General features: G+C 49.1%; 1 protein-coding gene and 1 long non-coding RNA gene across 7 annotated transcripts; both read left to right on the forward strand.

Annotated features, from left to right (window-relative positions):
* Positions 1 to 2,741: 2,741 nt before the first annotated feature.
* ZBTB16 (zinc finger and BTB domain containing 16) lies at positions 2,742 to 180,795 on the forward strand. Of its 3 annotated transcripts, none has more exons than XM_037505309.2 (7): positions 2,742 to 2,759; positions 6,542 to 7,899; positions 93,306 to 93,403; positions 122,158 to 122,244; positions 168,607 to 168,777; positions 173,676 to 173,843; positions 175,755 to 180,795. In XM_037505309.2, exons 2-7 carry the CDS (start codon positions 6,632 to 6,634, stop codon positions 175,982 to 175,984), a joined length of 2,022 nt encoding a protein of 673 aa, XP_037361206.2. In that variant the 5' UTR covers positions 2,742 to 2,759; positions 6,542 to 6,631; the 3' UTR covers positions 175,985 to 180,795. The 3 variants fall into 3 exon arrangements, with proteins under 3 accessions (XP_037361206.2, XP_037361204.2, XP_037361205.2); XM_037505307.2 differs by lacking the exon at positions 2,742 to 2,759 and adding an exon at positions 3,310 to 3,557; XM_037505308.2 differs by lacking the exon at positions 2,742 to 2,759 and adding an exon at positions 3,758 to 3,800.
* A 19,176-nt stretch (positions 180,796 to 199,971) lies between these two features.
* On the forward strand, positions 199,972 to 219,041 carry LOC119240378 (uncharacterized). Of its 4 annotated transcripts, XR_008551027.1 has the most exons (6): positions 199,972 to 200,389; positions 205,273 to 205,367; positions 208,274 to 208,397; positions 213,286 to 213,324; positions 217,555 to 217,821; positions 218,840 to 219,041. It is a non-coding gene; the product is annotated as an uncharacterized LOC119240378 (long non-coding RNA). The 4 variants fall into 4 exon arrangements; XR_008551028.1 differs by lacking the exon at positions 213,286 to 213,324 and having other exon boundaries at positions 205,194 to 205,367; XR_008551026.1 differs by lacking the exon at positions 213,286 to 213,324.
* The last annotated feature ends 8,630 nt before the right edge of the window (positions 219,042 to 227,671 follow it).

Genomic DNA, 227,671 nt, shown 5'->3' on the forward strand with positions numbered 1-227,671 from the left:
GGTGCTTCTACCTCCACTTGCCTCTCCTCAATTCAGAGCCCTTTGATTGACTTAACATAATAGGAAAGCTTACTTTAAAAATTTAAACTTAAGGAATTCAAACAAAATGGTTGGTGACATTTCACCAAGGATCAGAATATTACCAGTAGCATAACTGCCTTCCAGGCGAACCATTTAGATGAGTTTTATTATAATTCAAAACTCCTGCCTCAACTTCATCTGAAATTTTGAGGAAGGTGGGAAAGTGCAGAGATTCTAGGGGATCTGTTTTCCTGGGGGTCTGATTGGAGGCAGAACTTGGGGGCCTGCTGTGAGCTCTTGGCCTCTGTGCATTGGGAGAAGAAGAAAAATGAAAAGCCCTTGTTTTCCTTTTGTGTCTCACCAGAGACGGTATAATTCTAGAAGTTAAGATCATGAGTTTTGCAGTCAGAACGATCCGCTTTGGAGTCTCAGCTCTGATGTGGAATGTTCCACAGTCAAGAGGAAGGCACTTAACCTCTGAGCTCAGATTCCTCTGCAGAAGAAACTGCAGGAAATACGGATACCTCCATCCATAGAGTTGTTGTGAGGACCAGTTAAAACAATATTGGTAATGTGTTAAGATTCGTAATGCCCAGAATGAGTCTCCTTCCTGTAAGACACCTTAGAGCTGACACACCCTCCTCTTCCACAAACTGAGCTTGGAAAGGCTGCTACTGGCTGCAGGTATATGAGTAAAGAAGGAGATGAGAAAAGAAGGCGCTTGAGCAATGGCATTCCATCAAAAGGTCAACTCCTCCATGCACCTGTTTCCAGCATGACCTCCCCCCAAGAGGTCTCCCCCATTTCTGGGGCCAGTCAGAGCTGATGTCCCAGCTCTTCTTACCTCACCCTTCAATAAAAAAGGAAAAAAAAACCCACACTATAAATACATGAACATTAGAGACAGAAGGAGGGAGTTTTCTCTTGTAATTTTCCATCCTGCTTGTTTTTAGGTGCTACCATATGAAATCTCTGAAGTGGGGATTCTCATCAGCCTTCTGGGGACCCAAAGACATAGCACTGGCCATAAATGGTTCCAGTTTTGGCGAAGGAGCTGCTGCTGCTTTATCTGGACCCAATAAACCTTATCAAACTGCTGTGCAGCCAGACTTCAGCACTAAGTGGAAATGCTGGGAGCTCAACATTGGCACTCGGCCCACAGCCTCGCCTGCCTTCCTCCTTTTTGTTACCTTCTCCACCTCTTAAATCCAGGCATTAATCTCTCTTTAACACTTACTAACAAGGCCTGGGCTTTTTAATGGGCAGAGTTTATGAAGCAAAGGAGATTTTCACATAGAGTGAATATGGCGGGGAGGTGGGGGAGCCCAAGTCCATGGAGAGACTGTTCTTTCTCTCCCATTATTTCCAGAGATTCTCTCCTGTTTGGATTTGAAGGTTAACAGGAGATTGGGCTCCGGGGTTAATCGGGTGCTTCTGCTACTGCACCGAGGAGGGGGCAGCAGGTGATGTGGCCAGTGAGGACCAGGACAGCAGCCACCATCTAGGCAGAAAGAGGCTCAGCAAGTTCAATGGTGCTTCTCTCTCTCACCGTGAGGCCCTGGGGGGGCTTTTCTCCTCTTTTTACATTCCTCCCCTTTGCTCTTCTTGCAGACCAGTCTTGCAGACCAGTCTTTAACTTTCTTTCAATCTCTTTCCTCTTACAGATGACATAGACCTTAGCTGGAAAATACTCTAAATAGGGATTGCTCTTGATAGTTGATCGAAATGAATATCCAGGTGTGGTCAGATGCTGGGGTAACCTGTCAGAGCATGACTACCTGCCTTCCCCCCACCCCACCTCCCAGGACTGAGCTGGCTCCCGGAGAGCACAGCAGGTGTGAGGCATGCTGGCTGGGATGAAAGTGCTTATCCTTGGGGCTACCCCATTGGCAGCTGCTGTGAACCTGAATCAGTTGGTAAGTCAAGTCCACCCCTTGGCTGTCTTCAGGTGGAAGCAGGTTTTTTGCCTCTAGCAGCCTTTTGCCATCTATATCACCCTAACAGTTATTGGGGCCTGCCTCTGGGTCCAGGGCACACCAGGAGATGTGATTGTAAGTGTGTCCTGTGGAAACCCTTGCCCCACCCACCTGTCAGGGACAGAACCGGGAGACTCTGGACTTAGGGAGTGAATTCCTGAATTGCTGAGACTGCAAGATGGGGGAGGGCAGTATTCTGAGACTCAGAGGCGGGCCCTCACCACCTCCATCCCATGCTCTTAGGCTTCATTCTGCAGCTGACCAATGCCCAGCAGAGCAAACGCTTCCTGCCCCAACCTTCACCACTAGCCAAGGAAAAGCAGGAGGTGAGCTCAGACTCCCTCTGGAAGGGCAGGTTTCTTTTGCCTGCTCACCGGGGGTGTGGTGATCTCAACTCCCTCCTCTAATGTGAAGCAGGCAGCTGAGAGGAGTTGGCACTTTTAGGGAGCCTGGAGCGTCTTCAAGTGTTCACCAGCCCCGAAGAAGACGACTGCGCTGAGCTGGGTGTCGTACTCTGGAACTTTCCCTGCCAGGCAAAGTCCTGGGGATGCTCAGGACTGGGAGGAAGAAAACTTTCTATCAGGCCTCGCCTTGGGCCTCCAGGGATCGCCACAGCCCAAGTGGGGATCTACCCTCAAGCTTAGATCTCCACGGCCCCTCTGGTACCTCTGGTTCCTGACTCACTGGGGCCAGCTAACAGCACCTGGAGAATTCTGCGGGGCTGCACGCCCGGAGGCGCAAAGCAGCCCAGAGGCAAAGAAGGTCAGGGCCGGGCTGGAACAGTGGTCTTCTAAAACCAATCTCTGGGTACGAGTAATGCGCCCCGAGGCTGGAGAAAAAGTACAAGGCGACAGGACACTCTCTGAATCAGAGCAAACACTGGCACTGGGGATAAAACTCTGTTAACTGGGGCGCCAGGGGGAAGCAAAACCAATGTCCTGGGGAAATGAAAAAACAGCAGGGGCTTGAAGGTGGGGCCGTGCTTCGCCCCTCACCTCCACGGCCCGCACGAAGGGTCCCGAGCCCCGAGCACTCCCCTGCACGATCCCTCCTCCCGGCCGGCGGGTGAGCGGCGGCCGCTGGCGCGCGGGCAGCAGCTAGATGTCAGGCGAAGCCCGGAGCGCGGCGCGCGGGGAGGGGAGGGGCGGAGGAGCCGAGCGGGGCGGGGAGCGCGCGCGGCTCGGCCAGTGCGCAGGGGGGCGGGGTGGGCGGGCTGAGCCGGGGGACGGCGCGGGAGGGGGAGCGAAGGGGGGCAGCTGTGGGCAGGGAGCCGGGCTCGGCCGCCAGCACTAAAGATGGAGAGGCGCCGGGGCCTCGCAGGGGAGGGGGCTCGGCGTTGACGTGGACGCGTTGGAGGCGCCGCAGCCGGTGGTGATTTGCTAACCTCGCAGCAGAGAGGAGTTGAGGGCGATGAGAGCGGGTACTGCGAACTGCCGGGCGATGCCGCCGCTGCCGCCGTAATACAGAGAGCAACAGTTCCCCAGCAGCACCCCTCCCCGGCACAGGCACACACCCCCAAGAGGCGCGCACGCCCACCCCGCAGCGCTCGGCTCGGCAGCGGTGAGTGGGGCCCGGGAGGGCGCGCCGCTCAGGGCTAGCCGCTCTCCGGGGCGCCCCGCGGCTGGAAAGGTCTGGGGGGCGCGCTCGCTTTGGCCACCCGGCCGCTGGGCTTGTGCCTTATTTATCCGGCGTGTTCCCTTCCCGCTGTCGCCACCGCCGCTGGGGGGTCGGCTGGAAGGGGAGCCCGGCTGTCAGCTTGGGCGCAGCTGCCTCCCAACCCTTTCGCTTCGGGGCATGACTGGGGTGAGAGGTGGGGGGCGAGGGCGCGCGCGGAGGGTTGCGCATCGGGAGCATTGTACCGCCAGGGGCCGGCGCGGGCACCGGTGGGTGCTCATATGTATGCGGACCGGTGCGCGGGCGCGAGCTGGGGTCGTGGTTTATTTGTGTTATTCGCGGGCCGGGAGGCGCCGAGGCGAGGATCCGTGGAGTGCATCTGGGGGCGGAGGGGCGCAGGACGGGGACTCGCTAGGGTTTTATTTTTCTTTGAATTTTCAAAGAAAAATAAAACGTGGTGGGTTGTTGTTCTTGATCGGACTTGGACTCCCCTTTTCGGGGGCAGAGGGATGGTCAGGCGGACCTGCGGAGGGTGTCCAGGGCTCCGGCCGCGCGGGGCTCTTGGCGGGACGCGCTGGCGCCGGGGCCGGCCGTGCGCTCCGGGTCGCCGGCGGTGGGTGCTGCGGGCTCTGCACCTGATGCGCTGGGGACGCTGCCCACCCTGCGCGCCCGCAGCCCCTTCGCGCGGCCGCTTGAGCACTCCCCGCACGCGCTCCGAAGGCGCAGGGGCTCGCCGCCCGCGGACACCCGGGGCGCGCGGCGCACGCTGCACCGGCTCCCTTGCCCGCTCCCCGGGCGGCTCGCGACGAGCCTGGGCTGGGCACGGCTGCAGGCGCCGCCCGCGCCAGCCCCGGGCCCCTGCCAGCCCCTCCCGGGGGTCACGGCCCTGGGTCGGAGAGGGCCCGCGACCCCTTCTCGCCTTTCCTCCCACAACTCGCTGCGGGGCTTTTGTGCTTCCCTTTCGCCGCCTGGCGGGTCCGCCTCCTGCAGCCCTCGCCCGGCTCCGCGTCCAGCGCCGACTGCCCTGCCCGGCCCCTGCTCCGGCTGTCTTTCGCTTTCCATCTCTTCTAACTCGGCTCCTTTTCTTTCTGCTGCCAGACTCCCCGGGAAAAGTTGCTTCCCCAAGTTTGCTGAAGTCGGCTCCAAGTCCTCCTGGGGGGTGGCTGAGATCGGGGTGTGTGAGAGCGCGATCGAGCCCCAGAACTGGGGCGGGTGAGCGCCCGCGCGCGCCTCGGCGCCACCGGCTTTGGCGCTGCTGCCCGAGCCGGCCAGATCTCGGGTGCCCGGCAGTGGGTGGTGGGGACCACTGATCCAGGCCACCCTGATTGCTCTCAGGACCCCCGGAGCTAGATTTCGGGGAGGGATTGGGGAACCCAGCTTCTATTCTTTCGATTGCTTCCTCCTGGATCGCAGAAGCCCTGAAGTCTGTGGGGAAGCGCTTGGTGGCAAGATGTGGATGAAAGTGGATGAAAGGCTGCCCTGTCCCACCCCTAACAGCCTCAGTCCCCACCCAGGGTGGGCAGCAGAAGTGTCTTAGCCGACCTGTTAACCCTTTCTGCATGAGATTGTGACTCTGAAGCCAACAGGGCTCATTTTTGTTGTGGAGACGAACAGTCTTGGCAGAGTGGGGAGAGCCCTCCTGTGTGTTGCTCCGGGTTAAATTCCTTGCAGTATTGGCCACAGCAGAGCAAGGGCTGGGAGACACCGGGCCTCTGAGGGCTAACACTTTTAATATGGACTGCGGGGGAGGGGCATGGGGCCTTATTATGATCTGTAGCTGTGCTCTAGGAGAGGCCTTTGTTTTCCAGCCCTGTTTTCCCTTCCTCCTGGTCACAACTGGCACTATAGATGCTGGTGCCCGTCCTACTCCTAGCACCACGGAACCATGTCCAGCATCATTTGCTGCCCCAGAGCACAGGACTAACCCAGTCCTGGAGCCTGGGCAATGCACTGGAGTTAACGTACCCAGAATGCACACCCCAGGCTGTGGGGTGCTGTTTCCATATTCTGTTTCCATTGGTCCTCTAAACCTGGCTTCCTACATTGTATAGATCCCCACCGCTGGACACTGGTGGGCAGGGTGATAGTGCAGCATCTTACAGAAATGTGGCACCGGTGTTGATTCTCCCGCCCTCTCTGCTGTGTACAAACACATGCACACATGCATGCACACGGCCCAGCTTTGGGCTTATGTACACAATATCTTGGTGGTACCTGTGGGTGGAAGTGACCCTGGCTAGTGTGTGGGTTATGTGTGTGTCCTTGCGAAGCTGAAGGCGGTCGGGGCCTAGGTCTGTCAGGTCTTTGCAGCCCTGAGACTAGTAGAGGGACAGGTCCAGGAAGGCACTGGCTGATGGTCCGAGATGGGGCCTGCAGGAGGGAAGTCCAGCGCCCCAGACTTCTGTGGGCCTGAACTGCAGGCTGCTAGCCCCAGCCATGCTCGACTGTACTTCTGGGGCTACAGCCGTGAGGCAGGGTTTAATGAAAAAAAAACTTTGTTTTGAAGATGAGGTTTGCCGCATTGAGTGAAACTGAGAGTTTATGTTTACTAAAGGAAGGGATTAAATTCTTATGAAATGCAGGCCACCTTCTCATCATGAATGTTGGCTTTGCACATGGTCCCCCTCTCTGACTTAGAGACTTAAAGTCCAGGATTCACAAGACTGCACTGTAATTTTCTTTGCCCTTCATCTGACATCAGAGAGTCATATGCTGTGGCAAAATCTTGTCTTTTGCTTTCACCATTCCAAGGCTTGTAAAAGCAGACTTGGAGATTTCTGGATGCTCCTTGCTCTCCATTAAAGTCTCCAGACTTTCTCTCTGTGGGAGGGGGGGTGATGGATTCGAATTGTTTGAATTCTTTTTAGGGACATGAACTAATCTATCTTTTCTTCTCTCTTTCTTGCTTCTTTCCATCTTCTTCGCTCTAGTCCTCTCCGTTGGCCCGGGAAACGCACCTTGTCCCGCCACGCAGATCCCAGAAGGAAAGGAAGCCCCATGCCTAGGCCTCGGGGCACACCATGGATCTGACAAAGATGGGCATGATCCAGCTGCAGAACCCCAGCCACCCCACGGGGCTCTTGTGCAAGGCCAACCAGATGCGGCTGGCGGGGACTCTGTGCGACGTGGTCATCATGGTGGACAGCCAGGAGTTCCATGCCCACCGGACGGTGCTGGCCTGCACTAGCAAGATGTTTGAGATCCTCTTCCACCGCAACAGCCAGCACTATACCCTGGACTTCCTCTCGCCAAAGACCTTTCAGCAGATTTTGGAGTATGCGTACACAGCCACGCTGCAAGCCAAGGCGGAGGACCTGGATGACCTGCTGTATGCGGCTGAGATCTTGGAGATCGAGTACCTGGAGGAGCAGTGCCTGAAAATCCTGGAGACCATCCAAGCCTCAGATGACAATGACACGGAGGCCACCATGGCCGACGGTGGGGCCGAGGAGGAAGAGGACCGCAAGGCTCGGTACCTTAAGAACATCTTCATCTCGAAGCATTCCAGCGAGGAGAGTGGGTACGCCAGTGTGGCTGCCCCGAGCCTCCCCGGGCCCCTGGTGGACCAGAGCCCTTCGGTCTCCACCTCCTTTGGTCTTTCAGCCATGAGTCCCACCAAGGCCGCAGTGGACAGTTTGATGACCATAGGACAGTCTCTCTTGCAGGGGACTCTTCAGCCGCCTGCAGGGCCCGAGGAGCCCACCCTGGTAGGGGGTGGGCCGCACCCAAGTGTGGCCGAGGTGAAGACTGAGATGATGCAGGTGGATGAGGTTCCTGGCCAGGACAGCCCCGGGGCAGCCGAGTCCACCATCTCAGGTGGGTTGGGGGACAAGATTGAGGAAAGGGGAAAAGAGGGGCCTGGAACCCCAACTCGGAGCAGTGTAATCACCAGTGCTAGGGAGCTGCACTATGGGCGTGAGGAGAGCACGGAGCAGCTGCCACCCCCAGCTGAGGCGGGCCAGGGCCTCCCCAGCCGACCAGAGCATCCTGTACCCCCAGCTGAGAAACATCTGGGCATCTACTCCGTGTTGCCTAATCACAAAGCAGATGCCGTGTTGAGCATGCCGTCTTCAGTGACCTCTGGCCTCCACGTGCAGCCCACCCTGGCTGTCTCCATGGACTTCAGCACCTACGGGGGCCTGCTGCCCCAGGGCTTCATCCAGAGGGAGCTGTTCAACAAGTTGGGGGAGCTGGCGGTGGGCATGAAGTCAGAGAGCCGCACCATCGGGGAGCAGTGCAGCGTGTGCGGGGTGGAGCTTCCTGACAACGAGGCTGTGGAGCAGCACAGGTAGGCCCTTCCCTTCTCCCGCACATGACACCCCAACCCTGAACTTCTGGCCCTGACACCCCACCTTCAGGCCCTGTACTCCCAGATCCTGGAGTCTGTCTGCCCTGCCCTCCTTGTTATTTGTAAAAAAAGAAAGCCTTCTTTCCAGGTCTGGGAAGTGGAAGCACATTTTTCACAGTAGGGTGGGGGCCTGGCGTCGCTCCAGAGCATTGGGAATGAGGTGCCTTCGTCTGTTTGCCTTTGGCTTCCCCTTTGCATCTTCTGCTGGGACATCACTTCTCCTTTGCTGAAGTGACTGATAAATGGAAGGCGGAGAGGAAGTGGGATTGGAAATGAAGATCCCGCTCGGGCTGGATCTGGCCCTGTGACCAGGTTCAGGTCCCCCGGGTTCCCATGTGGTAGTTTGTGCAGCTCGGGAGGACAGGAGGGGCTGCTTCGGCCACAGAACAGCTGCGGCTTCCAAATGTCATTCCTAGTGAACATTCATCACCAGGAACATCGCTTCTTCGCCCTTCTCCTTCTCTGTCCCTACAAACACTTCCACAGTGAGTTGATTCAGTGGGGGGTGAGGGGAGGGAGGGGGGTGGGTCCCAGAGTTGTTTTTGCAGCCTGCAGAGCCTTAGTCTTGCCCCATCTCTGGAATTACATGCCACTTGTCCCTCTGGCTTCTGTTTCCTTCTCTGAGATAACCCCTCACTGGTTACTACTCGCTGGCTTCTATGCCAAGTGCTTCTCGTGGGCTCTCATTGCGCTTCCAGCAGCCCTCTGAGGCAGGCAGAGTTCTCCTTTACAGAGGAGGGTGCTCAGACCTTTCCCTGGGGTCCCATGGGTAGTGCCGGGCAGGGCTGGATTCACAGTCAGGTCTTCACCTCCTGCACTCTGCTGCCTCTCGGGGTCATTCTGTCCTGAAGCTGCTCATGTCTACACAACAGAGGGTTTTGAGAATTGCTCATCGGAGGTGAGAGAAAGCACTGGGTTTGGTTTTCCCCTTGCTCTTCTCATTACCTTATGCTCATTCATTTACTCTCCAGTTCCGGGGTCAGATGAATGGTGTCAAGAAATCCAGTTTCTGTTGTCATCCAGGAGGACGTTTCCCCGCCTACCCTCTCGCCTGGGATTTTGCTGATCTTTGGTAGATTCTCTCCTTCTGCAGCCTTCTCCCCGTACTCCATGCCTCTGTTGCTCTTTCAGGTGCAGGAGGGGGTGTCCGTGAGGGGGTGTGGGTTGAGGCATCTGGAGGCCGATCTGATTACCCCCAGCGGGCCGGAACCTGCCTCGACACTGCCTATTCCGTGGCCCCCGAGACAACTTGCGGAAAGTGCGGCTGAGCTAAATGTAGCCGAATTTTTTCCGGTGGGTGCGAAAAATAACCGCCACCAAGGTGTGTCTTCTTCATGCTTGTACCGCTCAGAAATAGAGGGTGTGTATGTTTTTTTGCTCAAACTTTCCTAAAGAGGAAACCCCCTCCCCAAACTTGACCAAGGTAGATTTAGCATCCTCTCCGGATGTGAATTATTTCAGTTATTTGCTCTGAGAAATGGGGTATGGTGGAAAGTCAGTTATTTTCTGGCTCTTGTGGGTCCTGCTGGCTTCAGTTAACTGAGAGGGTCACACAGCTCTCATCTCCTCGTCCCTGGGGTTCTGGGTCCTGTCTGTGGGACCCTTATTCCTCTGGGGAGAGTTGGGGGGCTGGTGTGTTATTCCTCAGATTACAGGGAGTGGGACTAACCCAAACTCGTGGTGAGAGCTTGGGAACATTACGTAACCTTTCTGAGCCTTTCCATTCATTTGTATTTATAAGTATTTTAAAGACATGGGCATTTTAGTAGACGCTAAATTCAATATGAGACGGTAACACGAAGGTAACCGGATCAACTGTGAGCTCAGGTCAGCCTACTTGCCAAACTCCCCAACCAGACAAGGCTCACGTTAAAATGAAAGGGGGCAGGGAAGGTTTAAACTCGCCTTTGCATTCTGTAACTTGCGATGGTGCACAAGGATCCCATAGTCAAAATTAAAGATGCCTGATATTAACAAGTGGTGTGTGCTTTTAAAGCTGCCCCCTGTGCCCCTGTGTTGTCTGTATTCTCACAAGAGGTTTGCATGGTAAAAATGGACATGGTCAACAGGGTGTGGCGCTAAATTAGCAGGGTAGCATCCAGAAATCTCTAGAGCTGTGACTGGCACGTTGTCGTGACTGCAAAGGTGAAGAACTGCCTCTGATATCTCCGGGGCTTGTCTCTGCCTTGCCCTTGAGGCTTGTGGGGACTGTGTAGAGAAGTCCCTGTCCTTGTGAGCTTGGGATGAAGCTGTGCTCCTGGAGCCCTACGCCGTGTGGGGCTGCTGACATGGAGAATGTGCTTTGGACTGAAAGTGCAAAGTAAGTGGTTGCAGCAGGAGAAACTAGAGCGCAGAGCAGGGTTTTCAGTGGAAAGCAGGGGGTAGTCTAAAGAAACCCAGGAGGGGAGAGACCATTTCAGTGCATGCTCGCCATCATATGCTCTTTGTGGGAGACTCTTTTTTAAATTTTTTTTTTAGATTTATTTATTTATTTATACAAGCAATGGGTACATCAGAAGCGCGGGAGGGTGAGAGAATTCACCAGAGCCAGAGGGGAGAGCAGAGCAGGCAGAATGATGAAGTACACTGCTGAGGGGAGCAGCGGGTGGCAAGAGAGGTCTGCGCGCCGGACCCTCATCCGGTGGCCGGGGATCAAACCAGCGCTGTAGAGGCTGCGGGCAGCTTTGCAACCCAGTGCTCAACCGCTGAGCCACCGGGGAGGCCCTCTTTTTTTAAAATTAAAAAAAAAATTATTTATACAAGCCCTGGGGTACAGGCCAGAGGTGCATGAAGGTGAGAGAATTCACCAGAGACAGATTGGGAAACAGAACAGGCAGATGGACCAAAAACACTGCTGAGGGGAGCAGCGGGCGAGACAAGAGAGGTCTGCCACACCATGTGGGTAACCCTGGCCGGCCGGGAATTGAACCCGTGCTACAGAGGCTGCAGACAGCTTCAGAGTGCTGCACTCAACCCGCTGTGCCACTGGGGAGGCCCATGTGGGTGACTGTTCATCTCTCCCTTGCCCTCGAGCCTCCAGGATTAAGATGCTACTTCCCTACTGTCTTCTGTCCCTCCCCTCTCATCACTGTTACAAGACAAACAGAAAATCAAGACCAAATAATCAGAGTGGGAGATTTTGATGTCAGGAAGCTATGGATTTGGCTGTGTAACAGCGATGAACGTGATAAAATAAGTGGCTACAGGTTCTATTTCTATTTTATTTTTAAGCCAGTGGGTTAGAGCATTGATAAATGCTCAGCAGTTGTTCTTGCATTTCTTCTTGGGGTACAGAATGGCATAGAGAGAAACAAAGGGAGAGCACTGGGGAGCTGCAAGGAGCACTGCTTATGGTGTCCAACACTAGGTTTCCTCATGAGTTGGTTCCAACCTGGTGAGAGGGGAGGCTGTTGATATCAACAACTAGAATGAAACAGAGCAAAATTGTGGACCACGTGGTCCTTGGCCAGATTTAAAATCAGTGTCAAAGGTAGTCAAGGATTGATGGAAACACCCAACAGAAATTCTACTTGGGTAAATCAAATGGGGTTACTTCCCAGAAGGATCCAGATAAAAGTCTGAACAATCTAGATTCTCCAGGCAGATGCAGGAGCAAACCTGGGACCCCAAAACCTTCCCTGGTGGACCCACCCTGCAGAGGATAATGTCTGAGGGAGAGAGGGTTTTGTCAGGCTTCTGGAAGATGGACTGTCTTTTTCTAGTTTCAATATCTCCTCCTCTCTCTGAAAGGCTGGAGTTGGTCTGCACGTAGACTTGTCTGGATCTGATCTCAGAGCCAGCTCAGCTAACCCAGGTTAGTCTCTTGGTTCTCAGAGTAATATGCATATGTGATAAGATTACAGGGAACAGTTGGTTGACCCAAGTGTGAACACAATCCTTGCTTACAGCCCTCAGTCACCCCAGCCTCATCCAGCCTGTTCTTCATATGTTTCTGAATTGAATGCTGCCCAGTTGGAGCAGGGTCTGGTTTCCCAGAAACCTCTGGGCCTCCTGCAGACAAGCCCTTGGACCAGCCACAATGTGTATCTTGAAGGGTTGCTTGGGAGCAGCTAGGAGTGGTCTCAGGTGGCTCCCTGGGCCCATGTGTGCAGCCCGGTCAGGAGGCTTCCTAGGTCAGCCCTAGGAAGCAGGAGACACATAGTTGAAATGTCAGAGTTCTGGCAGCCCTTGTCCTCGGCCTCTCTCAGGTGGCCAGATGCTCTGTTTTCAGTGGTTGACCATGTAGAGGGGTTCATGGCAGTTGACCTGGGTTCAGGCCACTTTGGGGGGGGTTTGACATCGTCCTGAATTCCCGGCCCCATTGTGTCATTGTGCCAGTTTGGGGTACCTCTGAGGTCCAAGAGTAGAGTCTGCTGTGGAATAATAAGCAGTAGAAATGCTACTAATAATGCCTTCGATCAGTTGCAGCACTTTCTCTGGTACAGAACGCCTTTAGTGACTTTCTCTCTCTGAACCTCACTGCTTCCCTGAAGGGGTGCTATATTCACTCTCTGTGATTATGAATTCCGAAAAGCTCCGAAAGGGAAAAGGTTTTGTGTAAGTTTGCAGCCAACTCATTTTGCTGATCTGAGGCTATATTTATCCCGCCTAGTTTGAATATTCATATGTTTTGCTGCAAAAATATTAATGTGTTTGATTACAGAGTACTTCCCTAGACGCTTCTTGGGCTGGCAACCACTGTAGACCCCATAATACCTTTATAAAATCTGGGCAATTTTTGAAGCACCCAAAGATTGGGTAAGGAACTGTGGCATGTTCTCTCATCTCCCCATTCACAGATGAGGAATATGATTTTGGAGCCAATAAGTGACTTGCCCAAGGTCACATATCTATAAATGGATAGAACCAGCAAACCAGCTAAGCTTCTCATTTGCAGTCCTGGGTTCTTCAGGCGAGGCCATATAAGAACATGGGCAATGCCTTTCTGGGTCAGAGCCATCTGACCTAGTCTTCGGCTGCCACCACCATCCCTACGATACCATCGTGGGATGCTATAGCTATCTTCCTTGACGTCAATCCTAAAGGTCAGGTGGAGCCCAGCTTCTATTAATAGCTATTTATGGCTTCTCTGTCATTCACAGATTTACCCAAATCCTTTCTGAATCCATTTCTATTTCCAGGAAGTATCCTTTTGGGGGTGATGAATGACTTGAGTTTATAACCTGGGCTCCTGGAAATCTAGTCTTTGGGGAGGTGGTTGGTTGGGAGGGTAGGACATGGCAGACGGCTTGGTGGTGGCGTCTGCAGCTGTTGGACTGGCTGGGTCTGCAGACAGTTCTGCACGCAGGCTCACATTCATTCATTCACATTCAGCTCTGCCGCTGTTGGTCTCCTGAAGCTCATCCCGAGCTTTAATTTCTTTCTTTATGACACCAGGCACTTGGATGAAGTGTTTCCGAATTGTTGAGACGCTTAGTCTTTTTTTACTCCTTGTACCCCCATTTTCATCGTCACGATATCCCATTGGTTAGTGGAATTTTGCTGTATTGGAATCTGAATTGTCTGTCGGCCACACTAACATAGAGGTCCATTTGATTTGATGCTGTGTGCTCTGACTTTTGGGTTTTTTGTTTTTTTTTTTTAACCTCTTTAACCTGCTTTATCTGGGCTCTGAGTCTTCTGGGCTCTAGACTGAACTCTTGGAAATTTTGAAGATGATTTTTTATTTATTTCCAATGGAAGAAAGTTGCCTGCTCTTTCATCTCAGTGAGGAGTCCCATTTTAATTTGCTGTCACTCTTGGATAGCGTTGCTAATTGCCGGAGGGAGGGAGAAGAAAGCTATAGTTCAACAACGTTCTTTCCTCCTGCTTGTTCTAGGAAAACTATTTCTGAATCTTTAAAATAGTGATTATCCTAAACTGTTAAAATTAAACTCCATCCACAACTCTGTGATTTCTTGCTAATTCAGGAGAAAAACATTTCTAATCACTTCAGTTTTTAAAAATGAAGGTCTTTAAAACAAGTTCTACTGAAAGCTGCAGTGCGAGACTCAAGAGTCTTGCTAAGTGAAGACACGTGTGCCTCAGCCTGTCCTTTGGAGGCTTCCTGAATTTTCCGTGATCACGAACAGTCCAGTTCTGTTTTGGCTATGTTAGGGGAAAGCCTTGACTCTTTGGCAGTTATTTTGGGAGAAAGAAAAATCTTCCTGGCCTCCCAACTCTTCCACCTCTGACCCCATGATTTATGCATAGTAAATGTGCATTTTGAGCAATTTAAACTACCCGGATCAGAATCTGAGCTTACCACTTACCGGCTCCGTGACTCTGGTTATGTTACTTAATCTCTCTGCCTGTTTGTCCATTTATAAAATGGGAATAATAGTCCCTGCTCAGTGGGTTGTTATAAGGATTAATCAGTAAATACTTATCAAGTGCGAGCTTGGTGGTTCAGAGTTGAGTGCTCCATATGTGTTTGCTGTTGTGCTTTTATTGCCGTTGCTGCTGTGAAATGGGTCGTGCTGGCAGGGCAGGGTGAAAAGTGTGTTTGTGTTGGTCCAGGTCCTGCTTTCCCCAGAGGTGTCGGTTTGTACGGCACTGTAAAAACTGCTGCCTCGGGCGCCTCCTATTTGGGGCCCATCCTCATTGAGCACCTGCATTTTCCTGAGAAGCTCATCTCCTGCACCTTGGTGTCCAGGGTACTCTTTGTCCCATTGACCTGAGGCCTGGTGAGTCATTCCAGTTCTCATTTAAATTTAGCTGGGCAGTGCTCCACCATCATCAACTCCAAATGCCGAGGCAGCTCATCCTTGCAGTGTCCTGTTGCCTGTGCACATGGCCAGGCAGGCCAATCCCTGTGTGCGAGGTCGACATGAGCAGCCGGGAAAGCAGCTACTGAAGGGATGCTTGTGTCCAGGGTGCTGCCCTTTCCTGCACCCCAGTGCAGCGTGCTTCTGAAAGTGGATTCAGCAAACATCATTTTGCATGCTTAAGAGATGTCTGTGCTAAGTGCATTCATACTCAGTATCTCCTTAAACCCTCTGGCAGCCTGTAAGGTGGATATTAGTTTGGATTTCCTGATAGGCAGAGGGAAATTTGACTTGTTCATGGCAAGGCAGGAAAAGGGGGCAGCAGGATTTGACTGGGTCCTCCGGCTCCCTGTTCACTTTTCTTGGACTTGGATCTTGGGTTCCTGACGCGATCAGAGGGGATGGAAGAGCACAGGAGGGAATGGCCTGCTCTATATTCCTGGCTGCCGGTGCCCTGGAGGCTCATGGGTGAGCAGACTTGCCAGCTGACTCCCGCAGTGGGCTGGCATCAGGAAAGGGTGGTGCTGCTTACTGCGAAGGGCTAAGGTCTTCGAGGGCTCGAGCCATGTGGGTCCAGGAGGATGCCATGGGACCCCATCATGTCTTACCCACACAGAGAGAGATAGCAGCTTTTAGTGATCGAGTCCTTTTCTGCTGACTGAAAAAAAGAGAGAAAAAGAAACCCATCTACAAAAATAAAAATTCCATGCTGTTAATTTTGTGCCAGCATAATCAGAAATCCCCCTTTCTACTGTTTCCCCTTAAAAGCCCCGGTGTCCTTATTATGCGGGCGCAGTCTGGAAAGACTATGGTTGGGTTTTGCCGATGTGAGGCTTATCTCTGCAGCTGCAAGGGGGAGATCCGGTACTTTATTGTCAGCATGGAAACTTGGGCCAGAAACTTGCAAAAACCTGCCTACGTCGAAACGACTCGTGAGCTTTTGTCTCTGTCTGCAAGGCCTGCTTTTCTACGACAGGAACAGATTGTGTTCCGCTTTGCAGTAGGAAGAATCCAAGTTAGATAGGAGAAAGGACTTCCTGAAATAGTGGGGCATTGCTAGCAAAGTTATTTGGAAGTCACAGGAATTTTGACGAAGTGTTGCAAGCGGTCTCTACGGCTCTCTCATCAGGCCTGTGTAGATCCCCTGGGAATGGTGAGTCAGAAGATACACACAGACTTCCATCACCAGACGTGATCGGCACAGCTGGACCCACACCAGACAGCTGCCTTCCTGGAGGCCTGGCAGGTAGCACAGGGGCCTGGAGACCCACGTTGGGTAGACTCGGTTTTGAGTGCCGCCCATGTGGTGAATTTGGGCAGATGTCTTCACTGACATCTGAACCATCGACCCTCTGTGTGAAGAAGGGTTGACCTGCACCTCTCAACGTTCACTGAAACGCCAGTGAGGTAGTGTGGGATAGATCAGGGGCTCACACGTGAGGCCCCCTCCCCCTTCTCCTGTAACCCCAGACAGACAGGGGAGCTGCTCACTCACGAACCCCCTGCCACCCTCGCCTGGTGTTGTTCTCTAAGCGGATTAGCTGAGCGTTGTGATCTTAATGCCATTAGGCCCGTTGGCACAGCCCTCCTGCCATAGTGAGAAGCAGATGTGGCCGACCCTAATGGCCCTCGGTGCTCCATCAGGCCTGGAGTGCTGGGGAAACATTATTAGTGTTAATTTGGGGGAGTCTTTTATGGTAGCTGGGGGGAAATGCAGAGGGATTGTTTGAAATGTATTTACTTAAGCCGTTTAGCAGGTTAGATGCTGCGGGGTCTACTGTGGCCCAAACCCCCCTCTCTTTCAAGCAGGCCTCTCCCCAGCCCCGAAGCCCAGGCCTGATTACTTCCAGAGTTGGAGAGACAACTTAGCAGGCTCTTGTTTCTTGCCGATGTACCTTATTAGTAGCACCTGGCATCATAACCCACTAATGGGAACCAGCGCTGTCTTCCTGCGTGGCCAGTGACAAGTAGCCCTGTCAGCCGGAGCTCGGCGTGCGAGGAAGTTCCTATTAGCTTTATGGTTAGGAGAACTTGTCCTGTTCAGGAAATGAATGTTGCTGCTAAAGGTCCGCGCCCCTGACCCTGGCGGCATAACCTGTGCGGGCCGGGGAGACCCCTCTCAGGATGCTTGGGATTTCAGCCCCTCTCTGGTTCTTGTCATATGTAAAGAGAGAATCATTGTGGTATGTTGCAGCCTTGAACTTTTGATTTATTCAGTGAGGGTGACTTAACTGTTTCCATGCCTGGGCTGCGGTGTGCTGACGGGGCTGAGCGCGTGTGCCTAGATGTGTGTGCGGAGCCTGGGGGATCTCTCGTAGCGACCCCCCCCCATGTGACTCGGGGTGCCTCTGGGAGGGGGGCTTGCTTGATTTTGCATGCCCCGGTGTCTGAATTTTCTGGACTTAACTGCTGGCAGAGGCTGGGAAGTGTGGCGTCTGCAGTTGAGCCTGGGTTTGAATGCCTCCTCTGCCTGTGGCAAGATAACTGACCAGCCGCTTCCTCCCCCTTGAGAGAGGAAGTTGGCAACGTCCGTCGCCTTCTCGGTGGCGTTGCCTCTGTGGGGATGCTGACCATGGGGTCAGGCGTGGCACATCTCAGGTTATACAAGTCTCAGGTTATCACGTTGGCAGGGACGGCATATGTCTTTTTTTCCTCATCGTAAAATTGTTTCAAAACATCAATGAGCGGCACAGCCCTTCTTTATGTTTAACACATAGAGGGCACTTTCTTCTCTTGCTCGCCTAGAATCTTTAAAGAAAGGTTCCTTAGGTGGTTGTTTTCCTCTCCTCCTCCTGCAAGGAAGGTTTCTAAATGTGATTTTTGCAGAGAATAGCTGTGTTTGACCTCATTCTGGAGGGAAACTTTTGCTTCTCTTTTGAGAAAAGACGTTTGTGAGTTTCCTGGCAGACGGACGCGTTCCTTTCGCTGCTTTGGCCGTGGCTGCCGGGGGCCAGGCCCGCGGTGACATAGGAGTGAGCTGCCCTCCGGGAGAAGTGTGGAGGCTCGCCCAGAAAGGACGGGCTGGTGGGGGGAAGGGGCTAGAGATGACACCTCCTTCAGGAACTTTAAAACAAATCTGCCCTCCTGGCTCTGGTATTTATGGCATTGTTGACAGTAGTTCAAGGAAAAATAGAAATCAGTCCTTATCTGGTTGTGGGGCTGGGTACAGCGAGAAGGGACGAGAATGGTCTTCAGGTCAAGGCAGGTCGGCCTGGAGTTTTGGAGCAGGGGGTCACGCTCTGTCTGGGGGTGCACATGCTTGGGTATGTCTTCGCCTCCCTCCGCCTTCTCTTCATCCCCTGCTTGTGCCACTCAGATAAAATGCACCCCCGTTCCTCTTCGGGCCGGTGAAAGCTGCTTCGAAGGCGTTGGGAGAAGAGGGACTGGAAATGTTCAAGGCAAAAGTGAAATCGTGACAGTTGTCCCCTGAGTGCTCTGCTAAATTCAGGATCTGCTAACATTTGTGAGTCTACCTCCCTGCACACCCCCACCCCCGTCCCCTTGGCAGAAGGGATAAAGATGGTACCTCAACACAATGTGAAGCGGCTGCTAAATCGAGTGACTCTAAAAACACTTTTCTTTCCTTGAAGTTGAGCGTGGAAAACCAGGGCTGGAGTGGCAAGCGCCGCAGACGCGCTTAGGGCCCTATGCCTGGCCCCTTGCCTCAATTTCTAGCACAATGGTTTCCATTGCCACCTCTCCCCCTCCCTCCCCCTTCATAATTATCCACTATTTTACTTTTTGTGTCCTGACAGCTACAAGAGTGGTTTTTGTTTTTTGAGCTGAGTAGCTGCTAAATATTCCCCGGCAGCCAGATTCTATAGCGGGTGGGGTGAGGGAGGGTGGGGGGCTGGGAGAGGACATGGGCCAAACCTTGGCATCCCCTGTTGCAAAAGTGAAAAATATTTCTGTTTGCAGTTAATTTTAGTGGCAAGCAGATCATGTTAACTGGATGTAATTGCTTCCAGATATGGCCAAGGGTTTTGTGTGTTGAGATGAAGGGTCTGGTAAGTGCTTACTTCCTGTGTAAATTAGCCTATTCCATTCAGTCTTTCATTCTGGCCAGCCCTGGACTCTGTCATTCTCTCATTTCCCCCTCCTCAGCCTGCAGCCTGGTGCGAGAAGAAGCAGCTTGCTCTGTCCCTCTGAGGGTAATTCTTTTGTCACTTGGAACCACTTGCCTCCCGGTTGTGTATAGGAGTTCGCCCCTACAATAACGAGGGAGGTTTGAAATAGTTGCCACCTGGACCTGCTTCTCGCTGGGCTAAGGCAGATGGGCAGAAGCCTGGGGGTGGCGGCACGTCCCCCGAGCCACGTAGTGGGGTTCAGAACTCCCGTCTCCACGGGCAGTAGGGAAAAACCGACTGCCCCCTGACCCCAGCTCCCACCTTGGAGAATACCTTTTTCTCTCTCAGCTAGCTCTGCACCTTCTCAGCCTGAGCAAAGTGCATTCCAGAGGGTCCGGGATCCTGGAAATGAAATGGCTGTTGCGGGAAGCTCCGTAGTCACAGAGAGGCGTCACCTCGTCACACATGGAGCCTCCACTGGCCTTTGCGAAGTAGATGGGACCAACCTGCACACCTGCCCCTCCCTGCACTGAAGGGAGCAGAAAGCTTGGCGGATGGTTGTCACCTTCCTGTGGGTTTCCAGGGTTGGAAACCAGGGAACGAATTCAGATTCGTGTTCTCCTAAATTCCGATTTGGTCTTGTGGCCCGTCTCACATTCTTAGCGCTATTTGTATAAGAGGTTGCTGTTTATCTTCCTGTATCAACTCCACTGATAACCCCTGTGGTCTGTTTAACAATCTATGAGGAGTAGATTACTTGATAAATGCCAGTTTTTCCAATATGCAAAGATAAACTGTCGGGGTCAGGGTGAGGGGTGGTGTGTTAGGCCGGAGGGACCAGGTGGGAGATGAGACCCTCTTTCAGATTGGGGTAGAGATGTGTGAAAACACCTGATGGAAGAAAACAGGTCTCGCGGAGCACACACCAGCTGCATTTATCACACGGTTGATCAGCTTCCTGCCCTTCTCTTCTTTTCTCTTCCTTCATGTGGACATGCAAAGTCTCTGAGAATTTTTATTGAGTGGGTTGCCTCTGCCCGCGTTAATGCAAGAGAGAGCGGGTGTAGGTAATCTTGGCCCCTGGGCTGTTGGCTGGTAGATAAGTTTTGCTTACTAAAAACATGTCAGTCTGAAATCTTAAATGGGTGCCCTGAATTGGCTCCCACCTACCCTGATTTGGCTCCTTCGAGCAGGATTCTTGGTTCTGGAAGAAGAGGCTAGGTGAAAAGAAAACTTCTGACCCCATCACCTAGTCAATAAGCTGTCTGAGAATCAAACAAAAGAGTTGGGACTGGCTGCTCGAGCTAGGAACCCAGCTGATAACTTTGTTTTGATGTCCTTGTAATGTTTGCAGATCGTGGAGGGTGCTATTTAGAGTAGGGGTGTCTGCTAGGACAGACTTATGGGAGGCTGAAACAGCTAGCACAAAGTCCATGAGATGCAGAAGGCGGGGGGGGGGGGGGGGGGGGGAAGCAGAGAGGAGGGGGTGGTGGTGTTTTCGAGGGACAGAGGGGAATATGGGAGGCATGCAGATTTCACAGTGGGGCATCTGGAGGATAACCCAGTCTCTGGAATTTACTAACCCTATGCCTTGAGCAAGTTATCTAGCCTTTCTGAACTCCTGCTTCCCTGGCCTGTGAAAAATGAGGCTAATACCTTTGGATAAAGTATGTCCAGAGTCCTAGCAGAGTTCCGGCAAGAAGGGTCTTTGTGGGTGGGCACTAAGGAGAGCCTGCTCTTTGGGCCCCAGAAAGAAATTATGAAAGGAACCAGTGAAATCTTTGGTTTTGGGCTCAGCTCACTTGATGTTTGTACTAGCCCTGTGCTAGCCACCGGCGGGTGGAATAATAGGGGAACCATGTAAATGGATAGTGAAGGTAAAGGTTTCCATCGTGAAGGGTGACTGCCCTTAAGTGGTCACTTAATCTTGCAATGTGGTCCCAGCCCCAAAGACCTTGGCAATCTATTAGATCCCTTTCCTATGTCTGTGCCACATTCTTTTTGCCTTGTCCTGTGGGAGGGTGGATTTGACTTTTGGAAATGGTGAAAATAAGTCAGTGGCAGATCTGATGAACCTTATGACGATTGGGTGACTGTGTCCTACAGTGAAGATGGATTCTGGAAAGAGTATGTGTAGAGAGGTCAGCTCAGCCTCGGGGCAGACGTTGGCCTCGATCCTTAGGTGGGAGGTGGACAAGGCTAAGGGGCCGGTGATTTCCAGCAGCAGTGGCTGGAAGGGGTAGCTGCCGCTAATGGCTGGGCCGGAGACAGGACTTCTCTCATTGCTGTAATGTTTCTGCACTTGTGGTTTGACCTGTGAATATGGGCTCCTGAAAGGTGCTTTGTTAAAAAATCTAGACCACCCCCAATAGATGTTGTTTGGGGTCAGAATGGGTTGCATTTTGACACGTAGGGTCCTGGGGGGAGGCAGAGGAGGCAGGGTGGGCTGAGTTTGAATCTGGAAGGTTAAAAGGCTCACGTGTGTTAAAATCCTGGCCTGGCACCTGGGCCACCCTCAACATGTATCAGTTCCCTTCCAGACAATGTCACTTGCCCAGAACACCTGGAGACTGCAGGGGTGGGGGGGTTGCCTTCCCTTCCCATGGGGACAGCCATCAGTCTGGCTTAGGTTTCCTTTGGGATTGGCTCTTGGACCTGGATCTTCTGTGACCTGGCTGTGCAGGGGCCTGGCACTCAGTGGCTTAGTCTCTCTCCCTCTTATTTATAGTAAACCATATTAGAACAGAGTGTTAAAGAGGAAGGATGAGTCATCTCCATTGAAACCATTGATGACATAAATAAAAGCAAAATGCTTACTATGTGTTTTGTGCAGTATTTAAGGCCAGGTTGTGCTAATTTGAACACTCCCAAACTGGATCTGTGAAAATATACCTATGTGGGAAAATATTCAGGTTTAACTAGAGAGAAGTTATTTATTGAAAATCCATTTCAGTATTAGCTTTCTCCCTTTTATTTACTTCAGATCCATATTCAAATCAGAGTTGTCATCCTTCTTAATGAGACGGCCTGGCTTGTTCCCTAGCTAAGGTTTGCTTCTTTATATTTGGAGAGTTGAGGCAGAACACAGGGAGGAATCTCAGTGTCCATCCCCACCCCTCCTCCATCCCTCCTCCATCACTTGTTGAAGGAGGCTCTTACAGCTCTCACCTGCTTTGCAGGTGTAGCTTCTCAAGGTGACCAAGAGTTACAGATTGTTAAAGCTGTACATGCCCATAAAGTTGTTGATCCCAGCATGCTCATACTGGACAGAATGAGTTGTGGAGGTCCAGAGAACCCCTGTGATTTACCCAAGGTCACGTGGCAAGCCAGTGGCAAAAACCAGGACTAGAGTTCATGTCTCTCATCTCGTGCCCGCTTTTTATTCGTCTTTCACCAACTCGCCTGTGACTGCCTAGGTCTGCTCCCCACTTCCACCAAGGAGAAGGTAAAAATAGAATTGGACTTGAGAACAGCTTCAAATATTTGGATTTGAGGGGTGCTGGGTACATTTTGCATGGTGACTTGCCTCTTGGGGACACCCACTCCCCTCTTTGCTGCTCAGTCTGGGTAGAGTAGGCACAGTGAGTCTTTCACATTTGGAGGCACTGCCCTGTGTTAGGGGGTTTGACATGCACATATGAATCAGATCTGGGACTTGCCCTTGAGCTTATCATTTGAGTAGAGCATTTAAAATACGTAAAATGTGTCTGTGTGTCAATGACTGTGATAGAAAGTAGAAGACAGATGATCATGGTCAATATACAGAAAAAGCTCAAGGAAATTCAGAGATGAAATGCCTCCCACCTGGAGGGATTAATTTTTTTTTTAAAGATTTATTTATTCATGCATACAAGAACCAGGGTGTAGGCCAGAGGTGCAGGGGGTGAGAGGATTCACCAGAGACAGAGTGAGGAGCAGAACAGACCGATTGACTGAAATGTACTGCTGAGGGGAGCAGCGTGTGAGACAGGAGAGGTCTTCTGTGCCATGTGGGCATCTCCACCGCTGGCCAGGATTGAACCTGCACAGCAGAGGCTGCGGACAGCTCCACAGCGCTGTGCTCAACCGCCTACACCACCAGGGAGGTCCTGGAGGGATTAATTTTTAGTGAAAAAATAGGTTGAGCACTTGTAGCTGTGCTGGGTACTGGGCACTGGGCATTGGGTGCTGAGCCCCAGGTGCTAGGAAAGGTCTGGGAACCCACTGATGAGCAAGCCCAGCTGAGCCTCGGCTCCTGTGGCCCTGTCCGCGTGGGAGGGAAAGATAGCGAGTTAGCAATCCTGGGAAGAGCTATGGAATAGCAACTGGGAGAAGTGCTAGGAGCCTGCATAAAGTGACTTCTGGGAATGAGGACGGTTCGTGCTGGAATGGGTCAGATGGAATGCCACTGATGCCAGGCCAGGGTGGGGACGGAACATGGGCAGGTGGACCTGAGCACTGATGTCCACGCTGCCCCCTGCAGACTCTCAGGTCTTGGCCATGTGCCAAAGCACAGCGAACGGCAGTTTCCGCATCCCTAAAGTGAGGTGATGGTGTGGGGCAGTCTGAGGATTTCAGATAATGGGTTTAATACATCCTGCGTAGGGCTGGAGCAAGGTGGTTGCACAATAAATGTGACTGTTGGGTTTTGGACTTTATTCTGGGGCAGTGGGGAGCCTTTGAAGGCGTTAGAGGGGGAGAGCAACATGGTCAGAGCTTCCCCCCACCGTTGATATTTCATCTACTAAGCCCAGATCCTGTTGCTCCTGAACATCTTCTGCCTTCAACACTCAAGTCTGAAAAGTAACTTAGAGAGTGATCAGCAGGCTTTCTTCTTGTGTCTCCTGCCAAGACTTGATGAAATGATATGAAGTGGGCCTGTGCCATCTCTTCTCAGGGCAGAGGGGCTGAGAGGGGGAGGCGGACTGGGGTGCGCGGGGCTTCAGCGGGGGTTGGGGGGGTGGTTAAAGAAAGGGCCGAGGAAGCTGGCCCGCGGGACGATCTCGGGCAGCGCGAGCGTCAGAGTGCAGGCTCACCTTCCTCTCTCGCCTCTCCTGCCTCCCTGATAGCAGCAGAGCGGGCAGCTATCTCCCGAGGGCTGGTCTGGGCTGTGGTTGTAGCGCTACGCAATGTCTGCAAACCGACAGTGGCACGGCGAGATAAGGCCGGCGTTGTGTAATGGGGGGCACGGTCTGTTTGCCCAAGTGGCTCCTGGCCCCTGGTTAACTGCTAACCTCGACAGAGGAGCGGGCCCTGACTCCGGGAGGCCGTTCCAGGGCCCCTCGCTGGCTCCTCTGATGCCTTTTTGTGGTTGGATAAAGGAAGCTCATGTAGGCCGCCCACAGCACACACATGGGCCTGGGCTCCGGGGCTTTGGTTGTTTTGTTTTTCTCTTTTCTTAAAAAAGAACCTGAAAGGGGGACAGTCTTGCTTGGCACCTACCACTGTAACCCGAAACAACACAAAACAGACAATTCCTAATCACAAGTGAAAATTCAACAGGTGGTAGAGAGATGCTCCTTTCCAGTTTGACACCTGCTGGTCCCCAGGGCCATTGGCTATGGGGGAACTGTGGTTACGGTTATCGACTCAAAGTCCTGCTCTGGAATTGCTCATCACCCCATCTTTTTTAATACCTGAGTGACTGGGTCCAGGGAGTCATGGGAGATCATGTGTGAACTTTGTTTGCCTCCTTCCGTCTGTCTTCCCGGCCACTCACTACCCTTTCAGGGTGAATAAATAGGGACTCGTAGCAATGTTTCCCCACACATTTAAGGGTGTGGGACCCAGCACCCTGGCTCTGGCGTTGCCCTGTTTTGTTGAGATGGGCTGGAAGGGACTTGGTGACCCATTACTGAGGTGCTCCTGTGCTCCGGACCACCCAGCTTCTCCATGGAAACCCCAGGTGGGGTTGTTAACTGTTCCCTGAGCAGCTCAGTGCATTTCCAGAGAGTTCCAGAGAGCCTTCCAATCATTCTACTCCATGGGATCACAGAGACTGGGCCACAAGAAAGGGAAAAGTAGCTAGGTGTCTTTCCTCGTTAGGCAGTGGTTTCCCCAAAATTTCAGTCCCCTCACCATGCACATTATCCTCTTTTAGATACTCCCAGATTTGTGAATTTTGTATCTCTGATCAGATCACATCATGGTGATCACATCTAGTGACATAGCCAACTGTGTTTGACCAATCTGGGGAAGAACCAGACCCTCACCTCCATTGTTAAAGATACTCTACTGTTATTAATATGTCTTCTAAGTACTTCCCATCTATTGTTTCCCTCGTAAGCTCTGAGGTTATTTTCCTTGTTTTTGGCTGTCTGATTGCTTCCAGACTGCAGTCATTTTGGGGGGAACTGGAAGATGACAAGAATCAGAAGTTGGACGGGAGATGATCTCTGAATATTTGCTTGAATGAATGGCATTTGCTGGCCTGGCCCTGCTTCATGGCCACTGCAGGGGTCTGGCTCAGGGATGGTCAGGGGAGGGGAGGTGGTGATTTAAAAGATTCAGAGGTGGTGGCTTATATTGATTTTAGCTTATCTGACCCTTTAGCTAGAGGCTGCTCTTCCCTCAAAGTGTCTAAGTAGATGTAACTTAAAGCAACAGAGAAATGTATATCATTCCTTCCTTTGCATTAATTAGGACTGGGAAATTCATTATTTACAGGGATAAGAGCTCCTGAGGAGGGAAGCTTTTGAACCAATTCACAAATCTCTGGGCCTACTGCATGAGTCCCAGGTAGCCAGCGGGGAGGGGTGATTAGGCTCTTGATGGAAGGTGGTGCTGGAGTCTGGAAGGTGAGACAGAGGAGCATCAACCCTGAGCCCAGGGCAGCCAAGCCCAGGTCACAGACCCTTCTCCAAGGCAGGGACCACAGGGGGCAGTTAGCAATTCTAGGGACAGGCTTCCTCACCTGAATCACTTGGGAATATTGCTTTCTGGGTTTAAGATAGGGTGTTTGGAATAATTGCTGCTCAGATTGGTGGTCTGGTTAACCAAGGGTTAAATCCTACATCCCCTTCAGTCATAATTCTGGTTATAGATCTGCCTATCTTGGAGCCCCGTGCTTTGCTGCCTTAGTAAGCAGAGTCTAGAGGATCTAAGGGATTGAGGCCTCTTCCTCTTGTCCAAATCCCCAAACGCTAGTGTGCTGCCATGATGATTCTGTTCTGATGCTCTGTGGTTGTTGCCAAGGGAACAGAATGTGTAGGAACCCTTGTCCCCCCAAAATGCTTCAGCAGTTATGTTTTTGATGAAACCTCTGGTTACTTCTACTTTTTAAATTTCTGATTCATCCTAGAATGGAGCCAACAGTACATTTTCCATCCCGGCCCAGGGTACCTGCAAATAGACCTCAAGCCAAAGGCTCAAGGAAACGTTTTCCCTCTGCTGTGACTCTGATATTGTCTCTTCTGTTCTGTCTTACTTAATTTAAAAATAAGAATTCACTAGTAGATTGTCACCATCGTTTGAAGAACACACTAGAAGTAAGGGCTTAGCCATGGATTTTAAAATTTTTAAAAAAAAAAAATTACTGAGCATCTACTGTGTGCTAGGTGTTATTAAGTGCTATGGGGATGGGACAGAAATACTAATAAATCCCCTTAAAAGCTCATAGTGAAACAGAAATGACAGCTCAGTCTTGCATGCACATTCTCTCTCTCTCTCTCTCTTCCTCTCCCTCTCTCCCTCTGCCTCTTTCTCCCTCCTCCTCTTTCTCTCTCTCTGTAGACTTTCTGTGTATGTGTGTATAGACCACAGACTCAACTGTGATATCATTGAGGTATGGAATGGGGGGCAGCGAGTAGCATGAAGATTCTGATGGAAACTTCAGGAGGGCTTCTTGGAGGAGGTGGTATTTGACCAGTTCTTAGAGATAGCTAGGGTTTGGACATGTGGAAATAGGAGCTGCCCATCTAGTTAGAGGTGAATAAGGTGTGGTAGTGAGTGGGATGTGGGGCAGGATGGGCTATTGGGCAGGAAAAGTGGATTGGGGCCAGGTCATGGGGTGCTTTGACTGCCATGCTTGCATTCTGGGCATTTGCAAGGCTTGGTTGGAGCTGGGATGAAAGCTGTGAGCAGAAGATCCACCTGGGCACAGGTGAGGCCATACAGCTGCTCAGAATGCTGAACCCACTGAGCATTTGATGGTGGAACTTGGGTGAAAATGAGCTTTGCTGGCAACCTAGGTTGGGTGCTTGCTCTTTCACTGATATTCTTTCCTGTTCTAACTCCTGCCCACGGTTTTGTGGTGAACATGCCCTTGCTTTGGGGGAGAAGATTTCACAATAGACCAGTGACCAGCAACTCTGAGTGGGCACCTTAGACTTGGTTAAGTCCTGTCCTTTTTCACATTCATGCTTTACCCTTTGCAAACATCTGCAGCCGTGCAAACTCAGCCCTGGACCTCAGAGAAGTCAGGCCACCTCCAGGAGAGCAGGATTTGGAATGAAAGTGCTTGTGTTTTGAGTGTTTACTACTGCCGCCGCCCCAGCCAGCTTGTCCTTCTCTTTCTCCTTGGGAGCCTCATCCCAGCACCTGCCAAGACCTTGTCAAGTCAGGCTGCGTGGTCCCTGCTGCATGGTCCCTGCTGCATGGTCCTTGCCTTGGTGCTTTGGACTCCCTTTTCTTCCATAGCATTTTAGTGCACCCCGTTTGATGATAAGCTCAGCTGCCTGGTTGTTAAACTGCTGGAGCTGACGTTTTGTCTCCCAGCTAAACCTCAGGTTGCGTGAGGGCGGCAGTGTGGTTCCCTCCTACATGGCCTGATGTCTTGCTGAACACACAGTAGGTGCTCTGTAAATGACAGCTAATTGGGTGCTCGTGGGGTACTAAGCTTTTCACATTTCAGCCATGCAAACACCTGTGGGGTGGGTGCTTTGGAAAGACATAGCTGCGTGCTCACAACTTTAGACTTCAGGCCCACATGCACCAAAGGGCTGTCCGTCGGAGAAGCCATGTTGGCACTGTTCTCTCAAAGGACACATGTGCCCTCTGACTTCTCGAAAGCAGTGTTCCCTTCCTGCTCTTTCTTGACCTCCCTCCTCACCCACCCCCTCCGCAGTGAGATCTGGTGCAGGGAGCACTGCACAGTCTGTGTTCGAATCCTGACAATGCCTTTTCCTGAGTGCCAGGCCTGTTGCTTCTCCTCTTTATAGGGATGGTGTCTGTGACACTGAAGATGACTCTCTTATCCCATAAACTCAGGGGTTTTCTAAGATGTCCCTTGGGTATTCCATGTTTTGTGTGGATTCCATGCATTCATGTCTGTATAACGTCTTCTTTTCTATTGTCTAATACTGTGACGACTCAATAAACAGTAGTTAGCGCTTTCTAAGAACAAACAAATATATCAAACAACCCCCCCAAAAAAAGGTAACCCCCCCTCCCACCACCACCTTCTCCCTCTCCCTCTTCATTCTTTCTTAGTGATCTTGTGGTTTCTGTGATCACCTCCCTGTGGATGACTTCCAGATCTCAAGCTCCAGGGTTTTTATTTTTTTATTTTGCTTTCTTTTTAGCCACCTGCCGGCAGGCACACCAATCCCGTCAGAAACTGGAGGTCAGTGTGCACCCAGCAGAGTTTAACACTATCCCTCTGGGGCCTTCCGTGTCCTCAAGTTCTGTTGGAAGCTCTGCCCTCTCCCAGGTGCTCAGCTCCAGACCTGGGTATCCCCTGTGGGGCCACTTTCCTCTGCCTCCCCAACCCCATCTCCTGGCTCCCACTTAACTATCCCCGCAGTCTCCTGTTCAGCCTTGCTGCCGTGCACCCTGTGGCTCATCACCGCATCCCCCTGAAGCAGCATGGATCTGTGGCCCCGCTCTGAGCCCTACAGCATCTTGTTTCCTCCTCTCAGGACTCAAGTAGAGCGCGCTGAGCTTGGCATTCAGAGCCATCCGGAGTCCCAGATTTCAGCTGGGTCTCTCCTCTTCTTTCTAGCTGAGCCTTAGAATGTCCAGACCATGCACCATCCTTCCCAGGTCAGTACTACAGCCTTTTAGCCCATGATCCAGCTGCCACGTGTTGCTGTTGAATCGAATTCCCCTCCTGTCCTTCACTTGCCATACCCTTTCCCCCTCATTGCAGTGCAGCAGGCTTTCAAGCTCAATCATAATAGGTGCTCACTCCTTCTAGAAACCTTTCTTGATGGGTGCCTCTTCTTTGCTTCCAATCAGAAGCAGTGTATCCCTGCTTTAAGCGCCCATGCCAAAAGAGGTGTGGACACAGCTTGATCTCATGTTATTATTATCAGTGCCGCTTCTCTTCATTTCTTTCCAAGAAATTCTGGGTTTTGAAGGTAGGATTTTGGACCTAGTCACTTACATCGCCACCCTCCTGCTCCCACCCTCCCCAGAGTCTAGCCATGCCTTGGACCTTGTAGATGTTCCATAAATCTTGCTGGCTTGATGAATTCGAGGTTGTCTAGTGGAGAGTGGTGTTTCCATGGAGCAGGGATGAGCTGAGCTTCCTGAGTCTCTGCAAGGTGGCACCACAGGGTTAAACCCCAGGGCAGAGCTGGCACTGAGGGGGACCCACGCAGCAGGCCCAGGCTTGGGTATTGTCTTTTCTTTCTTTTGTAATCAGTGGAAAATTTGTCCTAATTGGCATCTTTATAATGTAGAAATAGACCAGGCAGGAGTACAGGGCTGGGGGAGCATGAGTCTGTGTGAGGAGAGGGGACCTGGGGGGCTGCAGTCCTTCATGAGTGGGTGCAGGTGTTCTGCATTACACCTCTGCTCACCTGCCTGCCCACACCCAGCAGCTCCCCAGGGCTGAGGACCTGGAGCCCCAGCAAATGGATCCTGCTTCCCCTTCCCTCACCCTCCAGCCCCCCATACAGGACCCACCTCACTGGGCTGCAACCCAATGAGGAGTGGTCCTTGAGGACAGGCCTCCGGGAGAGCTTTGGAGTGGATGCAGGGCTCCAGGGGCGAGCGTCTGCTGGGCCCATGGTTGGGGTTTTCCTGAGGACGAAGGGAACTTGAGCAGGTGCTGAGCGCCAGGACTCAGCGAGGACTTTCTTCCTGGGGGTCCTATGCCCCTGTAGGCATCTCCATGCCATCCTTCCAGTCAGACCAGCGCTCTCCGAGGGTCGGGAGGATGGCTTTTCTTTCCTTTGTCCCATTTTCCAGCTGACACTGATCCGTGATATGTTGGGTGGGTTTGATGCAGTGGCCCAGTACAGCTATGCCCTGGGGCCCTCAGGGTGACCCATAGAGCCTCCGGTGTGGGTGCAGAATGAGGGGCTGATTCCCGCCTCCCAGATGTCCAGACGCTGCCTGGGCTGGAGCAGACAGTGTAGTGCAGGGCCGTGGGGCTGCTTGATTACAATAAACATGTATACACTTTTCTGCACCAAAGCCCTTTCTGTTTGCACTTGTGGCAGCAGGTGGGCGGGCCCAGAACCAGGGAGGTAGGTTCTGACCTGGTGACAGTTTTTAGATCCTTTGCCCTGGTAACAGGTTGAGGGTGCCTCTGATTCCTAAGACCCTGGGAGGAAATCCATCCTCTACGCTCTTAGAGAATCTTCTCCTCCGCTTGGGCTTGGACAGGCGGGGGGGGGATGGGGGACGTAGGGTGGGGTAACAGTGGCTACTCGTTACTGGTGGGGAGGTGGGGGGCATGATGCCCCAGCCACATCATCAAAGCACCCACTGGGGAATCACCCCTTCACATCTGTGTTAGCCTGAAGTGCTGCGTATTTTCCGTAGCGTTCATGGACCTGGCTCAGGTAGGAGCTGGGTCTGGACGTCAGAGGGGCCAAGGGTCTGGGCCTGTCCCTCTTTTCCCCTCCTTTGGACTCTTGCCAGTAAATCCCAGGGTGTTTGCAGTGTGAAGTCTAAGAGTTTTATAGGCACCCAGATGGCAGGTATGGGGTCCTAACTCAACTTGAAGCCTCTTCAAGGCAGTGAGTCAGCCCCAGGGCAGGAAGTGGCTGATTCTGGGTCACTTGGCTATTCTTGTTTGCTGCTGAGATTGTGCCTGTAATCAAGATCTTAGATCTGGAAGGGACTTTAGGAGGTCATCTCCAGTAGCTCACGGTTTCGGGCAAGATAAGGTGCACGATTTAGTCTCATGCTCATTTCGGGGCCAAGTAACTGAGGCCCAGAGGGACTGTGACTCTTCAAAGTCACCCCAGTGGCTCCCTGTGCTCCTCGCTTCCCTACCAGGATGTCCGGGGCTGGGGGCGGGGAACGGGGTATCACCTCCCTCTTGAGATGCATTTTCTCTGTGGTGAGGCTGTTCTGGTCACTTGGGTGTCTGAGGCTTAAGGGACCTGGGTGAATGTCTCTGCTTTAATCCTAGGCCTGAAGCAGGGAGGGTGGGGGAAGACAGGGTGTGCCCTCCACTTTGGGATTTCTCTGTGTTGGGGCCTTGCCTTGCTGGCCCTCGGAGACTATAGGTAAAGACTTGGGAAGCAAAGCAGGGATGCTTGGCTGAGCCTGAGGGCTTCTGAGCTCTCTGCTGCCAGCCCCACATCATGGAAATGCCTGTGGTGAGAAGATAGTTTTGACAGGCCTGTGCACCTGCAGCCTCCTGTGGGTAAGAGGTTCCCAATCCTTGTCTAATAGGTCCATCCTTTTTGTCCCTCCATCTGGGAAACTCATTTTACAGCTTCATTTTCTTGGATGATATGTGGGAAGGGCCTGGACTGTCGGAGAGAGGTATCCAAGACCAGCCCTTGCTTTCCCGGGCAGAATAAGGGGTGGGTGTCCTGCCTGTCCTCATGGTTAGGGCAGGTAGCTAATATCTCCACCCAGGGCTCTGCTTCTCGTGTTTCTTTCTGCAGCATTTTCTCTCTCTGGGAAATTTAAGAAAAATGTATATATGCTTGTTGCTTTTCCTCCTTCAAGTTGAAGATTTCCTCCCCCTTACTCCTGCACCACCCCAAGGTGGTATTGGTAGAAATCACAGTAGGTATGACGGGCTGGTTAAGAGCCATATATCCTATAGCCAATAAAAACCATGTTCTCATGTCTTTGCCTGCACCCGCTGAGCCCAGCCAGGGAGCTAACAGACATGAACCCTTAGCCTGAGCATGTGGCCTGCGAACAGCAATGCCAAATGCTTATGGTGGGGGGCTCTGCAGACCTGGGGGGAGGGGGTTGGCCTGTGTTTTCTGAACTTATATGAAGTTGATTGCTGCTTCTGACTTCTTTGTGCCTTTCTCTACCTGCCCACCCCATCATTCCTTCTGCTTTTTCATAGAGTGCGAGCTGCCCCTCGTGCGCCGTGCTTCCCATCTGCTTCCCCGGCGGGACAGTGTCCCACGCCTGAGATCAAGGGTGGACTCCATCCCTCAACCCCCTCCCCTTCTCCTTGTTTTAGTCCAGTTGGCTGGACAAAGAGAACAAAACCAAATGCCCTCCCCTCCCCCTCTCCTAAAGGAGCCCAGCAGTGGTGTTCTGGGCTCATTTTCCAGCAGCCACCTCCTGGCTCCCCCTGAATTTTCTTCTACTATAATTGTGACATATAATACGTGTGGCATTGTATTGGTTCAAAGTGTACAACATGATTTGATATATGTCTGTATTAGGAAATGATTAGGCAAGAAGGTTATTCACATCCGTCACCGCATTGGTTACAAATTGATTTCTGATGAGAATTTTAAGGTCTGCCCTCTTACCTGCAGCCATTTAAACAAGTGCTTACAAGCCACGGGACTGACCAGGCCCATCCATGCCTCCTCACTGACACCCCTGTCCTCCGCCCAGCCAGGGCCTCCTCCTTTTGTCTTCCTGCCCGTGGTGTCCAGTGAGCGCAGGCCGGTGGGCTGGGCAGAGCCTCTGAGGCCACGCTGACCAGCAGCTCTGTTCCAGAAGAGCAGAAGGAGGCCCAGGGCCGGAGGGGCAGGTCGCAGAGGCCCTCTTTTATTTACAGTACTCTCTTTCACAGCCCCAGTGAAACAGGAGCCCGCGAGGCTGCGGTGAAAGGGTACTGTGTGTGTGCATTCAGGCCTTCCAGGACTGGCTACAAAAGGTGGGGGCACCCGGAGCCCTGAAGGGGCTTTTTGTCATCGGCAGTTTGCTTGGGGTAGAAGAGAGGGCGTGAGTGCAGGCCGCAGCCAGGGTTGTGAGCGTGCGCCAGTCTGGGAGTAGCTCCTTCAAACATATTTGTGGTTTGGGGGCGGAGGGGGTGGGGGACGCTTGAGGGGCACTCGGTCTTGATTCTCTTATTTCCTTGGAGCAGGTGATTCCTTTTCCCTTCAAGGCTTGCCCGATGGTCCAGTCATTCTATATGAACTGTGGTTGGGCCAAAGAGCAGAGAGAACCCTCCCCCACTCTCTTCTCTGCAAAGAGAAGTTTCTTGGACACTTTTGTGAGTTCCACGTTCCTTGTAGCTTCCATTTCGTGATTCTTCCCCTCCCTAGACTTTGTCTTTGGGCCTCAGTTTGTGCATCTCGGCAATGGGTGGGTGTTGTCCCTGCTTGGTGTACCAGGCTCTTGTAAGGCTGGGGTCAGATGGCATGTGCATCAGCTCCCACATGCTTCTTTCTTTGCTCACTGACCTGCCTGTGGGCCTTTGCTAAGTCTGAGGAGCCTGTAGGAGGTGCCACTTTGTTCTGCCCTAGCCTTCCTCCTACCTCTTCCTCTGGGACTCCTTCACACTTGTCACCCTGTAGTCTGTAGGATGTGATAAAGAGATGTTTTCCGGAAGAATTTTCAAAGACTGAAGGTTTGGGGTTATAGACTATCTGAAACACATATACAGTACCCCCAAATGGCCCTTTCAAAGAAGATAAAAACCAGCAGAGCTTGGTCAATTGAGGTTGGTAAATTCTGACCCAGGCATTCTTCAATAGCTTGACTTAATCTAGGAGCTGAGTCCAGGTGTGGGTTGGAGCTCCAAGTATTTCTGCCTCTCCAGATATCTTGGAGATAGATCCAGAAATCGGGACCATGGATGAGCAGTGGCCCGGAATGGGTTAAACTCAGGCCTACCCCAGGGAGTTTGGACCACGTAGAAGCCCTGGGTGGTCCATGCCGCAGGACATGAAGGACTTGTGGGTGGGAGCCACTGTCCCGCAGTCACAGAAGGGTCAGCCTTCTCTCCAGCCTTTTGTTCTCCGGCTCCCCCTTGGCCTCTCCTGCACTGGCTCATCTTCCAGAGAAGGGAGTTAATAAGCAACAGGACAGGTGGAAGGAGAAGGACACCCAGGAGATGAGCGAATGGCCTGGATGTGGGGAGTGGAGCTTTGACTTGAAATGTCAAATTAGTGGGCCTCCCCTGGTGGCGCAGCAGTTGAGCGCTGGGTTATGAAGCTGTCCGCAGCCTCTGCAGCACCGGTTTGATCCTGGCTGGCCCGCGAGGGTCCCACATGGCGCACGGACCTCTCCTGCCGTGCCCGCTGCTCCCCTCAGCAGTGTATTTCATCAGTCTGCCTGTTCTGTTCCCTGCTCTGGCTCTGGTGAGTTCTCTCACCCTCCCGCGCTTCTGACTGTACCCAGTGCTTGTATAAATAAATAAATAAACAAACAAATAAATAAATAAATCTTTAAAAAAAAGAAAGAAATGTCAAATTAGAAAGAGCCCTAGAAAGTCTCTTTCTCAAGCACTTACTCTTCAGGCTCTTGTATGTCCTGTTCCAGAAGATGGAAGCAGCCAGTGTCTACAAAAAGATTGGAAAGACACAGTAAGGCAGTTTTCCCTTTTAGCCTATCTGGATTTCTCTGCTGCCTGGTTTCTCTGAGGGACTAGTTTGTAAGAAAAATGGAGCACCTGATCGCTTCCTCTTAGCCCATGTTCATTTTCTAGATGGCTCATAGAAAGAGCATCACACCAGTACTTTGGGAGTACACAGCATATGTAAGAATTGGCTCTGGCAGGTTCTGGAGTTAACGATTTACTTTTCTTTTTGCAATTTTGATGTCACTGGTTCAGGTTTTGACAGCGCTTTCATATATGCCCTTAAAAAGGTGTGGTTTTATTTGACTTTTCAGTGAAACAACCAAATGAGTCCACTCTTAGACTGAGATGGTGGCTCACCTGAGCTTTGGGGTGCTGGAATAGATCACTTGGAAAGTTTATTTCTTTCCTTGGTGAGCCTCCCTGCCCTTGTGTATTCTAGTGCTGCAGCTGTTTGGGGCACCCATCTTCTGGGGGGCAGTGGGAAACTTGGGCGTGCAGACCATGGGAAGGAGGTAGTAACTTCCAGAGAGAAGTTCCAGAAACTCTTCAGGCAGTTTCTGTGGGTGCTCAAGCCTCGCTGCCTGGCATCCCCATGGCACTTTGATTGGATTAGAAAAGATGCCCCTTCACTGTGCGAGGATATGGCTCCTATCAGGCCTGAGTGGGGCTGGGGTTCAAACTCCCTTGTCCCTCCATCAGGTACACAACCTGGCCCAAGCGGGCTGTGTGGTTGGGGTGGTTCTGAAGTGGAAGCTGGTCTCGAGAGATGTTTAGAGCCATCAGCTCATTGAGTGTCTCTGGGTGGGAGCGAGGGTTCCTGAAGGCCAAGGTCCCCAGCATCTGTTCACTGCCTCCTCACCCAGCCCATGTGCTCAGTTAGCTGGGTCTGCCTGGGCCCTGCCTCTGCACCAGGCCGCGGGCCGCTGAGCCTCAACCCCACAGAAGCCAGGGCCTTCTCTGTGTGTTCTGGCAACGTAAAGCTGCCGGAAGCGTCAGATGGGGTTTATGGCATCCTTTTAGCATGACTGTCTCTCGTGACCGAGGCCAAGAAAAACAACACGAAGTGGTGGGAGTGGTGAGGAACGACACAGATGTACACACCCCGCAGTCCCGTCCTTGAGGGCTTGAGAGTTAGCTTGGAAAAGCACAGCATCTTGCGCAACCAGCATCTTGGTGGATGTGGAGCAGAGTGAGAGAACCTTGTAAATGAGGTAGAAGTCAGTCCCCGCAAGATCTGAATCTTTCGCTGCTTTCTGGCAGTTTCGTTCACCACGGCTAGGTCTTTTTAAAGCAGCTGCTGGGCCAAGGTGGTGGGGAGGGAGTCAGCGCCAGGGCTCTTGAGCCCCAGCACTCGGGCACTGTGTTGACAAGGCTCTGAAGGGCCTGTGGTGAGCAGACCAGGCCTGAGAATAATTTCCTTTTAACTAATTATTATTCTTACTCCAATAGATTTGAAATCTATTTAACTTTTCAGGGTCCCATAGCCTTTTAAATGTTTCAAGTGTATTCTCTCTGATAGGTTACCTTTTCTCTCCCTGGAGGGTATAATTAGTGTCCTTTACACAAAATTGGCTTAGAATTGGATTTAGAGAAGATAAGAATCAAATTACCAGTATTTATCTTGTAAATTCCAAAAGATCTACTTAAGACACTGTATTAAAAAAAAAGGACTTTAAAAGAAAAGTTTATTCTATGAAAAAGTAAATCCCTCATGGCCAGAGGATCCCAGGGGCGTTGTAATATTAAAACTACACATTTCCCTTGGAGGAACCTAAAATTGCCTTTTTCCTTGTCTTAGTTTTTATCTCCAATTCAGCTTCTGAAATATGTTGCCAGGTTTTGGATGGTAGAGAGCTGATGTGGTCTTGGTTTTCATTAAAATTTGGTGGGTTTGGATTATCTCTTATTTCTGATTTGTGGTAAGACATAAACCTCTAAATATGCCTAGCACAAAGAAATGGATGTAATTTTTATCTTGGCATTTTAAGTTATTAAGCTGTTGGGAGATGGGAGAGCAGATTGCTGTGGTCTCGGCACGTTTGCGTGTCCTGAAATGTCAGCAAGCTCTGCCCGTGCTGCCTCATACAGTAAGTCTCCTGTGGGTTTAAATAAGGTTGTGTCAAGAAATATGTCAATGTTTTTAACACTTTGAGCTCATAAAGGTGCCAGGGAGTAATGGCATATTCGGATCATTATTAAGGGGTACAGTGGCATTCCCGGAAACCTACAGATCCTTCCTGTATTAAAACATGATTCTGATGTTGACCTCCAGACTCCCTTATCTGTCCAACCAGGAAGCAAGGGGCTGGGGCCGAGGCCCCCCACTACATGACAGGCCTAGCACCCCACAAGCTCAGTTGTGACCACGGAGGTATTCTCTGCATGACTTTCTATTCACAAAGTTGTGGACTTTAATTTTCCAACCTAATTCTGTCCTTTTGATTTTGATAAAGGTGTTGGATATCAAAACACAAGTGATAGATTTCCTTTTGAAGAACAAAACTGTATTTTGTGAGTAGTTCCTCTTGTGAGTAAGTACCCAAAAGAATTGAAAGCAGGGACTTAACCACATAACTTGGAAACCCACGTACATAGCAGCATTATGCATAACAACAACAATGTGAAAACAACCCAGATGAATGGATAGATAAAAATGTGGTATATACACACAATGGAATATTATTCAGCTATGAAAAGGGATACTATTCTGACACAGACATGTGCTATGATGAACTTTGAAGACATTCTGCTAAGTGAGATAAGCCAGACACAATATTATATTATATGGATATTATATGGTTCCATTTATAAGGTTCCATTATTATATGGTTCCATTTACCTATGTTTATGTGAAGCAAATTCATAGCAACAACAAATAGACTGGAGATTGCCAGGGGATCTGACCAGTTGTGGAGGGAATGGGAGTTACTGTTTAATGGGGACAGAATTTCACTTTGGAATGATAGGAAAGTTCTGTGATAGGCTGGTGGTGGTGGTTGCACAACAATGTGAATATACTTAATGGCACTGACTGCACAATGAAAAAAATAGTGAAAGTGGTACATTTTATGTTATGTTTATTTTACAATGAGTAGTATACTTTATGTTAATTGTGATACCTGGCATTTGAGACAAAATTTCTTGGAAAGTACTTAGAGCATCATGTTACATTGTTAAATTAAAAAGAAAAACAACCCTGTACAGAGTTTTTTTTTTTTCTTTTTAAGATTTATTTATTTATGCATAGAAGAATGGAATGCAGACTAGAGGTGCCAGGGGTGAGAGGATTCACCAGGGACAGAGTGGGGGGAGCAGAACAGGTGTATCTACTGAAATACACTACTGAGGGGAGCAGCGGGTGAGACAGGAGAGGTCTGCTGCACCACATGTGGGTTAACTCCCTGTCTAGGGATCAAATTCAGCCCCAGCAGTGACAGCACTGAGACTTAGGCCACCAAGGAGGCCCTGGGAGGTTTCATTGAGTAAGGAAATTTTATTCTGGATTTGTAACATTTCTGAAAGAAGAGGCTGTTTTTGCTTTTTAACTTTGTACCTAAGTGATCAGGATTTCAGAGCCTTCATCTTTCCACTGAGGGTGTGCCTTGTCCCCACGGCCAGCTGCACCTGAGTCTGAGATTTTGTGAGCTGCTGAGCAGAGACCTTTTCAGCTCTTATTCTCTTCCCCTTTGTTTGGTTCTTATTGAAATGAAAATTTAAAAACTCCAAGGAAATGCAAAGTGAAATCTACACCAAGGAAGTTCGAATCTGAAGATGAAAATACATGCTGTGGAAATGAAAGTTTCCTCTGGCCTGTGCTGCTCAGGGTTTGGTGGCCAGCAAGGGGAGGTATGGGACTCCCCACATACATCATTCCAGGCGTGTGGGCGCCCATCTGAAAAAGCTTAACTTTGGCATTTCTAGGTTTATTTTAAACCTACAACCTTTAGCGCCAGACACAGAACTTCTTTCCCACTTAATGTAACTATACGTTGATTGCTTTTAATTAGTGTTGGATCTTTTTTGGTGTTTTGCAGCTTGGAATATATAAAAAGTCTGACTTAAATTTAAAAAAAAAAAAAGCAAACTCAGTTCATTCTCACAAGTCCTGCAGAAACCAGCACAGGAGCTTTTCAAATCCTCACCTACCTCTCCTCTGTATTTTTATCTGGAGTCAGGAGGAGGGCGGAGAAGCAAATAAGAGTCCAATTGAACCCTGGTAATAAATGGAGGTAATTTCCTCGTACTGTTTTGGCAGAAATGAAGCATCCGTATTTAAATAACAGCAGTGGTGAGGCGAATTTTCATAGCGTAAACACAACTGATGAAGATCAATATTTCTGGGTTAATGGGTTCTTGGCCAGAGCGAGAGGAGTAAGATCAGGCCTTTGTGTTCAACAGTTTGCAAATGTTAATGATCATCTGGGGTTCCCAGCCCAGAATTCTTCCTGCTTTACTTGCACACACCACTCTTGGTGGGGAGCCTCCACACCACCGCTCAGTTCTACGGTAAATATTTCAGACATCCTGGGCCCTGCTTTCCTTTCCCTGCAGTAAATTACATATTAAAGTAGCCTGGTAACTGCGCACTGGTTGCTGTGAGATAAGGGCTGGGAAATCAATATGTTTGCCATGTGGCTGCTTGTTTATGACACCTGCCTCTAGAACAGTTGAGCAATGTTCTGTTTGTTAAAGCTGCATTTCAGAAGCTTGTATCCTCCTAAAACAACCACGATCTTACTGGGAGAGAGAGGTGCTGCAACAGATATTGATCGTAGTTTTTCTAAGTATGGAATCGTACTTCTAAACAGTGGCCTCACAGTCTGATTTTTTTTTTTTTTCTTCCTTAAGGAGGGGAGGTGGAGACTGTGATAGTCTGAACTTATGTATTATAACTCGATTTTATAATGTTGATGATGTGGTCAGTTAAAAGGAGCACAGCTTGGAAGGAAGAAGGGTAGGTGTTTATTTCAATGACTCCCTTCTCCGGGTACCTGGCTCGCACTAGCTCTGTTCATTTCAAACTTCCCTTGTTCTCTGATCCATGCTTTCCTGGAAAAAAAAAATAAAGGTCAAGAAGCATGGGTCTTGTTGCCAGTAAATGAACATATTCACCTGAGTCTCCTGTGGGGTTTAAGTTTAACTAATGGATGATACTATTGTCTTGTGACCCAGCCTTCTGGTGAGACATGGTTCTTACGCTACATTGTCAGCTCAGGTGAGTGAAGGAGTGTGTGCTGTGTGTGTAAGTGTGTGTTGGGGGGTGGGGAGATGTGCGCTCATCAACTTTAGAGGGATAGGGAGGCAGAAGGACCTTGCATTTTGGAAAAGCGCAACCATGATTCTTGCCTCAGGGACTGGGCATAAGATCCATTTCCAGACAGTCTAGCACACTGGCGGTCGGATGCTGTACAGGTACACTATTCGTGTACCTGAGGGTGCTGTGGCACACACCCTCCTAGTGTTCCTGCACCTTTCCAAGTTTTCATTGGTCTCCACCCAGTTTGTGTCCTGTGGCCTCAGGTGGACTTCCATATAGTCAGTTTTGCCCTGTTTTGCCAAAAAGTGAACTAGAGGTGAAAAGGAAAACGAGCTCCCTCATAGAGCAAGCACCCCGAGGCCACTGCAGCTGTGTCCTGCAGACTAGGACATGATCTCTTGATGACACTAATTTATTCTGAGACCTGATGTGTGTGTGTGTGTGTTTGTGTGTTTTAACCCATATTGTCAGCTTGTCCTTAATCAGTCGTCACACAATGTCGCTTTCCTCTGTTTTGCACGGGATGCTAAGTGGCGTATCCATTCTCTCTCTGCTTGTATTCAACCCAAGGTCACCCTTAACAGCAGGTGGAGGTAGTGTGAGTAGGAGGTTTGGGGGAGCTTAGCTGTATCGGTACAATCCAGAGACACTAAAGCTGGGTCGTTGCAGCTCATGGAAAGGCTATTGATCTAAAGATTCGTGTCAAAAAATTCTTTTACCACCATCCCAATAATAGAGTAAGTGAGAGCTGATTTATTTTGAGGGGCCTAGTACATAGTTGATACTTAGGTTTGTATCCTGGCCTGACTGGGTGATGAGTGTTTAAACCAAGACAGACTCAGGCAGGTATTTCACCCTCTTCTTGGGAGTATGGTCACAGCACAGGATGCGAATTTGTGGGTGTTAGCAATTGGGCCTCTTTTCTCTTGGGTTTACTCAGCCATAGACGGAAAAAGTGAGGACCCGTAGAGTTATTTTACTTTTCTGGGAAATTTGTAGCCATCAGATGGTGTTGAGAGCTGTAGTGACCCTGACCCATCCGAACGACTCTTTTGTGAGATGTGACCCATCCAGCTTTATAAAAGGATCAACCTTTTACAAGATGGGCATTTATAAGTTTAATTATAAACTTAGAGTGAGTCCAGTCTGTAATGGTCGAATTCTTCACTTCTAGAGATTGGGTCTTTGCCGCTCTCACAAAACTCAGTGCTGGCTTAAGAATCCAGAAAGACCCTTGGGATGGTGAGTGATTTTACACAGGTTTTAAGAAGAGGTTTGCACGTGAGCTAGCATCCTGGGGGAGCCGGTGGGACTTTTAAGGTCAGGAACATTGTAATCGGGATTTTTTTTTTTTTTCAAATGTGTATTCTGGACAGTTACCTCTTACAAAGGGGCTTAGAAAACCCACTGGGGTTATGATCCAACCCTTCTTCTATTCGCCAGCTCAGCATTGATGTTCTTTGGAAGGCTCTAGAGGCATATTTTCCTAGAACTAACTAATTTGCCAATTTAACAGGATCTGTTTGAGGGGTTTGGTTCAAACCGCAGTGACCAAATATGGTGTGGTAGAAAGAACCTGAATTTTGGGGTCAAGATCTGCCTAGATTGAGAGCTTGGTTTAGATACGTCACTTAGACAGTCTGAGATGCCTATAAAATGGGGGTGATATTCCCTAACTTGTGAATTTGTGAGGATCAAGTGAAAACCATGTAGCTCTCGTTTGCTGTTTAAGTGCCTGGCACATGTTAGTGCCTTGTCTTCCTTTCTCTTCTGGAGAAGAGAGGGCCTGCTTTGATTTCTCTCTTTTGAATACCATTGTACCCAGTGGAGATAAACTCTTATCTGTGGCTCATTTTTGGTTTTACTTTGTGTGGCTGCACAGGGGTGGGTGACACGCCAAGTGGGAGAAGGGTAGGTAAGGTTTTCCCAGGGGGATTTCATTTCTCTTCCTTATGCAACTGGGACTGCTCTAGGCAAGAGAAGCTTCTAGGCAAGAGAAGCCTCTGTAGCAGGGGACCTCTCTCCGTGATGTGGTGGTCTCCCTCCAGCTGTGCTGTGGGTCTTGCCCGGACAAGTTGGGGCTGGCACTGAACACGCCAGTGACTGTCGGGGGTGCTCATTCACAGACCTTTGGGCCTCAGCTGTTCTGCCTTGCAGACCTGTTCCTGGTTGCAGTTTCCCTTTCCAGGAAAAAAAAAAATCCTAAAAGATGCCTTGGGAAGGCTTTCTCTTGCTGTGACTCTTAGGCACTGGTGCGTCGTTGGCAGCCAAGTTTGGGTTTGAATCTCACTGGGGTTTGAGGTTACCGAACTGCTCTTGCTAACATGCTCTTGCCTTTTTTTATGCACAGACTGTCCTCGGGATCCTGGGTGGATTTTTCATGCTGGGGTTTTCAGGAGAAAGGTTTGTCATTTGTCATCACGTTCCTCATCCATCACAGCTGCAGTGAGAGTGGTTAGAAGGGAAAGGTGGTATCAGTTGTTGAAATTTTTCTTTTTTTTCAGGTAACCACTACCTCCCTCCACCCCCAATCTTTCTGGAAGGTTAACTCATTGGGAAAAGCTTGGGCTGTGTTTCCGGGGCGAGGAATGCTTTTTTTTGCCGATAGCCCTAGGGTGGTTTCTGTATCCTAAGGTGTGGCTTACTAAAGGGCAAATAATCTTAATTACTTATTGGGTGCCTGAAGAATTTTATAGGCAGGAAAACCTAGGACAGTTCCAGAAAAAAAAAAAAAAAAAAAAAGGCCAACCCTGGAGCTTTTTGTGCAGCAGTTCCCTTCTTGGGCTTGAAAGCTTTGATGCTCCCCAGCATTCATCATCACCCCTAATCCCAACTGAGCATCCTGTGGGGACAGTAGAAAAGATAAAGCTCTTTTATTGTGTGTGCCCCTGTTAATTGATCCAGTCAAATGTGGGTGCCCTTCCAAACCATTATGTCTTGCTCCTCACAGCTGCTGGCAACATTAAAAAAACCTGATTTGAAGGCAAACATTACTGTATCAATGATGCTGAAATTGGAGGTCTGTAAAATGCACTTCGTTGCATTGACAATTATTTCTGCTTTGAACCATAGCCCTGATGATTGAGGTTCACATGGAGAGATGGAGCAAGCCTGGAGGCCATGACCAGCATTCTCTTGCCCCCTGTTGTAGGGAGGAGGGAGAAAGAATAGACGGAGCAGGGTGGGAAATGAGATAATAACTGGAATTCAGAAGGTAGCTGCCCTCACCCCCCAGCCTGAGACCAAAGCACAGTTTAACTCGGAGATGGCCACAGAGAGGCAGGGGCTGGCCCCAGCCCCCCAGCCCCCCACCCGCCCTTCCCCGGCTGGCACAGCATTGTGCTTAAACACATTATTTTTTTCATTTCTGTTTTAGAATTGAAGAGGTTTTTGGTGGTTGTTTTTTTTAACTTTGGGACATAGCATTCTCTCCTTGCCTTTGTGTTTTCATAACCACATGTGACAGCTGGTGGAATCTTTCTTCTCTTTGCTTTCTCTGAACTTTCCAAAGAGTGGGCCCTCATCTCTCGGGGGATTAACTCCTCGTGGCCCCCAGGGTCGTTGGTGCCCCCCCACCCGTGTCACCATCTAAAACTTCTGTACACAGGATGTTTTCTCTAGCGCTTATCAGATGGTTGAGGAGATGCGGGGTGGAGATAGAGCTAACGTTTAACCCATCCTGAATTCCTTTTATGAGTTGGGGCCCAAGGTGAACTCAACCACAGAACAGAGGGAGGGTTTGGCTACAGCCGTGATGTTGGGCTTTCTAGCTCAAAGGGCGGTGTGGGCGCCCGTGGTGGGGTGGCACAAAGGAGTTTCATTTCAGTGGCTTATTGAACACCCCTTCCTGACGCCCAGTGTGTGGGTTTGGAGCCCAGGAATCAAAGTGAAATTGAATAAACTCTTCTTTCTTGTATGGAGACTAATTGAATTCGGGGCAGGGGGGTGGGTGGGGGGCTAGGCACACCAGCTGCTTCTCTTTTCCTCATCATCTTCCTCTTAGCCAGCATTTGGCCAGGGTACCCCATTTGAGCTCACTTGCCAAGGATGAGTCACGAAGGGGACAGACACCAAATCGGAACCACTGATGGCAGCACGAGGCCCTTTTGTACCCTGATGTAACTGAGTTATAGAGGGGTGTAGCTTTCCTGTCTTATCCCAGGCTGAATGAGCATAGAAAACCGGAAACCCTCCACCTTCTACTCTTCAGTCCCGCTGTGGTGCCCACTTGGAAGCAGGAGGGCAGGCTGCAGAATGGGGAGTGCCTGAACACAGCTCTGTAAGTAAATAGCAAACGTGTCTGAGCCTGCAGACATCGCCTCCTCGTTGGGCAAGGATGCAGCCAGCGAAAAGCATCAGCCTTCATGTCCAGCATCCAAGGTTTAAGCATTTCTCTACTCTTTCTGGGCCTGTTTCTACTTTGCCTTTTCTTTCCACTCAGCACATTTTTCATAGCAGGAAGGGAAAAGAAAGGAGACCCCAGAGACAGCCAGCTGTTCGCACTTCCCCAGAGTGGCAGGACATCCCCAGGGCAGGTGAGCGGGGACTACCTGAGGCCCAGGTGACCTGGAAACCAGGAGGTCACATCCCTGTGGGTGTCAGTCCACCCAGTCACCAAAGTAAAGCACCTCATTCTAGCTTCTGCATCTTGTTTCCACCAGAAAACCGTTCTGTTGAATGCACACTGATTCATGCTTTCCTTGCTAATAGCCGGAGGAGAGGTGCTGCATCCTGCCCTTGGGACTCCATGTCAGGAAGGCACGGTGTCCCCTCAGCCACTTGGAGAGACAGGACTTAGTCTCTGCGGGCATCCGAAGGGGACTAATCCCCTGTAGGTTGCCCCATTGGTGATCATACTTGCCTTTTCCTGGCCCATTTGCCAAGTGAGTTAGCAGTTTCACCCACAGCCACCCACCCATCCAGGGAAGACACAGTTGTCAACGATTCAGCCACTTGGCGTTTTGGCACCTGCTGGGTGGACAGAGCGGTAGGTTTAGGAAGCTCCACCTGATAATGAATCTTAGTTTCTCTTGTAACCTGAATACACTTCTCTGATGAGGTGACAAGCCTGTGAGGGGAAACTGGCCAGGCAGCCAAAATGCCAAATTAATTCTCTGGCGTGAAACCTGGGTGTGGCTGTTATTTTTGGTGGAGGTGAGAAAAAAGAGGTGGGGTATCTATTTGGGTTTCATTGGAGCCAGAGATCTGGTCTCTCTCCCTGGGTCCCTTATTTGTTTATAAACAGTGCTTAGATGAGGTTTCTCTCTCTCCCCGCGTTCTCTTCACCCTCGCTATCCTAACAGTCTCACAGGTAAACTTAGAAGGAAGACAAATACTTCTCAAACTGTCACCAAGGGGCTATTAAAGAGACATTTGGACAGTGGTGCTGGGAGATCCTGTCTTCGCTCCATGTTGATACAAACGGATCAGGATAGCCCCGATCACTAGGGGAAGATGGTTTTTCTTCATTTAGCTTTTAATTGCTTTCCTTCACTTTTATGTATAAAAGATTGTCCATTTAATTAACTCAAGAATGCAATTTCAAAAACACTAATGCTTTACACATGATGGCTTTTAAAATAAAAGTAGCATTCTAATATTGCATAATGTTTTCCTACCTCCTTCTCTACCCCTCCTTCACCCCCCACCCCTGCAGTCTGTATTAATCTCTACCAGTCAAGGGTTATTAGGGGGAAGATGCTGGTCCTGATGGTGTGTCTGCTTCCCTTTCCATGGAGGGGGCACTCAGCAGGGATATGGTGGTCACTCCTTTCTGGAATGTTCTGTCACAGGGAAAGAGAGGGCTAATTTCATGTCTCTGTATACCCTCTGTATTTTGGAGTCACGGAGCCCCTATGTTTGTCATTGCATGTTTGTCATTGCATGTAAAAACATAATGACATAGTCTATGGGAAAATATACAAGAAAATAAAACCTCCGTACTTAGCTATGGTTTCTTCCATTTCGTCAGAAGAAGCCTTCATAACTTATCCTGACAGCTAATAAATTTTATTTTCTGACAGTTAAGAAATCTAGCTCTTTCTCGTTTCTTCTTATCTCCTTCCCACTACCAAACATGTCGGGACCTCCCTGTAGCTTGGATCTTCTTTTCTGATGGAGGTTCCTCAGATCCCAGAATTTTCCCTTCATGCCAGCCCTCAGAACCCATTCTTGACTAGGTGGGTTTTTGAAAGCAGTTGTTTTGACAGGACTTGCCTTCACCAGTTGGGCTTGGGGAGGGCAGGAGGACACAGAGAGATTCATGAATATCCAAATGTCCTAGAGAAAGACAAATCTGTTACCTGGGACTGGGATCCCAATTAGCAGGCATCCTGATGGTCCACTGGATTTTGTAGATGAGGTGAGGGACTGGACCCCAGTACATTCAGTGACCTGTCAGGCCATTCTCTGCCAGTGAGGGTCACAGCCTGCATGAGAACCACTCAGCTGGCTGATGCTTGGTCTATGTGCCTAAGGCCTTCTGGAATTTTTTTTTTAGACTTATTTATTTATTTATACAAGCACTGGGTACAGTCAGAAGTGCAGGAGGGCGAGAGAATTCAGCAGAGCCAGAGTGGCAGGCAGACCAACAAAGTACACTGCTGAGGGGAGCAGCGGGCGTGGCAGGAGAGGTCTGTGCGCCATGTGGGACCCTTGCCCATGGCCGGGGATCGAGCTGGCGCTGCAGAGGCTGCGGGCAGTCTCACAGCCCAGCGCTCAACCGATGCGCCACTGGGGAGGCCCTGGAATTTTCTTTATTGGAGCAATATCCTAGGGGATATCCTAGCAATATCCCACAAGGGGCCTTGGTCACGTGACTCACCTGCCTCTGAGCTGGTGTGTCCCCCATCTTTTGATTCCGATGATGATGAGAGCTGTATAGACTTTGTAATGTGCACAGTATGTGATCACTGCATTTAGATCTGATTTAACTCTCTCGATGAACCCTGCTTTCTCATGTGCTGGCCTCCTTGATGATGAAACAGGCGTTTGTTTAGAGTAAACTTTGCCAGGGATTTCTCTTTGTGGGAGTGCAATCACTTTTCAAAGATATCCTCTTCCCCTGGTATCTCTTCTCCAAAAGACCTGAGTTTGGAGCCTACGAAAGAGATCCCAGCACAAAATTTTCCACCTTGGAAGAATAATTATATAGCTGTCGAGGACTAGAAGATTGTTTCTTTACCTACAGTTGACGGTGCAACTTTGACTTTCTCTCAGCCGCACAGTGGGGATATATTTTTGCACGTGTATCTTGGGAAAACTGTATAGGTATCCCCTCTTTTCTAAAATTTACTTCACAGCACTTCACTTTCGCAAAAGATCTGTATCAGTATCTGTTTTTGATAACTCAAAGAAATCCAAAAAGGATCTTCACTTTCATGACAAAAGGGGTAGGTGGAAACGGTGTTCAGTGTTTGCTTTTGCAGCAGCCATGCTACGTAGAGGTAGCTGCACCCCAAGCAGGAGCAGGAGCAGAAACAAGAGCTGGAGAGTGACCCCCACCAAGCTCCTTCCCCAGGAACACTTCCTGCATGTTGCGTATGTATCACAGCCTTCCTGCCTGTGCTCTATGTTAGTGTGATTTTAGGGTTGATGTGTTGCTTGTGAGGTTATTGTTTGATTCCGGGAATGCTCAATTCCCCCCCCCCCAAATAAATTAATGATAGCTGCTTCTTTAGTTCATGCCATTTGGGTTAAGAAAGGCTTCATTGGAACACATTACTTTCAAATAATGAGGGAAACAGTACTCTTGTTCTTTTAATTCATTCATTTTTAAAAATTTATGATGCATCATTACTTTACATCCTTGTTTTTTTACAATATAGGATTGCTCCCCTCAGGTGCGGTCATTGTGGTTTGCCCACCATCAGAGAATTTATAGTTCTCCTCCACGGCCCACTGTGCTCTTCTGCCTTTTCTGTTTTCTTCCCTTTCTCTCTCCTCCTCGGCTCCCCTCATGGATGCCTCCAATCTATGGTCAGCTTTCAAGGGTTGGTTTTAAAGTTTGTCTTTGTTGATCCTTTGTGTGGTATCTTTATATTTCACTTATCAGTGAAACATGCAACATTTATCTTCTCCTTCTGGCTCATTTCTTTTTTTTTTTTTAAAGATTTATTTTATTTATACAAGAACTGGGGTACAGGCCAGAGGCACAGGAGGGTGAGAGAATTCACCAGAGACAGAATGGGAAGCAGGACAGGCAGATGACCGAAATACACTGCTGAGGGGAGCAGCGGGCGAGACAGGAGAGGTCTGCTGCACCATGTGGGTATCTCCCTGGCTGGCTGGAAATTGAGCTTGTGCTGCGGAGGCTGCAGACAGCTTCACAGCGCTGTGCTCAACCCACTGCGCCACCAGAGGCCCTCCTTCTGGCTTATTTCATTTAGGATAATCCCTTTTCTTGATAGCTCCATCTATGTTGCCCCAAATGTCCTGAGTTTATCTTTTTTGATGGCTGAGTAGTATTCCATTGTGTAGATGTACCACATCTTGATCCACTCATCTGTTCTGGGGCATTTCGGTTGTTTCCATCTCTTGGCTATTGCAGGAGATCTGTACACTTGATTCTGAATTACGTTGGTAAAAATGACTTTGGAGATAAATATTTATCAAAGAGGAACAGAGAGACTGAGGATCCTGGAACAGAGGTACACTCCAGCACTTTTTGTTTTGTTTTAATTTTCTATCCTATTTAAGGAGAGAGGTTTTCATATTCGTGTGGAGTGAATACAGAGTATGGCCAGAGCTTTAGATTTTTTTTTTTTTAAGTCAGCCCTCCTTGTAAAGGGATCTTTTCCACACCTCCCACTTTTTTTTTTATATTATTACTATTATTGGTTTGTACTTAGGGAGCATTCATTGTGGGGAACGCTGGGAGGGCTTGAATGCTGCTTGTGAGCCGCGAGGCTGACGGCGACCATACGGCTTTATCATTCATTAATTCCTGGTTCATTCATTGAGCTATTTAAACTTGTGTGTGTAAGACGGCAGCCCCAGATGGTCTTTTGGTGCCAGCTTTAGCTCTGAGACCCCAGGCCCTGACAAAAGGGTACTGAGAGCAGCTGAGTGTACACAATATTTGCACCGATTAGAAAGCAGCTCCCAAATCTCGCAGCTAGGAACTAGAACACCTATCACCCCCAGCGTGTTAGGAGTCTTTTTTTTTCCCCTACAATCTTTCCCCCTTTTAAAAAAAAAGCCCAGTTAAAATCACTGAGCCAGCTTCTGCGATTGCAGAAGCAGTCTTGGTATCTGGCTTTTAGAGTGGAATTGATGTCTGTGAGCTCGTTCTCCTCATAGCTCTCTGCCGCCTTGTTCTGGAAGGGGGGTTCTCTTGACCATCAGGGTGAAATCTTGAGCTCCTATTCCCCTCCCCTACCCCACTCCACTCTCCAGAAGATATTGAGCCATCAGGATTTTGCCATTAGGGGTTGATGAGAGTAGCTAGTGGTGGTGGGGGGTGGGGGGGGCGAGAGGACATGGCTCCTGGTGCGGCAAGCTCTGAGCTCACCTTCGGCCCCCACGTAGGCCCTTGGTATGCCGGTGTTAGAGATGAGAAAACTTGTTTGCACAGATGAGAAATTCAAAGAGGCTAGATATTTAGCCTGTGCTTTCAAGTTGGGTAGCTGGAAATCAAGCCCTTTTCTGTGAAATTGCTTAGCCTGTGCGCTTCATACCTTGTTGTTTTTTCTCTGTGGATTTTGGGGTAGGCTGACGTCAGTGGCGTTGGGTCGACCACGGTACCTGGCCTGACTGGCTACACAGACTGTGTGTGTGCTGCTCCAGAGGGACGGAGGATGGGGTACATTTGTCATCCTAACCCATGACAACCTTGTTGGGCTGAGACCTGACACTGTGGGGATGCTGTTATGCGTGTGGGTGGTGGGGGGAGGCTGGGGGACGCCAGGTGGAGGAAGGGGGAGTGAGGGACATGTCTTTCATTGAGATGTCTGTCTCTTCTCCTGGGGGAGTTCACTTTAGCCTCACAGTCATTTGAATGTGGCATCTGTGTGAGGAACTGTGTCCTACTGCTGAGCCGACCTTCTGGAATGCTGCTACCCCTGGAATAAAAGCTGGTCTGTGGTGAATGAGATTGGTTCTTTGTGCCTTGGGCTATGGTATCTTGGGCTTAGCCTGGTCCTTGGCTAAACTAAAATTATGCAGCTTCCTCTGGTCTCTTAGACTCTGACCCCCAGGCCCTGGGGCCACTCACTCTTGGAGAGACCTGGAGGTTGCTGGTGTTCTTCAAGCTTGGAGTTGGGAGCACAGAGAGGCCCAGATGTTTTACATAGTTTTTTCCATTGCCCCGACCAGGAATGTGTTCCCTCAGGAGGGGTTATGGCCTGGAAGTGAGCCTAATGTAAACATCCTTGCTGTGGCCAGTCCCCTTAATCGAATAGAAACGGCTTGGGGATGTGCAGGCTTGGGGGCCCGGAGAGGGGAGAAAGGGAAGGGAGGGGAGAGATTTAGCAATTGAATTCAGACGAGGCTGTCCTGTCAGGGGCCTGTTGTCCCAGTAGGTCTCAGGCAGATGCAGGGCAAAGGCTGGTTTCTAGGACTTTCTAGGAGTGACTGGGTTCCCAGGGGACTTGTTTACTCAGTGATAGGTTGCATGAATGCACAGGAGTCCTAGAACAGGGTGGGTGGGACAGCAGCTGGGCAGAGCAGTGAGGGAAACGGAGGGGTGCTAGGAGAGCCGGGACTAGTGGGACCTTCTGGAGGGTTCCTACTCATTCAGGCACTTTCAAGGCATCCAACATCATAGTCAAAATTGTACTCCTTTGCAGTGCTACGTCTCCAGGGCTCTAGGCTTGCAGAGGGTGGGTAGGGACAATGTAGGAGAATTATGTGTGTACCTGGGTGCTGGGGGTGCTGGGGCTCTTGTTGGGACCTGCAGTGTCACAGAGAGATTGACCCTCTTTACTGTTCTCCTTCTTTCTTTTTTCCTTTTCCTTTGAGGGGCTCCTGCTTTCTTGTAGATTCTGGGTCCTTTACCCAGAACCTCAAGTGCAAGATTGGGCATACAGCAGTCTTCTGCAACAGCCTGTGCATAGACCTCTGAAGCAATAATCTGGGGTGCTCAGGGGCCATTCCTCGTTACCAAGCTGACCTGGGAAGTTTTCTCTTTTCCAGGGGAGGTGAGGTGTGCACCAGGCAAAGCCCCACAGCCGCTCTGGCCTGGCCAGTAAACATTGAGGGCTCTGTGCGAGGCTGGTTTCAATGAGCCGGTGGCAGGGCTGGCATGCAGGTTGTGTGTGGGCAGTTCTAGGAATGAGGACGAGGCTCTGTGGAGACCCCGGGACAGGGACTCTTCTATTGTGACATCTTGGAATGCCAGTGCTCGCATGTGCCAAGGAGAGGGGAGATGTAAACAATTTAGTTTGCCTTCAGGATGCAGGATCTAATCTAAACATGATTAAGCTGATTTGATTTTATAGATTGGAATTTCTAAGTGATAGAAACTGATGAGGTTAATGTGAAATATTTACTTAATAAAAAGCCTCATTACCTGATGCTGAAGGGTAGAGGGGAAAAAGAGTCTCGGTAACGCGTCTGATCTTTTGGAAATGAAGTTGGGTTAAAGTTTTCTTGGTAAAAACTGAATTCTGTGATCTTGTTTTTACACATGCTGTGCTTAAATATTAACACCAATTGAGCAAATTGCCTTTTAACTGCCTTTATTTGCTTTCATTAACAGTATAATTTAAAAGCTCAAGAATTTGCATGGAACCTGTTGTGCATGTTGGGGGGAACTATTCATAAATTAATTAATCGTGAGAACATTATCTTTAAGGAAGGTCATGAAACACGAGCCTGGTTTCTGAAAAGCAGTGACATGTTTTGCTGTTTCTTAGGGACTTGATGTACTTTTGGCTTAGAGATCTGGGTGTGTGCGTGCGTGTGTGTGTGTGTGTGTGTGTGTGTAATAACTTGGCTGGATCAAGAAAAATTTTAATGACTGGACATGTTTTAAGTTAAGTTGAGTGAACCCAATTACACTGTAGTTTCCAGAGAGCTGAAGGCAATACCATTGGTATTTAAGCGCTGGTTTCAAAATTAAAACCAACCTATATAATTGACTGTGCTCCTTAAATTGTTTATCTCCTCCCCACTCCATCTCTGGACTCTCTCTCTCTCTCTCTCTCTCTATCTCTCTCTCTCTCTTTTACTTCCCCACCAGGGAGAGAGAGAAACTGGCCAGTACTATTCACCACAGGCTCATTCTTCCACCGTCTTGTCTTGTCATGAAATGACTCTAAATTTGTGAAAAATTTCCAGAATGATTTCACTGGAATCGGTTGCTTCCTTCTGTACAGATGTTTTTGTGGTTTAAAAGCTGAGCCAAGGCAAACACTATGAATGAGATACGGAGCCCACCGTGTCCTGGGAAGGGCTGAATGCTCCTCTGGGAGCTCCTTTCCATGAGCCTCTCGACACCCCGGCTTTCATTCAGCTTTTCCTTCTCCTTCTTCAGTCTCCCTCTCCTGGTGCTTATTGGCTTGTTGTGGGTGGTTTTCCTAATTAATTTAATCTGCAGTCTAGTTTTTCTGGGCCCACAGATGCCAGAATGCTGCATTTATTTATCTTTTGTGTTTTTGTTGGCTACTGCTGAAACACATTTTCCTCTTCCATTTTCACCCTGTCAGTTCTTCTTGTGGACTTCGCCCCCATTTTAGTCAAGAAAGAACTTCTGGTGGGCCCTTGCCAGATGAATTTTCTTGGGTATGGGGGGAAATAGGTATTTTAAAATATATATATGTATATTTCAAAGGTCATATACAAAACCCAAAGGAGGAGGTTGATCTATTTGTGGAAAAGATGGAATTCCACATAGAAGAGAAGATGGATAAATTGACTCCACTAAAACTTTTAAACATTTAGCATGTTTTTCCATTGGGTCATTGTCTTTTCTTTTGTTGGTTCTCTATGTAAAGTAGAAATATTAATCTTTTATCTGTTGAAGGCATAATAAATATTGTGCCCAGTCTTTTATTTGTCCTGTACATCCAATGAGGATTCTTTTTATCACATACCAATTTTATGATTTAATTTAAAAAATGTTACAACGTTGGCTGGAGAATGCAGAGGATAAAGATTTTAAGAGTCGTGCTTTGGAATTTGAATCGGGGAAGAGTATTCAGAGGGGAGTATTCAGGAGGGGAGAATGGATGATGTTAAAAGTTTGGTTTGTTTTCCTGTCAAGAAGTCCATTGTCTTCGCTAAGGGGAGTGTCACTCTAGCACTTTCAGCCTGTATGTGCAGCACAGAGATTTCCCTATTCCAAAGAGACTCATCCTAGCGTGGTCCGCTGGATATTGCCTCCCCCTGTTCTCTCTCCTAATCCCACACAGTCTTTAAGACCTCGTTGAAATGAAAACTCCTGAAGTCGTCTCTGTTTGCTTCCACTTCATTTTATCTTTCAAGTACTGTGCTTTCTGGTTGATGGAAGAAAGACGTCTGCACAACCTTCCTTCTCGGAGTTACGTGTGACAGCAAATACACTGTCATTCTGTCTCCTCATCTTTGAATTCTGCACTGTTTTCAGCAGTCAGTGTACAACGACCTTTTATGAGTAAGTTATTTGCCACACAGATCAGCTTGCAGCCGTTCCTTTTTCCTGTACACTTTCTGAGACTGGTTCTTCCTTCAAAAGAGGTGTTTGGGGCTTTCCAGTCTGACCTGGCTGGCTGGTGTTTTGTATAAATAAGGCTGAGGTATTGACTTGGAAACTGGGTGGAGTTTTGGGAAGAAGAAAGGGAACAGAACCGGGAAGGAAGAAATTCCAGAGCTGCTCCCAGGGACCCAGGGGATCCCCAATCTCTAACCCCTCTGATCATGACCTCTGCCCAGAGCTGGGCACCTGGCGTATATTTATTGAGTAACTGATGGGCGTTTTGCTCTGAGTAAGATGATGTAGGATCAATAGAAATAAGTCACGCTCTTGTGTCCTTGCAAAGTATTTCGTATTTGTGATTTAGAAAATTTGCCCAGGTAAAGGGGTTAAAAAATACAAACATTGCATAAAGGATCCTTCTAGGCTCTTCCTTCTTCATTTTCTTTACCCATTCTTTCATTTCCTCTTCCTAAAGGAGCTGGTTGGGGCTGTCCTTTTGAAAACTAGCTCCATTGAGTACTGGGGTGGCCACGGTTAACTCCAGTCATCCAGTTAGTCTTCAACTGAAACCTGGCGTTCTTTCTTTCCTCTGGATATTCATTTATTCATTCAGTTAGTCATTCAACAAAAAGTTGTTTGATCGATGTTGGCTAGATTTGTCAAGTTTTGGGTACATGAGGTGACAAAACTCCCATTCTTTATCTATTAGAAAGCTAATTTATTACTGGAAGTAATGAATGGCGGGGATAAAATTGTTACTGAACAGCTCATCCTCTGGGCTGACCTATAACCTCTGGTGATTCAGTAGACATAGTATTATTTCAGACTATGATAGATTTTTAGGAAATGAATAGAAATAATTGTGGTTCTTTCTTAAGACTCTACAATAACTTGACTTTCTGATTGGTGCTATTTCTGGAGAACATGTGTCTGACACTTGTCTGCCACAGAGTGGAGAGCCAGTAAATGTTTGTTGAAAGACCAAATAATGAAGAGGGAAGGAGGAAATTGGTAAGTTACTTTGGCATGAGAGGGATATCTGGCTGGAAGACACACAGGGGACTTCATTGCATAGCATTCTGCAGACCTTTGGAATGTCTGAAATATTAAAAACAAGGCTTACTCTTCACCCACCTGATTGATCAGTGTCTTTGCTGCTGAGTCCAGCCTTAGTGCTGGGGAGAGTTCTACTTACTCTGCAGTGTTTGTAAAAAAAAAAAAAAAAAAAAAAAAAAACAGTTTACTTCAGTTCTTATCAGAGTTCTTTCCAGGAACAAAACATACATTACTTTCCAACTTGTGGGATGGAAGTCAGGGTGGAAGTTAATGTGTTCCCCGGAATGTTCTGGCCTGAGCCATGGGGAAGTGGAGAGCTCAGGGGCCAAGGTTCTCCTCTCCCTCCCCCACGCCCCCCCTTTTCATCTTTTGTTAAGAGGGGAGGCAGGGGAGCTTTGTCTAAGGGTGGAATGTTGGTGCCACCTTTGGTCCCTTCAGTTTCTCTGACCTCACTTGAGACTGTATTGCCATCTCTGGGGAAGACCTGGAGGAAGGAACCCCTCCCTGGTTTTCTTTTTTTTTAATTTCTTTTTTTTAATACAAGAATTGGGGTACAGGCCAGAGATGTGGGGTGGGGGGGGTGTAAGAGGATCCACCAGAGACAGAGTGGGAAACAGAACAGGCAGACTGACTGAAATACACTGTTGAGGGGAACAGCGGGCGAGTCAGGAGAGGTCTGCCACGCCATGTGGGTTGCTCCTGGCTGGCTGGGAATCAAATTTGTCCTGCAGAGGCTGCAGATTGTTTCACAGGTTGTATCTTAAGCCCTGCGCTACCAGGAAGGCCCACGGAACCCCTGCCTTGTAGTGGATGTGCCCACACAAGGGAGTGTGCAGCATCCAGCACAGTGTAGTGTTTGGGGTCTGCCAGCCTCTCCAGAGGTCAAAGGTGAGCCAGACGTTTTTGTTGCTGTTGTTTTCCTTCTCCCTCTCTTTTTTTTAAACTCCTTTTCCTTGTTATCTCAACTAGCAAACATCAGCTTTGATGTCTATTGTTGGGACTTCAAGAGGACTCTTAGCACATGGGCAGGTGTTGGTTTTAGTGAGCAGGCGAGAGTCCTGCATTCTTCTCTGGAGAGGAGTGGGTCCCCCCACATTCTTTCCCAGCCCGGTCCCCTGGGACAGCCCAGGCCGGAGGTTGGAGTGGGAGTCCCCAGGGCTGAACCTGCCTGGACCCTGTATCTCCCATGGGGTGGTGGCTCTGCACCAGGACTTTCTCCCCTTCTTTTTAAAGCCTGTCTGAAGGGATCTGTCTTCCTTCAGAGTGGCTGAAGAGAGCTTGTCTAACAACCGTGTATTAAGGTTTCATTAATCAAAGACACTTCCACTGCCCCTTTACAGAAACACAACTACTTTGGCTGTCCTTTACTGACAGGCTGCTAATTTATCTTTCCTGGAGGAAGGGAGGGGAGCAGGACGGAGAGGCAGGCCGGTGTCCGTCTGCTCTGTCCGTGGACGGCCCTCTGGCCTCCTGGCTGGCAGACGTGTGCGTACATGTTAGCTCCACATTTTTCATTCAGAGCCGTGGGCTGCAGGCCACAGCCCTTCCCCACCCTGTCCACTCAGCAGGGGACCAAGTCTACTGAAAATAGATCCTGGGGATGGGTTTCCATGGTCTTTTTTTTTATTTGCAAGAAAATGTTCATTTCCCTAGATTTGCTGAAATCGGGCAGATAGTGCTAGAAGAAAGAAGTATGAGCCTGGCTATATGTGTGTTAGTGTATCTGATGGACATTCTGGAGGCAGTGAGGGGTGATGGGGACATTAATAATTGGTACCTGAAATGGCACAGTCTTTCTTTTCAACTTTGCCAGATTTTCGTCATTCTCACAGGTTGGAATCTGAGCCTCTGTAACCCTCAGCTCAGAAGATGGATATTTGGAAACCTCTCAGAGCCTCCTGAGTAGGTGATTGAGCTGTGTGTGTGTAAAGCTAGGTCTCCACTGGGGAGTAGCTTTGAACTCACTTTATTCAGTTCATCAAATATTTACTGAATGCCTGCTAGATGTGTTTGGTTCTGTTGGAGAAGTAATGGTGGGGCAGAATCCTTTTCCCGGTTCTTAATTTGGGGTTGGAACTGGTATACAAATGGTGGTAATAAAAGGGAGAATAAAACATGTTCCTTCAGACAACTAGAAAATGCATTGAAAGCTCCAAGAGGGGACAGATCACTAATTCATTCACCAACTCTTACTGAGTCCTCCTAGACAGCGGACAGTGGGAGCACAGAAGTCCAAAGACATGGTCCCTGTCCGAAGGACTGGCATGAGCTGGTAGGGAGAGGCAAGTATATAGACACAACCATCTAATGATATAATAACAAAGTGGTAATAAAATGAAGAACAAGGTATAGAGAGAATGGAGGCAAAGAAGTGATTGTATTTGGGGAGGGCTGAGCTGGAGATATCAGTAGAGTTTTGAAAGATGAGAAGAGAGATCAAGGGCTGGACAAGAGGGAACAGCATGTGCAAAGGCCCAGGGGACAGTGGAGCAGAGACCTGTGGGCTATTTGATTTCACTGCTGCTTGAGTTGTGCGAAGAAGCAGGTGGGGTGGTGGTGGGAGGGAATGCTGGGCCTGTTCTGAAGGGTGTTCCTTGCTTAACAAAGGTACCTAACTTTATTCTGTAAGTTCAGGGCAAGGTGTTGTAAGATTTTAATCAGGAGAGTGAAATAATACTAAGTACATAGCAAGTATGGCATCAAGGATGGGTATGTAGGAGTTGCATAGAGTTGGGGTACAACTTAGGGACTGTCTAGTGGTTTGGGTGAGACAATGCAGGCTGAATTATGGCAGTTGCAAAGGAGGTGACGAGGGAAGGGCAGATGGCAAAGTTGAGGTGGGTAGGTCTTGTTGATTGGGGAGGATTATGAGGAGGGAATTGAGAGGAATTGGAGTTTTGGTGGAGGGTGGAAATGTAAAAGAAGTTTATGTGGAAAAACAGGTTTATGTTTTGACATGCTGTTTAAGGAGCTCTTGGCCAAACTGTATGGGTGTGTGGTCTGCGTATTTGCAGTAGGTGTTAAAGGGAGAGGTATTTTGACAAGCAGAAGTTGCCTGACTCAGTCGCGTTCATCTCCTATTGATGATACTTTAGAGTGTGTAAGTATCTTGATTCCATGGCAGAAAACAGTATTTTTGGAGTCTCCTAAATAATGAGAAGTGTTTTTCATCTCAGACCTTGTTTGTGTGTGCGCTGACATCTGGAGAGCAGAGATAGATATTTTCCTTAGGTCTGGATTCCCGAGCACTGAGCTCGTCCCCTGCTCCTAATTAATCCTTTGTAGTTAGGGACTGATGAAATCACGATGCTATGAAGTTTTAATCCTTGGCTGTGTAAGCACAACTGACTTTATCTCAGGACCCCAGGTGTGTGTCTGAAATTAGTATGTTGAATCTGTTGCATAGTAGATTGTTTTATAAAATCCACAGGATCTGGAGAAAACAGACTGGAGTTTTGGGGAGGATTTTTTTTGTCATCTTGACTAATTCTCAGGTGCATTGTGGAATCTTAAAACTTGGAGACCTTATCTCACCTGAGAAAACTTAGGCGCCAAGAGCGAAGTGACTGGACCTTGGCCTCCTGCTTCTTAGTCAGGTTCTTTTTTACATGTGCCTAGGAGAACAGGTAGGAGAATGCACCACCTGCTGAGAGACTAGGAAGAGAGTGTTTCTAATGGGGTGTGTGTCTGGCATGAGGCAGAGAGCTGCAGCTCTCTCGGTTTACTTATCTCAGAGTGCTTTAGATTGAAGCAGTAAAACCAGGGGAGGCACAGTGCTCAGCCAGAGACTGGACTTCAGCTGATGCTTCAGGTTGACCTTTGTGATGGAGATTCAGGGACTGTGTGTGTGTGTGTGTGTGTGTGTGGTGTATATGTCTGTGGTACAGTGTGTGTGGTATGTGTGGGGGTAGTGTGTGGTGTTTTTAGGTATATTTGGTGTGGTGTGTGTGGTTTGTGTATGTGTGTATGATCTGTGTGTGTGTGTGTGTGTGTATAGGTTTATTCTTCACCACTGCCTTAGCTCTTGGGATCCTTGGTCTTGTCTGTAGAATTTTCTAGGAAGGATTTCCTAAGAGGGGTCCTCTAACTCAGCTTATGCTGCTATTCTGATGGATCCCTTTCCTGGGACGCTATAGAGGTTCAGCTTTAATGATGCTGCGCTGTGTTTGTGTGGACCTCCGAAGTTTTGAGCAGGAAAGCAGGGTGGGACATTCTATCCAGTCTCACCTGTATGGCTAGAAGACCTCTGTTAGGGTCTCTGCAGTGATGTGAAGGGGGTTTTAAGCAGTAGCTCGCCTCTGTGAACGTCTCTGTTATTTCACTCCTGATGTTTGGTGCTTTAAAAGCTGGATTTTATCCAACCTTCACAACAATTTTGCAGTAACTGTCGTTCGATCAGAGTGCAGACAGTAAGCGGGAGCTCAGAGTGGTTAAGTGCCTGATCTGGTGTCCCACAGCTGGGAAGGGGTGGGGCTGGGATCTTGACTCTGTACTCCAGTTTTCCCCACTGAGGGGCAGCTGCTAGTGAAGAAAAACTCTTGTCACCAAGGGTTGCTTATGCTGGAGTGAGAAGCACTACTCTTTGGAGGAGGGATTTCTCGGAAGAAAGATTGCAGAATCTTCTCAGGCGGTTGATTACCAGAAGGGCAGACTCCTGTGGACACAGTTGGAGCATCCTGTCCAGAGGCAGTGGAATGAGTGGGGGTGGCCCCCATGGCCTTTCCAGCATAAAAGTCTGTAAGAAGGATGTGGTGTTCTGTACCCCATCCCTTAGGGGTGTGGGTACCTGAGGCCTGCAAAAGTCCCTCTACTTCCTCAGGGATCAAGGAAGCTGCTGGAGCCCAGGATTCTCTCAGGTCTCTTGAGGCAGAGTAGGCACTTCCTAATGAACAGGGACGAGGTGCGAACCATGGCCCCCTCTCCAGCCTTCATTCTCAAAGCTTCCTCTCTTCCTCTCCCTTCCTTTAGTCCCTACGTATCTATCTCATCCTTTAAAACCATTTTCCCTTTGTATCTGTCAGTAGCTACCCTCTGAAATGGGAGGAAGTTTCTCTTCTAATTTGTCCCATTTTCTTGGATTCCTCTTCCTTAGTATGGATTTGTTCACCCTGGAAACCATGGAGTTTGATCCCAGAGATGCGTTTTCTGCTTCTCTTGGGTTGCTTTACTTATTTGATTGTAAGCTGTAAGAGGTGGTGGTATCATGTTAGAAAATTGGAAGTTGGGCCCTTCTCTGCACCTGAGGGCCTGTGTCAGAGTTGATAATGATGACAGTGGGGGCTTGGTCTGGAGTTGGTGGTTGAACGAGAATGATGCAAAAGGGAGAAGGTCAGCATGAGCCCCAGAGCCCCTGTCCCCTCCTTAGCCTTCATCTCTAAGACTTCTCCCTGTCTTTCTGGACTCTTCTCTCCCTCTTCTGGAAACTCACGCAGACTTAGCCTCTGCAAGATGGCTCTTTGGATGACAAGATCTACTTAGGGAGCCAATCCCCATAGTTTAAAGGTTTAAATGAAAATTAGAGGGCCAATAAGGGACAAGCTGTTGCAGGTCTTGTGTCTAAGGAACCTTAGGATTGTATGGAATTTTTGGGAGCAGATGTTTTGGGAGGCCACATCCCTGGTAAGGAAGTTCTTCAACTGATATACTGGAAAATATTTAACAACTGAGTCTCCAGCATGAAAACCCCCTAGTTTGTAGTGCTTGCTGATTTCTGTGGTGAAAATACTTCCACTGTGCCTGATTTCAAGCAGCCAATGTGAATCACTGAAGACAGAGCTGGAATAAGACATCTATGGTGGCTGGAACTGGCTCTAGAACATTGCTGCTTCGGCATGCAGGTGCTGAAGTTAGCAGCTCTAGTCGGGCTCCAGAATGGAAGTCTCATCCTTGTCGGTCTTGCAGTGAGACGGGAAGGTTATTTCCTCACCAAACCAAAACACAAAATCCATGGCTCTGTTCTTTGTCATTGTGCTTCCTATGCTTGCTTCTTGAGTCTGGCTCATGCCATGGAAATCTAGTAAATATTTCACATATTGTTACCATTTGTCTAATACTTATGTGCATGATCTCACTAAATTATTGTGATAATACCATGAAAATAGGATCATTTGTTGTCTCCATTTACATATGAGGAAGCTGGGACACAGGGTGGCTAAATAATATGCTTGGGGTTACACAGCTTCTGAGTGGTAGAACCAGAATTAGCAACCAGGACTCTCTGATCCCAATTCCAAAACTTCACCCACTTTATTATGCTGCCAGTTTTCTAGCATTTCACAGATGTCTCCAAATTTTGACTGTACTCCCGGGGCAGGGCCCTTTAACACAACCTTAGCTCCCGTTGGCAGCTCTTCATCTTGGACTGTCAAAAGAGATTCTCGGAGATGTGAGGTGTCCTGACCCCATCTTCAGGCAGTTTGGTTGCAAGTTACTGGCTATCCTAAAATACTTCCTGAGCCCCAAACCCACAGATTTCACTGAGGACGGAGATGGCTGCGTTCTTCATAGACACTAGGTTTGCCTGTTCCAAAAATGGTGATTTCTATAGCAACCATTTATTCTAGCAGATGTGTGCCTGGTATGGTTGGCAGAGGGTGGGATCAGAAATGGAAATGGCCTTTTATTCTTCCCTTGCTGAATGCACACCCTGAATGCGAAGCACATAAGAGGGGAAAACATGGCATCCTTAAATCCTCGTGAGATCTATGGCCCAGCAAAGAGGCAATTGTCATTTAAAAGTGATTTTTGGGCTGCATTTGGCTGATGGTGCTTTAAGGAATGTTTTTTTTTTTTTTTGGCAGATGTACCTGTTGGTTTTATTTCAGTGGCTGTTTGTCACTTTGGGTTCTGTAGGCTGTGAGCATTCACTGTGGAGATAGGGTGGTTGAATAATCGTAGAGAAGACACAGCTGTGGCTCTTAATAATCCCAAAGTCTGTGTACTTGTACACTAAAACTCTTTGGTTGCAAGTAAAAACCACTGTGTGCCAATGGAAGTTAAATAAGAATAGTTGTAATACCGGAGTATTTCAAGGAGCCCCACCTTGTAAGCACAAGTGACTGGAGCTAAGAACTAGCTGCCAGAAAATCAGGCCATTTTCTCTGTCATCCTTGCTTCAGTCTGTGCTCTAGTATCGTTTTCATCTCTACAGACCACAGGGTCAGTTTAAAAATAGCCACTCCCAGGTTTTTGTGACACTTGTGATCTAGCTGTATTCGAAATTATAGAAGACAGGGGATCTGCTCATCCTTGGCCTGTCAGTCACTAAAGACTTGTAGTGAGGGTCCTTGTCTTCATCTCTTGGAGCTGCCATAAGAAAATACCACAGGCTGGGTGACTTAAACAATGCAGGTTATTTTCTCACGGTTGTAGAGACTAGAAAGACCAGGATATTGGTAGGACTTTCTTCCTGGCTTGCAGATGACTGCCTTCTAGCTGTGTCCTCCTCCTGTGACTGAGACTGGCAGAGAAAGAGAGCGAGAGAATGAGAGAGAAAGAGAGAGAGAGAGAGAGAAAGTTCTCTGGTATCTCTTATGAGGACACTAATCCTTTTGGATTAGGGCCCCACCATTTTGATCTCATTTAACCTTAATTATGTCCTTATGGGTTCTGTCTCTAAATAGAGTCACATTGGGGTTGGGGCTTCAACATCTAAATTTTGGGGAGGCAAATACACCTATAACAGTTGTGTGTGTAACATGACTGCTAGGATCCACCCTTAGGCCTTCTGAATTCAGGAGGGGACTTATCCGGCCCCCCTGGAAGATGAGAAGATTGAACACAATGCTCGGACAATGGCATGTGCCAGATTAGAATCTGGACCTGACCGTGATGATGGCTTTGCCGTGGATGTATATGCATGCTGGCGTTATTACGATGGATGCCTGTGTGTATGTGTCTGTGTTATATATAACCATGTCGGCTGTTAACACATTGTAATGAATTACTCTCCATATTGCTTTACACATGGAGTTAGAAATTAAGTATAAATTCCTGTTTCTCATGCTCATGGCTTCTCTGTTACTGAAGAACCTTCAAAAAAGAGCTGTATTTACAGTTTGCCAGTCACTTAGCTTTATGTTCAGAAGGAATTGAGACTCTTTTATTGACAATGGCCTTAAAATAGGATTTTAATACAATTAAGAGGAGCAATATGGGGCCAGTCCTGTCACCTATGGCTGAATGAGTAGACGGGCACCAGCCTGGTGCAGGGAACCTTCAGTGGCATGTGCTGCCGAGCCCGTGGGCTCCATGCTGCTCCAGAGACCAGATGATGAATATATTTTTAAACTTGGAACCCACGAACCACTTATTATTTCTGAATTAGGAATCAAAACATATGAATAATCTCAACAGGGTTTCAGCAGATGTATTCTGCTTTTAAGGTCACCGTGCTTTGTGTGGGGACGTTCGGGGATGACGAGGAGCAAAGTCCAGCTTGATTCTTTTTGTGACTCTTAGGGCATCCATGTCACAATGGCTCAATTTACCCATCACCGTACATGTCATGTGAGGCACTTGGCTGCAGGGTCAGGATAACTCATGGAAGCAAATAGCCTTCTCTAGAAATTTTTTAATGCATCCATGTCCCCAGTACTTATAGCAGAGGTGCTGAGAAGTGGCTCTGGGTGGCCCCCTGTTCACTGTGATCACTGAAAAGGCAGCAGCCTGTCCCGGGTTCTTAGGTTCACCCCAAATGCTTCCTCCGCCAGTGCCTGTCTCTAAGCATCTCTCCCTTTATCTCTTCCCCCAGCCTCCTACCAAACAAGGTCCGGAACTGAGGTGTTCTGGAATTCCACCCTTGCTAAGCTCTGGGATTAGGGCTGCTGTTTGGAAAGGGGACAGTAGGAAAGGAAAAAAAAAAAAAAAAACACCCCAACCATTAACCCCTTAGGCTCTAAGCACTGAGAGTCTCCCCGTTTCAGCCACTAGTAAGTCAGCAACTCTTGGCCACATCCCTGAAACTTGAGCTCCAGGCGCCAGCAGAGACAGTTAAGCCAAGCCAGGCTGATAAAAACCTCTCTGTCCTTAATGACTCTGCTCGGCACACCTGTTCCAGACACTCACGCGCCCTCATTGTGGAAGGGATGCAGGTATGGAAGGGTCACGGAGTGCAGAGTGTGGGTGCAGGAAGCAGTGGGACAAGAGGAAGAGCAGGGAGCAGAATCTCCTGGCCTGAGGGACTTGCTCTGAGACTAGGCCTCAGCACAGCAGGCAGGCCGTGGGGTGGGGACGGAGGCACTGGCCATATCCCACCATCTCCTCTGTGGCTGGCATAGATCCAAGACCCTCAGCCTCCCCCATCTACCTTTTTAAACTTTTGTTGGAGTTCTACATACAGGACAACAGTAACACTCATTTTAAGAAACAAAGCAATGCAGGGCCTCCCCAGTGACGCAGTGGTTGAGCCCTGGGTTGCGAAGCTGCCCGCAGCCTCTGTAGCACCAGTTCGATCCCCGGCCTCCGGCAAGGGTCCCACATGGCACGCAGACCTCTCCTGCCTCCCGCTGCTCCCCTCAGCAGTGTACTTCATCAGTCTGCCTGCTCTGTTCCCCACTCTGGCTCTGGTGAATTCTCTTACCCTCCCGCGCTTCTGACTGTACCCAGTGCTTATATAAATAAATAAACAAACAAACAAACAACAAATAAATAAATAAATAAATCTTTTAAAAAAGAGAAAGCAATGCAAAGATATATAGTTAGCAATATCCTTTGTCTCCCCCCACCCCCTTTCCAGCTCTCCTCTAAGGAAATTAATTTCAGACTTACAGAAATGTTTCAAGAAAAAGGGAGAGAACTCTCATATCAGCCTTTCCAACTTGGGGTGTTGAGCATTTTACCCACAGTCTCGTTCCTGTTCTGCTACAACCGTGCAGCAGCCTTTCGAGGAGGGAGGCAGGTGATGGTGCCTTTTCCACTTTAGACATGAGGCAGCCACGGGCTGGAGCTGGGAAGCATGCACTCAAGGTTGCACCGTTACCAAAGGGCTCACCAGGGTCCCCACACAACCTCCATGACGTCACTCGTGTTTTAGGTTTTGTCTTTCCTCCTAGAGCTCCTTTTTCAGTCAGGACTGTGGAAGGCACATCTACCCTCACAAGGAGGAGAAGGTCATGGGAAAGTAGAAGGTGAAAGTCCCCTTCCATGGCCTCCCCAGACCAGGGCACCTCCTTCCCCACTTTGACTTTCCAGGAGTGGGGGTGGGGCAGGAAGGCTGGTGGAAGGGAGTCTGGATACTGTTTGTTGAGGGAGGGGCACTTTGCTCCAGACCCTTTTGACTTTGAAACTGGATGAGGTCCATCAGGGTCAAAGCCAACCCATGTTGAGGAAACTAGTGAGCATATCTTCTCACCGAGATTTGTGGTCTGCTGGATCTGGGGTGCTCGTGTCTTCCTTTGTAGGAGAAGCCTGGAACCCATTGGGGTCGAGTGCTCAGATGTACCACAATCTCCTGCGCCTCTCAGTGTGCTGGGGTGGAGAGACTGGAACAAGCAGAGTCTCTGCTGGACATGAGCACGTGGCCATCGCTACGTGATGTTTATTCCCTGACTGTTCCAGGTGCCATAGCCTGGAAGGTTGTGAACATCATCCTGGAGACTGGGTGCTCTGTCCTTCCTTCTTCCAGTGGACAGAAGCAGGGAACCCCATCTCTTGGACTCTGACTCCAGCTTGGGGTCAGGACTCCCTGGCTCCTGTATCAGGGTACACTGCCTGCTCCCCTTCTAACTCAGCCCACTCCTGGGGTTACTTAGTCTGGCAACAGTACTGTCAGGGGTTGCAGGAGAGAAGGATGGGAAGGGAGATCTCAGAATGGAGTTCCTGTGGGAATGCTGGATGCACAGAAGGGCTGTGTCTGTGAGCCTGAAGCTGCCCCCCACGTGGCCAGCCCATGGCCATGCAGATCTCTGACTCTTATCAAATGTCACATGTGCTCCCTGGCATTCCTGAAGTGGGGCTTTGGGAGGGTTATGTGATTAATCTTGTGCTGGAGAATGTGGCTCAGCACGTGCCTCAGGTCAGGACAGGGCTGCAGGATCCTGGTGCTGTCTCCCTGGAGTCTGATGCCGGGGGCTTTGCAGCCCTCTCCACTCCTCTCCTCCCAGCGGTGTCACTCGTGATGTGAGGCAAGTTCATGCAGACCCAATGGGAAGGGCACGGAGCGGCAAGTCAGCCTGCCTGAATCTGCGCCTTGCTTAGATTTGATAGGACTTTAGAAAGTCTCTCCCTCTATTGGGGTTAGTCTCCTGTTCCCTTATTCCTACCCATTGAACCCCTAGTGTTAGTTTGGTGGCCATGGCTAAACAGGGAGTGAGAAGCCTCTAGAACTTTATAGCTTCCTTAGGAATGCCTGAGGATCCCTAGGTATTGGTGATTTGGAGGAGCCACATCCCTGAGTGATGCAGTGTCAGCCTGTACACGTATCTGCCCCCCCACCTGGAAGCGCCTCTTTGGGGGGATTTTTCCAGGCCCACAGGGCAGCCAGCAACTTAAACTTCCCTTATCAGTGGGCAGCCCCCCCCAGCTGCTCCTACAGAGTCCATGAGGGAAGTGGCTGGGCCACGCCTATTCTGGAGTAGGGGTGCCAGCCACGTGGCATGGTGGGCAGCCAAGCTCTCAGCTTTGGGCATCACAGTCCTGAATGCCGATGCTCACACTTCCTAACTGTCATCTTGGGCACATCACTCAAACATCTGGCCCTTCGGTTTCTTACCTGCAAAATGGGAGATTAGAAATAGCATCTACCTGCTAGGGTTGATTAGGAGGATTTGGTGAGGTGAAGCCTGAGAGACACTCCTTGGCATGTGGCCACAAGAAGCACTCACGAGTCTTAGAGACAGTTGTGGTCCCAGGTGTGATCTTGTAAAGCAAAGCCCAAGCTCTCGGTGGCAGGCGGTGTCTGGTTTGGGGTTGTGGCTGGTGAAACCCTGGGTGGGTTTAGTAGGGGGTCTGTGTTACTGCATTTGGTCTGCCTTCCCCTGAAGTGGGGGTGCACTGTCATCTGCCCCCAGAAGTGCCATTTATCCTGCCCATGAACTCTTCCTTGGGGTGCTAGAGCAGTGAAGGGTGCTAGAGCAACACTGGGCATGACTAGGGAACAGCAGACCCTCGAGTCATGGAGGGAGAAGGGACGGACATGGGGACGGGCTCCAGTGTGGGCAAAGAAGATGGCCAAGTACCAGTGTGTGTCCAGGTGCCAGGAACCTGCTCAGCAACCTCTATTTTTAGCCCTGGGTCTGGAAGGAGCGCACCACGTCCCAGGGCCCTGTTCCTACCAGGTACATACAGTTCACTCTCGAGTTCCAGGGCCTGCTTCTTTCTCCTGTTCTTCACTTTGAAAAGAGTCAGCAAAATCCTTATTTCCATAAGCATTTTTCTGGCTGTAAAAAGCTGAATCCCAAACCTGTTATTATAGCTGTTCATGCTATTTTAATCTGCTCTGTTTAGAGGTAAGAGGGTAGCAATGACTCTGCAATTACTGAGTACATTTGATCCATGGCGCAGCTACCAGAGCCGGCGGAGAGCCTCCGAGTGGGATGGTGCCGTATGTGGCAAATCACTTTCGAATTTACTAAAAATATGCCCCTTTGCAGCCATGCAGATATCATAATTTTCCTCCCTGAGGCTCGTTGAAATTCCCATCCGCTTCCTGCCTTGAGCTCGCTCGCAGCACGCTCCTTTGGCCCTGCTACCTGTTCCCTTTCGGTCTTTGTCTTGGCCCTCTGGCCAGATTCTGTCTGGTCTCTCACCCTCCACGCCACTTCACTCCTTTTTTTCCCTTCCTCCCTCTTCATTTCCTACACAAAAAGATTTTATACTCTACTGCCCGGCGCATGAGCGAAACCATTTTTCATTTGTGGTGTTGAGAAGAAAAATACTTGGAATTCTAAATCTACCAACTATTTCACATTTAAACAAGCTGGCAAGTTGGACGGGCGCTGCGCCTCCTCCATACAGTAATTGTTGCCTCCCCAGGCTCCCTTTTCTATCTCTGTTCCTATTTCATTCACTTTTCTATTTGCAGCCAGCGCCGAATCTGGGCTTCTCCCCCCTCCCTCTCCCCTGCAGCCTGCTTTCTAGCCAGTGACCTTGGCTTCCCCGAGTGCCGCACTGTAAATGAAATGTGGCATGGCCACATGTATCTTGATAAAATATATCAGTGGATGAATTGATTTTCATATTGATTTCCTCGCATGAGCGAGGTGTATGTGGAAATCAAGTGTCTGGTAATGATAGTTCGAGAGAGATGCAGGATGCTTAGGGAAGAGCAGGCTTTGTTTTCCTTCCACTTAGGAAAAGTTGCTGCTTGCTCGCTTGGGAGAGGAGCCTCTTGGCTTTGGAGGCTCCCCCATTCTGTGGAGGGGAAGAGCAAGTGTGGCCTGCCCCCAGAGAAGACTGTGTCTTCTCTGTGTGAGCCTGGGTCTCTGGGGAGACCATGCACTTGGGTGCCCCAACTTGTCTCTGGAGAGAAATAAGAAACTCTCAGGCCATATTGAAGGCTGGGATCACCCAGCAATACTGAGGCCCTGGGCTGGGGAGAAGTATTTGCACACCATCTTCATGCCTCCTCCTGGCTGCTTTCTGCTCTCGTTTGTCGGGTTAGTTGAGATGTGGCACTTAGGAATCCAGACTGATGCTGTGGCTCACGGGAGCTGGGGGTGTGCTTGACCAGGCATAATTCGTGCGTGTGTGAGTCTGTGTGCCTGCAAATACCCACATAGAAAGACATATGGGAGCCGTGGGTATGGGCCAGAGTGAACATAGGTGGACACTATCTCCAGGTTTGCTGTGGCTTTTATTAGCTTGCTGAGGACAACCGAAAGGATAGTATCCAGTGAGGTGATCAAAACTTCATTTTCTCTTCTCTGCAATTGCTTTCCCAATTCCTTCTCCCAACTGCTCCTAAATAAAATAGATGCCTTCAACCTTCTATTCGATCCAAGAAGTGAGCTGATGGTGGAATCTTTTTATGAGGTGAAATAAGCATAGCAGGTGATACTGTGTGTGCTTAGGTGTGCTCATGCAATAAAGCTCAGGTAATAGGAATATTTGGGGATGAAACTGTGGTAATTGATTATGTTTTCTGGCTAGCAGAGGCTTAACTGGAAAGGCTTTTTGGCTATAAGCTCACTGGAATCCTTTGCAAAACAGAATAGTATATTTTCCTGCTTTTATAAGTACCAGGTAGTCAAGCAATTGAATCTTTGCACATTTCATGATCCTGCAGCACACGTGGGCTGGTTTTGGTTATCACTTATGATTGTAGATGTCATATAGAAGGTGTAGAACTGCTCGAGTTATTATTTAACCTGAGAAGGTAGTTCTCAGCTGAGAACAGTTTTGTTCCCCAGGGTGTGCTGGTGTGGTCGGGAAGTATTTCTGTCGTCACAGCTGAGGAAGGCTCTTACTGGTATGCAGTAGGCAGAGAATATGGATGCCGCCAAAGTTCCTACCATGAACAGGGCAGTCTCTCTCCCCGCCACAATAGTTACTTGGTCTACTATGTCAACAATGCTGAGATTGAGAAACCCTGAGGCCCCCTGTCCTGGCACAGGTGTTGGCTGCACTGGCTGTTGTTCCTCGGGAACCTATTCCAAACATGGTGAAACCCCAGGTCTCCTATGTGTGTGGTCTCAGTGGCCTGATGACCAGTGTGCAGAGGGCCCCAGCTTGGAAGGAGAATCTGTCCTGACCTAGTACATGCTTAAAAAAATAATTGTTCAGAGTTTTAAATTCATGCATACGAAATACTGTGTTCTCACTGATCTGCTTTTCCATAAGAGTCAGGTGCTGGAAGTGTTCTGAATAATTCAAGCCTCTAATTCATTGACAGTTATTGTGCCACAGAACAAACAGGAACACCTGCCAGTTTGCAGATAGGCAGGTCTGTTCCCAGATAGCCGGCCAGTGAATGCCCAGATTCATTGAATCATTTAGGACCATGGAAAAACCACTAGGGGCCCACTAGCTTTAAATTGAACTTAGCAAAATACACTGTCCCCAGGGGGCGGGAGTGGGCAGGCAGAGTTTATCATTTTCCCTTGGTCTTTGCAACCTCAACTAGATTCTCAAAGAGAGTTCTAGAACTTTGAGAATACATGTCTTAATCTACTTGCTATAGGTCAGAGACAGTCTTGCTTTGACACACTTGAAAATGCTTCCAGTATACATAGATGTGGCCCTTGGTTTTGACTGTCCCTATGTGAGCCTTTGGTGGAATCCCTCAGGTTTTGGCCTGGTCAGGCTAAATAGGGAGCGTTCGCATCCTCTGCATCTTTTGGCTTTCTTTGAAGGTGTTGTTGAAAGTCGATGAATTCACATACCAAAAAAGTCTTTGAAGTAGGTTCTAACTGATTTGGTGGGAGTTAAGAAGATCGAAGGGCCTCCTTTAGTAAAGAAGCAGCTTTTATTGTCAACTTAATTTCAAATGAAACTTCACTGTCAAATATTCAGGAACTATTACACATGTTATGAACCTACACCCTTTCTGTCTAGAACACTGAGAATGCCTAGTGGAGTGAAGTCTTCGTATCTGTGTGTCTGTCTGGCAAATGCTTGTGAGTTGTTAGGGGTAGAATATTCACCCCTTAGTTTATTGTGCAAATTACCAAGCCATGGTAGCCTCTGGCAGGGCTTCACAATTTCATATAAACTTACAAAATTGCCCTGCAAGACTGATTTTCCAAATCAGTCACAGAGGGTGAACTAGGGCAGCAGAGCCATAGTTTATCTCTCAGGTAGTATTTAGTTTTGCCTTGTAGTATTTATCAGATGTGGGGGCGGTTACAGGGAAAGAGGACTGGTAGGAGGTAGAGTCAGATGGCCTGGGTCTGCTGCCTTCTAGCTGTGTGATGTTGGACAAGTTGCTTAACTTCCCTGATCCTCATAGGGGCAACGTGCCCTCCCTACCCTGTCTCCTCTGCAGGCTTGTTTCCAGGATCGAGGAGTGGAAAAGCACTTTGTAAATTGCAAAGAGCTAAGTAAGTATCAGTGCTCTGGACACTGTTCCACGGTGAAGCAAGAGCAATGCCATTTGCACACCAGGTTTGGGACCATGGCAAGCACTGACTATGAGAGAGTGGAGCTTCTCTGATTGCGCTTATTTAGTGTCATGTTAGCTGTGAACTGGAGTCATCGCTGTATCTGGGGTCTTACAGTACAGACTCTGAGGGGGCCTAGAGGTGTCTCCCTTCCTTTCTGTTAGATGGAAGTGTATTTATAGCCTGATATAAATACAATCAGAAGGTTCCTATAAAACTCTGTTATTACTGCAGTACAGAGTTAGAAATGCTTGAGGTTTCGCCTTCTTGGCTCTTCCATGCGGCAATGAATATTTTATGGGAAAGGAAATACTTAGTGTCTGACTCTTTTTATAGTGCAACTACTCACATGGCTGGTAACCTTCCAGATCTCTCCAAAATCAAAATCATTGTCCGTCCATTTCTCCTTTCTTCACAGAATGTCCTGGTGTCCTGCCTTGCTGCGGTGTCCATGTTCTCTTGGTGACTGGGTCCATTTACAGAATGCGTGGGGTGTTCATTTCCAATCCTAATTAAGGCTCTGAACTGGAGGAGTTGGCTGCTCTCCATGTCCACACCACCCCTTCTGGCACCTTGTGGTGTTGGTCAGCCCCGGGAGAGGCCTGCTGGCAGAGAGCCCTGTGGGTTGTCCACTTGAAGGTCTCCATCTGCATTTTCTGCCATGTCTTTCTTTGCTAAATGCCTGGTAGCCATGGAAGGATGTGGCCCAACCTTTATAAAGTCCAGTCTGAACTTGGAATTAAAATATAATGGGTGAGTTGATGGTCCAGTGGAACCAGAAGGGGCTTTTCCCTTCAAGACCTGAGCTTTGGACTGAAGGCTCTCCCCAGAGCAGCCACCAGGGTGTATGAGGTTTCCCTCTCAGGCACCCTTCCTGTGCCTGAGACTCCACATATAAGATAGGAAGGTAAGGTCTTGGTCCTGGCTTGCTGGGTCCAGAACTTCAAGTAGAGGAAACGGGTCTCCTGGGAGGTCAACATCTGTGGAAATTGCTTGGTTGGCAGCATGAGGCCACTTGTCCTGGCACAGGTGTTGGCTGCACTGGCCTTTGTTCCTCGGGAACCTGTTCCAAACATGGTGAAACACCCAGGTCTCCCATGGGTGTGGTCTCAGTGGCCTGATGACCAGTGCCCAGAGGGCCCCAGCATGGAAAGGTGTGGCTTCCCAGACGCTCGGAGCAGGTCTGGCTGTGCCCAATACTCAGGCAGTTTTCCTTCCACAAGGGTGGGGCTGTGAAAAACACCTCACGTGATTTGAATATGGTGCCACACTTCAAGGAGTGGGCTCTGGGAGCGCTCCGGCCTCGCTGATCTGCCTCCCGCTCTGCCCCGTGTTTGTCTTGGCGTCAGAGAAGGCACAGGGAAAAAGTGACTGTCAAACCTTCAGCGGCGTCAGTTTGATCTCCCAACTCTGCCTGTGTTACTGCCAGATGGAACATGTTTCTTCATTGCAGCTTTGTGTACTGGTCTTACATTGGCCTTCACCACCCCCTTCTGAACTACTTTTCAGTCTTCACATTCAAGGCAAGGTACAAGTCGAAGGCTTTGGCCTCAGAGGCTCAGTGTGTCTTCAGTGGTGAAGGTAAAGAAAGGGGTACTTATTAGTTGTCATAAATAGAATGGAGTCAGTCAGTGGCTCACATGTTTTTTTCTGTGGGATTGACTCCAAAGTTAGGGTGTGTTTGACACAGTCGAAGTGCAGTGTCCCTGGGGTCATCTAGTTGATGGATGTGATGTAAGTAAGGCTCAAGAACTGAAAATCCTCAAGTGTTCTCAAAGCTTCACAACTGATCCTTACTCGTATTTTAACCACTACTCCCCATCTGGGAAGTAAACGGTGACAGCATATTAAAGAAATGGAACCAGAGAGAGAAGAAAGGGGGAGAGTTTTTAGTAAGTGTCTTTTGTATTATAGACACTGTCACGTGCTTTTTAGTAGCTACTTTTCAGGTTAATTCCGAAACTGAAGATTGAGGAATTCCCTGGTTCTGGAACCTGGATAATCCATAGGTAGGATTTGTAGTTCAAGGGTCAGATAAGCCATCAGTGTTGAGTGTTGAGCATTGTGCCAGATCCTATGAAGACAAAGACATACCCACTGTAAGTCCTCGCTGGGGATCGAGACCACACCCTGCACATTGGCACATTCACACATGTGCACACACAGAGCAGACAGAGCTAGTGGGTCATGCCAGTGTGAGCTGCACTTCCCATTGCTCCAGAAATTCACAGGGGCCTGCAGCTGTGGGTGGCCATGATGGAAAGTGTGGGCAGCCTCTGGGCACCAGGCAGAAGATAAAGACAGAGTGGTGGTGGGGGACATGGAGTAGCCATTCGTCTTCCAAACAAAAAAGACATCCATGTCCTAATCCCTGGAATCTGTGACTATGTCAGTTTAGGTGGCAAAGGGAGTTAAGATTACTGATCAACTGGTGAAAATAGAGAAATTACCCCAGATTATCCAGGGGGTCCAGTGGGATCAGTGCAATCACACACATCTTTATTTATTTATTTATTTATTCATTAAAGATTTATTTATTTATTTATTTATTTATTTATACAAGCACTGGGTATAGTCAGAAGCGTGGGAGGGTGAGAGAATTCACCAGAGCCAGAGCAGGAAGCAGAGCAGGCAGAAGGACCGAGGTACACTGCTGAGGGGAGCAGCGGGCAGCAGGAGAGGTCTGCGCGCCATGTGGGACCCTCCTCCCGTGGCCAGGGAGCAGCTGGGAATCGAACCGGCACCGTGGAGGCTGCGGGCAGCTTCGCAACCCAGCGCTCAACCGCTGTGCCACCGGGGAGGCCCAACACACACATCTTTAAAGGTGGGAGAGGGGAGCAGAAGAGTCAGTGACAGAGAAAGAGTTATGAGGATGGGAGCAGAGAACCACAGGAAGAGCAGCAGGGAGAAACTCTGCCTGGAGTTGCAGCTTTGAGGACGGGAGAGGACCATGGGCTAAGGAATGAGAGCAACCTGTAGGAGCTGAAAAGAGTTAGGGAACAGATTCCCTCCTAGACCTTCCAGAAGGAATGCAGCTCTTGCCCTTACCTTAGCCCACCGAGGCCCATTTTGAACTTTCTGCTTATAGAAGTAGGATGTGATAATAAAGATATGTTGTTTCACGCTGCTGAATTGGTGGTAATTTGTTACAGCAGCAAAAGGAACCTCATACAGCGAGATTGAAGAAACTTAAATGGGGGGTTGCCAGGGAAAGTGGGAGCCATTGCCCTTCCTTTGCTGTTCTCAGGTGCTCCTGTGACACGCAGGCTCTGCTCTAAGGCAGGGATGACCTGCTTCCCTCTTGATTTCTTGAGTGATGGCTTCTTCTCTTCTCTGCAACACCGTGCTTCACTTTGTGGGTACAGAAGCTCACCATGGGGGCACTAGCGAAATAAGGGAGGTGGTTTGCATGGAATTCTGTTCAAATCCTCCAGCCTGGGGGAGAAACCATAGACTTGAACCCTGGTGAGAGTGACACCTGGGGTTCTGATGTCATTCCCTACTCCCTTGCTTACCTTCTCCTTTTAACTTGTCTTCCTTCCTTTTTACTTGTGTGAACAACTTGGGAAAAGTTGTAAAAATAAGTAGATTCTCCCAGGAGGTGCTAAAAATAGCACCAGTCTTCTAGTACTGCCTTAGCATTTTGTGAAGGTTATTTATCACTGTTTGGAGGGCACTGTGCTCTGCGAAGGGCTACCCCGGGGCGGGACTCCTGGGGTCAGAGATGTCAGAGTCAAAAAGCACATCCTAATTTTAAAGATGGGGATACTGAGGCCAAGAGAGCTCACATGGCCTGAAGAAGTGCTTATGGTGAGTCTGTGAGCTTTTCCTCCTTGCTCTGGAATGTTCTAAGGTCCTGGTGTTGTCATTTGGGGGCCGTGGGTGAATGATGGCAGTAGTTAAGGAGATCAGCTTTGTAACATTTTCCCCAAAAGATGAATGAAGCTAATCATCGGGCAGAATATTACCTGCCAAGGGCTCTGGTTTGGAAGCTTTTACACCACATCCTGAAACCTGAGGATATTGTCTACTGAGCATGACTTTGTCTTGGACATTCTGCTTTATTTTTAAGATTCAAGTGTAGATTTAACTGGAGGGCATCAACCCTCTTGAAGTCTCAGTGGTGCCATCTCTGTTTATTCTTTTTGTCCTAGTTTCCTTCTTCTCCCCCCACATCTCCAAAATGGCCCCATGTTCTATGTGGCATTTTTTTTTTCTGTAAATCTTTAAAAATATTCTAGCTGATCTGTCTGTTATGCCTGAGTACATTTATTCCTTGATGCATAGAAGGTCCAAGGACCTCCGAAGCTCTCCAACCCTCTGACTCTTAGAAGGTTAAGCTATTATGGAAACAGACACTGCATCTGTGTCTTCTCTTATTTCTTGCATGCAGGGTGACCTTTGGTGTACATTGTTTAGAGATCAACCATTATCCAATCATTTGAAGTCCGCTTCTCTCATCTCTCTACCAAAAGAGAAACTAAACCTCATTGTCACGATTAAGGTCACAGCCAATAGCCAGTTAAGGAAGCCTTGCTCCCTTGCTCTCACACTGCCCTGCCCGTCCTCAGCCCTTCCCAGGAGACAGGGGTCTTGGAAAAGAAAGGGACTGGAGAATAGAAAGACGAAGAGGCTACCTGTGGTACTTTCATCCCTCAGCCTCGCTAGGAAGGAAGTTGGCCACATGCTAGTTGGTTATACCAAATTGACCCATACGGATGTTCAGATGGCAGGTAAGTATTTATATGGCTAAACCTGAGGATTTTCCAAAGCCTTCCAGCTTGCTGGTAGAGAGAGGCCCTGAGGCTTCCAGCAAGGTAATTAAGCACATGAATTAGATTGTGTCTTCCGGAAGGGAGAACCAGTTCCCTGCCCTATTACAGGTTGATTTCATTTAGGGTTGACCCTGTTCTATCTCTTTGGGCAGAGAAAATAAGGGTGGATGTGATGGAGGAAAAGGGGTAGCAGTGGCAGTGGAGAACTACTCTGGCGGTACGGGGCCTCCTGAGCCCCTGAGGCAATTTCTCTTCCTCTCTGTGAATGGTACAGAGTTGGGGGAAGGTCCTGCCTGGCAGCTCTGAGCACACCACCCCATTCTGGCAACGAGTGCCAGAGGCCCGTGCTCGGCATTGGGGAGAGTTGAGAGCAGCCTGTTCACGTGGACCCTGCTTTCCTGCTGGCTCGTCAAGGCAGCACATTTCAAGGAGTGGTCTGGTGGTTCTTGGAGGGAAGCCTAGTGGACCCCATTTTGAGAGTGTGCCTGGGGGCTGTCCACAGGCCTTTTCATCAGCCTTCCATCCCCAAACTGTAAAGAAAAGCAGGTGGTGTGGAAAGGCAGGAGGCAGCTTTTAGGGCTATTATGGGGCCCAGGCTCTATAGGGGAAAACAGGGCTGTGACTGCAGAGTGGCTGGGATTAGCATTTACCTTGATGGACACAGGACTTTGCAGGGGAGCCATGAGAGGATATAAAAGCCACAGGCCACAGGAGGAATGCTTTGGGGGTTTGGGGATGGGTGTGGTGTTCCCAGCAGGTAGGTAAAGCTTACCCAGAGAAGGGGCTCTTTTCTTGCTTTCTTGTTTGGGGCGGACATTTAAAACTTTTAGTCCTCTTCACCTAGCATTTGTCCTGCATCTCCCTGCTGCTTTTCATGAGTTACTAGCTTGCCCTGGTTGCTGATCTTTTTCCTTGCGTGGGTCTCCTGCTCTACTAAGTTTTTAGCTCCTCAAGCGTACAGCCTGTGCATTGCATCTCTTTGAAGCTTTCCACAGCGGCTAACACTGTGCCTTGTGCTGAGTAGGCAGTTGACATTAGTCAATGTTGAGTGGCTGGAACTGCTGTTGCTTGTCCCCTTCCTCTTAGGGGAGCTACTTGCTTCTATCAAATTGTCTCCCTCTCAACTGCCCCTGTCTACACCGCCCCCACCCCTGCCCCAAAAGGAGGCTCACACCACCCAGTTTTCCCTCAGAGGTGATTTTATGGGAATTTATAAATGAAAATCCTGGGATCAAGTGCACATAGAGGAGCAGAGATCACTGGAACATGGAGACCAGACTTCAGCAGACTGAGGGAGAACCTCCCCAAGCCTGTCCCTTTGGCCTCGTGGATTTCCCACTGCTCTTTGGTCAAGTTGATCCTTTTTGCTGCACGAGAAAGGGCACTGCCTGGCATCTTCAAGCTTCCTATTTGCTGCCAGTTATTTTTCTTATCCGACTTCTTTCCTGCTCCTCTTCACAGCCCCTTCATCCGCCAGCTCTGCCAGTTTGCTCAATGTGATTGTTTCAGCTTTATTTGGAAACTGAAAGCCTCATTTTACTATAATAGTTCCTTAATGATTTGCTAAATGAAACTTGCATACTTCATCTGCTACCGCACTTTTCAGATATTAAACAAATATCTCTAAGAGGTTTCCTTTTTTTTTCCCTTCAGAGACCAGCAGTTTGCTCAGCCAGATGGTGATAAATGGGGTACGTGTGCACCCATCCATGTGTGCTTCATGGGGGATTCTTAAGGAGGGTATCAGTTTCTGTCCAGCGTTTTCTTGCTTTGCTGGCATCCGGTTGTGGATCAAGACACCTGGCAAGTGACCAGACACAGTGGGCGACGAGAAGGCTCGATACCCCCACACCCCTGTGAGTGAGCCACTTGTGATTGGAGGCTGTGGATGCCGTCAGAGGCAGGTGCCTGGCCAGTCTCCAGGGCCACATGTCATGACAGGAAAGGCTGGGCGTGGGGGGCTTCAAGAGCACCTCAGATAGGGGAGAGAAAGCACAAGGGACTATGGTGATGGTTCACAAGTGAATTGGTGGTGGGACTTTTACGGGGAATACACAATGATGTAAATTATATAAATAAAAAAATTATTAAAAAAATAAAATGTGAACCCTTTGAGAAACAACACAAAAAAAGAACACCTCAGACCTCTGCCCTTGCACAAGTGCCAACGCGTGTCCCCTCCCTCCTCTGACAAGGACCCAGGATGGCTCCTCTGAGCCTGCTGTTAACCCCTGTCTTCTCCCCAATCAGCGTCCTAGTCTAACTCATTCCACCCGACTCTAGTATCACCCCAGCTCCAGCTCGTCTTTCTCTGGGTTGGCCAGCTGCTGCTTGCCAAGAGCCCCTACTCTTGGCCCTGTTTGTCTTCACCTGAAATGCCCTCTCCTCTTCTCTGCTGCTGCATCCTTGGTGTCTTCTGAGCCACCTCCTCAGGGAGACCTCTGCGGTTTTCTGCGCACCCACTGTGGGGGTGGGGGTGGCTCTGCCATCTTGTCGTTCAAGACCATCAGTGAGTACTGATGATACATGTCATGCCACGCCTTATCTCTTCACTTAGCTGGTAAGCTGTGCTTTCATTGACTCACTGTGTCCAGGTAATATCTCATTGATTCTCAACCTGTCTAGGCTCATGAGAGAGAAAGGAGACCTGGATTTTCCTGCCCTGGACCATGTTGGGTTGCTCACCAGCTCAGGATGCCAAAGGGAAAGAAGGGGTGCAGTGTAGCAGCCCCTGCCTCTGCACACCCTGGTTGCCAGCTGCATTTGGAGAAGCAGGGGTGGACACTGTGCCAGGCAGCCAATGGGAGCAGCAGAGCTCTTTGCATTCCTGCCGCAGTGACTTGGGCTCCATGGTGCCAGACACCTGTGCTCGGTGATAGAGAGCTGGTTTGGGCCAACCTCCTCCTTCTCGTACCTTCTTGGGGAAACAGAAACATCTTTCAGGTGCCTGGCATGGATGGCGGGCTGGCATTGGATTCTGGAAAGCGGACCTAACTACTGTCTTTGGAATATCCCCATTCTCTGGACATGGGGCGCTTCTCTTGTCCCTCTCCTTCCAAAACCCCTGCCCACACTGAGTCCTCCACGCCCAGCCAGCTCCATTCTTCCAAGGAGGGTTTGGTGGCTGCTCAAGGACTGCGGGACTGAGGTCAAAGTCAGCCTCTGTCTTGGGACTCGGCATGATCCTGCCCACACTACGACCTTAGCCAGCTGGTCCCCACCCACCTGTCACCTGACACCCGGGATAAGCCAAGCCAGTCTGCCAAAGGCTGGTCTAGCATGACTCTTGACAAGTCTTGGTTCACATGATGACTCCATCACATGGAGTTCTTATCCTTATCTGTGACCTTTCCATTTAATATTCCCTAACATAGGCAGAGCTGGCCCTTCAGGCCCAGCATGGCCTCAACACGCCCTCCGTCTCTGGCCACAACCACTCTGTCTGTGGGGCTTCTGTATGCCCATATGTGGGTTCCTTGTGGACATTTGGGCACGAGGCCACACCCTTCTTTCAGGATCCCTTCTCTGTCTCTTTCTCACCAGCTGGGTGAGGAGCTGGCCAGGGGACAGGGTCTGTCTTTCTTCCTCTTTTTTTAAAGATTGATTTATTTATGCATGCAAGAACTGGGGTACAGGCCAAAGGTGGGGGGGAGGTGAGAGGATTCACCAGAGACAGAGTGGGGAACAGAACAGGCAGATCTACTGAAATACACTGCTGAGGGGAGCAGCGCGTGGTACGCGAGAGGTCTGCTGTGCCATGTGTGTTGCTCCCTGGCTGGGGATCGAACTTGTGCTGCAGAGGCTGCAGATAGCTTCCTAGTGTTGACTCTTAAGGGTGCGCCACTAGGGAGGCCCCTGTCTTTCTTCTTATATAACCATTTTATGCTCAGCACTATGCTGAGTCTTTTACCCTCACCGTCTTATATTTCCACCTTCACAGTAAAAGTGTTATTATTCCACTTGACAGATGAGAAAACCGAGGCTTAGACAAAGCTCAACATCTTAAAGCTCGTATGTCTTGGCCCTGGAATTTGCCATCAGGGCTGATGTGAGTCTTGAGTTCCTAAACCTTTTGCTTTACTGACTCAGTTTGTATCAGGTTCTACTGCTTACAGTCTTTATCACCTTGGGCAAGTTGCTTATTTCTTTGTCCCTCAGTTTCCTTCTCAATGCAGCAGAATTAAAAATAATACAAAGTTGTTCTGAGGCTCGTGTCAGGTATGTGCAGAAGAGTGTCAGGTATGTGCAGGTATGTGTCAAGATGTGCAGAAGAGTGCCTGGCATGGAATACGCACTCACAAGCATCTTATACATCATTTTTCATTCTTAACATCATTTTATATTGTTTGCATAACTGTTCTCACCTCTTGTGTCCCTGGTATTGGAGGCACTTGGGCTTCCTGGGATGACTCGGTGACACATGCTGGATGCGATGTGGTCTTGTGGCCAGGGCTGATGAGGAGGTGGTCTTTGCCAGTGTCAGTCTTGGCAGGATCTCTCAGTCAGTTCTGGTGTTTGGGGGAGTGAGGCGTCGTGGGGCGTGATGGGCTCTGTGCTCGAGAATCGTCCTGTTGCTTGAAAACTTTGTTCGCTTCCCACCCCCTTCCCCAGGAGCTCTGAGCCCTGCCAAGTCTGTGCACAAGCCTTGAAATGACAAAGTACCCTTTAGTTAATTGCACAACGGATTGCCTAGAGTTAAAAGTTCTGATTTATATGACTATAGCTCTAACTGCTCAATAACACAGGCCTGTAATCTACTTTCATTTCAAACAGAACGGTGATTTATAGGGCAGCATGCCGCTTTAGCTCAGAAATGAGGTGTTCAACATATGCTCTGTTGACATAAATTTGGAATTTATCGCTGTTGTCAAAACTGCCTGTTGGACAAAGGTGGGTATTAAGGCAATAAATGGCTCAGAATAGTTTTCTGTCACATTTCCTAACCATTGTATTCAGTCTATTTGAGGGAAAAATATATACTTAAAAGTAATCAAATGTCCAGAATCCATGCATCTTGTTTTGAATGGTGAGAAGGGCGGATGAAGGGATACGAGAACTTCAGGCGGGGGTGGGGTGGCGTGGCGTGGGGGGGGCTGGGGGTGTTGTCGAGGAGAAAGCTTTTCCTGAAGTTATGGCCTATTTTTAAGATTCCACTCTGCTTCCTTTCCCCCATCCCCATTAGGAGGTGGGCTTTCCTTTCTCATTTACAAAGAAAGGGAGGAAAATGAAAGCTCATTAAATAAAAATAGTAAAGGACATTTTTATGTGTGGGCTTAAAGCCAGTGGTGTCAGGGAGGAGTTAGTGAGTGGGGCCGTGAGGGAGGCAGAACGGGATTTTGTTTATAGGGAAATAAAGCCCCTGGCCAGTGTTGCTTCCTCTGCTCCCTGGAAGCATGGCTGTGCACCCACCTTCCCCGCAGGCACCGAGGCTCCTGGGGGCTGCCTGGGTCTCAGTGAGGGTGAGGAACAGGTGAGTGCCAGGCTGCCCCCAGTGAGCTACCTGTACCCCATCTGGATCCTGGCTTATTTGTCACCCACAGTGTGGCCAGCACGCACCCACCTACTCTCATCTCCCCCACGTTCTCAAGCACCCATGGGTGCTGTGCTCTTTGCTAAGCTTGAGAATAAAGAGAAAGGTGCAGCACTCTGTCTTCAGGTAGCGCTTCGTCTAATGCAGAGACAGGCAGGCAGATGCAGCCCCGGGCCCTGGTATAATAATGGACATGAGATGTGGCCAAATGGAGGGGCCAGCTTTGGGAGCAGAGGGGTGATGGGAGGGCCCCTGGGGATGCTGCCAGCTCTACTGCCTGGGGATTAGGTCCTTGCAGGCTGAACCCAGGAAAATTCAGGGGAAAAGGTACACTCTAATATTAAGTGACAGGCTCTTTTTTAAAAGGTGCAATATTGCGGTCAGCGCTTCACCGTGGTGTGCGTATGTGAGGATGGGTTTTCCGTGCTGTGTTGGAGAACTAGGCGGGGTCCCTGTGCATGCAGCTGCCACCTCTCTCCACATGCCTCAGCCGCACGCCATGGACTGGCCACTGTGTCCCTGAGCACAGGAACACCAGGCAGGGACCAGCCAATGTCGGGGCCAAGGCGAAGACTCTTCTCCAGCCTGTTATAAGATAACAGAGCTTGCGGGGTGGTGCCTGTTAGCAGGTGTCACCATGGGGTGCAGGAGGGTGCAGACCCTGCGTCTGCACTGTCATTGAGCCCAGAGACCCCCGGATTATGCATTTCCCGCACGCCCACTGGGCAGGCTTGCAAGTTAGGAGCTGGAGGAGCACGCAAGCCGCCTGCTACTTTTCCCTGTGAAAACGAGGCGCAGCAGGGGGAGAGGATGTGTATTTGTTGCTTTTATTTTATTTTTCCTTTTATCTCCAGGTCCGCACGCTTGGAGCCGCTCGGCATTGATAAATGTGCTCTCGCACACACATGCACACAGTCCCCTTTCTCTCGCCCGCGTGCGTGCCACACACACGCAACCCCGCGCACACAGGCGTGGGCACCAATTGTAAGCCTCCTCTGTGTGGCTCACCCTCCTTTTGCCACCAACCCCTGTCCTTTTCACACAAAGCTCCCCGTTGGGAAAACTCATAATTTTTACACCACACAGTCTTGACTGGCCATTGCTGGAATTACTGTCTCTTTGAAGTGCTTTCTGCTGGGGCATTTACAGGCCGTTTTAATTACCTGCAGCTTGCAAGGGGCCTTGCTCTGTCCCAGCCTTTGTTTGTTTGTTCTTTGCAAGGAGTCTGTGTAGAAAGGAATACGGCTGCCTTCTTTTATAAAGAAAGAACAGGGAGGGGGAAGAAGTTTGGGGAGCCCTCCACAGGGCTTCTCCTGGCAGCCTGCTGCAGGGCACCCCGCCCATCCTCACAAGCTCAGGAAGAGAAGCCAGCCCTTGTTCTCGACTCCCCGTTTTCAGCAAGTTTTAGGTCCCTGGGTTCCTCTCTTAGGGTTTGCTTGGGGTATTTTTGCTTGTGTGTGTGTTTTTGTTTTAAGTATTCGTGAGTGTATTTTCAAACTTCCTATCACAGGGCTATGAAATAAAGCTTCCCTCATCACTGACCAAATCAAAGTCAGCTGCAGTTGAACTGGGACCCGACTCCTATTTTTTCAACTAAATCTGTTTAAGGAGTGTGTGTTATTAAATTATTGAGTCTGGATGTGGAGTGGAGGGAGGGGTTCAAGTCACATGTGGAGTAGTATTCTCTTTGAGCTGTCTGGGGTTTTACTTTCTTGCCTTCATTTTTTATTTGATTCTCTCTCTAGAATGAACTAAATATAAATAGCCTTCTTTGGGGTTTCTGTTAAACACGAGTCTGGCATGTCATGTCTGCAGACAAGATGCTAGTTTACCAGAGGAGCCTTGGAAATTTATCCCCTTCTCTGAGGGCTTTTACAGCAGAAGGAATCTTCATTCATTTATTCATTTAGTCTGAAAATGAATTGAGAAATCTGAAACCTCATACATTGCTGATGGGAATGTATAAGGGTGCAGCTGCCTTGGAAAACAGTCTGGCAGCTCCTCCAAAGGTTAAACATCGAGGGACCAGGTGACCCAGCAATTCCTCTCCTAGGTACATACCCAGCAGAAGTGAAAGCATATGTCCACAGCTGAAACCTGGGCACAGAGCTTCATGGCCACATTTTCATAATAGCCAAAAGGTGGAAACAACCAAATGTCCGTTGACTGATGCATGCGTACTGAAATGCGGTGTATCTGTACAATGGAGTATCATTCCTCAATAAAAAGAACGAAACAGCTGATGCCTGTGACGACATGGATCAACCTTAGAAACATCATGCTAAGTGGAAGGAGCCAGCCACAAAGGCCACATACTGTTTGATTCCATGTCTGTGAAATGTGTAGAGCAGACAGATCCATACAGGAAGATGGTGGATGGCTGGAGGCTTGGGGCTGGGGAGTGACTGCTAATCAGTATAGTGTTTCTTTTTGGGGTGATGGATATGTTCTAGCATTAGATGGTGGTGTTGTGGATGTGCTTAAAAGCCCCTGAATGGTATAATTTGAAAGGGTGAATTTTATGGCATGTGGATAATATCTCAATAAAGCTGTTATTTAAAGATATATTGAATGACAGCCGTGTCCCAGGCTCTGTGCCAGACTCCGAGGGCCCAGCAGATGGTGTCTGCCTTCATGTCGCTTATGGTCTAGGAGAGGGTAAAAACCAATACTAGTAAAAACCAATATATCTGTCAATGAAGTGCTAAAAGGAAATCAATAAGGAGCAGTAATGGAAGCAGCATTGATGGAGAACCTCCTGGAAGGACCGCAGTTCCAGGGCTCTCTTACTCTCCGAGAGCCTGGCACACAGTAGCTGATTATGATACAGAATAAACAGCAGTGGGGACGAGCACCGTGGCCTCCCTGAGATGTCCCTGTAGGAGGTTAGAAAGTCCTCCCAAGACCCATCTGTCCTGGGCTCGGATGCCATCATCAGGTATACCTACTTTTTTAAAAAAAGATTTATTTATTTTTGTACAAGAGCTGGGGTACAGGCCAGAGGCATGGGAGGGTGAGAGGATTCACCAGAGACAGAGCAGGGAGCAGAACAGACAGACTGACTGAAATACACTGCTGAGGGGAGCAGTGGGTGAGACAGGAGAGGTCTGCTGCACCATGTGGGATTCTCGCTGGCTGGCCGGGATCGAACCTGCGCTGCAGAGGCTGCAGGCAGCTCCACAGTGCTGCGCTCAACCTGCTGCGCCACCGGGGAGGTCCTGTACCTATTTTCTTAGAGGCTCCTTTGTTCCTTCTTCTTTATCATTAGAGTCAAGTGAAATCCGGATGCACAAAAGTCTCTCCTTTCTTGCTGGTGAATTTCCTCTCCCTTTAGGGGAGGCTTTGGGAGGACATTATAGGCGGACAGATGGTCTTTCCTCATGTGGGTGGAAGTGACTGTGGATGCTGACTTGAGAAGTCTGGGGACTTCCACCTGTTTCCGTATATCAGCCTCGGTTTCCCCATCTACAAAATGGGGATCGCGCTTTCCCAACCACAGGGAGGTTTAGACTTTTTTCAGGAAGCCCTTTCCAAGTCAGATGTGAAGTATTAAATGCATTCGCATTATTATTATAAAACCTCAGTTGACTAGATTTTTTTTTTAGTATTGTTTCTAGAAGAAAGAAAAAAAAGACCCAGCAGAGAAGTGGCTGTCTGTTTGGTTTTTGCCCTGTCCCTTTGTTGGCATGACAATACCTTTCACAAGTGATTCGATACCCATGCGGGTTAATCTGCTTAATCTCTTATTTTGTGTTCATAACCGATGTTTAGAATGATGACTCTGAAGCTCAGAATCCTCATAGAAAAGTAATTTAATTTTCAGTGTACTAAAGCAGAAAGTATGAGGCAATATACATTAAGAAGATTTTCCAGCAGGGTTTAATTCCACAGGAACTTTCTTCTTAGGCCCTTAATCAACCTCCGTTATTTTCAGCAGTCTCTGAGGATCCATGGCTGGTCTGTGGGATTTGAAGGTAGCATTTTGGCTTCCTGGCTAAAGTGAGAATGTGTGAGAAGGAGCTTAGCTAACCAGGAGACACATTTCCTCCACACACCCAGCAAAACAGGAAGATGAAGGAGTAGCTTTTAGAAAACTGTTTTCTCAGAAATGGACTATTTGGGCTAGTTTTGAAAATCTCACGTGGGAGACAGAGGAAAAAAACAAACAAACAAAACAACCAAAGCCCGTTCATCCATAACCATGGTTCAGTTCCCTTATAGGGCCTTTTTGTATCTGCAGAGAATAGTCTGGATTTATTTTTGTTTCCGTTGGACTGACATCATCAAGCATGCATCATGGTGCCCTGCTTGGTGTTTGGAGACAACTCTGAGAAGCAATCAGTCTGAAGGCATTTTACTATTTTTCCTGGTCTTTTTTTAAAGCCCAACTTTTCTGCTTTCATTTAAAAAAAGAAAAAAAAAGGAAATAGAAAGAAAACTACAAAAGTGTGTATTGATCTCTTCCCCTCAGATCTTAACTGGCCAGTCTGTAATACCTTGCTTACATCTGCCAGGGTTTTGTGCAGTTTTGCGACATCTCCTTAATCCAGTGAGCATAAATAGAACATTTCAATCATATTTGGCTACCAGGAACTCCGCAGATAAGCACGCTAAGACCTTGTTGAAAGAGACTGTATGAGATTGTGTGCGATAAGATCATCCCATAGCCCTGCGCCCAAATGAAAAACTTTTGTTCTTGGTGAAATTTGTTGATAGAGATATTTCAAATAAATGACTTAGGAGAACTTGGTATTTTAAAACAAAGGCCTGGTTATGTAACGGCCTGAAGCCCGGGCCTCCTGGCGCTCAACAGCCCCGAAGATCCTTCTTTGAGCTGTTGCTGCAGGGAGATTAGCAAGCCCCTTTGTCATTTCTGACATCGTATTTTAACACTGGCAGGCAGCCTTATCTGAAAGCACTGTACTTGGTGTGGTGGTGGCCGTGGGGAATGCCATTGTCCTTCGTCATATTTTTAAAACTCAGGACCGCTCCTTCCATTCTTCAGTTGCTCTGGGCTGGCCTTGATCCCAGGGCAAGGCAGGATGCATGACTTTCTAAGAAGCCTGTGAAGATCTTCCCTTTTGGACTATAGAGGTTCAACTGTTCTTGTGCTGGGGTGTGTGTGTGTGTATGTGTGTGTGTGTCGGGGTGGACTTTTTCCACCTGTGCATGTTTCTCTTTGAATTCTCTTTCCTGTTGATTGGCTCATTCATTCAACAAAAATGTGCTGAGTCCCTCCTATGTTCCGGGGTCAGCGATGGAGGTGGAGGGTCTGAATCGGATGGATCTGTCATGAAGGTTATAGTCCATCTCTCCAACAGGCCCAGGTCAGCCCCACAGGTTTTCTGTGTCATACACGTGATTGGAAAGGGCCTAAGACAGCCTCTACGAAAACCTTGCCCTGTTGGGAAGGTGTTAGTAAGTGGATGGGGATAGGGTAGGTGGTCTGACCCAGACCCTTGGTAGGTTATGGGCACAGTGAGAGTGAAAACCAGGTCTCCTGTATTCAGTACATCACACTTTAAATCTAGACAGTTCTTAAAAAAAAACATGTCGTCTTTGCTGTTTTCTCCCCCTCCCATTATATAGCTTAGAAACCACCAAATGACCACCATCTTCCATGGTCCTGCTGTTCCAGGCCCCCAGCAGAGGGACCCTCACTGTGTGATCACATCACTCTCATCCTGCAGCACAGAAGGTGTTAACTGCCCTTCTCTTAGTTCTTGGTTGCTTTTTTCAATCTGTTGTTTGAAACCCTTGCCTTTTATTGGTATATTTACTTTATGGCATACATAAAGAGCTGTATTAAAAAATAAATTGTGTTGTAAAAGCATTCGGTAATGTTTATTAATATTGACTAGTCAGGGAGCAACGAACTCTATTGCTGGAAGGATAATTTGTGGTAATATCAGCTAAGCATTCTCAGCTTGTCAAATCACTGTCTAATCTCAACATTAACAAAAAATTGGGTAAAAGGATAATTTCCTTTACGCCTTGAGAAAATGAGACTGACCCATTCCCCCCAGCCTAGATTAGAACTATCCCTTCTTTTTCTTCCCAGTGGCCTGAGGCTACATTCTGTGACCAGCTATCTCTGTCTTCGGAAGGTGGGTGACCTCTACCCAGACACCAGCTTCTCCTGTCTTCTCTGGCTGCCTGCATCTGTGCTGAGGGCTGTGGAGTAGACCTAGATGCGTGCTCCTGTGCTCAAGGACTTACTGTTTTGAAGAACTCATAAGTAGCTTAGTCCTGAATTGTGGACTTGATTTTCTAAGAAAGCCCATTGGAGAATCACCTGGGTATGAATAATGACAAACCTAGACTAGAATATGTCACTAGGGGTGGCATTAACAGGCCTTCCTTGGGGAAGATAGAATGTCACCTTTAGGTAGTAAGCTGCCTTCTTTGAGTCTTCCAGATGTCCTGTCAATGACTCTTTTTGGCTTAGGGTGGAGGGCTCTACTAGAACAAGCTCTGTTCTGAATACTTCCTCCCCACATAAAGGCATGTGTAGAAATTACAGGAGATTGGACCAACTATGGAAACAACCCACAACCACCCTGGAAGTTACTTTCAAGAGTAAATCTCTCATAGTCTAATAACTTCACATTTATATCTTCCTCTTAAACTTGGAGCTCAGAATGCTATTGACTATTAGGTCTTCCCCTGGCCATTGGAATTAAAGGCAAATGGACATCAAAGGTAAATCCTTGGATGTAAGAGAGTGGGGGAGAATGGAAACCCGGTGCTGAAATACGTGACTCTTCCCATTCTCGGTTCTGTTTCTCAGTGGAGCGGTGAGCAAGACCAAGGCGGAGTCCTCTTACCAGCAGGTTTACCCATAAGCATTGGTTGCTTTGAGACAGAAAACAGTGGCAGAGTAGGATGAGGGTCCTGCCTCGTCCCGTCCACCTGGGGAGACCCAGCACAGTGGGTGCCAGTCGGCCAGGCCCTGCTCCCCGGTGAAGCTGCAGGTTTATGTGGTGACTGGGTTCCTGGGGTAAGTAGAGGAGCTTGGAAATCGGTTCCATGGAGGTGGCAGACTTTTGAGAGGAGGCTCGTTAGACCTTTCTTTGGACCTGACTCGCACGATCTCCCTCTAGTCCTTGTCTATTCTGAGTACCTTAGACACTCTGAGCAGTCAAGTTGATGGTCACGGGATGAGAAGCCATCAGTCCCACAACTCGGGGCAACTTCTGCCTGTGGAACAGCTCAGACAGGCAGAGGGGGAGTTGGAAGGCTCTCTGAGGCCACATTGGCTGAAACTGAGAGTTGGTTTGGGGATGGAGTCAGAGAAGCTGAGAACAAGGAAAACATAACCTTATAAAAGCCACTAGAGCCTGGATTCCCCTCTTTTGTCCTCATTCAAAGGTGGTGGGAGTCCAGCTTGGAGTTCCTTCCCCCTCGCTTTCCCAGTTGCAGATTCTTACTCTCTGTGCTGGCTCCCTGTCAAAGCTCACAGGACACTCAATTTCCATGCTCTCCCACTTCCCCACCTCCAGAGGAGAGAGGGAGTGGCATGCAGCCCTTGAGCTATTGGGACAGAACTCCCTGTGCAATCTTCCTGCTTGTTGGTCAGATCTGCCTCTGGGCAGAGGAACTTGCAAAGAAGTGAAACATTGGGCAGTTGGACCTTGTAGCCTTCTCTCTGGCAAGCAGCACTGCTGACCCCTCTCCTAGCTTTCTCCTCTTGGTCCTCAACCATGTGGGGTGGGGGCAGGCTGGGCTCCTGCTGCAGAGAGTAGATAGAGAGGGTACCCCTTAGGAGCTGCTGTTAGGGTCCTCTAACTAGAGACTGAGGGTTGGGAGGATAGCATTTGGCTTAACTCTGTTCATGCTTCCTCTTTTCTTGCTATTGGGTTCTGGGTAGGCAGGGGGCTAACCTGAGAGTGAGAGATGGGGGGCTGAAGTCCGGGCTTTATGTGGCTAGAACATAGCCATTGGCCTTCCTGGTGTCGACTTCAGGAGCCCACACAATAGGGCCCAGCTATAGATTTGGGGTTGCCCACAAAGCTCTTACATTTGGAATTTTATTATGATGAGAGGAAGGATGCCTAGACCCCACCTAAGATGGAGGAATTTCTTGGTAGCATTGAACATTGAACTAGACCCTGCAGAGGAAAGGGAGAAAGATGTGGCTTCTGTCATTGCACAGTTCGTAGTATAAGGCAGATAGAATTTTCATGAATGTTCAGACATAGTGGTTGCCCAGCAGTGCATGTGGCCCTCTAGCTTGGTTTTACTACTGAGAGTTTTGTGGTTAAGAATTAATTAGAAGGAATGAGTCTTTCTTTCCTAATTGTTAAAATTTTGGATTCACTTGGTTCTAATTTCTTATGATTCACTTCTCTTGAGAAAATAGCTATGACTCTATCAGGGGTTATTTTTTTGCTTTTTAGACACCAGTGAAAATCTGTTAAAATCAAGGTGAGTTTCCCCGGGAGGTCAGGTGTGGTGTGTGGTGGGGCTGCACTTGGAGTAGGGGGAACTTGAGCCTGCTCCCCAATAATAGATAGTGAGGACCTGAAACCTATGTGGGGGATGGAGTCCCCACTGGGTCTAGAATGGAGATGCTTGGGCTGTAACTGGGCTACTTTTGTTTTTTGTTTTTAAGATTGATTTATTTATGCATTCAAGAATTGGGGTATAGGCCAAAGGTACAGGGTGAGAGGATTCACCAGAGACAGAGTGGGGAGCAGAATAGGTGGGTCTACTGAGATAGACTGCTGAGAGGAACAGCGGGCAAGATAGGAGAGGTCCGCTGCACCATGTGGGTAGCTCCCTGCCTGGGGATTGAACTCAGGTCATAGTGACTGGTGATAGCTTGATAGCATTGAGATTTTAACCCCTTGTGCCACCAGGGAGGCCCCAGTAACTGGGCTGCTTTTGAAAGAGTGCTCATCAGTGTTGCTTTTTCTCAGCAAAGATGGCAGCTATGCAGAGAGGTGCACAAATGTCCTCAACTGCCCTCCTTCCCTGTGTTACAGTAGATGACCTTGGGTGCCCTTGGGCAGCTAGTGAAGAGACAGGACCAGACTGGGAAAATATGAGTGTATGTGATAAGGAGGGGTGGGCAGAATTTCCATTTTTTTAAAGATTTATTTATTTATACAAGAAATGGGGTACAGGCCAGATGCGTGGGAGGGTGAGAGGATTCACCAGAGACAGAGTGGGGAACAGAACAGGCAGACTGACGAAATGCACTGCTGAGGGGAGCAGCGGGCGCTACAGGAGAGGTCTGCCGCGCTGTCTGGGACCCTTGCCACCAGCTGGGATTGAACCGCAGCGGCAGAGGCTGCAGACAGCTTCACAGCGTGGCACTCAACTGCCTGCGCCACCAGGGGAGGTCCCAGAATTTCCATTTTTATCAAAATGCCTTGCAGTTGCATCCTGTAGTGGTGGTGGTGGGTAGTGGTCTAAAGAGTGATAAGCCATGAATTCCTAAAAATTTGTTCTTTTGCTCCAGAAAGCAGTTGGAATTCTATTTCCACATTGGCCATTCTGTAGACTGTGTCATGGAGAATCTGCTGGTAGCCAACCCCCTTCATGCACTCAAAGTCTTCACTGTCTTTTCCTTAGAATTAGAAGTGTCCCCTGTCTCATGTTCTTCCCTTGGTGTTTGGAGCATAATTAAAGATAACAGCAAACTAGTGCCAGGCACAGTTGAACTCCCAGGCTTCTAAAAGTGTTTCACTGTTGTCTTCTGAGTTTGTGTCACTGCCTGGGGCAGGACCTTTGTCCTGTAGTATGTGTGGACACCACACTCTGGTAACCTGTGTGGGCCACTGAGTCAGGGGGTCAGGTGCAGGGCAGTGCCCTTACTCTAAGAACTGGACACAAAGGACATCTGTGTTTTGGAGGACTGGAACCTGGGCGGCAGCAGAATGTTTGCCAAGGAAGACTGGCGATGAGTTTTGGAATTTTCTTTCACTGAAAGTTAGACCATCCACGAATAAAGAAGGAAACTTGGCTCAGCTGGATCAGAAGGTTTTCAGATGACTAGATTCTGGGACTAGGGGTCGGTTTCTGCATGGAATGTCCTCATCTAACTGTCAGAGTGTCTAGGGCATCACACAAGTGAAACATGACTCAGAGAGAATAATAGTGGCCCTTCGAAGGGCCCTTGGGGACGAGGTAAAAAGATATGGGTAAGTATTTGATTAATGAAATGTAGGCTTGCTAAGGGACCAAGACCTCAGATAATGACCGCACCTGACTTAGAGGTGAAACACTGGGCTGGGACAGCATTATTTCTCCAGGCCTGTCCCTGGATGAGGGTCCAGGTCGGCTGACTGCTCCCCTGGCATTCTTCTCTGTCCCCTGACCCCTCTGTTGTGAAGGGCCACCACCTTTCAAAGCGCACCAATCTAGTTGGCCAAATGAAGCCACGTCCTCCAATTTCCAGCCAAATCCGTTGACATCGACAGTAAAGGCAGCGAGGTTCTCCGGAAGGGCTCACCCAGGTGAGAGACTTGATTTGCAGGGGAGAGAGATGGGCCTCCAGGACCAGGGTTGGGGTGCTTTTCCCAAAGTCTGGTCAATCCTGAGTTCTTTGAGGACAAATTTGAGTGGCTGTTTGTCCTTCTGTTGCTCCTGACAGCCACCCCCTAAGAGATGGCCCCTCTGGAAGCTAAGAAATCAATTGTGATGGAACTAAATGAGATGACAATGCCTCTGCTGCCACCCCAGACCTAACCACGAGTGTGGCCGGGACAGGGGGTGGGGAGGCTCAGCTGTTCCCCATCCCTGAGGAAAGCAGAGCCCTGTGATGGGGATGCTCAGCTGCATGTGTGTGTCCACATGGGAGCCTGCACACACATGTGTTAGGCACCAGTTTAAGAACATGCTTTGCTCAGAATGCTATTAGGACATGGCCTGGTGGCTGGCGTTGTGAAATATATTTAGAGTGAAGAATGTTCGCTGAAAATGTTCTGTACTGTTACTATTTCTCAATTGGGATGGAGCAGCTGTGGCCAGGGACAAGATAACATTGGGGTGAGGCACACTACAGTGTCACTGGTGAGAGTGTATGTGTGTGTGTGAGGGTGTATGTGTGTGATATTGAGAAATCACTTGTTGCCTTTGGCAAGAGGCTAAAGGGAAAGCAAGCAAACAAAACTGTGATTGAGAAAGTGTTCTGCGGAGGGACTGGGTGCCCAGCTCTCGAGGCTGTACACTGACCCGGATGTCTCCAGACCACAGAACCGGTTGGCCTATGCACTGACGAGGCTTCCTGTGGGCCCGCGTGGTTTGACCCACTGCTGGGTTTCTATCGTGGGTTTTGGAAGGTGGTGGTGGGTGGCTTTGTGTAGTTGTTGTGATCTGGGTGCTGCCCATTTGCGGGTATAAGATACCCCCTCCCCTACCTGTTGTTTCGTCAGATTCAGCACCAGCAGCTCACAACCCTCTGTTACGGTCTCAACACATCAACATTCTGATGGTAACAGTCTGTTGGCTCTAAGGGAGCCTTGTGCGTGCTTCTGTCTATCCCCACTCCCCCTGCCTCTCAGCTCCTACCTCGGGCTACCGTTCGCCACCCCACCCTGTTCCTCAAGGCCCAGACCCTGGGCAGGTGGCAGGGCAGGTGGCAATACAAGGTGGGGGTGGATTCTGGACTCCACAGTGGCACGTAAGGGCCTGAGAAGCAGAGTGTGTGGGGGAGGAAAGTCAGTGTTCGGGCAGATGGCCCACCCCACACAGCAGCCAGCAGCTCGTGCTTCCATCCTGGTCCTGCCGTGCGCAGACCCTCTTGAGTGCCCAGCTCCCCACTCACCCACCCCCTGCATTAACTAGATGTAGACTGAGCAGTGGGGTCTGGTGGGGAAAGGCTCCAGTGGGGTGTCAGTGGGAGCATGTCACAGGCTGCACCTCTGACCAGCCTCTGTCCTCCTGGGGTGGACATACCTACCAAGCCACCTCACTGAACTGACCTGATGGTAAAGCTGAAATGATTACTGCCCCCTTCAAGCTCTTCTTTCTGCTGGACTCAATCCCCAGCACGAAATAAAGGGACGATGCTTCCAGAGCGGGGCCTTCGGGGGAGGGCAGGCGTGTTGGGGAGTCCCTGCAGCCTGGATGCCCTGTGAGGAGCATCTTGCATCCAAAAAGACTCAATAAGACGTCAGCTCATTCAGAGCCCCACACACACCAGCCCCTGCAGTGGGAGCGGGAGAGGGTTTGGGGTCAGCTCTCCTGAGGATGAAGGCCTTGGGCAGTGAGCCGCATGGTTGAGACCCAAATGAGGGCCACGCTGTGGCTGAGGCAGTGGCCCCACAGAGGGCCTGTGCTGGCATGGCCATAAGCTTCGTGTCTGTCTGGTGGATTTGGGTTCTCTGTCCTTCCTCTGAAATTGGATGTGACTTTAGTCTTGGTCTCTGTGGGTGAAGCAGTAGCACGTGGCCTGCTCTTCCAGGCCTCAGGCGGAGTACGTGCATCCTTGGCAGCCTCCATGGAAGAAGGGGCCATTGAGGCTGTCTGAAGATCCAGGGAGTCATGTCCCTTAGCACCCACCTCTGGCTTCCATGCCCTCCGTCTCCCTTCCTCCCATCCACCTGCTGGTGAGCCCCAGGTAGGGGTGGGAGGCCTTCTGTGGAGCCAGTGCAGCGGCAACCTGTCTTTTCCTTTCCCTACAGGAAGCTGCACAGTGGGATGAAGACGTACGGGTGTGAGCTCTGCGGAAAGCGGTTCCTGGATAGTTTGCGACTGAGAATGCACTTACTGGCTCATTCAGGTAGGCGAGGACACCCCGACCGGCCCCTTGGAGCTGAGGCAGCCCCCTCTGGCCCCCACCCAGAACTCAGATGTCCCCACTGCCGGTCAGGGCCTCAGTCCCCCTTGTTGCACGATGACCCTTGAGTTCATGGACCGGGGGGGTCATCCCGTTGGCTGGACCATCTGGATGAGCCCACCCTTCCGCTCTGCGGGGTCTCCCAGGGCAGGGTAGCCCCCGGTGCCCTGTGTGATCTACCTTCCGAAGTAGTCTGCAGTTTCATTAGCAAAACAGTTGTGGAATTAGGTTCTCGCTGTCTAATGAATCTGACTATTGGGTTCACATTATACAGGAGCCTTTAATTAAATAGATATAGAAAGGTTGGAACACAAAGCTAGTTACAACGTGCTGTCTTTTGCAAGTTAATTTTATCCAATTCTAGTGGGGTTGGCTGTGCGGCTGCCGGTATTTTTGCTCGTGTTTGGGCAAAGCTGTTCTGCTCTGTGAGGCGTGGAAAGGCGAGACACACCTAATGTCCAGGGTGCCCGGGTGAGGTTGGTGTGGCGGGGGAGGGGCAGAGAGGAGTCACCTGGCCTCAGTGGCTGAGGCCTCCACCCTTGCCAGCCAGGCTGGGGCTTTTCAACCCTGGGGTCACGTCTTGCGGCCAAGGAGAGTTGTCTTCTCTGGTCTGGCTTTCCTCTTTTGCCAACTCTCAGTGTTTCTGCCCATATTGCCTCCAACATCTGGCCCTCTGGGCGGGTGAGCATTTGTGAAATGGGCACAGGCTTTGGAGATGGGCAGAGAAAGATTCAAATCATGCCTGTACCACTGTGTGACCTTGACCAGTTTGTCTTCTGAAGCCCACAACGCTGCTTTTGAGGATCAGGTGACAGAACATGTGAAAGCCACCCATTGTACACTCCTCGCACACAGCTGGTGCTTAATAAATGTCAGTTGCATCTGCCTCTACTTCCTTTTCCTCAGCTCAGAAGCTGTTGTCCTGGGGCGGGGGCGTGTCCCCATCCCCTTATTCCAGAAGCTCCTGGCTTGATTGACAGTTTGCCATCTGTCCTCGCTCCGTCCACGCCTGCATTGTCATGTCTGTGGGTTTGGAAGGTTCTTAGGCTCCTGTTTGCCTCTGCCTTGCAGGGTGACTCTGCCCTGCATCGGATGCTCTCTCTTTCCTGGCCTTCACTCCCCTGAAATGCCCCAGCTCCTCCTTTTCCTTTCTTCCCTCTTCCACATGCAGGGATTGGGCCACAGTAGACGCTGTCTGTCCTGGTGTGTCCACTCTGACCCCAGGTCTTTGTGTGTCCCCTGCTTCCTTCCCCCAGGATGCCCCACCCCTACCCTTTGCTCCACTGAACCAACTCTGCCTGCCCACCTGTCCCACCTTGACCTGGAGTCCCAAGTCCAGGCTTTCCTGTGTTTGGCACCTGCTTGCCACTTGTGTTCCTTCTTGTTCTATTTTTAGAACTTGCACCTTGTATCTTCTTGCTTCCCTTCAACTCTGCATGGTGTTCAGGGTTTCATGAGCTATCCGCCAACCAGGTTGGCCGCCTGCCCCCGCCTGCGGGGTGTGGGTTTTCTGTTTCTTCCGCTCCCGATCCAGACCCCTGTGTGGTCTCTAAGGGGCATGGGACACTGGGGTGCAGGGTGCACCCTTTCATCCTGTGGTTAAAGCTCCCTTGCCCCTCCAAACTCAGCCTGTGAGCATCCTTTCTGTGTATAGAGCTGGAAAGAGAGGTCATCTCGGTGGTTAGACCCTCTGGACTAGGGGCCAATGCTCTGCCAGACACATCGGCTGCTTGCTTTGCTGGATGCAGACCACACACCTTGCTTCCCAGACCCTGTGGCTTTCTCACCCCATTCCCTCTGCTTGAAATACCATTTCTCAGTCTTCCAGTCCTGCCACGGGCCTTCCACAGTGCCATCCGCGACTGCTCCCACCTCCAGCTGGAAGCCATCGTGCTGCCTTCTGCGTGTGCACGGTTTCTTATCCGGAGCTGTGGCCTGGCACCTTCTTTCTTCCTTGTGGTGTGGTTATTTGGGGACTTGCCTTAGCTCCTCTACTTGGGAGTCAGGGCTCTGTATTAGGCACCTACCTCCTGACCATGTGACCCTGGGCAAGAAATGTGGGCTTCCTGAGCCTCGACTCCTCGGCGGTAAGCTGAGAGTACTTACCCCTGCCTCAGAGAAGTTGGGAGGCTGGGTCTGGGTAACTTCCCTCTCCCTCTGTCCCTCCAGTAGACTAGAAGCTGCCTGCACACAGGGTCAGTCCCATTATGTGCAGCCATTGCACAGCACATTCTTGGAGCCCATGGGTGCTGAGCAGCCTGGGAGGCTTAGGAGCACCCGGGGCAACCACAGTCTCCTACTGGGTGTCTCCTGCAAAATAAACTATTAGGACTGCGTCCCAGGGTTTGGCTGGGGGCTGCCAGGGGCCCGCTGGTCTGTACTGGCTAAGCATGGTAGCCGCTGTACCCACCACGGAGCATACTCAACGGTGTTGGTGGGGCCGGTGAGGGAGCAGCGGTGACGTGCCTCCATGGGGGGCGTCTGAGCCAGAGCAGGTCGAGGGCTGCTCCGCTGCCCGGCTGATGTCCTGCAGGGACTGGGGTCTCCTCCAGATGCCCCAGCAGCTTTGGGAATTGGCTTCTATACCTGTAGTCTGGTGGGCAAAGGGTCAGTTTCTCTGCGTTTCACTTGGAGTGCCCTTGTGAAGGAGGATTTGGTGATGGGGGAGGAAGATGGGCCAACCGTGCTTTCATTTACTCTTGCCCAGAGCCTGAAGCCTGCATAGATTCCGCCATTTCTGTTCCCTGCTTTTTCTTTCTATTGTTCTGTATACCTTTCACCCCGTGCCAGGATTTCTGGGAAATAAAATATATATTTTTTTAATATTCCTTTTTTTTTTTTAATTTATACAAGCACTGGGTACAGTCAGAAGCGCGGGAGGGTGAGAGAATTCACCAGAGCCAGAGTGGGGAACAGAACAGGCAGACCGACGAAATACACTGCTGAGGGGAGCAGCGGGCAGCAGGAGAGGTCTGCATGCCATGTGGGGCCCTCGCCGGGGGCCGGGGATCGAACCGGTGCTGCAGAGGCTGCGGACAGCTTCACAGCCCAGCGCTCAACCGTTGCGCCACCCGGGGAGGCCCTGGGAAATAAAATATTAGCAGGGTCTTTGTATGACTAGCCCACCTGCCGAATTGTGTGCCCCAGCTAAACAGTGAGAGCCCAGGGTCTGGTCAGGGGGTTGGAATTGGGGGTGACAGTTCTTCACTCACCTTCAGGGGGCAGACGTCTAGTTTTACACATTTTGACCCCCACTCCTGCATGATAACAGAACTATGATGTGTTTGAGAAGCCGGGGACCCTAGATGCCACCAGACTTTCTTCCTGTTCTGTTCTGAAGCCTCCTTGCCGGGACCCGACAGCAGGAATGGCCCCTGGAAGGCCAAGGTCTGGGGAGCAGATCCACTTTACAGATCACCGAGGAATGGAGCAGCTGTACAGAGCCTAAATCAACAATAGGGGGTCCAGAATCCAGGGGACCAGTGTCTGAAAGGAGGCTGGTGGAGGAGAAAGAGTCTGGGCCTGGGCCTGGGCCGGGTTGCCCGTCCCTTAGCCTCCTGCTGGCCTTGCACCGGCACCTTCCTGCTGTTTTCTTGTGCTGGTGGAGTTGAAGGACCCGTGCTCACTTCCTCGCTGGCTGAGGGGGCTGCCCCACCCCCCTTGGCGAGCATGGCCTGTGTTTGTTATTGTAGTTCTGGCTTGGGGCCAGGCCTGGCTGGGCGCCAGCCTTGTGGGTACAGTGTGTACAGTGAGTGCTGAGCCAAGTTTGTCATCATACACGATTAATTTTTTTTTTCTAATCTGGTAGGGGTGGGGTGAAGGAGGAGGCAAGGAGACTTTCTCCAGTGCTCGAGAACAGGCCACGTTGAATTCTGCGGAGATGTTATTTGTGATAGGATAAAGCACGCTGGCTTGTTTGCCTCTGCCTCTTCCCTACCCCCCCCCCCCCCACATACTCACACACACTCACTTCTCTCCTGGTCTTCCCCTTCTCTGTGCATTTCCCTATCCAAGGAAATCAGCCTGTATGGGATCGACAATGTGAGGTCTTATTTCCAGTGACTAGCATACTAAATTTATACTCCTAAATCAGTTTTCATTGTGTTGAAATTGACAATTTGTTTAATTAGAAGTTTGCCCTGTAGGAGGCCCTTCTTCGAGACAGTTCTTCCTTTTTCTCTTTCTTTTTTAAGACCCTAAATAGTAGTAGTGAATGTTCCATTTAATTCAAGTTTTTATTTCCATTCGAATGTGTTAACTAATCAAGTGTTTATGAGATATACCTGATGATAACAATAAGTTTAAATTAACAAACAATAACCCAATTCATGAACTAATGAGGCTGATTCCCCTGGCCCTGGCTTCTCAGGGGTGGCTTTGGGATCGGGAGGGTGTGAGGCCCAGCACAGAGGCTGGGATGGAAGGAGAGATGTTCCTGCTGGAGGGGGAGCCTGGGGTGGGTGCAGGATTGTGTGAGGAACCCAGCCCCTCTGTGTCCCTGGGTCAGTCTGAAGTCTCCCTGCCCCCCACTTTGCTGCCCCCTCCCTTGTGGGACTGGGGTCCTGGAGCATGTACAGGCCACTGCTGTCTCTCCTGCCACTCCTCATTCTCCCTCAAAAAGTGACTGTAGCTCTGGAATGTTTTTGCAGAGACCACAGACATGGGCAGTGACTCAAGGAGGGTTGCACTTGCCTGTGTGAGGTGCCCGATAGGTAGCACTTCCCACAGCCTGGTGCTTAGAAGGGAACACACCCAGAACTCCTTGCCTTTAGTGTTCACTGGGCCGCATCCTGTTCAGGAGTTTGCCTGCTTCTCCGGTCTGCTCCTTTTACCGGAGTGCCATTCATTTCTGGAGCCAGAGGACGTTGAATAAGCACTAGCTGTAGGCTGGGCTCTGTGCACTTGACAGTGGAGCCAGCACCGCAGCCCTACCCTCAGGAGCTGGAGTCTAGTAGAGGGTCCGGTGGGCCGTGAGGTAGTGATAAAAGAAGGTAATGTATTCAAAGTGCCAAGAGAGAGATCTGGAAGAGATTCCAAGGAGGAGGGTGTCCCCCACCTGAGCCAGCCCCAGCTGCCTATTGATGTGCAGTGCAGCCGGCATGGGGGTGGGGGGTTTGGGGGCAAGATTCTAGAGGGCCTGGAGTAGCAGCATAATTTGATTTTTTTCTGTGGCACTAAAAAGTCATTGAAAGGTCGAGAATGGCAGAGGCACATTCCCCCCTCTGGAAGGGAAAGGACTGTAGGACTTTCTGATGTGAACTTGATGGGATATAGAATTTATTATACCCTGGGGGTCAGTGGCATGACTGACAGTCCATCTTGGGATGTGGCTGGCGTGTGGAGCAGCTCGTATCTCTGGCACTGTTTGGGGGCACACAACAGTGTGCCAGAGGGTCAGCTCCCTGGACTCGGCCCTCTGCCCCCTTCTCCGTGGCTGTGCAGAAACCAGCCCTGAGGCCGGCCTCTTCCCCATAGTCAGAGCCAGCAGGAAAGAAGACGGTATTTGGCGGATAGATTTTCTGATTCCAGCGGCAGCCTGGGGTAGCCGGGGCCTATCACTGGGGGCCTGGCCCCATCTGGCAGGAAAAGGGCTCCACAGGTTAGGGTCACAAACCAGCTTGGTTCCCTCCCCGAATGGAAAACAAAGTTGCATTGTGTCACAGATCTGTGGATTGCATTTGTTTTATATTTCCTTTTGGATCACTGAGCATTGGGTTTTGGGGTTCTTCTTCCCAAAGATAGAGAAAGTGGGGCGGTAGCGAGGTAGCTGGAAAATTCCCCAAAGTGGGAAGTGAGCCCACAGACCTGTGGTTGGAGGGGCATCTTCAGATTCAAAGATGGCTTCTTAGCACCTGCAGCAACCCTGACCTCACAGCTCCTGTCTCCAGGGCCTCTCCCTTCCCAGATTAGGTGTCTGCTAAGAGCAAGAGACCGGGGCTGATCCAGGCAGCTCCGTGCCCGCTGCTAGGCCACCCCTCTCTGCCTGTTCTCTGACGATTGCCAGGCTGCCTGGCTCGGGCTAACCTGCCATCGGGATAAAAGTAGTGGGAAACCCGCAAGAAACTTCCCCAGGTCCTGTGATGCCCTCCATGTACCTCCAGAGGGCACGGGGTGGGATGTTGAGTGCCTCCGAGAGACCCCCTGCCTTCCTTTCGGGGTCTGAGGTTATGGGGTGCGGAGAGAGGAAAGAGCGGAGAGCAGCGCCTGCTTTCCTGGCTCTCTCTGGAACACGCTGCGCCCTCCCTCCTCTGGACTTGGCCTGCTTCCCGAACTTTTTCCCAGAGTGGTGTCGTCACTGGCCTGCCGGCAGGTCTGGATGTTCTGCCAGCATTCCAGAGAGTTTATGATCGCTTGCAGATGTGCCTCCAAGAACACACTGTACCCAAAGCAGAAATTAATGCAGGCTTGACTGCTGTCCAAGCCCATACACGGGAGAGAGGAAAAAGAAAACAAAAACTGTTTAATGCTGTTTATAAATTATACACTGGCTGATGAAAAATACATTTCTGCCCCCCCTTTCCTCACTGCCCCCCATCCCCACCCCTTCTCCCTTTCTGCCTCAAGAGCCTTAGACTGAGACCAGAAGAATATGGTTTTGCTTTTTAGCTCCTGTTTTGGCTGGGATCCGAAACCCTGCTGCTGATTCACAGCCAGAGTATTTTTCCCCTTTACCTGATGAAATATACTGAGTTTTCTAACCCAGATGGGGTGTTTTTGGTTTTGTTGTCTGCTCTTTTTTTTGGCTAGAGATTTTGTTTACAGCAAGTGACGGGACCTGGGATGGTGCTGGGTGTGATGCTGGTCCCGGGGCTGATAAGCCCCCGTGTCTGCCCGCCAGGGTGTCGATGGGTGTGTCTGGGCCTGCCCCCCACCCCCAGGGCCAGCAGAACGGAGAAAGTTGGGAAAGTTCACGGCAGGCCATTGTATTAAACAGTGTTTTCACCACTTCCCTCCCGCCCCTTCACCTCCAGCCCCTGTGTGAAGAGGGGGTTCGCATAGCCCTCCCCCCAAATCCACATGTCTCTACCTCCATATGGTGCCTTAGCAGGGGTTGGGGAAGCTGGTGGCGTCTGCCCCTCTGGATCCCAGCCTCTCCCCCTGCACGCAAGTCCCCCATCCCAATGTATTCTATAAATTCGTTTCCACATGATGTCTATCCATTTATATGGCTTTTGTGTTTTTTAATACTGCTAATGTTTATCATTTGCCCAACAGGCTCGACAGATTTTGCTTCCTGTAGAGCATCGAGGCTTTAGAGCCCCCTCGTTGCTAAGTAGCAGTCTCCCTGTACTGTAATGGGCTGATTTTGTATTCCGTTCAGCGCTGTGTCTTATTTTTGTATGCAAGACAAAGTGTTTTGATGGAGGACGATTGCTGCAGTGTCTGGAGGCTGTTTGGAGTTTTATGGGCTGTACAGTACACTGTGTGCTCTCCGAACAGAACACAGGCTGTTGAATTTTGGATTGGATTTGTCATTTTTTTCCCCCCTCAGAGAGGAGCCTGTCAGTTAGAACATGATTCTAAGGGTGGAGGAGCGAAGTGGAAATTATGTAATAACCTCTTCTCTCTGTCTCCCTCTTCTGTGTGTCTCTGTCCCTTTCCGTGTCTCTTGTTCGCCTTCCCTGTCTCGCTCTGATTTTTCTCTCCTGAAATAGGGAGGCTGCTTCCCTCCACCCTTGTTCGTGCCACTATGAGATTTTTGTCAACCTCGAGGATGACGTTCCTGTTAGGGTTTGAGTGGCCCTGGAGGGGTGGCTGCCCGGACACCCTCTTGGCTGCTGTGTGACTGGATATCCTCTTCTTGGCTCCGTCCATCCTTCCTAAGTCCTGGGCTGCAGGACTGGACCTTGTTTCAGTCTGAGGATGAGTGGATAGAGGGGCTGTAGGGTAGGGGCTGCTTGCTTGTGTGGGATTTACCAAGGGCCGTTTTCATAGTCCCAAGGCCTCTTCCTGTAGCGGTCTCCCCAGCATGCCACCTGCCAGGGTTCTTGGTGGGCCTGCATCCACTCTCCTCTCAGCTTTCATGCCCTGGCCCGCTAGCCAGGCTGGTGTAGACCCCAGAGTCCAGGACCGTGCCTGGGAGACGGGCTGCCTCTGCACGTGGTCAGTCTCTCTGCCGGGTCCTCCTCTGGGCCCTGTGGGGGCAGGTGTTCATTTTCCAGCTCTGCTCTCCCACTCACCTTCCATTTCCCCCAGCCTGCTTGCCTCTCTTTCCACCTATTTGTCCCTCATCTTGTTCTGCGTCGACCTTTTCTTGAGTTTCTTTTGCGTTGTCTGTCTTCTGTCTTCCTCTATCTCTGGTTGGGGTGGGGGACGCAGTGCTGCCCGGAGGCCTGGGGAGGCCTGCTGAAGAGTGCCCAGTGAGTGCTCCCAGCCCCTGCCACCTTGGCTGCCCCTGCCCCGTGTCTGTCAGGAGTCAGGGGCTTCTCTGACTTGGCTCCTGTTTCTCTTGGGTCCCCCAGATGCTTTCTCAGGTTTCAGAGAGCATGGGCCCGCAGATGAGCAGGATTAGAATTTGCAAAGTCCTTACTGGACTTTACTATAAAAAGTGTGCCTTGCTGCACTGCCCACAGAGCTCTGTGCCGTGCCCTGGAGCACGGGGCACACTGGGCTCTGGGCTGTCCCCCTCGCGTCCCATGGCCTGGCACAGTGTCTGGCATGCAGAAGGCTTCGGGTAAGTGTTGAATAAGTGAATGTCCTGTTACGAGAGTGTTTGCACCATTAGTGCAGATCTGGGCTTGGTGGGGTCTATGGCAACCCCAATTCGGGGTACCTCTCTCAAAAGAGGTTTATGCCCATCAAGAGCCCCTCCCAGGGGATAGCCAGTGAAGGGAGAGGTCTGAAGCTTCAGTTCCTTCGGTTTTGGGCAAAACAGGCCTCTGTGCACCACTCTGAGGAGTGGCTGGTTAAGGATCCCACTGTGTGGGGACACTGGAGGTTGAGGACAGAATGGTGATATCTCTCCTTTCTGGGGATCCTCAGAGCATGGGGGGCCATGTTTGGGGGGTGTCAGGTTGGCCTTCTACAAAAGTCAGGGAAAATTCTTCCTCCTTTGGCAAACTGCCGCTAGTCACAGGCACCTGGTTGTTAAGGACTGACCCTGTGTCCTCTGTCGCCCAGAGCCACCAGGTAGATCAGTACACTTGGAGGCATCCTGACCTCCACGCCGCCTCCGGGACTGTCAGAGGAATGCCAGGACATCACCCCTTTGCTCAGTGTTCCTTGGCCTGTGTCTTTGGTCCTCTAGCTTCCTTTCATGGGTGTGTGTGTGTGTGTGTGTGCGTGTGTGTGTCTTGGGGAGACACCATGAGAGCAAGGGGACCTGGAGGTGGTGGGAAGTGTGCACAGAGACTTAGGCATTTGTTCTGGGAGCTTCTCCACTTGTCATTACTTAGGGTCGGTGGAGGAAGTAGGGTTGGATGTGTCTCTGTGAAAGACCCACCCAGAAGGGGTGAAATAGCTGTAGCTGTGCCCCCAGAAACCAGGGGCAGCTGTGTGCATGCGTGCTGGTGAGTTTGTGTGTGTTCGTGCATGAGAAGAAACGAGAGAAAAGCAGCGTTTACAGGAAATACTCAAAATTCTTCCTCGGCTGTGATAGCCCCGCACAGACCATTACCTTGCAGATTTAAAGACTAAATGAGCTCATCATATCTAGCGACTTCGCCGACTTTCATGCTTGGTTGCAAAGTCTAAGTTACCTTTGCATTTCAACTTCATTGTTTGCTACCAGTTTCCTAGATGCTGGTGGTGTGCGTCCCGGTCTTGGGTTCCACCACTAACGTGTAGATTTGGTCTGCTGGAGGGGGCTGTCTCTCAACAGGACCCCACTGAAGAATCTTTTCATTTCCAAAACGTCCCGTGACTTCCCGGGCCTGAGCTGGAGTTTCTGAGGAATTCCGTGGGCTGAGACGGAACAGGGGCTGACTTTGGGGGAGGGGGCTAAGTTTTTTCACTTTTTAATTTCATAATTTGAGTTTTATATGAATGATTCTGCGTTCCGTGCAAGACTCTGCATTTTCATAACTGTCTCTTCCACTTTGGGTAAAGGAAGGAGGGAGAAATAACAGCAGCAGCATTCTGTGGGCAAAGGAAGAAAACAAGAGAATGGGGCAGAGAACAGGCTAAATTTAAAATTGTAATTGGCTGACTTCCACTGGCTTGCGGGTGTTTTAATGACTCATAATAACTTCATTTAAAACCAGCTGAGCAGAAAATAGATTGGAGAGGAGCCTCGGGCCATTATGGATTTGTTTTTTTTGACAAGCTCGGTTTTCAGCAGCCAGGAAGGCTCTCAGAGAGGGCTTGGCTGTGTTTCTCTCTCTCTCTTTCTCTTTCTCCCTCCCTCTCTCTCTCTCTCTCTCTCTTTCTCTCTCTCTCTCTCTCTCTCTCTGTGTCTCTCAGGGTTGGTGGTCTGCCCAGGAGAGATTGTAGAGAAACCAGGGCTGCTTTGCTTTTTTTTTTTATGCCCCCCCTCCTTTTTTTAACTGATTAAAAATAGATGCCTTGAGGTATTATTTTAGCATCAGTAGGAATTTTTTTTTACTTTTGATGTGGTAAATGGAACATAAATAAAATTGTTTTTGAAATTACTGAATTAATTAGGTAGTAAAGCCACTACAACACATAAATCTCCTTTGCTGGTCACCCTGATCCATATTTCGGGGGTGTTCCTCTTTCTCCCCAGGGCCCTCTCTCCCCACCCACTCTGCCTTCCCCCCAGTGGAGACCCTCCCTTTGAATGACAAGGATCTTTTATCATCCCACCAACAGCAAAATATTTTTTTTTTTTTAAATCCGTAGGATTTTCACAGAATTGGTTCTGTCCAGTCAGTCAGCTGGAGGAAGCACGAGTTTTGGGAATTGCCAGGGAAGGCTCTAACCTGCGTCTAGTCGTTTTAAATAGATGCTGTCTGTTTCCCGAGCCAGGCGCAGTGCCAGGCCAGCGAGCGCTCCTTTCTCTCTTCTCTTTTGAAAGTCAGCCGGCTCAGCCACAGGAGACGTCTGTCTGGGCAGGACCAAGGGCCACCCCCATCTGATGGCTGGTAGCCCCTTATCTACCCCCTCACGGCACCTGTCACCCTCTCTGCTCGTAGTTGTTTACTAGCTTGTCCTTTGCTCCTGTTGGACTGTGAGCTGCTGCAGAACACGTGACTGATCTCCATGTCACCCTCGCAGAGGACCTGCCGGGTGCTTAGAGCTCAGTCATTTCTTGAATGAATTTATGGGTATGGGTGGGCTCCAGATCAGAATAGGTTCCAGGTGCTCCCCTGCTTCCTTCCAGCCCCGGGAGGCAGCAGTCTGGACGAAGTGGAGGCGGAACCTTGTGGGTAGTGTGCTCCATTGCATCCTCATAGCCTACATAGAGCAGGCTCATAGTAAGTAGCTGTTGAATAAATGGAGAACAAAGGATGTATCTAGGGACAAGGAAAAGAGAGACAGGCACTTGTGTGTACTGGGTGCCTCCTGAGTTCCAGGCACTGTGCTTGGTGCTCTACATGCTTGTCCTCACTTAATCTAACATTGACCTTGGAAGGTCAGTGCTGCTCTCGTTTTGCAGGTGAGGACTCAGGTTTAAAGAACTGAACTTACTTGCCTAAGGTCAGGCAGTCAGAAAGTGGCCAAGCTGGATTCACATCTGGGGCTCTCTGCCGCACACATCTTGCTGTTCTAGAGTAGCATGGTGTTCTTCCTGGACTTGATCCCTGGTTTTTCTGTATGTGGCTGTAATAAGAGAGACGGGGGGCGGCTGGGACAGGAAAAGCAGGGGAGCCTGTCTCCACAGGTCCAGGGGCAGGTGTGTGGCTTCCTAGCCATCTCCTGTCTGCCGAGTCACGTGTGTGCAGTTGTAGCTGCCATTATGGCTGTTGTTTCTTCCCATCACCTTGTAGGGCTGGGGTAGAGTGGTTGGGAGCTTCCAGGTGGCCCTCCCACCCAGGAGAGAGTTTGGTGGTGTCATTTCCTCACTCCTCCCACCACCATCCCACGCAAGGACAGCACCCGAGAGCTGCAGTCCCTCTTTTGGTGGCCCAGCTGGGCGCAATGCTCCTGTAGAGCCCTCTGGGAGGCTGAGTCAGGGCGGTGGCTAATGCTGTGTCCCAGGATGTGGGTGCTGTGACGACTGGGGCTGTCACTAGGCCTTGGACACCACTGTCCTGGAGTGTGACACATCAGGGACACCGTGGCCTCTGTGACCTTTGGATCCCATTCGGGGAAGCTGGACCACTTGGCATGAGGCTCGTCATGTCCATTCCCCAACAACCTCGTCTTTCCCAGACACGCGCTGGAGGGGCTGGAGCCTTCTCTGGGGAATGAAACATCAACCCAGATGGGAACCAGATGGGGAATGTTAGGAACCCTCGGTGGCTATTCTGGGTCACTACATGTGGCTCTTTTTCAGGGGCAACTTATTCATGAGTGAAAGTCAGCAGTTATCGACCGAGGTCCAGTGGCATGCAAAGCCTTGCAGGATAGACAGAGGCTCTGCTGCCAGGCTCCTTAACTGCAAGGGGCTGTTGGCCTGGCTGAGAGGGAGATGTGAGCCCCCCAGGGAAGGTGGCGTGCAAGGCCAGGTATGCCCACCGTCCCACAGGCACTGCAGGCTTATAGGAGGGAGAGCTCCCAAAGCCCAGGGTCATGAGGAGGGGCTCCAGGAAAGAGGGCCATGGGATGGCAAAGAAGAGTTTTTTATAGAATACCCAGATGGAACTTCGTGTTGGGCAATGGACCTTTTTTCTGGACACGAGAATGCAGGACCTTGTATGCATTAGAGCCAGCTCTTCCCTCTTCCTCCTCCCTCTCTGCAGCCCAGGCTGGAAGAGGCCTAGAGCTCAGGTTCTCATATTTGAGTCTCCTCAAAGGGGTTCTGTGACCTTCCTTGCCCTGCAGGTTGAGGAACCCAGCGTTAAAATGAAAAGTTGGCACTTGCGGTGGGCCCTGTGTTTTGAGGCCTCCACAAAATAAACACACACATGAAAACGAGGCTTAAGATTGCACATAGACTTGCAGCCTTGAGTATTTCTCATCCAAGACTTGCTGAACCCCCCTCACATGCCTGAAGTACCCAGGACTCCACGAAGCCCAGGAGGAGAAAGCACAGCAGAGGGGGCTGGGCCTTGTTGAAGTGGAACAGGGACCAGTGGGTAAACTGATGTTCCAGGCCCAGTTGCCTCCTCGAACCACATGGCGAAGCCTTTCAGAAGGTGGAAGTGGTCCTCCCATAGGAGGGAGCCAGGGAGAGGGTAGCTGCCTCCGTGGTTAGGGTTCCCTTTCTTAGTTGTACTCTCCCCGGGTTTCAGCCTGACAAAGACATCTCTTTTAGACTTTACTCCATTAGTTAACATGCTCCCTCTTCTCCCTGCCCCCCACCCCATCCCATTTTGATTGGAATTCTTTCACTTGCCAGGAAAAGAAAAAAAAAAGTAAGTCCTCAAGTTTTCATTAGGTCGTTGGGATAAGACGTCTTCTGGGGTAGTTGGATTAAACCTCCACAGCTCTCTCCCCGACTATTACAAGCTAATTGAGCATCAGGAGCTCATTGGCAGCTGCAATGAACATTTTGTTGGAGTAATTATGCAAGGCCACAGTCATTTTCAGTAACAAGGTAACTCCAGGTAAGGAGAGAACTCCCTGAAACATTTGCTTTGCTGGAGTCTTCCTCATTTGCCTTCATTAAGAGGAGTCCAAACCAGACAAAGACCCAGAACTCTCAGAACTCTCAGGCATTTCTGCCGAACAATCCAGATCTCCTGATGCCTTTGTTAGGGGCTGGTGGGGACAGCTGACACATCTGGGAGAGCCAGGCTAGGTCGATTTTGCATGGATTGTGATGTGGAGTAAAGAGTTAGATGCTGTGGAATAGAGGGAGAAGAGGAGCAGGTGCAGACTTTGGAAGCCTGGGGACAGCTGACCAGGGAACAAGGAGACTCCCGGGTCAGCATCTTCACCCCTGACTGGTGTGCTGAGAGCAGTGCCTGAGCATAGGCAGGCAGGTCCGCTCAAACCCTCTGTCTCTGCAGGGGCCTGTCTGTCCTGGGTGGGTGAGGTGTAGGCCTACAATAATATGAGTGATAGGATCACCCCTGAGAGTCTTCTCTGTTCCAGAGGATTCTTTATGGTGAGCCTATCTTGGACATGCTGCCCTCCCACCACACCCTACTCCCAGCAGGAATTTTTATCAGGAGGTAGAGGCCTGAACCTGCCATCCACTGAGCTGACCAAGAACCTTCCTATGCCCTTTGGCAGGAGCCCCAAGACCTTGCCAACCTGAACATGTCCTCTGGGTGGCCCTGCTTGGCCTCTGGCGTGCCGCCTATCAGCATTGAATCATGTGCCTCTGAGGTCGGTGTGTCACTGTGCTTCCACTTATAGCCCTTGGCCCCTGGGGACAGGAAGAGTCACTGTCACAGAGCTCGCCATCCTTCTGACACACACTGCACAGCTTTCCCCCTCACTCCCAGCTCTGCACAGCCTGAGATAAGACTCTGGGACCTAGGGAGCTGTTGGACAATAAGGTGTGCCCCTTTTTTGCTTTGTCCTCTCTTTCACCTACTTTGGTTTTCAGGGTTCTGCCTCCTGTCCCTGGTCTCCTTCCTCCATCGCACAATTATAAAAGTTTGTCACCGTCAGAGGCTGGCTGCATCCAGGCAGCAATGTGCTGTTTGGTTAATTGTAAAATTAGCTGGAACGTTAATGAGGCATCCCGCTTCTGTCTTCCGAAGAGCAGGGAGTTTTAGAACGAGCTTCAGGCACCTTGCCCAAGAAGGAAGGAAAAGGAGGAGGTTGGAAGCTGGCCAGGAGTGTGCAGGCACCTCTTGCAGGTGAGTTTGCAGGCCTAGGACCCAGTGGTAGCCTTCTGACCTGGAAGGGACCAGAAAACTCATTCCTCCCCAAACTTCTGCCTTAGGACAGGTTCCATTCAGCAGTTGGAGTCCGTAGGAGCTCCCTGCTCCACGTCCAGAGACATCCTGGGACTGCACACAATAAGCCATTCTAGCACCAGATTCTTTTCTGGTCTTTGGTGAGGCTGAAGAGACAAGGTCTAAACACTCTTACACGGTACCCACTGGAGAAAGACCAGAGGCAGCAGTGACACTGGCGGCAGCTAACATTTACTGAGCTGACAAGTGCCAGGCACCATGCTTATGCTTTACCCCATTATCTCTTTGGCTCCCCACCAGACCCTTATGGGGTTTCTGTGAGGCTGCTGTTACTATGTCCATTTTAGAGATGAGGAAACTGAGTCTATTTGCCCCAGATCACCCAGTGAGTAATGAGCAGGGTTGGGCTGTGAACTCAGGCCCCTCCTAGCTCTGAAACCCCTTTTCTTAACCTCTGAGCAGAGGTGATTCTATTCCTTCTCCCGGCTGTTCTCTCCAAGCCCAGAGTTCATGCAGCACAGATTGCACATTTGCTGGTGTTCACTCCAAGGCTCTGCAAGTCACTGCCACAAAGGTGTGTACAGCCGAGCTGCCAGCAGTCTGTTTCCTGCACACACTGAATTCTCATGTCCTCTAATTACACCAAACAAACCCGCTGTCTTGAAGCAGCCATTCGATGTCATTTTAGTTGTCAGATGCACTTCAATAATGCCGCAGGCTTCACTGGGAAATAGCCACCCTACCTGGAAGTTTTGCGTGAGGTCAGCCAGAAAAGACTAGTGGTTTTTGGCTTTTTTTGTGTAGGATGGGGTGGGCAGGAGGGTGGCTGGCTTATCGTAAGAATGGGCATTAAGTGTGGCAGGCAGTCTTTCTGTTTTGAAAAGTGTGGAGTCGTAAGGCTTCTGAATTTTGAGCCTGAAAATGTCAGTGCTGGAGTTGTAATGTAACACCTCAATTATGGTGCAGGGGGTAAGAAGGAAAGACTCTGAAACCTGCAAGGTTCTTTAGATCCACAGCCTGAGCCACAATTAAGGTTTCAGAAACACCAAAGGCAAGCCAATGAGTGTCATTTTTAACCAGTTTGAACATTTTACTACTTCCTAACATCAGAAGCACCCGGGCTAGAGCGCCTGCTTCTTGTCCTCAATAAAGTGATTAAGCTGAATGGGTGTTGGGGAGTATTATTAGGCTGAGAAGGGCTAAAAATAGAAATGCTCTGTTTTCTGAAAGACACAGCAGGCCTGGGGAGACTGGCAGCCTGGAGGTGCTACTGAGGGACCTGACGAGGCAGGGGGAGAGGCCGGCAGTTCTCTGGGCCCTGGTCTGAGAGGAGGTGGTGTCTGCTGTGATGGTGAGTCAGGTGATGGCCGTGTCCCAGCTGTCCTCAGTAACAAGCTGCTCATGGAAGCCATGGGTTAGTTGCTTCTGCCTTGGTGTGAAGAAATCATGTGTGTGCACCTGTGCATGTGCGCACACATGCGCCTATGAATGAATTTCAAGTAACTGACCATACTGGAGTCCAGAATGGACCTTTGGTCTAAAATTTATGTATTTAGGGCCTCCCTGGTGGCGCAGTGATTGAGTGTTGGGTTGCGAAGCTGCCCGCAGCCTCTGCAGTGCCGGTTCGATCCCCGGCCGCTGGGTGAGGGTCCCACATGGCGCGCAGACCTCTCCTGCCGCCCGCTGCTCCCCTCAGCAGTGTACTTCGGTCCTTCTGCCTGCTCTGCTCCCCGCTCTGGCTCTGGTGAATTCTCTCACCCTCCCGCACTTCTGACTGTACCCAGTGCTTATATAAATAAATAAATAAATCTAAAATAAATAAATAAATAAATAAATAAATAAAATTTATGTATTTATCCCCAAATATATAAATTGGAAATAAGCAGGTATTAACCACTGTACATGCCAATATGTCGCTTAGTTCCCCTGATCCTCAAGCTGATCAAGGTCTCCTAACTAGCTTGTGCCAAAGAAAAGGAAACACACTCAGGGGGGCAATTGTGTATTTGGATTAGTTTGGGGAGGGGCAGGGAAGAGGCCCCCCCAGAGCCCAGAGCATCTGCTCTGTGAAGCCCTGATTAACTAGGGTGCTTAGGGGAGGAGAAGTAAAAGGGACTTTTTGGTTAACTGAAGGTCAACCACAAAAACTCTATTTTGTCACTCGCTGTCTTCACAAGAGACCCGTTTTTCTACTTGAAGTGAATACAATGGATTGATTTTTATGACAAACTATCTTGCTTGCTTAGAAGTCAAACAGAGAGTGCCCAGCAAGGGAATCCTCCGTGAAGATTATTCCTAACTGGAGTTTTATTGCAATAGGCCTTGAAGGTGGGTCATGCCTTGTCCTCTGTGCAGCCCACAGGCTCATTGGCATGGCCTTGAACTCATTCCTGTCCATAACAGATGGAGGTGGCAGGCTGAGGCTGGGGGATGTAGTAGCCACTTTACACATGGAGAAAGGGAGGCCTGGTAAACCAAGATTCCAGAATACACCAGAGTCCACAGCAGAGACAGATCTAGCTGCTTGGGTGGGTACCAGTGATGGACAGTGGTGTTGCCTTCCTGGACCAAGAGGTGAGAGTTGTTCTTAGTAGGGAGAGTGCTCACAGAAGTCAGGGTGTAGACTGAGAAGGGGGCCCTGGAGCTTGGGGGGAAGCTTTCCTTCACGTGGACTTCTTACTCTTGACCCTTCTCTAGAATCAAATGCCCTGATGGTGAGGTGGGTTTCCCATGATGCCACCCTAGATGTGTTTTTTTTTTTTCTTTGCCATGAGCCAGTAAGGAGACCTGGTCAGCTTGAGGATCAGGGAGAAGTAAGTGACACATTGGCATGTAAAGTGGTTAATACCTGCTTATTTCATTATACTCAATATATGTGAGTCATTACTGTTCTGATGGTCATTATTACTGCCAACAGTGCAACAGCAGCTCCATGGTTCCTGGTTGCAGGGCAATCTGCAGGGGGCATAGCTGGGATCCTGGGAGAGGAGAGAAGAGTTGGGGTACCATTGCCAAGTGCCCCTGAAGGCTTGGCACCTTCACTTGCACTGTCTCATTTAAACCTCCTCATAGCGATGCCCCCCAGAGTTGTGCGGCTTCAGAGTCCCACTCATGGTGGCAACAGGAGGTCTGTATCGTGATGTCCTTAGCAGGTGAGGAACTGAGAGAGGTGACATCTCTAATGCTCTTGGTGTAATTGGTGGGTAACTGAGCTGAAAGCGCAGACGTGTTGACAGCAAGGCCCAGGAACAGCTCAGTCGTGGAGGCTTCTCTGCTGGCAGTGTCCCTCTCCTCCCAGCAGCCTGATCTGGGTGTTGGGGGGCTGTGGTCCAGCTTCCTGATGGAGCTTATGGAAGAGGAGGCTCTGTCTCAGGGCTCGTGGGATGTCACAGCTGACATCCTGGTGTGCAGAGCCCCACCCGCTGGTTCTGGAAGGTGTAGGGGTCTCCAGCCTGCTCTCTGCAGGGCTTTGTTTCTTGTCACTGGCTGATATGTGATCACCGAGGGTATTTTAACTTAAAAATGATGTATACACCCACGCAGTTGCAAATGAACTGGAGAGAGAAGCTAGGAGTCGGGAGAGAACAGGGCATTCTGAGAAGAGCGGGGATGAGGGAATGGTCACGATTGGGATCCCACAGAGTTCCCAAGAAAAGCCTGCCAAGTGCAGGAAGGCTTGCCTGGGGGAGCCATGAGGGAGGAAGGGCTGGATGCCATTCTGGGTGAGGAAGGCCCTCCAGTCCCTCTGAAAACACTGCAAGTGAAAATTCATTGGAAGGAGCATCGGATATTGGAGAACCAGGGGGTGACAGGCATCAGCCTGGAGTGTAGGGCGGGGTAGGCGGGGTTTGTTCCTGGCATGGAGAGGAGCACCTGATTTTGCTTTTTCCACTGTGCAGGTGGCTCTCTGAATCTTACCTAGAAAGGGGTGTGTGTGTGTGTGTGTAGGGATGCGTCCCCCCACCCCGATACCAGATTTTAGGTGAAGGCTTGTAACAGAGAACTCTGAAGGTGCTTCCACAGAAAGGAGCAGGATAATTGAGGTGGAGCAAAAAGGGCCAGAGGCTCAGGCGACAAACAGACTTCGGGGGCTACTAGAGAGCCACACAAACCCCTCTTTCCTTTCTGAACTCTTACCTGAGAATCCCCAAGGGGGCACCAGGGAGGAAGATGATCATTGATGCCCAAGGGTTGAGGACATTTCTTTCTTTTTTTTTTTTTTAAGATTGATTTATTTATACAAGAACTGGGATATGGGCCAGATGCGCGGGAGGGTGAGAGGATTCACCAGAGACAGAGCAGGGAACAAAACAGGCAGACTGACGAAATACACTGCCGAGGGGAGCAGCGGGCGAGACAGAAGAGGTCTGCTGTGCCATGTGGGACCCTCGCTGGCCGGCCAGGATCAAACCCGCCCTGCAGAGGCTGCGGACAGCTTCACAGTGCGGCGCTCAACCACCTGCGCCACCAGGGAGGCCCTGAGGACATTTCTTGTAAGGTTATGGCAGAAATCCCACTTGGGCCTTTTGGACTCTGCCCAGTCTTTTGCAGATGCTGAGACTGTGGCACTACCTGTCTTAAATCAAAGCTGTGAACACCTGAAAGACTCCATAGTGTTCCCTGGAACCCTGAGCCTCGTGGGTACGGGCTATCTGGATAATGATTTTCTCAGTGTCTGGACATTGTGCCAGTTTGCCCATCTGGTAGAGCAAGGTATTCCCTTGAGAAGGAATCCTCTGAACCAGAGAGCCTGGCCCCAGCTTTGCCCAGCCCGTGCCATGACCGAGGGCTACGAGCATTGAGCTCCCTTCACAGCCACACTTTGCTTCCCTGGCTGCTTGCTTCCAGCTTTCACACAGCACCGTTCATCTGTTGTTCTCTCTCAGAGGTGTCCTGATTTAAAGCTTATATCATTTTTAGATGGAGACATGAAGGGCTCACCCAAAGCCACACCAGCTCGGGCGATCACAATGAACTCTGAGTCCATTTCTTTTTGTGGTGCTTCAGAAAACGGGGCGTTTTTGGCCAGCAAAACCCTCTCTGAGCCAGTTCTCCCTCTGCCTGTACAGCAGTACCCTCCTGACCCTCCTGGCACCCAGAACACTGAATGCCAGGCGGAGAAGGCAGTGTCTCACCTGTATAGGCCATTGACTCAGGGCAGGTGGCCTCCCCCTGGGGACCCAGGGGCAGAAATGTTAGGCACTGGAGTTCTTTGGCCCCCTGGAGCTCATCAACTAGAGGAGGTATGGTTACTGGGCACCTACTGTGTACCAGGTACTTCATATTTGTTCACATTTAGATGATCACCGCTGTTGATTGTGAGGGTTAGCAGCCTTTTTTTTTTTTTTTAAAGATTTATTTATTTATTTATTTACACAAGAACTGGGATACAGGCCAGATGCATGGGAGGGTGAGAGGATTCACCAGAGACAGAGTGGGGAGCAGAACAGGCAGACTGATGAAATACACCGCTGAGGGGAGCAGCGGGCGAGACAGGAGAGGTCTGCCACGCCATGTGGGACCCTTGCCAGCCGGCGGGGATCAAAACGGCACTGCAGAGACTGTGGACAGCTTCACAGTGCTGTGCTCAACTGCCTGTGCAACCAGGGGAGGCCCAGCAGCCATTTTAAAGTGGAAAGCAAGACACAGATTTGATGCTAGGACCAGCAATGAGTGGAAGAATCCCAAAGCTGCCTGTGGGCTCTGTCCACTGTAGGACTTCATCTCGGGGAAGTCTCTAGTTGATGGGGCATGTCTGGAAGTCTGGCCCAGCACAGCAGGGGCCAAAGCCCCAACAGAGGTTTTGGGCCATTGCTCCCACTCCCAGGGTACCTTGGTTACCAGCCATGGAAGTTGCAGGGGAAGAAACCAGGTAAAGGCAGTGCAAATGGAACCCCCAAATGTTTACTCTTGGGCTCCCAGAAGATTTGTATCTTGTTATTTTCACTGCAATAAATTTACCATCCTACTTGTATTTTATTTAAAATACTTCACATTAAGTAGGTTTGCACTCATCTCTGCAGGGGATGACTATCCCTCAGAACTTGGCCATGAGCCCTGGGGGCAGGTGGGAGATATGCCCTTTTGCTCACCTTTCCTCAGGGAAGGATGATGAAGCCCTGACTTTACTTGCACAGGGTTTTCTTGTACCTGTAAGTGTAGTGATGCACAATCATCAGTGTCATCTGCTGTTCTTTATCTTCCACTCCCCACAGAACGTCTGCTGAAAACATGTCCAGAGCAAACATCTCTCCTCCCTCCTTTTTCTCTGTGTGTTTGGCTGGGGTGGCGAAGATGTTTTACCTGTTGTGCAATGCTTGTTGCCTACGTTTGATGCCTGTGTAGGCCTCAGACACTGGCATTGGGGAAGAAAGTTAGGGTCATACTGATGCTGGTGATGTTAATCACAGCTAGCTTTTATTGAGCAGTTACTATATGCTGGGGATCCAGGACGCCCACATACCATTCAGGTTAATCACCAGTCAGCTCTGGGAAGTAGATACTCTGCCCAAGTTTGCAGGTCAAGAAACAGAGAAGCTTGCCCAGGGTAGTAGCAACAAGTGGTAGAACCAGGACTCGAACTTGAGTTGGTTTCATTCAGGAGCGTCGGTCCTTAATGTCTCCAGAGTGGCTGTGCCTTTGGCGTCTGTGTGTACTGGCCGTGGGCTGTGTGTCCGAGGCTGCAATAACAAGCTGGTGATAAAAGTGGTAACAGAGGTGTTTCCCAAGGCACTCTGGGATGAGAATTGAGCTGCAGGGGTAAGGGACAAGGGACAAGGTAAACCGCTGTGTTCTCGGTGGGTGGGAGGTGAGAGCAGGACCGCAGGATCCCAGCAAAGGCCCAGGACGCCAGGGAACCTCCCGGTGGCTGACATTTGTAAGGTGGGAAAACAAATGATCTCTGAGCCTATCACTGCCTCGGCAGTTCCTGGTCACCCATTCCTAAGTCTCATCTCCCGCAGAGCAGACATTCAGCCAAGGGTGAGGGTGTCCAGCCACTGACCAGGGAAACTGACTTCTCGCTATTGGAAAACCCCCCTCCTGCCCCCGCGCTCGCTCTGCTGCCCAGCCTGGCCCACTCTCCTGGTCACTTATTCAATCTTACCTTTGACGGGGCCCGGCCTCTTGGGTTCCTTCACCCCCATGCTGTAGTGATCACCTTTCTCCGGCTTCGTTGTCAAGCACAGCTACCCTTGACCATGTCCTGAGCCAATCATTAGGGCTGGTGCTTTTCCCCTCGACCCGCTCTTGCCCACCGGCTCTCCCCCTCTTCTCTTGCCCCTGAATCTGTGCCTTACGAGGGTTGGGTCCCCAGATTGGTTTTTGTTTGGTGGAGAAAGGCGCAGGAGCAAGCAGGAGCACGCCTCGGGAGTACACATCTCTTGAGGGAAAGAACAGGCAGTGCTGGCCTTTGGAATTGGCAGGCAGCGCGCTGTTCTGTCTGATAAGAGGTACTGTAAATAAAACTGTACGCCACGGCCCGCTGTAAATGCCCCGCGTCTGTACTCATTGTTCTGACAGCTCTGCTTTTTTTGGGTCTGCTGTTTTGGTACAGTCTGTACTTCCTTATGTAAGCAGGCATGCATATCTCATCAGAACATTCAAGATGTTTATTTTAAAATCTCAAGGAATTAAGAGAAAAAGGACACACTACTCAACGTCAGAAGCTGCCAAGTGTTAGGTGTTTTTCAGCGGTTCATTCTTCTCTCCGCCCTGGCCCCCTCCTCCTTATTAGCATGGGGCTGGGAGAGGCTTCAAGAGGGAAGGATTTGCATTTTTTTTCTTCTTCTCTCATTGGCTACTGCCTTACGTGCTTCAGAGAGACACCAGCTCACACCTGATTGCATCCAGAGTCTGCTGCTCCCCTTTTTGGAGGCTTGGAACCCCCAAGCCTTGACCAGTTCTGCTCAAGAGGGCAAGTTGGGAGGAAGGCTGTTAGCTTTGCCCAGAGGCTGCAGGGGGAGGGGGTGGCAGCGCCCTGGGGGTGGGGTTCTGGGCTCTCTGTGGTGACAGCACTTTGCTGGTGGAACTTCCTGTGAATCCTGTGAGTTGGGGGATCCTTAGTATGCGTCAGACCCTGCACCCACACCAGAGCTATGGTGACAGCATCCTGCTTAGGACCTTCCTGCTTCCTCTAGCCCTCACTAACCTTCTGAAGATGTCAGGAAGGAAAGGGAGAAGTATGGCTGGGCAGCTCATGCTCCCCCACAGTGTTTCAGAGATCCTCCACTCTGGAGGCTGTCTGTCTCTTTAACACTCAACCTCAGCTAAACTTGGGCTTGCAGTGGGGGCCACTCAGCAGATCCGGGCTAGCCGGTGGAGGGCCCACCCTGGTCTGCAAGGCCTCCTTGGACAGACAGAAGGAGGACCCCTTTGTGGGGGGCTGGGAGTGATTCCTGGGCAGGGTGCTGATGAAAGGGAAGCCTTGCTCTAGAGGAAAACCCACTTCCTAACCTTTGCTTTCTTTTCTCTGCTGCTCGAGTTCCAGCCAGAGACCATGTCCTTGGCCTTTGAAAAAGGGGAGAGAACCCAGGGTGTGGAGAATCAGGACTCTGCCACCCCCTAGGGGACAGCCTGCAGCTCCCTGACTGACCACTGCCCCCTTCCCAGGCCAGTTCCGTGCCCAGGAGCCTGCTGGAGGTGGTTCTATTGCTCAGGGATTTGGTGAGCACAGCTGCCCACCAGATGCAGACAAGGACATTGAGGACAGAGGCCAGGACAGTGCCAGCCCTGCTCTCATGGGGTTTACAGTCAGCTGAGGAGCACAGAGGAGAGCTGGGGTGCAGGAGGAGAGAGTGGTCCTGCTGGGGCTGGTCCTGGAGGATTGAAAATCTGGTGGTGAAGAGCGGCCAGTCCTGGCCTGTGGGTCCTGTGACAGGTATCCCTGCCCCCCTCAATGAGATGAGCACTCACCTTTACATCAGAGGGGAGAAGGGGGTGTGTGTGTGTTTATAGTGAGAGATAGCTTTCCAAATCTGAGGCGCAGTTTACAAGATAAATGGTCCTCAAATTACTGTCCATTGAATTTCAGTAAAATCAACCCCACTTTGCACATAGGGAGTGCTTTCTTTGAAGGAGGCCCGGCTGGTGATGACAGCTGCTGCTTTTTGAGTCTGTGGCTACGCCCTCCCCCGCACCCCCAAATGGGGGGCTAGCACTCAGCCTCCTAGTCAGGCCTCTGAGGGTTTTACTCTTGCCCAGGCACCTTGCTCAAGGTCACGGCTGGTGACCAGCTTGGCTGGGATTTGGACACTAGTCTGACCGGAATCCTGAGCCCTTAGCCATACCCTGCCATGGTATAAATACCACCTGTGGGGCTTCTATCCACCGAGCTGGGGGCGTGTTCCTATCCTCGGTCCCCTTGCATCCCCACGGCCATCTCAAGCAAGGCAGACAGACCTGGCCATTCCCATTTGACAGCTGGGGAAACAGGTTCCTGGAGGTGGGTAGACAGGAGCCCCCCGAGGCTCACGGCAAGGGGTGGCCAAGCTGGCCTAGGACACTGCTTCCGCCTCTCTGTCCTGTGCTTCACTCTGATTTGTAACTTCTCAGGAGGATAGTGAGGGTCTGGCCCGCTTTGTCTTGCTGCTTTTCTCTGCCTTTGCTACCTAGCTCCCTCTCCCCTCACCTCCCTGGAACCCCCCCACTCTGATTGGACCCATCTTTCCTTCTCCCTCACTCGCCCCATTCAGCCAGCCTGCCCCTCTCCTTTGCCTGGAGCAGGCTTACCCTGTACCTTGGGCTCCCCCGCAGATGCCAGCTCCTCAGGGAGGTCTTCCGGACCACTGACCTCAGATGGCAGTTCTTGGCACTCTGTCCCCTGTTGCTTAATGTCTGTCATTGACCCCCACCTATTTCATACTAGCTTGATTTTTAAAGACGTGCCCTCTGCTCTAGACTGGAAGCTCCCTGAAGGCAGGGGTTTGTCTATTGATCATTTACCATAATCCATCTCTTGGCTTATATTTAATGGCCCTCGAAAAAGGACCCCTTAGGAGTGGGAAGGCTTTGGTAAGGCGTGGTCATCCCTGAGCTGTGTCCTGAAGTTCTTCCCACTCCAAGATGAGCCCCAGGAAATTTGGGGGGGTAAAATGCTGCCGACGGATCCATGAGCACCCATATGTGTCCAGCTGGCGTGGCCTCTTTCTTCCCCGTCACCCCCTCACAAGGATGCTTTATAAATGTATTAGTGGCTGAATGATGTCATCGTAATGCATTTTGGGAATGGCCATGTGGTTTATACACACTTCAGTTGCTTTGAATGCAAACCTGACATCATACTGAAGGCAGCAGCAAACATGTGCACAGTAAACAGGCAGAGACTGTCTTATTGATTAACAGATGAGGCCTCTATTATCGATCACAGCTTGGCGAGGAAATTTATCACTTTTAATTTCAGGGCTGCCAAATATTTCTGCCTCTGAGCCAGCCATTACAGAGGCAATTTAAAGGCGCACACATCCTTGGAAGAGGGGGTTTCTGCTGCTGTCTGCTCCGCTCCTGTGTCCTGGAATGGGCTGGTTTTGCAGTGGCGCCCCCCTGGTAGGCTGGGGGAGTCTGGGTAGGGCTGGAGGGGTCCTGGACCTGACTCTGTGAGCGGATGCCTGTAGTGTTTGTGTGCGATGGGGGTCCTAACCCAGAGTCGCTGAAGACGAAGGACTTTGACACCCTCAGCTCGATTCTGTGACTTTGGCAGAGCGGCTACTGAGGGGGCGGGCTCTGAGGACAGCCAGATGTGGTCAGATTGGGTCCCGCTGGCCACCCAGACCAGATGGTGTGTGCTCGTCCGCTTTATCTTCATCCGAACCTGTCTGCTAGCACACATCCGGCCCTTTATTTCCTACCTGCCCTCCTTCCTTTCCCTCCACTGCTCAGTCATTAAAGTGAGCCGCTGTTGCAGCCCCATTGATGGCTGTTTTCTAAGAACCCTTGGACCACATCCCTTTGAAGCTGCGCGCAACCTGATGGTGAGCCCACTGGGTGTTTCCCCTGCCCCCCAGCCCTCAGAACTCCCCTTCTCCTTCTTTAGGGAGCCCTGAGAACTGATAGAACCAAAGAAATACAATGATAATCAGATCCCTTGCAGATCTGCAGAAAATCATTGCTGGCTAATGATTTGGGTCTGGGGGGAATTTCAGCTTCATCCACCCCCAGTCCAGTCTCCTCTCTCCCACCCCGCTGCTCTTTGTGGTATTGCTGCATTTGCACTGTAAACGGATGGACGGTGGTCTTGGCCGCCACTTGTGTGAGCATGGCTGTGTCCCTGCCACTGCTGGGACATCAGGTTGTTCAGCTCTGTCTTGGAAGCTCTGGAAATCATCTCCAGGTCCCTGAGGATAACTTGTAGCTTGAAGGGACACCCAGAGGGAATCCTTGTGTTCGTCCTACCTGCAGGCAAAATCCAACTCCAGCCACTTATGACAAATGACAACATTTATTTTGAAAGCTCTCAAGGAAAAAAAAAATTTCATATCTATCCTGGGGCACTGTATCACTCATTTATTCACTCAGTCAACTGATACTTACTGAGTCCCAACTAGAGGGCCTATTCTACCGGACTTTAGGAAAATAGCCAGGGGCGAGGCTCCTACAGTCCTGGCATTCAGAAGCTTCTCTAGATCCTTGTAGTCTTCGTTGGCAAGAACTGCTTCTTAAGATTTAAAGCTGTGCTGACACAGCTTGTATTCTGAGTTCTGTTCCTTAAGTATGTGCTAATAGTCTAAGGCAGAGATTTTTAAACTTTTGAAACAAGTAGAGGAATCCTTTTTTCCAAGTAGAATTTTATATACAATCTATAATGTATGAAACTGATCAATTGTATTTTCATTTTTTTGTTGTTAGGGAAGGAATCCCAGACTCCACCTGCTTAGCCTTAAATTATCTTTGCAGGCCAAGCCCTGATAGGTAGAGGGATTAAGAGCAAAGACTCTGAAGTCAGGCTGCCTAGGTTTGAAATCACCTCTCCCACGACTCACTGTGTGACACTGGGCAAGTGCCTTAACTTCTCTGAACTTGAGCTGTTCATCTGCTAACTGAGGGTTAGAATGCAATGAAATGCTTTATCTTAACTGAGCATCAGACCTTAGTTTCTGAGAGGGTGTGAAAGCACCATTTGCAACTACAGATACACACAAGAAGTAGTTCTGCCTCACCTGAGACTCAAACACAAAACTCAAACCCAGAAACTTAAAGAAGAGCTGGGACGTGTGGACAGGACCCAGTGTGCAGCTGACGGGGACGGGCAGAGCTGTGCATCCCTTGTGAATCACAGCTAGAACAGAGAGGAGACTGTGCATGGGGCATGCACAGAGATGCTTAGGGAGGCTTCGGTGGCACCCAGAGAGGATCAGTGAAGGTAACGCCTTATGGCTGACTGGGCCAGAACATGGAAGACCTTGAAGCCAGCTGGAGGAATTGAGAAGCAGTATAAATTGTGAGCCATTGCATCTTCTCAAGCAAGGAGGTGTGAGGAGTCCAGCAGCCCCCCAGGGACCTGCCCCTGGTGGGTGGGTCCGAGGGTAGTTGGAGGTGTGCCACCGTCCTGGAGTCTGGCAGTGGTCTGGGCTGACCCAGCATGGGTCTGGCTAGGGGCTGTAGTTGATTCCAGACACAGTGGAAGAGATGTGTCTAGAAGACATTTTGGAGGAAAATCACCAAGCCTTGTGACAGGTGCCCCCTGGATGAGAAAACATGTGAGAGTCTGGAAGACTGTTAGCAAGTGGCAAAAAGTCCTGTTTATTCTGACATGGTGACATTGTTGTTTCGAGCCTTGTATAAATAATGGTTCACAGAACATTTATCAAATTGAATTGCATTAAATTGATTTTGTTTATGCCACAAATATGTGTACAGTAAGTAGTAGGGTTCTTCTGGGGGTCAGGCAGATATGGCTGTGCGTGAGGTGATGTGCACCCTCCCTTGGGGAGCTTTCATGGTATGGGGGAGGGGAGACTAGGGCCACAGGCCTTTAGAAGAAAGCTGGTGAGGTACGGCTGGAACATATAGGGAGCTGTGGGGGCCTAGGGAGGGCTGCCTCCCCCAGATGCAGGCAGAGGGCTTGGGAAGCTGAGTGTAAGTGGTGAGTCGGGATTAGTAGTTCTGTGGAGCTGGAGCAGAGAGCAAGAGTGTCAGAGATGAAAGAGGTGCAGGAGGATGCACAGAGGCCAGGCAGCGAGAAATGCATGGCCTCCCCACTTGGAACCAGCACAGCTCAGTGGGACTTGACGTCGGGAACAGGAGCGAGGCATGAGGGGTGGATGCATCAGGGAAGGTCAGCACGTCAGGAGCTGCTTTGTGAGACCCGGGTAGGAGTGTGGCCTTTATCCTGAAGGCATGAGGAGTCATCTAGGGATTGAAAGTGGCCAGGTGTACAGGCTGTCATGGGGGTAGGTCGTGAGTTTAATTTTGGACACACAGAGTTGGGATGTGTCCAGGAAGAGGGTGGTCGGCCGCTCGCCCTTCCCTGCAAAGAGCAGTGCAGGCTCAGGGCCTATTTCCCCTCACTGTCTCCTTTCCATCCCTCACTGGAGACAGCCCCTCAGATTTGTCCCCCTTCGTGGGGTATCTCACCTGGACCCCATCTCTGTCTCAGCTGTTCTGGTCTTGCTGCTTCTTCTCTCCGAGGGACTTGGGTATTTGGAGCTCAGCTCGGGGTGTGGTCACATCTTGGAGAAGTGTCCCGGCCATCTGTGGGGCCCCTGGATAGTCACAGGTGTCCAGCCCCACCCCTGACCCCCATACCCACCTGTGTGATTTTGGCCCATGACCTCTTCTTCCCCAAAGAAACATGGCTCTGTAGTAACTGCCTCCCCTTTCTTTCAGCGGGGGCCAAAGCCTTTGTATGTGATCAATGTGGCGCCCAGTTTTCGAAGGAGGATGCCTTGGAGACGCACAGGCAGACCCACACCGGTGAGTTCACTTTGCTCCCCTTCTCCACGACAGTACAGGAGGTGGCATCTTGGGGGCCCCTCTTTCCTGCACACCCAATAAGCAGCCTCTCTTGGGGGAACCATGAGTAGGCTGGGCTTGCCAGGGGGCTCACCGGGCTGGAATGTATGAGTCTGACTTGGCCCCATAAAAACAGCCACTTTGAATTAGGCCAAGGTGTCTGTCTCTAGCAGGCCAGTGAGATCTGGCCTTCACAGAGACAGGGCTCTTGTCTTAGAAGCACATACTCGCATCTACCCTGTCCATGGTGGATGCTCAGGAAGCTTCTCGCACCCTGTCTGACTAACACTGAAGGCCTGTGTGGCCTCAGTGGGCTGGATTCCTCTGCCAGAGTTGAGTCACTGTCTGCAGGAAAGCAGCCTCCGCACATGGATGCACTTGAATGGTGTTACCTAACACGGTGGGGCTTTCTTTAATTTCAAAGCACTGATTTCCCAGCATCAGTGTCGTGTCATCCCTATCATCACCGTGGCCATCATCCTCATGGTATTGAAAGCGCATCATGTAGCAGGCACTAAGCTCACTTGGCCAATCTCGGAGTAACCCTGCAAGGTAGGAGCTACTCCCAAGTTGTTGATGAGGACACTGAGGTGCAGGGAAAGGGACTTAGTGAGGCAGGTAACAAAGACAGGAGCGGGAGGGCTTAGCCTGCCTGGTGTAATCCTGCTCTGCCTCTTGCTGTATTTGAGACCATGGGTAAGTTACTTCAACTCTCCTAGTTTAAGATTCCTCACCTGTTAGGAAAGTAGAGTCCTGCTAGCCTCTCCCTCATAGCACGGAGTTGTGTTGGGCAATTAAGATGCTGCATTTGCAGTGCTTTGTGGAATGTTTGGCTGTTGCAGCATTCAACAGAGAGTAATGGGTATATTTAATTTAAAAACTATTTATTGCAGTTCAAAGTGTGCCAGGCACTGTTGGTACCTCAAGATCTAGTCACAGGTGAGGCAAAATCATGGGAAGGAGGTTCTGGCAGGGAGTCAGTATAGGCACATCCATGGATGATATCAGAACTAGTCCTGGTAAGAAAAAATAAAGCCAGGGTAAAGGGTAGAGAGTGCTAGGGAGAAATGGAGTTTTAGGTAAACGGTCAGGAATGCCTCTCTGAGAAGGTGACCGTGCAGAGCCCCACATGAAGAAATGAGCTTCTTGAAGGCTTTGGAGAAGAAAGTCTGGGCAAGAGGAAGTGGTTGCAAAAGCCCTGAGATTGGGTTGAGTTTGACAAGTTCCAGGAATAGCATGAAGGGCAGTGGGCCCCGGGGTAGGTAGTCGGGTGCAGAGAGAGGTGGGAGATGACGTTACAGATAAGGTGAGTTTCTCAAGCCTGGTAAGGAATTTGGATTTTATTCTGAGTGTGGAAGGGGCATGATAAAGTATTTGTATGCCACACATGTGACAAGAGACCTGTAGCTAGACGATATAAGAAACTCATAACTGAGTAATACAAATACAAATAACCAAAATAAAAAAAAAAAAAACAGGCAAAGGTTCTGAATAGAAATTTCTCCAAAACAGCTAGTCCTGAACACATGAAAGGTTGCTTGAAATGATGAGCCATCAGGGAAGGGCACTAGGATGCACACACCCACTAGGATGTGGCTGTAGTAAAAAATACATAGTAGGAAGTATTTCCAAGGATATGCAAAAATGATACAATGTTGGCGGAATGTAAAAGGGCACAGCCATTTCAGAAATAGTCTGACAGCTCCTCAAAGAGTTGCAGGTCTTCCCTGACCATCTTCCTGGCAGCCCCACTCCTAGGGATATACTCACCCAGAGAGATGGAAATGTACATTCATCTAGTCAAAATGTACATTCATCTACCCGTTTTTGCAGCTGAAAATGTTAGTAGCATACTCACAGTAATCAAAAGATAGAGACAACCCAACAACATTCATCCACTGATGCACAGATAAAATGTGATTCCATACAATGGAATATTACTGGGTCATGAAAAGGGATGGATGGTGCATTCTACAACATAGAAGAATCTGAAAACATTGTACTCAGTGAAACAAGCCAGCCACAAGAGATTGTGTCGTGTGATCCCGTCTATATGAAACATTCACAATAGATAAATCTATAGATACAAACAGTAAATTAGCAGGTGCCAGTAGCTGAGGAAGTAGGGGAAAATGGGAAGTGACTGCTAATGGGTTCTGAAATTGATTGTGCCTGTGGTTTCACAAATTTGAATGTATTAAAAATGCTTGAACTCTACACTTCGAAATCATGAACTGTATATTGTGTGGTGATGATACTATATTGTACATGCAGTATATCTCAGTAAAGCTGCACACACAAACACTACACACATGTATGCACACCCAAACATGTATAGAGAAGGGGAACGAAGAGTCTGTTGGAGAGCTTTGCATGGGAGAATGACATGACTTGATGTGTTTAAAAGTGAGTGATTCCTGTGTTGAGCTGATCTGGAGGAGGGTGTCAAACAGCAACTGCTGTGGAACTTCAGCAAATCATGTTATTATCCGTGACAGTGCTGTGGGTTGACTGGGCTCAGCCAGGAGGTTCTCGCTTGAGGTCTCTGTGGTTGCAGTGTGGTAGTGGCTGGGTGGAATCATCTGCAGACTGGACTTGACTGGGTGTTCACAATGATTCCTTGCTCACATGTCTTGACTCACAATCTTTTTCTCCTGCTTCTGTACAGCAGAGTAGCCGAACTACTTTCAGGACAACTCAGAGCCCCAAGAGTTAGGAAACAGACACTGCCAGCTGAAATAGCTCTCTTTCTGCCTGACTTTATTGGTCAGAATAGTCATGGGTCAGCCCCAGATTCAAGGGCAGAAGACGAGACTCCCCTTATGAAGGGGTGTGACACACACAGACGGGGGAGGAGGAACTGGTGGCCTCCATCTTGGAGACAAGCTAGCACAGTGCACAGGAGACTGGGATGGAAGAAGGGAGGCCAGTCAACTGCTGTGATGACAGTTGTTGTCATCAGTATCTCCTCGTCCTTTTACCTTGAGAAATCTGCCTGTCTCAGTGGGAAGCACATCTCCTAACCCTAGGATCATGGCCTTTGCCCTGGAGCTACCCTGGCCTGTGGTAGTAGGAGGGGAGCGTTCTGGGTGAGCCTTAATGTGGTCAGTGTCTACCTGCTTGGTTTTAGAGAAGGTGACTCGGTTAGGTGATTTTGCCCCGGGTCCCAGAAATGACTATCCAGGGGAGGACCCAGAGTCCAGCCCATTTCTCATTGACCATCACCACAGGTGGCCAAGAATCCTACTGAGAATTCCAGATTGGGGCTGAGGAGAGAGCTGTGAGCCAGCTTGCCAAGCAGCTTAATTCAGGCATCCAGGTTAATTTGCAGCAACAGGGAGCAAGCTGCCCCCTGTGCCAGGGCTGAGAGGAGAGGTGAGTCCATGAGGGGTCAGCAGATGGGGGGTTGTTGGCAAGCCTACCCCACACACTTATTGAGCACCTTCTGTGTACCTGGCACCTGGGGGTTGCAATAGCAACTAACACAGTCACATACCCTGTCCTTTTTTTCCTCCCAGACAACTTTTTTGAGGTATAATTCATACATTGTTCCATTCACCTGTTTAATGTGCACAATCTAGTGGTTTCTGGTATGTTACACTTAATTTTTTTAATTGTGGTAAAACATATATGACATAAAATTTGTCATTTTACCATTTTTTATGTATACGACCCAGGGGCATTAATGACATTCCAACCTGTTTTTAGAGTCTGGGTTTTGAGGCAGCTTTGAAAGTCGAAGATGTCTTAGCTGCCTTTCTGGAGATGTTAAGTCGCTGACAGCTTGAAAGTAGTTGACACTTTCCAGAAAAGCATCGCTTCAAATGTGATTGGAGAGAGCTGGAGTTTGAAGGGGAACTAGAATGGGGTTCTAACTATGCTCTCGTAGGTGAATAACCTTGGCATGCTGCTCATCTTTTCTGCCCAGGTCTCCCCACCTGAAACAGGAATACACCACTCATCCTCCTTGTAACATGGAATTGGTCATTTTATCATTTTTATGTATATGATCCAGCGGCATTAACAGCATTCCGAGTTAGCCCACACGGCCTGACTTTTGCTTTGTCTACAGGTTGAGTAAATGGAGCTCTAGATAAGGGAGAGGAGTAGAAAAAGTGGATCCAAATTAAAATGGCAGGCTAGGTGGATGCTTTGAGGAAGGCTCCTTCCCCACCTGGGAGGAGCTGGGGGGGGGGGCAAGCTCCCCAGCTGTGCAGAGCACTCGCCAGTCACCATGCTCAGCAAGGACAGATGCAGCGACAGCCTCACCCTCCAAGTAGGCTTGGCATGGAGGGGGCTCTTCCTAGCACGTAAGGGAGCTTGCTTATCACTTACAGCGCTATTTCCTGCAGAGCCCAGATAGATCCTCAGACTCCTCTAATAACGAATGAAAAAGCACATCTTGAAATCTGTTTGCCATCTCTGCTCTAAGACAGGGGGCTAAGGAGGAAGGGAGAGGCCTAATTATAAGACATGCTGAAAGTTCACACTAAATGTATTGGACTGAGAAAAGCCAAGTGGGGTGCCAGGTATCTGGAGAGTTCACAGGGGAAAAGGGAGGGAAAGGCATGGAGACCTGGGGAGGGTGTCAGCATGGTGATGCCCCTATGAAAGTTCTCAGCCCCTAGTTTATAAAGCTAAATGGGTTTTTCATACCCATTTAACAGATGAAAGAATAGAGGCCTAGAAGCCATGTACTAGGAGCAGAGAGCTGGAACTTGACCTAGTTCCATCTGGAATGCTCTTTCCACTGCCCCAGCTGCCTGCACATGGACCTCCTGGTATCCTCGGGATGTGGCTGGCCCACTTAGGGGAGCCTGTTCAGAGATCCTTTAGCTCATGGCCCTGTCATGGGCATTGCTCTGTTGGGTTCCTGTGACCTGCTTCAGTAAGATCTCTCCACACCCTGATGTCCACGTCTCCCTCCTGGGATAAGCGACAACTGTGTTGGGACAGTCTGATCTGGGAGTCCCAGCCAGGTGGAGAGTGACAGAGCTACATCCCATGGGTAGTTACGGTGTCCTGCTGGTATTCTTAAAACCAAGTCATGAATTCCGCACAAATTCCAATTCCATTTCAGCCAAATACATCATCACATCTCACCCCTTTGACCCCACATGGCCTGGATTTCTACCCTAGTGGTGTGACCTCTCCTTGCCCCTCCTCACCACCTCCCCCACCATAAGTTCTTCAGGGCTCAAGTCGGCGGGCTGGGAAGCCACACTTCTGGTTAGCTGGGCCGGGCTCGGCTCTGTTGTCACACTTCAGTTTTCTGTTTTGGTACAGCGAAGACTTTGAAGAGATAAACAGAGATCACTTTACACCTTTTATATTATGACAAATACATATTGCAAAACACGGCTGCTTCCAAAATGTTTGGGTTGCAGAGCAGTGAGGAATTAACAGCTCTGCAGCTCCCTGAGATGCTTGTACTTCATTTACACATCAGAATTTTTTTTACACTGTTCAGTAAAATAAAAAGTGAGAAAACACACATACACGCACGTACACACTCACCAGCACGCCAGCGCTCTACTTGGGTTCTATATCAGGAATGTCTTAAATTAGTAAGTCATTCTTTAAGTCCAGATAAACTGATAAATACCATTAATAGCTTAATTTATACTCTGGGTTTGAAATTTGACACATGGACACTATCTTGGCTCAGGAAACACAAGTGGTTTTGTGCCAGAGGTTTTAATGACCGATCAGTAATATAAATTGCTGCATCACTGAACAGAAATAGCTTCTCCATGTCATTTGATCTGGAAACTTCTCCGGCCAGGCAGCAGTTAATAAATTTAAAAATAATTACCCTCTTTATTCAAAGTCAAACTAATTAGGAGTGGGTTTTACAAATCATAATGTTGTTCAAGCCACTGTACATCCCCATTTTGGGCTTGAACAGGCCTGGGGCCACAGAGGGAATGGGGTGGTGTTAATTAGAGGGCAGGGGAGACGGCTAAACTCAAAGAGGGGGTGTTGAGAGCGTCTTCGGGGAGAGGGAAGGAAGAGACCTCAGTGAGGAGGCCTTGGGAATGACCTGTAGGATCCTTCAACTCTTAATCCATATGCAGAAAATGCAGAACTCTCCCTGACTTATGATCTGGGCATGGAGATGTGGGGCCGGCACTGGTCTGTGTGGTCAGGCCAGAGAGACTCTGAGAGCCCACGGATCCGCCAAGTAGATCCCTGGGGAGAATGGATTTGCCTGAAGGCAGGGGAGAGAATAGGGGATGTCCAGCGGGCTGTACTCACTAGTTTGGGCCCTAATAAGGTGGCTCAGGTTTGTCTGTCTTGCATACTTCTGGGAAGAGGGACCCTGTAGAGCAGGAAGTCAAGTGCCAAGTACAAGGTAGTTGGTGTATAGCAACCCAGAACTTGGGAAACGGTGTCCAACTATCTAGATTGAAATCCCAGTTCCATCACTTCCAAGTTTTATGATCTTGCCAGGTTGCTTCATTTCTGAAAGCCTCAGTTTCCTCCTTTATAACATGAAGGTGATAATGACATGTAAGGGGCATTGTGAGAGTTTGGTTTGATGATCTTTGTAAAGTACCCAGCATCGGCTTGCAAAGAGCAAACTTGGTAGGTGATGGTTGGTGGTTACTATCATTGCACCCACATGGTCTTCATCAGGGGCCTTGGAAACACTCATTCCCTGGGAGGCAAGGGGAGAGGGGCCAAGTGGATGGTAACGGTGTGAAGGAATAGGAACAGCTTCAGCTACTTCGCCAAGATGGAGGTGGAATCTTCCAGAATCCCCAACGGCTGCATCCTCCAGGATAGCCCCAGCATGTCCGCTGAGCTCACAGTTCCTGGGGCCCCCTAAGTGCAATTGGAGAGGCGGGACCAGACAAGGGAAATACAGAATGCACAGGGCAGATTTGGTAGCTTTTATGTAAGACCCTGGTGTCCAGAATATCCAAAGCTGCCTGGGGACCGCCACCTACCAATATCTAAAGAGATGACTTAGAAGCCTGCTCCAGGCAAGCGACAGGAGTGGGATCAGCGTTAAGCAGGCGCACCTTGGCACATCCTAGAGTAGGTCTTGTGGCTGGTACCCTCGAAGCTCAGGGTCCTGAGTTTCCTGCAGGTGTCCTGGCCCCTGCCTACTTTAATCAGGAACCTGAGTCTTTGAGCTCCTGCCTCCTCCATGTGATCCATCCTTGGGCCATCCTAGGCGAGACAGCGTCTCCCCTTGGCTTAGGAATTCTGGGACCACAGAGGGTGACATCCTTGAGGGGGCTGAAGCTCCTTCCCCTTGCCCCCAACCTGACTCAGTTCTGCCAGTTAGTTACCTGAGTTTGCGGCAGGTCACAGTATCCCTGCAGCTGCTGTGTCCCATCAAACCCACACTCGCTTATCCCCTGAATCTTAAAGCACCTACTATGTGCAAGGAGCTTCGTGAACCTAATAGATCATGGTAAGCAAAACTTGGTCCCTGTCTTCTGGAAGGTGACAGTGAAGGGCACTTTGGAACGACCATTTTATTAAGTTCTCACTACAGTCCTAAAACATACATTACCCCCCACCCTGCCATTCTTTGCTAGAGAAAAACTGAGACCTAGCAAAGTTAAGAGAGCAGAACTTCTGTACCCCAGAGCTCCCCATCCCATGGGGGTGCACAGGCCAGTGTGTGGATCTTGTCTGTTCAGCTTGGAGAACAAGGGCCCAGAGACCCATCTTTGAGAAAGGGGGGTCAGTTAAGAATAAACAAGCCAAACTAGAATGAGCGTTCTTCCAGCCCAAGGCTCTCTGCATTCTGACTACAAAATAAGGACTTTCTTTTACTGGCCTAGAAAAAGTTGCTTAGTTTCCGCATTCCTGTGTCACAGAGGAAGCCACTCAAGCAGATACAAATGTTGAGATGCTGGGTCTCAACCACTCTGAGTGGCAGCAAGAAGGCCCCCAGTCCAGAAACAACTAGCCCACCTTGTGGCTGAGGACAGCCATGCCTCAAGCTCTGCCCTCCCTTTCTAGCAGGGAGGTCTTGGAGGGAGCATGCCTTGAGGTCTCCCCTCTGCACTCTGTGGGAGGGAGGAGCAGGAAGACGACAGACACTCACAACACACACACACACACACACACACACACACACACACACAAACACACACTTTGAAGAAGCTGACCTCTACCGCCAACCTTGGTGCTGTCGCTACCTGCTAACAAGGGCCCCTCTCTCACTTAGGATGCTTGGAAAAAGCTTCAGGAATGGTCTTTCTTCTTCAAGGTAGAAAGTGAAGTTCTTGCTTGGAGGATTTTGTGTGGTGGATCACCATGGAGGGGTGGCAGGAGTGGCAAGCAGGGCAGAGGATTTAAAAGGGAACAGCAACCCTCCTGCCATCAGGGTGACTGCCAGGCTCGCCCCATCCTGGACTGAGCACAGGGGCAGCACTGGGCACTGAGGACCGACAGCAGGGTGGCCGGCCCCTGTCCTAAGCAGGACAACTGTTCTGGATCCTCCTCCAAAGGGCAACCTCCTGGTGCCAGGCCCCAGAAGGAATGGGGGCGGTGGCGGGAGGTGGGGAGAAGGGAAGAAACCACCAAATCAACCTACACCCTTCACTTGGGGGAAAAACAGTGCCAGCCTCAACCCCACACGAGGTAGAGGGCATAGGGGACGTCAGGGCAGGGGTCATGGGATGGACATGTGGGCTCCATGCAGGTTGGCGTGACCTCCCCATTGAAAGCATAATAACATTTGACTTTTATAAATATCAGGGGTGATTTGTATAGCATTTCACACGGCGTGCCAAGGAATTGAACATGAGAAAGCGCAAGCTCGGGAAGGGCCGCGGGACGTCAGAGGCACTTTGGGAGGGAGTCATGTGCTGCTGTTTGTACAGTCACTGCACCAGCATAGACTTACTCTTGACCTCATTTCATGCTGTTACTATAAAGGCATGCTCAAGGCCTAATATAGAGTTTTATTTTCCAAGCACAGGACTCTCGGCTCTGTTGGATCTGCTTGTGGTGCAGCGGGGAGGGACACCCCAGCTGTCGCTGGCTGGCCCAGACATGCCATTCTTCCGTACTCTTCACCCTAGTGGCACCCGGGGTCCTTCTAGCCACCTTCTGGAGGGGACTCTCAATGCTTTTTTTTTTTTTTTTTGAAATTAATTCAATTTATTTTTAGAGCAGTATTAGGTTTACAGAAAAACAGAGTGGAAAAAGTAGATTTTCCATCCCCCCCACCCCCACCCAGGCAGTGTCTCCCTCACCATCAACATCAGTAGCCAGAACAGGACATTTGTTACACTGGTGACCTCCCGTTGACACATCATTATCACACTGAGCCCCCTAGTTGACAGTACCGTTCACTCTTGAGGCTGCACCTTCTGTGGGTTTGCACAAATGCATAATGATGCATATCCGCCTCCACCACCCTGTGTCCTCTGCCCCTCCCCGGTACTTTTGTATGTGGAGCCCTGCTGCTCTGGGCAGCTCTGGAAGGGGTTACTGGTGGTGCTGGGCTCTCATGGCATTGGAGGAGGAACCTTGATCGGGGTCACGTTTGGGTCCGAAGAAGGTTGAAGCTCATGCACTCAATAGTGGGCATCTTGAATGTCCAGTTTGTGCCAGGCATTTAATGCTGCCTCTAGGCCCAGATTTCAGCATGACCACCCCCACTTTTACCAACCCTCCACTGTGGTAGAAATTATGACAAACACCATGATGGTCTTTGTGGGGGGCAGCGTGGTCTTTGGAAGCCACAAAGAGTTAGGAGAAAGGAGAGCTGAGTTCTTATCCTGGCTGTGTCTCAGCCTTGCTTTATGGCATGGGACAAATGGCTTTGTTTTTCTGCCTCAGAATGTCGGGTGTGGGAATGAGGCAAGAAAAATTGTTCTTTGGGGGGAGGTCCTGTGATTCCAAGCGCAGCCTGACATTCCGATCTGATATTGATGGCCCACATTTTTTTCCCAGCCTTGCTTTTCACACTTGTAAATGGTGATTGATAATATATACTCAGTTGAAAGGACTGAGTCAAATAATACATGTAAAGCACTTCACCCAGTGATGACTGTAGAACCTGCCTGACGGGGTAGCTGCTCATGACGAGGGCCGCTCCATGTCCAAGCTTCTCCGACCCCCACACCGGGTCACATGTGTCTTTCACGTCAGTTAGGAACGTGTTCAATTGATATTTATTAAGTGCATACCATGTCTGCAGAAGAGATTAAAAGTGAAGAAATGTTGCTTTTTGAAAACTGTGCTAAAAATTTGGCGAAGATAGAATTTGACCTTGAAGACTATTGTTCAAGATATGTTCTGTGCCTGGCGTCACCGCTGGTGATATATTACCTAGTATAGTCTTCCTAACACCACTGAGGGAACTCGCAGGCTTCCTAGAGGTTTACATAATGTCCTGAGCAGTGGAAGGCCTGGGATTCAAGTTTAGGACCCTCAGGTGAGTGTGAAGGGCCCTTGGGGACACTCCCCCATCCCTGCTATTCGGAGTTGCTCCTCCCTTTCAGCGTGGTCCTTATACCAGTCTCACGGACACCTCTCCTTACGCCCAGCTGCCCCTGCTTCCCCTTTATCCCTTCACCCCACTGCCCTCCTGGGCTGCTCTCCGCCTTTCTATGGCACCACCACAGCCCGATAACAGAAAGGAGTTAATAAAAACCGATGTGTAACTGAAACTTGAAAAGTCATAAATCGCCTTGTTTTTTTCTAGGATGTTGGTAGCATTTTGATTTAATAGTTGGACAAACACAAGGGCCTATTTTATTCAGAGTTTACAGGCCTCAAGGCTGTTATTCCTCCAAATTTAATAGCATTGAAATTGCAGGGTTTGCTATAATTTGCCTATCGCTTTCTGCTCCACCATTGATGTTTATTGTCAGCGGGATGGAATCTCAGTCCGACTCACTTAGATAACATGTCTGTTAAACATTTAGATAATTGTACCATCATTAACTTGTCACATTATTTTAGAGATTCAAAACAGAAGCAGGGTAAGTAGAGGTACCAAAGCAGGAGGTGGGGGGGGAAAGGAGGAAGAGGAAACCTCTCTTGAATTAAACAACCAGGTGAAAGAGTTGACTTCACACTCTTGACATTTCATGGGAGGTGTCTGAGTTAAGGGGATGTGCTGCAGAGACGTGGCAAAGGCTGCTCCCCACCTGGCCAGGGTGCCTGTCTACAAGGCTGGCCACCCCAGATGCTGCAACAGATGCTCAGAATCCTTCCGTGTTTCACTCACCCCCAGCTCTGACCTTCGTGTTCCAAAGATCAATTTCTTTAGCTCCTCTTAAGGATGCTGATTGCAACGTTAGATGTAATTACAAAGCTGACCTGGAGAAACGTCCGCCATGTTTTGTGCGATAAAGCTGGTTAGAGACAACAGGTTGTGTAGTGTGAGCCCATGTAATGCAAATCACAGAAGCCATCCTGAAGATCCTCATCTTGTGAATAATGCAGATATTGGGGGGGTGAGAGGGACATGCATTAATGATGATAGTCCTTAGAGAATGGGAATACAGGGCAAAGGGAGTTTTACTTTCTGCTCTGCTTCTGAATTATAATTACTATTCCTTTTTATATTATTATTGATTGGCATGTATCATTTATATAATTGTTTAAAATGAAGGCCACATTCTAAACAAAGAAAAGTAACTTTGAGTCTCATTCTTTTCATGGAGGACCATAAAAACACAAAAGACAACAAGCACAAGTTAGTGGGTTTGGGGAGCAATCTGGGGAATGAGTATATCATGTGACTGGCAGTGCCTCCATTGCCTGTGGGGCCCAGGTCATGGGCCCACCATGACCTGACAGGGCAGGTGGGTAGCAAAAGAATTTCATGACACCAAAGCAGCACTGAACTTGCACCCAGAGGGTGACAGTCTAGGGATAAGTAGACACGAATGTCCAGTCCTTAGATGATTCTGGAAGCAGCTGTCTGCAGGAGGCATTGCACTGGGCATCCAGAAGCCCCCCCCCCCAGAATTTCTTCCATATGTGCCCCCTGGTCCTGTTGGGGGCAGGTGTGACTGCAATTCCTTCTGGCCCTGGATGAGTGTTACACCCTGCATCTCAGAACCTGCTGCTCTGTGACTTGGGCACGACAACTCTCCGTTGTGCCTTGCTCAGCTTGTGTGTACCCGGTGACACTAGGAATTGAGAAAAAATGCAGGAGTCAAAAGACAAGGGTTAATGTTTCCCTGATTATACTGTAAATAATGCAGATATTGGGGGGGGGTGAGAGGGACAAACAATGTAAATGTTTTATAGACTGTAGGTTAAATAATGTATATATTTAGAAAAGCAGCTTGAATATTTCATGTGCTTCAGCACAGACTTTTGCTTAGAGGAAGACAGGGGCTGTTGAGTTCTATGGGGCAGGGGTCGGGGTGCCCTGGAGCAGAGGCAGAGAGGAGTTGTCATAAAAGTATGTGTGTGATTGGAATGAGACAGGGACAGGCACTGTCAGTGACTTGGATCTCAAGTAGTTGGAGGTCTCAGATTTAAATTCCCTGTACATACTCTCTCTTTTTAATGTTGGAGACAAGCGACAATGTAATAACAAGAGATGACTTTAAAAATCAACTTCCACTCCAAGAGAACTGAAAGCATACATCTACACAAAAACTAGTGCATGAGAGTTCATAGTAGCATCATTTACAATCGCCCCGAAATAGAAACAACCTAAGTGTTCATCAACCAATGAACAGATAAATAAAATATGGAATATTACTCAGCCATAGAAAGGAGTGGAGTACTGATTCATGCTGCAGCATGGATGAATGTCCAGACCAACATGAAAAAAGCCAGGCACAAGAGGCTATACATATTGCATGATTCCATTTATGTTGAGAATAAGTAAATGTGTAGAAACCGAGAACAGATTAGTAATTGCCAGGGAGTGGAAGGAGGAGAGTATGGGGAGTGATAACTGGTGCATATGGTGTTTGTTCTGGGGGTGATGAAAATGTGCTGGGATTAAATAGTGGTGGTGATGGGTGGACAACCACTGAACGTCACTTTAAAAGGGTGCGAGCTGTGATTTTGAACCTCATCTCTCTTTAAAAAAAACAAAAAACAAAAAAACTTCCAGGTTTATTTTGTTGGTTTTTTACAACATCAGTTGAATCCCTTCTAACTGCTGCATGATAGGACATTCCAGAGAGAAAGAGAAGAAAAGCCAACCCCTGTCTTGCCTGGGAGGAATCCCTCTCGCAAGACGTGGAGCCTGTGAACCCAGGCGGCCCATTTTAATAAAGAATCTTACAACTAATACGTGCTTTGAGTGGGGAAATCAGAAAATACATAGCAACAAAGAAACCTGTCTTCTGCGTTCCCACCATCTTGTCCTGGTTTTCTTTTAAACAAAACAGGGTCGTGGCATGCTGTGTGTACTGTTTTGTAATTTATTTCTTGGATGCCAACATATCACTATCTTTGTGATCTAAAATGTGGATGGTTTCCTCGTATTCTCTTCTACCCCATTCATGTTTTTCTGTCGGCCCCGTGAGCCTTGTGTCTTGGGCACCCTCTGTGCCCTCCATGCTTTGGGAGTGGGGATGAAACCCTAAATCTGAAGGGCCTTCTTGGGCTGGCAGGCAAAAATGACTAACACGGGCAGCCTTTTATCACCTCTCACCTATCTTCTTCTGTCAACAAGATAAACTTGTCCGCCCAGGCGCTTTTGCAGCAGCTGTTTACTTGGCCATAGCCGGCAAGCTTGAGATGCTGGGGCATCGCCAGGCCCCACATTCGATCTTCTTACAAGTTGTTTCCCTTTGGTTTTCTCCAGCCTTGCAAATGGCCGCTGGCCCTGGGCAGGATCTGGGCAGATAATTTACCTCCTCTCCTAACTTAACGAATGGCCTGGGGACTGGGCAGACCTCGGAAAATACAGGCATCGATTTATTTGCCAGGTAAAAACCCAGAGTTAAGTAGCAAGTTAAGCATCTCCATATGTTAAGTGTTCCAGGCCCAATGAGGGAAGATTTCCTTTAGGAGGAGAGCCCCAAACAGGTGTTGGGTAAAAGGCTTTTCTTGTGATATTTCCTTCTCTGAGCGCTAGGATAAGGTACCTATGGAGGGATTGCAGGTTTGGGTCAGAGGAGGTGTTCCCCACCCCCACCAGGAGAAGATCCATTACAGATTGGAAATGACTTTGTCTCTAAGTGCCCATTGTCAGACGGGATGCGCATTCCCCTCCACCAAACAAATATAAACGCTTCCAGCCTCTGCCTCCGATTTTCTATTACTGTTTCACAGGACTCCAGAGAGTTTTAAGATAGCAATTTGATTAAGCTTATGGGGAAGATCCCATCAGATAACATTCTTTTTCTGCAGGTGGAGATAATGTGTTCAAGTATTAAGTATGTTTTAAAGGTAATTATCTTTTCCATATTCATTTTAGTTACAGGAATTGAAAAGGGGGAGACTTTGCATCTGAAAGCTGCCCCTTGGGCCCTGGAGTGACTCTGACTTTTCTTCTCGGGGAAATACACTTGAGGTTTTTTTGACAAATAAATGAGCACCAAGTGTTTTCTACTTAGAAATGACTTGGGGTCGCCTGTCTTCAGAGAGGTGGCCCAGAACATGAGGTCTTGGCCACTGACCTCGCTGGATTCCCTGACTTCGATTACCCGGCATGCTTCTGGGATCCCCAGCTTACGCTCGTGGATGACAGTAGGGTACGTGGCTGCTATCAGAGAGGCTTTGCCTCATCCAAATAGGGCAGTACTACAGCCCCCACCTTCTCAAAGTAGAGCTTGGAAGTACCTTTCCATTTACTAGACCCAGAGCTGTGAATTCAGATTGGGAGAGGCCAGCTTGAGATCTAGAATTTAACATTTGTATGTTCCTAGACTTCAGAACTGGACCAAAGGACTTTGGGAGGGTGATCTTAAGTCTCAGAGAAGTTCAGTGATTTGCCCAGACTCACACAGCAAATTAGACACTGTGGCTGAACCCAGGCATTCTGATCTGGGACCACTTGTCCTGTCTCCCAGGATCCCCTCAACTTGGCCATCCCTAGATAATAATCACTTTCCCCTTTCCTGGAAATCTCCTGTAAGCAGTTCCACTCCTTGCCCCACTCCTTGGCCATTGGCACTGGAGCAGCATGGAGCTGAGGGTGCCTGGGGTTCCTCACACTGGGCTTGCCGGCCAGCTGGACTGTTCTGCACACTGAAATAGAACTATCAGGCCTAAATCCTGCCTTCAGAAAGCTAACGGGAGCAAGGAAGGAGAACGCAGACACTTCTAGAAAGATAATTCAATATACAAGGCCATTGGACATGACATGTGTCCTGGGCCTGGGTCTGGTGTTCGTAGTGTCTCACATCCATTTGTCTGGGTGAATTCCTGTCTGCTGTGGCCAGAAACCCATAGTTCCTGCACATGATGTTCCCACACGGGGATCCCCTGCCTGATCCCTAAAGGTGCACGATTAGTGGGACTGCATCTTGTTGGTCTGAAGACTGAGAGGGGACCCCAGGTGACAGGCTTCTTATTTAAGACCCCAAAGTGGTGGTGTGCAGCACCCCTTTGTCTCCGAATTCCCGAGCCCTTCAAAATATCTCCTTACCCCAGCTACACATGAAAATCATTTGAGGGAGCTTTAGAAAAAATCCGGCACAGGCTCCCACCCTGAATGAGCTGAATCAAGTCTCTGGCAGGGGACCCAGATATGGGTATTTTTTTTTTTTAAGATTTATATATTTATGTACACAAGAACGGGGGTACATACCAGATATGCTGGAGGGTGAGGATCCACCAAAGACAGACGGGTAACAGAACAGGCAGACTGATGAAATACACTGCTGAGGGGAGCAGCAGGCGAGACAGGTTTGTCGTGCCATGTGGGTATCTCCCTGGCCGGCTGGGAATCAAACCCACACTGCAGAGGCTGTGGACAGCTTCACAGCGCTGCGCTTAACCAGCTGCGCCACAGGGGAGGCCCTGACTTGGGTATTTTTTAAAGCTCCCCAGGGGATTGCCATGTGCAGTCCGGATGGAGAACTTCTGGATAGCCTGGAGTCAAACTCCATGGCCTGGTCCATAAAGTGCCTTAAGCTACGCCCTGCAAGGTGCTTATTCTGAACCATGCACTGTCCCTGCTATTTTTCTTTTTGATGTGTCTTCCCTAACTCCCATGCTTGTGTCTGCCCAACCTATTTCTTCTCAGCCCACTTGTGTCCATAATGCACTGAAGGTTTGCCCCCCACTCACCTTACCTCAGTTCATCTATCTATTGAAGCCCTCACTGCCAAGGCGATGGTATTTGGAGGTGGGGCCTTGGAGCATGAGGTCATGCGGTCCCCTGGTAGGGTTAGTGTCCGGAGGAGCAGAGGGAGAGGCTACAGCTCTTCCTACCATGGGAGGACATGGCTCGAAGACAGTCTTCTGTAAACCAGCAAGAGATCCCTCACTGAGGACCCAGGGGTGCTGGACTCTCCACTCTGTCTGCCAGCCTCCGGAGCCATGAGAAATGATTGTTTGCAGGGTTAGAGCTGGTCACCATTGTTTCTGGTAATAGGCCAAGCAGACAAGACAGCGTCCTTTTCTGCCACACCCCTCCCCCCACTAGGCAGTGAAATGTGCTTCCTCCTTGCAGCCCCTGTTCCGTGGACATGCCCAGGGCAGCGCTTGGCTGTCTTGCTGCTATACGAGGTAGGGGTGGTATCTGAACCATCCTTGGATCCCTGGACCCTGTACTGTGTTATTTAATAAATATCGGTTGTGTAGTTAACTAAAACCAGTCCGGCGAGCTTCCTGGTGGGAAGCAAAAATGGCGACTCTTCCATCCTGAGTTCAGATTTTTGTTCTTTACTTGCTAGCTGTCCGGCCTTGAACAGGTCACCGAACCCTCTCAAATCTCGGAGTCTTAATCTGAAAAACTGGAATGCCATACTTGCCTTGTAAGCACAGTTAGAATTTGTATATGTGCTGCCGAAGCAAGCACAAGCACAGTTAGAATTTGAAGTATGGTTTGAATTGTGACATTTCCTCCAGATCTTTGGGAGCTTTGGCTTCAGGTACCTTTATGCCAGTACAAATTCTTGGGCCCTCTGCCCTGCCTCCAACAGCTGTCTTCCGCTGGGGGCCTCTGCTACATCCCTACCGTGTTCTCTCTCGCCAGTGCAGTGAACGCTGTACGGAGCGCACGCCAGTTAGCATTACCATATATTTTGAATTACGGAGAAGACAATAAGGAAGCACGCTGATCCATTCAGTAATTAAGTATTCAGTGTCACGTGGTGGGCAGCAGTTAGGAGTAGATTCTGGAAAGGATGCTAGGATGTTTGACTGAATGTGAGCTGGAAGGGTCAATGAGACAGACCCCACATGCCAGCCATTCCAGATCTGTAGCTTCTAGTATGGGGTAAGATTCAGAAGGAAGACATTCCCCAAACTGTCACTTTTTCCTCACTGTGAAGATGTGATTTGAGCACCTGCCTTGGGCAAGGGTGCCAGCATCCAAAGACAGCCTCCCAGCCTGCTCCCAGGGGCTCACAGGCAGGAAGAGGACTGTGCAGGGGCCAGTCCCCATAGCATGCCTGGGAGCAGAAGGGACCTGAGCCTGGACCTAATGGGGCAGCGGCAGGGGAGGCCTGGAGGCTGGAGAGGATGCTTTTTTCTCACCCTCATTTCTTCTGCTTTAGGGTGAACTTACATTGTAGGGATGGTAAATGACTTGCTTGCAGAGCCTTGGGAATAAACCTTTGTGTATATGCGTGTGGATGTGGCTGTTTCTAATCCCCTTTGCTCGCCTGTTTCTGAGGCTAGTGGTGTCTGGGATTTGTGGAGGGAGGAAGGATATAAAAGGGCAAGACAGGAGATCCCGGTGCCTGGATTCAGAGCCTCCTGCATTCCAGAGACCCCCTGGAGGCCCCTCTCTCTGGACCCTTCAGCTCCAGCAGGCCATTGTGCTCAGTCCTGGCCTCTGACCCTGAGGCTCTGGGAAGCAGCAGGTTGTTGACACTGGGACAATCATTTTTTTTGCAAGGCCACTGCCTCCCTCGGGAGCTACCCTCTCTGCTTTGGGATGGTGAATGTTTCTCCAACCCAGGAAGAGGGGGTGGTGGTGAACAAGGAGGAGGGAAGTTAGCTCCTGGTCACAGTGAGATGAGAGGAGGAATCCTCAATTCCAGGGCCTCCCCCATCCCAGGCAGCTTCCAAGCTCACTCCTCCCTCCTCTGCGGTTCAGAAGCACCCCCTCTCCAGGGGTGAGCTTTGGAAACTGGGACCCGAAGACACTATTCCAGCCTGAATTCTTGCAGTGGGTCTCAGGTGAGTCAGAGGTGCCTCAGAAGTCTTCCTGAAGGAGGCCTGTCTGTGCGCCCCTGCAATCACAGTTACAAAGGCTGCTCTAGCCCTAAAATTGCTACTGATTGGGAGCCAGACTTTGGGCAAACCACTTGCCCATTTAGAAGTTCAGTTTCCCTATTGATAGAATGGGGTAAAACAAACAAAAAACCCTAGTTACCTAATAGACATGCCATGAAGCTTCAATGAAAGAAAACCTATAGAAGCCGTTGGCACTCTGGGGAGCAAATGGTACAGTTTGATCAGTGGATTTCTCTTCTGCTCGAGTCTGCCGTCCTGTGTTGTGATGCTCATAGCTCCCGAGTGTGGGTTCCCAAGCAGTTTCTCTCCCTTCTCCTTTTCTAGGGCAGGGCAGGCCAGGAAGCACTATTTTGAAGGGGGTGGGGTAGGACAGAGAGACTCTTACATTTTTTAAGTGCCACTTTGCATTCCTTTCGCCTCGGTCTTAATAATAAATAACTCTTAGGGCACAGCCAGGATCTAGGATGTTCTGTCCAAATGAACGCAAGAATGTGTCTCCACAGCCAAGCGTCCTCATTCAGTGGCTTGGCTAGTGCCGTTGCTCCAGCAAAGAGAAAAAGCCCTCTTGCTAAGCTACAGAAAAATCTCCCTTGTGCTTTAATTCTGGAAGAAGGGGATTAGTGTGGCCATATTTAACCTTTGACCTCGACACAAAAGCATTATCAAAATTAGTTACCAAGAGACTCTGTCTTTCTCACCCTGCCCCCTGTTTGCTGGGGCTAGTTTAGAATCTTGGTAAACTTCTTGGGAGCAAGAGCAAAGGTCCAGCAGACCACTGTTGCCTGGAGACACAGGCCTAGCCTTAGCCGCCCGAGCTCCCGGGACCAAGGTGGGTTAAGGGGTGGGAATTAGAACCCTGCCCCACGGTGGCCTCAGGATGTGTGGGCTTCTCTGAAACCAGCCTGGTTGGACAGTCTTAGAGAATTGACTCTATTCACACGAAATAGTGTTATTTAGACGCTCACTTATCAGAACTTTCTTTAAAGCTGCCTTCAACCTGGCTTCAAAGTACTGGTTGATCTGAAAGATTGATTTCCAACATCTTCTCCTTCCAGGCAGAAATCCATAGACTTGGGGGGTGGTGTGGAGGAGTATCTGGGCCTGGGTCCATCTTCCCTGCTGTTGAGTCACTGTGGGCTTGGGCATTTGAACTCCGAGCCCCTGTGTTCTCCTCTATAAAATGGGCATAGTAATAGTCGTGGCTGCCTCCTAGTTATTTTTGAGGGTAAATAATAGGGTGCACATGTTGTACTTAGACAAGTATGTGGCACTTACTAAGTGTTTGGAAACTTAACTGCTGATTATTGTGGTTATCGTTGCCACCAGTGTCCTCATTATTGAGTCTTCCTCACCTCCCCAGGTCCTGGATGACTCCTGGACCCTTCCTGCCAGTCCCCACCATATTGGGGTTTTATTGGTGACCTGCTCCACGTTCTGTTCCGTCTCATTCCTGGCTTTCTGCGGTCGTTTCTAGAGTCCCCTCTTGGATGGGCGGTTTTGGGGGAGCGCATGGGCTTCATTTCATACCAGAAGTCCAACTAGCAGGGTGTGGGTGGGGAGAGGAGGGGGCAGGCCTTTATAAGCTCTCGATGAAAGCTGTAAAACGAGATGGTCAAGGATCTGGCCAGGCCTGGGATTACGGCTGGCCCCTGGAATGCCGAGGGGGCCTCTCTTAAGAAGCCAGTGTCTATTTACAGTGTATCTCTCATAAACCCCAACGCCGGGGCGAGGGCAGGGGGACTCGCCCTCCTGGCATGTGATTGATTATCTGGTATTTATGCCATTGAGGACTTGTCAGCGGTTCGGGGTCAAAGGGTCATCTCGTATGTCTTGCCGCCAATCCACCTCCTTTTGTACAGTGCGGCCGGGCGAGCTGTGCACAAAACAGCTTTTTCTTTTCCTTGGGAAAAGGGGGAGGGGTGGGGGGGAGTGTCAATGAAATTTTTTTCAACCTTTTCTGAATAGTGTCCTTTTAATTCTAAAGAACTTTTAATTAAAAGTAGCAGGAAAATTCATCTTGAGAAGGTTTAACTTACCTTAACAGATACTTTTGTGTCCCAAGAAGCTGGGAGTGACTTTCAAAAAAAGAAAGGAAGGAAGGGTTTTTGTTGTGTTGCTCTCCCTCCCCGGCCATCTTCAGAGTTCCCCGTCCCTTCCACTCGCTCGTGCGGCCCCTTCTTCAGAAAGCAGGAAGGGAAGAGGTCACCCTTCTGCTGGAACATGGCCTTGCAGACTTAAGAGGGCCTTTGCTCCCTCTGCTCCAACTTTGTCTTGTTGTCTCTCGGGAAGCCGAGTCCAGCAGGTGACGAGACTTAGCCGGTGTCACATGGCGCGTCGGGTTGCAGAACTCGGTGCTGAAATCCGTCTCCTTGACCCTCCTGACCCTCTCTCTGGTAGCCCCGCGAGCACCCTGAGTTGACTCCCGAAATTTAGGATGCCAGGTTAAGATAATGTGGTGTTATTATTGCTTTTAAATCCTGGATATTTGAGGCTCGGGGATCATACTCCTAAGTTCCTTGGACTGCAGGGCCCCGGAGGGACCACCCAGCTCTTGCCCCTGCCTCTGAGCAAACAGCCTGTACCCTCCTGCTCCAGGGGAATGGCTCTGTGTCCCTTCCCTAAAAATCTGCAGAGAGAGGACTCTGTGTGCTCTGCTTGGTAGAAAATAGCAGCCCTCCTTCACCAAAATTTTTATCATGCTGACCGAGTAGATGTCCTTCTGAACAGTTAGCTCCATTCCCCCTACTGGAGCTCAGGGGTGGCCTGCAGGGGAGCTGTCTCTCTGTCCACCCACATGGGGGCTGTCCAGTGCTGGGGCAGCTCATTCTCCAATCCTGCTCCCCTGTGGCCTGGGCTGGGGAGGGTGATACCCCAGTAGAGTCCCCGGATGCTTTCAGCTCAGCCAACAAAGGTCGAAACCAAGTGGAGACCTTACTTGCTCAGAGTTAGTAATTTGTGGAAGCTACATGAAATTCATGTTCCCCATATTCCTGATTTTGCCCTCCCCCTTTAAAATATGCAAGGCAAAGAATTGTTTTCTAAAGAATCGCTGTAGAAATCCTCATTCCTTTCTGTTTCCTTCATTTTCATTCGAGTTAAATTAGTGCATGCTAATTTGGACCTATGGGGCAGGACTGTGAAAAAAGACACTAAAATTGTATAAGATCTCTTTCTTGCTCACAAGAGAGTTCTGAGTGAATTTACTGAGTGTCATGCACTGCTTTACTTAGATCATTTTATTTGGGTCTTATGTCAACTTTTCAAGGTGCACGGTCTTATTTCCAGACGAGGAAGACATGAACAGCTTTCCCTGGGGTGTGTCTCTGCTAGCCCATTATAGCTAAATCTTATTGAACAATTGCCCCATGTAAGGTCATACTAAATATCTTAAACACTGATCTTCTCAGGTCCACCTAAAATTCCTGTGAGGTAGGTCTCATTATTAGCCCGGTTTTACGGAGGATGAAATAGGCACAGAGGAGTTAGGTGACTTGCCTTAGGTCACACAGCAGTAGTGAGTGGCCTAGCTGGATTTGCATCTCAGTGGATGACTGTAGAGTTCATATTTGAATGGCTTTGCCACACTACTCCTTTTGGTTTCAGAAGTGGGTTGGGACCGAGAGTTTTCTGATGCCAGTGCACATGTTGCCTCTTCCCATGAAACTTACATAAATTTACCAAGAAGCTCTATATATACAGATACATGTAAATCAGTCAGAGAGCAGCAGGAGGTCAGTGTAATCAGATGCCAGCCTGGGTGGTGTATAGAAAGAATTTAGAGGAAGAATATGTTAACAAGGACAGTGTTGGGTCCGTAGTGAGGGCTCTGGGCCCTCACTCTCTCCATCCCTGTCTCTCCCTCCCTAAGACCTAACGAAGGGCCTAGGACTCAGCAGATGGTCTGTAAATGCTGATGACATCACCAGGAAGAATTTTATGGGGGAGGTGGGGTTGAACTTCATTTTGATTTTTAGGAAAATGATGTTGATAAATAGCTTTTCTGGGTACTGACCAGGTACCAGGGACTTAGGTGGGCATATTATTTATGTTTCATTTAACCCTTTCAACGGCCTTGGGGTTACTTATCTCTAGAGTAAACTAAGGCTGAAGAGCCATTCTGTATCTTCTCAAAGATTTGATGCTATTTCTTACTGCACCCCCATTTCAAAATCCATTTCCTTTCCCAAAGCAGAAGAGAAATACATGAGTGATAGGGAAAGCGAGGACCATAAAGAGACCACTCAGTTGGCCCAGGGACCTGGCGTGTGGGGGGAGGGGCATATCCCCTCTTTCTGTCTCCTGGTCTGGAGTTGCCTTTTTGATAGAGGAATATCTGGGTCTATGAAGTTAACTCTGTCCAGCCAATCAAATTTATAATTCAGCACCAAAATGCCTAAAAAAAAAGTTCTTTTATGTTCCTTAATGAGAGCTATAAAAACAAGTGGTGAATCTAATTTTATGAATGATCCTTTATGACTTACCAGATAACCAGTAGTTGTTTAGCACAAAGGACTCATAACTCAGTCTGCACCTGAGCTGGCTGCCTCTAGTGAAAGAACTTGCTTTAGAGTTGCCAACTGACATCTCCTGAGTGGCCCTGAGTTTCCATTGTTTCTTCCTTCTCTGCTCTCTCCTTTGATGGAGGGTGAGGCTCATGCGCCTCGTTCTGAGGGATGGTTGAGAAGGCTCACAGGCCCCTGCTCACCAAAAGCTCCCTCTCAGAAATGGCTCTTACCAACTCAGGAAGGAGAAACATGGTGTCCCATTGCACTGTCTCTCTGGTGGACGATAGTGATTTCACCTCAACACTGACAGCTGAGTTCGGGAAGGGAATAGAATTTTAGAGAAAAAAGTGCAGCATGCAAGAAAGAATTCCTTTGCAGTTTACCTTACAGCAGTGGCAAAGAGTTTAAAAAAAATAAAAGAAGAGAAGCTTAGGGTAGACACTGCTAAGAACTTCTGGAGTTGGAAAGAATGTTCCTGAGAGCGATTGAGGCATCTCCATGCCGACAGCTGCTTTGATTGAGTGTGCGTATGTACGTGTGCCCTTTGCTTTTACAGTTTTGGGTCATAAAGTTGAATTAAAATTATTTAAAATCATAAATCTTAGAAGTTAATAGATGGTGGCCATAAAATTCAAGCATCATCCCTCAATCCAATTTCAGAAAGCTTGGCTACTCCTTCTAGGCTAGTCAGAGGCAGGGCCTGGACTCAGTGGCCAGTACCCTCCCCAGGGGCCCAAACTATAAATACAAGGACTTTGTGCAGTGGGAAACCCTTAAATAGAGGAGCCAGGGTAGGGGTGTCGGAGTATCCATGAGGACAAGGGTGAGACTGTGGTTTCCATTTGTTACCACCCTTGCTGACGGCCCTAGTAAGCCTTCCCATGGGCCCGCTGTGCTCTGAGGACAGTAAAGGACTCCCCCGTCCTTCCTCTCCCTGCCCCCCTCCTCCAAGAACTCAACTGCACCTGTAGAAGCTGCATCTCTAGTCTATTGGGTGGGTGGGGACAAATGCAAAACTGTCCCTGTTCTGGGTGCTGATTAGTTCCCTGCAGAACTGGGGGGTGAACTGGAACATTTGTTGTTTGATTTGAGTCCTGTTGCAGCTGGCCTTGTGCCCAGACGGAAGGCGGGTCGACCGTCCTCTGCTTGTCCCTCCTCACCAGGCTGCTGAATTCAAGTTGAAGTCCACGGGGGCTCGATTTTGGCTGTTATTTTTCGTCAGAAGGTGACTGGGTGACAGACTACAAGTCCAGCCTGGCATTTAGAGACGGATGGACCTCTGGGGGTGAGGAAGGAGTACCTACCTTGCTGTGCTGGAAAAACCTGCTTGGGTCTAGAGAAACCAGACAGAACTTAATATTACTAGCCTGAAAATGTCTATTCTGAAGGGAGACTGCGACGGCCCTTGGCAGATGGGGGGCTAGAGGTGGAGGGGAGTGAGGCACCACTGCTGCCCCACATACCACATCTGAGTTCTCACTGCGTTGACATGTCCCTCATGATCCCCACGCCTGTGAATATCAGAAGAACCAAGACAGCTGGCCATTCATTCTTTCTGGGTCCATCGCATGCCTGCTCTGTGCTTGCTTAATGCTGAGGATGCGAAGGTCCTTAAACTGAGTTGAGGGGACACAGACACACGAGCAGGTGATTATAAGGTACAGTCCAGAGTGTGGAGGGGTCCAGGTGCAGCGAGCATCCAGGGGAAGGGTGCACCGTGTTACCTGGGGGGTAGATAGGCTTCCTGGAGAAGAAGGTAGTCTGGCATGGAAATTAATCCGGGTGGCCAGGTGAAGGGAGAAGTAGCAGAAGAAACACAACTGTGTGTGTGAACGAGGTGGGAGTGTGGCCGAAAGACTGTGTCCGAGACGGATGTGGCTGCTGAGAGGCGGGGCAGGGCCAGTGCAGAGATTTCGTTGGTCTAGATTTTATCCACAGGTGACAGAGGCCTTTGCAAGGAAGGTATGAGAGCATATCAGTTGCCCATAGACCACTCTGGTGGTTTGAGGGGAGGGGCAGCAATGAGGGAGGCGAGCTGGGTTTAGGAGGCTCTGGCAGGATGTTTGGTGCCTTTCTGGAATAAGAAGGAAAGGACATACATGGAGAGAACTTAGATGATAAATTGGCATGTGTGGGAAAGGAAGACAACAGTTGTCTGATGGGGTGCCACAGTGAACGTTAGTGCTGACAACTCTGGTGGAGGCCCGGGAGGGGAGCTGGCAGAGAGCAGGGTGGGTATCAGGCTGGACACTTCGAGTATAGGGACATGTAAGCTATGAGGGCACTTGGGTTTTGTGTTCAGCAGAAGAGTGTGTGCTGGACGCTCAGAATGGACACTAAGAATAGAGTCCACCTGGGACAGATGGGAGGGGTAGAAGATGGGGGTGCAGAACTGCACCCCCAGCCAGCTCCTTGGGCTGCATGGGAAGGCTCACAGGGCCCAGGGCATGTCCCTGGAGGAACCTCAAGTCCTAGCCAGGTGGAGGGATTCCCACAGACAAATGGGGGTCCTGTAGGGTGAGAAGAGGTTCTACTGACCCAGCTCCTATACAGCCTTCTCCTGTGAACAAGAGCTGACAGGCTGAAAGAATCATCTTACGGCTTTGGGGCTTTGTGGTCTGTCCTCTGAGCTGTTCTGGGAGTGCGTCAGAGAAGGGCCTGCCCCGCTGGCTTCCTGAAAGCGTAGCCCCATGGAGCCAACCTGCTGGTCCCTTCGCCCCACATGCCATCCCTCTACATCTGAGTCTGTTTTTTGAGATTTGGTATCCTTGGTTCTGTCTCATTTTCTGGAGGGGAGATCAGCATCCCAATTCTTTGCAAAGAAAGCAGAGAACAGGGCTCCAGGGCCCTGCCCCATTGGGCTTTCCTTTCACTAAAACCCCTCCTTGTGGCCTCACTGGTGGCACAAGGGGTTAAAACGCAGCACTATGAGGCTACCTGCAGCCACTGCAGCATGAGTTCGATCCCCGGCCAGGGAGGTGACCCACATGGTGCAGCAGACCTCTCCTGTCTCACCTGCTGCTCCCTCCAGCAATGTATTTCAGTCAGTCTGCCTGTTCTGTTCCCTGCTCTGTCTCTGGTGAATCCTCTTACTCCCACACCTCTGGCCTGTACCCCAGTTCTTGCATGCATAAAATAAATATTTAAAGACAAAACAAAACAAAAAATAAAAAAACCCCTCCTGTACCACCTCGCCCACACTGGCCCCTACATGCACACTTCATTTGGGATAAGTGTCCCTCTCTCCTCTGCGCCCTTCTCCAGTGACTTGGCATCTTGGGACCAGCTGCTGGAATGATTGACATAAAGCCAATCTATAAATAAAGTCTTTTTCTTTTCTCATAAAGACTTTGTGGTTGAGTTTGCCTTCAAGGTCAAGATCAGACCTTTCTAAATAAACACATATCAAAGGATCATTAGCAAAGCAGCACTGTTAAATTGAGATATTAACTTCTGTCAACTGCTTGTTTCTTTTTTGTTCTGTAACTCATGACTGCAGTAGGTTTTTATTATTTTGTCCTTAGGCAGTAGCATCTGGCTTCTGTAGAGACTGTAAAAATTAAAAAGCAACACAAATCATTGCGAGAGAAAAGCAGTAAATTCAATGATAAGAATTTAAAATTAAAATGTTTCAGCGCTTTTATATTCTGCAAAACATGAAATGAATGAGTTTTCCGCCTGTTGCCATAAACCTAACCCAGCTAATCGTCCGCTTGAGTTTTTTCCTGTCTCCTCCGCTCATCACCATCAATTCTGTTTGGGCGCGAGAGGCGAGACATCAAGTGCAAGCCGTGTGTGTGTGTGTGTGTGTGTGTGTGTGTGTGTGTGTCGCACATATGCACACGTGTGCCTGGTGGTTGGGGGCAGTGGCAGATGCACTGAGACCCACCTCCTTTGAATGGAGGGGAAGACAAGAGGGGCCACATCTGGTGGGCCCTAGTGTGGGGAAGGAAGGGGTTAAAAATCAGCACAGACCAGAATTCTCTCTCATCTTCACCTTTCCAGTTAAGTACTAAAAACAAGACACAACAGAACACAACAACAACAACACAATCCACAGGTCACAAGTATAAATAGCGACTTGTGCAAATTGTAAAAAGGCATTTCCTGTGCAAGTGGATGATGCTGGATCAGGGGTCTGCAGGGTGGTACCCCCTTTCCATCCCAGAGAAACCAGGGCCTTTGGGTAGGAGCTGGGGGCCAGGAGGAGTGCACCCCAGATTTAAGTCCTGGCAAGAAGATTCAGGGTTCCGGGTTGGGATCATTCATCTTATAGCCAAATCAGGCTGTGCCTCTGGACTAGGGTTGTGCGAGGTGACCACGGAGGAGGTAAGAGCAGATCTGTTTTCTCTCCTGCTCTGGAGAAACTGTAGCTTAAAGGGAAAGAAGAGACAAAGATGCTGCCTGTGTCTGCAGCTAGCTGGCACTTAAGGTAGGAGTGGGTAAGGTGTGGTGATGGGGGACCAGCCAGATGCACCGTGTCTGCTGTTTGCGGTTTGCAGAAGAGAGAGGGGCTACTCTAAGGAGAGCTTTCGATCATGAGTTTCCCCCTTGAGCTAATTCTCCAGTCCATCTGGCTCGGCCCTGGAAGTCCAGGGAAAGCAAGCATGGCCCCGGGAGTGCACCCCTTGTCCAATAGTGCCGTGGGGACCAGGAGAGTCAGGACCCTGCACGTCTTTTTTATGTAGCTGGTCCCAGGTTGACTGCTGGACCCACAGACAGAGCTCTTTGTCCCAGATGAACTTCTCCAGCCTGGGGAGAGGTGAGAAAAGAGAGCCGGGCCTCGGCCTCCGTCAAAGGGAATGAGGCGAGTGTGAAGATTAGGGGACGGAGGGGTCGAGTTAAGAGGGTATGACTAATACGGGCGGTCATTCAGATAGGAGAGCACATTGTTCTCGTGCCCAGATGGTCCTTGGAATAAATCAGCGCAGGCAGAGGTGACTTCCAGTACAAGGAAGTCGGAGCCACTGTGTGCACACTGTTCTGCAGCGCCACAGCCCAGGCCTCGGATCTGAATAGCAGCCGTTCATATATCTGTGGTCGGTGTTGGAATGGAAGGGTGTGTGTGTGCACGTCATTTTATGGCCTCCTGTTGTCAAAGAATAGAGTGTATGAGTGTTTATGTTGTGCACGGCTGGCATTGGCCCTTTCAGCTTGGAACCTGAGCGCTTCTCAACTTCAGCCTCCCACCTTGAGAGTGATGTAAGTCATCACATGCCTGGTTTGTCTCTTCCAGTACATGGGATGCTCTCCAAGGGCAGGGGCTGTAGCTGAGTCATCAGTGCATCCCCAGTCCCGTCTAACACCGGGAGGGGTTTTCATTTATGCCTACATACATGTCTAAGAAATATGAATGGGAGGGAACTCTAGAAGCTTTCCTGTTTCTCTCTGTTGCCTTGTGACAACCACCCATTAATAGATACTTACGCACAGAAGTACCTCAATCAGTAATTCAGCTGTTCCTCACGTGGGTCCCATGTGGGGACACTGGGGACCCACTGGCACAGGGAGGGACACCCACCTTTTGGGGGGAGCAAGACTTCCTGTTAACCACTTTCTGGGTAGACATCTTCCTGCATTTCCCTGGTTGAAGATCAGCAGGCCTACTCAGGCCGAGCATGTGTGTCCCCTACTCTGTGGCTGCTTCTAGCCAGAGCTCCACGTGCAGCAGAAGGATCCGCCTTCTCGCTCCCGCCCTCTGGTCTCTGCCTAGAGACCACTTCCATGTCCTTTACAGAATCTATGTAGGCCCCTGAGGAGTGAGGGATGGGATAACCAAGCAGCAGAATCACTGAATAAATAAGAATAATCAAACAGATACTCCCTGGAGAGAGTTTTCTTTCTATGAAGATGTTAATTAATATGAACACTCTGTCCTCACATGCAGAGGCAGCATCTCTGCTCACTCTCTACAGTGCCTGCTCCACCCTAGTGAGCTGTATGGTTGGGGTCTTCGCCCAGTGGAGAATGAGCTGCTCTGGGGGAATCAGGACAGAGCCTGCCTGTTCAGGGATGAAATAGCCTGGTCTAAAATTAAGCTCATTTGGATTTGTGGTCTGTCATTGACTGAAACATGGTTATGTGGTAATGACTGTATTGTGGCAGCCTAAAAAGTCACAGGTCTCCACCCCCCCAAAAAAAAAAAAAATTAGGAACCAGGCATAGGATGTTGTAAAAACATAGCTCATCTTTTTCATTTTGAAGGATTCTTTGAACTGCCACTGTAGACAGTTCAAAGAAGTAGGTATGAGTGTGGTGAATGGTCAAAGAAAGGGATCTAATGGTTTTGCAGGGCGAGCGTGCACATGTGCCTGGTCTCTGGCAGACCCTGAGGGCTTGTGTTGAAGAACAGGTGCTCTCCACAGCCACAAGAACCTGGAGTTTGGCCAGGGCTACAGCAACACTGGACTGAAATGTGACAAAATTCTGTTCAACTCCTTAAGAAAAATCAATCTTTATTTTCCTAGCTAGATGGTATTGGAGGTCACAATTTATGTGTCTGTTAGTGACATGGCTTTTGACATTTCCATTAGCAGCCCTGTTTGAGGAGTTTTCCATCTGCTGTAGAAATCGAATCTTAGAATAGTGTATTCAACACATCACCATCTGAAAAACAATGAACACCCACCACAAGTGTGTTGCAAGGGAACCCAGTGTCCAGGTGTAATAGGCTCTGGCACTGGGACCAACATGTGTGCCCATGGGCAGCTCGGTGCACGTCCTGCAGGGAGTGCTGGTGCCTGCTGAGGTCTCAGAGGAGAAAGAGGAGGTAGCAGACACCAGGGACATCGTGGCCTTGGGTCCATGTTCTGTTGGTGGCCAGGAGGGATTACCAGGTTTGACGTCCAGTCCCAAACATGGTGTTTGTTGACTGCCAGCTTTATCCATGGAGTAAAATCTGGCTTACAACTTTGTCCATGGAGTAATATCCCATAACTCCATTCTCAAAGCTTCTCGTTCAGAGGCCTGTTTCCTCCATTGATGTGAGTGAGTCTCCATCATGAAGAGACACCCTGCAGTATTTCTGCTCTGGGCGGCCCAGGAACAAGTATCCAGAAGATACCCAAGCCTAGGAGAGCCCAGGCCGGGTTCTGCGGTACGTGGATGCTCCTGCACACCTCATCGTCATAGATGTCAAAGACAGAGGGATGTGCATGTCCAGAAGTCTGCCACTCATGGCAATCTGAATGGGGTAGCCGGGAGAGGGTGAGGAGGTGTGTGTTTGAAGTTGGTAAATCAAATATTAATGGCATGAGCCCTAGAACTCCCAAACCCAGGATGATCTCCCAAACCCACAGGTGTTAATAGGTTAAATGTGTATGTGATTGTTTATTTACTCACTAAATATTTACTGAACACCCGTTAGGTACCTGATAGCATGTTGGACTCTGGGAATACAATAGTGATCAACAAAGAATCCCTGTACTGAAGGGGTGGGGCCTTAGGAGAGTTGAGCAGTGACACACAGGTGACGTGTATGGGAGGCGGAGGGTGTTAGAGGAGCAAACAGAAAGGCCCCCCACCAGGTGGGAGTTCTGAGGTTCCCTGGAGGTGATGCCATCTGAAGGATGAGAAGAAGTTAGGAACCTTAGAAGTGGGGACCTAGGCATAAAGGGGAGCATGCTGGATTGAGGTCAACTTGGTAAATGTCTAGACTTGGAGGACAATAAGGAAACTTCATGGAAGTGGGGAAAAGGCTGAGAGCTGAGATTGGAGAAGTAAATGGACATTAAATGGCAAAGGTCCCAGGAAAAAAACCACTTTTTGTAGTTCTGCCTTTTTCCTGAGGGCCGTTGGGAGCCATGTAAGATCTTATGGGAGTGCTATCAGATTGCTTCAGTAAAAGGACTTTGACTGCATGGTTGTGAAAATGATTGGAGGGGTTTAAACGGATGGCAGGGAGATGAATTAGTATGATATTGCTGTAATCTAGGCAAGAAATTATTGCAGCTTGCACCAAGCTGGGTAGTTGCGGTGGAGATAGATAAAAAGTGTGAGAAAATCAAGCTATTTAAGAGACTGAAGAATTCAGTAATCAATCTGTTGTGAAAAGTGAGAGAAAAAGGAATCAGAGTGTTCGTTCCCCCCTTTTTTTGCATGGATAATTGGGTGATGGTGGAGCTCTTCATTGATGGGAACACCAGAGGAGAAGCAGAGCTTTAATTGTTAAGAGAACAGCTTTGATATTATGAGGCATGTGTGACATCCAATCGGGAGCTATCCAGAAGACATTTGCATACACAGTTATGTCAGGAATTCAAAACAGAGGCTCACTTCAGAATATAATGATCCTTGAAGTCCTGGAATATAATGATCCTTTGCATTGACAAAACAAAAGTTGTGTAGAAAGAGAAGAGAGCTTAGAATAGCATTCAGAGGAACCCCAACATATTATGCCCTTCCAGAACAATCACCACCACAGCGGAGATGGAGGAGTGGCTGGAAGAAATGGGAAGGTGACAGGTGAAGTCCATGTCATGGAAGCTAAAGGGAGAGATGTCACCAAGTAGGCACCCATCTCATGTCACTGAGAAGACCTTCAAGACGACTAGACAATGTCTGCTGGATTTAGTGGTGTGAGGGTCATTGGTTATCAGATGTGAACAGTTTTCTTAGTGGAATGATGGATGCAGGAATGAGATCATGGTGGAGGAGCTGGGAGCTCTTAGGAAGTAGAGGCAGACTGTGTAGGCAGCTCTCAGAGTGGATAAGAGGATGAGTCAGACTAACCCAGGGATAGAGTTTGGCAGGGTGTGTGTAATGGAGCAGGGAGTTCAAGAATTGGCATGGAAATGGGCCTTAAAAAATGGACTGAATGGAGAAAGCAGTGAGTAAAGGAGGAGCATGCCAGGGAGACATTTGGAGATCCAGGAATGGCGTCGATGGGAATAACTTGATGGGAGACCTTGACGGGTAGGACGGTGATTTACGTGAAACATTTCAGAGTAAATCTCTTACTTGTGAGGAAAGGCCTAGAGTCTTCTCTGTAAGTATCCTCTGGTACCAAAGTTAAAACACTGATTTACATTCTTGTCTCCACACACCCCTACCCTGTCCAGTGGTGCTGGCAGGGACACTCTTCATGTTATCTCTGCCCCTGCCAGCCACCTTGTATGGTGGGTGCTATGACACTAATACAAATAAGGGAGCTAAGACCAGAGCCACTAGGAAATTTGCATAGGATTATACAACTAGTAAATAAATGGCAGAGCTGGGGTTTGAACCTGGATTTCCTCCCACTTCAAAATCCAGGCTCTTTGCTCTACAGCTCTTAGACTGTAAGCATCCTGAGGGCAAGAAGTGACCTCTTGGCATTGTAGCCTGGGTCAGATGCCACTTTCTGATGCCCACACAGAATTGGGGCTTGAATCAGAACGAGGTGCATGAGGGATACTCAGAGCCACTCTCCACTACTCTCTCCCAAGGGAAGTAAAAGTCCTGCCCCCCCAAAGACCAGAGTTGAAGGAAGAAGGGGAAGGATGGGAAGTTGGGGGTGAGGACGTGGCCATCCCATGGCCCTGGTGCCAGGGTGGAGAGCACACGGTTGTCTCTTCTGTCTGCTGTTTCTGACCGGGGTGCTGGACACCTCGCCATGACACGAGGAGAGTGAGCCATAAGCTCCCCGTCTGTTCCTGGCGCCTCGGGCTCCCGTTCTGTCAGGGAGTGGCCCAGAAACTCCAGAGGAGGAACTGAAAAGGGAGGGACGCAGGAAACAAAACCCACTTGGGAAGAAAGAAGAACCCTAAACCACAAAGTGACATTTAACTTTGTATTTTCTTTCTCACGTCAGAATCTGAGGTTGGGGTTTCTCTCCAGACCTCCCTGCAGACTGTCATGGGGTGGGGTGCACGTATGTGCCTGTGTGCGGAGGAGGCCGTGGCAGGGGATGCCCGTCAGCCATCTCCTCCCGGGAGCACACGCACCACCTAACGTGGCCGGAAGGCCCCAGCAGGTGTGTCTTTTCCCTGGGATAAACTCAGTCAGAAATGCGGCCAACTCGGGAAGGGGGTAGTTCCAGTTTTGGAGGGAGTGAGAAAGGCTGGGGTCAAGGTGTTGGGTTTTGTGTTTTCTTCATCATAACCAAATGCCTCCCCCATCCTCCCTGAATAGCAAACAAAAAGGACATTCTCTTCCTTCAGATGGTCAGAGCTGTCCTGTGCTGCATGCATTTAAGCCGCTTCCTCAGGCCTCAGTGGCACCCTCTCACTGCTTGTCTGTTCACCTGCCTCCCTCCCACCACCATCACCTGCCTCCCTCCCTCCACTATCACCTGCCTCCCTCCCTCCCTCCACCATCACCTGCCTGCCTCCCTCCCACCACCATCACCTGCCTCCCTCCCTCCACTATCACCTGCCTCCCTCCCTCCCTCCACCATCACCTGCCTGCCTCCCTCCCACCACCATCACCACCATCACCTGCCTCCCTCCCTCCACCATCACCTGCCTCCCTCCCTCCACCATCACCTGCCTCCCTCCCTCCACCATCACACCATCACCTGCCTCCCTCCCACCACCATCACCTGCCTCCCTCCCTCCACCATCACCTGCCTCCCTCCCCTCCCTCCCTCCACCATCACCTGCCTCCCTCCCTCCACCACCATCACTGCCTCCCTCCCACCACCATCACCTGCCTCCCTCCCTCCACCATCACCTGCCTCCCTCCCCCCATCACCTGCCTCCCTCCCTCCCTCCCACCATCACCTGCCTCCCTCCCATCACCATCACCTGCCTCCCTCCCACAGCCATCACCTGCCTCCCTCCCTCCACCACCATCACCTGCCTGCCTCTGCCCTGGGTGGCAGGATTTGAGCCTCAAGAGCCAGTGCAGGGGTTCCCCCCTGAGGTCCACAGGGAAGTCCTGGGGCCCAGAGAGCAGAGACCTGCTGTTGCCTCCATTTCCACACCAGACATTCCCTGCCACAGCCCGGCCTGCTTCTGAGGGCTCCACGCTGGGGAGGAGGTGTGGGCAGCAGGTAGAGGGCGGTGAGCAGAAGGAGCCCCGGGGATGGTGGCGCTTTAAGGTATCGCAGCGCCTGTCCTCTTTATATCCCAGATGAGACTGAGGGCCAGAGAGATAAAATTCAGTTGTTTAATCCTTTATCCATCCTCTGTCCGTCCCTCCTCCCGATAAATATTCATCGAACACCTGTCAGATCCACGGGATGCAGCTGGGTCTCAGAGGAAGGGGTCCCGGCGCGCAGACAACACTCATTCTGACAGGAGAAGCCAGTGGTAGACCTTGAACCTGAGGTGACCCCTCCAGGCCCCCAGGCCTTGGAGCTCAGGAATGGACTGGGACCTCCCGGGTGTCCTGATCAGGCCCAAGCGCCTTCGCTGCCCACCCCCTGGTGCCCGAGCTTTCCCGCTGTCCTTCGCAGTAGATGGGAAGTTTTGAAGGAAGGAAACTGGGTTTGGGTCTAGATACTTCTGGGTGGCAGAGTGCTTGCAGGGGTGCGGGGAACTTCTAACCGGGCCAGACTAAGGATTCTTGTTTTTTGGTAAAATACTTGTAACATAAAATGTACCATTTTGAACCATTTTTCCAAGGAGAGCCCAGTGGCACTAAGTGGGCAACCTGTACCACTTCACGCCGTCCACACAAGGTCTTCATCTTCTCGGGCTGAAGCCCTGCCCCGTCACACACCAACTCCCTCCCTCCCCTCAGCCCCCAGACCAGGAAATCTTCACATTTAGGGCCATAGGCCCCTTGGCAAGTCTGGTGAATGTTATGGATCCTTCCCCAGAATAATGCCTCAAGATGCAGAGGATAAAATACTTGGTCATTCAAGGGGGAAACTTGAAATACAAACCTGGAGATCAAAATGTTTTTAAAAAACCACGTTTAATTATGTGTGATTCTTGGTTGTCCTGTGAACAACTCCAAGCAGCAGCCCAGTGCCCACCCTGCTTAGCAGGAGTGATTGGCGTCGATATTTCCAGAGACCCCGACACTTCCTTTTTTTTTTTTTTAAAGATTTATTTATTTATTTATACAAGCACTGGGTACAGTCAGAAGTGCAGGAGGGTGAGAGAATTCACCAGAGCCAGAGTGGGGAGCAGAACAGGCAGACCCACAAAGTACACTGCTGAGGGGAGCAGCGGGCACGACAGAAGAGGTCTGTCATGCCATGTGGGACCCTTGCCAGTGGCCGGGGGATCGAACCGGTGCTGCAGAGGTTGCGGGCAGCTTTGCAGCCCAGCGCTCAACTGCTGCGCCAAGGGGGAGGCCCCCCCGACACTTCTGAGTGTCTTCAGTATCTGTGTCTGGTCACAAGAAAGGCTGGCAACTTGTTGTTTCCTGTCCTCACTCCAGGAACTGCCAGATGGAAGATAAAAAGGTATTCTGCTCCTCCAAGTTCACCAGCCTCCTGCACTCCATGGCTGGGCACCTGGGGCTCCGTGGGCTCTAGATTAAGCAGCCTCCTCACCTCCTCTGCCTAGAAGGGCAGTGCAGGGTGTTGGGGGAGGTGCTGATGGGAGGACATGGTGACAGAAACGCTCCCTGGCCTGGATCCTTGTGGCAGGAGCATCCCAGGAACCCAGCCAATGGGGAAAAGGTGCCCCCATGCTCCCCAGCGGCCAGCCTGCTGTCTGAGGTGGGCAGGGCCGACGCCCCTGGAAGCGTGCCTTCTGGCAGCTTCCCCGCCCCCCTTCCGCCCCCTTGTCCAAAGGCTCCATGCAGAAGGGGGCCATATGGTCCTTTGTGGACACGTTTTCCCTTGTACAGTATCTTCCTAGTGTGAATGCGGGGCCTGCTCCCCAGTGTCAGCTGCCTCCCCTCCCCCGCTGCCCATCCCTCCCCCAGGCCAGCCCAAAGACAGCAGGTTGGGGGGGGGCACACTTGCCAAGTCGGGGAGCCCTGCAGAGTCGGGGTGAGTGAGGAGTCTTTTAGGAGCACCCCCCCACACACACACTCACACAGAAAACTGTTGAAGTGAAGTCAAATGTCTCAAAGTCAGATCCCTTTTTAGTATGAATTTGCTGTGTCTCATTCTGAGCACTAATTCCAATTTAATTGCAAGTGGCCTGAAGCCTCTTCAATAGGAGTAACAAATGGTTTGATTTTGTAAACTTCATCAGACTGCATTTTAAATGCGACACAGTAGCCCAACTCGAATGCCAATGAAGCACTGGAGTAGCTCTCTGTTTACTAATTATCCGTTTTTACTCCAAGCCACGCTGGCTGGCTTGTCTGATTAAATCGGATTTGTGGGATAGAGAACAGCTAGCAGAGTTTTCTCTATAGTAAACGAGATTGAAACTATGGGCCGCCTGGCTGCACACTGTAAATTATATTTCCTTTTAAAGGGGACGTGTCTCTTTTATTTCTCTGTCGTCCCTCCTGCATATTAAACTTTATGGTACAGAAATGTACCCTATTGCTTCTAGATCCAGCCTCTCACCCTCCACCTGGTCGCCGGCTCGCTTCGGCTTCTGCCTTCCTCTCTATAGAGCTGGAAAGAAAATTGGTAGCTACATATCATGCTCCCCCCTACCCCTACCCCTACCCCGCGCCTTTTTTTTTTTTTTCCCCCTTTTCAATCCTTCCCTTTGCTTCTCTCTTTCCTGGGGATGAGTTTTCACGATCCCATTATTTTAAGAGCTGCTGGGGTTGATGGGTTGGGTTCTCAGGATCCATTCTGAGTTGGTGAAGAGAGTTCTGGCAGTGACATTACCGGGACCCGGTGCGGACTGGATGTGAGTCTCTGAGAAAGATGTGCGTATGGGCGGTCCCTGGCAGGGCAGGCAGGGTCGGGCGGGAGTGGGTAGTGACAGCGAGGACAGTGAAAAAAGAGTCAGTCTCTAAAAAAATGACATTTGTTCTCTTGGTCTGGCCTGAAATGAAATCCTTTTCTGTGACCGGAGTGAAATTAAGATCACCCGATTGCTACCTGTCGCCCAGTGGAGGAGGCCATGGTGCAGGTTCTGGAGGGCTGGCCAGTGGGGGATTGGTCCCCACGTTTGGAGCCCAGGTGGGGTCAGCTGGCGTGTCCTCTCCACCACCACTCCCTGAAGGCCTCACCTAGAGCACTTGATCCTGCTTAATTGTTTCTTCCTCTCTCCCTAGGAAAGCCACCTCTGCCCTTGGTCTTTCCTATACCCACTTCCCCCCCACCTACACACATGCACGTGCACACACACACACACACACACAAGCACACACCCGAACCCAAGGCAGCCCTGAATAAGGTGTCATCAGGCTGTTCTTAAACTCCTTTGTTTCTAAGACCTTCATGCCATGAGCTTGACCTGCCCTGCCCTCACTCTTGGTATCTATCTTTGTGCCAGGAGCTTTTTATATTTTAATTTGCTTCTGAATGTCCTACAAAATTAGCAGTATATGCACTTCCCCTTTCTGGCCATTGTGTGCTGTACAGTGCGAGGCCGCTGCGCCTCTGATAGCCTGGTTACCGTGGGAATGAATGGCCACCACACTCTCAGGCTCGGAGCCCTCCTTTTAATTGTTGACAGTAAAAAGCATTTAAATGCTGCTTAATTTGTAATCATCTTCTGGTAGTGGTGGGGGGAGGTAGATAGGAACCATTAAAATGTCAGTAAAATGAATACATCCTTTCTTTTTGGGGTTTGTTTTTTGTTTGTTTATATGGGGTAGTTTTTCTTTTCATTGCCCAATCTTTGTTAGATATGTAAATGGCTTTGAAATGATCAGTATTTCTATTTTTTTTTTCTTTTGTAATTTCTGCTCCCCCCCCCCAACCTTTGCTCCCCTCCCTGCCCATTCTGTCTCTGAGTCTTTGTCTCATCTCTCTCTTCCTCTGTCCCTTCTCTTCTATCGGAAGTTCCTCCGGCCTCCGTCTCCATCTCTGGAATACATTGGGGTGCACAGGACTTTTAAATAAAGACCCTGGCTTGGTGGGCTTTTTTATTTCACCTCAAGCCCCAGCTTCTGGGCCCCAGTTTCTCCAGGAGCCTAGGGATGATGTGGGAGATGCCTGGAGCTGGAGAGGTTGACTCTGGAGGAAATGTCTTATATACTTGAAGAAAACAAGAGATGAAAGAGACCTGGGGATGACTTCTTGTACAAATAAGGAAATTGGGTCTCACTGCTGGGTGAAATTCCACGCCCTTCCAGGAAGCGCTGGGCACAGTGCTCAGAATTCAGTGCCTACTGTGCGTTGGGCACGTGCCGAGGAAATGAAACCACCGTGCTCCAAGCAGCTGGTTTTCAGGCTCACTCTCTGTGGGGTTGTCACGCATGCTGCTGCCCCACTGCTGGGGCCGTGAGGTTGGGGGTCCTGCCCCTCCCCCTGCCCCCATCCGCCAGCCATGGCCAGCATGTACCCAGTGATGATGAACCCCCACTCTGCGTCAATGGGTCTAGGAAGTCCGCAGAGACAAAGGGAGACCCACCAGGTTCTGAAGTCTTGCTTTTTGTATCATCCACACCCCGCTCACAGGGCCTCTTGGAAGGTCACAGTGCAGCACACCTGGCTCATCCTCTGGCACATGCTCAGTCCGCCTTAGACCCTGGCCTGGCTCTATCTGTGACTGTCCCTCCAGCGAAGGCTCTGGATTCTTGCTCATGTCAAATGAGGAGAAGAAATGCTTGAACACATCTCAGTGGGAGCTGGGCTGGGCCTTTCAGCTGGCCTGTATCCTCTTGGGTAGACCTGGAATCACCAACTCTTACAATAGGGGGACAGCCCCTTGAAGGTCATTTTCTTCCCCTCATTTTTCCGGAAACAGAGGCCCAGAGAGGTCTAGTAACCTACCCGAGAGTGCACAGTGAGTGAGTCACTGAGCCAGGACGCTTGAACAGGCCTTCCTGCTAAAGACTCTGGGCCTTGCTACTCTCCCGCCCCTCTTCAGTTCAGATCCATCGTAACAAGTCACAGGAGAGGGTAGGGCCTGGGGACAAAGGCAGGCTGATGTTCCTGTTCTGTCCCGCCATACTTCATCCTAACTATCCACCACCCCCTTCAGTTTCTTTTCCCAGGGGACCAGATAATTTAGAGCCTGAGCAGCTTCTTATGGCCCCTCCCTCAGGCAGCCTTGCCAAGCTGCAGCCCCAGCCCCACCCATGGGCCACCGGTGCCATGAGCTCCTGCATGCCAGGGAGGTGGACTCAGGAAGGGGCCCTTGTCGGTCTTTGCTAATTTTCTACCCACCTGCTCCCAAATGAGGGAAGTAGGAGCCCAGCGAGCAGGCAGGTGCCTTGCTCGCTCTTTGAACTTCATCCCTACAGAAAAAGCAGTGTGAAGAAACTGAGGGAGGCAGTTCTTGCCTGCATCTTGGGGAAAGTAGCCAAGCACAGGTCCCTCAAAGCAACAGGAGGCCCAGCCACTCCCACCTCTCAGCCCACCCTCCCCCAAGCTGGCAGCATCTCCAAGGCACCGGGCAGTACCTGAGAGAAGCTTCCATGTCAGGTCCCCAGGCCTGCGCGGCTGGCTCTGCAGGGCTGGGCTGGGTTGGGCCACAGCAGGCCGGCTGCCCCTCTCCTCTCAAGGCTGTTGAAGTTGGTCCAATTTTTCAATCGTGGGCCAATTAGTTTCACAAATGGGGGCCCCTGTGGTGCCAGGGCACATTTGTTCCGGGCCTGCGCACTGGCCAGGCCCCATTGTCCTGCCTCCCACCCCCGTGTGGGCCCATTGTCCTCGCCCCCAGCGGGTGCTGCTTACCGCTGATTTATATGGGCAGGCGTCCCGCGGGCTCGGGGCTGCACTGCCACAGCTGGCGGAGGTGCTTAAGGCCTCGGACCCCGTGACCTTTGCCCCAGTCCTGCTGTCATTTTGAAAGTTACAGACCAGAGGGTTGCATACCTCTCCGGATTTGCTTTCCACACATACCCCCCCAACACACACGCGTGCGCACACACGCACACACACACACACACACACACACACACACACATATATACAATCTCCCTTTCCTTCCTATTGTGGAGGTCTGGATTCATTCTGGATTGCCTGGGTGGGATCAAGAACTGGACTGGGAAGGGCTGAGGGTGCAGGTGGGAGCTACCTGCAGGGATGACTGGTTTCATCTGATGCAGAGGAGGCGGCTATTTGTCCTAGTGGGGTTTCACTCCTTGGGTTCCTTAGTTCCCTATCCAGTGTGCCTGTGGGGAGGGGGCAGAAGCAATGGAGATTATACTTGGGGGTGGCCCTGCCAGGGATCCAGGACTGGCTTTGGTATCTTGCAGTTGAATTTTCCCTTGGCATATTGTCTGCCAGGGCCTCATGCACCCTAGAAAGGGTAGCCCGGCTTCAGGTATATGAAATGGGGGGATGGCCCTGGAACTGGGCAGCAAAGCACAAATCTGGTTCCATCTTAAACAGCTGGTTGTGTCTTGCAAACCAAGCTCAACTTACCTCTCCCATGTTGCTTCCTTTCCTTTCTTTTTCACCCCTTTTCTTGCCCCCCTCCACCAGTGTCTCCCCCTCTTTGGCTTGTTGGTTAGAATGATTGACAAAATTAGTAAATCTATTCATGTTACTTTTATTGTGCAGGTCTCAATAAATCCCCCGTGTCCGGGGTGCACCTTAATGAGCTAGTGAGCTGACAAATTTGTTTACTGTAGCTGGAGGTGCCGAGTAATGAAATGCACTTGTGTCTGCAGCTCACCGCTAAACAAATACACAGTTTTCTGGGAGCCAGCATTGCTCGCTGCTGCCGCCTGAGGATGCAGCCACATTCCCCGGGAGACTGAGGGGGTGTGTGTGTGTACTCTGAGACATGTAATCACTCACCCCTCCATTGCTTAATTTTAAAACAAATTTGAATCAACTGTCCCAGCCCCTCCCCATTTTGGTTATTCACCGGAAATCTCAGCTTTCTAGGTGAATGGTACAAAACCATAGTATCTCCTTTTCCTTCATGGAAATGGAAGGTTATAGAGACACATCGGTACCTTCCCAGATTCCAGACAGATGAGGGAAAAGGGTTGTGGAGGACTGATAATAAGACTGGAATTCACAAGGCTGGCATTGACAAAACTAGAGGCTAAGGGCTTAGCTCCTAGCTCCTTTAGGAAGATGTGACTGGAGGAACCCCGACAGGAGGTGGCTCTGCATGTAGGCGTCAGGCACCCACACACGGGCACCCATGCACAGACTTACAGCTAATTTGGCTTGTAGCAAGTCTCCCAAGCCTTTCTCAACCTCCTCCATCTCTCCTGGGAGAGGCTGAGGGCAGTAAACAGTGGGACTTGTCTCCCCCTATCCAGTAGCCTCCACTCCTACGGTCAATAGACTGACACTTTCTTGGGTTGGGCACCCTGGGTCCTTAGTCTTCTGAAGGCTGGGCATTCAGGAGCTCACCCAAGTGGTCCTGCAGCTTATGCCCAAGAGGAGAAGTGGAGAGCCAGCTCTGGGTTCTTTCTCCACTAGATCTCTTGAAAAGGGGCCAAGCCTTAAATGATGGCCCAGGGGGAGTCAGAGGGGCCATGCCTGCTGGTGTAGGCTGGTTATTGTTTCCTTTCTGTCTGGTCTCTGTCCCCTTCTCTCCCACCTTTGCCTTGTCTGTCCTCTTGAGATACAGACAGCGCCTTCCTGCCTTAGTGTGAGACAGCCTGGACCTTGTCTTTGTGTTTTCTCCTGTGTGGTGGACGATGTGCCTCGCCAGTTCTTAAACAGTCACCTGGTGCTGGGGAAGATAAGGAAAGGAAAAGACAGCGGCCCAGGGATGGTTTGGCCGGCCGGCTACAAGGGCTGCCCATGACTGAAGATGGTGTCTTAGAAGAGGAAGTAGGACATGTCAGAGAACCTGGGCATGGCAGTAGGAGACAGTTCCAGTTGAAATTAAGGTTTTTACACCCCCACTAAATCTGATCCTTTCTTCCTATGTGGAGAAGCTGCTGCTGGGAGTGGCAGTGGAAGCAGCACTAGCTTCGTTAGGTGAGGGTGGGCAGAGCTGGTCAGGAGAAGCCCATATGTGGTTTGTGTGTGTGCATACATACCTGGCATGTGCACACACAGGCATGCACACACATGGACACATGCACATGGAGCAGTCATGGCTAGCTTACACCAAAAAGCCAAAGTATATTTAGATCCCTCTGCTCTTTTGATTAAGAAACTGCTTATAGCTGGAGATAATAAGAGCCTTGCTCCAAGAAGGTGTAGCGCCTGAACATCTTCTCCAGCTGTGTGCCCCCCCATCCTGTTCCTTCCTTTCTATTAAAGAGCTAATTGGTATGGAAATGGCACAGGTGTAAACATGAGGGTTTTTGTGTCTCATAATTTCAGACCCAGTCATCACCTGGGCGAGATAAATACCCTGGATCTGTATCACCCCTCCTGTCTCCTGTTCCACCCTGGCCTTGGCTTTCTCCCATGTTTGGGGCTAAAATTAAACTTGTTTTAAATTGGGAGTCTGTGAGTCTTACATGCCTTGCAGCCAATACTGGCTTGTCCTTGGGGGAGGTGTGTGGGTGTGTGATGGGGGTCACCTTCTTCAGAGACTGACTTGACACCAAGGGGAGTGGGGTATTTGCGTGGACCCCGCCTATATTACCGACAGCCTGCTCTTCATCAGCCTGGCCACACCCACTCCCCCTTCCTAGTTCAAATTCCTGTAAGCAGACCCCTGGGCGTGCAGCCTAAGACCAGCCCCCCTGCTCACTCTTCAGAAGAGCAGAGGAAATGCTCTTCTTTGACCTGATAAATTATTTCCTTGGGCCAAGGATAACTTATGGATCTGATTTACATTGAAATTTACAGAGTGCTAGAAAACAATAAGTTGTAGGATTGACATACTCGGAAACATTTGTCAGGCACGTCGGAACAGCACTTTGAAGTTGGTGTTGGGAAAGGCAGATTAGTTAGCAGTGTTGTTTCCTAGAGGAAGAAGGGAGGTCAGAGGCAGCAGCTACCTGTCTCAGGCCTCATGCTGGAAAGGACTGCACATCTGGGCCAGATCGGGGTTCTCTGGCTGTTACACTGAACAGTGTGGAAAACTAGTCTTGCTATGGGCTGGCCCCTTGCTTCTGAGCAAGAACTGGGAGTCCCTTCCTGTGCACCAGGAAGATACGAGAAACCCTAAAGAGGCTGCCTACTGGTCACTTAGCATCACTGATTTCCAAGGAGAGTCTTGTTGGATGCTGCGAGTCAGGGCTTCATTGACCTAATCTGTCTCAGCCTTTAGCTGTCTGCACTGTGCCTGTGTGTTTGTCCCACGGCTCCTGTTTTATGCTTTACATACCACACACAGTAGCTGAGTGCCTGTGCTCTGTGTTAGAGGATATGAGGTGGAGAGTTCCTGCTCTGGAGGCTTCTGATGCAGCAGACAGAGCCGAATGTGAAACGTAAGTAAAGGGTAATACATGCTGTCATAGTGAGGGCTCAGAGGAAGGTGTTCTTGGCATAACTTATCCAAGATGCTCTCTCTGGGGTCAGTTTCCTAGAAGAAGTAACCCAGGGTCAATAAGAACAACTTAGGGTTATGGCCTGGGCTGCCACTCTTCATATCCAGGATGTCGCCGCGGAAGGGTGCCCTGCCCAGAGGGTAGTAGATGCTAAAACCTGGGCCCATTTGGTCACTGAGTTGTGAGGCCCTGGGGAAGATGAGTGTCTGCCCAGAGGATGGGGCATGATGTCTAATTCAAAGGTGTCCTCTGGGCTGGCGTGGGCTCCGTACTACCTTGTCGTTATAAAGTTTTTGCATTTATCTCCTTGGATGCTCTACATAGCTATCTGCAGCAATATGGCAAAGGGTGAGCAGACTCTGGTCCAGAGAGATGTAATGACTTCCTCAAGGTCGCAAGGGGAGTTAAGTGTCAGGCCAGGACCCCTGTGTCATGCTGACCATGCGGTTCTGAAGATGTTTTGCAACCAGTGGGGGTTCCTCCCCTCTCCCCACTGGCATCCACATAAGTTCCCTCTACAGCAGGAGGAGCAGTGAGTAGATCTCAGGGGCTCGCTGCTGAAAGGAACACAGCCTGCTACTAGCTCAGCCCCTCTCCCCACCACACATCTCACTGCAGCTAATGAATTGCTAATACAATTTTCTAGATAATTTTATTTCCATAGTCCCACATGTTAATGTGTTTCCAAAAGCTAGCATTTATTTGCTTAATCTCCCAGTATAATAGAATCTGCCCTGACTCATCATACATGCGAACAATCAGCTAGGCAGAAACTACAGCAAATTGTTTAATAACTCCAATCTAGTCTCAAGATTTTTAACTTGCATGCACCAATAGCTTTCCTGTGTTTCATCTACTTCTTCACACACCCCCCTTTTTCTTTTTCTTTTTAAATGTTCTCCATCCTCTCAGCTGTTGATCTTCAAACAGAAGGACGGGAGGGGGGGATGTGCATGTGGCCCCAGAGCCCCTGCTCTCCTTCTGAGCTCTGCTCAGTGGTCAGGGAGAGCCCCTGTGTTTTGTAGGATGTCCCAGGAAGGAGAAAGAGCTCATTGTAGGGACATGGTGGTCTTTCTTTTGCAGGAGATGACAGCACAGATAAGGCACCTAGCACGATGCCTGTATTAGCTTCCCTTGGCTCCTGCTCTTTGAGGCCAGGAACAAAACCTCACCCTTGCTGGTATTCATTCTCCCCTTCAAAGCCTCCTCACCTGATGAAGCAGTGACCGCTGGTGGATGGAGCATGGCTGCAGAGTCCTGGTTTTCAGAGGATCTGTGGGTGCAGCTGTGATGGGGAGGTAGGACAGTGAGAGGTGGTCTTTGCCTTCCCACTAGTGCTTCCCAGACCCAGCCATGATGGGCATCAAGAAGGAGGGAGGGGAATTATGCTCAGTGAAATAAGTCAGAAGGACAAAGAAAAGTATCGGATGGTTTCACTTATAGCAAAAATATAGGGGAGCCGAATGAGACATCAGTATAAAAAAATAACAGTACAAAACACAACAAAGCAAAAATGGACAATTATAAAGCAGAGACATCCTGCAGGGGAGGGGAAGGGAGAGGGATCAGAGGGAGGGAGGGAGGAGCACAGGGGACTGAGGTGATGGTGCACGGGTGCATTGGGGAAGGAAATTCTGTAGGGACTACACCTTAGGGGGTGGGGGGAAGCCGATATTGTTTAAAAATGGACAATGATGTAAAAAAAACAATAAGTATAATAAAAGAAGGAGGGAGGCCTTGAGGCTCTTTTTTCAGCCCTTTCCTTCACCCCACTTTCCACCAGGAGCCCACCAATTCTACACTGAGCAGAGCAGCCTACCACTCCCAGCAGTCAGAGCTCTGCCCCTCCTTTTCCCCAGGCTGAGCTGACGACACTGGGCCTGACCACCTTTCCTGTGTGTGACCCTCTTGCACGGGGAGGTGGTGCATGGCTGAGCACAGGTGGTGGTGCCCAGGTGCAGCCAAGAGAGGGCAGATGGGCCTTGTGGTGTAGACGGTGACTTGCTTGAAGAAAAGGAGTCCAAACTGGTGGGCCCTTGATGAGCCACCAGGTAGGGTTCAGACAGGGATGGACACCCTTCTTCTGGTGGGTTCTGTGCCCAGAAGGACCCTGGGTCTGGAGCAGCGTTGGAAAGGCGGTTGACAACAGACAGTGGCAGCCTGTCTCTGTGGTACCTGTGCTTCCTGATCAGGGCAGGGAACAGCCACACTGAATTAAATGGAAATCTCATATTGCTCTTTAGCTTAAAATCCTTTGACAGTTGCCATTGGTCTTGGGATGAAGCTTCTAGCTCTTAATATGGTTTTTGAGATACTGAGAGCCCCTTCCCACCTCTGGAGCCTACCCCCAACTTTCTTCCGATGTCCCCAGCTGATGTCCGCCATCTGGTCCTGACCCACCACATGAGTTCCCAACCCAGTGTTTACAGGTGCTAGTTGGTCTTCCTGAAACGCTCTCCCCCAGGGGCCTGTGCGGGGTAATACCTGTGATGAGAGCAGGGACTTGGTATGGTTTTCCATGGTTACATCCCCCACCCCACCCAAAATAGAGTTCTGCTGGGAGAAGGTGCTAAAATGTTTGTTGAATGAATGGACTTGCAAGGCATGTGATTTCATGAGACAAGATCAAAGGCATGGGGTCTGTAACTGTCATCATCAGGAGAGGATCCACCTTTGGGCTATTTGGGTTTGAATCCCAGCACTGCCCCTTAGGAGCACTAAGGCACTTGGGACAAGTCATTCAATCTCTCCCTGCCTCGGTTCCTTACCTGAAGGGTGAAGATACAGAGTCTACCTTTTGGAGTCACGTTAAACTAGTTGATTTGGACAATGGCACGTGTTACCTTCCCATTGTGATTGTGATCCCTCATCAGGCCACCCTGATTGTGATCCCTGACTTCCCCCTCATGCCCACACTCTGAAAGTTCCCTCTGATACCTGCTTTTGATGCGACATCTGCTCAGTGACATATTTGAATGAAGTCTCTCTCTCCCACTGGGCGTCAGGTTCATAGCGTGGGAGGCCATTGATTCTGCACCCCGGTCAAGCACACAGTGCTGCCTCCGCGGGGTCATCTCCAAGTTTGCCCCCGAGCATGAGGCCCTAACGCTGGCTCCTGCTCTAGCTTGGGTGGTGAACAGCCTTGAGCCCTCCTGAGTTCTCCCACTGCTGTTTCCCACAGGCACAGACATGGCCGTCTTCTGTCTGCTGTGTGGGAAGCGCTTCCAGGCGCAGAGTGCGCTCCAGCAGCACATGGAGGTCCACGCTGGCGTGCGCAGCTACATCTGCAGTGAGTGCAACCGCACCTTCCCCAGCCACACCGCCCTCAAACGCCACCTGCGCTCACACACAGGTAGGCCAGTCCAGGTGACGGGTGGGCACAGGGCTTGAGGGGCTAATGTCTGAATTCCCTGCAGTAACACAAAGTGGGGGAGCCTGGCTAAGCCGGCCCTCAGCCTTTATTTGCTCCAGGGTTGGGTGTGTCGGGGCAAATGGGGCAGGTGGGTACGGGCACCTGGGGACCATTGGTTCTCCATTTCTCTGTGTTCATGAAAGATGCTGACTCTTGGGTGCCGCCCTCAGGAAGGTTAATTCAGTGGGTCTGGGGTGGGATCCAAGACCCAGCATCATTTATAAACATTTCCAAGGGATTCTGATGCAGGTGGACCGAGGATGCATTTGGGAAATGCATCCCAACCAGCTGGGTCCCTCACCCTCTCTGCCACTCCCCCATTCCTCACACTGGCCCCCCTCCATGTCTACACACTCCTGCCGACAGACTCGGGCCCTAAAGTGTTGAGACATCTCCTGCCTGCTCCACAGTGGCAGAAGCAAAACTCTGATACTTGGACCTTGTTGAGGGAGGACAATAAGGGCAGCTAAACCATGAGCCATGAAACACCTCTGTTTGGGCAGGTCCAGATGATGGGGGGAAAAGTAATTGTGAACCAAAGGGACTTGGGCCAGGTGTCTGGGGCTGACCAGTCCCTGCCGCCACTGTCTAGGGGGCTGGGACATTTGCTCCCTGAGGGCCAAGAGACCCTCACTTCCTTCCCCTTGGGCTCCTAGCAAGAGAAAGGGTGACTTAAACTCTTCCTTTCTCTAAAACAAAATTGAGTCTTTGCTGACTATACATGGACAGTTCTGAGTGTTTCTAGTTTTGAGTCTGCACGAGTCTCTGCGTGTGTGTGTTCTGGCTTTTGGGGAGGGGGGCTGGGACAGGGCGAGAGACTGGCAGACTCCACAGCTGGTTATACAGAGGGTGTGTGTGTTGCAGAGTGTGTGAAAAAGTCGGTGTGCCTCAGGACAGCAACAGTGGGATCCTTTCTCACCTCATTCTTGGGTCTTGTCACTGCTCTGACATAGAGGATGCAGGCTCTGCAGAACAAGAGGCTGATTTATCATGGATGGAGCTGCTTGTCCTGCCTGCAGTAGGCATCCTCACCAAGAGGCCTGCCTAGACTTTGCCTTGGTGCCATTTTATTGAGCACATTGCCTTAGGGTCACCAAATTGGCTACTTGGATTTGTCATCAGGGGGCTGGGGAGTTCACAGAGGGTAGGGCCCAACGAGAAGGGCTAAGTAGGAAGTGATACTAACACTCTCCCTGAAGTGATTGCATAAGCATCCCCTGCAGGTGTATGCACTGTTCTGTCCACAGCACCCCCAGCAAGTCCCCAAGTGAGCCTAGTCAAAGATGCAGCCACTTCTGAGTGCACTGGGTCAAAGCAGTTGACTCATGTGATTTGAATGATTCCGACCCTGCTCTGCCCACCCAATACACGCCTTGCTCCTGAGTGCTCAGATAGCAAGTGCTGTGTGCCCCTCTGCCAGCCGTGGCTTAGGTCTGTGCAGAGGGGCTGTTTTCAGACACTTTGGGAGAAGCTCTTATTCAGTCCACGTATCACAAAGCATGTGTGTTGCCGTGCAAACACCCATCGATTTGCACACCAGCAAGGCCCTGGACACACAAGCCATGTACAGGCTGTGCACACCCCCTACACAATGCCTCATTAATATTCCGTTTTTCTTGGCCCATTTGCTGCCAGGGCCGGGTGTTTAGCATTGGCAGCTGTGTTTGGTAGGTTAGTACAGCCGCGCTCTTGGCATTGATGGATCCCTGATTCACATGGCTCATCATATAATAAACTCTCAGCTGTGCTGAAGGGAGGGGTCGGGAAGGAGGGGCCTGAGGAGCCCATGGGATGGGACTGGGGTGGCAAGGACCACGCTGGGCTTGGCCCTGTCAGGGGAAGACCCTCAGGTAAGGACAGCCTGAGGGGTCACAGGTGCACTGGGCAGGCCGGAGGGGGCTCTAATTAGTCTGGTTTGTCCTGCACTTAATGTCAAGCTCATTAAAGAGGCTCCAGAGTTAATCAACATACCACAAATTGGATTTTGAGTTCTGCAGTCAGTTTTGTGTACATTATGGCAACACTGACACGATTAAGTCTCAGGGTGAGAATTTGGGGCCAGGTGCTCACCAGGCTTCAAAATCTGTGAGCATGAATATGTGTGTGTAAGTGCTGGTGTCTTTTTTTTTTTTTTTTTTTTTAATTCCTTTCCTGGGGCAGGCTCTGGAGATTTCCTATTTAAACTCATTTAACATGTGATCCACTTCATAATTAAATTCATAAAAATTGGATCAAACAAACCTCTTGTTTTAACCCTTTTTTAAAAAACCTCTTAGCTCCCCCCCACCCTTTGGAGGGGGCTGGTGCAGACGGCGGTGGTCCCCCCGCCTCACGCCCCACTGGGTGGCTGCCGATGTACGTTTTAATTACCGGCTCTGGCTGAAGTCTCACGTGGCCCTTGCTTTATTTATTTATTTATATCTTAATGAGGATACTGAATCCTTGATTAAAGTCGTAATCGTTGCCGATTCGGCAAGGAGGGGCTGTTGGATGGCGGACGGGCCGTGTGCACAGACGCATAGGCAGAGAGCGTGGCAGGCAGGCCCAGGCTGACCACGCTGTCAGACGCTCGGCTAATGGGGCTGGGGTCCGCCTGGGGTTCTCCTCCCCTTGCGTTGGAGGGGGCCGGTGAGTCTGCACAGCCCTGGCAGGGACCTAGAACCTGAGCACCCCGTTTGCTCCCAGGTCCCCTGTGAGGGCCTCACTGGCCAGGCCGTAGGCCAGGACAGTGCCCCGTGGAGAGATGGGATCAGCTCTGGAGAAATGGCCCTATTTCTGAGCTTCCCCCATCCGGCTTCTCTTGGCAGAAGAGCTTCTTGCAAATTTTCCACCCTTGAGAGAGCCTGCCGGGGAGCAGACCCCAGCAGCCACTTCCCACAGAGCCTTAAAAACCCTTCTGAGGCATCAGAAGAGATGAGAATTTATGTGGGTAGAGGGGCCAGCTTTTGAGAGGAGGGAGGTTTGGTTGGCGACCTGAGGAGGGGAGAGTAGAGAGAGTAAAATATCATTTTAAAGAGGAAGTGAAGGCATAGGCATGCGAGTCTATAACGAGAAGGACAATTTATGCCCAGGCACGAGCGCAGTTTGACATGGGGATAATGAAAAAACGTAGGTCATTGTGGATGACTTAAACCTTCAGCAGCTGAAGAAAATGTATGAAATGCAGAGGACATTACACGGTTGGCAGCCCCGCACATCTGCAGAGGGACAAGTGAAATACAGTGGGCCATTCTTTACCATAAACTGTGGTTGTTGGAGATGCAGCCCAGAGAAATTGTAATTACAGTGACAAGACGAATCAGCGATATTTAAATATTCATGAACAAAGTCTGGGGTGATCAATCTATCTTTATTGTCTTTGCCTCACTCCTGTAATAAATAAGTAGCTGGAGTCCTCACCTTTCATCCCCAAAGCTCCCACTTTGGGTACAACGCTAAAGAAGGCGAATCCTTACACCTGACCTCTCCCCATCCCAGGAACTTAAGTGCCAAACGCACAAAAGGTAGGGTGTTGGGCATAGATTCCAGGCCAAGGAAAATCCTCCCCAAGTTCTGCCCGCCTCATCTTTCCCGAGTTTCTGCTCTAGGTTGTCCTTAGCTACTAAGGCTGCCAGGATCAACAAGGTGTGCCTCTGTTTTTGAGGTATTTCTATTCTAGAGGGGTGGTGGACATCATAGGAGACACAGCAATGTGGGAGTATCCAGAGACCAGTCTCTGGAACCTGAATCTTAATCCTCACCCAGATGCTTACCAGTGCTTTGACTTGGGCCATGTTTAAGTAGCTCTTAGCAGCTCATGTTTTTCATCTGTAAAATGAGAATGATAACATCTTCCTTGCAGTATTGTGGCAGGATCATATAATGGGGCCCTGCGAAGTTCTTAGCATGGCAATGGACACTTAACACACAGGGCTTTATTGTTTTTTAAATTTTATTTATTTATTTATACAAGAGCTGGAGTAAAGGCCGGAGGCACGGGAGGGTGAGAGGATTCACCAGAGACAGAATGGGGAGCAGAACAGGCAGACGGACTGAAAGCACTGCTGAGGGGAGCAGTGGGTGAGACAGGAGCGGTCTGCCACGCCATGTGGGTATCTCCCTGGCTGGCTGGGAATCAAACCCGCTCTTCAGAGGCTGTGGACAGCTTCACAATGCTTCGCTCAAGCGCTGCGCCACTGGGGAGACCCCAAAGGCTTTATTAATTATAAAGTGTCATAACAATTATACTACTTTTACTAAAGGAACGAAGTACTGGGACTTCTTCCCTTTGTGGACCGAGAGGGAAGTATGACTCTTTTTTGCCAGGGGGACCAGAAGGAAGCTTCTGGGTCTTGAAGGATGACTAGGAGTTTGCCAGGTTGAGATGGGGAAATCAGAATGGCTTGTAAAAGTATGGAGGGGAGCAAGAACAGAAGGTATTGGGGGGCAGTATTGTCATTGTTTCCCAAATTGGAGGGCTATCTTTGAGGGCAGAATGACTCCTGTCACTGACTTAGAAGGAACAAAGATGAGGTAGTATGAGAGGCTGAGGGGCAAGACCTCTAAGCCCCCAGATCAGCTTTGCCCTGGGTGGGGCTGTATCCTGGGGACTTCTCTTTATCCCTGAACCAAGTGGATTCTCTGTTTCCAAGACTGACCATTGGCCCGTGGATGGCCACTGGGCCCCAGTGGCATATGGACATGTGTGGACACCATGCTATGGGGAAGGGCAGAGATTGGGGTCGCAAGGTCATCTGCGGAGGTGGTGAATGCAGGCAAGCTCATCCTCCTGCTCCCATGAACATGCCTTACTGACCCCAAAGGGGGACAAGGTCCTGATGCAGCCCCTGTCCCCACAGGTGACCACCCATATGAGTGTGAGTTCTGTGGCAGCTGCTTCCGGGATGAGAGCACACTCAAGAGCCACAAACGCATCCACACGGGCGAGAAACCCTATGAGTGCAACGGCTGCGGCAAGAAGTTCAGCCTCAAGCACCAGCTGGAGACGCACTATAGGGTCCATACAGGTACTGGCACCAGGGGCACCCCTGAGCTGGCTCTGGGGCCTGGTGGGCTGAAGGACAGAGTTTCTGCAGAGGGGCCAAGGGTGAGGAGGGTCCAAAGAGTAGAACCAGTTGTGCGAAGGTCAGTGTGGTGTCTGAGTACCACTGCCTCCTTGCAAGGCCAAGGCCAACATTGCTCACCAATTATAGTACTCCTTCCATGAGCCAGACCAGCCAGGCCAGTAGATCACAGTTCATGAGCGAGAGGCCCTGCATCCTGAATTTGGGCTAAATCGACCCAAATTAGCTGAAAGTGAAGGTTAGGGTGTGTCGTGTTACTTGAGGGTCGGGGTAAGAGCTGGGGGCACTGAGTTAGGTTCTGAGGGCTGGGCAATTGTAGAGTTAGACTGAGTTGAGTACTGGGGTGAAACTAACAGGTGTGTTTTGTAACCCTGCACGTGCATGATGGTTGACCATTTTGGAGAGCCTTTGTGGTCCTTTTTACAGAAAGGAGATGTGAGCCCGGTTTCCCTTGGGGTCTGTATGTGGCCCAGAAACCCAGAATTGCCCAAGTTGGGGGCAGTAGAAAGCTGGAGCTGGCGACACCACTTGTGAAAACCAGCTTTGTGCGTCTCCTTCTGACTCCAAGTTCAGTGGCTTTGCTGTAGTCAGCCATAGTGGGAGGGCCTACCACATGGCCACGGGCAAGGCCTGCACAGCAGGGCTTTCTGGAGAGCTAGTTGCTGCACATCTGCACGCCCCTGGCTCAGGGGATGGTGAATATTCAGAAGGACTTCCGCTGGGGATGAGGTAGTGGAATCTGGCCACCCAGGAAACCTCCTCTGACCTGTCCTGTCCAGAGGAAGGGTGGTCAGTGTCCTCAGGCAGGTCCTGCTGACCTCGAGGACAGTTTGTTCCCTGGGCCGGGAGGAGCACACAGAGGATGTGTGTCCTGGCTGTTTTCTCGCCTCCAGCTCAGGCCACGAGGAGAGGCTGGGGGAGCTCATTGCTGACAACTTGAATGACCCCAAGGATTTCCCTGAGCCCTGGGGCTTCCTTAGCCCCTTGTCGGGGATGTGACCTGGCGGGTGGATCATTAAAAGCATTGGCAGTGACGATTGTAAATAGCCGGTCGATGGTTAGATCACTTTGCCTGTTCATTACTTCATTATTTGCTGGGGCCTCTGCACGGAGGAGTATCGATAACGAGATGGCTGGCCAGTTAATTACTGTATTGAAACAAGGTTCCCTCACATCCTCTGCTCAGCTCCAGGGGACTCTAGCAGAGGGAAGGTGGTGAGGGAGCAGCCAGGGCGTGGCATTGTGTCCCCAGGTTCCCTGCCCTACCCTCCAGGCTAGCCCCAGAGAGGCAGCAGCTTCCAGGGCAGGTTCTCAGAGCCTTAGAGGAACAGACATTCCCAGGGTGGCGTGTTGGAAGGACTGGCTTCTGTCAGTTTCACCCCACCCTGCTCCCCACCACCTGTATCCCTGAAAGGACTCCATCCCTTTCTTCCCTAGATGGAACTGGGCTGGAGAGCCATCCCACTGCCCCTCTTTGCAACCTCTGCTTCCTTCCTTATAAAGAGAAGGATCTGCCTTCGGGAGAGCTAAGAGGAAGGCCAGGGGGTAGAGCTTGACAGTGCCACAGCCGCCAGCCACATGTGGCAATTTAAATTGGTGGTAGTGAAATAAAATTGAAAGTGCAGTTCCTGGAACACTAGCCACCTCTCCGGTGCTCAGAGCCGCATGCAGCTAACTGGTGACTAGCACACTGGGTGGTGCGTCCACCCTCGGGAAAGTTCCGTGGGAAAGATCCCAGCCAGAGGGATGGACGTCTCCAGCCCGCCCGAGGGTAGAGTGTGGGCCCAGTGCTTCCCGGAGGGACCCTCACCGCCTCTCTCTCTGTTCTGGCTTTCTGCCCTCCCCCTCCCACAGGTGAGAAGCCCTTTGAGTGCAAGCTGTGCCACCAGCGCTCCCGGGACTACTCGGCCATGATCAAGCACCTGCGGACACACAACGGCGCCTCGCCCTACCAGTGCACCATCTGCACGGAGTACTGCCCCAGCCTGTCCTCCATGCAGAAGCACATGAAGGGCCACAAGCCAGAGGAGATCCCGCCCGACTGGAGGATAGAGAAGACGTACCTCTACCTGTGCTACGTTTGAAGCCAGGCGCGAGGCGTGCAGAGGAGTGGGGAGCAAGGAGAGGAGTTAGAACAGGATGAAGTAGAGGAAGAAGGATGGTGCAAAAAAAAAAAAAAAAAAAAAAAAAAGGAAAGGAAAAAAAAGCAAAGTGAAAGGAAACCTGACAGCTGTCTGGCCTTGGATTTTCTCTGGGGCTCCAGGTGACTGGACTCCTGGCCACTCACTGCCCCTCTCCAGGGGCCTCCATCTCCCCTTTGTGGGCTGGAGACTGGCCTGGCTTTTTTGGGTGGGGGCAGAAGTGGCTTTGTCCAGTGTTCAGCACAGATGATCTGTGCCCTACTCCGCGCAGACTTCCACTTGTGTCCAGAAAGGGAGGCCAGGAGTTAGGGGTCCTCTGGTCAGAGACAAACAGTCTGACCATGAGAAGGCGGGGGCTGAGGGAGTTGGGGGGCAAATGGGGGTTTTGCAGATGGTGGTGGAGGTAGGAGGAGGTGTCACTGGTTGACCCTCAACAACAGCAGCTCTAGTTTGCTGGGGCCCATTGGGGTGGGGGACTCTCCTCCCCTTCCCACCTTTCAGTTCATCAGCTGCTTCCTCAGCTCTGCCACAATGGGGAGTCCCCCCTATGGGGTCTTCAAAAACTGCAGCTTTTGCCCCTCCCCCAACTCCTGTTGCCCCACCCCACCCCCCAAGCTGTCTGACCTCCAGGGGGTGCCCAGCCTCTTCTGGATGAGGGCAGCACCACCCTCTTCACCCAGGTCCCTCCCTCCCTGGTGGGGGGCTGACTCCAGAGACCCAACTCCCACCCTTAGCTTTTTGAGAACATAAAATAGATGGAGTACCCCACCCTAGTCAAGCTCTGTCTTGAGCAAGATTCCTGCTGAGCTGCTTTTGCTTCCAAAATGCAAAAACATAACAACTGAAGATGTCCTGTCCCATCCAACCAACCAGATCCCTGCAACCCCACTTAAGTCCCTAGGAGAAGGAGCCCCTTGAGGGGGGGGGTTGCGTGTGCCCCACAAAGCTGTGGCTGCCCTTCCCCAGAGTGCCCTGCGCTTGGAGAGGGGCACCGGGCCAGGTGTAGGAAATGTCCAGTCCTACTGGGACCCCAGACCTGGCGAACTGGTGTGGGGAAACCAGAGCTGCTGGAATCCCTGGCTCATAGCCCCCCAGTCCTAGGGAGGAGGAGGGCAGGAGAAGGAGAAAGCGCTTTGGCCTTGTGTTACGTTTGCTTCTTTTCTGTGTACCTGTCCCTGTTAGCACATTGTACTTGAATTACCTCAGTTTTTTGTGACCTCATGAGCTTTCAGAACCCCTGTATCTCTTTTTTGGTTGGGGGTTGGAATGGGGAGGGTGTTCTTTTCTAATTCTTGTGTAAATGAATAGTTGGTTAATGGACTTCAGCTGGCCAAGGCCCGCCCCACCCCCCAGGCCACTAGCCTTCCAGCTGCAAGTAGCCACAGAACTGAGAACCTGGGGTATGACAGGGAAGGCCGGGCAGCAGGGGGCTGGCTGGTGGTGTGTTCGGGGCACACCGGAGTTGCTGTCGGTTCTGGCAGGCAGGAGTCATCTTTGCCCTGCTCACCTGACCTTCTCTGGAAAAGAGCGGACCTGCTGACAGTTTGCTGAGTCCTGCAGGTCTGGGGCCTGTGGTTCAGAATCTGCAGCATGCCCCCACCCCCCACTTCTGTGTGCGTGATTGTTGCCAAAATTGGTATATGTATATGTTCAGGGCCGGTGTGGGGATGTGCCAGCCTTGGTTTGATTTTGTTGCATTTGGGGGGGGTGGGGTGTTGTTTTTCTAAAAGCTACCTCTTATGTTTGTCCAGTTCCTTTTTGTCCCCTTCTTGCCTCCTGTTCTGCTGCTCTGCTCCCCGCTTCTCCCCAGCCTCCCCACCCCACCCTGAATTTTGGAAAGCACATTTGCAATATTTGTGTTCGCTTTGGGACGGACGCTCCGTTTCATCTCATGCTTTATTTGTAAGAGGGGGTGTGTGTGTGTGTGTGTGTGTGTGTGTGTGTGTGTGTGTGTGTGTGTGTGTGTGTGTGTGTGTGTTTTCTTTCCTTTCTCTCTCTGAGAAAGCTGTTGGCTGTGCTTTTATCTTAGGTCTTAAAAAGTGGTTTTAGGGAAGCGGTTTTGGGGAAAAAGGTGGTGAGGAATTTCGGGATGTTGGGGAGATGGGTGCTGCTGTGAACACCCCCATCCCCCCAGCACCATCGCTCCAGCCCTCCCCTGCAATCTCACCCACCAAATCTGAAGGCCTTAAAAATTGTGTGTTGGGGGGATGTAGCTTGGAGGGGCGGGGTATCACTAGACTGTTGATTGGGGATGATAACGTAGGGAGGATGCTGTTTTGCAACTAGAATAATGACTTAGTGCTTTGGAAAGGAAAAAAGTTAAACTTGAAATACGTGACTAGAGCAGTTGTGTTTATAATGTGAAGAGAGTGGAATCCGCGGGAGGGGCAGTCTGTAAGAAATCATTATGCACTATTGCCTCCTCCCCCAGTCTGGGAAGAAGCGGGGAACTGGGTGGCCCTCACGGGATCTGTAAATCCCAGAAAACAGTATTTGAACAGCGAGATGTCACTCAACTTTGGTGGGGAAGGAAAAAAAAAATCAAACTATTCCATAGACCTAGCTGACGCCCCTCACCCCCCATCCCGCCCACACAGCCTGGGTCTCCTCCCCTGTTAGTAATAGCTGCGAGGGTTGAGCTAATATTGACAAATTGTAATATTTTTGTAATATTTGTTAGTTCCTTCGTCAGTTCTACAGGACCTTGCCCTTTCCTTTTGTAATGTGAATAGCAAAAAAAAAGACAAAAAAAAAAAAAAATCCACACCACCAATAACACAATTTCCCTTTGTGCGTGTGTGCGTGTGTGTGCGCGTGTGCTTTTTGTGTGTGGTTGTGTGTTCAGTCATGCAGTATTGTCGTAACCCGGTGTTGCAGCATTGGATGGCACGAATCAGTCCCCCCCTGCCCCCACCGGGTCCTCCTGGGGGAGGGGAGAGAGGGTGAGAGGATGCCCAGCCCAGACACCCCCATAGAGTCCCACGTGCCTCTGTCCCAGCTTCCTACTCACAAAGGAATTGTGATGTGGTCCAGGCCTTCTTGGGCAGGCCTCAGGGCCCAGGTGAGGGTCAGAAGTTACCTGGCGGCTTCCCACACTCTGGATAAAGGGGTTGGGGGTGAGGGAGTGGGGGTGCTCTTTCCCCAAGTGAGATCAGAGTCCTGTACCCCTCGTTGCTTCACCACCTGGCCGCCCCTCGCCTTCAGCTCTGGTACTGCTGACACCCCACTTGCTACTTGCTGCCTTATTCAGATCAGTGAAACTTCTTCAGCCTGGAAAGTCCCAAGTTGATGATGGCCCCATTCTTAGATTCAGCTCCTACCAGCCTGTCCCTCCCTGCTTTGGGTGACATTGACCTCTTACTCGTGTGCGCTTTTGCTCTTCACTCCTTCAAAGCATTCAAATCCTATGTGTATATAGGATAGACAAATATATAGAGAGATATTATATATAGCAAGAGAGAGATATAAAATAGTAAATATCATTGCTGCTTTGGGCTGCTTTGGAGGAGGCCACGAATATGGGGAAGGTAGATTTGGGGTACCGGGGGGAGGGTAGGGAGGCTGGGAGAGCCAGTGAGTCTGTACAATCCAGGGATGCGGCGTGGGCTTGGTTAATAATCTTTGTGCCTGAACAGTTTTTCCATGTTTAGAAAAAAAGATAAGAAAAAAAAACCTGCAGTTTTTCACAAGTGTAGGGTACCCTTCTGGATGCCGTGGGCACAGGCGGCTGCAGGCGCGTCCGGGCCCCAGAGGGAGAGGATATTTTGGCTTCTCTCCTGACGGGGGGGGTGGGTGAGCAGCAGTGGGGGTGGCCTTTGGACATGGCCCACTCGGGGGGGACAGGGCGAGGCTTATGGCCAGTTCCCTGCAAGCTCAGTAAGAGTGGAAGCTGGGGGCGCCGGAAGTAGACCGAAAACCAGAAAACCATCCGACTGTTCATTTTCCCTCGGCCTGTGTTAGTTACGTCCTGGTCCCCTCCCACCTGGTCCCCTCCTGCCTGGGCTTCCTGGCGGCACTTACCTGGGTATAACAGGAGGAGGGAGCAAAGCCAGACTAAGGCTCCGAGGAGAGGCTGCTGGGTGGAGGGACAGGCCAGCTGGCCCAGGAGAGGGCGAGGGCCAGACCGGGGAGGTTGGGTCAGGGGAAAAGCTGGGGGGAGAGGGGCCCCACAGGGCCGTCAACCCCGCCCCGTGCTGACGGGCATTCCCCTTTGCAGACAGGGTACCCGCCTCCTGGCGTGTCCTAGAATTTGTTCCCATAGTGTTATGCATGATCTTTGTGAGGTTAAGAAGCTGTGGTGGTGCACCATGACATCATCCCCTATATATAAAGATAAATATATATATATATATGTATGTAAATTACAGCACTGAGAGCCCTGTGGCCCTGCCGGACCAAGCAAAACCAAGCCTTTCGGTTTGGGTATTATGTTTTGTTTTGTTGTTTGTTTGTTTTTGTGGCTTGTCTGATGTCGTGACAGCACAAGTGCCAGTCCGATTGCTCTGTATTACAGAATAGTGTTTTTAATTAATTGATGTTCTAGTTCATGTCTACCTCAGCACCTCCTCTTAGCCTAATTTTAGGAGGTTGCCCAATTTTGTTTCTTCAATTTTACCGGTTAATTTTTTGTACAAATCTCTCTTTCAATCTCTTCCTCTCCTCCTCCTGCCCTCCCATGCCCCACCTCCCCTTTCAAGTGGGGCCTGTTCCATTCTCCCTTGCTCTCTTCTCTCTCTCCACCCCCTCCCCCTGCCCCCCGCCCCCCCAGACCCCCGTGGTCCTCGCCAGTCCTCTCTGTTCTAGTCCCGAAGCAGTCCACCCCAAGTCCTGTGGCCATGGTTGCAGCTTTCTGCATCTGCCCTCGTTCCGTGTAGATTGATGCGTTTCTTTGTAATTTCAGTGTTTCTGACAAGACTTAAAAAAAAAAAAAAAAAAAAAGGAAAGAAAAAACGAATTTACTGCTGCAGGTTTTTTTCTCTCTCCATGTGTCACTAAGTGAAGTTTGTGCCTTCTATAGCAAAGAGAATATTTTTTACATCCTACTAACAGTAGATTTTTTTGTAGTGAACATTTTTTGTATTTTTATTTATAAGTCTCATAAGAAAAATAGCAATGTTCAGTTGTATACCTTGAATCTGCAGTTAGAAGAGAATAAAGTTAATTCAGTTGTCTCTGGCTCGAAGCGTCCCTCCCCTTTTTTTGGCTTTGTCTTCTGTGCCTTTTCTTGGGTGGGGAGCACTTTGAGGAACTGAGATCTCTGTTTGGGGATGTGGACTGAGAAAACTTGGGGTACACACTCAACCTTATTCCTGTGGTACTTTTCCACCGTGATTATAAAGCACACGCCTGTGGCATTTTTCTAATACTTGAAAACTTTGAAAATAGGGTGAAATGCGCTGGGTCGTTTGATACTTGCTAGAAGGTATCACTAGTTCACTCCTTCGACGTGGGGTCCTGGCCCAGCCGTCAGCGGGGCCAAGGTGGGAACAGAACAGACAGGTCCCTACCCACAGGGAGCCGCCATTCTGGCTTGTCACACTTGCTCATAGCTGGCGAGTCAGAATTGGCACCCGGATCCCCTGATACCAAACCAGGTTTGTTTTTTCCGGGACTCCACGGGCAGGGCCTCCCATCTGATCTTTATATACTGACAAGTTCCAGGTTTTCTTCGCAGCTAAGCACACTTCAGAAATTTCTCCCCAAGGGGCCGCCACCTAACTCGAGGTCCCCAGCTCTGTGGCAGCCCTTCCCTGGGGAGACGAGACGGGAGCTGGAGGGAACTGGTGGGAAGCAGAGGTGCAGACAGAATAAATCATTTCCGCAAAACTCAGTGGGCCTGTCCCCTACCTCCTCTCCCTGTCCCTGGGCCAAGGCTGCTGCCCTGCACGGTTCTTCTCTCCTCTTACTGGATGGAAGCCTCGTCCTGGTCGTCTGTAGCGTAAAACCCATTCCCCCCAATCCTAGGCTCCTGGCCTGGCATCTGGCTGAGACCATCCTACCTGGGTTATCATGGAATAATCTGTCTCCTTCCCCAAAGCTAGGGACCCAGAAGGGGCCCCTCTGGGACATAAACCAGTGCCAAGCTGTACAACAAACAGGGCCTGACCGCCAGCGTGGCTGGGAGCCTCTGGGAAGGCGTGCATGTAGCGTGGCCCACGTGTACCGTGGCCTGCGTGTACCATGGCCTGCGTGTACCATGGCCTGCGTGTACGGCGGCCTGTTTGAGGAGCCCTGACCTGCGCCTGGCACCTGCTCTGGCAGGGCTGGGAAAAGTAGCCATTGAATCCCAGGGCTCGGGGGTCTGCCGGACCCTGGGGTTGCTGAGCAGAGACTCACCTGGAGCCATGCTTGCTTTCCCGGGCCACCTTCCAGGAAGAGAGAGCGACGCACCCTCCCGGCCCCACCACCAGCCGGCTTCTCCACTCCGCCCTTTGCTCTCTGCTCTTTCTTCCAGTCTCCTTCCCAGAATCACCATTCTCCTTCTTTTCCTCTCTGTCGCCCACCCCCTGTCTCTCATCTCTCAGTGTTTGCTTTACCTTTGTGTCTCTGGCCTACATACTTCTCCATAATTCTCATCATGAAAACCAATCCTTTGCCAAAAATATCTTTGATTTCAAGTCTCTGGCCCTTTCCTCCAAGTCCTCTGTCCATCCCTTTTTTCCCAGGGATCCTGCTCGCTCATTCCCCTGGCCTCACCCCAGCCCCAAGGTCTCCCCCCTCCCAGGCCTCCCTGCCCCTCCCCCCTGGGGCCTCAGCTTTCTCTTGACAGATGGGAGGGCAGTGAGCAACTCCCTCTTTAAAACAACATTTAATCGCCGTTTTCTGTTCTTGGACATCAAAGCTGGGGCTTAGGCCCTGTGCTGGGGTCGCTGCCGCCTGGGCTCTGGGGGAGAGGAGGTGAGTGAATAGGGGTCGGGCTGAATGGGCTTTGTGTGGCCGCCAGGGTCCGCCTGCTTTACATGCTCTTTGACCCAGATATGATCTCATGGAGAGAAAGGGGCCCTGGCTGGCCGGCCTGAGAACGCTCTGTGGCCTGCCTCAGACCCCTCCCTCCCTCCCAGGGGCAGGTGACTGGCCGCCCACCCCTGCCAGCCTGGCCCACAGCTGCCCTCTGTCCCGGCCCGGGCAATCTCCCCCAGGACCCGAGGGCACTCCTGGATTTGGACGAGGGGCCAGGGATCCATTCCTCCTGCATGTGTCTCCAAGGACACGCGGTCCCTGCAAGTCACAGCTGCTTAGTCAGGTGGGCACACCTCCAGACACGCGGTCTCAGCCTCTGCAGCTCTCAGGCCGCCCAAGGGCTCGAGACCCGAGGTCCCGGCCAGCTGAGGCTTGCTGAGGACTCAAGTTGGTTGTGGCAGCGACCGCGGGGAGAGGTCAGCTAAGTCCAAGGCCACAGCCTCAACCTTGCCAGGCCTCCTCACCTGGCTGCCTGGAGCCCTTGCCCCCTACCAGGAAGGGGGCACTGAAGAGCACTGATGCCAGGTGCTCTGCCTCCAGGCAGGCCCTCCCTCTACTCCAGCCTCTGACTTGCTTCTGGCGGCCAGAGGGCTTTTCCAAAATTGCAAATGGCATCATGCCACTCCTTAGATGAAAGTCCCTCAGCTCCTCATTACTCTTAGGACCGAATACAAACTCCTTCACCAGGCTTACGAGCCCCTCAGCTACAGAGCCCCTTTCTCTACCCACCCCAGGCCCCTCAGCCACCCCTACCTATTCCCTGCTCCAGATGCCTGGACCGTGGGTGGATAGCTGGGACCTTTGCTCCTGTCATTTGCTCTCACAGGCGCTGCACCCACACATGCTCACCTCTCTCCCTCAGTCTGGCTTCCTCAACTCCTTATTCAGGTGTCAGCTCAAACCTTCCCCTGGGTATCTTCCCTGGCCATCGGGGGCCTCTGCAGCTGCTCCTGCACCAGCCTCTGTGGTTCTGTTTGGTATGTACCCCCGTCATCGGCTGCCTCACCGCCAACCCAGTGTTCTGCTCCTGGAGGGCAGGACTTGCATGGTGCATCTTCCTGTTCTCAGAGCCTCACGCTGTCTGGCACGGGGCAGGCACCCAGGACATCTTTGCTGCATAAACAGCTGAAAGAAAGAGTGGGAGAAGGGGTGGGGCGGAGGAGAGAGGCCCTTAGCACCCTTAGCATCTGGGCTGTGGGGCTGAGGCTGCCACTGGCCCGGCAGGTAGTGCTCCTCACACGCCTGTCCGGCCCCCACCCCGCGGTACGCACGCCTGAGCACACAGTCACGGCTGCACAGGCGCCTCCCGCTGCCCGCACAAGTGCTCATTTCAGCTCCTGGAGACACCTCAACTGCATTTGTCATGAGCACAGGGCAGTGACACTTCACAGGCAGGGCACTGCCTGAGGGTGCTGGGGGGGTGTGTGCATGGAAACACCTGGGCCTCAGCAGACATGGGGGCCGGCCCCCAGCTCCCGCTGTGCTTCTGGGCCCAGCCACTCCCCACTCCCAGCTCTGCCCCTCTCAGGCTGGCAGGAGGGCAGGCGCTTCTCTGGACCCAGTTTTCTGCTCTCCAGGGGGTCCCTCAGTGAAAGTGAACTCACTTATTTAAACCTGACTCTACAGCCCCGCAGCAGCCCCCTGCAGGGCTAATTACCCTGCAGTTCTAAACTGATTGCTGTACGCTAAGCTCACGCGCCCTCCTCTATTTATTTACCGACTACATTAATAGCAAAGCTGTGCTGCTTGCAGCCACTCCCCATGTACGCGGGCTGGCTGCACCCCATTCCCCTGCTTCTCCCCAGAGAGGCGGGGTGCAGAGACGCAACCTGGCTCAGAGCCCCCAGATCTGCCACCCTCACGGAGTCCTGGGGCCAGACAACAATGAGGAAATCTTGTGGTCCATGCTCACTCCTGGACCTGAGGGAGGGGGCTGCTCCTCCGGTCAGACTCCCAGACAGACTGGGGGACCACACCACCCCAGCTCACTGGCCAGAGGGGTACTCTATTCACAAATACCTAGAGGCTTCCACTGAACCTCCACAACTCCTGGGGAGCACCCAGCACAGCAGCATTTGCCAGGTGAGTGAACTCTATGTGACTGGTGACTGTAGCGCTGCAGGTGTTGAGGGTGGGACTTGAAGCTAAGTTTTCTCCTTCCAGCAGAGCTGCTCTGTCCTCTAGGCCACACTGTTGCCCAGGGAGTGCCCCCAAGCAGGAAGAGCCCCCACCAGGTGTTTACTTGTGGGTGCTTACAGTTTCCATTCTTTGCACAGGGCGGTCCTGTGTGGAATCAAAACTTCTACCTCCCAGCCTTTTCCACTTCATTCACACTATTGTGCAACTCTAGCCACACCCCCAGCTCCCTGCACCAGCCCCATCTGGGCAGTTTTAGGGAGTGGAGAGGCAGCTGCCACCTTGTGGGGGTGGTGCCCTACCTTCTCCAAACCCCCTGAAACAGAGCTGGGTCTGGCCTTGGGGCCTGGCAGTGTCCGGAAGGCCAGATGGGCACCATCAGCCTGCAGCATATGGACCCATGGAACCCAGCAACTGGGCCCGTTTAGATTTGAAATAGCTAGGTGGCTGCTATGCTGGGCAGCCCCTCTGGAAGAGGGGCATAAAGAACTTGGGGTTCAGAGTCAGGAGGAACTGGGTTTGAGGCCAGCTCTGCTATTCACTGTGCGACCTTGGCTGCATCTCCAGCTGGCTCTGGAGTCCATTTCTCAACTGCAAAGTCCCTGCCTCTTCACCCTTGGCACAAGCATCAACTGAAGTGAAGTACCCCATCAGCTTTCTGAACCAAATGCAAAAAAAAATATATGCTACAAATGGACAGCAGTTTCCAGGCTAGCCAGGGTGGGAAGACAGTGGCCTAGACATTAATTTCCTGGGCAGGAGCCCACAGCCAGGACCCAAAAATCTGGGAGTTCTGGCATGGATGTTCTATCCAGATATATCGCTGGGACCTTGGCGCCACCTAAAGGGAATGGACTGCAGGTGCTTCTGCTGCTAAGACCCACTGGGAAAGTGAAAGGGATGGTGTCCTTCCGGCCCTTCCTATACCAGGCTGTGTTGGTGCTGGGTAAGAGGAGAACATGGTCCAAATATATGCCAGAGAAGGAATGCCTTAAGCTTCCTGGGAGAAAGTGCAGTTGGACTTTCCAGAAATGCTCCTGAGTTAATATTTCTATCCTGACCCTTTTTCTGACTTCTTTTCCCCCAACTGATCAGCTGGTCATGTCAAATCCAATTGCTCCCACCCCCCAAAGGCTGCATAAGACTCAGCCCAGGAGGCCATCTTACACTGAGGGAAAAGCAACCTCAGAGGAATTCAGTTCCTCCAAAACTTTGCCACTGGAAGAGTGAGAAACACTTTCATCGGAGCTCAGATGTTCCGTGAGACTCCCCAAGGGCCAAATCGGTCACTGCAGGAGCCTGGGGGCCAAAGGGACCAACTCTTCCTTTCTGACACCCTTCAGAGAGCCTAGAAACTCAGTTCCTACCTCAAAATAGAATTGCCCTTTTAATATAGCCAGTGAGCCTGGTGTCTGGTTCCCAAACCCTTCTCAACCTTCTCTAGTGATTCAGCCTAGACTCTATGGTACAGTGGGATGCCCAGTCCTTAGATATTTGAGTCTACAGAGTTTTTGATTAGAAGTGGCTTTAGGAGGCACCATCTTGCCTTTTTTCCTCTCCTCCTCCAGCCATCTCCATGGATGCAACTAAATGGCTTGGAAGACCCCTCCCAACACTATAGAACTAGGATTCTATGGCTTTTGTCAGATGTCAAGACCCTCAGAGTACGGGATACCCCTGGATTTCTACCACCTGTTAGCTGTTCTTTAAAAAGCAGCATTTTACTTTTGAGCCTCTCCCTCTACCTACATCAGCGTGGTCTGGTTTAGAGCGAGCTTCCACTGACATCAGCTGGTGAGAACTGGGAACTGCATGCAGGGTGGTTGATCTGATGGGCCTTGTCAGCGGGGACTAGACTTTCCTAATACATCCCTGTTCTGGAAGGGAGACTGTCACAAGATGGTGGAGAAGCCCTCATAAGTGCCACTTGACCATTATTCACCTCTATTCACCTTACTCTTAGAAATCTTTGGTCAATTAGTATTCCTCCTTAATACCCTATCCCAAGTATTTGACCTTTTCCTTAATTCTCCAGAGCACAGCTGAGACCAGGCTGGAACACTTAACTACAATGTCTTTGAAGTTTCAAGGACGAAAAAAGAAAAAAGAAAAAAACCAGTACCAAGAAAAACCTAGCTATCGCCTTGTTTTCTGCCTGCATTCAGGAGACAAGGACATTTCTATTTCCCACCGCTGAGTAGCCCAGTAAGGAGTGGCGTGAACTTCCGGTTTCTAATGGATTGTGTGTCTGTCCTCCTAGCAAAGGTCAAATCCTCCTCTTGGGCTCTGAGTCCATTCTCTCTGGCTTTCCAAGTTCTTTTGTTCCTACATTTATCTTTTATCTTTGTTGCATCCATTTCTCCCTCTCAACTGTATCATTTCCATCAGCATACAAACCTTTCCCAGCATATAAATCTTTCTTAAACCCCCAACTCCTATAGTTACCACCCAAATCACTGTCCTCCTAGGAACAGCAGAGATCTATCTTTTTGCATTTACCTTACATCTTCTAATTATTAGTTTTATCTTTCTTATTCCATTGAAATTTTCAAGGTCATCACTGGCCCTATCTTCAGAACGCAATGACTTCTTTGCTGCTTCTCAGCCTCCTTGGCTCAATCCTTCTACTTCCTCTGATGCAAGTTTGGATATTAGACTATATCTCTGAATGGTTTCTTTACCTGCTTGCTTTGTCTCACATTTCTCCCTGGTGTCTCATCTACTTTTGTTGCTTTCATGTGCTAATGGCTCCCCAATATTTATCTACTATTTTGAGTCTTCCATCAAGTTCCAGATTCAATTGCTTAGTTGACAGATATAGTTAATGTCAAACAGGCATCTCAAGCTTAACACGTCTTTAACAGGACCCTGCCCACACATATCCACACCTGCCTCTTTTCCCTGTATAGTGGAATATATGGTATATATAAAGCTAGCTGCAGTAACAAATGGATCCAAAATACATAATGGCTCAAATACAATAGAAATTTGTTCTCTATGTCTTTGTCCAAGATAAGTGTGTGGGGTTGGCAGAAGGCTCTTGTCTCTATCCTGTTCTCCCATCCCTGGAGGACTTGACATCCTCTTCATCTATACAGCAGAAGGGGAGAGAGAGTGCAATGGCAGTTTGCCTGCTTTTTGAAAATCTTGACCCAATCATAACATCCATATTTCCTGCTTTCATTCACTGGTGTGCACGCCATCCCGTGGCTGCCTCTAACTGCAAGAGAGACGGGAAAATATCCCAGCTAACTTAGAGGGAGGAGAGAGAGATTTGAGGTGAAGAGCTAGCAGTTCCTGCCATAATCTGTCCTTTTTGGTCAAATACCTGTTTGCACACTTCTTTTCACACATAGAATATCCTCCCAAATCTCCACATAGTCACTACATCCATGTGAAAATGTGGGTTGTCTGAGTCTTGTAGAGAACTCGTCATCAGCTTTGGGTGTGGTTCCTTTTAGAGAACCTACCTGAGAATGAAAAGCCTGTATCTGTATTCTCCTCTGACAAATTGGACTGTCTGCATCTGGTAGCTAGCAACAGTAAATGATAATATCAAACATTTAGTGAAACCACTCTTTATAGTTATCAGTTTTCTCCCTTTCCTGGGTCTTTGATTTCTTTAACTGTTATGTGTCTTTATTTTTTCCCACTATTAATGTGTCTTTCTGTTCTCCTTGACTGTTTTGTGCTTTATGTTTTCTTTCACTGTTATTGTGTCTTTATGTTTTTTCTGATTATTATGTGTCTTTATGTTTTCTTTCACTGTTACGTGATTTATGGAGGTCAGAATTCCGACCCAAGGTGTTGGCAGGGCCACAATCCCTCTGAAGACCCTGGGGCAAAGTTTCTTCTCCTCTCTCTGGGCCCCTGGAGCTGGCAACATTCACTGGCCCCATGGCAACCTGACTCTAGTCTCAGCCCCTGTCTCCAAGGCCTGCTTCCAGTGTGTGTGCTGTTGGCTGCCTCTTAGGAGGACACATTAAATATCTTTAGAGCAAGCCCCCCCCCATCTTGTATGTTCTCATCTTCATCTTTATCTTAATTAAATATGCAAAGACCACATTTTCAAATGAGCTCATGGTGGAAATGAATTTTGAAGGGACACTTTCCAATCCATTTTAGCCCTCTTTATACTAAAATTGTCCTCTTAGAAAGGAGAATAGGGCACACATGGGTCCATAGCAATGGTGGAGTCAGTGCACAGATTGGTGCACCAACTTTCATGATCTGCTTGATTCCCACTTTCTTGGGGGAGTGACTGGTTTTTAGCTCCAACTATCCCAGGCTTTTTTAGGCCAGGTTCATAGGGGGGTTTGGTAATTCAGTTTCTTCAAAAATAGCTTTCTGATTTATTTGCTCCAATTCATTTCTTGTGCTAGTAACCACCTAAAGTTCTTTTCTGGACATAGTTGTCAAATCTGCCATTAATATTAATATTAATTTTTTTATCTCCTTCAAATCCAAGTCTCCTTGGGAATTCCCTGGATGACAGTTTGGGTATCTTGGGGCCATCTGAAAGAGTTGACTGGGATGAAAAAGTGACATTCTTAATTTGATAGTTACCAAAGAACTGAATGATTCCCTTTGTGAGAGAATTTTTAATAATGAGCCTTTATTTCTTAAAGTCTTTCTAGTCGTATTTCCTATAATTTAGAGCAGAGGAGCAATCAGCTTACCTATATCCAAGATATAGCCAAATCTCTTGATTCTCCTTATTTTCTTTCTTGGATATTTGTCACTTTTTCCTTGAACTCATCTCTTTTTGTAATAATATCTTGCTACAGACAATGGAGAACAATCAACATACACTAATACTCTGGTTCTTTCCCCACAGTGTTGCTTAGAGCTATTGGCTCAGTATATACCTGGGCTGCCTTTCAAGGTGTTGCAGGCAAGAGCGTTCCTAAATGTAGTATCCCTCTGGCCATGGGCTCTCTCTTTATAATCATCTCTGTCTTTGCCAGTCACTTTCTATATCTCTGGCTCTTTCCTCCTATGTGTTGCCAGACTTGGACAGGTCTGAGATGTGCCTTTCTCTCTGCCAAGAGCTATCTGCTCCCGAAATCTTAGCCTGAATGTCTTCTTCACATGTAATTCAGTTCTCAGCCCATATATTACTTCTCCATCAGCTGTACCCTACCCACCTCACGTAAGGTTTGTTTTGTTCATAGAATTTACCACTGTCTGATAGTCCCTTCTTGGGTTACTTGTTGTGATCCAGGCCCCATGCTCCCAAGGCCCTGTTGGCTGTATTTACCACTGTGTTCACCACTGTATTCTTGGTCTTAAGAGCTGGGCAGTTGGAGACCACAAATGCCAACACTTACATAATGCTGTGCACCACAAGTTGCTCACTGAAAACATTTTTAACAACACATTTCAAAGATACAAAAAAAGGAACAAATATGATCAACTCCTCATCACATAGGCGCTGGTATGGACCCATCACCCAGAGTGCACATGCTGGAGAGTTTGCCACCCTCACTTCAGCTTCTTTCCTTCCTTCCTCATTTTCCTTTCATTTCTCTTTTCTTTATTTCTGTTGAACAAAGTCCCAGACATCATGTCATTTCTCCCTCCACCTACATCCATGCATAGATTTTTTTGAAATGAGTTTTTCCTATATAACTTCAGTGACATTCATACATCTCCAAAAATTAGCAGTGAGTCCTTTACAGATTTTTCGTGACTGCCTCAAAAAATAAATTTTTAACATTCATATTTTTGAATTAAGAGTCTAACTAGGTCCACATGTGGCCTCTGTTTATTTCTCTTAAATATCACCCCCCCACCCCATGCTTGTTGAAGAAAGGCATGATTATCAATGAACTATTCCATTGTGAAATGATGAAGACCCGAAATGGGGTTGGCTAGTAGGGGTAGAAAGGAGGAAGTGAGCTGAAGAAGAGAGTCATCTTATCAAAGCTTCTGTACATCAGTAAAGACCTCACAAACCTCACAGAGGAGGTCTCACTGGGAGCTACCATAGCAACAGTGAAGTTGTTCCCTTTTACAGGGTTCCTGGTGTCACAGTTGAAAGAAAACCTCAGCTCAACTAATTGTATCTCTTGATTTAGTCCCTAGCCCAGCCTCTCCCAGTTGGGTAGAAATATACACAATTCTCCCAATTCTTCAAAAAAAGTCTCTTTTTGTCTTGCATCCTTTGGAGTTTGTTAGGAGAGTCAATCTCAATTAATTGTACCTACCATCGTTTCTAGACGAGCTGGGCACCAAATCATGGAATTTTGACTGGCTTCTTTAAAAATGCACTCAAATGTAGATGCAGTGGAATACTACTTGGCTATAAAAAAGGGCAAACTCTGCCATTTCCAGCAACATGGACAGAACTGGAAAGGATGCTGCTAAAAAAAATATATCAGAAGAGAAAGACAAACACAGGATGATCTTATATGCAGACCATTATGGAGAGACATAACAAAGGGTCAGTCAAAACCAAACCAATGATACAATCTAAACATCTGACTGCAAAACTGAGGCAACCAGAGGAGCAGGGTGGTGGGATGGGCATAGGAGAAGGAAGGAGCTTAATGGAACATTAATCCCCCTGGAGGATTATCAGGCCATTGGTGATGGGTAAAGAGCAAAAGTATAAATAGGTAGAAGTTTGAACATACAACCCCCTCAGCTGATACAAAAATGTAAACCTATTTTACCTAAACACAATTTGGGAGAAAATGAAAATACATGCAAATATTTGGTTCCCTATACCTATGGGCATGGCACCTGGGGATCTGAATTTTAAACCATTTTCTAGTGATCATGATGTAGCTCATTCACAGACCTTCATCAGAAACATCAGAGAATACACCAACAGCATGAGTCATAGATGAAATTTGTAAAGCAATTTCTGCCCACAGAGTTACAATTCCTCTGAGGTCAGTCAATTTCCACCTCTATTTGGTTTGCACAGCACTTTTATTAAAATTTTGAACATGTAGTCCAATATTTGTTTTGTTCAGGCATTGTATTATGTATGTACTATTTTACTACCTTAGTAAGTATAAAACACACTAAAATAAATAATCTTAAGATCTAAGGAGTGATTCAAATAAAAGTTCTAATATTTGCTTCTTGCTGTCCAGTGGTGTCTCTTAGCTTCCCATTGGTGAAATGCTGCTCTGGGATATTTTATGACAGTTCTCTTTGGCCCAAGTCTTCCCCAGGGGGCCTTGTTTGAGGAACTTCTAGTGATCATGGAAAGTTCCTTATTCTATAATATTCTTTATCATAACCTCAAATATTGCTTGGAAGGAGGTTAGTCTAGTTCACCTGTGCTCAAGTTTTCCTCTGCAGTGTGACCAGGAGAAACTTCCCAAGCTAGTTGTTGAGCAGACAAACATGTTACTTCAGTGCCAACTTTACTGGGTCCACACCCTCCACCTTCCTGTAGGCCTCTTGGTTGTCTGGGGCATTAGACATAAACATTTCCTAATGTATGTATTTTTTTTAAGATTTATTTATTTATACAAGCACTGGGTACAGCCAGAAGTGCAGAAGGGTGAGAGAATTCACCAGAGCCAGAGTGGAGACCAGAACAGGCAGACTGATGAAATACACTGCTGAGGGGAGGAGCGGGCAGCAGGAAAGGTCTGCGCAACCCAGTGCCACCGGGAAGGCCCTCCTAATGTATGTATTTAAGCAGTTTTTTCTGCAGAGAGAGAAAGGACGACGGAGGACCTAGAAAGAGCAGAAGACAGAGTGAGGTAAGAAGGCCTAGAATTCACCATTTCTGGGACTTGTTATTTCCTGTAGATCTGATTTTCCATCAAGTATCATTTTCCTTCAGTTTGAAAGGCTCCCTTTAATAGTTCTTATAATAAACATCTGTTGGTAAGCAGTTCTCTCCACTTGATTTTTTCTGAAAATGAAAATATTTTTATATTTCCCTCAATTTTTAAGGATAATTTTGCTGGTTCTGCAATTCTGGGTAGATGCTGATTTTGTTTACTTGTTTAGTTTTAAGGATTATCTTTTATCTCTTGGAGTCCACTGTTTTTGGAGTGTGATGTGCCTACATGTATATTTCTTTGCTTGATGTTTGACTGAGCTTCTTGGATCTGAAGGCTGATGCGTTTCACAAGTTTGGAAAAGTTTTATTTTGTTTTTTTATTTGCTACCCTAAGGAATTTGAATTTCACCTTGCTGATAAAGAGTCACTAAGAGGTTTGAAAAAGATTAGTCTCATGATCAGTCTGTGCTTAAAAGAAAATTCTAAACACCTTGGAATAATTTGGAGGAAGAGACTCTGATAGATGCTGAGCAATAGACATAGATGCATAGTATCTAAGAATGAGGGCACTTGTGGCTTATGCTATACCTCCCTGCCTCAACATACCATCTTAATTTTCCCTATATGGCTTGTCTCTGGGTCACAGGGACAGATTGGAGTAAGCACAAGTCCATTCATCCACCTCTCCTTACCTCTCCCTCCTTACCATCCCCACATCATTTCTGTTTTCTTCAACTACTCAACTACCTATAATTGGTTCTCATTTCTTTTTCACCCCCTTCCATTGTATCTTATATCTCCTTGTCCTTTCTCTCCCATCCCTTTTAACCCTAGGGCCCTCAGATTTTTAAAAGTGATTTATGTTATTGAATTGTCTGCTATATAAAGGTTCAGTATTTTTTTAATTTTTCTGACTTACTTAGCTACACATAATTCTCTCATATTCCTTCCTTTTGTTGAAAATGACCACTTTCATCCTTTTTCATGGCTATATAAAACTTCACGGTGTGGATATACCACAACTTCTTCATCTAATCATATATCAAAGGACATTTAGGCTGTTTTCATGTCCTAGCTTGACAATAATGCTTCTAGAACATTGTGGGACATATGGGCTTTTTTGTTGATGGTTTTAAGTTTGGGAAAGTTTTGACTATTTTTTCTTCATACCTGACTTCTGCCCCATTCTCCCCTTTTTTGCCATCAGGGATTCAAATTACACATACGTTATCTTTATAGTTTCCATGTTACCAAGGCTCTGCTAATTTTGCTTCAATCTTTTTCCTTTCTCTTCTTCTGATTGGATAAATTGTACGACTCCTGAAGTTACAGACTCTTCTGCTATCTCCAATCTCCTGTTGAAATGTCCAGTGAATTCTTCACCTCAGACATTGTGTTTTCAGTTTTTAATCACCCTTGAAAAAATTGTTTCCATTTCTCTGTTGTGATTCCCTGTTTGCTGTTTTTTCTTTCATTCCTTAAACATGTTTACTATAACTGCTTTAAATTTCTGGTCTGCTATTTTCAGCCTCTAGATCAACTCTGACTCTGTCTCCACTGAAATATTTTATGGTTGAGAGTGACATCTTCCTGCTTATTTGTATATCTAGTGACCTTGTTTATGTGGGCTGGATATTGTGGGTGATCATCAGAAGGAGCCTAGATTACACTGTTTTCCTTTCAAAAGGGGTGTGTTTTTTGACAGATAGTTAATTTGTTGGAGGGTTCCCTTGCTCCTGTCAAGACTTCCTTTAGGCTTTATTAGGGTGAATCTGTCTCTGGTGTCTCTGGTGAATCCTTTATTCTAGGGTGTGATCTTCTTCCCCAAATATAATTTTGTTAGTGCCTCACTTGAACGCTGAGATAATACTTGGTGTGACAACAAGCTCTCTCTACTCTGGTTGGAGCTTGCCTCCAGCACATATGACCTTGAGGATTTCCATTCTGCTCTCAACTCCATGGCAACCACCCTCTTAAAAAGTCTCCACCAGTGTATGTGCAACTCATTCCTGACCAAAACCCCACAGGGAACCCCTGTTGTGGGTTAAATTGTGTCCCCCCAAAGATATAGTGAAGGCCTAACCTCTGACACTTTAGAATGTGATCATTACTTAGAAAGAGGGTCTTTACACAGGTGATTAAATTAAATTAAATTAAAATGTGGCCCTTAGGGTGGGTCTGAATTCAACATAAACAGTGTCTTCATAAAAAAGGGAAATTGCACTTGGAGACATGACACAAGGAGAACACTGTGTGGAATGAGAGCAGAGGTCAAAGGGATGTATTTATAAGCCAAGAATGTCAAAGTTTGACAGCAGAACAAGCCAAGGGAGAGGCCTAGAACCAATTCTCCCTCCCAGACCTCCCTCAGAAGGAGCCAGCCTCGTTCACATCTTGATTCAGGCTTCCAGAAATGTCAGAGAATAACTTTCTGCTGTTTAAGCCACCAGTTGGTGGCACTTTGGTATGGAGCCCTAGAAAATGAACACATGCTCACATAGACATTGGGGACACCCTCAATGTGACTCCCTGCTCCCTGGTGGCCAGTCCCACAGCCTCTATTAGCTTTTGTAGCGCCAAACTCTGCTCTTTGCTGTTTAGCTCAGCAGGACTGCGGGACTGTTCTTGGGCTGTCTTCCTGCGCTGTTCCTAGGGACCTGCCCCAGGCAGGGAGCCGTGGAGCTTGACTTGCTTCATGGCTTCATGTTTTCCATCTTGCTGGGGCTGCAGGCAGGTCTGCCCCTGGACCCAGTGCCTGAAAACCCATGTTCACACACTCTGCCTGGCTTTATCGTTGTTTATGGTGCCACGCAATTCCAGTATTTTTTACTCTATCCCAGACAGATGTGAATTTTCTGTTCTGAGCTCTTTATTTGAATGCATTCATTGAACCCTCTCAACTACTCTATGAGGTAGACTATTATCCTCATGAGTTCAAGATCAAGAAACAAGGCAAAAAAGGAGACTGAGTAACTGGTGCATGGACATAGCTTACAAGTGGTGGAGCAAGATTTTGAATCTGGGCCTTTTCACAGTAGAATCTATGTTCTTAAGCTTGATTATCTTCCATGGTAGCTGTTCCATGGGTGTATATGGAATAAATGTTTCTTCTACCTTTGTGGCCCATTTACCTTTGTTCCACCTGCTCAGGAAAATCCCAACAGTACATCAACCCAATAACTTCACTTCTGGTTGTTTTTTTTTTAAGATTTATTTATTTATTTATACAAGAACTGGGGTATAGCCCAGACGTGCGAGAGGGTGAGAGGATTCACCAGAGACAGAGCGGGGAACAGAACAGGCAGATTAACTGAAATACACTGCTGAGGGGAGCAGCGGGCGAGACAGGAGAGGTCTGCCATGCTATGTGGGACCCTCGCCGGCCGGCCAGGATCAAACAGGCGCTGCAGAGGCTGCGGACAACTTCACAGCACGGCGCTCAACCACCTGTGCCACAAGGGGAGGCCCCCAATAACTTCACTTCTTCTGCCCCCAGACTGCTGAGCACACTGGAGAAAAGGACCTTTCTGACCAAGTTATGCAGACCTTCAAAAATACCTAGCCATTCTGTGTTTCCCTCATCTTAGCCTTCAATTTTCTGCTGGTTCTCGCCTGAAGTCTCAGACACCTGTACCTCCCTATTCATTATTTTCAGGAAAAACAAATTTTCCAGCTGTGAACTCTCAGTCTCCCACTCATTCCCATTTATTCGGCTGGTGTTGGCATCCATCCCTGCCTTTCCCTCTGCTGTCAAAATATTTAGTGTTTCTCTATCTAAGGCTCATCTACTTTTAGCGACTCCTCCATATCTGTTTCCCTTTCACATCCAAGCTTCCCGAAGAGGTGTTTACATCCACTGGCTGTTGCTCCTCACCCCACTTATGCCACGTCTACGCATCACTTCATTCCTCATTAACATGGACACCTACTTTATTAATTTCATCTTCATGAACTCTCTAAAGGTATTTGTTATTCCTCTTTAACTTCTTCATTTGATGCTCCATTCATTATTTATTTTATGTTTATTAACATGAGTAATTAAGATCATCCAAGTCTTCTTTTGTGTCTAAAAAAGGTCTTCCCTGTATTGCTTTTTGAGTATCTCCTTGTTGTTTTTCCTCATTTGCTTTCTCATCCAGGTCTCTCCACTCCCAGCAATTTGAAAAATGTATAATTAAAAAAAATCTTTATCTTTTTACTTTTAAATAAATATACTTAAACCTGAAGGAAAAACTAAAGGATTTTTACCTGTAGGACTCTTTCCTACATATTTTTGATCTTGGTTTTGGTTTCTTGATTGATCCAAAGTGTATAAAAGAAAATTTAAATTGCTGTGTGTAGCATCTCTTGCATTTTGACAAGTGTGTATCATTTTACTTATTTATTTATTTATTTTAAAGATTTATTTATTTATACAAGAACAGGTACAGGTCAGAGGTGCGGGAGGGTGAGAATTCACCAGAGACAGAGTGGGGAACAGAACAGGCAGACGGACTGAAGACACTGCTGAGGGGAGCAGCGGGTGAGGCAGGAGAGGTCTGCCATGCCATGTAGTTTTCTCCCTGGCCGGCCGGGAATCGAACCCACGTTGCAGAGGCTGTGGACAGCTTCACAGCATGGCGCTCAACCCGCTGCGCCACCAAGGAGGCCCAGTGTATATCATTTTATATGATTTCTACAGTGGGGAAGTTCTCTAATTTCTCTGGCTTTATATACTGTCCATTTTTGTGAACATGAAGGAAGTTTAACATGAAGTAATTTAAAAGAAGGTATATTTTCTTTTTTGCAGATTACATAGATTTCAGACTATAGATTATAAAATTTCAGTTTATAATTAACCAAATTTGTATATTATTAATTACATTTTTGTTTCTTCTATATCCTTACTTACTTAGGAAAATGAGAGCATAGAAACCCACACCCTTTCCCTGAGTATTAGGAAGCATCAAGACTCCAGACTTGTCCCTACTCCCACAAGGTGTGGAGCTCGAGGGTGGTCTTGTGGTGCAGAGGACCCTGAGGAGTGGGACCATGGCTGGCTGAGTGGGAGATCGAAGCAGGGTAGAGAAATGGAAAGAGCAGGCAGGGAGGTTGGCAAAAGGGAAGATTTTGCAACCTTTGTTAATCAGTGATCTAGGATCAGATTACACAGTGTAATCTCGGTAGGTAGGTTGCAGCTGCACAGACAGATGCCAAGCCCCCTGCCTGGCACCAAGCTAGTGCCCCACCACACCCTGCTCCCACCCACAACATCTGTGCCTCCAGCTCCTGTCTCTCTGTGAGTTCCAGACTCATGTCCAGATCTGGTTAGGTTGTTCAGCCTCAGGCTAAGCATGCCATAAACTCGACTCATCGTATCTTGTCTCCTCATCCTCTTTACCCCACAACTAAAAACTGTTCTTGTCTCCCCTACTTGACTAAATATTACCAACATCCATTCAGTTGTCTAGACCAGAAACCAAAACAAACCAAAATATCTTCATCCTGTTATCATGCATATACACGAGGAGCTCAAGGGAGTTTAGTTTAAACACTGGGAAATCTGCTTGAGTAGTTTGGAAGGGTCCCATAGAGGAAGGTATGATACAGTGAAGCAGAAGAGACTAGAAACTCTTCCCTATAAGCCAAAGTCACTGAAATGCTTGGGGGCAGGGTGGTGTGGTAAGGAGGTGGCTGTGGTGGGAGGAGGTGGAGGTAGCAAATGAATGGCAAAGGGAAGAAGATTCAGGAAACTTTCTTCATGGGCTCTTCTGGTCTTCATCCAGGTGCTTGTGGGCAGAGGAGTGATTAAGCCTGAGTTCCTGCAAGAAAGAACCAGGGTATCAGGTTGCTTCTTCCTCTCTGGACAAAACTCAGTCCTGTCCAGGGGTCCTCAGGGGTCCCGGCTGCCTGCTGTCAGGTACATTTTGCCACTTCCCTAGATCATTACAAGTTGGTCAGAACCCTTGGGTGATGGAGTCCTTTCCCTGCTAAGACACTACCATGTCAATTCTTAAAATCAGCTGTCAGTGTCCTTGAGCCCTGGGGGACATCTGTAGGAGGAAATGTGGCAGGCAAATTTCAAATCAGATGCTAGTCTTCAACCCTGGGGCACTTTAACTAGGGACACCTGTGTTAACTTATCCATCATCACATCCTATGGGTAAAGTAATAGACAAACAAAATGTAGCTGCAGTGCCCAGGAGAAAATGAGCAGGCTAATAGTCTGCAGGGACTCTTGGATCCAGCTAGTTTTCTTGGATCTTGTTGTTTATCTTGGAAGTCCTGTGCTAGGGTGCAAATGCTGATGTTCTGTGTCAACCTCCTCTCTCCTGGCCGAAGAGAGAATAAGGTAGGAGGAGGTGACCACTGGCGCTGTATTCCCCTTTCAGATTCCACACTGGCAAGCAAGTTTCTGGGGATATAGTTGGTGCTCAATAAATATTTTTTGTTTGATCTTCAGCATGCAACAGATGATATCAGCGGGGCCATTAGGCACTGCAGTTAGAGTGTTAGGAATGGGCCCTTCCTAGTGGCCGAAGGGTTAAGTCTCAGTGCTATCACAACTATTACCTGAGTTTGATCCTAACCAGGAAGCTAACCCACATACGGTGGGTGCATACCCACTGTATGCACCCACATACAGTGTAGCAGACCTCTCCTGTCTGGCCTGCACCTCCTCTCAGCAGTGTATTGCAGTAGACCCACCTGTTCTGCTCCCCACTCTGTCTCTGGGGAATCCTTTCACCTCCCCTCCAACTCTGGCCTGTACCCCAGTTCTTCTACGCAAAAATAAGAGTGCTGGAAATGGAAGCCAGGGTCCTCGGGAACGTGATCAGATTCCCTCTTTGAACAGTTTATTTCACAGTGCTAAATTGGCAACAGACAAAGCTGATTTTCAACTAAATGTCCTCCTGCTCCCTATGAAAATTAGTAAATTAGTATACGGAAACCCTGCTTAAGTGAGGTTTTGTGCAGGTGCAATAAGGAAACTACAGAACCCAACATACCTTGCACCTCCAACAGGAAGTGATGTTGCTTCTTCACCCAGTGGAGAGAAGGCGGGTCCTCTTTGCCTAGCAACAGCTTAGCCAATGAGAGACTGTCATAGTCAACAACTGAAAAGTCATCACACATCAAATTTGCAGTTTCCTCCAAGGAACACTTTGGTGACAACAGTCCCTCCAAAATCTATATAAATTGGTTAAGACCTTTGTTCAAGAGAAGAGGGTGTCTTCCCCTATGATGAGCCCCTGGAGCCTCTGCAGATGGAGAGTGGAGCCTTTGGGAGGTGTGGGCTTCAGAGCCATGCTTTGGCACTGACGGGTTAGAATGTCCCTCAGGGGGACTAAAGGAAAACTGGCTGGCATTGGCTCCAGGCTCAGCATTCATCAGACCCTCCCCACCTGGGCGAGGAGATCATCTCCACTGGCCACACGGACAAGTCCACCCAGGGCTGAAAGAGAAGCCGAGACTGTGTCACTGGTCTCCATGGTGAAACGCCTGCTTGAAGAGAACAGGTAAAGGGGTGTTGCTTTCTGGGGCCTCAGGAGCTTCACTCAGCTCTCTGAATGAAGAATTTTCCATGAGGCCCATGTGGAAAGGACAAGATAGGTGGGAACTAAGAGATCAGGAAGTCAGGGGAAGCTTCAGAAGAAGGAAGTCAAGTGAGTCCTAAAAAGACCAGACAAGGAAACAGAAGTCAATGGCTGGAGACCAGCCTCTGGGTGTCATAATAAGAGGCTCTTCTAACTGGCCCTGGAGGCGTCACTGTGTGAAGGATTTGAAGTTGCAGTCAGAGAGATTCTCATGATGTTTTGTCCAGAATGTCACGGCAGGATGGGCGGGGCACAGCAGCTAGCCGCTCATGACCGGTGCCCACTCTGACCAGTGATGCCCGTGTAGTTCCCACTGCAACCCCGGGGACGCTCCCAGCGTTGAAATCTTTCTGTGGATCACACACGGTGGGGAATAGAATAAAGGCCTATCTTGCACACAGGTAGGGCAGAATTTGTGTCAATTCAGGGCACCAGAAAGGTTGACCGTAGCACCTTCGCTCCCCAAATATCGCCCTTGCCCCCAGTTAGGTAAGAAGACGAAGGTTGTACTTTAGATTTTAATCCCTTTGCTTAAGATTATGACTTTTTAAAATAGAGATGAACTGGAAGGAGTAAACAAGTGGTCCTTCCTCGTGCCTCCCTCTGAACGTGCCTTTCTGCCAGGAACGGGTAGTGGGAAGAAGAGGAAGTGTGAGACAATGTGGAGGTGGGCGGTGTGGCCAGGGGACACTTCGTGGCTTTGCCAGCTGACTCCAGGCAGACCCTCCCCTTGCTTGGGTCAGGACACACGCAGGCATCAGCAGTCGGGAAAGTCCTGCAGGGAGACGCCTGCAGGTGGACAGCACTGACTGATTGCGGATTGGGCAGGACCTGGACTTGACTTTGTCCACTGTGGACTTCATGACCCTGTCTCCCCTGAGCTGGCCTTGCTGTGTTCCTCTGTGACATGGGTGACTTGATATTCTGGGCGTCTGTGGAAAGAGAATGACGTGGGCGGGTGCATCCCAGGTGAGGAGTATGACACACGGACTACCCCCCTTTTCCTGCCACCCCTGCGCTGAGCAGGAGGAGCAGGGAATGAGCCCCCCAGCAGTGGCTCTTTGGGTGTGACCCAGGAAGGAGCAATCCCTGAACCCAGCCGTCCTGGCCCCTCCTTGTGCCTCGAGGTTGCCTGCCAAGATGCCTGGAGCCGCCTCAGAACCCTGCAGCACAGCCGCCTCAGAACCCTGGCTTAGCAGGACCCTTGAGACCAGCCTCTGGGTGTCATAATAAGAGGCTCTTTTAACTGGCCCTGAAGTCGTCACTGTGTGCAGGATTTGAAGTTGTAGGGTTTTTTTTTTTTTTTTTTTTTTTAAGATTTATTTATTTATTTATATAAGCACTGGGTACAGTCAGAAGCGCTGGAGGGTGAGAGAATTCACCAGAGCCAGAGCAGGGAGCAGAACAGGCAGACTGATGAAGTACACTGCTGAGGGGAGCAGCGGGCGGCAGGAGAGGTCTGCGCGCCATGTGGGACTCTCGCCCAGCAGCTGGGGATCGAACCGGCGCTGCAGAGGCTGAGGGCAGCTTCGCAACCCAGCACTCAACCGCTGCACCACCGGGGAGGCCCTGAAGTTGTAGGTTTTGAAGCTGACGAAGGCTCAGTGAGCAACTGGGCCCCACTTAGAAGATACTCCTATTACTCAGGTGTTCTTCCCCGGGGGAGGAACTGAGAGATTTGCAAGGGCCCCGAGTGGGTCAGGGTGGCCCTCCAACTATCATCTCTCAACTCACTTACTTTCCTCTCCACTCAGTCCGTTTATTTTGAAGCCTCACCTGCAAAGTCTTTTAGAGTCTTGTTATAAGCCATTGCCTGGCAAACAGGGATGTTTATCTCAGAGAGGTTTATAATATGCTCCTCTAATGGCCCAGAGCCAAGAGAACTGGACCGGAGAAACAGCTACACCTACCCTAGTTTGGAGGGTGCTTGGGTCTACATGGAGTGAAGGGGGTGGGTTCCCCCACAATCCCCTACCCTAGGCAGTTTGGGACTGCACAACATCTCAGCTCATTTGTCAGCTCCACCCACACTCCACTAATCCTGCAGCCCTCACCCCACGAAATGAAAAGGACACAGGCATCTGTGTCAGGAGGCCCGGCTTAGACACTTGACTCTGGCGTACTTGCTCTGTGACTTTAGGGAGGTTATTAATATCTCAGGACCTGAGTTTCCCCTTCTCTGAAATGAAAATAAAAACTCCCCTCGCCAGAGTAGTGTCAGATCCTGAAGACTGAACGTGGACACACTGGGTGGATAGTGACATGAGCAGTGTTGTAGGTGGGAGTGCTAGCTGACCTTTGTATGCCTGCAATAGCAGTTCTTTTTTTAAAGATTTATTTATTTATGCATACAAGAGCTGGGGTGTAGGCCAGAGGAGCAGGGGGTGAGAGGATTCCCCAGAGACAGTGGGGAGCAGAAAAGGCGCATTGACCGAAATATACTGCTGAGGGGAGCAGCAGGTGACAGGAGAGGTCTGCTGTGCCATGTGGGTCAGCTCCCTGGCCGGGTATTGAACTCATGCTGCTGTGGCTGCAGATAGCTTCACAGTGCTGAGACTCACCCCCTCGTACCACCAGGGTGGCTCCGCAATAGCAGTTCTAAAGAGACCCAGGGAAGTTTTTTTCCTTCTTGATCTACTGCCTCCCACTGAACTCAATTTGGTACAGGGATGGGACACTTGAGAAATATATTTTAAAGGAAGTAGCAGCAGATCAGTGAGCCATGAAGATGATCAAGAGTCTACCAGATAAAGGAATCTTGAGTGTGGACACCCAGGAGGGAAATAAGACTCTGTGCTTGGTGAACCTCGACAAAAATTGGACACTTGGGTACAGAACATGGCCACTGTCTTTTAGGGCCCTGTTAACACCTGGGGCCCTGGTGTGATCCAACAGGCCAGCGCCCCAGGTGGGCAAAGGAATGCCAGAGGGGACTGTTTGCAGAGGATGGGCAAGCAAGGCATTTATCCATCCAGCAAATATTTGCAGAGTGCCTACGTGAAGCCAGGCACCTTTGCCCAGGGCCAGGCCTCACACTCACCGCAGTTGCAACATCCATGCCCTTGACCATGGTGCCCTTGGGCAACTCAACCTCTCTTCCTTGTGCTATTGCTGTCCTCACTGACTGTTGCCACTGAGCGGGATGTGTTGCTTCCTTGAGATCTCTTTGCTGAAGCCTCACCTCTGTTGGTGTGTATAAGTTTCTGTGCAGCTGTGTGTGTGTCTGTGTATATTTGTGTGTGTGTGCATAGTCATGTGTGCACAGGTATGTGTGTGCACTGATACAGGTAACAGACAGTGGTCACATCTGGCAGAGGTGCCACCACCTTGGTGGTCAGGAAGGCTGGATCCCAGAGGCTGGGATCAGGTCAGGTGTTGCTTCCAGAGGAGCTTGTCACAGAGGGGCCCAGAGGCTGTACTGGTGCTCCATCTCCAAGGACAGTCCCAAAGTACCTGGAGGGTGTGGCCAGAGCTAGACTGGGCCGGGAAGGGAAGGGGAAGAAGAAGCAGGTGGGCCTCTGGGGAGGGTGTCCAGGACAGGTGCTCTCGGCTGACCCGGCCTTCCCGAGCTGCATCACACTGCATGAAGGGTGGGTGGGCTGGGAGGGTGAGCGTCCTGCGGCAGGTGGTTCTGGCTGGTCATGCAGGCCTTGGCACTAAGGAGCTATAATGGCTCTTTTTTACGTGATCTTCGAGCCACTGCATTTGTGACTCCTGGTGGGCATTGTGTTTGGCTTCATGGGAGAGAGGGAGATACCAACCTGGGCAAGACTCAACTGGTGACCCAAGATTCACCGGTACCCCAACATCACATTTTTGTCGTGCCCATGAAGTAGGCAGGGGCTCTATGGCCAGGCTCAGGAGAGGACTGGGGTTGGAGGCGCAGAAGAGGGAAGGGTGAGAGCCTGGCCAGAGCAGGGAAGGTTTCCCGAGGGAGGCGCCCCGAGATGGGTGGGTGGAAAAGCATTCCCACTGGGGACGCAGCACCACTATAAATGTCCTCGGTGGAGGCTGGGTGAAGGCCTGCTCCATTGCTGGAGGGTGCCTTCCTGTGAGTGGGAGATGAAGCTAGCAAGACGCTTGGGCACTGGACTCTACCACCTGCCCGGTGGATACTTACAGAGCTCCTGCTGCCCTTCAGGCACTGAGAATGCAATAAAGATGAACTGCCCTGCCCTCCTCAGGCTGATAGAGGGTCCAATGTGAGAGGAGGCGAGGCTCACCTGGGGTGCCACAGGAGGGGAGGGGCGAGGCGTCACAAAGAGCTGAGGTGAAACAGGTTGGAGGCAGTGAGGTGGATGGAGCTGGGCCAGGCTCTTGAAGCATTCCAGGGGCGAGATGGTGGGAGCTGCGGGTGGACCACAGACCTGTTTGGGGAACCTTGGTCTGGAGACATGTATGGAGAGGCCGCCAGGTGCAGGCCCTGTTCTATATTCTGGGGATCCAGTGGGTGAGTATAAGCAAGCCCTGCTCTCCACTGCTTGGGTGGGGAGGGAAGCAGACAACAGAATGGACAAGGACAGGGACTCTTTCAGAGTGTGAGAGGCCTGCTGCTGGAAGCACGCAAGGGGGCCCAGGAGGAGTAAAGGTCAGAGGGGGCAGGGGGCTCCATACAGGCGCCTGGGACGGGCAGACATAGACTCAACCTCCACACAGGAGGCCGTGGTGTGAGAGCAGGAGCACCTGGGGTGGGGGCGGGCCGGCTGTCTCCCTCTCTCCATAACAGAGCTCTCCAAAGTGGGCTTGGACAGCGCCCGTGGAGCAGGACCTGCAGGTGCACAGGGCTGCTCCCCTGCCTGTCGCAGGCCTCCCGAAAAGAAGCCTATTGTACAAGGCCTGGCCCTACCCTTCGCTTTCCAGAGGATCCCAGGCACTCAGGCCTCAGAGGAAGAGGCAGGAGGTGAGTGGGGTGGGTGGCTCTTCTGGAGGGCACAGATAATCCTGCTGAATGTGTGTCTCTGTGTGGGTGTCCCCTGGGGAGGAAGGTGTAGGACGGCTCCCTGGGGCCGGGCCCTAGCCTGTTTTAGATGATTTCCTTTGTGCTTCCCTCTGGACACTAGGGGGCAGCCGAGCCTCGAGCTTGGAGGCTGCAGGGTCCGTAGAGCTGGAGGACTCAATTCCCTTGCCTTGCCTAGGCAGGGCCTGTTCATTTGCATGAGGCCTGTTGAACTTGACCTCTGAGTGGGGGAATCGGGAGGAAGAGGGCCTCCCTTCCCACCAGAAGGGAAGCTGAGGCCCAGGAAAACTATCCAGATGTGCTGGCTCCAAGCCCCAATAAGACACCAGGTGAAGGGGAGGCACCCGCTCCATCTCTGGAGGAAATTCTCCTGGGCTCTCTCTGTTGAGAACCTCCTCAAAGCCCGTGAAACTGGGGCAGGAGGACCACGGACTGTAGGCACAGTAAGCCCATCAGATGCTTGCAAAAGCTCTTCAGGCCGATGCATGTGCTGGTCCCAGGTTGGTGCTAGTAGTCCAGAGGTGAATTGGATTCAAGCTCTGCAAATGGACATTGCAGTATAGTACTGTAAATTCTGAGAGAGCAAGCAAGAGAGAGAGAGAGAGAGAGAGAAAGAGAGAGAGAGAGAGAGAGAGAGAGAGAGAGGTGCAAGGCATTTGGGGAGCAGAGAAGAGGGGCATTAACCTAGAACTAGAGCTGAGGTGCAGGGAAGTAAGAGGAGGCTTTCTGGAAGGAAAGGTTGACTGTCCAGGGTAAGAAGGCTTAGCCAGGGAAAGGTGGAGAGGACTTTGTAGGCAAGGATCCCAAACAGTGCAAGCAAGAGATCCAAGCCGAGAAACAAGGTCCAGCGTGTTGGATAAAGTTCCAGCTTAACACCTGTCAGTGCTGCCTTCAGCCGTGTGATAGGCACACTCTGTTTGATGAGACTGGAGCCTTCCTTTCCAGCTTCCTGAACAGCTTTGTGCATGTTCACAAGGGCTTTGGAGAACTGGGGCCTGCAGGATTAGGGGGATGTGGGGTTGGAAGGGAGACTTGGAGTCCGGGAAATTCATTTCTGGATAGGCTTCTTCCTCGGGAGGAACTTCCACTTCCCTGTGCCTGAACATAAGACTCTCCTGCCAATAGGGGACTGTATGCAGAAGTCACTAAGAAAGTTGGGAGAGTACATTCTAGAAGAATCTAGAGGTTAATATTGTAGACAGACAACCAGCATAATTTCACAAAGAAAACCCACCAGGTTTGAATATTAGCTAGCTGGGTCACATAGCTGGATTCCTGACTGATGAAAAGCTCCCTAACCAAAGTGACGGGGCAGGCAGATCTGTTCTGAAATGTGTGCAGTGAATAACCAACAGGGAGCCCAGCACCTTTGAAAATATGCCAAGGCTAAGCCAATCACTACCTGCAGGAAGAAGTCCAAAGTCAAAAAGGAGAAAGCATATGATCAGGAAATATGTAGAAAGAGGAATCCTCAAAAGACAGCACACATTTGGGGGCTGAGATCGGCTACCTCTGCTGATTCCCGTGTCTTCTCTTCTTTGGGACACAGCTAGAATCATCCCTTAGCCCTCTTGGCTCAGGACATATGCCGGCCCTAGCCCAGGAAGTGTGAATAGATCAATGTGTGACTCCACGTAGGCTGGGTCTTCCCCTGGCCTGCCATTCTCTGCAGACTCTCTCTTCTCTCCCCGCTGTCTGGCCACAGAGTCTGGTGAAGGACTCTGGGCCCTGGGGGAAGCAAAGCCACTAGCAGAAGACTGACCCCCGCCCACCAGAGCAGAGCCCTCCCCTCCCACCCTGGACAGTGATGTGAACACAAAATGAGCATGCGTCTTTTGGGGTTGTCACATCACTTAGGTTACCTTACTGACACATGTTTAAATGTTTTAAGTGTGCCAGAGAAAGGCAAAATAAAAAGGTATACAGCAACTGATTAGGTTGACAACCAATGGCAAAGTAGACCATTCCCAGGATGGGGACGGGGAGGGGTGTGTGTGTGTGTGTGGCAATACGGGAACCCCCCGCTCTGCTGGTGGGGCCAAGATCTGGTGTTAGCCCTGCCGGGGCAACCTGGTGATTCTTACCAAAATTAAGTATGTGACTTTCTTATGACTCAGCCATTCTACACCTGGAAATTTGTGGAAATTCTCCTGCAGTCTATGCAGAGGAGACAAGGATACAGAGATACACGGGAGGTGGAGGCAATCTGGGTGCCTGTGATTGGGGGAGCAAGGAGATGAGGGGGTACAAGTCACTGAGGACTATGTAGTGGGAAGTGATGTGTCACATGCACTCAGAGCGATGTGCATAGGCCTTCTGAACAGTGACATGATGTATATTGAAAGTACATGCATACAAAAATGCACATAAAGGAAAGAATATACATTAAATGCCATAGAATGGTTGCCTATGGGGACGAAAGTGGAAAATGGGTGAGAAGAAAGAAAACAGAACTGAGTAGGTGAATTCACTTCTACTATCCAGAAACCTAGTTCATTTCAAACTCTGTCTGCCAACAGCTGACTCCTGGCAGTCTCCGTTTTCTGACTGTGGGGCCTCGATTTCCTTCCCAGAAGCTGATTTCCGTGAGGCAGTTACATCCTTCTTCAATTTTTTTAAAAAGTTCATGTTCAGCCCTTACCATTCTTTCCCCAATTTAATAAGCATTCTCTTTGAATCACCTGACCTCATGCTTTTTCAAAAATGAAACAACAGTAAAAGAGCAACAGAATGACAAGATCCAATCTTAGGCTAAACATCCTTTACGCTGAGCATAAAGGGATTCTCTTCTCACGTGTGTAATAAGCAGAGCGAGAAAAGAGTGACCTATGGTTTCCTTATATTTGTAGAGCACGATTACTGACACGACAGGACGAGCACCTTCAATATATGTTATTCCATTACAGTAATTAGGAGGAAGCAAGAAAAAAAAAAATCAATGGAACCGAGAAGAAAGCCCCAAATCAGGCTGTGGTGAGTGTGGTCAGGGAGCACAGGACGTAGGCGTGTCCCAGCAAAAAGGAACAGAAACACAGCAAAACTACCCAAGTGGCTCAGGAGCCCCTCAAGTTCTCAGCTCTTGCCAAGTGGGTGGTGATTTTTTAGCTGCACTGACCCTTGGCCCACACTGGTCTCCAGCGAGCTGGCCGCCAACCACAGCAAAGCCGCTGGCCCCTGGTCTGCCAAAGGCCCCGAATGTCCTGCAGGGTGGGGGTGGGGGGAGTGGGCAGCTTCTGGCTGGATTTGGAGTCTGCACAGGGGGGAGGCTCAGGAATCTTTCTCAACTTCCCCCATTGCCAGGATCTCTTTTCTCCCATTTCTCTGTCTCCTGCAGCCAAGTGGGTTATCCTTCCTCTTCATCCCTGCCTCAGTGCCCTTCTTGAAGCTTTCTGTGCATTTGGTGGCCAGTTCCAAAGTTGGAGGCTTGTGAGGATAGATGACTGATGATGAGCGCAGGAGTGCTTATGGCTGAGTCAGTACCTGCGAGGTGGTGAGCCACAGCTCTGGGAGCATCGGCCAACAGAACACAGGTCTCTCTGTACACACAGAGCCCCTCGTGCCTGATGGAACAGCCCTTTCCTACCCCACAGGTGGCCAGGGTTCTCAACAGAGAAGGGAACCAGGCAGTGATGGGCTTCAAGAAAGGACCCCACCTCCCTGCACTATATGTTTCCATCAACATCTAGGGCAGCCCTGAAAGGCCACATCAAATCCGATGAGTTATCATTTGGGTTGTAATGTTTATTGATTATGAATTACCAAGCACATAAAAACCTCCTGATTGGCTCGATTGCAGGAGTTGCTTAATGTGGCTCTGCCTTGATTCTGGCCTAGGGGCTCGCACCTGCCCTGGTTGGAGCAGAGAACCAGAAAGAGGCTCAGGTATAGGATGGGCTTTGGCAGCATCAGCAAATCTCCGGGGTTCTTACTGCCCAAAGAACCAAGAAAGGGTGACAGGTGCAGGCTCTGAAATGCTTGGTGTACCTGGGCGTACATTTCTGTCTTGGAGCCAAGCAGACACCACTGCCTACTAGGGTCTGAATCAAGTCTGGAGCCTCCTGGAGTCTCTGATCTACAGCAGACCTTGATGTCTGCAGCATGGAAAGGCTTCTTCCAGGCCCAGAAAGAAGAGCTTGCAGGAAAATTTGAGCAGTGCTTTCTGTAGTGTTTCCTGCCATCTTGCCTCATTTTGGTCGAGATAGTTATCTTTTAGTGCCTTTGAGTGGTTAACCCAATAGGTGAAAGTGAGCAAAAGATATACTGGGTCCTGTCTCAGTGAGCAAACTTGGGAATATCTAAATGATCAAGCACTCCTTGATGTCTAAATCTGCATTATTGCAAAAGTGACTGTATCAGGAAATGCAGGGTATGTTGTTAATAGTGATATAGAGACTAACAAGTGCTAGAGAAGATACAGAAATAAAGGAACCCTATTATATTGTTGACGGAATGTAAATGAGTGTGGCTATTTTGAAAAGTGTTTTGAACTTACCTTAAAAAACTAGAAATAAAGCTATCATCTGACCCAACAATTCCTCTCTTAGGATTCTCTCCAAAGAACATGAGCTCATCAACTTAATAAATTATATGCACTGCGATGTTTATTGCAGTATAATTTACAATAGCTAGGACATGGGGACCACATAAGTATCCACTGATCTTACTAAGGTCAAGAAGATGTGGTGGGCCTCCCCTGGTGGCGCAGGTAGTTGAGCGCAGTGCTGTGAAGCTGTCTGCAGCCTCTGCAGCGCGGGTTCAATCCTGGCTGGCTGGCGAGATACCCAAATGGTGCGGCAGATCTCTCCTGTCTCACCTGCTGCTCCCCTCAGCAGTGCATTTCAGTCAGTCTGCCTGTTCTGTTCCCCACTGTCTCTGGGGAATCCTCTCACCCTCCTGCACATCTGGTCTGTACCCTGGTTCTTGTATGCATGAATAAATAAATCTTAAAAAAAAAAAAAAGATGTAGTATATATACACAGTGGAATAGTATTCAGCCATAAAGAGAGAATCTTGCCATTTACAGCAAAGTGGAAAGAGTTCAAGGGAATTATGTGTTGCAAAGCAAGTCAGAAAGACAAAGACAAATATTGGACATTTACATATGCATGAATAAAGTGAGGAATGTGGACAAATTAACAAAGAAAATATTCACAAAAACTAATCATTGAAATGAGGTTTCTGAGTTTAAGAGGAAAGGGGAAGGAAAGGAATGGTGGTAGGAAAATAAAATTATTGCTATCATTTTATGTTTAACAAGATTTGCATTAATGGCAAAGTTGTTTCTACTATTTTAAAATATTTTTTCTGATTCTGAAGTTAACAAAATTTCTTTTTTTTAAAAAAAAGATTTATTTATTTATGCATAAAAGAACAGAGGTACAGGCCAGAGGTGTGGGGCTGTGGGGGGAGAGGGTGTGAGAGGATTCACCAGAGACAGAGTGGGGAGCAGAACAGGCAGACTGACTGAAATACACTGCTGAGGGGAGCAGCGGGCGAGACAGGAGAGGTCTGCTGCGCCATGTGGGATGCTCCCTGGTCCGGGATTGAACTCGTGCTGCAGTGGCTGCGGTTAGCTTCATAGGTTGCGTCTTATCCCCTTGCACCACCAGGGAGGCCCTTAACAATGTTTCTTTTTAAAAATACAGAAAAGAAGGAAATGAATATTGCTTGTAATCTGAAAAATAATCTTGAGATATAGAAGTCCGTAGCTTTCATATACAGCATAAAGATCAGTATAAAATGAAGGCAAGGTAACCACCCCCAAGTTGACAAATTGGACAGTGAAGTGCCTTAAAAGGTCTACTTCCAAAGAGATTCCATTTTCTCCTCTTCTCCAGGTGCAAACACTAACCTACCTTCTGAAGTCGTTTTTCCTTACAATTTGTGACTCATCTGTGCATCACTAAATAACATTTACTTTTGCCTATTTTGAATTTGATATAAGTGGAACAAAATGTAGGTCATCTTCATGACTTGCTTCTTTTATTTTCTATCATTTGGGAAGTCACCGACATGGATGCCTGTGACTATACCAGTTCATTTTCACTGTTGTGTACACCAATTGATTGAGTGGTTTGACTGTTGTTTCTAGCTAGGGGTTATTTCAAACAACACCAATAAGAACATTCCTGTGTCTGTGCCAGATTTTTTTTTTTTTTTAATTTTATAGAGGCATGTTTATTTATTTATTTATTTGTTTGTTTGTTTTGTTTATACATGCACTGGGTACAGTCAGAAGCGCGGGAGGGTGAGAGAATTCACCAGAGCCAGAGCGGGGAGCAGAGCAGGCAGAAGGACCGAAGGACACTGCTGAGGGGAGCAGCGGGCGGCAGGAGAGGTCTGCGCGCCATGTGGGACCCTCCTCTGGTGGCCGGGGAGCAGCCGGGGATCGAACTGGCGCCGCAGAGGCTGCGGGCAGGTTCGCAACCCAGCGCTCAACCGCTGCGCCACCGGGGAGGCCCCTGTGCCAGATTTTCTGTGACAACTGCCTCTGGGAGTGCAGTTGTCAAACTTGGGGTATGTTCAAACTCTACTAGTTAATGCCACCTTGCTTTTCAGAATGGTGTAGCAACATCTATGCTCACTTGAAATATGTGAGCGTATCTATGGTCAAGGGCCTTGGTGCTAGTCAGATGATATCTTTGCAAATTCAATGGTTATGTAACAGCATCTCATTTTGGTCTCGTTTGCATTGCACTGGGGAGATCACCCATTTCGATTTCCCTTCTTATGAAGGATCTTGGTTTAAGTCTTCTTTGTTGTTTCTTATTTTGATTCACAGAAAGTCTTTTTAAATCCTGAATCCTAGTCCTGTTGCACTTGTAATAACTTTTCTCCCTCTGTGGATTGACTCTTCTCTCTCTTAAGGCAGCTTTAGTTTAACAGATGTTTTTAATTGTGATAGACTCACTCTTACAGATCTCTCTTTTATGATGAATGGCTTTGGTATCTGGTTTGAGAACTCCTCTAATCTCAAGCTCCTGAAGATACTCCTCTATGTTAAATACTCCTAAATCTTTAGAGTTTTGCCTTTCATATACAGTTTTTCAGTCCACCTACATGGATTTTTGAGTATAAAGAGAGGTTCAGTTCCACTTTCCCTCCTGGGAATTATCCCAGTGCTATTAATTGAAAAGTCTACCTTTCCCCAACTGATGTGGATATTACCTCTGACATATATGACTCTGTGGTTGGTCCTGTTTGTGGACTCTCTACTCTGTTTCATTGGTCTATTTGTTAATCCTTATGTAAATACCACGGTGCCTCCATTACTATGGCTTTATAAAAAGTATTAGATCTGATAGAGCAAATCCTCCTATCTTATTTTTCTTCAAGAGTAGCTACTCTTGGCCCTTGGCACTGTCATATAAATTTTAGAGCTCACTTGTCAAGAGCCAACAAAAACCTATTGGGATTTTAATTGGGATTTTACTGAGTCTATAAATCAATTTGTAGAGAAATGACATCTTTACAATGTTGAGTCTTTTGATTCATGGAGTGGTATATTTCTCCATTTATTTAGGTCTTTTTTAATGTCTTTCAATAAAATTTTATAATTTTCTCCATTAATGTCTTGTACATATTTTGTTGGATTTATTCCTGAGTACTTCATATTTTTTAATGCTATTGCGAATGAAGTCTGTTTTAAATTTACTTCTATTACTATTGTTATAAATGAATTGAACTTTTTATATTGATATTATATCCAGAAACTTGGCTTAAACTCCTGTATTAATTCTAATACTTTTATTTGTAGATTATTTTTCATTTTCTCTATATATTATCATTACATGATCTGCTTATAATAATAGTTTTGTCTTTTCCCTTTCCAATCATTATAACTTCTATTTATTTTCTAAAGGTGCTGTCCAGGACCTTCAGTAGAATGTTGAACAAATTGGTAATTATTAGCAATTTTATCTCTATCCCCAAGTTGAAGTTTGGAAAGCTTTTATTTTTTAATTTTTTTTAAAGATTTGTTTATTTTTATACAAAAACTGGGGTATAGGCCAGAGGCATGGGAGGGTGAGAGGATTCACCAGAGACAGAGTGGGGAAAAGAACAGGCAGACAGACCAAAGACATTGCTGAGGGGAGCAGCAAGAGAGACAGGAGAGGTCTGCCATGTGGGCATCTTCCTGGCCGGCCGGGAATCGAACCCACCCTGCAGAGGCTGCAGACAGCTCCACAGCACAGCACTCAACCCACTGCGCCACGGGGAAGCCCCTGGAAAGCTTTTAAATGTGTCTTTATTAAGTGTAATATTTGTTAAAGACTTTGTAGGCAATTCTTACCACCTTTAGGAGATCCCATTCTATTATCAGTTTGCCCAGAATTGTTTTTGTTTTTTTTTTAATTTTTTAAAATTTTATTTTATGTATTTTTTACATCATTTTTTCCAGAATTGTTTTTGATGTAAATGGATGTTGAATTTGAGCTTTTTTTCTCTTCAAATCTATTGAATGGGTTGGAAGGTGTTCCTTCCATAATTAATTATATTAACCTTTTCGGCCTACCAGGTTTTGGGTCTTGCTGATTCTCCCTATTGGCTTTTAGCTTTTTATTTCATTAGTTTCTGTTCTGCATTATTATTTTTTAAATTTACATCTATTTTTCTCTTATTTTCCTAATTTCATGAGCTCACAAAACTCTCACTCTTACTAGTACATACATTTAACAAATTGAGTTCCCCTTAAATACAAATTTTGAAGTGCAGTGTTTTTATTCTTATTCAGTTGAAAATATTTCATAATTTCCATGATGATTTTGTTTTTGACCTATGGGTTACTTATTATTGCATTTTTAAATTTCAAAACACATAAGAGTGCTCTAGTTATCTTTTACTTTTGACTTTTAGCTTAACTGCCTTGATCAAAGAATATACTCTATATTATTTCAGTGCTGTGCACTACACTGAGGCTTGCTATAAAGCAAAGTAGTAAATGGTAATGTTTAGTGGCCTCTGTATTCCATTTTTTTTTAAAGATTTATTTTATTTATTTGGGCATATACAAACTGGGTATAAGCCAGAGGTGAGGGGGTGGAGGGAGTGGGAGAATTAACCAGCGACAGAGCTGGGAGCAAAATAGGCAGATGTACCGAAATACACTGCTGAGTGGAGCAGCGGGTGAGACAGGAGAGCTCTGCTGCGCCATGTGGGTCAGCTCCCTGAGCCAGGGATAGAACTCATGTAGAAAAACTCATGTAGTTTGATAACGCTGAGACTCTGTGCCACCTGGGAGGCCGGTATACTTAAAATGATGTAGTATTTTAGATGTAGATGTAGTATTTTAGCATGTTCATTAACTCAAATTGATTAATCCTGTACAGGTCTCTCATATTTTTACTGAGATGTTAAGTTCATCATTACCATCTTATTTTGTAATTTGTATTTGACCTGACAGATCTATATTACTTTTTCTTTTATTTCTGATCTTCTCAATTGATTTTTTTTTTTTTTTGGTTAATCCACCTCCTCTACTAATTGCCCCTGATTATATTCTTTTGTGGGCACCTAAAATGGAAGTGTAGGTATTTTACTTTGTGTAGGCTCAATGATTGCTCAGGCATTTGCGCCCTTGGCCTCTGTGACTATCACCTGCGACCTTGACTGCAGGAGGCACTTGGGTGCGTGGGCTCTGGGCATGTGTGCCTGATGGTGGGCACCTGGAGCATGGTGTGAGCATGCATAAGTGGGCACACCTGAGCATAGATACAGATCATTTATGGGTGCGACCGAAGACCATAGGCAAAATATATTGAACAATGGCTATGAGAGAGGACTGAGAATGGCTGAGAGAGACCACTAGAGAACTCCAGGGAGAGCCTAAAGAAAGAGTGAAGATTCACCGGGGGAGGGAGGCCTGCCAACCTCTCGGCCCTGGCACCCCTGCCTGCCCTGCACCTGGTTGCCTCACTACAAATGCTGTAGAAAGATCATTAAAAGCCTGAAAAAGCCACTGAGGGCTCCAAGGCTCTCCTTTAACCATCTGCCCGGATCCAGAGAGAACCTGCCCTGTGCCTTACAGCCACTACAGTTTGGATCTCGGGAAATACTAGTTTGGGACTGGAAAAGTCAGACAGAAAAAGAAAGGAAGGCAGTGAAGCCAGAAAGCTCATGGAGATCAATGAGCCAGTTACTGCTGTGGGCACCCAGGGTTTAGTCCTGCACCTCTGGGAGAAGGGAGAGAATGTATCTCAACACTCCTGTTCCAGGACAGGGAAGCTTGGATGTTTATTCACCAATTTTGATGTCCCAGAGGCTGAAGGCCGCTGCATTAACTCCCTGGCTTTTCTGGACTGCTCTAGGTGGAGGCTGATGCTGACCTTCTTTGAAAGCCCTCAGCAGAGTCTCATATGACCACATCAGGAAAATGTTACCATGCACAGGTGTGCCAAGTACAAGGGATATGGGCAGGGCACCATCTGCTTAGAATTACAATATGCATCATTCAATTATCAGAGTCTACCCTCCCTCAGTAATACAAAGCTCTAGAACACTTCAATTCCAGGTATCCACCATCTCCTGAAACTTACAGGCTATTGCTATTGTATATTTTAATTACACCTTGCTTATTATTAATCATTTGTGACATTTGTGTGTGTGTGTTTTATCAGCTTCCTTTGTTTTTTATTCTTTCTTGCATTTCAGATCTTCTATTTGGGTTCACATTCCTTCTGTTTGAAATAGGTCATTGAGGATTTCCTTTCGAGGGGACTACTAATACTACAAATGGCAAACTTTTTCTTTTTTGATTGAAGATATCCTTATTATGTCCCAATTCTTTCCTGATTAGAGAATTCTCAGTTGACAGTGACTTTCACATTGACAACATTGTTCTCTGTCTTCTGCCTTCCACTGTGTTATCCTGCAAAGTCAGCCCTCGGTGTCACTGTCATTCTTCAAAAGTAACCTGTGTCTTTCCTCTAGATGTTTTCAACATCTTCTCATAGCCTTTGGCCTTCTGCAGTTTCACCAATACAACATCTAGGAGTGGGTTTCCTTTTACATATCTTGTTTGGGACTCACTGGACTTTCAAATGTGTCCTTCTGTTATAAGGTTTAAATAAGGTAGTATATGTAAAGTACATAGAATAGTACCTGACAAAATAAGCTGACCAATAAAAATTATCTTTATAAATAGATTCTGTGCATTGATGTCTGTGCCAGTTATTAATTTATTGCCTCATAGCTCTAACCACCCTTTCTGTATTTGGTTACGTAAGAGCTGGACTCTGCCAACACAATTCTCCTTTGCCACGTGCCTCTATGTGTTAGGTTGTGCCAATGGGGGATGTTGGAGGGATCCTAAGGTTTGATGAAGAGGGGGAGATTTGCAACTTCCTAGGTTTTCCCCTGAGGTCTGGGTGAGGGAAAACACGAGGTCCATTGCGCAGTCTCTCCTGAATCCATGCGGAATGGAGCTCGTGCTAAGGGCTGTATGAGCTCAGTAAAGGGAATTTAAGGAATTCCTAAAGCAGCGGAGGGCTTTAAATGCACTTTGAAAGAACTGTCAGGATTTGGATTAACTGAATGTGTGAGGAGGTGCTTGAGAGAGACTCAGAATTGGAGGCACTGGTTGAAGCTGCAGATGACAGAGCTAGGATGGAGAGGCATAAGCAGGACAAGGAGAGGGTTTTGTGGTTAGCCTGGGTATTGGAGAAATCCCCATCCTGTTTTTTAAAATTGCTCTTTCACCATCTCTCCAGACTTCATCTGAAAATCCTTCGTGAACATTCCTTAACTCTGGATGCGTTTCCTATCATTGTCTTTCTCTTCTTTACTTTCTTTCACATGTTTAAATTCAAACGATTCTCTGTGGCTCTTTTTTCTGGGACAATCACTGCAGGAAGGAGAAGAGTGATGGTGTTCTGGGAGTGTGGCACGTCTTGCTGAACTTACGGGTTCTTCAATGAGTTAAATCATTTTCCCACAATCCCAGTGATTCTTCCCTTGGAGCTGAACTTCACCCCTTGGCCAGTGTTGCATGCAGCTCGTGACCCTTCCCCTGCCACTCCCCCCTTCTCCTAGGCTCCCTTCCCAGGAATTTCATAACATCCTAGAATGGCCAGAACATTTTGGGTGTATTTCTCTGTTAGTATTTAACCAAGCCGCTGTCTCTAATGGATAGGATAAACTGATGGAAAGTTGAGAGCCTGAGACTCAGAAGGCAACTTCTGCAGGTGACTCCTGCTGCTGGGAACTGGAAGGAGAGCAGTGCACTGGAGCACTGGAGCAAGCACAATGGACTCTGGCTTCACCTCCAAGGACACGTACCTGAGCCACTTTAACCCACGGGATTATCTAGAAAAATATTACAACTTTGGGTCCAAACAATCAGCAGAAAATAAGATTCTTAGACATGTTCTGCAAAGCCTTTTCAGGATATTCTGTGTAGGTAAGTGTATCTATTGTCTGTGTGTCTCCCCACCAAAATATGAGTCCTACAGAGTCTCAGGACACAAAGTGGGTTTAGTGTCTTGTCATTGTTATCTGACAGCCCTTTTGGGCATTTTGTGTTTATTTAACTAGGAAAAAACTAACATTGATGTATATGTCTTATAGTTTTCAGAGCGCTTTCATACCTAGGCTAAAGGGAAATCAGAGGATGGAGTTCTGTCCTAGATTTGTAGGGATTTTAGCAGAATTGGCCATCTCACCTTGATGAACCACTTAAGAAATGGAGATTCTATTGCTTGTTCTATTTTTAAAAAATGTTTATTTATTTATATAAGAACCAGGGTACAGGCCAGATGCGCTGGAGGGGTGAAAGGATTCACCAGAGACAGAGTGGGGAACAGAACAAGCAGGCTGAAATACACTGCTGAGGGGAGCAGCGGGCGAGGCAGGAGAGGTCTGCCATGCCATGTGGGTTTCTCCCTGGCTGGCTGGTATTGAACCCGCGCTGCAGAGGCTGTGGACAGCTTCACAGTGTGGCGCTCAACCACCTGTGCCACCAGGGAGGTCCCTGCTTGTTCTATTTCTAACTCAAAGTGATGATATAAATATGCATGAGTTAAAGACCTCCAAATATATGTAAAACGAGGTACTTTTTGGGAGAAAGACATAATATAAGCTCAATTAAAATTCTTTTAACTTTCCCCCAAAGTCTTCCTTAATAGTTTTTAACCTTCTCTATGTAGGAATCTTCCTGGATCAAGGGTCTATACAACAGATGTAGAATTCTTCTCTTTTGCTTCCACCTAAAAATATGCTGGCAACATGTACCCCCCTCTGGATTGGAGATGGAAAATGAAAAAAAAATGTTTTAAAATGAGACCTGGGGGGAAGGAGTAAGTGGAGAGATACCCTGTTTGGGGGGAATGTCCAGAATAATCCCAGCAAAGGTGATATAAATGAGCTCTGTCTCCTGCCATCTGACGCCTGACCCCTCCCTTTAATCGCTCCCACCCTAGATGGCGTGAAGGGAGACCTCCTGATTGACATTGGCTCTGGACCCACCATCTATCAGCTCCTCTCTGCTTGTGAGTCCTTCAAGGAGATCATCGCCTCTGACTACACTGACCAGAACCTGAAAGAGCTGGAGAAATGGCTGAAGAAGGAGCCAGGGGCCTTTGACTGGACCCCAGTAGTGAACTACGTGTGTGAGCTCGAAGGGAGCAGGTAGTGAAATGGGGGGGGGGGCTGCCTCCTGGCTTTCTGAGGGTGACTGGGTGACAGTTTTTCTAAACCAAGAATGATGCTGGAGCCAAGCTGAAAAGCAAGGGAGACAGAGAGACACCAAACATAAATCCAAATGGAGACTAAAGACTGAAAGTGAATGAGAGAATGAGATAAAAGTGTGTGTGTGTGTGTGTGTGTGTGCATGTGTGCATACGCACATCAGCACAGGAGATGAAGGGAGAGTTTAAGAGATGGACACTAAGCCAAGAGGAGTAGATGCAACCTTCTCAGTTCCAGGTACTGCGTGTGGGCCTTGTTTAGGACAATTTCGAGTAAGAGGCTACATCAGCTCCTCACCCACAGCTTTGTGGTGTCAGGGCTCCCCCACTTTGGTGCCATTCTGTTGCTAGCCAGCCAAGACTATGTACAAGTCATTTAGGACCTTGGAGGCCAAGTTGTGCAGTGAGAAGGCATTAGAGCTATAACCTAGAGGGAGATGTGTCACAATTTACATTTATAAAGATCATGCTGGTTATTGTGTGGAGGGATTGAAGGAGTTTAGAAGAGAAAGAGAAGTGCAGGAAGGAGACAATTTAACTCCAGACTTGCACTAGATTATGGAGGGAAGTAGATGACTGTAATATGAATTTTTGAGTTAGAATGGCGAAGAGTTGGTGATGACCAGTTCTGGGAAGTGAGGTGTCAAGGGTGATTTCCATGTTTCTGAACTTGAACAGGAGGATGGAGGTAGTATTCCTGAATCCCAAGGATAAATATAAAACCATGTGGTCTTAAGGTGTTCCTGTGGAGTGTGCCTGCCTCCACACTTTTCTTGGGGTGACGGTCAATTCATTTCTCTGCCCTTGCAATGATATTTGATTCCCATTTAGTTGCCAACTTTTCTTTCTTCCTGAGTCAGTTTCTCTTCTGACTGTTTCTATTTCTTTAACTACTGCCCCCCATATTTTTTTAATGGTCTTTTGACTTCTAGATTAATAGGAGAATCTACACTTTTAATCATTTTCTTATATATTGTCACTACATGGCTTATTGGTAGAAAAGTGGATTGTCAAAAAGTAAATGTCAAGGTGACTCACTGGTGGTACTGCTCTTTATAATGTAATAGTTTAAGTGAACTAGGAGTTTTATAAATTGTTTCCAATTAACCTTTTTGGCTATCATGCAGAGAAATAAGCTAATATATTTTTGGAAGTTTTGTGTCTATATTTATAAAGGATATTGGGGTGTCATTTTCTTGCAGATATTTGTTGTTTGGTGTTTGCATGGGGTGGTATGTGTCCTCTAAGATCATGCCCAGTAATCCTTACCTCAAGTATCCACAATCTTATTTAATTTCCTCCCCTTGAGTGTCCATTGGATTTAGTAACTCAATTTTAACAAATCATAGCAATGGGCCATCAATTCTGAAATTAGTTTACAAAAAGACTACAGTTTCCCTAAAGGGTAGCTCACTCTCATTCAGTTGTCCTGAAGAGTGAGCTGGAAAGCAAATCCTGCTCTTCCCCCACCCCCATTGGACCTTCAGATGAGACTAAAACTCTGACTACAGCTTCACGCAACAAAGGGACTTAGCCAATATATACCCAGATAAATAACCCAGAAACTGTGAGATAAATGCTTGTTATTTTAAATGGCTAATTTGGGGTAACTTATTATGCATCAATTGTATCTGATATACATGGTATTTCTTTTTATATCTTTTTGTTTTTAAAAACTATCTGTGTTTTTATACTTACAATATTTTTCTTACAAATACCATGTAGTAGGTCTTGCATTAATCAATCCAATCGGACAATTTCTGTTCTTTCATCAAAGTGTTTAGTCCACTTACATTTAGTGTAATTACTACTCTTATACAGTTGAGTCTAAATCTGTCATCTTGGCACATACTTTCTAGTTGTCTCATCTGTGTGTCCTTCATGTTGTGCCTTTGTTCCTGCTTCTTCTTGGTTATTGGAATAGTTTTTGGTATTCCATTTAGTGTAAGTAAATATACTTTTAGCTTCCTTTTTGTCTCTTCTACTGATTCTCTGTCCTTTTTTGACTTCTTTTGTGCTTTATGTATGTACACGTGATTTTTCATGTGTGCTACGTGTTTTTTAAACAGAACCATTACTTCATGAACAATATTCTAATAATATTAGAGCAGTGTAATTCCTTTAACAGACCTTCCTATCCCTTGTGTAATTGTTGTTATATATTTTGCTCTATATATGCTATAACCTTACTTTATTATTTTTGTTTTAAGCAGCCTCTAGTGCTTTTATTTATGTTGGTGTTTTACTATTTTTATTTATTTATTATTATTTTTAATCTTAAATTTTTATTTTATATTCCCCATACAATTGCAACGCCCCATTCTGACCCCAATCCTTCCCCTCCCGCCCCCCACCCCCCAAAAATGTCTCTGGTTCATAGTTTTTTGTTGATTTTGATTTTTCACTTTCTTATATTCATTTTCCTGGTCCCTTATTTAAGTTTTCTAGATTCCTGCTATGAGTGAGACCATCCGGTATTTTTCTTTCTTTTGGCTTATTTCGCTGAGCATGATCCCTTCCAGCCCATCCATGTTGCTGCAAATTGCATGTGTTTATCTTTTTTGAATGCTGAGTAATATTCCGTGGTATATATGTACCACATCTTCTTGATCCAGTCATCTACTTTTGGGCATTTGGGTTGTTTCCAAAGCTTAGCTATTGTAAACAGTGCTGCTATAAACATAGGGGTGCAGGTGCTCTTTGGAATTGATGTTTCTGTGTCCTTTGGGTAAATACCTAGGAGTGGAATTGCTGGATCATATGGAAGCTCTATGTTTAGTAGGTCCAGAAATCTCCACACAGCTCTCCATAGTGGTTGGACCAGTTTGCACTCCCACCAACAGTGCAGAAGAGTTCCTTTTTCTCCACACCCTCGCCAACATTTGTTGTTGCTAGTTTTTTTAATATGTGCCATTCTCACTGGTGTGAGATGGTATCTCATGGTAGTTTTGATTTGCATTTCCCTGATTGCAAGTGATGTTGAACATTTTTTCATATGTCTGTTGGCCATTTTGCATTTCCTCTTCAGAGAAGTTTCTTTTTAGCTCTTCTGCCCATTTTTTGACTGGATTATTTTCTTTGTTGTTGCTGAGTCTCATCAGCTCTTTGCAGATTTTTGTGATCAGTCCTTTATCATTAGTGTTGGGTGCAAAAATGTTCTCCCAGTTGGTGGGGTTTCTCTTTGTTTTTGTTATTGTCTCTTTTGCTGTGCAGAAGCTCTTTAATTTGATGTAGTCCCAGCTGTTTATCTTTGTCTTCACTATCACTGCTTTGGGTGATGTGTCTGTAAAGATGTCTTTGATGTGCAAATCCCGTAGTGTTTCGCCTATATTTCCTTCTATGTATTTTATGGTTCAGGTCTTATGTCTAGTTCTTTAATCCATTTGAGTTGATTTTTGTGTATGGTGTGAGGTAGTAGTCAAGCTTCATTCTTTTGCATGTAGCGACCCAGTTTTCCCAGCACCATTTATTGAACAAACTTTCTTTGCTCCAATGCATAGTCTTTGCTCCTTTGTCAAAGATTAGTTGACCATAAATCTGTGGGTTTATTTCTGGATTTTCTATTCGATTCCATTGGTCTGTATGTCTGTTCTTGTTCCAATACCATGCAGTTTTGATGATTATGGCTTTGTAGTATAGTTTGAAGTCTGGGAGTTTGATGCCTCCATTCCTTCTTTTTTTTCAGTAGAGCTTTGGCTATTCGGGTTTTTGGTGATTCCATATGAATTTCATCAATAATTGTTCTATTTCTTTGAAGAATGCCATTGAGATTTTGATTGGAATAGCATTGAATCTGTATATTGCTTTTGGTAGGATGGCCATTTTAATAATGTTTATTCTTCCAATCCATGAGCAGGGGATGTCTTTCCATTTCTTTGTGTCTTCTTCTATTTCTTTTAACAGTGTTTTATAGTTTTCTTTATATAGGTCCTTTACCTCTTTTGTTAGATTTATTCCCAAATATTTGATTTTTTTTGTTTCAATAATAAAAGGGGTGGTTTTTTTTATTTCTTCTTCTTCAGATTTATTGTTTGTGTATAGGAAGGCTACTGACTTTTGCGTGTTGATTTTGTATCCTGCCACTTTACTGAACTGATTGATGAGTTGAATTAATTTTTTCTGTGGAGATTTTGGGGTTCTCTATGATATTATCATATCATCTGCAAATAGTGATAGTTTGACTTCTTCTTTTCCTATTTGGATTCCTTGGATGTCTTTCTCTTGTCTTATTGCTCTGGCTAGGACTTCCAGTATTATATTGAAAAGCAGTGGTGAGAGTGGACATCCTTGTCTTGTTCCAGATCTTAATGGAATTGCTTTCAGCTTTTCACCATTGAGAATGATACTGGCTGTTGGCTTGTCATAGATGGCCTTTATGATGTTGAGGTATGTTCCTTGTATCCCAAGAATTTCAAGGGCTTTTATCATGAATGGTGTTGCACTTTGTCGAAAGCTTTCTCAGCATCTATTGATATTATCATATGGTTTTTTATATTTCTTTTGTTGATGTGTTGGATAACGTTGATTGATTTTCGGATGTTAAACCATCCTTGTGCCCCTGGAATGAATCCAACTTGGTCGTGGTGAATTATCTTATGGATACATTGTTGGATTCTGATAGCTAAAATTTTATTGAGGATTTTTGCATCAGTGTTCATTAGGGAGATTGGCCTATAGTTTCCTTTTTTTGTGTTGTCCTTATTCGGTTTTGGTATTAGTGTAATATTGGCTTCATAGAACGTGTTTGGTATTGTCCCTTCCTTCTCAATTTTTGGAAGAGTTTGTGAAGGATAGGCACTAATTCGTCTCTGAATGTTTGGTAGAATTCATTTGTAAATCCATCAGGTCCTGGGCTTTTGTTTTGGGGAGGTTTTTGATTACCATTTCAATTTCGCTGCTTGTAATTGGTCTGTTTAGGTGTTCTATTTCTTCTTTATCTAGCTTTGGGTGATTGTAGAGTTGTAGGAATTTGTCCATCTCCTCTAGATTGTTGAACTTGTTTCCATATAACTGTTCATAGTAGTTACTGATTATTTCTTTTGATTTCTGCTGTGTCCGTTGTGATTTCTCCCTTTCATTTTATGATCCTGTGTATTTGTGCTTTCTCCCTTTTTTCCTTTGTGAGCCTGGCTAGGGTTTGTCTATTTTATTTATTTTTTCAAAGAACCAGCTCTTGGTTTCATTGATCTTTTGGATTTTTTTAGTTTCAATTTCATTTATTTCTGCTTTGGTTTTTATTATTTCTTTTCTTCTACTGGATTTGGGGTTTTTTTGTTGTTCTTTTTCTAGATCTTTGAGCTTCGAGATTAGGTTGTTTCTTTGAGTTCTTTCTTGTTTTTTGATGTGAGCTTCTATTGCTATATATTTCCCTCTTATTACTTTTGCTGCATCCCATACATTTAGGATATTGGTGTCCTCCTTGTCATTCAATTCAAAGAATTTTTTAATTTCTTCTTTGATCTCCTCATTAGTCCAGTGGTCTTCCAGTAGTGTGGCTTTTAATCTCCATGAGGTAGGATAGTTCCTTGCCTTCTTTTTATGATTTATTTCTAGTTTGATGCCTTCGTGGTCAGAAAAGATGGTTGGTATGATTTCAATCTTGGTGTATCTGTTGATGCTGTCTTGTGCCCCAGTATGTGAATCGATCCTGGAGAATGATCCGTGTGCGCTTGAGAAAAATGTGTACTCCGTTTTTTTTGGGTTTAGTGTTCTATAGATGTCTGTTAAGCCCAAATGCTCTAGGTCCTTATTTAGAGCTTTAGTTCTTTACTTATTTTTTGTCTTGTTGATCTATCCATTGTTGATAGTGGTGTTTGAAGTCTCCCACTACGTAGTGTTTTCTCTGATGTCTGTTTTCAGAGAGGACAACAGTTGTCTGATATATTTTGGTGCTCTTTCGTTTGGTGAGTATATGTTAATGAGTGTTATTTCTTCTTGAAGTATTGTCCCCTTAATCATAATGTAGTGACCATTGGTCTCTTTTTATTTTTTTGAGTTTGAAGTCTGTTTTTATCTGATATAAGTATAGCTGTTCCTGCTTTCTTTTTTGGCCCATTTGCTTGTAGGATTGTTTTCCATCCTTTGACTTTGAGCCTATTTTTATCTTTTGTAGCTAAATGTGTTTCCTGGAGACAGCAAAAGTTGGGTTTTTGTTTCTTAATCCAGGCTGCAACTCTGTGTCTTTTTATTGAAGAGTTTAGTCCATTTACATTTAGAGTTAATATTGATATGTTAGCATCTGTATTTGCCATTATGTTTGTCTTTCCTTTGATTTTATTTATTCTTTTAATAACTTTTTTTTTTTTTTGGTCTTCTTTCGTTTTATTCGTCCCTCTGAGGTTCTGGCTTTACGATTCCTTGTAGTATTTTTGGAGTGGGGTTTATTCGTAATGAAATTCCGGAGTTTCTCTTTGTCTGGGAAGGTCCATATTCTTTCTTCATGGAGGAAGAGAAGCTTTGCGGGATAGAGTATTCTTGGTTGCCATCTGTTTTCTTGGAGTCTGTTGACTATGTCCCTCCACTCTCTCCTTGCCCGTAGTGTTTCTTCAGAGAAGTCTGATGTCAGCCTGATTGGTTTCCTTTGAATGTTATCTGTTTTCTTCCCTCTTGTCAGCTTCATTATTTTTTCCTTGTCCTGGATTCTTGGGAGCTTTACTATTATGTGTCTTGCTGTTTTTTCCTTTCATCGTGGAAGTTTGGTGTTCTTCTTGCTTCTTGTATATCAATTTTCAGCTCCTTCTTCGCATTTGGGAAGTTCTCTTCAATTATCTCCTGGAATATTTTCTCTGTTCCTACATCTCTCTCCTCTCCTTCTGGAATTCCTATAACTCTTATATTTCCTTTCCTCATGGAGTCAGATAGTTCCGAAGTCTTTCTTCATTCTTTTTCCTTCGTACTTCTCTTTCCTTTTCTGTTTTTGGTTCTTTTATTTCTGTGTCTTCAAGAGAACTTATTCGTTCTTCCATTTCATCTATTCTGCTTTCCTTGCTTTTCCGGAGTTCTTTAGTTCCTCCATTAATTCTTTGATCTCCTGCATTTCTTTTACTTCCCTCTTTAGGGACTCAATTTCATTCTCTGACCATTGTTTTCCCTCTTTAGGGATCAATTTCCTTCTTCTGATCTATCACTTTTTTAATCATGGCAATTTAAATTCTCTTTCTGGAAGGCTCAGAAGTTCTTCCAAGTTGCTGTCGTTGCAATCTGGGGAGTGGTTTTCTTTTTGTGGTGTGCTTCTTTCCTGAGGAGTTGTTAGGTTGCGTGTGGTTCTTCTACTCCCTACTGTCTGTTTTCTAATTTGTCGTATGCGTTGGGACACTGTGATGCTCGGACTGACTGGCATCTTGGGTGAAATTCTTCCGCTCCCCTCTGGCTCTTCCAGGAGCCATCTCTGTCTTCTGGGGAGCTTTCTGCTGGTTTTAGGCAGTTTTTACTGAAGAAATGTCTCTGTTCTCAAATGGCGAAGCGGGATGCAGTCCCTGCGCCTCCGGTTTCAGGCACACTCTTCTGCGCCCCGGTCTGCCCGGACGTGGGTGCCTGCTCCCTCTGTGGGCTCAGACTGCTGTCGGAAGGGGCCTGGCGTGGAATAACTTCCCGGCTGGCCACTGCAGAAGCCTTCTGCCCTTTTCAAGCAGTCTTAAGAAATTTCCTGTTCTATGGGGTGTTAGTGACTTTTTTTCCTGGTCGCTAGGTGGCGCCAGAGATCTCTCCTATTGTCCTTGGGGGGCTGTTTTTCGCCCCCCCCACCCGTGGGACAGGAACAGAGCGGGAATGGTAGGGTACACCTCAACAGCTTTGGGGTGCTGTGTCTGCCTTGTGCCCCACCGTCGTGGGAGAACCCACGCCCCGAATTTTCGTGCCCCGGGTCTCAGTTCAAAGCCCTCAGTTCCCAGGACGCGGGCTGTAGCCCAGTTCAGTGGCGCGGGAATGGCGCCTTTTGCACCGCTCCCGTGCCGGGTGCCTGGTTCCTGCTCACTCAGGGAGGGACCTTCACCTCAGTGAGGACCTCCGCGCGTCTCCCCGCAAGCCTAGGTCGTCTCCCCGCAAGCCAGGTCGCAGGTGCGGGGACCTGGGCAGCTGCGATTCCGGTCTGCACTTGCTTTTCAAGCTCCCGAGCGCGCCGCGTTTCCGCGCAGCTTACCGGCAGCCCGGGCTGTGTGCGCGTCTCCCGGGGTCTTTGTTCTTCTCTAATGGCGCCCGGACCGTTCGCTCGCCCTTGCGGCGAATCCTGCAGGGTTCGCCTCAGCTCCCGTTCACGGGTGTGGTTGGCTGCAATAGTTCCTTTCCACTCACGGCCGCTTGCTGCGTCGTTTGTTCTTGTTGGTTGTTTTGGTTTGTTGTTTTCTCCCTCTCTGCCGGTCGGAGAGTGCCGCCTCTGTGGGCGGGAGAGGGAGCAGGGTTCTGCGCTTCCCTCCCTTCTATCCTCTCTTTATGGCCAGTTTCTTCTTCTTCGGCAGTTCGCTGGCATCACCCGTTTTATCTTCCGTGTCCCAGTTCTCACTGGGACCTGCCGCTTTTCCTCCCTATTAACTTTTTTTAATGGAGATCTTACTCGCAGCGTCTCCTCGT

Source organism: Talpa occidentalis, unplaced genomic scaffold, assembly GCF_014898055.3.
Source record: "Talpa occidentalis isolate TD23 unplaced genomic scaffold, MPIMG_talOcc4v2.1 talOcc4.12, whole genome shotgun sequence".
In the NCBI taxonomy this organism is placed as follows: Eukaryota; Metazoa; Chordata; class Mammalia; order Eulipotyphla; family Talpidae; genus Talpa; species Talpa occidentalis.

What these genes read in the sequence shown, in the direction of transcription:
- ZBTB16 (XM_037505309.2), top strand. Translation starts at nt 6,632, where the DNA reads ATGGATCTGACAAAGATGGGCATGATCCAGCTGCAGAACCCCAGCCAC. An exon ending in GAGGCTGTGGAGCAGCACAG is followed by an intron (nt 7,900 to 93,305) that starts GTAGGCCCTTCC and finishes CTTTCCCTACAG; the next exon opens with GAAGCTGCACAGTGGGATGA. An exon ending in GCACAGGCAGACCCACACCG is followed by an intron (nt 122,245 to 168,606) that starts GTGAGTTCACTT and finishes TGTTTCCCACAG; the next exon opens with GCACAGACATGGCCGTCTTC.